Source organism: Schistocerca nitens, chromosome 4, assembly GCF_023898315.1.
Source record: "Schistocerca nitens isolate TAMUIC-IGC-003100 chromosome 4, iqSchNite1.1, whole genome shotgun sequence".
NCBI classification, from domain to species: Eukaryota; Metazoa; Arthropoda; class Insecta; order Orthoptera; family Acrididae; genus Schistocerca; species Schistocerca nitens.
In genome coordinates this window covers 44,163,228-44,451,585 of record NC_064617.1, presented here as the reverse complement: position 1 = coordinate 44,451,585, position 288,358 = coordinate 44,163,228, and positions in this window count along the sequence as shown.

The following is a 288,358-nucleotide window of genomic DNA, read 5'->3' as shown; positions in this document are numbered from 1 at the left end:
AGATGGAGGTATGGGATGGGGGACAATGGCGAAAACAGTGTGTTCGCCATGGGGCATGGGCCTAGTACACAGTACCACCACCAGATGGCGCTGTCGTCTGTTCCGTGACGTAATCCAAGATGGCAGTCTGGTGGTGGAGAGGAAGGGTATCATAGCAGGGAATTCAAGGGTATATTGTTTATTTATAAAACAATCTGGTGAGCAAGAGAAATGAAGCCCTCACAAACATTCTCCACTGTTTGCTCCATGTAATTACTTCTTACAAGACCTACATGTTTCCAAACATGTTGCATAACCTAATGATTGGCACTGTACTCTGGGTGTTTTAACCTAATGTTTATCCCTTTGTTGGCACTTAAACTATTGTTCTGTTAAGTTGTCACCCCCATTTCCTTACATTAATGTACCCCCTTTGATACCAAATTAAGTAATTACTTGTGTCCTCCAATCATTTTCTAGTACACTTTTAGAATTTCACATGCTTTTGACTGCCATTTCTGGCGCATTATTCTTTGTTACCCACCCCCTTTAACTATTGTATTATGTTTTACATAAGAATTATGCAAATTAACCTAGTGTTCTGCACTTAACATGCTGTTCTGCTCCATGTCACTCAATTACACACACCCTCTCCTCAACTATCGTATTGCTAACACCACACTGATAAAAAAAAATTATGCAAATATATATCTATTTATTTTAATCACATGAATCGGGTAGTTTTTTTTAATTCGCAACACTCTATTCCATCGATTTCACCGACCAATGCAGTTAAAACAACAGATCGTTACTAAAAAACACATCCCACCACTCGACGCCTGCCGCCGCCGCCGCCGCCGTCCCCGCCACCGACGCCGCAACCGCCACCGCCGCCGCCGAATCCGCCGCCGCTGTCGGAACCCCGATCCTGCTCCGACAGCGGCCGCCACAGCATGGCTCTGGCTTCCATGGGCAGCCCTCCCTCTGGCTAGCGGGTTAGGGCTGCAGCAACCAGGCTGCTCGCAACAGCCCAATTCTACAGTGTCTCCTTCTCCGCCATCACGTCCTCGTCGATCACGTTAAGTACAGCCCACACCCCTGTCAACCTCGCCACAGAACTCCAAGGTGCGCTCACACCCATATCATACATGAAACGCCTCTGGGCAGCACATGTGTTTACCACTGCTGACGCTATACCTGTGGATACAGATGTCAGAGATCGCGCTACAGAAATCTGTTCCAGAATAGCACAGGCTGCTTTCTACCTAGTGAGCCTAATGGGACACAAGAGCTGCCTCCAGACATGCTTACCTGCCCCAGCGTGACTGACACATCACTGTTAAACGTCCGCATAGTGACTCACCATCTAAAAGTTTCTCAATGTTATACTGACTTCACATGGCTATGTAAAATAAGAGCCATGTCGACCGCTCAGATACTGTATAGTGTCCCAGAAATAGTTAACAGTCGATTTTGCGGTAGCTTTCATGATTTCTTAGCTTGTCCACATGGAAATTCTTGTCCTAACAGAACCTGTTTACGAAAATAGCACGGAATAACGCCGAATGTACTCCTACTGATGGTCCTAATGTGGCACCTCATCCATCAAGTCTTATCCTTCGTGATGGGATATAGGAGTCTCTACATAGTGGAGAGAACATTTGAGTATGTTCAAAGCAGGAAGGGTGTCTTTTGAATGAATGGGGGATTATGATTGGCTCTTATCGAATTTACCTGCAGAATTACTGACTCCACCAGTGTGGAAGCAGCGTCCGCCTTAGTTTTTTTGCGGCTGAAAGTGTCGCTTGCAGAAATAAAAAGATTTTATACAGATAGCCAGATTGCACCCACAATTAAACCTTGCAAAGCGCCCTACATATCGTCAAATACGGAAAGACCCATACTCAATTACACTGCTATCCGACTGAGGACAGGAACTTGATTATTAAGCGTGAAACCGATCTCCAACCCAGCAATGTATCACTGTTTACCGTGTCCATGAAGTAAACATATAATTCGTATCCTGCGCCATACAAAAATGGTTCAAATGGCTCTGAGCACTATGGGACTCAACTGCTGAGGTCATTAGTCCCCTAGAACTTAGAACCAGTTAAACCTAACTAACCTAAGGACATCACAAACATCCCCATGCCCGAGGCAGGATTCGAACCTGCGACCGTAGCGGTCTTGCGGTTCCAGACTGCAGCGCCTTTAACCACACGGCCACTTCGGCCGGCTGCGCCATACAAAATCATCCCTTTAACATCATTCATACATACACCATGGAGACAGACAACATCAGCACATCACGGCACTAGATATTTCCTGCGAGGTCGGCTAGTCATCCAATACCAACGCGCCCTTAGTCGATCGAAGTCACTCTCAGAACTGTTGAGCAAAGACTGACTCGTTTCCCCCTCGGCAGAAACGCGTTACTGTTTCTGGTCCAGACCTGCTTCCTTGCTCGCTTTTCTACACTCATCTCCAGACTCTGTGATTACACGAACATAACTAATTTCGCGTGGTTTGCTAGAATATCATACCATTATCGCAGTACTTCTCGAACACAAATCAATATTGCTTGCACAGCAGTATAATTCCGAGGATAAAGACCGGAAATTATTTCTCTAGAAACCCGAAACATTAGCTGGGTGGAGCACGCTGTAAACCATAGAGTAACTAGAAACTTATCCTGCTTGCAACGACCTTTATGTGAAAAAAACAAGACAAAAAAAATTGTGTAAACTGATATTTCCACTCGCTAATACCGATGTCGGTGATGTAACAGATTCCAAATCATTCGTATAATTTACAGAGTCAAATAACGTGTTTCTCATGTCTAGTGAACCAGCAAACGAGTCTTCCACCTGCTAGATGCACACACCACAATCGATTATCTCTCAGCTAAATAAAGACGCGAAATGTGAAGAACCAGTCAACAGAACAATTTACATGGGCGGGAATAATGGCCCAGCACAAACACACTTCCATATGCAATCTTCTCACATTTCCATGCGGTCACGTAAGCTGTCCAACACACATTAAGTATTAGTTCGCTATTCAGTTGTCTAGAGGACTACACAATTTAGTCAGCTACATTCCTACACTCCAACAGGCCTTTCCATTCGGACAGCTCCTACCATTAACAGGAAACGTAAATCATTCCCGTCACCGACGCTACTTGCCAACCACGGATAGGCAGAATCATCTTAGGGTACCGTCACATCTGTGTTTTATCACTGTACTGACAATTAAATGTTATGATCGCAGTCTCAATTCAATGACATTCGATAATGAGCGAAGTATCGGAAATATAACCTGCTGACGGCTGTGGCTCTGGAAATAAAAATATCTGTACCATTCTTATGACCTGACATACTCTTCTCTTTGCTGTCAGAATATTCCATATCATATCTATACCTTCCTTTGCACATGTCTGAACACAGGTTTGCCTTGGGCATCAGACTTATAAAATATGTGTCTATCACACATCCCCTATTACTATAATACCTCATAACTAACTGTTTTGCCGGCGATACAAAATAATTCTGACCGAAAATCAACCATTGGTGGGCATGTCTCAAGTTTTTCTTGGGATTGGTACCACTGTGTCTTAGGAAGAGACGTGTATTCGTCTTACGAAGTGTCAGATATTTAAAAAACCAACCATATTACCATCACAAGCGGTCTTGATCCCACAGGTGCACACAAGTATCTATGTTAAAGCTATACTAGCTTTATGAATCGAGCTATGACATTACCTCCGAATGGTTTTTTTTTTTTTTAACAAATACCATGACAGTGATCGTAGTAGCGTATATTATCACACCAGCAGTCCGGTTACACGTAGCCCACTATGCAACTTCGTGATAAAATCGCTGGAATTTTGAAAGAGATTCGGCTAAGGAACGTGGAATGAAACCGCTATTTACAACTACCTCAGGCCGCTAGATATTGTTCCTTTGTAACGTATTCAGTCTAAATAACATCTCAGAGATTCGGTGATATATCCACTGTGTTATAAGCGATGACTGATTGAAGAGGCTCGCATACAGTTGTAAATGTTGTGCTGATTTACGTTGTAAGAAATATACACCAGCTATTCAGATATCTAGAGTCACCCAATCCGCTAGAAATGGTTTGTATGTGTTGGAATCAAGTCCCTCCATTCAAGCACATACCGGCGTTGGATCCTATGGAGAAGTCCTTTAATGACTTCAGCCATTAGTGAATCATATTTCTGACACTCTCATATCACGAAACGAGTCACCCCTCTCGAACGTATCTGCTACAGTAAAATTTCAGCGTTTTAGGTAGTCCCTATGCGTCATGTAACAGCCCTCTCAGACACTGCGCTACTATCACTACAGCTTTGCGTGTGTCATCGTTCCAATGTAAGTCGGAACTGACTAGATGTCGGAGGAAACTATATCTACCACCTTCTGCATACCGTGTAGAAACAGGCTAATCTGCGTTACTGCGACAGTACTGGGTTTTGACTATTCGATGGAAATGGGAACTGAGAGAAGGATGAGGATTTTTGCTACCGTTATCCAAGACGTTCCTCTGTGACGCGTTTGACGTCATTCAAGATGGCTGCTGCGACGTCAGCTGATGACGCGATTAACGTCATTCAAGGTGGATGCCATGACGCCAGCTTATGACGCGAGTACCGCTACCCAAGATGGCTGCAAAGTGTCACGACCCCTGCCAGGCTTCCCTGGCGGGAAGTTTGGAGGGAAGATAGCTCAATTGGGTTACCTCTAGACGACGCACGATGTAAGTCATATTGTTACTGCTGTTACCATAACACATTGCTCACACTGGATGATTTTAAATAAAAGTCATTTAAAACATATGGAAAACGGAAGAGTTTTGCGGCGTTGGCGTGGGTTTGTAAAGTATGAGGCACCAAGAGTAATCCGAGGAAACGACGATATGGAAGCGAAGGGAATCAGGGAAGCAGTAATTTTTTTTTTCTGTCCGGACAGCATTGTACTGTATGTCTATTGAGGTACCAGTGATACATGCGAGTTGAATACTGTATTTTACGTTTTTCAGGAAGACAGAGAACCATCCGCCTCTAAACTTACAGGCATCTCCGTTAAAGGAATGCAGAGAGTGGACGGAGTGATCGATTGAGGTGCATTCTAGAGGGGGAGAAGTTGCTGTAGGTAAATTTTTCCACTGTTCTTTTTTTTTTTTTTTGTGGTTTTAGGGCGCACAACGTCAACGGTCATTAGCGCCCAGACTACTTTAGGAATGCACCGCGAGTCACAAGTTTAAAACAGCAACAAAACGGAGAACACGATGAAAGACATACTGACAGGCATAGGATTAAAAAAGAAAACAGCATAATCAAATGTCCTTTGAGAGGGTTGTCAAATTGATAAAATGAAGAACGCGAGCAGCTGCTCGTGGGTCATCCGCTAAAATGGCTTCTACAGTACATGGCAGGCCAATATCGAGACGTAGGGTGTTAAAATTCGGACACGACGTTAAAATGTGGCGGACCGTCAGCAATTGCCCACATGGGCAGAACGGCGCCGGCGTAGCCGTCAGCAGATGGCGATGGCTGAACCGGCAGTGGCCAATTCGCAACCGGGCCAAAACTACCTCCTCCCGCCGAGAAGGGCGTGAGGAGGACGTCCAAGCCACGGGTAGAGCTTTCAAGGCCCGAAGCTTGTTGTCTGAAAGTGCAGCCCAATCGGCATGCCACAGCGAGACAATGCGCCGACAAATTACCCTGCTACAATCTGGCGAAGGGACACCACAAGAAGCTGTCCGAGGCTGGAGGACCGCAGCCTTGGCCGCGGCATCTGCAGCTTCGTTCCCAGGGATACCGACATGGCCAGGAATCCACATAAAGCTAACCGGAGAACCGACGTCCACCAGCTGCTGAAGAGAGCGTTGGATCCGGTGCACGAAAGGGTGAACCGGGTACGGATCACCGAGGCTCTGGATAGCGCTCAGGGAATCGGAGCAGATGACATATGCAGAATGTCGGTGGCGCCAGATGTACAGGACAGCCTGGTAGAGGGCAAAGAGCTCAGCTGTGAAGACCGAACAATGGCCATGGAGCCGATATTGGAAACTTTGTGCCCCGACAATAAAAGAACACCCGACCCCGTCATTGGTCTTAGAGCCATCTGTATAAATGAAGGTCGTATTAATGAACTTCGAACGAAGTTCGACAAAACGGGAGTGGTAGACTGAATCGGGCGTAACCTCCTTCGGGAGTGAGCAGAGGTCAAGGTGGACGCGAACCTGAGCCTGGAGCCAAGGTGGCGTGTGGCTCTCGCCCACTCGAAAGGTTTCAGGGAGTGAAACATGAAGGTGTTGAAGGAGGCGACGAAAGCGAACTCCAGGGGGTAGCAGGGCGGAGACATACAACCCGTATTGACTGTCGAGAGAGTCATCAAAAAAGGAACGATAAGATGGGTGGTCAGGCATTGCCAGTAGCCGACAGGCATACCGACAAAGCAGTATATCGCGCCGGTAGGTGAGTGGCAACTCACCAGCGTCAGCATGAAGACTCTCGACGGGACTAGTATAAAACGCTCCGATCGCAAGTCGTAAACCCCGATGTTGTATGGAGTTGAGGCGGCGTAAGATGGATGGCCGTGCAGAGGAGTATACGAAGCTCCCATAATCCAGCTTGAAGCGGACGATCGACCGATATAGGCGAAGGAGGACGGTTCGATCCGCTCCCCACGACATACCACTGAGAACACGGAAGACATTGAGAGAACGGGTACAACGGGCAGCCAAATAAGACACATGTGGAGACCAACTAAGTTTCCTGTCAAATGTAAGACCTAAAAATTTTGTTGTCTCCACGAATGGGAGAGCAACGGGACCAAGTCGTAAAGACGGTGGGAGAAATTCTTTGTAGCGCCAGAAGTTAATACAGACCGTCTTCTCGGCAGAAAAACGGAAGCCATTGGCGACACTCCACGAGTAAAGACGGTCAAGAGAACGCTGAAGACAGCGCTCCAGGAAACACGTACGCTGCGCGCTGCAATAGATGGTAAAATCGTCCACGAAAAGGGAGCCTGATACATCAGCTGGGAGGCAATCCATTATTGGATTGATCGCTATGGCGAAGAGAGCGACGCTCAAAACTGAGCCCTGTGGTACCCCATTCTCCTGGCGAAAGGTGTCTGACAGGACAGAACCCACACGTACCCTGAACTGTCGATCCATTAAAAAGGAACGAATAAAAAGAGGGAGGCGACCGCGAAGACCCCATGTATGCATGGTGCGGAGAATGCCCGCCCTCCAACAGGTGTCGTAAGCCTTCTCCAAATCAAAGAACACAGCCGCGGTCGGGCGCTTCCGCAAGAAGTTATTCATAATGAAGGTCGACAAGGTAACCAGATGGTCAACATCAGAGCGGCGCCTACGAAATCCACATTGTACATTGGTAAGTAGGCGTCGAGACTCGAGCAGCCAAACCAATCGAGAGTTAACCATTCGCTCCATCACTTTACAGACACAGCTGGTAAGCGAGATGGGTCGATAACTGGAGGGCAAGTGCTTGTCCTTCCCCGGCTTAGGAATCGGGACAACAATAGACTCGCGCCAGCATGCGGGAACATGTCCCTCAATCCAGATGCGATTGTAAGTACGAAGAAGAAAACCTTTACCCGCAGGAGAAAGGTTCTTCAGCATCTGAATATGAATAGAATCAGGCCCTGGAGCGGAGGACCGTGATCGGCCAAGTGCGGTTTCGAGTTCCCGCATGGTGAATGGGGCATTATAACTTTCACGATTCGAGGAGCGGAAGTTAGGTGGCCTAGCCTCCTCTGCCTGTTTGCGGGGGAGGAAGGCAGGGTGGTAATGAGCGGAGCTCGAAACCTCTGCGAAAAAGCGGCCGAAGGCATTGGAGACAGCCTCAGGGGCCACAAGGACGTCATTCGCGACCGTCAAGCCAGAAACTGGTGAGTGGACCTTAGTGCCAGATAGCCGGCGCAGGCTACCCCAGACAACAGAAGAAGGAGTAAAACTGTTGAAGGTGCTTGTGAAAGCAGCCCAGCTGGCTTTCTTGCTTTCTTTAATAATACGACGACACTGTGCACGTAATCGTTTATAATTGACACAATTCGCCACTGTAGGGTGGCGTTTAAAGGCGCGTAAAGCACTTCGACGAGCACGTATAGCGTCTCTACATGCTGCGGTCCACCAGGGGACCGGTACGCGACGTGGAGAAGAAGTAGGGTGAGGGATGGAATATTCAGCAGCAGAGAGAATGACTTCCGTGAGGTGTGCGACTTGACGATCGCAGCTTGGGAATGTTTGATCCTGAAAGGTCGCCCTTGAAGAGAAGAGCCCCCAGTCTGCTTTGGAGATGTTCCAACTAGATGAGCACGGAGAGGGGGTATGCTGCAGGAGATGGATAACACACGGGAAGTGGTCGCTCGAATATGTATCAGAAAGAGCATACCACTCGAACCGGCGTGCAAGTTGGGGAGTACATATAGAGAGATCTAAATGGGAATAGGTGTGAGATGTATCCGAAAGAAAAGTAGGGGCGCCAGTATTGAGGCAGACGAGATTGAGCTGGTTGAAAAGGTCTGCTAACAGGGAGCCCCTCGGGCAGGATGCTGGAGAGCCCCAAAGGGGATGGTGGGCATTGAAGTCTCCAGTTAACAAAAATGGTGCAGGTAGCTGAGCAATAAGTTGCATCATGTCTGCCCTGGTAACGGCAGACGACGATGGAGTGTAAACGCTACAAATGGAAAATGTAAAAGTGGGGAGAGTAATGCGGATGGCAACTGCCTGCAGGCCGGTGTGCAACGTGATGGGATCGTAGTAAATATCATCCCGGACCAGCAACATAACCCCTCCATGAGCTGGGATACCTACCACAGGGGGTAGGTCAAAACGCACAGAGGTGTAGTGTGCCAAGGCAATTTGATCGCATGGGCGTAGCTTCGTTTCCTGGAGGGCTACGACGAGCGGACGGTGCAAGCGAAGCAGCAACTTCAAGTCCTCTCGGTTGGAGCGAATGCTGCGAATATTCCAGTGAATAAGTGCCATCGTAAGAAAAAAGGAAGACGAAAGAAGGGGTCACCTCGAAGGCCGCTGAGGGCCTGGCTTCGAGCGAGCACTGCCGCCGCTATCAGTAGGCGGACAGTCATCGTCCATTGGTTCTATAGGTTCATCGGCCATCTTGGGAAGATGGCCGGGAGGGGGAGCTTCCTCCGCCGGTGAACGGCCAGATGTTCGGCTACCAGCGGTGCGGCCAGGCGAAAGGGATAACGGCCTGGGGCGGCAACCGCTGGGTGGCGCAGGAGAATAAATGCGCCGTGGCGGAGAAGGAGAACTGTGCTTCCTATGAGCCTTCTTGGATGGTCGTTTGGTGGAAGTACCGGACGAAGGCTGGGAGGTCGAGGTACGTAGGAAGTCTGCACGGGACGGTTCCTTCTTGAAGGCCCGTGCATCTGACTTCTGGGTCTTCGTCTTAGCAGAAGCTGATGAAGGGGCTGGTGTCTGTGGGGTGATGGGACGAAGAGGAGACGTCGACCGCGCGATCTTAGCACTGGCCGAACGGACGACCGTGGTGCTGAAGGTCAGATCGCAGGTCTGGGTTGCCACCTCCCTGGTAGTCCGAGGAGAGGCGAGGACAGTACTGTATTTCCCCGCTGGGAGCAGCGTGGGCTGCCTACTAGCCAATAGCTTGCGAACAGCCGAGGTGGACACTTTCTCTTTGACCCGAATTTCCTGGATACAGCGTTCTTCCTTATAGACAGGACAGTCGCGGGAGGATGCAGCATGGTCACCCTGACAGTTCACACAACGAGGAGACGGAGGTGGACAGTCACCCTCATGGGCATCCCTGCCACAAGTGACACATTTAGCCGCATTGCAACAAGATTGGCGAGTGTGATTGAAACGCTGACACTGGTAGCAGCGCGTAGGTGTCGGGACATAGGGGCGAACAGAAATAACCTCGTAGCCCGCTTTGATGCGCGATGGCAGCTGAACACTATCGAAGGTCAAAAAAAGTGTCCGGGTCGGTACAAGGTCATTGTTGACCTTTTTCATGACCCTATGGACAGCCGTCACGCCCTGCTCAGCGAGGAAAGATTGAATCTCCTCGTCAGTCAAACCGTCGAGGGATCTAGTGTAGACCACACCACGAGACGAATTCAAAGTTCGGTGAGCCTCCACCCGGACAGGGAATGTGTACAGGAGTGTGGCCCGAAGCAGTTTTTGTGCCTGAAAGGCGCTCTCAGTTTCGAGTAATAAGGTACCGTTACGCAACCTGGTACAGGATTTGACAGATCCGGCTATGGCATCGACGCCCTTCTGGATAACGAAAGGGTTGACAGAGGAAAAATCCTTTCCGTCCTCAGATCGAGAAACGACGAGGAACTGTGGGGCAGGCGGTAGTACTTTTGTCACTGGTAGCTGGTCACGTTTCCGTTTTTGGGCAGAAGTCGAGAGAGATGGAGTGAAATCCATTGCGGAGAAATCCCCCATTATTGCCAGCGTCTCCGATGGCGCGCTCCTTCCTTGTGGGGACCCTCTCAGAGGGCACTCCCGCCTTAGGTGAATGTTTACACCTCAGGTCACACCTCCCGAGAAACAGACGGAGGGACCAATCGGCATGGTCAGAAGGTATCAGCTCAGGCAATCACCCCTCCCCGGGCCTGGCCTTTACCAGGGGGTACGCGCGTGCCTTACATGTCTACCCAGGGCGGGGAATTACGCGTTACCCCGTCACCGGCTACGCGTGCGAACGCGTGGGTCGGCCTTCAGGCGCGCACAGGGAGGAAGGAAGAAGAGGAAAAAGGAGAGAGAGAGAGAGAGAGAGAGAGAGAGAGAGAGAGAGAGAGAGAGAGGACAGTGTCTCAAACGCCGAGGCGGAGACCAGAGAAGGCAAGGAGAAGAAGGCAATGAGAAGGCAAGGAGAAGAAGGCAATGAGAAGGCAAGGAGAAGAAGGCAATGAGAAGGCAAGGAGAAGGCAATGAGAAGGCAAGGAGAAGGCAAGGAGAAGGCAAGGAGAAGAAGGCAAGGAGAAGAAGGCAATGAGAAGGCAAGGAGAAGAAGGCAATGAGATTATGCAGGGGAAAGAGTAAGGAAGACAGTGAGGTGGAGAAGAGCAAAGAAAGGAACCAACCAAAGAAAGGAAGAAACGAGAAGTGAAAAAGCAAAATGACCGCAAAGAGAGGTCGTGGAACCGTCCGTCTCCGGACGCAGGCGCTAACTACCCCCTTGAGGGGGAGGGACTCCTTTTAGTCGCCTCTTACGACAGGCAGGAATACCGCGGGCCTATTCTAACCCCCGAACCCGCAGGGGGATCCACTGTTCTTTCAGGATGCATCAGTCGCAAGACATAGCCTGCGTTTGACTTATATACAGCCCAATGTTCTGCATGTGATTTAAAGCACTGTCTACTTGCGATCGTTAATGGTAAAAGTGTCAGTCATCAGAGGATGTCCATCTAATGAGTGATGAAACCCGACACATTCCTCTAAACGAACTATGATTTATGCGATGTACTCCAACCCCCTGTCGCATCTTGGGTGTAAAATCGAGACTTCAGCTTCATAACTAAGTGCTTGTGAGGCAATGCAATCCTTGTGTATACATGTGCCTGACGGATGTGCCGTTCACAGAGTTAGTGGCGGAATGACTTGTAATTTCACATGTCGGACGCTGCTGCTATGCGATTATGTTTCCTTGTATGAGGTATTCTCTGTTATTAATGATCATTTTAGATGTGTTCATTGCATAATATCTTAACCGTGATCGGATGTGAACAGTGGACGCTATATATCTCTGGAAAGCTATATTTTGCTCGTATCACGCAGAGCCAATGTTTTATGGCAGTAGATTTTTCGTTTCACGGTTCAGTAACATAGTTTATCGTACAGAAACCGGGAAGAAGGATGTATGTCCTGCACTTAAAAAATATTTCTTACACTGGAACATTAACAGCGCTACATTCCATACGACAGATAGGTCGTAAACGCAAGCGATCTTGCATTATAGCCCGTTTTAAGTGCAGAACGTTGTAGCCATAGTACCGCGTGTGTTTATGTTCTCTCTTACCAGTACCTTCCAGGTACTGATCCTAGACTCTGGAATACTTTAAAATTGATAGATTGGTTGATTTATGTAAAAATGCGTTGAACTCCATCCATCTGGAGCTCCATCCTGCATAAAAATCGGCCGCTTCTTGTTCTTCTTCATCGTCTGCCATTACATCACAGCACTTTCAAATCTGTTACTATACATCGATAAGGAGAGCTACAGAAATCTTGTGCATTAGATGGGGGAGGACGCAGCAAGCTCCATTCATTTACGAGGCGTAGAATGTAGGGTCTACTTCTGGTCGATTGCAGATTAAATTGGTAACAGTGCTACAGGGCGGGTTGGCCAATGACAGTATGAGGGGGGGTCATTCAGTCTCTAAATTTTCCCTAAGATTGCGAGTATGCTCTATGACTCCCATAAGCATAGAGATAGATCGCAAATTAAGCACTATGCCTGAAGTGTTACAAATATGTAGATTGCTGTCTGATATACTTTGACGATGGACGTGTTCAAGAATTAACAATGAATGGACGTACTGCACAGTCATCAATCCACATTCGCAATGATACCCGGCAAATGGGGAGGGGGTGGTTTAGCTATCATACGGAAATTGGCAAACATGCTGCTACATCATTGGTCGGCGTTGAAATTATTGTAAAATTGGTAAAATTGTTCACACAATCAACTGTAATGCTTACTATTTAAGTACATGAGGGGAGTTTTTTCGATCCCATCTGTCAACTGGCATGCTGTTGGTTACCATATAACGCTTGTTTGAGTTGGAGAAAGGGTTTTGAGAAGGGGTGACACCTTCAGGGGATGACTGGCACTGAAACAGTGGTCATGTACGTGACTGCAGTATGAGGAATCAGTTGAAATGGAATGCAGAGCAATCAGCTATTGTGTGTGTCCCACATGATTTTAAATGTACTTTGGACATCCACGTAAATGTTGCAAAATTCTTACAGTTTCCTTATACTGTAAATGACTTTTATTTAATATTATCCAGTGTGTGCGGTGTGTTATGGTAACAGCAGTAACATGGCAGCCATCTTGAATGACGTCAATCGCGTCATCAGCTGACATCACAGCAGCTATCTTGAATGACGTCAATTGTGTCACAGTGCGACGTCTTGGATAGCGATACTTTGGGGTGATGTCTTCGTCGTCGACGAGAGGCCATGGATCAGAAAGTCTTAATGAATGATGTCAGTTGTGTCATCAGCTGATGTCACAGTAGGCAACATGAATGACATCAATCGCATCACAGTGCGACGTCTTCGATAACAGTACTTTGGGGTTATGACTTTGTTGTCTGAGAGAGGTTATGGATTAGAATGTCAGTTTAGAGGCTGACACAGACCTCGAAGTCGTGGCAGAAAAACAAAATGTTTGGCAGTGCACAAATGGTGTTAGAGGAGAAAAGAAAACAATATTTCAAACGACGAGGCAGGGCAACAGGTGGCGTTTCTTGCGTCTTACAGTATAGTCCGAGGGATAAGATCAACCTCCTACAGTACAGGTGATGGAACTTTCAACTGGTCTGTGTAGTTGATCAATACCTGTATATTTAATAGGATTGTCAGTTCCGCTCGATGCCTGCATGCATGAGGTATTTGTTTTCGATATATGGGAGAAGAAAAATGCCATAACAATCTTATCTAGTTCTCAATCAGATGAAGTTAGTTGAGCTTTTATAGTTCGTAAATTTTCTCTGATGGATGGTACAGAATAACGGAGGTAGCATATTGGGGAGACACATGAGAATGAACGTGGATCTGTAGTACTTGTATGTAGTTTGGGGTGCACCACAGTGGAGTAGCAAAAATCCTCTTCCTTCTCTCAGATCCCATTTCCATCGAATGGTCAAATCCAAGTACTGTCGCAGTAACGCAGATTAATCTGTTTCTACACGGTATGCAGAAGGTGGTAGATACAGTTTCCTCCGACTTCTAGTCAGTTCCGACTTACATTGGAAAAATCACACATGCAAAGCTGTAATGATAATAGCGCAGAGTCTGAGAGGGCTTTTGCATGATGCATAGGGACTACCTAAACCGTAGCTGAAATTTTACTGTAGCAGATAGGTTCGAGAGAGGTGACTCGTTTCGTGATATGAGAATGTTAGAAATATGATTCACTAGTGGCTGTAATCATTAAAGGACTTCTCCATAGGATCCAACGCCGGTATGTGCTTGAATGGAGGGACTTGATTCCAACACATACAAACCATTTCTAGTGGATTGGGTGACACCAGAGATGTGAAAAGCTAGTGTATATTTCTTACAGTGTCAGTCAGCACAACATTTACAACTGTATGCAAGCCTCATCAATCAGTCATCGCCTATAACTCAGTGGATATATCATCGCACCTCTGAGATGTTATCGAGACTGAATACATTACAAATACTGGAACAATATCTAGCGGTGGCTACGTGTAACCAGACTGCTGGACTGATAATATACACTACTATGATCACTGTCATGGTATTTGACTGGAAAAAAAAAACATTCGGAGGTAATGTCATAACTCGATTAATAAAGGAAGTATAGCTTTTAACGTGGATACTTGTGTGCACCTGTACGTTCAAGGCAGCTTGTGATGGTAATATGGTTGTGTTTTTTAACATCTGACACTTCGTAAGATGAGTACACGTCTTATCAGGCCTATAAAATATGCGTTTGTGTTCAGACACGTGCAAAGGAAGGTATGGATTTGACGTGCAGTATTGTGACAGCAAAGGGAAGACTATGTCAGGTCATAAGAATGATACAGATATTTCTATCTCCAGAGCCACAGCCGTCAGCAGGTTATATTTCCGATACTTCGCTGATTATCGAATGTCATTGAATTGAGACTGCGAGCATAACATTTAATTGTCAGTACAGTGATAAAACACAGATGTGACGGTGCCCTAAGATGATTCTGCCTATCCGTGGTTGGCAAGTAGCGTCGGTGACAGGAATGATTTACGTTTCCTGTTAATGGTAGGAGCTGTCCGAATGGAAAGGCCTGTTGCAGTATAGGAATGTAGCTGACTAAATTGTGTAGTCCTCTAGACAGCTGAATAGCGAACTAATACTTAATGTGTGTTGGACAGCTTACGTGACCGCATGGAAATGTGAGAAGATTGCATATGGAAGTGTGTTTGTGCTGGGCCATTATTCCCGCCCATGTAAATTGTTTTGTTGACTGGTTCTTCACATTTCGCGTCTTTATTTAGCTGAGAGATCATCGATTGTGGTGTGTGCATCTAGCAGGTGGAAGACTCGTTTGCTGGTTCTCTAGACATGAGAAACACGTTATTTGACTCTGTAAATCATACGGATGATTTGGAATCTGTTACATCACTGACATCGGTATTAGCGAGTGGAAATATCATTTTTTTGTCTTGTTTTTTCACGTAAAGGTCTTTGCGGGCGTGATAAGTTTCTAGTTACTCTATGGTTTACAGCACGCTCCACCTAGCTAATGTTTAGGGTTTCTAGAGAAATAATATCCAGTCTGTATCTTCGAATTATATCAAGCAAACGATACTGCTATGCAAGCGATATTGATTTGTGTTTGACTTCGAGAAATACTGTGATAATGGTATGATATTTTAGCAAACCACGCGAAATTAGTTTTGTTCGAGTAATCACAGAGTCTGGAAATGAGTGTAGAAAAGCAAGCAAGCAAGCAGGTCCATACCAGAAACAGTAATGCGTTTGTGCCGAGGGGGAAATGTGTCAGACTTTGCACAACAGTTCTGAGAGTGACTTCAATCCACTGATGGCGCTCTGATCATGCGTTGGTATCGGATGACCGCCTGACCTCGCAGGAAATATCTAGTGCCGTGAGTATACCTATGGTGCATGTGCTTATGCTGTCTGTCTTCATAGTGTTTGTATGAACGATGTAAAAGGGGTGATTTTGTATAGTGCAGGATACAAATTATATGTTTACTTCATGGACACAGTAAATGTGATACATTGCTGGGTTGGAGATTGGTTTCACGCTCTAATAATCAAGTTCCTGTCCTCAGTCAGATAGCAGTGTAATTGAGTATGAGTCACTCCATATTTGACAATATGTAGGGCGCTTTGCAAGGCTTAATCGTGGGTACAATATGGCTAATTGTATAAAATAGTTTTTGGCAGCTGAAAGTCTCGCTTGCAGAAAGAAAAAAAAATGGCAGACAGTGCTTCCACACCGGTGGAAGCAGTAATTCTTTGGGTAAATTCGATAAGAGCCAATCATAATCCCCCTCTCATTCACAAGACATCCTTTGTGCTGGGATATAAGAGTCTGTACATGGTGCTGAGAACGTTTGAGTATGTTCAAAGTGGGAAGGGTAAGACATGATGGACGAGGTGCCACATGAGGAGCATCAGTAGGTATGCATTCGGCGTTATTCCACGCTATTTTCGTAAACAGGTTCTGTTAGGACAAGAATTTCCATGCAGACAAGCTAAGAAATCATGAAAGCTACTGCAAAATCGACTGTTAACTATTTCTGGGACACTATACAGTTTCCGAGAGGTCGACGTGGCTCCTTTTTTACATAGCCATGTGAAGGCAGTATAACATTGAGAACCTTTTAGATGGTGAGTCGCTATGTGGACATTTCGCAGTGATGTGTCAGTCACGCTGGGGCAGGTAAGAATGTCTGGATGCAGCTCGTATGTCCCGTTAGGCTCGCTAGGGAGAAAGCAGCCTGTGCTAATCTGGAACAGATTTCTGTAGCGCAATCTGTCACGTCAGTATCCACAGGTATAGCGTCAGCAATTGTAAACACATGTGCCGCCCAGGGGCGTTTCATGTATGGTATCGGCGGGAGTGCGCCTTGGAGTTCTGTGGCGAGGTTGACAGGGGTGAGTGCTGTACCTCACATGATCAATGAGGACGTGATGACGGAGAAGGAGACACTGCAGAATTGAGCTTCTAAGAGCAGCCTGGTTGCTGCAGCCCTAACCCGCTAGCCTGACGGAGGACTGTCAATGGAAGCCAGAGCGATGCTGTGGCGGCCGCGGTCGGGGCAGGGACGGTGTTGCGACAGCGGCAGCGGCATCGGCGGCGTCGGTGGCGGGGACGGCGGCATAGTTAAGGGGAGGATGTGCGTGAGTGAGTGACATGGAGCAGAACAGCATGTTAAGTGCAGAACACCAGGTTAATTTTCATAATTCTTATGTAAAACGCAATACAATAGTTAAAGGGGGTGGGTAACAAAGAATAATGCGCCAGAAATGGCATTCAAAAGCATGTGAAATTCTAAAAGTGTATCAGAAAATGATTGGAGGACACAACTAATTACTTACTTTGGTATCAAATGTGGTACATTAATTGAAGGAAATGGGTATGACAACTTAACAGAACAATAGTTTAATTGCCAACAAAAGGATAAACATTAGGTTAAAACACCCAGAGTACAGTGCCAATCATTAGATTATGCAACATGTGTGCTCCATATAATTACGTCTTACAAGACCTACATGTTTCCAGACAGCAGAGAATGGTGAGCAAGAAAAATGCAGCCCTCACAAACTGAATTTTTTATAAATAAACAATATACCCTTGAATTCCCTGTTATGTAACCCTTCCTCTCCACCACCAGACCGCCATCTTGGAATATGTCACGGAACAGACGACAGTGCCATCTGGTGGTGGTACTGTGTACTAGGCCCATACCTCATGGCGAATACACTGTTTTCCGCCATTGTCCTCCACCCCAGATCTCCGTCTTCGAGTATGTCATGGAATCGATGACAGAACCCTCTGGTGGTGGTACTGTGTACTAGGTCAGCTGGACTCCGGACCTCGTGGCGAACACAGTGGGTGGTGGTACTGCCTCAAATTGTTTAAATAAACACTGAATGCAAAATAAAGACTTGTGTCCAGCACAGGCTGAGTCCTCTTCCCATCATTTCCTAGGAAGAGGTGGCGGTGGGATGACTTAGGTTAGTGGAGGTAGCGCAAGTGGACTATTTTCCCGCCATTTTCTTAGATTAGTAGAGGTAGCTGTGGTGTGTTGCATTGTCCTGATGATGTTTGAATTTCCCACCATTTTCTGGGCGAGGGGAGGGGAGGGGAGGGGGTGGGGGTTTAGGTTAGTGGAAGTAGCCCAATTTACCTATCTTCCCGCCAAAATCTGCCATCTCTAATGGTCACGACTGCCATCTTAGATGAAGTCTTGTGCTGTTGTCAAGTCTATAGGCCGCCATCTTGGAAGACGTCATCCACGCTGTCTTGGATACATCTGGCAACAATGGAGACTGGGGTAGAAGATACTTAATCCCCCTACTGTCAACGCATTGCAAACGTTTTCAAGAGCGAAATGTATGAAAATGAAAGCCCATAGGAAATGGTTGATTCTATTTGCGCACTTTACGCCACCTCTGGAGACTTTTTCGTACTTATTCTGTGCGGCGTTGTGTCTGAAATGATTTCCTCGGCCACCCATGTGAAACCCGTGTGCTTTCAACCAGTCGTTGCTGGTATGAACTCCATTGCAGAGATGTCAAACGAACAGGTGAAATGTGGATGTGAGTGGGCGTGACGATCTTTTCAACGTGTGTCGCGTCGGCGGTGGCATTGCGCGGAATGATCGTGAAATTTGGTGCCAATGTAACATCATTTATCCACCTTGTAACTCACATGAATTTCTGAGCTCTGGTCCTTTTTTCAGAAGCGTCGACACATTGCGGTCTGCGGCGCCACCGAGCTGACTTCACAGGGGTGCACGCTTTTGCAGAGGAAGGTTGTCGGTACCTTTGAGCCAAATTTCAAATTCGGCGCCGCAGTGGGAGACAATTACGAGGTTTCAAACAATTGACCCTTTAATTGTGTTGCGCCGTGTATGTGGAGGATACGAGGGGAAACGCACTAACCCCGTCGTCTATTTCCAACTGTGAATCACTATAGAGTACCAGTAATGGTTACCATGGCTACACCATGTTTTTCTATAGTTTCCTATGTTGATAATGCAAGGGAGGACAACCAGCACTGTCAGCGAACCATTCCATTTGAAAAGCTTCGTGCAACAGCAGATGCACCCTTTCAACAGTGGATTGCACCTTATACCCATTCACATCGCTTAGTTAGTAATTGGCTTGTTCTATAGCTCCTATCTACGAGATGATGTGGAAGGAGGCATTTTGCAGGTATAACACATTTTCGTAGTGAGAAACATTGCTACCATGCTGGCCATTTATACCAGGTATTCGGAAATTCCCGTTAGAGACTTATACGACTTGTAGAGGGGAGTGAGTACGTAATATTTTGAATAGGAATACATGTTCAGAAACGTACCGTTTCCATGCCACAGCAGTTAGAATACACGTTTGCTAAGTAGGTTTGGAACAGGGTTCGAGCCTCATTCACGTGTCTGTGAGTGGTAGAGCAACCTAGTTGAGTACACATTTTCGGAATACACGGACATGATTCTTCTGTATGGAAAAACTCCTCGTCGCCTTTATCAAGATCGTTATGCACAACGTCCGACTCCATTGCATATCCTTTTCGCCAAAATTACACATCGGCTACGAGAAAGAGGTACCTTCACCATCAGTAGGTGTGACTTTCGTGGTCCAAAGAGACGCTGCACACAACTGGAAGAGGATTTAATGGGTCTTGTTGAAGGGCACCTATTAGCGAGCACACGACCAATTGCGCGTGCAATGACATTGCTCCCAGTACCGTCTGGTATGATGTAGAAGACCAGCAGCTACCGCCGGCCGCGGTGGTCTCGCGGTTCTAGGCGCGCAGTCCGGAACCGTGCGACTGCTACGGTCGCAGGTTCGAATCCTGCTTCGGGCATGGATGTGTGTGATGTCCTTAGGTTAGTTAGGTTTAAGTAGTTCTAAGTTCTAGGGGACTGATAACCACAGCAGTTGAGTCCCATAGTGCTCAGAGCCATTTGAACCATTTGAACCAGCAGCTACATCCGTACCGCCTCCAACACTACACAACATCTCTAACAGTCACAGTCACGTGAATGAGGCTCGAGACAGATGAGAGAGGTAGGAAAGACGTCAGATGATATCAGACGATCTGACGTAAGCATCTCCCTCCCCTTCCCCCAACCCATGACTACTCTGTTGCATACCTACCGACAGGGTGACATCATGTAAACGTCACTACAGATATTCGGATTTAGGTTATGACATGTTCGATATGCCTGCCATCATTGGCGATGATGCAGCGCAGAATTCTGCGTGACCTGCTGACGTGTTGGAACATCGTGTTGTCGATGACTGTTTTCAGCTCAGTATTGGTTTTGGGGCTATTGCTGTACATTTTGTCTTTAATATAGCCCCACAAAAAGGAGTCGCATGAGTCAGGTACAGAGAATATGGCGGCGAATCGAGGCCTATGCCAGTGGCCTCTGGGTACCCAGAGCCAGAGTGCGGTCTCCCCAAAGTGCTCCTAGAGGGCATCAAACATATTCATGCTTCGATGGGGTCGAGCTCCGTCTCGCATGAACCGTATCTTGTTGAAAGCAGGGTCACTTTCGATAATGTGGATAAAACCGTCTTCCAAAACCTTCACGTAACATTCGGTCACTGTGCCATCAAGGAATATCACACTGATTATTCAATACTGGACATGGCACACCACACAGTTGAGGGGGAAGAACCTTCTCGTTCGCGAGATGCAGATTCTCAGTCACCGAAATGTGCCAATTTTACTTATCGATGGATCATCCAAATGGCAGTGCGCTTCGTCGCTAAATCGAACCACAAATGCATACACTAATTCTCACCACGCCCAGCGGCTAATCGAGTAGTTTGAGCGTTCAGAAGTTATGACAATTTTATTTCATATAGATCAATGATTGTCACCCTGTAACAAACATGTATTCAAACGGCTGTAGTACGAAAATGGTACGTTTCCGGACATGGATTCCTATTCAAAATATTATGTACCCACTGTCCTCTACAAGTCCTGGAAGTGAAGACTCTGTATGATTGTCTCTTACAGTAATCTTATACTAGCTTCAATTTTCTATATGTGCAATGATTTATATTCATGTTGAACCTCTCTTGCTCTCTCTTACACACTTGAGCGCACGTATTACATATTTACTCATTCAGAATGATATCAGGCTGTATTCGGCTTTACTCTTGTTGTCCCTAAAATCAGGAATGTACACACCCGTCACTGTGACTATGTAACGACCTTGTTGTGGGACTACGAATGTGCTTTACCTGTGTGGAGACAGAGCCCAACAGGCCTCTCCAACAATACGTGACGCGAGAGCTTCCGGCAGCCTGCGTCCAGCAGGAGGGGAACTGGAGCCCACGCCTCACTCGCCGATGAGCGCCAATCATAGCAGAAATGCACGAAGCAACAGACAACAGCGAATCCCAACTGCCTCCACAGCAGCAGCCTGTTATTACCAAAGTTCCCGCTCCTTCCGCCTATTGTGACCAATCATAACAGCGACCTTTTAGAATAATTGTAACGTAACGACGTGCTCAGTGATCGGCAGTGACGAAATATAATCGACTCTGCACAGCTACAGCACCTTAATAGACCAAGAAGAAGTCCATTGTAACCGTGGGCGAAACGTTGGTTGCTCCAGCCCAGTTTTCTACATTACGGCGCGGTATGATATTCAGAAAACTTTTATGTCAACTGACTCTGGCCGCAGAAGCCTACGCAATAATATCCTCGTCATTTGTTTGGTAAGTATTTATTTTATTTGGATTATTGACTTTGTTATATTAATATTTTCCGATGATCGCGACGTAAATGCTTACAGTTTCACAGAAACGCATAAAATTATTGCTTACCTTCGCCACAAAAGTTCAAGTAGTAATAGTACGATAATGAAGCTCAAAATGCAAGGTACACATTGTAAAATACACGAACCACACGATTAAACAATGCCGTCTCCTGCAGACCGACTTCAGCTTTTGTTGCCCCGACTGCATTGTTGAAAGTGAGCATGTTCAGAAATAACGTACCAAGGGAGAAGTTATTATTCCGAATGGGATCCCCCTGCCTCAGGCCGGCCGGTGTGGCCGTGCGGTTCTAGGCGCTTCAGTCTGGAACCGCGTGACCGATACGGTCGCAGGTTCGAATCCTGCCTTGGGCATGGATGTGTGTGATGCCATTAGGTTAGTTCGGTTTACGTAGTTCCAAGTTCTCGGGGACTGATGACCACAGATGTTAAGTCCCATAGTGCTCAGAGCCATTTTTTTAACCCTGCCTCAGTTCCAAATAGACTGGCGTTAGTCAAAAGAACTAAGTTCTACAGGGGGCCTGCCCTCTACTCTGAAATTTGATTCGTGTTTCTATGATAACATCTTTTTATTTTTAATTCTTAATCAAACGAAAATGCGAGTATCCCAAACAAATGAAAATTTGGTGCAATGTTGTAAAAATTATATATTTTTAAATAAAAAAGTTCTATATATTAACAATACTGTTTTTAATATTATGTTGTATTTATTGATAATTTTTAAATGTAAATAAAACTATTTGATTTTGTATCTAATGCTTCGCATTTGGTAGTACTTTATTTTAATTTATAAAGAATAGTAGGGTCAAATTTGGTAATGGTATAAACGTCAGGTAGAAGAAATTAAAACTGCCAAAGGGATAGCAATTTTGTAAGAGCAGATGAATGGAATGAATAGTATCTAAAGTTATAAGGTGACTGTCAACATAGGTAAAAGAACGGTGGCTCAGTACAATCGAATTAAATCGGACGATTCTTAAGGAAATACATTAGGAAACGTGATACTAAAAGTGGTAGATGTGTTTTGCACTTTGAGAAGCAAAGCAAATGGCACTGGACGAACTGGAGAGAATACAAAATTCAAACAGGCAGTAGCTAGAAAAGCATTTCTCAATAAGAGAAATTTGTTGGCATTGTATATAAACTTAAATTATAAAGTATTTTTGGAAGATACTTGTCCAACACAGGATTACAACGTAGGTCATAAACAGTTCACTCAAGTAGAGCTTGTGAAATGTGATATAACAGGAGAGTGCTAAAGATTTTATCGGTTTATACGTTTACTAATGTTGAAATACTGAATTAATAGGGGAGAAGAATAAAGTTTTGGTGCAACTTGACTAAAAGAAGATATAGGTTGCTGGTACAGATCCTGGTGCCCCAAGAAATCGCCAGGAATCGCGTAGACGGTAAAAACTGTAGAGGGGAGCAATATTTGACAATAAGCAGATCCAAATGACTTTAGGCTGCAGTAGTTGTGAGTTATGCAGACATGAAGAAGTTTATACACGGTAGACTGTCGTGGAGAGCACAACCAAAACAGTCTTTGTATTTAAGGGCACATAAACGAAAAGTGTAAGTTATATAATTTATACGTTTGGCCACGCTTTCTTGAATTCCATTTGTTGTGCATCGTCGACGACACGTTAAACTGTAACGTTACATTCGTCGGCCAAAACGAGAGGTAAGTATACGACTGACAAAAAATCTGAAGTACCCAGAAGATGTGGTCGGATATCAGTATAACTTCATGAAAGTACACATCATCGGTGGGTATCTAAATGATTAGAGCTGCAATTCTCCGTGAGTGTTGGAACGGCCAGGATATCAATGGCCTGTTGTTGTTATCAAGCCTGGTACTGTGTATTAAGGGCGTGAAGAGCGGCAGATGTTGAGTGATGAGACATCGTTATCATCATTTGGCTAGCTGGTAGAGTCAAGCAATATCCAGATTTGACGAGTATTCGGATATGACAGTGGTGGACATGGAAACGTGAGGGCAGGCATATTCGTCATCAAAGTTCCGTTCGAACACATCTTATCACTATAACGGCGGATCTACCTACTGTGTACCAAGCATATCGTTGCCCATAGAAAACTGTTGAAAAAAATATCGATAAACGTTCTAAAAATCTATAAATACTCACGTCTTGACTTTTCACGAGAACTTTGATTTATCGATATCGAAACGACAATATCGAATCCCGATATTTTTATTTTACATTAATTTTTTCACAATATTCGGGATATATTTGAAGTTGTTCTTTTTAAATTACAGTAGAACATGGTTTTACTTTCCCTGTGCGAGAAGGAGTTTTATTACTTTTTGAGCTTTCATCATGTGCAATCTTTGTCTTTGACTGTGTGAAGCGAGTATATGCGACACAAAGCAATAAGTCCGATTGCACTTCGGGGTGGTCGTGTGAATGGAATAACACGATTTCCAATGTAAAGAAATGACACACCAGTTGCGTTCAAAATAATTTTTAAATTTATGATTTTTATTACAACTAGTGTGCTATTTCTTCACATCGGCATCTTCAAACACAGTTGCTGAAAATGATGAAGAAAAATGTAAAGGACAAGATTGTTCTTTGTGGTGGGCGAACACGTGTGAGGTGAAATGCTGACGTAATCGGCGCTCGGCGCTACCAGCAGAAACTGCAACGTTCAGCTTCACCGCGCAATTTTGACACTGCAGCTGCGTCGCTGGCGTTGGCAGAATTGAAAAAGTAGGGAAGTTGACATGAAATGTTCCGAAATGGAACGGCGGACCCATCAGGAACCTTTTATTCTGCCACTTACACGCAGTTACCATTGTTAGCAATATGGTTATCGCCAAACGTGAACGCATTTCCCTTTCACTTCTTGCTGAGTAGGGTATAGGCAGGCTGTTAGCTTGCTGATGTACCCGAACATCTAATAATAAATCAATACCTAAATATACAGCTCTAACCGCAGCAGTATATTTATAATGTGCAGGCGATATTTTTGCCGTCGATGTACACATATATCGATACTTTTCTCGATATGTCGAGGGTTGAGACTGATTTTTAAACTCCGCTGTATCGGACAAACAATATTTTTAAAAATATCGATAGTCCTAATGACAGTGGTCCGATGTTGGACTGCATGAAAAGGTGAGGGCAGGCCTTCTCTTCGTCAAGGTTCAGTTCGAACACATCTGATCACCGTAAGGGTCGATCGCCGTACTGTGCGCCAAACAGATCGTTGCCTTTTCACAACTTCGCCTGCCAGCAGAGTAGAAGTAATGGACTACAACACACAAATGATCAGAGACTACCAGCTGCTGGACCAGAGAATCACCGTCGTAAGTGTAAGCTGCTGTTAAGAAGACAACTAAACGATTGCGTTTGGAGTGGTGCCATGACAGGGAAGCGTGGACTGCTGACGAATGGCGTCGCATTGCGTTCAGTGATGACGCGCGGTCCTGCTTTGTTATGCTCGGTTTACACTAGCAAGTTGTTGCAGCAATTTACTTGCGCGGAGGAACTTGCCGCGCGATTAGCGAGTGGAAACATATCGCCAAGTCGACTTGCGACAGCAGCGATTTATTGCGGAAGTGACTTGCTGCACGTTTTCCGCTACCAGTGTGAACACCACGCAAGAAGTATCTGCAAGTAACTTGCAGCTTTCAGGATTTATTTCTATTTCCTACAAGTAGGAAGCGCAGGTTACAGTAAGTATGTCGTCTGCATAACACTCATATTTAACATTTTACTTAATGTGGTGACTTAACTTTATGCAACCACCTTACGTATTATATGCAAACAAATTTCAGAAATGGAGGAGAAACCGGAACAGATGAAGCAGGATACAGAACATTTTATTGAAGCCGTGGAGAGCTACCCCGAAATACGGAACGTGCATAACCGAGACCTTAAGGATAGAGTGAAGAAGACGAGCGCATTAAATGAAATCTCGTCGATATTCGGCACATCTATAAAAGAAGTACATAGAAAGTAGCATAACTTGAAGGCACAACCCCTTTGCCACCTGCATCCACTCGCTTGTTGTTTTAGGAGTCTAGAAATAGACGATGTGTAATTATTACATGTTCTATTTACTTAGCTTTTCACTTTCCGTTTTATGAGCATTAGAAAAAAACATTTTTATAAGCATATCATTCTGTAAAATGCAGTTTATTTCAATAAAAATTTAATTTCATTGTTGTGTTTTCACATACCTTGAAATAATTTTCCCTTTTCAAGACGTTAAAAAAGGCTCTACATACATCGGGTACGATCAGAGAAATCGTGCTGAAGGGCATATGAAACAAGTGCATTAGGGAATTGTATGAGTCTCCTACAAAGAAAAGATTTCAAAATTCAAACTTTTTTTGGTTGTATGTTTCACATAAATAAATGAAATGCCTATTTTATTCGTAGCTCACTGGTAGCTATAAATCATAGAGTGACTAGCAAACGTTCCTTTGCTGAAATAGCAGTACCGAAGATTGTGTCTCGTTTTGATATGACGGGCCCTATTAACATCAACAAATACTCCACATCATTTGAGGACATTCTGCAAAACTTTTCAAAAGTATCCATGCTCTCGATACAAAGTTCTTGCAAAATGTTATTACAGGCACCATTTTACGGTCTTCTCATTATCTACTCTCTAACCCAAATACTTCTCTTTTGTTTTTTCACGTTTTACATTACAATTACAAGAGCTGTAGCATGTCTCCCCCGCCTACTTGTCATTTTACACTTCGGCTGATACTCGTAGTGGTACTGAAAGCATATGTAAACAGTATCAGCAAGTTGTTGACGCAAGTTTCTTGCCAAAGAACTTGCAGAAGAATCTCGCTTAGTTCTTGCGCTGCTGTGTAAACACAGCTGCAAACGGCTAGCAATAACTTGCAGTAATAACTTCTGCAAGCGACTTACTAGTGTAAACCCAGCTTTGGCGGATGACCATCGTCGGGGAGTATGGTGGCGACCTGGTGAGATGTCTGTTTCCTCCAGTGAGAGGCACAGCGAATTTACTGCCGGTGCCGTGGTGTGGGCAGCTATCGGCTTTACTTCAGGTCATCTTTGATAGCGCCTGAGGGAACTTTGATGGCACGGACTTCCTGCGTGCTCACTTGTTATCACTCACGAGACAGTGGCGTGGTGTCATTTTTCGACAGAAAAATGCTCATCCAAACATGACACATGTCGCTGAGAACTGTCTGCTTGATGCTCAGATACTCCCGTGGCCAGCAGAATCCCCAGATCTAAAAAATGGTTCAAATGACTCTGAGCACTATGGGACTTAACTTCTGACATCAGTCCCCTAGAACTTAGAACTACTTAAACCTAACTAACTAAGGACATCACACACATCCATGCCCGAGGCACGATTCGAACCTGCGACCGTAGCGGTCGCGCTGTTCCAGGCTGAAGCGCCTAGAACCGCTCGGCCACTCCAGCTGGCAATTCCCAAATCTGTCAGCGACACAAAATGTATGGGAGCAGCTAGAAGGTCCACTCCTTACCAGCGCCAACGTCCATGATATCGACGGCCTGGTGAGCTGTGGGTCCGCTTGCCTCAGGAGAGTGTGAAGGAACTTTATGGCATCATTCCCAACTGAATCATTATATGCATCCAGGCCAGACGCGGTGTAACATCATACTGACAACGGCTCATACTGTCACGTTGTTTGTAATTTTGACTCGAGTCATAACCGCCTAAATAACATCACATACCGCCTCAAAACGTAAAGTTTAGTTTCATTTCCTCCCCTCCCTAAACCACTCTGGGTGCTTCACTTTTTTTTTCCTTTTTATATCAGGCAGTGTTTGAGCGTCCCCCTACAAGCTTTAATAAATGACCGGCAGATAGGACCAGTGAGATGCGACGTCATTACGATTGCCTTCAAAATCATTATTGCTAAATTAATGGCAGCTGCGAAATTGATCGCGCAGTTTGTTCATAGTGGATATTTAAACAAAGAGTCTTGTGAAAAATGGAAAACCTACGTGAAAGTTTTCTTCACAAGACCTTTTAACGATTTTCATAAAGACGGAATTCGACAACAGTGTTCCAAATCGCCTCGCTCAACTTTTGGTAATCAGTCACCTTCAGAAAATACTTTACAATTTGTTTGTTGGATTTTGTCGTGATTTTCCTTCCGACAGGGATGAATTTCGAGAAGGTCGATCAAAATTGGTTGCGTTCCAAAAGACATGATTGAAGACGATCGATAGGGACTTAACCTGGGATAGAGGCATTCTTTTCCATATCGAAGTCTGCAGTACATTCGATTTTGCACTAACACTGAGCCGCGGACGAGATCTGTCTTCGATAGATTCCTACAATTTCACCGAGGCTCGAAAACAGGCTCGTGGCAATTGACGCAATTAAACACAAATTCCTTTACAGTCATTTACTTAACACATGACATCTAAGTACTTTTCGGAACTACATGACATCATTTATAAACACTTGAAACTTAATCGTAAGCAAACATCTAGTCCTTGCATATATTTTATAGAATGAGTGAGTTATCATCACTAATTCCTCATAACCCTATTTATGTGCTCTTGCGCTGTCCTCTTCCCTGTCGGTTTGGATGCTCTGAATCGGTGCGCTGCAATCGCATGCTGAGAGTCATAGCAGCCCCATCCTGAAAGTGAATCTGCAGGTCTTCCATATCCCGTTTTCCGTCGGTTGAGAGTTGGCCTTATCTTGCAGGTTTCATCGAACCCAGGGACTGTCTCAGTAATGCAAGGTAATAACTGGCATGTTGCTGCGCCATTTTGGAGTCATCTACTCCTCCAGGAATTGGTGATGTTAACCAAAGTGAGGCTGTTTGTAAGTACAAGAGGAGGATGCCTTGAAAAGAGTCAGTTCATTGTGAGATCAGGGATGACATAATGCACCAGTAGACCACTGTTTGCTGAATTGTTGTTGTATCGAGGCTTATTTCCTTCGTAAATGTGGGAATGGAATGCGAATCAGAAGTAGACCTAATTGTTCCCAGAATGATATGCATAGTGGATAAGAAGAATATTAATACTTTTACATGAGCACTGCTCAACCATGCTGATGCACAGAATTCAGCTGCAGAGTATGCCAAGCTCGCGAAGAAGTCCATACTGTGGTCGCTAATGATCCCCATGTGGTTCCACAAAGATTTGGAAGTGGGTTATATTCGTACTAAGTAGCAGTCAGCAGTTCGGGTGTTGCAAAATGAACTACAACAAACAAAACTCTTTGTCCAGGAAGCAGTTCCAAGAGCATAGTCGCTTGTTTCATTGTTTGCCCTCTACATGTCGCGATCGTTGGTTTAATTGACCAAAGGATAGCTAATGCTGAATAGTATACAACCATTTGTTTGCCGAAAGTCATGGATCTAATCAGTCCGACGTGTCACTCTTCCTTCTGACAACGCCAAGTGCCACAGGGCATGTGAGTTCCCTCTAAGAGCCATCGACTGCTTCGTGTCTATGCGAATGGTGCGCACAGGCTCCTCGCCATTGCCATACTGCACTTTTGCTGCACCGTATTTCTGACATCCTTTCATTCTACTCCCTTGCTCACTCTATCGTTATCCAATCTCCTGCTGACAACCTGTCTCTACGCCAGGCCTTATCTCTCAGCCAGGCCTTATCTCCGGTTTTATATATATATATATATATATATATATATATATATATATATATATATATTATATATATATATATATGTGTGTGTGTGTGTGTGTGTGTGTGTGTGTGTGTGTGTGTGTGTGTGCCCCTTTACACTACTCTCTGCCTTTCTTCACTTTTCTGTCCGCTACAGGTTCGAACGCGTAATCTGTAAGCAAAACAAATCCGTTGAGATCAGAACACTGGATCTTCTTGTTGTCGGTATTGGCTTTCCTTCAGACATTATTCCGGTTCGACAAGCAATAATCAACACAGATAGTAGTTCATGCAACAGACTGTACTAGACTAAATCATGGCTGCCGACTTGGCCCAATTGGTGTGACCTGCTCCGCACACGCGACATTCTGTACATGCCTAAATCAACTTATTTTGATGTCTAACCGGGTTTGAACTCCATTCTTTTCCAAATTTTTCCAGAGGGTGAATTGTATACGCAGGGGCATGCAGTAAGGGCATGCAGTAAAATACGTGGGTATCGACCCGGGTGCGACAATGTGGAAACATAGTTCTGGGTGAACTACCTGCCAGTCTGCTGTAGAGGGATATCCTAGAAACCACACTGTTGCAGGCCCCGTACAATGGAGGGCTTATACCACCGTTATTTCCACACATGCCAAGGAGAAGGCACCCACCACATTGGGCACCAGTATTCTGGGCAATACCCACCATGCCAGATAGTTATTTTCATGGTTAGTGGCGCCTGTGGAGAGCCCCAGTCGCAGCGGGTGATACCAGGGCAGACAGTCTGCCATGAATGGTTCAAACTTACTCAAACCAGTTCCTGGCAGTCTTTTCAGATCCCCAGCATAACCCGAAAGTGTAACATGCTTGGTTACACCAAGGGAGGACTGACTACTATATCGACATGGAGGGTCTTCCTCACCACAGTACCTAAATTGTACTACAAAACACGGTGTGACCTTTTCAATGACCAAATGTCAATCACATCAAAGAGAAGGTTAGAAAGGTGGCGCTGTCGGCAAAGAAATGGAGCAGCTCTCTCCTTGAGCTTTTTTTCTTGTACTTTGAGCTATATTCCACTTTCGTTTACTTCTCACAGAAGGTCGAACAATACAGGGATTATCTTTCATAATTACAATCAGTTGAAGTCCTAAATTCCAAGCTTTGACGGTGAGGTGTGCAGTTCGTCCGCCACATCCAGAAGGTTAATTGATATGACACAGGCGTATTTATTCTAGCGTTGATGGGGATAGCATTCCCAGAAAAGGTGAAGATCGTGGCTTACCTTTTCGACATAAAGCCTTACACACCATCGCCCAGGAGTGCTGTAAGTGCTCCTCTTTCGGACATATGGCTTCACTGGGACGTCTAGACGACATATGTGGCAATTACGGATGTGCTCAGCATGCAGAACACCTATTGTCCGTCCTATAACTTATGTCATCTGCCAAGACCGGCACCCCTCCCACTAGCGTCTGTGCCAATTTACAAGAAAGAATGGGCCATGTAAGAACACAAGACATTTACCTATTACTGTACTTTGATGTTAATAACTAGATGCAGTGGCAAAGAAAGACAACAAACGTCTACAAAAAGGTAACACACATTGATATGTTTATTTAAAATACACTCCTGGAAATGGAAAAAAAAACACATTGACACCGGTGTGTCAGACCCACCATACTTGCTCCGGACACTGCGAGAGGGCTGTACAAGCAATGATCACACGCACGGCACAGCGGACACACCAGGAACCGCGGTGTTGGCCGTCGAATGGCGATAGCTGCGCAGCATTTGTGCACCGCCGCCGTCACTGTCAGCCAGTTTGCCGTGGCATACGGAGCTCCATCGCAGTCTTTAACACTGGTAGCATGCCGCGACAGCGTGGACGTGAACCGTATGTGCAGTTGACGGACTTTGAGCGAGGGCGTATAGTGGGCATGCGGGAGGCCGGGTGGACGTACCGCCGAATTGCTCAACACGTGGGGCGTGAGGTCTCCACAGTACATCGATGTTGTCGCCAGTGGTCGGCGGAAGGTGCACGTGCCCGTCGACCTGGGACCGGACCGCAGCGACGCACGGATGCACGCCAAGACCGTAGGATCCTACGCAGTGCCGTAGGGGACCGCACCGCCACTTCCCAGCAAATTAGGGACACTGTTGCTCCTGGGGTATCGGCGAGGACCATTCGCAACCGTCTCCATGAAGCTGGGCTACGGTCCCGCACACCGTTAGGCCGTCTTCCGCTCACGCCCCAACATCGTGCAGCCCGCCTCCAGTGGTGTCGCGACAGGCGTGAATGGAGGGACGAATGGAGACGTGTCGTCTTCAGCGATGAGAGTCGCTTCTGCCTTGGTGACAATGATGGTCGTATGCGTGTTTGGCGCCGTGCAGGTGAGCACCACAATCAGGACTGCATACGACCGAGGCACACAGGGCCAACACCCGGCATCATGGTGTGGGGAGCGATCTCCTACACTGGCCGTACACCACTGGTGATCGTCGAGGGGACACTGAATAGTGCACGGTACATCCAAACCGTCATCGAACCCATCGTTCTACCATTCCTAGACCGGCAAGGGAACTTGCTGTTCCAACAGGACAATGCACGTCCGCATGTATCCCGTGCCACCCAACGTGCTCTAGAAGGTGTAAGTCAACTACCCTGGCCAGCAAGATCTCCGGATCTGTCCCCCATTGAGCATGTTTGGGACTGGATGAAGCGTCGTCTCACGCGGTCTGCACGTCCAGCACGAACGCTGGTCCAACTGAGGCGCCAGGTGGAAATGGCATGGCAAGCCGTTCCACAGGACTACATCCAGCATCTCTACGATCGTCTCCATGGGAGAATAGCAGCCTGCATTGCTGCGAAAGGTGGATATACACTGTACTAGTGCCGACAATGTGCATGCTCTGTTGCCTGTGTCTATGTGCCTGTGGTTCTGTCAGTGTGATCATGTGATGTATCTGACCCCAGGAATGTGTCAATAAAGTTTCCCCTTCCTGGGACAATGAATTCACGGTGTTCTTATTTCAATTTCCAGGAGTGTATGTTCGCTTAATAATTGAGATAAACATAACTCTACTCTCCTTGTACGTAACTGCAGAGGAACTCACAGAAGTTTAGACTAATGTTTTGATAGAAACAAATGGTCTTACAAGCTGATACACTTCGATAGTCTCCAGCTAGCAGTAATGCTTAGTACTGTCGTGCTGCATCGATGTATTGTCTCACTGCAGTCTTCCGTGTTACAGTTAAGACAAGTCTGAAGATATATTGAATCTGCGGCAAAGCGCTGAGTGTGGCTGCTTTAAAAGACGCACCAGCCAGTCAGAGTCAGCCGCAGGCAGTGAGGTCAAGTGGATTCAGCTTTCTCTAGTTGAGTGTATGCGTGACGCCACCAACCCGAGACGCCGAGCAATACAAGAACGAGCTCACGGGCGGCGAACTAGCGGGAGGTTACAGTGTGTTGTTTCCCGCATAGCCGTGTGTGTTTCTGACCACTGCACCAATGCAGGTGGTGTTGAGTGAAGACTCTGGAGCGTAATTCGCTACATACTTTACTTCGCTACATTCTTTATCACTACCCTATCCCCTCCTCCTACCCTCTACCCCCTTTCCCCCTCTTCCCCTGGGATGAAATTGGAGGAGGCACTGATAGTTGCTAGTACGTACGGTTTCTGAGACAGTGTTTGTAATGAGGCAACTGAAATTAGATTGGCAGACAACTTGATTTATGGAGACAACGGTTTTCCCATAGCGGGATTCGAATGCTGTACTATCTCGCAGCAAAACACAACTTTTTCGGTGCTCCCTGACCAGGTGTTTCAGGATAATCATTAAATGCGGAGGTCAGGGATTTTCTCTGCCTCGTGATGATTTGGTGTTGTGTGCTGTCCTTAGGTTAGTTAGGTATAAGTAGTTCTCAGTTCTAGGGAACTAATGACCATAGCTGTTAAGTCCCATTGTGCTCAGAGCCATTTGAACCAGCCATTAAATGCGATACATCGTTTGCGTCAGTGTTCTGCCACAGGCAGCGCGACAGCCAGTCTTGGGATCAACACTTGTGATGGGTGCCACATGCACTGTGTACGGTGTAGGGGACCCATATAGGACGACGGTTTCCAGCCTCGGCATTAGTCTTCAGCAGCACTTATCAGCTGCTGCATCTTTCCTGAAGATGGCGAACAGGTAGATAGCCGAAATACCAAGTCAATTAGATTTCACGATATGATAGGTAATCCGTCGAGACTACCAAGTTGTTGAATACTTCCCAGAGTAACGCAAAGTATGAAAAAAATTTCAGAACTGTCGCCAACTCCAGCAAAAGTTTATAAATTTAAGCGTAAATTTTTGGAACAATAAAACAAGTTGCTTCGCCCAAAATGTTTTTACTTCATCGTTTTTGCAAACACTTAAAAGACAGACCTGCTCATGTTCGCACCCTCAACTGCACAGTAGAGTGTAAACCGTTCCCATTATCCGTGGCTGGCCATGTGTGCCTCGTGCGAAAAGGCTCGTAACAGTAATCTCACTGAGCAGTAACGGCCTGTCCAGCCGGGTGTCCTCCGGGAGTCCAGAGGGCACCGGCGAGGCCCACGGCCGCCGCGTTCCGGCACGCTGGGGTCCCGCACGCCACGTCGTATCACATCACGTCACACGCCACACCGATCGTTGGCCCCACTTTATGCAATGCGGCGGCACTGGCCGGTGTTTTATCGCCGGAGCCGTGTGGCCCGAGCCCTGGGGACGCGCTCCACGTGTGTCGCTACGCCGTTACGCAAGTCGTTCCCAAACAGCCCGCCCCAGGGCTGTCCGACGGGGCTCCTCCCCAGTCACTGCCGGCCGAACGGCGCCTGTCTCTGGGACCTCCCACGTGAGGTAACTGGAATTCGGACACTCGGGAGGTTCCTGACACCAATATGAGGGGATTTGTGAAAAGATCTACACCTACTTCTGTACTCCGCTGTACCCCTACGCTGTGCAGAGGATACCTCGTGCACAACTACAATATATCCTGGGCCCACATCCTGTTTTTTTGCGAATGTGGCGCGGGAAGAACGACAGACAGTAAGACTCTGTACTAGGTCTAGTTCCTCAGATTTTCTCTTCCTCGTCATTTCGAGAAATGTACGGTGAAGATAGCAATGTTTTCCTAATCTTCTTGCTCTCTACACTTTTATTTCTATAGTAAATCTCAACGTTATACGCAGTGCAGCTTCGAGAACATTTTTCCATGCATTTGAAATTTCATTTGAGACCCCTATTCCTCCCCCTTCTCCTTGTCTCTCTCGCACCAATAACTCTGTCACACATTTCTCAACTTACTTCGGCTATAATAATTTATTACATCAGGATTGCTCAATAGTTACACTATTCATATTGCTGGTTTAGGCAGTTGATGGCCATCTTCAAATGTTATTAATTGACTAACTATTAGTATGCGCCCTGTGCCTACCAATGGAAATCAACCACTAGTCTGAAACCTTACAGTCAAATCACGTCACATAACTCTCATTGATTTTCCTGTATGGGGTCGTTAATCCACGTGCTCATTACAATCGGTTCCTCCATGGTTATGTGGACTCATCAGCCATGATTAGATCCATATCACCACCTGCAACACTACGAAATAACAGTCCGTAAACATCTATGTAATATATAGGGGGTAATGGGACTTTGCGATCAAGTTGTAGCGTAATATTATAACCGCGCGGAGTGGCCGCACGGTTTGAGGCGCCATATCACGGATTGCGCGGCCCCTCCCGCCGGTGGTTCGAGTCCTCTCTCGGGCAAGGGTGTGTGTGTTGTTCTCAGTATAAGTTAGTTTAAGTAGTGTGTAAGTCTAGGGACGATGATCTCAGCAGTTTGGTCCCCTAGGAATTCACTCACATTCCGTAATATTATAGACAGATACAGTAGCTGTAATTCATTTAATGTGTTTGTGCAAGGGATTGAAAGCATAGAAATACGTAAGGTGGTTTCTGTAAAACATGTTCGCAAATCCCTTCAGTGATTTGCTAGTCTAATGAAGTATCAGACCCTTTCGGTGTGTAGTTACACGCACGCTTTGTTCTCAAAAGACGATGCTCCACTTGGGCTAAGAGAGAAACTGCAGAGTGGATCATCCAATTCCATAGATCTGCTTATAGATCGGTGTTGGTTTTCTGGTTTTTGATGCTAGTGCCCAGTAGGGTGATCTCAGTTGTTCTGCACACGTGACTCAGAATGTACACTATCATGAATACGCATAAAATTATGAAACAAACAAATAGCTTGAGCCATCACATCGATCTTGTTCATGTCACAATTAACTGAAGTATCCCACACCTTGATCTTCCACACAAGCATTCTAAAATAACATTCTACAGACCTTATTCCCATGGGTAATTCGTAGTTAAATATACGCCTTTCATTAATTAATGATATAGTCTCTTTAGGAGTTAGTGAGAGGGACGGCAATAATCTTCCAGAAAAGGTTTAGATTCCGGAAGGAGAAGCGTGCGTCCTAAAAAGGCTAAACTGAAACAACTTTCTTTAAATACACCTCATCACCCCATCACTGTTGCGATCATACTCCCCAATATCAACTGATTGGGTACTTACCACAAACGTTTAACTATCGTAGTAATAACAGGTGCTTTATGTTATGATTGAGGCGAAGTATACTGGAGCCATAAAATCGTGGGATTAATTTATCTGACTGGGTTGTCACTGCATATGTCATACTTCCTAGTAATGATCAGTTCCTTTCTTCCAGAATTAGTGGCATGGTGATAGTAAATATTCAGGCATCAGCTTGCAAATGTTCTAAATTTACTTTTGGTGCGTCAGTCACAATGCTTTGAATGGTAGTGTGGCCCCGAAATACATAAATAAATAAATAAATAAAAGGGAAGCAGGAAACTCTTCAAAAAGTCAAGGCTGACAAGAGACATCAACTTCTCAGGTTGATACTAAAGGGACACCACTTTTGACTTAGATGCCGAGACTTAATAATTTACGTGAAAACGAGGGACAAAGCTTGCGCAGTGTGAGATATAGTGAGTCAATAGCGTAGTGGGTAGGAGCTTCGTTTCGAATTTTTGCGCTGAGTGCCGAGTGCCAACATAGACAAATGTGTTTCTTTTCTTTTCGTTTCTGTTGTAGTGGAAGTATGTGACATTTTTTGTGGCATCCTGAAAAAAAGTGAAATTACTGTCGAAAGAAATTTGCATTTCAAATCTTGTTGAAAACAGATTTCATCGTCACAAATCAAATCATTAACAGTTATTGAAAATGAAAAACATATAAATTCATTTCAGTTTTTTCTTTAATGTTTGCTTTTATACTTCTAGAGAACCACTGCAGTCCACATGGCAAATCATTTATGAAAAACATTAAAGCATAGTAATTCGGAGCACGACGAGCATCGTGTGAGTGTACATATGGCACATTTCTTTTCGTAATGATACACTAAAAATGTTAGTCACTAAGGTTGTCAAATACCTCGTGATCTGGCGATAACTTCGCAGCAGACCCGAAAGCATATCGGGGCATTTTCTAGAAAGCTTGTAACTGATGATGGATCAGGGTGTGTATTTTCGTTGAATCTCTCCTATTCGTGATGTCCGTTTGCTATACGATGAGAATAGGGTACTTCTGTGACGAAACCGTATGCGTGCGAAAAGCTGTCCAGTCCCAGGAAACTAATTGTGAGCCTGGCACGCCTTTAAGATCTAAGTTAACAATTCTGAAGCGAGAAATGTTAAAGGATAATGCGATTTCTAAGGCCCTAGCTATAGATGCTAAAGTGAAGTCTTACCCAAGCTTAATTTTAATATGAAGATACTTTATCAAACGGAAATAATCTTTCGGTAAACACAATAATTTATTCAGTAAGACATAGTAAAAACGAACCAATTATTCAAGATTGCTGAATATTTTATAAACTCAGTGCTCATAACTTTAACTGCAGGATTCTGAATGATTTGCAGAGCTACTTTCCTCAACGAAACAACTAAGCGCTTCTGACGCAAAATATCAAACAGTAATTTTCCTGAAGGTTTGTTAACCCAGAACGAACACAGTGACTGGAAACCTGCTGGTAATCGAGAGGCTCATGTACTCAGTACAGCAACTATGGATCTGAAACAGGGCATTCTCGGTCTCATTGGCGGACTTCTTTACGATAACCTATCACTCCGCTGCTGCAATTTACGCTCGCCGTAATTATTCTCGGACAGCTGTGCTGGACGCCGCTGACGTGCGGATGGCTCAACTGTAGAAGACGTGGTGGCGGTACTGCGGCTGCAACACCGGACACCAGTCGCTGGCTAAGATTCATTCTCCGGACCGCGACTTCAGCATCGCATCCACACACACTGAATTCCTATTTTCCCTCAAGCCATACGTGACCGCCAACAGTGGAGAATGCATACGTGGCGGCCCCACAGCATAGATTCCCTCCAGCACCAAGGATATCGCCAAGACAACGCGCCACAATATCAAACCAATCATATCTAAAATCGCCGTGCCAGCTCTAAAAACAGTCACTTCAGCTCCCTCTCCATGACGTCACTGACTAATTTAGCAATGGCACGATTTCGTGCCGAGCACTATCTAGCCTCGCATCAGACAGCACTCCTTGTTTCTCTGGGAATGCGAGCGATTGTTATCTACAAAAGCGTTCTTCGAACGTGGGAACGCGACGCTCTTCCTCTGTTTGTGCGGTGGCTTGGTGGCAGTTTTGCCGCTGGGCAGGCACAGCTTGTACGATGAACAACAACCATTGGACTCCCTGGCTGCGAACTGGCAACCCAACTTCTGTGAACACAGTCATCTGAGGCTACAATCTCCACTCACGGCGAAGAGCCACTCGTTTTTCATAGCAATATGTCCATCTAGTCACAAATCTGAGGCGCTGAGCCTTCCCGCATGCACAAAAGTCATCCAGAAAAACAGGGCGTTCCAGCACCAGGTTAAAATGAAAAGAAACGAAGTTAGAAAGAGCGCTGTATATCCAGTCCCTGGAAATCGATGTACTTTAATAAACATTTCCCATTTAATCTGCGCCACTGCCTTTTTTCGCATTCCTTAATCGATTTCATATAGAATGGAAAAGGCACGTGGAACAGTTGGCCACGTCCGTGTAAATTTTGTGCGGTAGGTGCCCCCTTGAGTTGGTAGAGGAACAGCTACAAGCAAAATTCTGCTACCCACTAACCGTCCGAAATTCTATAAAATATTTCTGGTTTGCCCCACATGGCAAGTCTTATTTTATTATGACTGACAATATCGTCCTCAGCAACTCTGCCAGCCACACTATGTAAACTGCTAATATATATATATATCAGCTAGGGGGAAAATTATAACATCTGTTGGTTTAGTAAAGCATATTTCTCATAGAAGACAATTGCATCCAACAAATGTAGCAATGGTAAAACGTAAAATCCAAAATAATCAGATTTTGAAAAACTCTTAAAAGACTTAGACAAAGCACACATACATTCCTGAACGTTAACTGATTGAGTAAATGTAATTTATACAGCTTACCGATAAGTAAAAATGTTTTTCTATAAATACACTCCTGGAAATGGAAAAAAGAACACATTGACACCGGTGTGTCAGACCCACCATACTTGCTCCGGACACTGCGAGAGGGCTGTACAAGCAATGATCACACGCACGGCACAGCGGACACACCAGGAACCGCGGTGTTGGCCGTCGAATGGCGCTAGCTGCGCAGCATTTGTGCACCGCCGCCGTCAGTGTCAGCCAGTTTGCCGTGGCATACGGAGCTCCATCGCAGTCTTTAACACTGGTAGCATGCCGCGACAGCGTGGACGTGAACCGTATGTGCAGTTGACGGACTTTGAGCGAGGGCGTATAGTGGGCATGCGGGAGGCCGGGTGGACGTACCGCCGAATTGCTCAACACGTGGGGCGTGAGGTCTCCACAGTACATCGAAGTTGTCGCCAGTGGTCGGCGGAAGGTGCACGTGCCCGTCGACCTGGGACCGGACCGCAGCGACGCACGGATGCACGCCAAGACCGTAGGATCCTACGCAGTGCCATAGGGGACCGCACCGCCACTTCCCAGCAAATTAGGGACACTGTTGCTCCTGGGGTATCGGCGAGGACCATTCGCAACCGTCTCCATGAAGCTGGGCTACGGTCCCGCACACCGTTAGGCCGTCTTCCGCTCACGCCCCAACATCGTGCAGCCCGCCTCCAGTGGTGTCGCGACAGGCGTGAATGGAGGGACGAATGGAGACGTGTCGTCTTCAGCGATGAGAGTCGCTTCTGCCTTGGTGCCAATGATGGTCGTATGCGTGTTTGGCGCCGTGCAGGTGAGCGCCACAATCAGGACTGCATACGACCGAGGCACACAGGGCCAACACCCGGCATCATGGTGTGGGGAGCCATCTCCTACACTGGCCGTACACCACTGGTGATCGTCGAGGGGACACTGAATAGTGCACGGTACATCCAAACCGTCATCGAACCCATCGTTCTACCATTCCTAGACCGGCAAGGGAACTTGCTGTTCCAACAGGACAATGCACGTCCGCATGTATCCCGTGCCACCCAACGTGCTCTAGAAGGTGTAAGTCAACTACCCTGGCCAGCAAGATCTCCGGATCTGTCCCCCATTGAGCATGTTTGGGACTGGATGAAGCGTCGTCTCACGCGGTCTGCACGTCCAGCACGAACGCTGGTCCAACTGAGGCGCCAGGTGGAAATGGCATGGCAAGCCGTTCCACAGGACTACATCCAGCATCTCTAAGATCGTCTCCATGGGAGAATAGCAGCCTGCATTGCTGCGAAAGGTGGATATACACTGTACTAGTGCCGACATTGTGCATGCTCTGTTGCCTGTGTCTATGTGCCTGTGGTTCTGTCAGTGTGATCATGTGATGTATCTGACCCCAGGAATGTGTCAATAAAGTTTCCCCTTCCTGGGACAATGAATTCACGGTGTTCTTATTTCAATTTCCAGGAGTGTATATCAGGAGGAGTCAGACAACATATTAACTTCCCCCCTCCCCCCCCCCCCCCCCACATACATCTCGTGTAATGACCACGAAGAGAAAATTCAAGAAATTATAGCCAATACAGAGGCTTACAGACAATCGTTCTTTCCACACACTATTCGTGAGTGGAAAACAGTTAGGGGGATCAGATAGTGGTATTGAAAGTACCCTCCGCCACACACCATTAGGTGGCTCGCATCAGACAGCACTCCGTGTTCATCTGGGAATGCGAGCGATTGTTATCTACAAAAGCGTTCTTGGAACGTGGGAACACGGCGCTCTTCCTCTGTTTGTGCGGTGGCTTGGTGGCAGATGTAGATGAAGTGACAGTAAAACTGTGTGAGACATCATCTTGCTTGAAGATTACGTGGCTAACGTTCTCCCATCGTGATGGTCTCCTGGCTACAGATGTGTATGAATAACAGTTGGTTGTGACTCCAGTGTTCATGTCAACGAGACTGGTGCTGGTTCTATTGGTCAATTCGACTGTATCCAGACAGCTTGTTGCTACTTCGCTCGCTAGAGCTGAACAGAAATTAATTGTGGAGTAGCTTGAACAGTCATTCTACACCATCCTAAGGCTCAGCAGAAAAGAGTGTGCTGATCTGCTCCAAGCTTGTCGATAGGATTGCAAGTTCTTATTGTGAAGAAAGAGATTGTAGATGACATTGTTTTGCATAGCACAGAACTGCAGTCTGGCGCAGACTGGCTATTGGGCACTGGTTTCTGGCAGGCGAAAGGTCAACTTATGTTAAGGAGTTGTAGGCACATTCTGTTAAGCAGCTTCTGAAGTATGCCATTCATTAGTTGTGGCCAACCAACAGCTACATCAGTCCTGGAGGATCCCACATACCTCAAGAATCCCTGTGTTGACACATGCCACTCCATTGTATATTACCACTGTCCACCTTCCACTACATGCTAGTTGCTGGAAAGCGTCTTTTTCTTGTCTCCCAGGACCCCTCCTTTGAAGCTCTGACTTGCCAATCGCCTATTTCATTAGCGCCCTGCTGAAAGCTGTTGGGTGGCTGTAGACCAGTTGACCTTGACTACAATTTCCATCAGCTGGTGAAAATGACCCAGCTGCGCCCTCATGATTGTAAGCTGTGACAGGTCCCATCATCTTTCTGGCTCCTCCTCGCTGTGCCTTGTTGCCTCGGGCTGGCTCTGTGCTGTAAGCAGCCATAGTGGCACCGTTGCTTGACTCTGTGGCTCTACACAATACTTAAAGGACCTCACTCAGTACAAAATTACTATTATCTCAAAAACAATATCGTGGATATCACAATATGACTGTTCAAAATGGGGTGATACTATTATTACAACGAAAATGTACAATCATCACAAACAGATTCTCGCAACAAGAAGTCTAATGTAGCATGTATAAATTGTACAATATGGAATCATGGTAAGTGTGTTATAAAGTTTAACAGATTTGCTTAATGGTGTTGCCTTGGCAGACTGATCTATTTCTCTTGACATATGATACTCCTGTAGGGAAGAATAGGTTAATATCAACTTAACCTCTAGCATTTCTGCGTTCAGTGTAACTCCTTCCACTGAAACAATGTGAGCTCAGATTCCATCTTCCATACACAAAACAAGATTTCTCTAAATTAATGGCTACTCTTGGTCCCCTAGATTATCGAGCAATACCTTTAGGGTACTATTGTGATCCTTCCAAGATTCTTATGAAATTGACACTTCAGCCACGTAATGGGTTGACATGAGTTATGGATTTTTTTATTTAAGTAGTACAGAAAAGTTGCACACTGACAGATAACGTTTTCACAGACCAAGATAAATTTAAGCAAATAAGCATTTATGCTGTTCAGAATGGCATTTCTAATCAAAATGCACAGCTAGTTACAGCTTCATAAAGTACTCCAAACTGGTACGTTTAATTAACGATTTAACAATTGAAAATATGAGGAAAAGCTAGCAGCAGTTAGGTTGGGATGAAGTGTACTGGGAAACTGATACTAATTTAAAAGATAAATTACTTCATGATGCGTTTGTGAGTGTATTCAGAAACTGTTTCCATGTGAAAACCATGGCTTACAAAAGGAATAGCTATACCTTGTAATTGAAAAAAGGAAATATATGTAATAGTGAGCATGAGTAATGACCAAGAAACAAATATTACAAACACCACTGTACTGTGGTAAGGGAAGTTATTAAAAAGTGCAGAAGCATGTGCATTATGTCTGAGATTAGCATCTCTTAAAATAAAATTAAAACATTTTAGATTATTGTTGAAAGGGAAGCAGGGAAACCAAGAGCACAGAAAGACATTTGGCATCAAACTGAATTAAAAGATTTTTAACAATAATTCAGATGTTAAAATAATTTTTAATAGTCGCTTTTTAAACGTTGTGGAGGAAATATGATCCAGATGTTCATTAGAAAAGGCAAAGCTAGGTATTGAACAGCCAGTACCTATGAATTCTGATAAAATTTCAGTTCTACCCACCTCTCCTTCTAAATTTAATAAAATAATAAACGCACTCAAAAGTAAAAACTCATGTGCAGTTGATGTTATTTGTAACAGAGTATTAAAATCTTGTTCTCAACAAATAAGCAGGAGTCTGAGCCATATGTGTACTACATCACTGAAACAGGTCATTTTTCCTGGGAGTGTGATATATGTTACTGTTATACCATTGCATAGTAGGGGGTTGTGTCTGAACCCAACAACTACTAGCCAGTCTCACCTCTCATAGCTTTATCCAAAGTTCTTGAAGAAGGAATGTATTCAACAGTAGCTTCACCTATTCATAAAAACAAAGTATTAACAAAATGCCAATATGGTTTTCATAAAGGCTTTTAAACAGAGAACTCTATATATACTTTTACTGATCAAATATTAAATGCTCTCAGTAACTGAACATCTCTCACTGGGATATTTTTTTGTCATCTGTCATTTGCTCTCAGTTGTTTAAATCACATTAGTCTTCTACAAAAGCTTAAGCATTGTTGTATGAAGGAGACTGTGCACAAATGGTTTAATTCGTATTTGACTGGAAGGTGTACAAGGTTGAAATAAGCAGTTCATGTAATGTGAAAAAACTCAGCAGGTTCCTTAAACTGGGGAGGTGTCAAGAATAGGGTTCCACAGGGTTCAGTATTGGGTCCCTGTACTTCAGGAAATTATTAAGTGGTTCTCTGCTAGTGGACTCTTGTTAAATGTCAATAAATTACAGTATATACACTTTTGTACAGTAAATGGCATAATACTAATAATAGATATACAGTTTGAATGTATGATATACTGAAACATTTGAGTACAGTTACTTATGCTGTTAGGGTTATTGCAAATTTTGGTGATAAACATAACAGTTATTTGGTCTACTATGTCTGTTTTCATTCACTGTTTTTGTGTGGCATCATAGTTTTGAGTAATTCATCAGTAACAAAAAGTTTTTATTGCACAAAAGTGTGTAATCAAAACAACAGCAGGAGCCCCATCAAGATCATCTTGCATAATATATGTCTATTCATAGTAGTTTCACAATATATATATATATATATATATATATATATATATATATATATATATATATTAGTCAGAACTGTATATACTGTGTTTTATTAAAATTTAATGAGAGACCATTTGCAGAGAACCACTTAATAATTTCCTGAAAGATATTATTTACAATTTTTTCAGGCAATCTTTGTTTGTTGGGTGTGATTGCTATACTCATATCATTAGCAAAAAGAACTAGTGTTGCATCGAGTTGAGTATAGAGTGGCAGTCATTAATATATATTAAGAACAATAAGGACCCAGCCCTGAACCCAGTCGAAGCTTATTCTTCACACCTCGTGAGTTTAAGAAATATGCTCATTTTTTCACATTATATGACCTACTTATTTTAGCCTTCTGCAGCCCTTCCATTCAAATATGAATTAAACCATTTGTGCAGAGTCCCACTCATACTACAATACTTAAGCTTATCTAGAAGAATTCTGTGATTTACATAACCGAAACCCTTTGAGAGACGACAGAAAAATATCCCAATGGGTGACATTTGTTTATTGAGAGCATTTAATTTTGGTCAGTGAAAGCATATATAGTATTTTCTGCTTAAAAGACTTTCTCAAAACCAATCTGGCATTTTGTTAATACTTTATTTTTACAAATAGGTGAAGCTACTGTTGAATACATTTCTGTGTCAAGAACTTTGGATAAAGTTGTTGGCTTCAGATACATCCCCCATTTTATGCAGTGGTATAACAGTAATATGATTAGGTCGAAGGAAAATCGTCGGAATTTATAACACTGAGCAAAATCTAGGAACGTTGTGTATTGTGGCAAGATGGATGCAGTTCTACCTACAAGAAGCTATCGACGAGAAGACTTTCACCCAGTGACATCTCTGTAATAGTTCTTCTAGCTTCTTCAACATGTCCATCGCTGGCATAATGATTGTTGATCTGTATGGAATCTAACAAGAGGCGTCTAGATACATCCTTCTCAACGACTGTCGGCAGGCTTTTGTAGATGGTAACTGAATGTTCAACCACACACGCTCGTAACATGTGTCCTGTTTCGTGGCCTATTTTTTCTCTGGATGTAGGTGACACTGCATAAGGCGATACTAAGAACTTCTTGTGCTCCTTCATGCTGAATATGTATTGAAAATTGTTGATTACTCACGTCTTTGGTGGAAGTATTTTATGAATGTCGATTAATATTTTCCTCGACTCTTCTCTAGCATCTGTACTAATGTTCGAGATTTACGTGAGTAATTTCGTTTCTTATTGTTTCTTATTCGTCTGCTGAGTCCTCTTCATCTTCATCTGACCAGTCTGCATTCCTTTTCTTGCAATCTCGTATGTCCCTACAAAATTTCAAACAACTTGCAGATATCCGTGCACGAATGGCTTGTGCCACGAACCGAAACTGAATCTCTTTCCCTTTGTTCAAAATGACTTCGCCACAGCCCAAGCCTAAAACAGCGTTGTACCTATATTTTCTGAGCACAACCATCCTACTTATTAGGTCCGTTGCTAGTTTAGGGACCAAAAAAAATTTCTTATAAATATGTGTCTTGACACACTAGTTTGAGTCACATTTGTCTGTTTACTTCAGTAGCCTTCCCTAAGATGGTACCCTTAATTTTCTTCAGTGAAAGCTCTGGCCAATTGCAGTTCACTCTACATCTATTGAAGGCAATCTGCTATCACCGGAAATTGGCTACCACTATCCAAAATCAGACATAATTTAACATCTCCTACCTTTGTAACTGTGTGGACGTCTTTGGTTGCTGTCATTTCGTTTCCATCTGATAAAGCTTCAGAAATACGGTCATACTCGGTTACATTCACGAGGCTGGTTTCTAATGGTGTTGTGGACGCGGAATTAGCCTCTCCCACGTTTTCCTACTGTGAGTGCATTGTTGGCCCATTTACATGCTGTTCGATGCATAGCTTAGGCCCTCGACTTTCTCGACTTTGAATCTCCTCCTTCATTATTCTGCCAAAATCGTTTTAAGTTATAGTTGTTCCCAAGATTATTCCATCCTGTGTTGCGTAGCCCACTGCTATTACTTCACTGGTTGTTCTACGTTGCGTAACCCTTTATTTTTCCTCCTCTCATTGCAGCCTCTATTTTGAGGTCCATGGTTCCACTCAAAATCACGTACCCCAGATGGACCAGGGGAATTGTGGCTGTTGCTAGAGTGTCCGTTCATATTATTATCTTTGTTCTGGTTTTTGAGATATGGTGGTTCTCATTATTGCGGCTACTTTCTCGGCTGATCTACGCACTGAACAAGAACTCAGACCTAAACACATTCGGAAACATGCTGCACGAGTCAATGTTACATTATCCTCCAAATACCTGCTGGTATTGAGATGTATGAGATGCCTAGCAGCATCTGACGACATCTCCTGTCGTGTATGCCTCATCCAGAAATTAGTTTTTCTTAATCGTTGCCACAAGGAACTTCGCTGTGCTTTTGTACACTGACCCCTCGTAATCCTTTGTGAGTATCAACTCGTTTATGATTCTTCCCTGAGTTTCCTTCGGCCAGTAGTGCTCCAGAATTTTGGAACCATATCTTATGGTAGCGTATTACGACATTGTTGGAGACCGAAATCTCTGTAGGAGCTAACTTGTGTTCCGAAGAGATGATCGTGTGAAACCCAACTCGCTCTTTTCGTCCACGAGACACAAAATGAATACATGCAGACGCTCAGGTAGATATCGTGTCCGTTGATTTTGGAAAAGCATTCGATACAGTTCCACACGGCCACCTAATGAACAAAGTACAAGCATATGGAATCACAGTGTGACTGGACTGAAGAGTTTCCTGTAAACGGAACCCAGCATGTCTTTCTGAACGGAGAGAAGTCTTCATAACTAAGGGTGCGCTCATACTTTTCATAATGTATATATAAATGACCTAGTAGATTACGCCGGAAGTTCCACGAGACTTTTCGTGAACGCTGCTATTATATACAGAGAAGCCACGACGCTAGAAAATTGTAGCTAAATGGGGAGAGACCTGCAGAAGATCGACGCGTGGCGCAGGGAGTGGCGATTGAACCTCACCATAAACGAATGTAACGTATGGAGAATACGTAGGTAGGAAAACCTATCATCATCATCATCATCATCATCATCATCATCATCATGTTTCCGGCCCCAGGCTAGGTCCGTTTGGGACACAGGCCTCACCATCTGGTCCTGTTTCCCCATCATCTTTCGCTGTTAACTCTGATCCAGTTATCGCCTCTTTTCTCAACACACTCCTTCACACCTTTCAGCGATAGCTCTCGGTCGTTTCTTTCCCATCTCCATTTCATGTATCTTCTTGGGAATCCTCTTGTTTTCCATTCTCTTTACGTGCCCATACCATCGTAGCCTTGATGTTTCTGTCCTGCTCTGCAAGGGCTCCTCTTTCACTATTTCCCTTACCCTTTCATTTCTCATCCTATCTCATTTTCATTTCTCATTCTATCTCTCCTTGTTACTCCTACCCTACTTCTGAAAAACTCCATTTCACTTGCTTGTAATCTGCTTACACCTCGTTTCTTCACTACCCGTACTTCAGATGTGTAGGTCAGTATTGAGACGTAGCAATTTCTATACATTACTACTTTGCCTTTTTTTTGGGACGTCTTCGATCCACAACAGGTTCCTAACACTTCACAGGAATGCTTTTGCCAGTCTGAGACTTTCACTGATCTCTTCTCATTTTTTCCATTTTTCTCAATCACAGTTCACAAGTACTTGACGCTTTCCACCTTCTTCACCCGTTCACCTCCCATCCTTACTCTACTTGTTGATCTATCTTTCTTTATAGCTATAACCAGCAACCCACCTTTGTTTAAATTAAATTTCACTCCATAATGTCGCAAAGCTTCTTCCAAAGCATCCAGCAGTTCCTGAATCTCCTCCTTCATGTTTCCCCAGATCATCAAGTCGTCCACAAACACCATTGCTTTCTTCTTTCTGTTTCCAGTTTTTCTACCACCTCAGTCACTATCTCATCCAAGACCACAATGAAGAGGAGAGGTGACAACGCATTGCCCCGTTTCACACCACTTGTTTGCTGGAACCAAACCATAATTCATTTCCCTCTTTCACACAACTCAGACTTCCGTAGAACATCTCCTCCACTCTGCTTGATGTCTCTTTTGCCACTCCCTTCTTTTCTAGTGCTTCCCAGATCTTTCTTCTATATACGCTATCTAATGTCTTTCCATACCCTTTTTTGTATTGCAATGACATAAAGAAGAAAAGAAAAAGGCGGTTATACACCAAATGCTGCTACGATTGCCAGTTGCTAGGTGTTATATAGTAGCAATAGACCTATTTCGGCATTACCGACATCTTCAGGCTTTGTTAAAAGTTGTAACATTATTGAATGTTTACAAAATTGCAGAACAGTCACTGGAAGCAGTTACATCCATAAAATATCTGTGACTATGCATACCGAGCGATTTGAAGTGGCACGACCACACAGGATTAATTGCAACTGAAGCAGATGCAAAATTAAAATTCTTTGGAAGAATCCTCAGGAAATGAAGTCCATAAAAGAAATACTCGCGTTCGACCAATTCCTGAATATTGCTCATCAGTATTGGATTCATGCCAGAATTGATTGAAGAAATAGAGAAAATCCAAAAAAAGAACAGCGCAAACCATTACGGGTTCGTTTAGTAAGCGCGGAAGAGTACGAAGATGCTCAGCCAACTCCTGAGACAGACGCTGCAGGCGTGATGTTTGCTCGTATCACAGCGACATCTGCATGATCCCTGATTACATTTTGACTGTTACGTAACAGTATCTATTATATTTTAAAAAATCATTAAATAAATTTTGTTAATGCACTTTTTGAAACAGAAATTATTTAATCTGTTTTAGAGGCACGAAAAAGAAAGATGGCTTGCTCAAAGTTTCAATCAGTATCACTGGCTTTGGCCTGTCAATAGGTGGTCAATTTGATGGTGGTGACAGATTGATCAGCAACGTAGCTCGAGTTCTGCTTTTGGCTGAAGTTGGAGGATCGCGAATGTGATTGCCAACTAAAGGTTGTGGTAACAGACTGATCAGTAGCGTAGCCTAATTGACTGCATTTGCGCCATGTTTAATGGGTCGCTTTTAGCCGTTTCCAGTTGTACCATTCTCATTTTAGTTGCTAAAATCTCCACAGTTAGAATCTATAGGCTAGTTTATGCAGCTGCCAGCGGGCACACGAGGATGCGCAGAGCTGAAATCGCGTTCAACTGGCGCATTCTCATCCTTCTTCTGACTACTTGGAGTTTAAACGGTGAGTAGCAGACAACCAGAACCTACCCAGAACAACTTTTCCGATTCTCCAAGGTACAAGATTCGCGCATGTGCGTAGATGTCTCAGCAGGAGTCTGAGTAATCTCCACGTGACCCATGTTTACGTTTCGTTATTTTGGTGTTTTATGGTTCAAAAATGGCTCTGAGCACTATGGGACTTAACATCTATGGTCATCAGTCCCCTAGAACTTAGAACTACTTAAACCTAACTAACCTAAGGACAGCACACAACACTCAGCCATCACGAGGCAGAGAAAATCCCTGACCCCGCCGGGAATCGAACCCGGGAACCCGGGCGTGGGAAGCGAGAACGCTACCGCACGACCACGAGATGCGGGCTGCTGTTTTGTTTTGATTTGAGATGGGAGACGTGCGCGAATTAAAAACATAAAAGTGACTTGTGTGACTGGGAGCTAGCGACTGAAATATTATTTTAGTTCAGAGTGATTATATGAATGTATTATATGTTAGTAGTTTCAGTATTCAAATTTTATTTTATCTCCACGTCTTTAGAAGCATTAATCGGTTTGCAAAACACTGAAATAATTTTTGTTGTCTTGATAAGGAAATCTGCCTTTTTTTAGTCAATATAAGCGAACTATTCTTTTCCCCAGACGCACTCAATTTATTTGAAACAAAGTTTTTCATTCCACACTATTGCCTAGTTTCCTCATATATGCAGCATTAAATTATTACATATTATACCATAATAAAGTGTAAGTAGGCTGTTTATGTTTTCTTATTGGCAACGTTACGTAGCGCTCTGTATGAAAATCACTGGCTGTGCTGTGTGCAGTCTGTGGCTAGTTTGCATTGTTGTCTGCCATTGTAGTGTTGGGCAGCGGCAGCTGGATGTTAACAGCGCGTAGCGTTGCGCAGTTGGAGGTGAGCCGCCAGCAGTGGTGGATGTGGGGAGAGAGATGGCGGAGTTTTGAAATTTGTAATACTGGATATCATGAAGTGCTATATACATTATGACTATTAAGGTAAATACATTGTTTGTTCTCTATCAAAATCTTTCATTTGCTAACTATGCCTATCAGTAGTTAGTGCCTTCAGTAGTTTGAATCTTTTATTTAGCTGGCAGTAGTGGCGCTCGCTGTATTGCAGTAGTTCGAGTAACGAAGATTTTTGGTGAGGTAAGTGATTTGTGAAAGGTATAGGTTAATGTTAGTCAGGGCCATTCTTTTGTAGGGATTTTTGAAAGTCAGATTGCGTTGCGCTAAAAATATTGTGTGTCAGTTTAAGCACAGTCCTGTATAATTGTTCAAAGGGGACGTTTCATACGTCGACCCTTAGCCGAGGATACCTCACTGGAATCTTCTGATTTTTTCTTGTAGTTTGTGTAATTAGTGTAGCTATTGTTTATTGCTAGCGCGTAATCATAGAGAGAATTTCCTTTGTAGTTGTAGTTTTTCATTGTTGTACAGTAAAACAGTTGTGGCATGCATGTAGATTTGCACCAAGTATTTCGCAGCTGCAATTAACTAGATATTATTTTGAGTGCTATGTTAATGTGTTCTCTTATTTTTGCTCTTCAAATTGTGATTTTCTGTGTTATCGTGTGAAATATTGTGACAATAATGGCGTGTGAAAAACGTAACACTAGGCTACAAAGTAAACTGAGAAATAATAGTGACGACGAGCGTAGCTTATCAGCACCACTATGTAATGAATTAACAGACATTCAAAGTGGTAATTTGGTAATTGTGCATAGGGAAATGGAGCGGGCGGCAAATAATGGCGTAGACAGTGGAACAATTAGTGAACAGGGAAGCATTATCGATCGATCGGTCGGCAACAGCTCGCCTCAGGAATCCGAAATGACAGAACACAATATTGCAAATACTGTAGACTCAGGTTTTGGGTCCTCACCGTTTTCTCAAATAAGTCAAGACACATTTTCTGCTCGTCAAAATGTAAATGTTGCCGGTGTAAATGCACTGCCGAAAAGCATAGAGGAACAGATTCCAGACACTAATACACTGATTGTGTTTCATTTTCTGCATTAATTGCAATAATAGAGACAAACACAGCAACAGTTAGACACAATGGAACAAAATCTTCAAAAGTTAGACACAATGGAACAACACCAGAGACAAACACAGCAACAGCTTTAAAAGGTAGACTCATTGGAACAAACTCTTGAACAAACACGTGAAGATTTAACTACTGAGTTACATAACATTGAATCGAAATGTCAAAAAGCCTGTAATGACGTAAAAACACAAATTTGTGAGCATTTTGAACCTATTTTTTCGCGGCATGAAAATGCATTACAGAATCACGATGCAGCCATAAAAGAACTGCAAATTATTGTTCATGAAAATCATGAAACCTTGCAAGCTAAAATTGACTCAGTTGCATCTACCGATACGGTTACGCAACTTGCAAAAACTCAGGAAAACTTAAAGGACACAGTAGATACGATTTCAACACAAATGGACACTCTGAAACTTGGTTCAGAAAAACATACAGAGGAAATAATTTCACTATCGGATAAAGTAGCCGAACTTTCAGATCAGTTCACTAACTTATCTACAAAGGTAGATGATGATCTGAATGACAACACCTGTAGCCTTCAATGACACTGAAGAGTATGAAGAAATTAGAAAATTCAAACAAAATCAAAATCAAATCAATACACAGTACAAAAGAGAAATACGGGAAGTGCAAGATCAGTTGGCACAAGTAATACAATAATTACGTATTTCAGAGGACACTCGCGCCCCAATACGGGAAGAGGGACATAGAAATACGGAACAGCCACAAAATAATAACACAGCGCTTTTCGGTAATTATGAAAGAAATTGGCAAGGTGTACCGAATTTTGAAATGGAACCGCCGAAACGACGTAACAATGACCGATATGCGACTCGCCGACATGATGACTTTACGTGTAGTAATGAATAGCTTATAGTCAATTTCAAAACATTTAAGAATTCTGGCAACGACATTCATCCACAAGCATGGCTCCATCAATTCTCTCATTGTTTTCCTCCCAACTGGGCGTTAGAACACACATTAGAATTTATGTGTGGCTATTTAGAGAATGAACCAGCTGTAAGAATGCGATCGGTCATTCACGATTGTCACAGTGAAGGAGAATTTTACCATGCCTTCCTCTCAGCATATTGGTCTCAAGCTACACAAGACTGACAAGACTGAGTAAAACATAGCATCATGATGATGAAACACTTTGAACAATCTGAATTTTCCAAATATTTTGAAGATATGTTGCATAATAATCTGTGGTGTCACCGCCAGACACCACACTTGCTAGGTGGTAGCTTAAATCGGCCGCGGTCCATTAGTACATGTCGGACCCGCGTGTCGCCACTGTCAGGATCGCAGATCGAGCGCCACCACACGGCAGGTCTCGAGAGACGTACTAGCACTCGCCCCAGTTGTACGACGACGTTGCTAGCGACTACACTAACGAAGCCTTTCTCTCATTTGCCGAGAGACAGTTAGAATAGCCTTCAGCTAAGTTAATGGCTACGACCTAGCAAGGCGCCATTAACCATTTGTAACGATGCATGTACCTCAAGATAGAGTCTCACTTGTATCATCCAGAATGCGGTATACCAAAGGACAATATAAAAGTTAAGTGTTCTAGTAGCTACGTTCTTTTCTTTATCACATTCATTACGAATCCTGTTCCAGACTTCGCGCCAGTCGGCGTGTGTGTACGTGTGCCCTTTTGGCTACTTCACTGTGGACTGGCTGCCTTAACAGTCCACTACAGAATCAGTATCTTTCAAACCCATACAGCCCCTCAGAACTCATCCGCATTTGCTTAATCAAATTGCCTGAACATTTACGACATATTATTTTAGCAGGACGTTGCAAAGACGACATCGAAGCTTTTCAGGGACTGTTACAAGAACTGGAAATTGACACTGACAATCGCGGAACGCGAAAACAGGAGCACAACAATTACAGGTCACATCTGTCACAATTCCGCGATGAAAGAAATAATAACTGGACACGACAAGGCTATTCTTACAACGCAAATCGTGACCAAAACAGACACCACCCATATGACAACCACTGGCAGAGTAATAATAGTTACAGAGAAAGATCGCATTTCCGTAGTAATGAATATGACAGAGATTACCATAGAAACAGACATTATGGGAACAAAAACAATTATTATCAAGGGAGACAGAATAACTTCAGACGCAACAGTTCAGCGTGCAGTTACGATTCCGGGAGAAATTCTCCACCACATGACGACAAACAAGAAACTATGTAAACTACCGACAAAACGACAGACCTGAATTCCATCAGAACTGGCGGGATTCAAACAGAGCAGGGCACTCCCGACAAGGTGAATTTGTAGAAGTTAGGTCTCCTAATCCCAATGACGACGCGCGCCAACAAAGAGACAGACAATGACTCGCACCGCAGGCAGCCGCGTGCGCCGTCTGGCTCACAAGGGGAGGCCGCCAATTGTGAAATTCAGATTCGATTCATATTGCGCATAATAAAAGCTCATGGCCAGAGGTGTAATGTGGCAAAGCACGAAGATGTACTTCTCAACCGTTGTCGAGAAAATCGACGGTTAAAAGAAACCGTTGCGGTGAAATACTCTCAACGATTAATAATTTTCCACAGCGTCGTGGCGCAGCGGTAAGCGCTTGGGTTTGTAATCCGAAGGTCGCCGGATCGAATCTCGCACCATGCAACTTTTTTTTTAGTATTTGTTTATATGTATATATACAATAATTTCAAAAAAGAAATACTAAAAAAAATTGCATGGTGCGAGATTCGATCTGGCGACCTTCGGATTACAAACCCCAGCGCATATATAATTCCCGGCAATCAGTTGCAACAATTATGCATATAAGTTGTTGAAAGTCGTTTGTCGTGGAAAAACTGGCGACTTCGAACATCATTATGTTTTCCGCAAAGAAAGTTGTATTTCACAAATGTTATTAATTGTCTTCATAATGTTAACCACGTACAGTTAATGGCAGACGTAGAAACGATATTCCGAAACGAATACGTATTGCGTAAATCAAACGTTCGAATTAGGATAGAGACCCCACGAACACAAATTCGCTGTGGCAGGTATGAAATATAAACTCCGTTACTCACTCGTTACACTTGTTGAATGGGCCGAAACGAGCCGTCGCATAACAGAGTAGTTGCCTGCTAACTTCGAAAGAAAGTAGATGCGGTCCCTAGCGCAACTTATAACATCGTCGAAAATCAGTGGGACGGGAGAGCTTCGGTACACCCTGTTAAAAAAAACGGAAAAATGGAGGCGGTACAATTGGAGAGCGATCCGCCTTCACCAACATGCATAAGCAATTCATTCATAGTTTATATATATTTGAATTACAAAAATCTACTAATAATAAAAAAAATTGCATGGCGCGAGATTCGATCCGGCGACCTTCGGATTACGAACCCGAGCGCTTACCGCTGCGCCACGACGCTGTGGAAAAGTATTAATCGCAGAGAGTATTTCACCACAACGGTTTCTTTTAACTGTCGATTTTATCGACAACGGCTGAGAAGTGCATCGTGGTGCTTAGCCACATTACACCTCTGGCCAGGACCTTTTATTATGCGCAGTATGAATCGAATCTGAATTTCACAATTGGCAGCCTCCCCTTGTCAGAGAAAAATAACGTGGACACTAACCTTGAGAAAAATTCCAGTATTCTTTCCCGACGTATACCGCATGATAATTGCGTTCAACTTGAAAATCTGAGTACTATGAAGAGTAAAGGATTGCACCACATTTCACATGGAAAACCGTTTATTGAAAGTTAAAAGTTATATGGCAAAGACGAAGTTAAAAAGCAGATTAACTTTACATTGCTAGTATGCTTTGTCAGACTTAGAATCTGTTAACATGCAACAATGTTTGAAGTTAAATATCCAGTCAAGAACCAAGAGAACTTATTTAAACAGAAACTACGAATGCATTGTTATTGCGAACAGACGCCACAGTGTTATTGTGTGTGTACATTCTTGCTTGTTAGCTGCACGATTACGTAACGACTATAAGGCTCACATACTTAGAACATTTACCAGTACTGCTAATGAGATTTTAATGCAACATTTTGGTTTACTTGAAAATACATTCTGGATTTAAATTACTTTCTGTGAGATACCAGATGACACAGTGGTTAGTTTATGTGACAGCTACACGATTTTATCACGACGCTACTAATGAGTGACAATTTACAATGTTGCTTTTGCAGTGTTTCTGTTTTATATCTGCACAGTTTTTCTGAATTATTCTGGAAAGTAAAACAGGTTTTAGTAGTAACTTTTATGGTATAGCTACAATGAGACAGCCTTTTCCATAGCACAACAATACGTTACAGCACAGTACTTTCTTCATCATGGCAATAAGCGTAATAACTAAGATATCTATACGCAAAGCATTTCACTTTTGTTTATCATGAGGTAAGTACATTGACTTCTGCAGAACTTAGCTTTCGGAGGGCGATAACTACGGCACTTCCACAGAGATTATGTTGCAACAAGACGCACATTTAGCGCTACAGGACACATATTTGTTTCAAGTGCAAAATTAATCACTCATTTATTTTTAAAGATATTTGAAGTACAATGATACAAAGGTTTTCCGTGATAAATTTCATTCCACTGCTGTAATCTGTAACACCTGAGGGTATAATTACGTTAATCCTCAGGGGGGTACACGCTTACTTTGTGTACCATGTGTTTGGCAAGCACAAGGAGCCCTAGCTAATATGGTATTTGCTTATACAACTTTACACATCGGTACCATATTTCTCGAAGACATAAATTACACAGCTATCTGATTATTTAACAGAGAAACAAATTTTTTTTATTAAATCAGTGACAAATGTTTACGTAATTACACAGTTGGATAACTTCACACTTACGAAATTGTATTTTGTCTGTTCTTTGTAAACTCTTCATATTTTTTCGGACCCATTGTGATATTATGAGAGCTTTGAATGATATATTTGGTATGGGATCACGATTTTTAAAGTACGTTTGAGGCAGATGACACTTTTGACATGAGCAGAGAATTTTTTTTTACGTTTTGAAATTATTGGAGGAAGCTACGACGATTTTGAGAGTTGACTGAGGTGTTATGATATTATTACCATGACTATGTGTATTATGCTGTTCCGGTATGTTTATGATCAATAAGCTGATGCTATATGAGATATTTGAGTATGCTACATATCTGTTATCATAAAATATTGAAGAAGTGTCGGCGAATAAGGTAAGGAATAATGAGTAGTGGTTAGGGACTCACTCTGGTTTGTGAAACAGGTTGTTGGAAACCAAGAATCGTACTTTAAGAGTTATGAAATGTATGTAAATGCGTGAATGTATTACAATGCCGACGAAAATTTTTTGGGCTCTGTTGTATCAATAGGATTTTGTTTCTACACACTTGTAACGCAAATTCTTGACCTGTGAAATATTTTTATATGAGACTGTCATTGTAGCGGAAACTGCTGTCGTAAATATTTCCGTAAGAAAGTTAAGTGACCACCTGCACGTAATGCGTCGTGGGCACCCAGATGGGCGACAGTCGCCTGGAAAGAAGTCATTAGTGAGTGCCTTTCAGAGGCACAGGTGAAAAAAAAAGAGGCCATTATCCTCGCTATTGACATTCCTTTGTAGAAAGCATCACAAACAACGACACAGTCGAACTTGAAAACATATGATTATACCGTGGAGCTCTTAATTTATGATATTTACTAAAATGCCTAATGAAATGATGAGAAACATTTTACATCTATTGTCTTTCTAGTTGAGAGTTTGCTCATTTTGTTTAAAATCTAGTTTCTAGCTGCACTGCAGCATTGGTTACAATAAAATTTAATGGATGTACTAATATAGATGTTTTATGCCTACAGATCCAGTAAATAATAACTTTATGCTTAAAAAAAAAGAAAAAAAGGAAACGAAGGAGCACAAAAAGACATTTCCCTTCACAGGACTTGCATACATAATTTTCCTTTCCACTACTTGGTAATATTTCTCGTAGAATTAGTTGTGGTGCACCACTTTATTCACATCTTAATGTCTATGCAATTAGACATTTCCCTTATCTGTCTTGTTGTCTTTAGTGTAATATTTTTTCTGCTTGAGCTATGTCATGTTTAGATATAAGTTACTGCATTGCTGCTGCTGTTTGCCAAGCATAGTGCTACTAAATTTCACTTTGTATTACTCTGTTAAGCTAGTTTTACTACTGACTTATTTTTCTTGTTTGCTGCGCATTGCCTTATAATAGTTGTAATATTGCATTTGCTTTGCTAATTTATGCTGCTTACTTTGCCAATTTGAATTTTTCATTGCCGTTTGTGTTAATTTGTTGTGTGCTGCTGCATTGCCTCATCCATTGGTATATATATCTGAGCTCAGTAGATTTAAGTTAGCTTAAGAGGGGGTAGACTATATAAGAGAACGAGTTGTGATGAATTGGGAGAAATGCATTGAGAAGCTATAAGAATATGGTTTACCCAACAAAGTATTTTGAAAGAGGATATGAACAAAAAAGTAGGTTTTAGAGACAACAAGTTTAGGTAGGATTTTCTTGGAAGTAAATGATGTAAGATAATGGAAAATAAATAATGAGGTAAGAAATATGTGAACATATAAATACAGAAAGCATGCTTGGACAGGATTTTTTTGGTGGAAACAAATGTTGAAATAAGACGAAAGATCAATGGAATGAAGTTTTGGGTTGGACTGCAGTACCAATGTCACACTGAAAACAAACCCTGTCTTTCCTTTTGTATTATTTTGCTATGTGTGTAAGTACCATTATGTACTTGTCTTTTTCCTGTCTTTAAGTGTTTAGCTAATAAGATTTATGTTGTAGAATTTTTCAAATACTATGTTATTTACCTTGTAAAGATGCTTAGACATTATTTATTCAGTTTTGTTTTAATGCTCATGTGTGAAGTTAATGTTTCAAAAGTTATTCTGATCTTAGACATATACATCAGTGTTACAGGAATTACGACATATGTAAATATATAAATTTCTATTATTTTGTAAAGCCTGTTTTACTACAAATATTATCTGTATTGTTATGTTCTTTAATGATGTATTTTGTACCTTTGTTATTGTATTCTCATGTTATAAAATTGTAATTGACACCAGTTCATCATATTATTAACTTGTAAGTTACATTTCACTGCACACATTTCTGTTGGTCATAGTATATGGACAATATGTGAGAAGTAGAGACTGTTAGTGATTGCAAGTGTGTTAATAATTCAGCAAGGGACTGGATAACAGCATTGCTGGTTCTAAGGACAATTTCAAAAACTTTGAAAGTGCACAAGTGGTGATGGACTTGCAACTGTGCAGGTGCAGAATCACCATCGAAGAGTCTTGCGGAGAATATAGCAACAGATGGCTGCTGGCCGTCTCTACAAGGACTACAGTGGGTCTGCATCTTTGATGGCCCACCATTACCATTATTTCTACAAGGACTGCAGTGGGTATGCACCTCTGGTGGCCCACCAATACCGTAATCTCTACCAGGACTACAGTGGGTCTACTCTGTGATGACCTACCTACCAATATTCTTCAAAACGTCGAGTGACTCTGCTGTGGGTTTGCTCTGTTGTGGCCCTTTACCTGTCAGCGTGTCAAGAGTCAGCACTGTCTTTCCGTTGGAAGGATAACACTACTTCTTCAAGACTGCATGGAAATCCACTACTTCCGTGTGCATTGTCTTTTACTGCTCAGACTTTGAGAAAAAAAAAACTGCAATTTTACTGTGATGAATGATCAGGACTGTCTTTATGGACTGTGAGAAAATTTTAGCATTTGACCAACATTGTATTAATAAGTGTGTGCATTTGATATCTTTCTTACTACAATTATGAAAAAAATTTTCAATTCTGTATTGGCCAATGCCCAAAACAATTTGTAAAATTTTTTGTGGGGAGCATGGGGGCTATGTAAGTAGGCTGTTTATGTTTTCTTATTGGCAACGTTACGTAGCGCTCTGTATGAAAATCACTGGCTGTCCTGTGTGCAGTCTGTGGCTAGTTTGCATTGTTGTCTGTCATTGTAGTGTTGGGCAGCGGCAGCTGGATGTTAACAGCGCGTAGCGTTGCGCAGTTGGAGGTGAGCCGCCAGCAGTGGTGGATGTGGGGAGAGAGATGGCGGAGTTTTGAAATTTGTAATACTGGATATCATGAAGTGCTATATACATTATGACTATTAAGGTAAATACATTGTTTGTTCTCTATCAAAATCTTTCATTTGCTAACTATGCCTATCAGTAGTTAGTGCCTTCAGTAGTTTGAATCTTTTATTTAGCTGGCAGTAGTGGCGCTCGCTGTATTGCAGTAGTTCGAGTAACGAAGATTTTTGGTGAGGTAAGTGATTTGTGAAAGGTATAGGTTAATGTTAGTCAGGGCCATTCTTTTGTAGGGATTTTTGAAAGTCAGATTGCGTTGCGCTAAAAATATTGTGTGTCAGTTTAAGCACAGTCTATGTATAATTGTTCAAAGGGGACGTTTCAAAAGAACAAAAACATGAGAGAATACGTCGACAAAACTGGCACACCGAAAACCACACCGAAGCTTAATACCACGTGCAGTTGGAGACAGAATTCAAGAGAGCCCTCGCCTCATGTTTACACTCACCCGCATAGATTTACTGTCTCGTACACAGCATAACATATAAGGTCACAAAGTGCTACCAATACATTGCCTAAAAGCGTCAAGTCGAAAACATAGCCGAGCTTTCTCAGACTGTTGCAGATTATGTGGGAGACTAAATTGCTGCTGACTAATTTATCTCTTATGACTGTCTCTCGTCTTCAATAAACAAACGAAAAAACGCTATTTAATATGCACTGCACTAAGACAAATGAATTAAAACTTACGAAAACGTCACAAAAAATCGTCTTTAATAAAACAAACTATCCCAATTTGTCACGAATTTGCCAGATAACATGCACTTTCTGTTTCGAAAAGGTCTCTGCCTACAATCAGTCCACAGTCATACTGAAACAGTGTTACAGGAAGAACTACCACGAAAGTATACAAATGTAGCATAGCAGTAAAGGTAGGCTAGACAAGTAATGAAATCGAGATAACAAATCATTCAGTGCCACAGTCAAATCAATTCAATTAATGAAAACAGAAAAAGCAGGCATTAGTAAGTGTGCAATCCTGGAAGTTTTTCAGTTTTAGATCCAAAAGTTGCAGATCAACGCAGCAACAAAATTTATGGAGGAGAAATAATAACATTTCTTCACTGAATGTCGTTCTACCTACTAGTGGGCCTTTCACACGGAAAGTAAAAATCTTGTTCCCAGCGAGGCTATAGCCGAAAACCAATGCATTCTTTCCCCTCGAATGACGAACATTGCACTGCTAATCTGCAGACATCGTTTATCCAAGTAGTGAATTTTTTGTCTTAAGTCATAACATATTGCCTAACCAAGCTACAGTTTCTGTTGGAATTACCATCCTGGACTCAAACTCATAAATCCACTACCTCTATGTTATCCCTCTCGTGAGACTCATTCAGAATATTTAGTTTAAAGATAGTAAAATAATGAGTAAATTTAGGAGGATAAACATTAACCATGAAACGCGTACGTTTCATTTGTATTCATTACCAGCGATGGCGAGGTATGACAGAATCTCTGACCAGAGAGTTATTTATCGTTGCTAGTCTGCGCTTGACCGCGCGAGTGTTCAGTTGCGAGTTGCACTCTGTCTGCAGTAGTAGTCAGTCGGCAGTAGTTGTAGAGAGTGGACGGTTGTACTGAGTGGGCGTCGGCATGCGTCGTCGGCGTGCTGTTCTTCCGAATCTGGTCAGGATTGTGGTGGACGATATGTATATTATTGTAGAAGGTAATGAAGCAGCATTGCGCTCAGCTAATAACGTATGTTAATTGTAATTAATTTGTTCAAAATGATGCCCCAATAATAACTTTTTATAAAGTAACTCATTTAAAGAAAAAGATTCATTTCAAGCTAAATAATATTTCCTATGCATTCCCTCCAAGAATTAAAATTAAATATAAGCCAGCATTGCGCGAAGCTATGCCGAAAAATAAGAGCAGATATAGATGCAGTTTTACTGAGGTAAGAATTTTGGTTTAATTATTTCACAGGGCCGAAGGTCAGCGCAGCTGCCCTTATAAAATTTACCAGACAGTATTATTTCTGTTAGGAAGTTACATTTCCCCATATGGTTCATTATTTAATTAATATTATTGTGGGTTTAATGAGTAATCTTCATTAGTTTATGTTTGTGGGGAGTTTACATATTATCAATTATCATTCTTTAATTTTGTGGGGAGCTTACGCTTAGCTTCATTTCAATTTAACGATATATGGCTCCATTTTCATTTACATTATTATTGTTATATTTTCACGGGGAGGTTACAACCACTCCAGGAAGTAAATAATGGAGAATTTGCAACGTTCAGAATATACTTGGCAACTTTGTATACATTTAGAATAGTGATGGGCGGAATACGTTTACATAGCTCGTGTGTTGCTTGACTTGGTCAGCACTGGAGAAGCTGGTGCTTCAAACATGCGATGCCTCCGGCTGCTACTGCTTTGACAGGAGGCAAAAATACTTATAGTTACAGAAATAGTAATTAAGAGATAGTACAGGCCAATAAGTTCGATTTTTAGTCGTGAATTAAACATCATAAGAAGGAGAACGGGAAATTGTTTGAGCAGCTCTCCTCTTCAGTAGCTGACGTAACTATTTTTGGCTTCCTGTCTTAAACGAACAGAAACTAAAAATTTCATTCAACGGAGTGATTCACTTTTATATAATCACCAGACGCTACTAAAGTTATTTACTCATAACATTCATTTTAATATCATAAACTTGAGAACAGATTTCCCTATAAGCGCTTTCCTTGGCACCACCTCTATCACAAATAACAGAAATGAAAAGACAGCATAACACTGGTTACAAATGCGAATATACAGAAAGAAATATCGTTAGCTTCAAATAACATATAGCTTCAAAACAGGAAAGCAAAACGTGCAAGAAAATCTTTCGTAATGACCGAAAAGCAGGGCTCAAAAGTCACGAAGAAAATGATGCAAGTGAGTGATTCTAGTGCAAGTTCGATTTCGGCTTCTGATAACATGAAACGAGAAGCGATTGTGATGGGAATGTAAAACAATGAACAAAACGTCTTGGCAGTAATATCTCGAATATGTCATTCTTAAGGAAAACTGCCTTTGGTTCTGTTGTGTCTAGACCATACAGCCTAGACACAATGCTGTAGCCGATAGGGCACGCAATGCTAACGCAGACGGGCGTGAAGTCTGGAACAGGAGACTTATAAATGAATAAGAAGAAAAGTACGTAGATGCTTGTTACTTGCTATAGGCACTGATACAAATGGCGCCTTGCTAGGTGGTCGCCAGTTAACTTAGCAGAGGGCTATTCTACTGTCTATCTCTCGGCAAATGAGAGCAAGGCTTAGCACGTCCAATTGCTAGCTATGTTGTCCGTACAACTGGGGCGAGGTCTCCTCAGTCTCTCGAGACCTGCCATGTGGTGGCGCTAGGTTTGCGATCACACAGTGGCGACACGCGGGTCCGACATGTACTACAGGACCGCGGCCGATTTAAGTTACCACCTAGTAAGTGTGGTGTCTAGCGGTGACACCACATTCCTCCCCCGCAAATCGGCGAATGGTCCTGAGATAAGGCTTCCGCCCGCCGTGGGGAGGACCGCATGTTGACGTATGCGATGAGGTGGGGAGCCTAACAACAGGCGAGGCTGTGCCACCCGCACCCGGCCATTCGGTCCGAGGGGAGCTAGGAAACGCCTGAAAACCCGGTCCAGGGTGCACGTCAACATGCGGTGTATGCGCACGGAATGAGACAGGAGGGGCCGAAGGGTCGACCTCCATTGCATCGGGGAATCCGACGCGCGATGACGACACCTGGTCCGGAGTGGGCAAGAGGTCCATGGCGGAGGACGGCTGGTCACGGGAAGCGAGTGGCGGCGCGTGACCCTGGGAGGCGCCGGGCGGTTGCAGCGAAGCGTCCACTGCGGGCGGCGCCGGCGGCGGCTGCGGCGGCGGCGCGACGCCATGAGGCAAAAGGGAAGGCAGCGTCGGTAACACCTGGGGATGAGACGAGCCAGTAGATGGGTCCCCAAGGCGCTGACCGGACGGCTCCGTCGCTGAAAGCAGACGGGGAGCGGCAGAACCCAGGCGACGACAGAGGCGCAGCTGATTGAGATGCCGACGCACCTCACCAGAGGCCCCCAAAACCAAATACATCGCGCGGCCGAGGCAGCGAAGAATGCGCCCTGCGAGCCAACGCCGTGAACCGCGATGGGTGCGATAATAGACAACGTCGCCAGGAGCAAAAGCAGGAGTCTGCCGCTGCACAGGAACCTGATGTGGCGGATGCAGCAAAGACATCAAGGTGCGATGAGAACGACCATGGAGCAATTCAGCCGGCGAGCGACCATCGCGGGACTGAGAGCGATACGAAGACAAAAAGAGCAACAAAGCGTCCTCCCGAGAATGCGACTCTTTCAATTTCAACATCTGTGACTTGAAAGTCCGGACCAATCGTTCAGCGGCACCGTTTGACTGAGGCGAAAACGGCGCGGATGTCAGATGTTGAATACCATTGGCCTTGCAGAATGACTGAAATTCTGCGGACATGAATTGTCGGCCATTGTCGGAAACAATAGTCTGCGGAAGACCTTCAATGCAAAAAATAGCGGACAACGCTTGGATGGTGGCAGATGACGTCGTGGAAGACATCCGGACAACAAAAGGAAAATTACTGAAAGCATCGACCACAACCAACCATCGAGCATTCCAAAATGGACCAGCAAAATCGATGTGCAAGCGTTGCCAAGGGGAAGTGGCATTCGGCCAGGCAAAGAATTGCCGCGGCGGTGCGGATTGCTGTTCGGCACACGCCACGCAAGAGGAGCACATATTCGTAATCGCAGCATCGATTCCGAACCAAGTACAGTGCTGACGAGCAAGTTGTTTCGTACGCACTATACCCCAATGTCCTTGGTGAAGAAGCTTCAAGACAGAGGACTGTAACGAACGTGGGACCACGACTCTGGACTGATCATTATCGGAACGCAACAACAAAACACCACGTCGGACAAAAAGTCTCTCCTTGTGAGCAAAAAAACGACGAACCAAAGGATCCTCGATCCGTGACTGGGACAAGGGCCATTGCGTAGCAACAAAACGCAAAACAGTAGCAAGGACAGGGTCAGCAGCTGTGGCTGCAGCTACACGACGAAAATCAATCGGAAACGATTCGACCACGTCATCGGTTTCCGAATCAATGAACATGCAAGCAAGTTCGGAAGAATCGAATGCTTTATCCTCAGCAACAGGCAAACGGGACAACGCGTCAGCGTTTCCGTGCTTAGCAGTGGCCGATACAAGATATCGTAGCGGTACTGCGAGAGAAAAAGAGACCAGCGAATGAATTTCTGCGCTGTACGTGGAGGTACAGGCTTGTTCGGATGAAAAAGCGATGTCAAAGGTTTGTGGTCCGTGATGATTGTAAAGTGACGACCATACAAGAAATCGTGAAACTTTGTAACACCAAATACGAGAGCTAAAGCTTCTTTCTCTATCTGTGAATAATTTCTTTGCGCAGATGAGAGCAATTGGGACGCAAAGGCAATAGGGCGATCATGCGAGCCATCCTTGTGCGCAAGCACAGCACCGATCCCGAAATCCGATGCATCCACCATCAACAAAAGGGGTTTCTGGGGATCGAATGGCGTAAGGCACGCATTTGAAAGTAACGCCGATGTCAACTGGCGAAAGGCGCGTTCGCATTCAGTCGTCCAGACGAACGGAACACCTTTACGGCGTAAGCGATGAAGCGGAGCTGAAATGGAAGAAGCATTGCGCACAAACTTTGCATAATAATTAATTTTACCCAGCACACTCTGTAGTTGTTTAACATCCCGTGGCGAAGGCAACTCCTGTATGGCACGAAGGTGCTCTGGACTCGGATGTATACCTTGGGCATTTATGACATGCCCCAGGTAGGGTAAGTCCCGAGCAAAAAACACACATTTGTCCTTCCTCAAGCAAAGACCATTCTGACGCAAGACCTGAAATAATGTTCGGAGATTTTGCAAATGTTCGGCTTCTGTCTTTCCTGAGATCACAATATCGTCCAGATAGTTCGCAGCAGTAGGGACCGACGCACAAACAGTTTGTAAATATTGCTGAAACAAAGCAGGGGCGGATGCACACCCGAATGGCAGTCTTTTGAAGCGATACAAGCCAAGATGCGTGTTTACCACCAAGACGCGCTGGGATTCCGCGTCCACAGGTATTTGCAAGTACGCATCTGCTAGGTCCAATTTTGAAAAATATTTTCCCGGGCACAGTTTGTCAAAAAGATCTTCCGGGCGGGGCAAAGGAAAAGTGGCAGTCACAAGTTGTGGATTCACTGTTGCCTTGAAGTCCACACAAAGTCTCAGTTTACCGGAAGGTTTTGGCAAAATTACTAAGGGTGAGGCCCAGAGAGAAGCCTGCACACGTTCAGTTACACCTTGAGATTCTAAATCGGCTAATGTTCTGGCGACCTCATCACGCAATGCGTGGGGAACATTGCGCGCTCTGAAAAATTTCGGTTGCGCGTTTTCTTGCAGTTCCAAATGCGCTTCATAGTTCTTAGCGCAACCAAGGCCCGGTGCAAAAATGTCTGCAAATTCTTCACAAAGACTAGAAACACTGGCGGAAGGCACAGTCTGATTCACTGATAGGACCTGATTTACTATAGACATATTAAACAATTGAAATAAATCTAAACCAAACAAGTTCACTGCAGAAGTAGAACGAAGAATGTAAAATGATACAAGTTTTGTCTGTCCCTTGTATGTGGCAAGAAGGCTGCACTGTCCTAACACAGGTATATGCTGTCCAGAGTAACTATGTAACTTAACATTTGCGGCACGCAATGGCGGTTTGCCCAGTTGTTTGTACGTGTCGTAATTGAGCAATGAAACTGCAGCTCCGGTATCGAGCTGGAAGGGTATCACTTTGCCGTCAAAGTCTAAGTCCACAAAAAGTTTATTGTCCTGCTGACGACAAGAGCGACTGTCACGTGCAATTTGAACTGATACAGGTACAGAAGCACTTGCGACTTCACGGGATTTTCGGCGACGTCGACGCAAACTGTTTGTGGGACGAACACAGTCACTGTTAGCTAAAGTGTCACTGGACGGGTGGGAATGAACTACATGAATGTCCATGGGCGAAGGTCCACGAGCCTGATTGTCCTGGGTTCGAGTCCGGCGCGAAGCAAAGGGCCTGGAATTATTGTGATTGTCTGATCTAAGCTTTTTCTGGCAAACACTTTGAACATGTCCTTTCTTTTGACAGTAAAAGCAAATAGCTTGGCGTGACGGGCAATTTTCACGCGAATGTCTAGTTGCACACCGCGGGCATGATTTCACTGCAGTTGCTTGCTTACGCGGCGCACGTGTTGGCAAGGTAGGCTGCCGCTGCTGTGACGGGCGCGAGGGCCGCGTAGCGTCCCGTGCAGCGGGCCCGGCGGGCCGGTTAATGTGACACACTGCTGGCGAAGTTTCAAATGAGTCCTGAGCAGAGTCAAGTGTGTCTTGCCTATCCAATATGTCTATCACTTGTTGGAGGGAGGGATTAACGAGTTTCAAAATCTGTTCCCGTATGCGAACATCAGAAACGTTCTGTGCTATTGCATCTTGCACCATAGTGTCTGAATAAGGGAGGCCACATTCACATTCAAAGGCACACTCCCTAGTAAGTCCTTGCAAAGTTGCAACCCACTCCCTATGAGTCTGACCGGCCGTACGTTTTGTACGAAAGAACGTAGACCGTTTTGCAACGACATTCACTGTTTCTTTGAAATAGGCATCTAAAGCAGACAAAATTTCTTCGTAGGCCAGAGTTGCTACGTCGCGTCGGGGAAACAATTTCACTATCACACGGTAGGTAGACACACCGACACAAGAAAGCAAAAACGGCTGCCGCTCGTTACCTTGAATTCTGTAGGCTGTTAGATGAAACTGGAACTGGCGGGACCATTCTTGCCATGTTTCTTCGGCCGCCACGTATGGCCTAAAGGGAGGTGCAACAGCGTTTTGTGGCAGCGGTAGCGAAGAAGCGGCGGCTGCCGCATCGGGTTGCAGCGCACGTTGACCCTGGACGAGCTGTCCAAGTGCATCCAAATACGCCTGCGACTGCTGATTCTGCAAGCGAAAAAATTCGGACAGTACATCCGGAGATTGTGGCGAAGCCATGACACAAACGAATTAATACAAACTCTTTTTCTCGTCGCCAATAATGTTGTGTCTAGACCATACAGCCTAGACACAATGCTGTAGCCGATAGGGCACGCAATGCTAACGCAGACGGGCGTGAAGTCTGGAACAGGAGACTTATAAATGAATAAGAAGAAAAGTACGTAGATGCTTGTTACTTAACTTTTAATTAGTCCTTGGAATACATCTCTCTTGAATATTAGTAAGCTATAGGCACTGATACAAATGGCGCCTTGCTAGGTGGTCGCCAGTTAACTTAGCAGAGGGCTATTCTACTGTCTATCTCTCGGCAAATGAGAGCAAGGCTTAGCACGTCCAATCGCTAGCTATGTTGTCCCTACAACTGGGGCGAGGTCTCCTCAGTCTCTCGAGACCTGCCATGTGGTGGCGCTAGGTTTGCGATCACACAGTGGCGACACGCGGGTCCGACATGTACTACAGGACCGCGGCCGATTTAAGTTACCACCTAGTAAGTGTGGTGTCTAGCGGTGACACCACAGGTTCTACAAAAACCGAAGGGACGAAAAGTATTGTCTACTCGTAGGAATTACTTTATAATTGCTGGTGATGCAACGTTAATAAAAGTGAAAAACGTGCGATGGTGGAGATTTTCAATTTTTCGACAGCTTAAGGCAGAAAGGAATCAAAGTTACAAGAACAGGTTCTGTAGGTGGGACGCGGGGCGGAATTTTTACGCATTACCTCATAGTTGACGCATTTTGCTCGTAGTTTATTTCCCAATTGCTTCACACTAACGACGCCTAGAGGCTATGACAACATTAATATGAGAATTATCGAAGGGTAATTGTTAAAACAGACTGCTATGTTAAATATGGAGGAACTCGCGGCCGGGTCCGAATCAGTGGACAACGTTAATTGTAATTTCATTTGATCTTGGAGGCTACTGGAGAGGCTTCAAAAGTTTTAAGATAATTCCTGCACACCTCAGCTTGACCCCTGACTACGTTCTTCATTGGCTCTTGCTTAACTAAAAAGTTAAGTGTCACATAAATAGGGCATAACTGGAAGGCCAGATTGCTATGCTGACTAATTGTCAACATCAGTGAACTCTCCAACATCCGTGGAACTGAGATGTTAATTATTTTATTTTGAAGGGTACCATTTCGGCATTCCACTATGCCATCTGCAGGCCCCATATCCATCACTTCAAATGAAGTCTACATTCAAAGACCTGATAGCAACTGAGCACGTGTGTGTAATGAAGTCTTCAAATGAAGCACTAATGAAACTATTGAATTCATGACATCCAGGGTTTTATGGCACTATATGACCTTATCGTTTATCTGGAGAGATGCATATGGGGCCTGAAGATGGCACAACGGAATGCCGAAACTGGTAACCTTCAGAATAAAATAAAATAACATCTCAGTTACACGGCTATTGGAGAGTATCACTGATATGAACAATTACTTAACCAGCCGAGGTCCCCCGTCCATGATGGATCTACAGAAATATGATGACTGATTGAACATGGGTAAGGCAACGAATATAGATCAAATGAGATTGATGACATAAATTAAACACTTCACGATGAAAACTAAATCATTGATTTCGAAAGTATTCATGGTGATAAATTACCCCTCAGCAGCTAACAAACGCCAAATACGTGTCATTGTAGACCTCTTCGAGTCGTTTGAGACACTTGCTTTGATAATAACCCGAGTTTGTGGTTGGGAGTTCCTGTCAGGCGAGTATAAACAAGTCATCAGTTCTATACTACTATCATCTCTGTAACAGAAGGATTACGTTCTTATATTTTCCAAATTCATACTACTGAACCAGAAAAACCCAACGCTTCCAGTCTCCACACAGCGTCGCAATTTATCGGAAAGGTTGGCTAAAAGGAGGAACCCGTCATAAGTCTCTCTCTCTCTCTCTCACATAGCCAAATTATCGCTTGGTGAACGAAGGGTCAAAATAAAAGGACACCTATTTTGTCTTAGGTGGCAACACTCGGTAATTTCCAATTAAATGAGAAAGATTTGAAGCTACGTCATTAGTTCACGTGCGCGGCATTAAGCTCTCAAGCGAGTCTGTAGCGTAGTGGCTAAGAGCACAATTTCTTATTTTTGCTCTCCGTGTTCATAACCAATTGTATGTGTTTTTTTTTTCTCTTGTCTTCACCCAAGAAGAATATGACATCAAGGACATATCAGTATTTGTTGTGACAACGGAATAATTTAGGAAAAAAAGGCATTCCAAATGTTGTTAAAGATATAATCTATCATTACAAATCTTATATATCCTTGTACCGACGACGTGCTACAGCCACGGTGGACGTCAGATGATCAGTTGATCGTTTGGCACACGTCAACAGTGTTCATGCGCTTGCTGACAGAAGTGCTACGACATACCTCCTTCTTGCTGCAGCACGGAGTTCCGTTAATTTAATAGTGTTGGTGTTTTTTGCTTTTCTTGTTCATTTGTTCACTTGGCTACCCAGCAAAAGACTTGACAGCATACGCTTTTGTGTCAGATAGTACACCATTTTTTTTCTAGTTGTCATTTTGAAGGTGAAGGCACACTGTTTAACGAAATGAAGTGTTACTCCAAGCCGCACATTCGTTCGCATCTAATGCTAGCTGCGACTAGAACACAATATCTAGTTCCCAAATCTAGCAACCTGCAGATCTGCGACAGTGGCAACCCTGCCGTGATCACAGTTAGAGAAAAGAAATCAGTAACACACAAGTATTGTGGCGAACGTCCGAGAATTGGAAATTAGTGGAATGATGGAACATCAGCAGCATCAAGATTCGTAGTGCGGCTACCACGTTTCCGCCACACAGCCCGGCGCTACGTTTCGCGTAGGTGGAGGTAGGTTTCCTCTGCGCCAGACTGGCCACCGATTTCACTAAATTCGCGTTGGTAGTCAGTCAGGTGGACCACCGCTACGCAGTCGCGGTCCAAGACAACATAAATTCACCTCCGGGTATGGACTCGTATACATAGCTAAAGGCCGACTTAATTCGAAGCGTGTCCGCTTCGCAGGAGGAACCATACCAGTACCTGTGTCATTTTAGAAGCTAGGTTGATTGTGTGCGCGGTGACTGATTCATTACTTTGTACATTGCGGAGCAGCCTCCTGCTAGCACAGGTGACGGCCATTAAAACATCACAAACGGACATGTCGCTCGACCCCGTAGAAGACCTGGCGGACGGGATTCAGAACGCAATCCTACCGATCTCCTGTTCTGGAACTATGATGGCGCCTCGGTGGAAACACCAGTGGATTATGACAGTCTCATGAACAAGGTCGACGAGCTGAGTAAGCAGATGGGTGAACATCTCTCCGACCAGAGCGCTACTGGACGGTTACGTGGAAGATCGAGAAGTCATTCCTCAGCGAAATCACCAGCAGCCGACGATTCAGCACGGAAAGACCTGTGTCGGTATCACGAGAGGCTTGGAGACCAGGCACCCAGGTGTACCTCGCCATGTATTTTCCTCAGTTGTAAACGACATGCGGAAGTAATTACACAAGGTCGCCAGTAGTCATCCTCGCGCCTTTTCACTGCAGACCGCAAGAAAGGACGCAAGTTTTTGGTACATTACAAACTAAGTAGTTTGCCACAGACCCAGTAACACAAATACCGACCAACCGTCTCGTTTTGTCTTTCTGCTGTTGATTATTCATCCACAGCGACGTATGGAACGCTGTACGCTGAGTTGGACCTGGTAGTAAGACGAGCCTTGCCGCTGAATTTCACCGTGGAGGATGTAACCGAAACTATAATCAGAGCGAGTTTTTAGCACATTATCGTTTGCTTCCGGACATCACCAACATTCGTCTAATAGACAACGTCAGGGGACTGTCTGCCGATGGATTCCGTCGTAGCTCGGCAACACACAACGCCAAACTGCTGCAGTCTAAGGGTGATGGGACGTCGAATTTCTAGAACAGTTTCCTGGTATCACGAGGCCTCCTGGGGCTCCACATAAGGTACGTCACAACACACGATATGTCAACACTACCGCAGGCACGCTGACTTCATGCAGCCCCAGACGACCAATTCCTGAACGATATGACGTTGCCAAGGCGGAATCCCATGCCATGTTGAAGGAAGGCACCATTTGCTCGTCTACGCGACCTTGGTCGTCACTCTACACTTTGTACTAAATATGGCGGGCATATGGTGATGACTGTGCCCTCATGCTAAGACAATACCGGATCGCTACCCTGTTCCTCTATTCAGGAATCATAGTTACGCATTATGTGGGGAAAAGGTGTTTAGTATTCCGCAAAAGTGTTTAGTATTCCGCAAAAGCATACACGTAGATGCCTTTAGCTGAAAGAAATATTCCGAAAACAACTGTCATAACGCTGACTGGCCTATTACGAAACCAGTTTATGACGTTCAGATCGAGAAATGCTGCCCAGACGTGGCAAACCATTATAGATTCAATTTTACAAGACTTGCAGTATTGCTTAGTATATCTTGGTGATATGGTCATTTTTTCAGCATCCCCAGAGGAACACAAACAGCACCAGATTAAGGTAGTCAAGCTCCTTGACAAGTACGGAGTGGAGTTGAACACCTCAAACATAGTTTTTGGTCAGGTAGAGATTACCTTTTAAGCCTTCTCACATCATCTGCCGGATCACTGCCGTTATAATGAAAGTCGAAGCTGTTTTAAGTTGAATAGGTTAATTGCCGTCTTTAACAGCTGTAATAAGAGACTTATTAAGACCAGATACCTTTCGCTTTATTTTCTGCATCGATATCTATAATCTGCAAACCACTGAGAGCTGCAAGGCAGAGGGTAGGTATCATTGTTCCAGTTATTAGGGTTTCTTCCTGTTCGATTCACCTATGGAACGCTGGAAGAATGATTATTTGAATGCCTCCGTCCGTGCAGTAATTATTCTAATCGTATCTTCATGATCCCCATGTGAGCGATATGTAGGGGCTGCAGTATATTCCTAGAGAAATCATTTAAACCCGGATCTTGAAACTTTGTTAATAGACTTCCTCGGGGTCTTCCAGTTCATTGCCTTCGGTAGCTCTGTGACAGTCTCCCATGGTCTAAACAAACCTGTGGTCATTCGTGTTGTCCTTCTCTGTGTACGTTCAGTATCCCCTGTTAGCCTTATCTCGTACAGTTCCTACACACTTGATCAATATTATAGAACCAATCGCACGAGTGATTTGTGCAATCCCCTTTGCAGACTGATGGCACTTCCCCAGTATTCTACCAATAAAACGAAGTCTACCGCCTGCTTTGCCCACAAATGAATCGATGTGATTATTCCGTATCATATCCCTACAAAGCGTTACACCCAGGCATGAGTTGGCCGATTCCAACACAGACTCATTGCTATTATAGTCATAGGGCACAAGGTTTTTCCATTTTGTGAAGAGCAGAATTGTAGATTTCTGAACATTTAGAGCAAGTTGCCAATCTATGCACCACTCTGATAACTTATGAAGATCTGACTGGATATTTATGCAGTTTCTCTCAGACAGTATTACATTATAGATAACTGAATCATTTGCAAAAAGCCTGATTTTACTATTACTATTGCTGCAAGATCATTAATATACAACATGACAAGCAAGTGTCCCAACACACTTCCCTGGAGCAAACCCGAAGTTACATTTGACCATCCATCCAAGACGACACGTTGCGTCCTCCCTACCAAAATGTCCTCAATCCAGTCACAAATTTAACTTTATACCCCATATGATAGTACTACACTTATGTTTATTGTTAGAAGTGCTGAGTCAAATGCATTTCGAAAATCAAGACATACAGCTCCTTCCTGATTGCCTTAATCAAAAGCTTTCAATATGTCATGTTGGAAAAGTCGAGTTAGGTTTCACACGATCGATGTTATCGAAATCCATGCTGGTTGGTTATGAGAAGGTGTAACCTCCCCCACACTTATCGACCTTACTGACAGTAAAAAATTAAACCGTGTGTACCTAATGGAAATTTGGGAAAAGCAATCGTCACCAAAGTTAATCTGTCGGTAAAGAGGGAGGAAAGGGTAAAGTTAATAAAGAAAGTTAATGTGCGGCCGTTACGTTAATAATTAACTAGCGGTAAATGGAAATGTCGTGTAGCTGCGGCCTCCCATCGGGTAGACCATTCGCCTGGTGCAAGTCTTTCGAGTTGACGCTACTTCGGCGACTTGCGTCTCGATAGGGATGAAATGATGATGAAAGACACACAACACCCAGTCATCACGAGACAGAGAAAATCCCTGGCTCCGCCGAGAATCGAACCCGGAACCCCGTGCGCGGGAAGCGAGAACGCTACCGCAAAGCCACGAGATGCGGACAACTAGCGGTAATTAGATATTTGAGATTTGGGGGAAATTACGGTCGCCAGTCCTATGGACAATTACTATAGTAATTGAAAAAGAAAGGTTATTACACATAAAATTAGCACTAGAAGCGTGGCCACTGAAGGTTGACACCTTTGGTGTGAAAACTGAAAGTTTGTCAGAAGTAATAAATTTCGCTACACTCTGACTTAATTTAGCAAAAGAATTAATAAAACCAGAAAATTGAAAGTTAATTTAGTGACTGAAATTAATAGTGAGCTTTGTTTCTGAAGCACATCGAAATTCAGTAAAATACGGTTAGTCTTGGGCTACCTCAACAATCATTTCAAAAGCTACTTGAATCTACGCAATTTAGAAATAAGAGATTTAACTTTGAACTTGAATTAAATGATTCTGAACAATTAACAATAGTAAAATTTAGTACGTACCAAGCTGAGCTGCAGTCACAGGTAAGCTAAAATACGGTAACAAAACTCGCACTCTTAATTTGTGATTGTGTAATCTAAATATTGTAGCCAGCTATGAATGCCTTAACTGAACTTTGAAATTAAAGCAGTGAAATCGAATGATATTACTTTAACGCTATGCGTTTGAATTTCAACGACACTCGGGTTAATTCCGGAAAAGGAAGGGACCCTGCTTCGTAATGCAATTCGGACAATGAGCAACAAAGGTTCATGCTACGTTGTTGTAATTTAGTGAGAAAAATTTAACAGTTTGAAAAGCTGAGGTCTGCCATACAGTTCTAAAACTTCACGTGCTACCAGTCTTCCTTGTTGGTTGATTGAAGGTTTGAAGTCGTCGATCGAGGAGGTGGCGACAGTCACTCATTGTCGGTCGTCGCTGTTGCAGAAGCTGGATGTTGGCGCGCCTTATTCTCGACACTGTCTCCAGCCGAAACGGGCTCTTGATGTGTGCCAGCTAACGCTTCCCGTCCGCGACACCATGTCAGAAACTAACATAGCAAGTCGAGCGCAATTACATGCTGCCAAACCCCGAAAACGCGGCAACTCGCGGGAGCGTCACACAACACACCTGCTCCACTGCCCTCCTCCAGCCACACTCCCTCTGCTCGCGCTCCACGCGGCCGAGTTCACACTACCAAAGATCCTAAACACTTTGGTTCTCCACACGACCTATCGATGCAATCGTTCGATACCATAGTTTTCCCTAGGCAAGACCCAGCATAAAAATACAAATAGTATTTACAAAACAAACCACTTATAAATCGACATAGATGCATAAACATATATATACAAATAGTAAAACAATTGCAATATATAAAGGCACAGAAATGTCGTATATTCAGGTAACAGAATAAGGAAAACATTTATAGTACAACAGATGGAAATAGGAGGATATGCATTTCCGGCGTTACAAGTGCCCCACATAGTCTGAGGATGTTCGTGTAACCTAAACAGACTCAGAAAATGTCCCCAAAAGAAAAAAAAAAACAGCGGAAATGCATATGCTCAAAACATCAAGAAATTTTAGCATTAGGCTGATTAACCATAAACCAATTTTTAGACCATAATAATTGAGTGGAGACACTCCTAATCTTATTCCACTCTGTCATCTTACACAAAAGAAAACAGGTTGACAACATATTAAAATTCATAGAAAACATAGAAAATGGTTTAGCTATTCTAAAATCATCAAAATTCCTAACTGTATCAAGATATGGAATACTATTTACAAAATTAATCAGAGTACATGGTCATAAAAACAGGTAGATCAAAATACGCAAATTAATAATTAATTACATAGAATACAAATTTTTATATAACCTTTTCATAATTAATATTCTCGTCATGAGAGTCCACTTAACGCTAAACAAGAAAATAATATACAGCAGATCGACAAAAAGATAAATATTGACAACAGAATTCCGGGAAGAAAAACAACTCCGCCTTCCGTACCCGCAAGTACAGAGAATGCCGACAGCGGCTCCGCCTCGCCAGTATTGTTGCGCCCGCCCGTGCGGCACGCTTGATCTCACTCGCCTGTGTAACGGCATTTCTAGAACGTCCGTTTCACTGAGTTCTCTCGCCAAAACTCACTCCCGAGTAATCTCAAGGAGTCCATTAATACTATCACAGTGGATAACTCAACACTGTCCATCATCACACACATGTACTAGCCTGAAACTTAAAACAGCGTCTAAGTACATCGGCAATGACTAGTAAAACACACATTCATGAAATCTTACAGCTAGTTACAAAATCATATTTACATTCTTTAATCTACTGTGACTCAGCTGAAAACTGAAACTACCAGCTTGGAGTTTTCAATTGATTACTAATCAGTTACTCTTAAATCATTTAATCAAAATTAATTACTTATTAATGACAACTTCTTTATCGACCTCTAGGTGAGGCAAAAGCATCGCAACATGGCACATCCTTAAATCTTACACTCTATATTTACATACTGTACAAATTACCCTTTCTGTGGTATTAATCAATCCTTGGTTGGTACAATTTCAGGTCTACAATGTTCCGTATACCTAATAGCTTTCCAGAGCTTGGATACTCTAAGCAATAAGCATTTGTGTGAGGTATACCAATGACTTTATATGGTCCATTATAAACAAACTTAAATTTAGAGGTTTCATTGTCTATCTCGCTCGACTTCTCATGAGTTTTTACAAGTACTAAGTCTCCGATTGCAAACTTAGCAAAACGCGCTTTAGCGCCATGACGACGTATGCGAGCATCGGCTTGTAGCTTCATTATTTCTCGCAAAAGATCTTTTTTCACACCAATACGAATGTCAGTCCGTGGAGGGAAATTGATCATCTCTTTCAATTCACCTTCCACACTATTGTCAATGCCGAGATTCCTCACGTTACAGTGGTTCAAATTCATACCTACAATAGCATCCGGCCAGTTAACAATGTGTATAGGCTGGTATTGCCTATGCACACCATCTCCTGCTTCGTCAAAACTAACTACTATTGTTTTATCTTGTGACGTACACTCTTTGACATAAAACATGACCGGCGGCCGGCCGCTTCAGAGGCTAAGTCCGCGCCGATCGCAACATGGGACAAAAAAACTGGCCAACTCGCTAATTCTCTAAGTCCGGTTATCTGCACAATCTGGCAACATTGTAGACTGCGGCACTTCCTGGAGGAAAACTTGTCCCATGATAGAGAAACTCTAGGCTGATTACGCCTGTGGTCTAGCGGTAGCGTGCGTTGTTTCTGTTCATAATGTCAGTGGATCGAGAGCAGCTGGCATAAAATATTTTTATAGCCTCTTCTGTCTGAATGCTGAAGACGTGAATGTAATGGTAGCGCAGATTCAATCTATTTCGCTTTGTGACACACCGATATCAAAATTTTATCCAGTAACGATTTTGCGGCAGATTTCCTGCAGACTGTCCTCCTCTGGACGCCGTATGCGGCAAAGCTCCGGGATCCATTTGCTGGCTACTGGCAGCGGCCGTGGCGACAGCAGCGGCGCTGCACTCCCCCGTTCTTTATCGAAAGCGCCTGCTACCGCTCATCGCTTTTGATGATTTAAAACGCTTTATTATTAAATGTTGCTCCACAGAAAATTTCTACAATTTCCATTCACGCTCAAAAGCAACGGAGACAGACGCCCTGATTAGTAGGCGGGTATTATATTACATTAATCGGCAAGAGCTGAGTATGGCCCGAAATTAATTTTATAGACTGGGACGAAATTAAACCACCTCACTACATTCGATGAATTTATAAATGCTTCATACCTCGTTTCTTTTCCTTTCAAACTCAATTATTTGTGCAACTTTTGGTCAATGTTTGGATGTTTTCGTCAAGCCAGAGTGAGCGTCTGTGGTGTAAAGTGTATTACAGTTCTTGTTTCATTCCTTATGGTAAGTCTATGCGATAAACTGTGTGAATACCTTGCAATGCATGCTCTGTAGCAGTGCAGGAACACTGCACATTTGGAGTTCCATGTATGGGTTCATGAAGTATTTATTGTTGATCGGAAGTGATAGTTAAGGTCATCAGATTTAAACCAGAAAAATTTGTCGTTTTGAAGGTTTCAGAGAACGCAAAGGAATTGCTAACGCCGGTGTTAGAAAACGTCTACAGTTAAATGCTATTGCAAAAATTTAGCAGAAGGGAACTACATTAATGAACATGTGCACTTCATAAACAACCTTCTGACATGTTAGACCTATATGACGAACAAAGCTCAAATTTATATCGTTGACAGTCGGTTTGAATCTTTTCAGGGTCTATTTTACAGTGAAGCACCTTGGAATTTGCAAAGCAGAAATCCATGATATTAACTTAATTTACTAAGTCGAAATCGGACGAAGATTGATGTTTAAAGGCATTCTCCAGATTTCGCATAAGAAATTTTTACTAGCAGTTTGCAACTCCATTAATTAAAATGGAAAATAAAAGGTTGAAGTCAGCGGCTTCTACCGTGATTCGAACTGCTATGTCTTATAGTACAAGCACTGCAAAGCACAAGGGAACCTCTGAGCTAACGACACACTGGCGGCCAGTGGCGGAATATAGTCACTGCGATGGTGCCTGAGCCTCAAAACGCAACCTTAAACACACGAACAGAGGAGGTGGAGATTACTGTTTTAACGTCCCGTCGACAACGATGTCATTAGAGACGGAGCACAAGCTCGGATTAGGGAAGGATGGGGAAGGAAATCGGTCGTGCCCTTCCTAAGGAACCATCCCGGCATTTGCCTGAAGCGATTTAGGGAAATCATTGAAAACCTAAATCAGGATGGCCGGGCGCGGGATTGCACCGTCGTCCTCCCGAATGCACAGACAAACAGGTGTTACTTATGTGAAGAACGCCGTTCTTGGAGTCCAGAAATTAAATATACTTTCTAATTGTGTCATCTTGCAGTGGATTACATCGTACGAGTCTTCGATGTGGAAAACGAATGTCAAGTGAATTTAGCGAGGTAACGCCGACCTACACCCGGAAGTAAATGCACTATCAGAGTGTTGACAAATACTTGCTACGACGCTGCCATTTCTAGGCTCTCTGACGAGGCAGCTCTTCAGCGAAATGCTTGCCGTGATTCTCCGATACGGTTCTTCAGAGTGGAGACGCGCGCGCACGTTTGGTTTTTATGCGGCGTTCTCCCCTGATGGTTTCTGACGTCGCCTTGTGGGCTATGTATACATATGAGACATTCAATTATCATTAATCCAGAATGATACAAGTTTCAGCTTCCGGCGTGGAAGAAGGCTGTTGACGCCGACATTATATCATTTCAACGTAGGGAAAGCAAAACGGATCATTCAATGTTTCTCATTCAACATAAAGCATGTGAGATAATTTTACGTAACGTTCATAATCATCTAAAAATACAAACGAAGTAAAAATACACCGGAAGCTTATTCGAATTGAATTTAACGCTTTGCACCTCGATGTCGAATTTGTCCACTTGCAATCTTTGGCAGCATACACATAGAATGTCACGATTACCACGAGAATGAAGAAATATGTTGGTAAGGATGGAAGCAAGAAGAGACGCAGTCAACAAATATTCTATTCCTCATGGCATTCATTTCATTTGACACGTAAGAAGAGGTAAAGCGGGAATTTACTTTCGTTAACACGAAAGATATGCCGCACGTATTGACAACGAGGAAGTCTGCGTCTTCATACGTTTCCTCCTTGAAATCTGTATGCTCTATTATATACTAAGTAGCCCGATCATTGTTTCAGTAATGTTACCCTCTTGTTTGACCCCGTAACGATGAACAGATTCCAAATGCATGTCTCCCTTCCTGGGTTGTTTTTTGTGTTTTATTGCTTGGAATTCCTGAAGCATACTACTGTGCCTTCCCCCCTCGTGGGTTAGGTCTCAAAACTAAACCGCTTTGTATCCAATGGCATAATTTATTCAGACAGCATCAGCATAAGACTATCAAACAAAGCCTTCCATTTACAGTTGCAGCACTCTAACCAGCACTGACCAAAGTGTAATCCACGGTCATGGTCCTAAATTACCAGCTGTCTGCTACTGTGGCAAAGTCCGTACTACACTGTCGATTCCGCAGCACCATTTTATCTGGTAACACTGTGTAGTTGCACAGTTGTGCTACCAGGTCTGTCCTCACACTGTCAACTTTATGTATCTCACTTCTCCTGTAGCGTAGATCACGAGGAGCCGAAGTAAATGAGTGTATTCTGCATGACGTAACATTCAGTATTCCCTTCTTTCATAGCCACTCTTCATGTGCATCGATACCAAATAGGAATGCGAAAACTCTTGCGAGTGAGAGAATGACAATAACAATCGTAACAAGAACAAGCAAATAATGAATGATGTTTATTCCAACGCAGAACGAGAATGGCTTTAAATATAAAAATCTGTATCTATATCTATATCTATATCTATTGATCTTTGAGTTGGCACAATGCAAATATATTCTTAGCATTTAGTTACTGAATTTAGTTCTGGATGTTTGCAGAGAAAAGGAAAAGTCGGTACTTCTCGCTAGTGTAATATAATGTGAACCAGCAACTACCCTTTCCTTAGAACACGACTCAAGCAGGTCCTCAAGTAGGTAGCAAGGCACTGCTGCATTCTGTTCCCTGACATTGCTCTGATGACGGTTAATGCAGATAGTTCCGATTATGAAATACAAAACGTATTGCAGGTTAGTTCCTAGGATAGTAACATTAAATTTGCGTTGTAGACGGCACATGAACGTGACGACTATCCATATTACTCATCAACATAAAAAGACAATATTTTGGGAATTTAGCAGGATTACTCAAAATGAATTCTGAAATTGGGTGACTGACTGCACAGGTGCTAAACGTCGTCAAGAGTATACGATGTCCTAATCGCATTAGGAATATGAAGAACGTCTTCGACAGCTCGCAACTTTCACATTGCTATCTCCACCCTACTCCAGACAGCCCTCGGTGGAGTTGCACTACGTTGCCGATGTTATGGAAGGCCTTCAAACCGACAACAGACCACATATTGAAAAATACAAGCGAATTCTCTTGCAGCGTAAGCTTATTGTAACTAATCTAAAAATTATTGGAAAGGAACATTGTCCTATTCAAAAAAAGTAAAATGTTACACACTGTTGACGTCAAACGGACATTATCTATGTCCTGTCTTGTGTCCTACTCATCTATAATATCAAGTGTACTATGAAAATGATTATATATAATGGATGATAGGGTAATGCATTGATACCAGATGGTGGGGGCCGGCCGGTGTGGCCGTGCGGTTCTAGGCGCTTCAGTCTGGAACCGCGTGACCGCTACGGTCGCAGGTTCGAATCCTGCCTCGGGCATGGATGTGAGTGATGTCCTTAGGTTAGTTAGGTTTAAGTAGTTCTAAGTTCTAGGGGACTGATGACCTTAGAAGTTAAGTCCCTTAGTGCCATTTGAACCATTTGAACTATTTAACACAAAATGACATTAAAAATTAAAGTTATTCACGAGCAGCTAGTTGAGAATATGTATGAACATTAAATGACACGACGAACTGAAATAATATGACGAAGAGTTCAGCGCTCACTGGGAATAGAGCCCCACACATATCGTTGTTGACTACACACAAAGAGACGTCAGCTACCGAATTTTTCTCCACCAGCTGCTCAGAATAGCATCTAGAACTTACAGTCATCTCGCAAATAGTTCTGTGTCTCACTGGGAGTTAAAAACGTCAGATATCGTTAGTGTTGACAACGAATGAAAATACATTAAAAATCAAAATTATTATCCACCAGCAGATAGGTGTTCTCATGATAGAGCTTGATAATACATAATTAAATCTTTAGTGCCGGGCCAGGATTCGACCCCATTCACGCGTAATATGTGAAGGTGTTGAGGAATCTGCAGTTTTGAACAAACAACAAATTGTAGCCGAGCTGTATTGCCACGAAGGGATCAAATTCCGCGTTAAGGGCGGTCTGAGTTGCATTCCCAGTTTAGAACCAATTTTATCGACATACAGAAGCTCAAATAAAAGATGGAATAAGTGTCCTGTGACCATACACAGCGTTTGTGTCGTCACTTGAAATAAATAACTAGTATAAGAAAGGTTACTGGTGATAGAGTTTCTACATGTCGGCACTCCAGACTTTATTGTGGTTCAACCTACCGTCTACTTGGTAAAGAAGGAATATCATCTTTAATGTGAATTTTCAGACCACGCAGCCATTATATCTCCTTCACTTGGTGTAGCCAGGAGAGAATGGAATCTGTCTCTCCCTATCTAAAATCATTGACGGAAGTGGGAATCGAACCCAGACCATAGGTATAACAACCTACCATCCGTCCAACAGACCACGAAATCCTCTTCTCTGCGAGTCATTTTTCTATCATAACGCAGTTGCGCCACACTGGATGAGAATTCTGACACACAGGCTCCCTGTAGTAATTTGCAGCATGTTCAGTAAATTCATTTACTTGGTTGACCGAATCACCATGAACTAGCTGCCTCGGCTACCCAGTGCATACATTCGACTATTTTGTAATCACAGAAATAAAATCACGTAACTGCCACCTACACACAACTGCCAACAGTGTAGGATGCAGAAGTTTAACTAGGAAGTGTTCCTTTCCACTTGAGCTATTCTATTGCGCTACCTGTTACTAGAAAACGTCGTTCAGTCCAAAAGAAAAGCTGTAACTGTTTGTCTCTCAGAAGTCAAGAACTGGCCATATGCATAATCTCACAGTGCTGTGGAATCCAAAAGTTCTGGAGGAATAGTTGCCGAGCTCTGGAGCTGCTGTAGCTACGTGTCAGCTTGTAGCATAGATAAGATGTCGCGAGTTCGAATACATTCAGTGCTACATTTTTTTAAACGCAATTCTGCTCTCTGCTGAAGGTATCAATCTAATGGAACTTTGAACGTAATTCCCTTCACTTCTCAACCCAAAGTAGTCGCATGTGGAAAAAGGGCTAACTACTGTGACATTTTGTTCTATTCAGGTTTAATAGACAGCAGGCAGCAGATGCATCTCTAAAATGTGCAGGGAGAGTGCATCGTGCCATAATATGTCAGAAAAGTATTTTCTACATTAGCCGTCGTGTGGTAGTGATATTTTATTCTTCTTCAAACTTTGTTTGACAGCTTTAACTCAGAACAAGTTTTCTACATGCATGTAATCAATAAACTGCATGTGCATTGTCAGACTGTCATAGGTAACATCTGAGAATTCGCATATATCGTTGATGATTAATTTCTCTCTCATGTTTACTATTGTTGTAACAACACTAAAGGAAACCTTACGAAAATTGTGCCCTGTATTATAAGAAATGAAATAAAACTAACCATGATAACCTTACGACGAAGTATCTGTACACAAGCATGCCTCTATCGACACGAATTAGTAAAATACTACTCACTTAGATTTTGATTGGGTCTGTGTTTAATTGGTATGGTGTGTCATACTCAAGAGGTATGCAAATGTGGCATTTCATAAATATAGTTACGTATTCCTAGAAACCCAAAATTCGCTTGTCAGCAGCGGAAAGAGGCCTTACCTGTTGTGCAGCATTGTAAGTTCTTCAACATTGCACTATGAGATGAAAGCATTTTCTTGCGATTTCCTTATTGATGTTTGATCTGACTGCTTGTAGCTCTTTCACAGAAGGGATAAAAACGTTACAGTCAGTGAGACTGGAACTGCGAACTGTAACAGACGCTTTTTCACAGGTCAGCACGTTACCACAGAGCTGGCGAGGAGGTATGGGTCTTAGCTTCCTATTACGAGGGCAATAGTAACTAGAACTCGTAAACCGCTATTTGAAGGTCGAGATTAGTTGCGGTTTCCACCTGCAACGACTTTCCTGGGCTGAAAACCGTAAATTTTCGATCTTTTGTTACCCTTCAAGCGATAATAACTCAGATTATTCAATGGAAATGACAGGTAAAATCAAGTGAACTTTGAGGCTTAATTCCGTGCACACCAGGAAGTAACTCGTCGATCACAGAGTTGCCAAACATACGTTGCCTTGTTGCCAAATCTCAGTTACAGTACCAGCAGGAAGAAGACGAACCGATGTGATCCTACAGCGGTCTGGGAAGTGACCATAGCTGGTGTCTCCAAGTCACGGCTGCTACGGCCTGGAATACGTAATGCGTCTGATTCGCTTTCTGTAACAAGGTTTAGGGACTGGAGCGTAGTTACTAATAATACTCAGAACTGACTGCAAACTGAGCATCATAAATCAGTAACTCTCATTGTTGTTTTTATATTTCTTTCGTAAGTGTACTCAAAACTAAGAAAGTCATTCACAGGCGTTTTCGTGCCTCGCCGATAGTCGAGCACAACATACAAATAAAAATAAAAAAGAATGTGTGTGTGTGTGTGTGTGTGTGTGTGTGTGTGTGTGTGTGTGTGTTAGTGAGAGAGAGAGAGAGATAAATAAAAAGCAGTGAGGGAGAGTGTAAAAAATTGTTGTAAAGAAATTGAATCATGGTATTTAAAGAAATCTTTCATTAAAATTACACGTTCCACATCATTACGAAATGTCGTATTCATGATCTATGGAACAAGAGTTAATCTAATGTAATCTAATCTAATCTAATCACATCATATTGATGATTAGCCATGAAGAGTCATGAATTACCGAAATTTTGGCCAATACCAGTAACCAAATCTAAACTTGAAAATAAAAGACGACAATTTTTGTAATAAACCGTGACTCCTATCAAGACCCTTTCGTCCCTGTTATCTAACCACGAAAGATGTCTGATATACCTCCATTCTGAAGTAACAAAGTGTGCATGCATTTAAAGATGAAGTGCATGATGTGAAGTTCTGTGATGGAGATACGAACCCAACACGTAATCCGATTGTTAACTAAGAAAAATCAAATGTTACGTATCGGTTTTTCTTACGAGCCGCTAGGTGTCTGAATCTAAAATAAGGATACAAACTTTTGTGCCTAAGCGACAATCGAACTGCACACCTACCGTGCATCCACGAATATAACTTAAGTATCAGTTGCTTACTCATGAACAGTAAGATGTGTGCGTGTTTGACCAGAAATAACGACACCTGTTGCGATTGTTGGAAACACATGAACAGACATTGAAATTGCGCGTTAATTTTCACTAGCAGGTGGGTGTGCACTTGATAAAGCTAGAAATGAAATTATGAATATTTTTGTACTGGATCAGGTTTCAGACCCACATACTTACCTTTGGAGGAGACCTAGAGAAGATTGCAGTCTTGGGAAAAGGAACGAAATGACTGAACTACTGTTCCGAGAGAGTCAGATCCTCGAAAGAGGAGATACGAATTCGAATCACAGTCCAGCACCAAATTTTTAAACGTCTCTAGTTCAATCAAGTACAAGTAAAATAAGAGCCCTGTCCCTTTAAATGGCTATCGGTTCATCAAATAAAATAAAATTTTCTAATGTAAGTAAGCTTACTGGCGACTGTATTTCTGTTTACCATGACTTCCGCTGTGTCATTTCCCAACGTAAACCGGCTCTGCCCAGTTGGTAATGAAGGAACGTGATGTTTAATGTGGATTCTGGATTATAACGTCTTTCTCTTGAGGTTACCAGAGGTAAAATAAATCTGTTTGTGCCTCTTAAAAGTAAATGCCTGAACCCACGCATTGCACCTGTGATAGCTCGTTCCACCATACCATTGTGGCCACATTGCCCAGCCTCAAGAGTGTGCTGTAACGGATGATGTGCTTAGCTTACAAAATTAGCCACGGTGGAAAAAATGCGAGTCTATTAAATGGTCAAGTAGAAGCAAGCTTCTGACGCAGAGATTATGCTATTCTCATGTCAGCAGGATGTAAAGACTCTTCTAGGCATCATAGGCTGGATGTGAAGCCATTTTGATTTTTCACAAATTCAGCAAATTTCTTAGTTCGAGAAAATCCACTGTGAAGTGTGAAGTTGCCTGATAATTCGATTATTACTGTTATTATTAATATCATTTTATTCATACCGCTGCTGGAACACGACCGTAGTCTTCAGGTAAAACGCGAGACCAGCTAATATGGCGTCTGGCGACCGAAAGCACATATCGACAAAATATTTATCGCCCCTTTCCTCTCTGTGCTGAAGCTATGATTGTAATTCAAGCGAATCTACAATATCATATTACCTGGTCTCGCGTTTTACCTCAAGACTACGGTCGTAGTCAAGAGTAATGTACTAAGACTAGAGTCAAGACTTCCTCTGGGAAGTGCCGCAGTCTACATGTTGCTAGATCGAGCATATTGCCAGACATAGAATTCTGAGAGGAGCACGACTGTATTGTCCACCTTATGTGAACGACTCGGCGGTCAATTTTTTGGTCTGAGACTGTATCTACAACACATATTGCACGCTGAAGACCCAGAAGAATTTTAAAAAAAAGTAGTTTATGAGAGCAACGTTAACCATAGCGTTCGAAGTATTCATAGTATTGTATACGTGTGTGTAAACGCCTTCCAATGACCACTCAAGAAAGACAAGGATACACAGTCTAGCTCCAATATTATAAATACGCCTCAGTTTGTGGATGAACTCAGACTTAGGTTGATAATAATTGTGAAAATTTAGCAGCACTGTACCCATTGGTGTTAAACTAGTTTTCAACCAATGATTCCCACAGCTACAGGGATACTACTTGTGATACCTCTTAGACAAAATACTTAAGCAGTGTTATCAGACGAAAAGATCAACCTGACACAAACTGTGGGAAGTTTGTTTTACAACCTTCGTACCTGGATATTCAGCTTTTTCCTATTTGAGATATCTGTGAACGTTGCTGCTTAAGACGATTTAAGCAGAAACTAAATTCCCTCAGCTTCGACAATGTTTAAAGAAATCGTCTTATTGGCACTAAATCGTGGTTTGTGAATTGTTTACCGGCCGTACTCTGCCGTATTTTGCCGGTTGGAAGGCAAAAGCTTACTGACAAATTTCACACAGAAATTACTGTTACAGTGTACTTATGGAGCCAAATGAGTGAAATGCGTATTTTCCGGTGAGAAAGAGCACTGGCAAACAGTCTTCGCTACATTAGGTTATTTAAACTGGTGTCACTATGAGCTAGAATTTATGGTCAGCGACTAAGTGTAAGGTCAACGTTTCGGATGAGAGTTTTGCGACTGTGAAATACTTTCCTACATTATAGAAGCGAATATTAAATTTGAACTAATATTGCGAAAATTTTGTACTTGGACAGCTTAGAATGAAAATACTTCTGTTTATTTCAAAGGGAAACAATAGATTTTCTAAAACACTGTCTGTCATACACAACTTGAAACAGGTCATGTCGACCAAATCATGTGGAAGAACTAACAGCAACGTATATCGGAAGGCAGTAAGATCTCTTGCCTTTTGGTTTGTCAGTACTCGATAGCCATTTCTAGGCGAAAGTAAATGAAGAAAGGCAGTGCGTTTTTGTTACCAAGTAACGTCTTCGTCAATTACTTTAGTATTAAAGTAATCTACGAGTAATTGCTGGTGTTTGATATTAACATGAAAAGGATTCCGTAGACAGGGAAAGAACCTGTTCTTGGGAAACTACATCTATAGTGACCAAAAGGCATTAAATGATGTTCAAGCACTTGTGTTACAGCAGCGGTATGAATAAAATGATATTAATAATAACAGTAATAATCGAATTATCAGGCAACTTCACACTTCACAGTGGATTTTCTCGAACTAAGAAATTTGCTGAATTTGTGAAAAATCAAAATGGCTTCACATCCAGCCTATGATGCCTAGAAGAGTCTTTACATCCTGCTGACATGAGAATAGCATAATCTCTGCGTCAGAAGCTTGCTTCTACTTGACCATTTAATAGACTCGCATTTTTTCCACCGTGACTAATTTTATAAGCTAAGCACATCATCCGTTACAGCACACTCTTGAGGCTGGGCAATGTGGCCACAATGGTATGGTGGAACGAGCTATCACAGGTGCAATGCGTGGGTTCAGACATTTACTTTTAAGAGGCACAAACAGATTTATTTTACCTCTGGTAACCTCAAGAGAAAGACGTTATAATCCAGAATCCACATTAAACATCACGTTCCTTCATTACCAACTGGGCAGAGCCGGTTTACGTTGGGAAATGACACAGCGGAAGTCATGGTAAACAGAAATACAGTCGCCAGTAAGCTTACTTACATTAGAAAATTTTATTTTATTTGATGAACCGATAGCCATTTAAAGGGACAGGGCTCTTATTTTACTTGTACTTGATTGAACTAGAGACGTTTAAAAATTTGGTGCTGGACTGTGATTCGAATTCGTATCTCCTCTTTCGAGGATCTGACTCTCTCGGAACAGTAGTTCAGTCATTTCGTTCCTTTTCCCAAGACTGCAATCTTCTCTAGGTCTCCTCCAAAGGTAAGTATGTGGGTCTGAAACCTGATCCAGTACAAAAATATTCATAATTTCATTTCTAGCTTTATCAAGTGCACACCCACCTGCTAGTGAAAATTAACGCGCAATTTCAATGTCTGTTCATGTGTTTCCAACAATCGCAACAGGTGTCGTTATTTCTGGTCAAACACGCACACATCTTACTGTTCATGAGTAAGCAACTGATACTTAAGCTATATTCGTGAATGCACGGTAGGTGTGCAGTTCGATTGTCGCTTAGGCACAAAAGTTTGTATCCTTATTTTAGATTCAGACACCTAGCGGCTCGTAAGAAAAACCGATACGTAACATTTGATTTTTCTTAGTTAACAATCGGATTACGTGTTGGGTTCGTATCTCCATCACAGAACATCACATCATGCACTTCATCTTTAAATGCATGCACACTTTGTTACTTCAGAATGGAGGTATATCAGACATCTTTCGTGGTTAGATAACAGGGACGAAAGGGTCTTGATAGGAGTCACGGTTTATTACAAAAATTGTCGTCTTTTATTTTCAAGTTTAGATTTGGTTACTGGTATTGGCCATAATTTCAGTAATTCATGACTCTTCATGGCTAATCATCAATATGATGTGATTAGATTAGATTAGATTACATTAGATTAACTCTTGTTCCATAGATCATGAATACGACATTTCGTAATGATGTGGAACGTGTAATTTTAATGAAAGATTTCTTTAAATACCATGATTCAATTTCTTTACAACAATTTTTTACACTCTCCCTCACTGCTTTTTATTTATCTCTCTCTCTCTCTCACTAACACACACACACACACACACACACACACACACACATTCTTTTTTATTTTTATTTGTATGTTGTGCTCGACTATCGGCGAGGCACGAAAACGCCTGTGAATGACTTTCTTAGTTTTGAGTACACTTACGAAAGAAATATAAAAACAACAATGAGAGTTACTGATTTATGATGCTCAGTTTGCAGTCAGTTCTGAGTATTATTAGTAACTACGCTCCAGTCCCTAAACCTTGTTACAGAAAGCGAATCAGACGCATTACGTATTCCAGGCCGTAGCAGCCGTGACTTGGAGACACCAGCTATGGTCACTTCCCAGACCGCTGTAGGATCACATCGGTTCGTCTTCTTCCTGCTGGTACTGTAACTGAGATTTGGCAACAAGGCAACGTATGTTTGGCAACTCTGTGATCGACGAGTTACTTCCTGGTGTGCACGGAATTAAGCCTCAAAGTTCACTTGATTTTACCTGTCATTTCCATTGAATAATCTGAGTTATTATCGCTTGAAGGGTAACAAAAGATCGAAAATTTACGGTTTTCAGCCCAGGAAAGTCGTTGCAGGTGGAAACCGCAACTAATCTCGACCTTCAAATAGCGGTTTACGAGTTCTAGTTACTATTGCCCTCGTAATAGGAAGCTAAGACCCATACCTCCTCGCCAGCTCTGTGGTAACGTGCTGACCTGTGAAAAAGCGTCTGTTACAGTTCGCAGTTCCAGTCTCACTGACTGTAACGTTTTTATCCCTTCTGTGAAAGAGCTACAAGCAGTCAGATCAAACATCAATAAGGAAATCGCAAGAAAATGCTTTCATCTCATAGTGCAATGTTGAAGAACTTACAATGCTGCACAACAGGTAAGGCCTCTTTCCGCTGCTGACAAGCGAATTTTGGGTTTCTAGGAATACGTAACTATATTTATGAAATGCCACATTTGCATACCTCTTGAGTATGACACACCATACCAATTAAACACAGACCCAATCAAAATCTAAGTGAGTAGTATTTTACTAATTCGTGTCGATAGAGGCATGCTTGTGTACAGATACTTCGTCGTAAGGTTATCATGGTTAGTTTTATTTCATTTCTTATAATACAGGGCACAATTTTCGTAAGGTTTCCTTTAGTGTTGTTACAACAATAGTAAACATGAGAGAGAAATTAATCATCAACGATATATGCGAATTCTCAGATGTTACCTATGACAGTCTGACAATGCACATGCAGTTTATTGATTACATGCATGTAGAAAACTTGTTCTGAGTTAAAGCTGTCAAACAAAGTTTGAAGAAGAATAAAATATCACTACCACACGACGGCTAATGTAGAAAATACTTTTCTGACATATTATGGCACGATGCACTCTCCCTGCACATTTTAGAGATGCATCTGCTGCCTGCTGTCTATTAAACCTGAATAGAACAAAATGTCACAGTAGTTAGCCCTTTTTCCACATGCGACTACTTTGGGTTGAGAAGTGAAGGGAATTACGTTCAAAGTTCCATTAGATTGATACCTTCAGCAGAGAGCAGAATTGCGTTTAAAAAAATGTAGCACTGAATGTATTCGAACTCGCGACATCTTATCTATGCTACAAGCTGACACGTAGCTACAGCAGCTCCAGAGCTCGGCAACTATTCCTCCAGAACTTTTGGATTCCACAGCACTGTGAGATTATGCATATGGCCAGTTCTTGACTTCTGAGAGACAAACAGTTACAGCTTTTCTTTTGGACTGAACGACGTTTTCTAGTAACAGGTAGCGCAATAGAATAGCTCAAGTGGAAAGGAACACTTCCTAGTTAAACTTCTGCATCCTACACTGTTGGCAGTTGTGTGTAGGTGGCAGTTACGTGATTTTATTTCTGTGATTACAAAATAGTCGAATGTATGCACTGGGTAGCCGAGGCAGCTAGTTCATGGTGATTCGGTCAACCAAGTAAATGAATTTACTGAACATGCTGCAAATTACTACAGGGAGCCTGTGTGTCAGAATTCTCATCCAGTGTGGCGCAACTGCGTTATGATAGAAAAATGACTCGCAGAGAAGAGGATTTCGTGGTCTGTTGGACGGATGGTAGGTTGTTATACCTATGGTCTGGGTTCGATTCCCACTTCCGTCAATGATTTTAGATAGGGAGAGACAGATTCCATTCTCTCCTGGCTACACCAAGTGAAGGAGATATAATGGCTGCGTGGTCTGAAAATTCACATTAAAGATGATATTCCTTCTTTACCAAGTAGACGGTAGGTTGAACCACAATAAAGTCTGGAGTGCCGACATGTAGAAACTCTATCACCAGTAACCTTTCTTATACTAGTTATTTATTTCAAGTGACGACACAAACGCTGTGTATGGTCACAGGACACTTATTCCATCTTTTATTTGAGCTTCTGTATGTCGATAAAATTGGTTCTAAACTGGGAATGCAACTCAGACCGCCCTTAACGCGGAATTTGATCCCTTCGTGGCAATACAGCTCGGCTACAATTTGTTGTTTGTTCAAAACTGCAGATTCCTCAACACCTTCACATATTACGCGTGAATGGGGTCGAATCCTGGCCCGGCACTAAAGATTTAATTATGTATTATCAAGCTCTATCATGAGAACACCTATCTGCTGGTGGATAATAATTTTGATTTTTAATGTATTTTCATTCGTTGTCAACACTAACGATATCTGACGTTTTTAACTCCCAGTGAGACACAGAACTATTTGCGAGATGACTGTAAGTTCTAGATGCTATTCTGAGCAGCTGGTGGAGAAAAATTCGGTAGCTGACGTCTCTTTGTGTGTAGTCAACAACGATATGTGTGGGGCTCTATTCCCAGTGAGCGCTGAACTCTTCGTCATATTATTTCAGTTCGTCGTGTCATTTAATGTTCATACATATTCTCAACTAGCTGCTCGTGAATAACTTTAATTTTTAATGTCATTTTGTGTTAAATAGTTCAAATGGTTCAAATGGCACTAAGGGACTTAACTTCTAAGGTCATCAGTCCCCTAGAACTTAGAACTACTTAAACCTAACTAACCTAAGGACATCACTCACATCCATGCCCGAGGCAGGATTCGAACCTGCGACCGTAGCGGTCACGCGGTTCCAGACTGAAGCGCCTAGAACCGCACGGCCACACCGGCCGGCCCCCACCATCTGGTATCAATGCATTACCCTATCATCCATTATATATAATCATTTTCATAGTACACTTGATATTATAGATGAGTAGGACACAAGACAGGACATAGATAATGTCCGTTTGACGTCAACAGTGTGTAACATTTTACTTTTTTTGAATAGGACAATGTTCCTTTCCAATAATTTTTAGATTAGTTACAATAAGCTTACGCTGCAAGAGAATTCGCTTGTATTTTTCAATATGTGGTCTGTTGTCGGTTTGAAGGCCTTCCATAACATCGGCAACGTAGTGCAACTCCACCGAGGGCTGTCTGGAGTAGGGTGGAGATAGCAATGTGAAAGTTGCGAGCTGTCGAAGACGTTCTTCATATTCCTAATGCGATTAGGACATCGTATACTCTTGACGACGTTTAGCACCTGTGCAGTCAGTCACCCAATTTCAGAATTCATTTTGAGTAATCCTGCTAAATTCCCAAAATATTGTCTTTTTATGTTGATGAGTAATATGGATAGTCGTCACGTTCATGTGCCGTCTACAACGCAAATTTAATGTTACTATCCTAGGAACTAACCTGCAATACGTTTTGTATTTCATAATCGGAACTATCTGCATTAACCGTCATCAGAGCAATGTCAGGGAACAGAATGCAGCAGTGCCTTGCTACCTACTTGAGGACCTGCTTGAGTCGTGTTCTAAGGAAAGGGTAGTTGCTGGTTCACATTATATTACACTAGCGAGAAGTACCGACTTTTCCTTTTCTCTGCAAACATCCAGAACTAAATTCAGTAACTAAATGCTAAGAATATATTTGCATTGTGCCAACTCAAAGATCAATAGATATAGATATAGATATAGATACAGATTTTTATATTTAAAGCCATTCTCGTTCTGCGTTGGAATAAACATCATTCATTATTTGCTTGTTCTTGTTACGATTGTTATTGTCATTCTCTCACTCGCAAGAGTTTTCGCATTCCTATTTGGTATCGATGCACATGAAGAGTGGCTATGAAAGAAGGGAATACTGAATGTTACGTCATGCAGAATACACTCATTTACTTCGGCTCCTCGTGATCTACGCTACAGGAGAAGTGAGATACATAAAGTTGACAGTGTGAGGACAGACCTGGTAGCACAACTGTGCAACTACACAGTGTTACCAGATAAAATGGTGCTGCGGAATCGACAGTGTAGTACGGACTTTGCCACAGTAGCAGACAGCTGGTAATTTAGGACCATGACCGTGGATTACACTTTGGTCAGTGCTGGTTAGAGTGCTGCAACTGTAAATGGAAGGCTTTGTTTGATAGTCTTATGCTGATGCTGTCTGAATAAATTATGCCATTGGATACAAAGCGGTTTAGTTTTGAGACCTAACCCACGAGGGGGGAAGGCACAGTAGTATGCTTCAGGAATTCCAAGCAATAAAACACAAAAAACAACCCAGGAAGGGAGACATGCATTTGGAATCTGTTCATCGTTACGGGGTCAAACAAGAGGGTAACATTACTGAAACAATGATCGGGCTACTTAGTATATAATAGAGCATACAGATTTCAAGGAGGAAACGTATGAAGACGCAGACTTCCTCGTTGTCAATACGTGCGGCATATCTTTCGTGTTAACGAAAGTAAATTCCCGCTTTACCTCTTCTTACGTGTCAAATGAAATGAATGCCATGAGGAATAGAATATTTGTTGACTGCGTCTCTTCTTGCTTCCATCCTTACCAACATATTTCTTCATTCTCGTGGTAATCGTGACATTCTATGTGTATGCTGCCAAAGATTGCAAGTGGACAAATTCGACATCGAGGTGCAAAGCGTTAAATTCAATTCGAATAAGCTTCCGGTGTATTTTTACTTCGTTTGTATTTTTAGATGATTATGAACGTTACGTAAAATTATCTCACATGCTTTATGTTGAATGAGAAACATTGAATGATCCGTTTTGCTTTCCCTACGTTGAAATGATATAATGTCGGCGTCAACAGCCTTCTTCCACGCCGGAAGCTGAAACTTGTATCATTCTGGATTAATGATAATTGAATGTCTCATATGTATACATAGCCCACAAGGCGACGTCAGAAACCATCAGGGGAGAACGCCGCATAAAAACCAAACGTGCGCGCGCGTCTCCACTCTGAAGAACCGTATCGGAGAATCACGGCAAGCATTTCGCTGAAGAGCTGCCTCGTCAGAGAGCCTAGAAATGGCAGCGTCGTAGCAAGTATTTGTCAACACTCTGATAGTGCATTTACTTCCGGGTGTAGGTCGGCGTTACCTCGCTAAATTCACTTGACATTCGTTTTCCACATCGAAGACTCGTACGATGTAATCCACTGCAAGATGACACAATTAGAAAGTATATTTAATTTCTGGACTCCAAGAACGGCGTTCTTCACATAAGTAACACCTGTTTGTCTGTGCATTCGGGAGGACGACGGTGCAATCCCGCGCCCGGCCATCCTGATTTAGGTTTTCAATGATTTCCCTAAATCGCTTCAGGCAAATGCCGGGATGGTTCCTTAGGAAGGGCACGACCGATTTCCTTCCCCATCCTTCCCTAATCCGAGCTTGTGCTCCGTCTCTAATGACATCGTTGTCGACGGGACGTTAAAACAGTAATCTCCACCTCCTCTGTTCGTGTGTTTAAGGTTGCGTTTTGAGGCTCAGGCACCATCGCAGTGACTATATTCCGCCACTGGCCGCCAGTGTGTCGTTAGCTCAGAGGTTCCCTTGTGCTTTGCAGTGCTTGTACTATAAGACATAGCAGTTCGAATCACGGTAGAAGCCGCTGACTTCAACCTTTTATTTTCCATTTTAATTAATGGAGTTGCAAACTGCTAGTAAAAATTTCTTATGCGAAATCTGGAGAATGCCTTTAAACATCAATCTTCGTCCGATTTCGACTTAGTAAATTAAGTTAATATCATGGATTTCTGCTTTGCAAATTCCAAGGTGCTTCACTGTAAAATAGACCCTGAAAAGATTCAAACCGACTGTCAACGATATAAATTTGAGCTTTGTTCGTCATATAGGTCTAACATGTCAGAAGGTTGTTTATGAAGTGCACATGTTCATTAATGTAGTTCCCTTCTGCTAAATTTTTGCAATAGCATTTAACTGTAGACGTTTTCTAACACCGGCGTTAGCAATTCCTTTGCGTTCTCTGAAACCTTCAAAACGACAAATTTTTCTGGTTTAAATCTGATGACCTTAACTATCACTTCCGATCAACAATAAATACTTCATGAACCCATACATGGAACTCCAAATGTGCAGTGTTCCTGCACTGCTACAGAGCATGCATTGCAAGGTATTCACACAGTTTATCGCATAGACTTACCATAAGGAATGAAACAAGAACTGTAATACACTTTACACCACAGACGCTCACTCTGGCTTGACGAAAACATCCAAACATTGACCAAAAGTTGCACAAATAATTGAGTTTGAAAGGAAAAGAAACGAGGTATGAAGCATTTATAAATTCATCGAATGTAGTGAGGTGGTTTAATTTCGTCCCAGTCTATAAAATTAATTTCGGGCCATACTCAGCTCTTGCCGATTAATGTAATATAATACCCGCCTACTAATCAGGGCGTCTGTCTCCGTTGCTTTTGAGCGTGAATGGAAATTGTAGAAATTTTCTGTGGAGCAACATTTAATAATAAAGCGTTTTAAATCATCAAAAGCGATGAGCGGTAGCAGGCGCTTTCGATAAAGAACGGGGGAGTGCAGCGCCGCTGCTGTCGCCACGGCCGCTGCCAGTAGCCAGCAAATGGATCCCGGAGCTTTGCCGCATACGGCGTCCAGAGGAGGACAGTCTGCAGGAAATCTGCCGCAAAATCGTTACTGGATAAAATTTTGATATCGGTGTGTCACAAAGCGAAATAGATTGAATCTGCGCTACCATTACATTCACGTCTTCAGCATTCAGACAGAAGAGGCTATAAAAATATTTTATGCCAGCTGCTCTCGATCCACTGACATTATGAACAGAAACAACGCACGCTACCGCTAGACCACAGGCGTAATCAGCCTAGAGTTTCTCTATCATGGGACAAGTTTTCCTCCAGGAAGTGCCGCAGTCTACAGTGTTGCCAGATTGTGCAGATAACCGGACTTAGAGAATTAGCGAGTTGGCCAGTTTTTTTGTCCCATGTTGCGATCGGCGCGGACTTAGCCTCTGAAGCGGCCGGCCGCCGGTCAAGTTTTATGTCAAAGAGTGTACATGTCAAAGTTTTGCTTTCGCAATTAATCACAGCACGGTACTTTAATAGCCAATCTAACCCGATAATTACTTCCGTAGTTAAGTCTGGCACGACGACAAACTCTTGTTCAAATCGTGCCCCACATATCTCTAAGTTGACAAAAATCTGTTTTGTGACCGGTTTACTGGCCTTCCCAGTAGCACCGATAATTTTCACTCCTGTTACTGATATAACTACGATACCAGGTCTGTCTTTCAGTAACTGAAATATTTTCCCAGATACAGCACTCAATTCTGCACCGGTGTCAATCAAAACGTTTAGTTGTAGGTCGTGCATATTAACAGACACTACTATCTGCCTACACTTGTCCTCGACTGTTTCTTTATTTTCCCACAGTAATTACTCGTCTATATCCAGGTCATTCCAGAAAAAACCATCTGGCTTTGAGCCTAAATCCGGCTTATCTGGCGGCTTTTTCAGCCTCTGTTCACATACAGTTTTAATTTCAACACGTTTGTCCTGAGGCTTAGTCTGTAGCTCCGCCTCGAATACTGAAACCTTTTCCTGTAACTCGTCAACTAGTGAGTGTTGCTCTGCTATCAGTTCACTAATTGTCACCTTCGTTGATTCCTCTTTGGTCAGATTGATCTCATCTGCCAATCTATATGGAGGAATGTGCCCAGTACTATCTGCAATTACCTCCTCTGGATCTGCGCAACCCATACTGCTACCGTCTGACCGTATAACGTCAGATCTAACCTCATACACGCTGTAATCTACGTGCTTTTCTACCAATCATGTCCGGCTATCACTAAAATTCTCGCAATCTTTCTCCTCAATACTTTCGCAATGTTTAAACTGGAGTTTCGCGTCGGATGGGTCGGCCACTCCTAACACTATATCTTTCGGTACAGTCTGCAGGTCAGGGCCGGAACTTTCCGTTACTACTTCAACATCCAACTCTTGCGGTATGAAATACGACGAATCTTGTTCGTGCTCCCCATTAACATCAACTATTTCTGGTAAAGTCTGCCGGTTAGGGCCAGAACTTTCTATCATTTCACAACCACTATCTTCCTGCGGGACGAGACGCGGAAAGTCCTGCACGCGCACCCCATTAACACTCCTCCCATACAGGCCCCTATAATCTCTTAGTTCGTCGTATAAGCGACCGAACTGCCTTAACCAGACCTCATCCCTCTCTGCATCCCCTCGCTCGATGACGGACGTGTTATCCGACACCTTCTCTCAACACTTGCGAATCATTCTTAAGCTCAAGCTCCAGTTCCACTGTGGGTTTCCGGAACACTGCTTAAATTGTTCTCACTGACAGTGAATGTATTTTCTGCTGCCGTGTCTACAGCTGATCTACTACTTGTGGGCGCACTCCTTTCTCCTAACATTGGTACACTCTCCCGCCGTTGATTATTCCATACGGAATTTTCATAACGACGACACCTCGGTTTTCTACTGTTATTGGGCCGCCAAAATTTTTCCACGCCCGGTCGGCACCTCACCGGCGCGGCTAATGGTTTCCCTATCTCGTCCCAGCAGATACGCTCCCGGGTGCTGCTGAGGCGGCTGATCACACCCTCTGGCGTTATTACTATTCTGCGAAGCCCGTATCACGCTAGTATGATACTGGTTTCCGTCATTCCTGTTATTATTTGCGTTGTACCGATTGTCATTACGGCCCGAACCACTATTGTTATTGCTGCCAAGATTGCGGTATGCATTATTCCCATAGTTATCATTGTTGTGGTTGCTGTGGTACCCGTTGTTGTTACCACGGCCTCTACCACTGCCGCGATTATTGCGCCAATTGTCCTCGTCCTCGACTCTTTCCAGGAAATCAATGATTGTCCTGTAATTGCTTCCTACGTAGCGTTTTGTATCATCTGGAAGCTTCTTGTAGAGTTCCCAGACTATTTCGGATTCCGTGCGTCGATCACGCAAATATTCCAACTTGCGGATCCAGCCCTCACAAAACTCCTTCATCACAAAAGATTACCGTTTCATTCGTATTTCCAATTCTTCTGCTGCAGGACGACAGCACAATTTGTTATGAAGATTTTGCACATAGGATTTTTACTATACAGCGGCGAGACAGTGTTGTTGCCAGGCAAAACACCGTCTTTACTCTAACAACACAACCACCTTTAACTGACTCTGTTGTGCGTTACAACCATTCAGCTTAATGTTTCCGAATTGGAAATTGTAACGAGAATAGCTGTAATTAAAACTATCTTCACTTCTAGGTCGTCGTTTGTAGAATGATTAGTACAGATTTTAGAGTACGGTACGTTTCCCGTATGAAAGAAAAAACGGAATTATTGTTACTTTTTACTCAGAACTTGGATTGTATATAAAATTTATTTACTACCTACTAAGTTTCATGGCTTTACCTCAGACTATTCCTAAGCCGTGACGTCTCTGTAGGTGTTGATGTAGACATATAGCATTCTCAAAGGGAAAACATCAAATAAGTGAGATGAAACACATGGTCACCACACACACACACACACACACACACACAAAAGAAAGGTTTTCTAATGAACAGCTTCGATTATCCAGAAACTATATTCATTTAATGTAAAGATCGAATAGAAAGCCATTTACATATATGATTCTATTAAATATTACATGCTTTTTAACTCGTCGGTAAAAAGCCAACTAATAATTTCTCGGAGAGTGGTAACAATTTTAGATCGATCCTATTTACGGCAAAGTTAAATTCAGTTTTCGACACAAATATTATAGTTGGATGTCAATTTCGCTCGAAGCTCACCTTTTGCTAACGGGTGTGGTTAGTTATTCACATAAACAACTGAGACAAACAGTGTAAAAGAAGCCTCAAATACTTCCTGCGCGGCTGTATGCGGGTTTCGCATGTCACTTGCGAGAACCTCCACACCGGTTTAACACCCTGAAATGATTACAGGCGCTATTCTTGGTCACGGAGTCTATGTGACGGCTTGACTTTCATCCTCCAAAGCGATAACATCGAAACCACGGCACACGCAACAACGAATGACAGTTGACGATCGCTGAAGTCATATCCGCGGAAACGCATCCCTTCAGTCGCTTCAACATGACGGAGAGCGTCGGGAAGAGTTCCTGTCGCTGTGCCCGAGGCGAAGAGGAAGCCGTACTGCGTGCCGTGGTGCAAGTACGGAAAGGTAAGTGATGTGTTACACACGGTTTCAGGTAAAAGACGTAGCAGTCGAAAGCGCACTGATTAGAAGTTGCAGAATTCGGATGCTGTGTGCACCGCCCCACATTCATGAAACGCCTTTAGTATGGACTCAGCGACTTTGGAAGTTTCATTCAACGATATTACTTATTATGAGAGACAAAGATACTGAAGCACAGTGTAGTCGTTATTTCTTTGCTTGAAATGCGGGGCGATTTGCGTGGTTTTGTTTGCTATGCTGTTCGTAAATAGACAAAATGTAAAAGACGTTATATATGACTATGAAAATTCCCTTATCGTTCATACATATTTCGAAGTGCTAGAATTTAATCACTGTAGCTTCCATTTTGTATCTATTTTGCGTTTCATTAATAATTTGCTGAACTAACGTGAACGTATAGCGTGTACAGCTCAACCGTTGTACGTTCCTGTTGGTAATTCGTTGTCGTACGTCGTAGCCAGTCTGATTTTCAGTTGCTACTGTGTACTATCACCAGTCTCTTCAGTTTTTTTCCGACTGTATCTCCATTTACGAAATTGTGGCTAAAAATTGCTCCGAGTTAAAGAAAGTATAAATCAACTTCGTTTATGAAACACAGAAAGTTACGAAGAAGCAATATTGTTCTTTATCCACATCCGATTAATTATTCACCGTGTTCACTTCCTACCATTTTTCACGGGAACTCTTGCAATAAAAAGGACATACGCAGGGTACGTGCACATTTACCTTCTCTTATGCATCTCACACGTCAAACTACCGTTGCATATGTGGTTGACTTGTAATCCTTATTCATGTTTATATCAGCAGACACTGGGTGTAATATCATTTGCCTAACATTAGTAATATTACAATGTTCGCAGCAAATATGAGTAAGAAATACTTTTAGTGTTTCATTTATTCCTAAATTTCAGTTTTATAGATAAAGTCAATAAGATTGTTCATCCAAAAATGGGCCATACTATCAAGTCTGAACGTAATGGGTTGGGTATCCATGACCACAAACTTAGCATTAACTTTGTAACCATAGTCAGGAATGCGATCTTTCCATTCCCTCTACCCAATAACGATTAAACAAAAATGCGTTACGCCAAAGGATACACATCACATCATCATTTTCCTTTCAAGAAATAGGCTAATGCCCCTTCCATACCTAACAAACAGAATCATTTCAATCATTTCTGAATTCCTCCAACAACTCTTTTCCCATTAGAATTGTAGTTCACGATTTTCGGTAGAACCTGACATTCTCATCAGGTTTTGTGTCTATTTTTCAAGATCCATTTGATTTTCATGTTGAAAATACACTCCTGGAAATTGAAATAATAACACCGTGAATTCATTGTCCCAGGAAGGGGAAACTTTATTGACACATTCCTGGGGTCAGATACATCACATGATCACACTGACAGAACCACAGGCACATAGACACAGGCAACAGAGCATACACAATGTCGGCACTAGTACAGTGTATATCCACCTTTCGCAGCAATGCAGGCTGCTATTCTCCCATGGAGACGATCGTAGAGATGCTGGATGTAGTCCTGTGGAACGGCTTGCCATGCTATTTCCACCTGGCGCCTCAGTTGGACCAGCGTTCGTGCTGGACGTGCAGACCGCGTGAGACGACGCTTCATCCAGTCCCAAACATGCTCAATGGGGGACAGATCCGGAGATCTTGCTGGCCAGGGTAGTTGACTTACACCTTCTAGAGCACGTTGGGTGGCACGGGATACATGCGGACGTGCATTGTCCTGTTGGAACAGCAAGTTCCCTTGCCGGTCTAAGAATGGTAGAACGATGGGTTCGATGACGGTTTGGATGTAATGTGCACTATTCAGTGTCCCCTCGACGATCACCAGTGGTGTACGGCCAGTGTAGGAGATCGCTCCCCACACCATGATGCCGGGTGTTGGCCCTGTGTGCCTCGGTCGTATGCAGTCCTGATTGTGGCGCCAAACACGCATACGACCATCATTGGCACCAAGGCAGAAGCGACTCTCATCGCTGAAGACGACACGTCTCCATTCGTCCCTCCATTCACGCCTGTCGCGACACCACTGAAGGCGGGCTGCACGATGTTGGGGCGTGAGCGGAAGACGGCCTAACGGTTTGCGGGACCGTAGCCCAGCTTCATGGAGACGGTTGCGAATGGTCCTCGCCGATACCCCAGGAGCAACAGTGTCCCTAATTTGCTGGGAAGTGGCGGTGCGGTCCCCTACGGCACTGCGTAGGATCCTACGGTCTTGGCGTGCATCCGTGCGTCGCTGCGGTCCGGTCCCAGGTCGACGGGCACGTGCACCTTCCACCGACCACTGGCGACAACATCGATGTACTGTGGAGACCTTACGCCCCACGTGTTGAGCAATTCGGCGGTACGTCCACCCGGCCTCCCGCATGCCCACTATACGCCCTCGCTCAAAGTCCGTCAACTGCACATACGGTTCACGTCCACGCTGTCGCGGCATGCTACCAGTGTTAAAGACTGCGATGGAGCTCCGTATGCCACGGCAAACTGGCTGACACTGACGGCAGCGGTGCACAAATGCTGCGCAGCTAGCGCCATTCGACGGCCAGCACCGCGGTTCCTGGTGTGTCCGCTGTGCCGTGCGTGTGATCATTGCTTGTACAGCCCTCTCGCAGTGTCCGGAGCAAGTATGGTGGGTCTGACACACCGGTGTCAATGTGTTCTTTTTTCCATTTCCAGGAGTGTATTTAATTCTGTTCCTTCATTTCCAATCACGTCTCTTTTCTTTCTTTTCATGGTCTCCAAAGTTTCATTTACATAGTGTAACAAAGTAATCATCATCATTAATTTCCTTTGGGCCTTTGTCACACTTTAGCGTGGAGTCGGTCTTGGTACCATGGATCTGGCGATGTTAGGGTCAGAGGGTGGCCACATGCACTTCCTGCTGTACCCCGTACTCCCCGGGATGGAAATGGTGTACCCCAGCTGTATGTGTCTAGTGTAAGCCATGAAATAATGCGAACGTTTTCAAATGTCTGCGAGTGGGATGTGGAAAACCGCCTAGAAACCACATCCAGGCTGACTGGCCCTCGTCGGTAATCTGCCGGGGGGATTCGATCCAGGGCCGGCGCGACTACCCGAGTCCAGGAAGCAGCGCATTAACGCCCTTGACTAACCTGGCAGGTCTAAGGAAGTAATAACCATCACTTTATAAAATTTCGTACTGGTTTCTTTTTGCACTTTAGGGGTCATTTGTCTATTATTGGTTCCAAAGACAGTTCGAATGTGCATTAATTTGAAAATAAAATTTTCATTATAGTCGCCTAAGTAAGAGGTTTGAAACACTGGTTCTAAAAGTAAATTATCGAAAACAGTTTTTTGTCTCACTGGATATTTTCTTCGGAATGCTATTTCTTTTTTTTTTATATAGCTAAAAACTTTTAGACTGCAAACTCATCGACAGCTCTGATACGGGATATGCATGTAAATCATACATAAGCTGCACTGTAAATATAAAGTCAAGTGGCGGAACATATCCACCTTTTAAAAATAACATAACATAGAAATAACCTGCAGTGGTGCATTGGGATCTACTACTAGAGCCTGTTAAAGGTTCAAAGCACAGACCGTTTGAAGCGTTGCTCCCCCTGGACAGATGTCCACATTGTGCCTTTTGTGTGAAGGTACAGGCTTACTGTAAACTTGCAGTGGTGCATCAGAATATAATACTGGTCTCCCAGGAAAGGTTCAAAGCACAGACTGTTTGAAGCGTTACTCCCCCTGGACAGATGTCCACATTGTGCCTTCTGTGTGAAGGTACAAGGCTTACTGTAAACTTGCAGTGGTGCATCAGAATATAATACTGGTCTCCCAGGAAAGGTTCAAAGCACAGACTGTTTGAAGCGTTACTCCCCCTGGACAGATGTCCACATTGTGCCTTCTGTGTGAAGGTACAAGGCTTACTGTAAACTTGCAGTGGTGCATCAGAATATAATACTGGTCTCCCAGGAAAGGTTCAAAGCACAAACTGTTTGAAGCGTTACTCCCCCTGGACAGAAATCGACATTGAGCCTTTTGTAATCAATCCCGATGTAATTTCTGTATTCCATCGTCAGTGTGAAGGTCCAAGGGTTACAGTGAGCTTGTAGTGGTCCATCGGAATCTACTACTGGACTCCCAAGAAATGATCCCAGCACATTCGGTCGAAGCGTTACTCCCCCTGGACAGAAGGTGGCATTGTGAATTTTGTATTCAATCTCGATGCAATCTGTGTGTTTTATCGTCAATGTGAAGGATCAAGGTGTACAGTAAACAATTAGTGGTGCATCGGAATCTACTACTAGTCTCCCAACAAACGTTCCAAAACAGACTGTTCGAAGCGTTACTCCCCCTAGACAGAAGTCTTCTTTGTGACTTTTGTATTCAATCACGATGCAATATCTGTATTTTATCGTCAGTGAAAGCACAAGGGTTAGAGTGAACCTACCATGGTGCATCGGAATCTAATACCGGTCCTCCAGGAAAGGTTCAAAGCACGGGCTGTTCGATGCGTTACTACCCCTAAGCAGAGGCCGAAATTATGCCTTTTGTGTTCAATCCCGATGCAATTTCGGTGTTTCATCGCCAATGTGAAGGCCCAATGGTAACAGTAAACCTGCAGAGGTGCATCGGAATATGATACTGATCTACCAGGAATGGTTCAAAGAACAGAATGTTTAAGGCCATACTACCACTGGACAGAGGTCGGCATTTTGCATTTTTTTCCAATCCCGATGCAATATCTGTGATTCATCGTCAATGTGATGATCCGAGGGTTACAGTAACCCTGCAGTGGTGCATCGGAATCTGCAACTGGACTACCATGAAATTTTCCAACACAAACTGTTCAAAGCGTTACTCATCCTGGACAGAAGTCGCCAATCTGCCTTTTGTAATCAATCCCCAATCAATTTCAGTGTTTCATCGTCAATGAGAAAGTCCAATGGTTACAGTAAACGTCCAGGGGTCCACCGGGATCTGCAACGTGACTCCCAGAAAAGGTTCCAAGTTTAGACTCTTTGAAGTGTCACTTCCCCTGGGCAGATGTCGGCATTGTACCTTTTGTTTTCAATCCCAATGCAATTTCTGTTTTTCATCGTAAATCTGAAGGTCCAAGGGTTACAATACACCTGCAGTGGAGCATCGGGACGTATTACTAAACTCCCAGGAGAGTTTCAAAGCATTGACTCTTTGAGTCGTTACTCCCCCTGGACAGAAGTCGGCATTGTGCCTTTTGTATTCAATCCCGATGCGATTCCTGTGTTTCATCGTCACTGTGAAGGTCCAAGGGCTGCAGTAAACATGTATTGGTGCATCGGAATCAAACACTGGCCTCCCAGGAAAGATTCAAAGCACCGACTCTCTGAACCGTTACTCCCCTGGATCGAAATCGCCATTGGGCCTTTTGTATTCAATCTCGATGCAATATCTGTGTTCATCGTCAATGTGAAGGACCAAGGGTTGCAGATAACCTGTAGTGGTGCATCGGATTCGAACGCTGGCATCCCGGGATATTTTCATTTTACCCACTCTTTGAGGCGTAACACCCCTTGGACAGAAGTCGACATTGTGCCTTTTGTATTCAATCCCGATGCCATTTCTGTGTTTCATCGCCAATATGAAGCTCCACGGGTTGCAGAAAACTTGTAGTGTTGGATCGGATTGGAACACTCTCATCCCAGGAAATTTTCGTTACACCAACTGTTTGAGGCGTTACTTTTCTAGACAGAAGTCGCGATTGTGCCTTTTGTATTCAATCCCGATGCAATGTATGTGTTTCATCGTCAATGTGAAGGTCCAAGGGTTGCAGAAAACTAGTAGCGGTACATCGGAATCAAACACTCGCATCCCAGGAAATTTTCATAGCACCGACTCTTTAAGGCGTTACACCCCCCAGATAGAAGTCGGCATTGTGCCTTTTGTATAAAATCCCTATGCAATTTCTGTGTTTCATCGTCAGTGTGAAGGTCCAAGCGTTGCAGGAAACCTACGTTGAATACAAAATCACAATGGCGACTTCGGTTCAGGGGGAGTAACCCTTCAAAGAGTCGGTGCTCACAATCATTCCTGGGAGGCCAGTGTTTTATTCCGATGCACCACTACAGGTTTTCTGCAACCGTTGGACCTTCACATTGACAATGAAACACAGAAATGGCCTCGGGATTGAATACAAAAGGCACAATGCCGACTTCTGTACAGGAGGACTAAGGTCTCGAAGAGTCGGTGCTAAGAAAATTTCGTGGGATGCCTGTGTTTCATCGTCAATGTGAAGGTCCAAGGGTTGCAGAAAACCTGTAGTGGTGCATCGGAATAAAACACTGGCCTCCCAGGAAAGGTTCTAATGACCGACTTTTTGAGGCGTTACTCCTCGTGGACAGAAGCCGGCATTGTGCCTTTGTATTCAATCCCGATGCAACTTCTGGGTATCATCGTCAGTGTGAGGGTCCAAGTTTTGCACATTTTCAGTTTTGGTGCATCGGAATTGTACACTGGCATCCAAGGAAATTATCATTGCACCGACTTTTTGAGGAGTTTCTTCTCGTGACAGAGGCTCCCTGCCGCCGTTGGATAAGCAGCTGCAGCAGCAAGTCGTATACTCCTAGCTCACTCATTTGTTACATAGTTTAATTCTCAATTTCTTTGCGTGTTTTTGGTACTTGCATTGTTTAATTCATAATTTTCTGGCGTATTATAGTATTTGAGAGTTGTAGCATCGCGTTTTAGTACCTGAATAGTGTAAAATCGCGTAGTCTCCTTCCGCCGCCGAGCAGTGTGTCAGCAGTGCGCAAGTAGCAGCATTACTGCATTTACTAGGCAATCTTGTATTTTAATAACCGTTTAAATTTTGTCGATTTGTTTGCGCTCTCTGTAGATTAGTTCAGACGTTCTTTCCACAAGTTTTTAGCATGGATAGGGACTGCAGCTGCTGTGTTCGGATGCAGGCTGAGTTGGCATCCTTTCGCTCCCAGCTTCAGGCAGTGTTGGCTTCGGTCACACAGCTTGAGGCTGTTGCCAATGGGCATCACTGTGGGGGTCCGGATGGGGGTTTGTCGGGGACGGCCAGCTCGTCCCACATATCCCCCGATCGGACTACGACTGTGGTTGCCCGGGATACTGCCCGCATTGAGGCTGATCCCTCACCTGTGGTAGAGTGGGAGGTCGTCTCAAGGTGTGGCAGGGGTCGAAAGACATTCCGGAGGGCTGAACGGAAGGCCTCTCCAGTTTGTCTGACGAACCGGTTTCAGGCTCTGTCTCAGGCTGATACTGATCTTCGGCCTGATATGGCTGCTTGTCCTGTTCCAGAGGTTGTCCCTCAGTCTGCAAGATACGGGCGGTCGCAGAGGGTGGGCTTACTGGTAGTTGGGAGCTCCAACGTCAGGCGCGTAATGGGGCCCCTTAGGGAAATGGCAGCAAGAGGGGGGAAGAAAACCAATGTGCACTCCGTGTGAATACCGGAGGGAGTCATTCCAGATGTGGAAAGGGTTCTTCCGGATGCCATGAAGGGTACAGGGTGCACCCATCTGCAGGTGGTCGCTCATGTCGGCACCAATGATGTGTGTCGCTATGGATCGGAGGAAATCCTCTCTGGCTTCCGGCGGCTATCTGATTTGGTGAAGACTGCTAGTCTCGCTAGCGGGATGAAAGCAGAGCTCACCATCTGCAGCATCGTCGACAGGACTGACTGCGGACCTTTGATTCAGAACCTCCACTCGGCTCTGTACCAGAGGCTGAGACGGTTCTGCGACCATGTGGGCTGCAGATTCCTCGACTTGCGCCATAGGGTGGTGGGGTTTCGGGTTCCGCTGGATAGGTCAGGAGTCCACTACACGCAACAAGCGGCTACATGGGTAGCAGGGGTTGTGTGGCGTGGGCTGGGCGGCTTTTTAGGTTAGATGGCCTTGGGCAAGTACAGAAAGCGCAACAGCCTCAACGGGTGCGGGGCAAAGTCGGGACATGCGGGGACCAAGCAGCAATCGGTATTGTAATTGTTAACTGTCGAAGCTGTGTTGGTAAAGTACCGGAACTTCAAGCGCTGATAGAAAGCACCGAAGCTGAAATCGTTATAGGTACAGAAAGCTGGCTGAAGCCAGAGATAAATTTTGCCGAAATTTTTACAAAGGTAAAGGCGGTGTCTAGAAAGGATAGATTGCATGCAACCGGTGGTGGAGTGTTCGTCGCTGTTAGTAGTAGTTTATCCTGTAGTGAAGTAGAAGTGGATAGTTCCTGTGAATTATTATGGGTGGAGGTTACACTCAACAACCGAGCTGGGTTAATAATTGGCTCCTTTTACCGACCTCCTGACTCAGCAGCGTTAGTGGCAGAACAACTGAGAGAAAATTTGGAATACATTTCACATAAATTTTCTCAGCATGTTAGAGTCTTAGGTGGAGATTTCAATTTACCAGATATAGACTGGGACACTCAGATGTTTAGGACGGGTGGTAGGGACAGAGCATCGAGTGACATTATACTCAGTGCACTATCCGCAAATTACCTCGAGCAATTAAACAGAGAACCGACTCGTGGAGATAACATCTTGGACCTACTGATAACAAACAGACCCGAACTTTTCGACTCTGTATGTGCAGAACAGGGAATCAGTGATCATAAGGCCGTTGCAGCATCCCTGAATATGGAAGTTAATAGGAATATAAAAAAAGGGAGGAAGCTTTATCTGTTTAGCAAGAGTAATAGAAGGCAGATTTCAGACTACCTAACAGATCAAAACGAAAATTTCTGTTCCGACACTGACAATGTTGAGTGTTTATGGAAAAAGTTCAAGGCAATCGTAAAATGCGTTTTAGACAGGTACGTGCCGAGTAAAACTGTGAGGGACGGGAAAAACCCACCGTGGTACAACAACAAAGTTAGGAAACTATTGCGAAAGCAAAGAGAGCTTCACTCCAAGTTTAAACGCAGCCAAAACCTCTTTGACAAACAGAAGCTAAACGATGTCAAAGTTAGCGTAAGGAGGGCTATGCGTGAAGCGTTCAGTGAATTCGAAAGTAAAATTCTATGTACCGACTTGACAGAAAATCCTAGGAAGTTCTGGTCTTACGTTAAATCAGTAAGTGGCTCGAAACAGCATATCCAGACACTCCGGGATGATGATGGCATTGAAACAGAGGATGACACGCGTAAAGCTGAAATACTAAACACCTTTTTCCAAAGCTGTTTCACAGAGGAAGACCGCACAGCAGTTCCTTCTCTAAATCCTCGCACAAACGAAAAAAATGGCTGACATCGAAATAAGTGGCCAAGAAATAGAAAAGCAACTGGTATCACTCAACAGAGGAAAGTCCACTGGACCTGACGGGATACCAATTCGATTCTACACAGAGTACGCGAAAGAACTTGCCCCCCTTCTAACAGCCGTGTACCGCAAGTCTCTAGAGGAACGGAGGATTCCAAACGATTGGAAAAGAGCACAGGTAGTCCCAGTCTTCAAGAAGGGTCGTCGAGCAGATGCGCAAAACTATAGACCTGTATCTCTGACGTCGATCTGTTGTAGAATTTTAGAACATGTTTTTGCTCGAGTATCATGTCGTTTTTGGAAACCCAGAATCTACTATGTAGGAATCAACATGGATTCCGGAAACAGCGATCGTGTGAGACCCAACTCGCTTTATTTGTTCATGAGACCCAGAAAATATTAGATACAGGCTCCCAGGTAGATGCTACTTTTCTTGACTTCCGGAAGGCGTTCGATACAGTTCCGCACTGTCGCCTGATAAAGTAAGAGCCTACGGAATATCAGACCAGCTGTGTGGCTGGATTGAAGAGTTTTTAGCAAACAGAACACAGCATGTTGTTATCAATGGAGAGACGTCTACAGACGTTAAAGTAACCTCTGGCGTGCCACAGGGGAGTGTTATGGGACCATTGCTTTTCACAGTATATATAAATGACCTAGTAGATAGTGTCGGAAGTTCCATGAGGCTTTTCGCGGATGATGCTGTAGTATACAGAGAAGTTGCAGCATTAGAAAACTGGAGCGAAATGCAGGAAGATCTGCAGCGGATAGGCACTTGGTGCAGGGAGTGGCAACTGTCCCTTAACATAGACAAATGCAATGTATTGCGAATACATAGAAAGAAGGATCCTTTATTGTATGATTATATGATAGCGGAACAAACACTGCTAGCAGTTACTTCTGTAAAATATCTGGGAGTGTGCGTGCGGAACGATTTGAAGTGGAATGATCACATAAAATTGTTGGTAAGGCGGGTACCAGGTTGAGATTCATTGGGAGAGTGCTTAGAAAATGTAGTCCATCAACAAAGGAGGAGGCTTACAAAACACTTGAGTATTGCTCATCAGTGTGGGATCCGTACCAGATCGGGTTGACGGAGGAGGTAGAGAAGATCAAAAGAAGAGCGGCGCGTTTCGTCACAGGGTTATTTGGTAACCGTGATAGCGTTACGGAGATGTTTAATAAACTCAAGTGGCAGACTCTGCAAGAGAGGCGCTCTGTATCGCGGTGTAGTTTGCTCGCCAGGTTTCGAGAGGGTACGTTTCTGGATGAGGTATCGAATATATTGACTCCCCGTACTTATACCTCCCGAGGAAATCACGAATGTAAAATTAGAGAGATTAGAGCGCGCACGGAGGCTTTCAGACAGTCGTTCTTCCCGCGAACCACTCGCGACTGGAACAGGAAAGGGAGGTAATGACAGTAGCACGTAAAGTGCACTCCGCCACACACCGTTGGGTGGCTTGTGGAGTATAAATGTAGATGTAGATGTAGGCCGGCATTGTGCCTTTTGTATTCAGTCCCGATGCAATTTCTGTTTCATCGTCAATGTGAATTTCCAAGGTTTGCAGAAAACCTGTAGTGGTGCATCGGAGTCTAACACAGGCATCCCAGGAAATTTTCATAGCACCGAATTTTTGAAGCGTTATTCCTCGTGGACAGAGGTCGGCATTGTGCCTTTTGTATTCAATCCCGATGGAATTTCAGTGATTCATCGTCAATGTGAATTTCCAAGGGTTGCGGAAAACCTGTAGTGCATCGTGTAAGTAGTAAGGGCCTGCGGACCCCTAAGTTTGCGCTCACACAGGTCGACAGGGCAACTATCGACTAGTGTGTCGGGTCGCGAGAGCGAGAGTTGAGTCAAGGCAGTGTGCGTGTCGTAGGTTCCCGCGAGGCGGGCAGAGAGCTGAGTAGAAGCCAGCAATTGATAGAAATTACCGACAAAGGGAGTGGCCATCGCCTCGGTTTAACCCCTTTGTGTTAGTATTATACGGGAAAGTGAGAAACTATAATTAACAGAGTGATTCAGTGATATTTATGTGCCGTTATTGAGATTCCGCGTCTACCGCGCCGGCATTATTTGGATTACAGTGTTGGATTACAGTGATTGTATGTTGCGTGTGACGATTATGAATAGCGAGGAAGCCTGTGCTGAGATTAGCCGTTATTAACAGTGTATTGACGAAGGCAGTGGCTGTCTCCTTATTTTGTGTTTTTGGTATGAATATAGGTCTTGACTAGTGAAGCTGTGTTTGTTGTACTTCTTCTTGCCACCAGACAGTACATTATTACAGTATTTGCGAAGGACAATATGGAATGTAACATCTCCTGAGCAGTCCAATCCGATTGCCAGCCCCATTAGGTATACGGTCACATTAATTAACTACTTAATTTGGGCTGCTATTCAGATCCGCGAACGAGCGGATACACCAAATTATAAGGGAGTGTTACACCCTTGGCTTACCGTGAAAGGACTAGTGTAATTTTCGGACGAATAGTAAAGAACAATAGATAATTTACCTTGTTTAACGCGAGAAAATTAATTTTTCAATTTTGATCGGGACAGCGCATAAACTTTAAAATCGCGACAAGGAACAGTGCATTTTTTGAACAATGCGAAGTAATAGCATCCTATGATTGTGTCTAAACTGTTTTTCCTGCCATATTAAATAGAACAATAGTGTCAATAAACTGTGTTGTAAAGTGCAAACGCGTAAATCCACACGAAAAACTGTGAAAAGTGGACACTAAAGAAAGACACGTGTGAACAGTAAAATAGCAAAACGAGCTAAGATTTCGTCACGAAAGTTGTTAAAAAGGTGTTTAGCGGTAATATTTTGACTGAAATTGCTTTTTGAACAGTGAAAATCGGACAGTTGCGTGTGGACCCATAAACTGTTATGCAGACGACAATGTGTAGTGGCGACGCAATTATTGAGTGACGTCACGCAGACCCGTGTAGCAGTTGCACCAAAGAGCTTCGATCCGCGAGGTGATTTCACACGACACCCCACCACGGAGGGGCTGGCTGAGCGACGCGACTTCGAGACACCGAGCGCAGTACCGGCATCTAGCGGCTGAACTACAAACTACGCCTGCCTGCAGCGCCACGGAGCGGCCGACGGAGAACTATGTCGTCTTGCAGCAGATCTTCAACTTCACGCAGCTCCAGCGGCAGTACAGCGCCACGCCCACCTCAAACGTCAAAACATCGCGACTAGCGGTAACGTCGGTGGGTGAGTGAAGACGACTGGTTGACATAACATTAAATTGCAGTGTGCAGTCTTCGCGATAAATAAACAGTTTTTAACTGATATTTACATTAGGAAAAGTGCCCAATGGTAGTAATTTCCGAAAAGTTTGCGAAACAAACTTTGAAATATTGCATACTTATTTATGCACACTGCACTGCACTGTCTAAAGGGTAATTGTCTTTGGGGATTTTACATTTATAGATTTTGTGAGTGTTGTGATTATCTTGTTTAAAACATTTTTACATAAACTGTGTATGTGGAAATTGTTATTGGAAATTAATAGGTTTTCGAGAGTTGTGATGAACAAAATCATCGAACCAGAGAGGGACAAACCAGAGACTATAGAAGAACTGATTCAAAAATTCCGAGGAGCAAAGGTGCTTAGTAGTATCGACTTGACGGCTGGTTACTGGCAGATACCATGTTGTATCATTTTGGGGATTAACTGAAAGGATTGCAGGTACTGTTTGATTAGTTTCATGATAATTAGGAGTGTTTTTGGGTTACTAGAAGTTTGTATTACTTGTCTGTGCATTAAAAATAAACCAAAAATGTCTACTGAAGATAAGCAGTTTTGTGAGGCAGTAGTTGAAAGGAAAGGGATAGGACAGGAGGACAAAGATGATTCAGGAATCAGTGATTGTGGATTGTCATTAGGAAGCCCATCAGCACATTCAACTAGTTATCCCAAGACACCGGGACAAACGACGAGAGCTAGGCCAAGACAACAGGGAGTGCCGCAATTAGAGAGCAAGACAGAAGAAATTGATAAACGAATTAGCAATGCCACCTTAGCCATTGGGGGAGGTAAGGTCGTTACATTGATGAGCAGTGATAATCGGTGTGTCCAAAATAATACAGGGCAGAAATTTAGACCGAAAGGAGGGTTGCACCCAATGATATTTATGAAATGGCTAAAAGGAGTTTTCCCTGCACATCTTAAGGACTCAGACAAGATTCAATTTGCAATAGATAGAATGGAAGGTGAGGCCTTCACTTGGGGAGTCAGGAAGAAGGAAGGGACTACTAGTTACGATCAGTTTGAAGAGGAATTCTTGAAAAAATACTGGTCCACAAGTCATCAATGTGCAGCAATTGAGGACCTACTCCATCGCAAGTCACTTTGTACATGGAGGGGAACGTTGAGAGAGTTTGCCGAACATTTGTGGGAATTGAACGAGACCTTGGAACAACCCCTGAGTGATAACGTAATGATATCTGCGATAAAAAGAAGATTGAATCAGAAAATGCAAGAAACTGTATCTGGGAGCCTAATTAAAAATAGGGAGGCCTTGATGGAGATACTGGAACAGTTGGAATCTGTTCGATCACAGGGACACAATCAAGCTAATGATCAAAACCGAGGGGGAAGTAATGACCCAAGGAATCATTTTGGTAATTCGTCTAATTATAGGGGAAGATGTGGTGGTCATAGGTACAGGAACCATGGTGGTGAACGTCAATGGAGAAGTGATTGGAGAAGGAGTGAAGAACCAAGAGATCATGAGAGAAGATGGGATAGGCGAATGAATGACACGATGCATATAGAAGAGGTGGAGAGACCGGAAAACTGATTGACACTCTAGATGAGGTCCGATCGGGAGTGAGAGCTACGAGGACCAGGGTAAACCTACTAAGACACGACAATGGTGGAGACCTAAGAGAGGATCTACTGGAGGAAAGAAGTGGGATTCCCAAAGAACCCATGCTACCCATGATAGGGATCAAGTTATGTGGACTGAATATCGAGGCATTAGTCGATACAGGAAGTGAAGCACGTGCAGTATCCAAAAGGTTATATGAACAGATACTAAAAGCAAATATTAGCTTGCCTAGTTTCCCAGTGAGTGGAGTGAGAATTGTGAACGCGTTGGGTGCAAGGAGTAAACCTATTAAAGAACAAGTGTTGATTACCTTCGAGATAGAGGGAGAAGAATACGAAGCAACATTTTTGGTGGTGGCCGGATTGAACACATCAATTTTAGGGATAGATTGGTTGAATGAAGTTGATGCAGTAGTGAGTTTTGATGAAGGTACTATCAAGGTCAAAGGGAGAAGAGAAGAGGTTAAAGTTTGCTGAGGGGAATGCAATCGAAGAAGAGGAAGAATTCAGAAGAGTAAATTTGTGTCATGAAGAGGAACCCACCACGGGATACGGGGAAGAGGAACTAGGAGAAGAAGTATTGATATACCTTGAGGGACTTGCACGAGAGGATAAACATAAAGAGGATAACATCAGAAAAAAGTTGGAGGAGATGACACACCTAGATGAGAGGACTAAGAAGAAATTAGCAACAGTATTATACAGGCATTGTAAAGTATTTTCTCAACGACCAGGTATCATGAAAGGGGTGGAGTGTAAGCTAAAGATAAAGAACCATAAACCGTTCAATATAAAACAGTATTCCATTCCCCAGGCGAAACGAAGAGCAGTAGATGAAGAAATACAGAGGATGATGGACCTTTGTGTTATAGAAAGGGCCAATAGTCAATACAACAACCCCCTATTTGTCGTTGATAAGAAGGATGGAAAGGTGAGGATAGTTTTGGATGCACGAACAGTGAACAAAATCATCGAACCGGAGAGGGACAAACCAGAGACTATAGAAGAACTGATTCAAAAATTCCGAGGAGCAAAGGTGCTTAGTAGTATCGACTTGATGGCTGGTTACTGGCAGATACCATTGGCCACAGAGTCTCGCCAGTATACAGCATTTACTTATGGAGGAAGGTGCTATCAATTTAGAGTGTTGCCATTTGGGCTTAATGTGTCAGTGTCTGAATTTATAAGGGCGATGGATAAGATACTAGGCGAGGAGTTACTTAAGAAGGTCACCGTCTACGTGGATGACCTCTTGATAGCAAGCGAATCATGGGAAGAACATTTGAATAGACTGGATGCAATCTTGGCAGCTTTTGAAACCGCAGGGGTAACTGTAAACCTGGACAAGTCGGAATTTGGCAAATCAAAGATAAAATTTCTGGGCCATATAATATCCGAGGAGGGTATCTATCCTGATCCTAGTAAAATGGAGGCTATTAGAAATTTTCCTACCCCCCATAGTAAGAAACAGTTGCGAGCATTCTTCGGGGTTTGTGAGTTTTATAGAAAATTTGTCAAAGGATCTGTGCTTAATGCCCCGAGTATGAGGGAATTGACCAAGGCAAGGATGCCGTGGCATTGGAGTGCAGAGTGCCAAACCGAGTTTGAGAATATCAAGGAAGCACTATATAGTGCGGATATATTGTACCACCCGGATTTTTCCAAGGATTTTTATTTAGGAGCAGACAGCTCTGACTATGGACTAGGAATACATTTGTACCAAATAGAGAGGAGCGGAAATGGTGAGAGTGTAAGAACAATAGCGTTCGGTAGCAGAAGTTTAAATGCTTGCGAGAGGAAATATTCGATTACTGAAAGGGAAGTATTGGCAGTTCTGTGGGGGTTTAAGCGTTTCCGGTATTATTTGGCCGGGAGGCATGTGAAAGTCGTGACTGACCATAAGGCCCTTACATTTCTGACTACAAGCAAGTTGAGGCATAGCAGACTAACGCGATGGGCCCTGGCATTACAGGACTATGACTTCGAGATAATTTATGAACCAGGAGCAACACACATAATACCTGACGCTTTGTCAAGATTACCAGCTGACTCGAGAGGAATGTTGGTGGACAGGCCAGAAGGAGAAGGGGTTAGAATTAACCTGATGAGGGAAGTACAGTATAAGGAATTCATAAGGAAGTTCCTAAAGAATGTGCGCAGGGAACAGAACGAGGACGAGAAATTAAAGACAATTAAAAACAAATACAGGTGTGCTGGAGAGGAAAGAATTCGCACATTTTATTATATTCACAATGGGATACTTTATAAAAGAAACAGGGAGAGTGAGGAGAACTGTAAACTCTGTGCGCCTGAGCATGTGGTAGAAAAATTAATCTGGTATACGCACTACAGTAATGCGCATTATGGACCAAAGAAGTGTCAGAAATCTAAAACGACTACAGTACAGCACAAAGGATATATGCATCCAATTGTACCAACAGCAATTAAGGACATAGTTGCAGTGGATCTCTTTGGACCACTTCCTGCCTCACGAGGGAATTACACACAAACCTTAGTAGTGGAAGAACTGGTTTCCAAGTACATAAAATTTTACCCATTGAAGAAAGCTACTAGTAGAGCCATCATTAACCATTTTGAGAAAGACTATTTCCAAAACGTGTGTATTCCTAAGCGAATTTTGAGTGATAATGGGTCACAGTTCAGGTCAAAGGAGTGGACAGAGATGCTAAATGAGCACGGAATAGAGCAAATTGCCATTTCTAGGTATAGACCAGCTTCCAACCCAGCGGAACGAACAATGGAGGAATTGAACCGTTTATGCCGAACCTACTGTCATAGGAAGCATGGTTCATGGAAAGAATATCTGGAAGAATTTGAGCGGGTTAGGAATCACCTCCCACATGATTCTACAGGGTTTGCACCATGTGAAGTATTGCTCAATCAAGAACCCGATAGTGTTTTTCGTGAGTTGTTAGTCTACCCACCAGGAAGTTCATTGACCTGGGAAAGGAGATTGGAGCTAGCGGAATTAAGTATGAAGGAGAAGGCTAGGGAAAGGAAGAAAGACATGACAAGCTAGTGAAGCCGATAACTTACCGAGTGGGAGACCTAGTATTAGTAAAGGTTCATGCTAGATCAAAGAAAATAAACTCTGAAATACAAAAGTTTAACCACGTTTATAAGGGACCGTACAGAATTATAAAAATTGGTCATCCTAACACTGTGGAGTTGGAATATGCACGGACAAAGAGAGTGCATGGTAAGGAGCATGTGGAAAACATAAAAAGGTACTACTCACTCGAGAGCAGAAATAACCCAGATGAGGAAGAGGAACTCGATTAGGGCCAATGTCTGAACTGAGAGTGTTCAAGCTCCTTGAAGTAGCCAAGTTTTTGACTACGCTGTTAAAACCACATGTGGGCCGTTCGGACTCGTATATAAAGAATTCGACACATTTCATCAGCAGATTGAATGGCATAGTGGTCCAGCCGGAGGACATATTGGTCAGCTTCGATGTGGTATCGCTGTTTATCATGGTTCCACTTAATGATGTGTTGGAACAGCTGGATCGAATTTTTCCTGCCGATATTTCAGAACTGTAAGTGTTGTCTGACGACCACATACTTCAAGTGGAATGAACAGTTTTATGAGCAAACGGGTGGCGTAGATATGGGAAGCCTCCTAAGTCCCGTAATTGCAAACTTCTTTATGGAGAAATTCGAAGACCAGGCCTTAGGTACTGCCAGCAAGAAACCAAATATATGGTTCCGATACGTGGATGACACGTTTGTGTTGTGGAGACATGGTAGGGAGGAACTAAGCCGGTTCCACGAACATCTGAACAGTATAAACTCAAGAATTCAGTTTACTATGGAGGAGGAGGTAGATGGCAAACTACATTTCCTCGATGTGCTTGTGTTTAGAATCGAAAATGGTAGTTTGGGCCACTCAGTGTACCGCAAACCCACGCACACGGACCGTTATTTGCACCGGGATTCGAACCACCACCCACAACAGAAGCGGAGTGTTATCAAGACGTTAGCGGACAGAGCTAGAAATATTTGTGAACCTAAGTTGCTCGACGCTGAGATGGAACATCTCCACAATGCACTAACGAAGAACGGATATTCGTCCGCCGAAATAAAACGTGCGTTGAGGCAGCCACGCAGAAATCATACTGACGTACAGGCTACTGCAAAATCTGTTTTCCTGCCGTTTGTTAAAAATGTAACGGAAAGAATAGGGAGGATCTTGACGAAGCGGAATATTACCGTAATTTACAAGCCCACCAGGAAGATACAGGAATACCTTAGGCCTGCCAAGGACGCTCGCAAACCATTGGAAAAATCTGGAGTGTATAGGATTCCATGCAGCTGTGGTGATGTTTATGTGGGTACCACCAAAAGAACTGTTTCTAAACGTTTGGAAGAGCACAAGGGAAATTGTAGAAGAGGAGAAACGGAACGATCAGCTGTTGCGGAGCATGCTTTCCAGCCAGGGAACCACAATATTCGTTTCGAGGAGACGCAAGTACTAGCGGCCACGAGCGGATATTACGAAAGGCTCTACAGGGAGGCAATCTAAATCGCTTAACACCCAAATAATTTCAACCGAAAGGAGGAGGGCGTCAAATTAAACGGTATATGGATGCCGGTGTTAAAGAAGATGTGTACCACTCGTCCACTACTGGGTGATGGCAACGGCGATCGACGGCGACGGACAGCGGCCTATTGCACTGACGGTTTCAAAACACGTGACGTCACGCCGCGGCGCGGGGGCGCGCGGACACGGAATTTAGCGGCAGTCAGTAGCGAGCCAGTGTGTGTGTGTTGGACCATCAAGCTACGGACCCCCTTGAAGATGTCTCCCGCAGTCGGAGACGAAACGTTGGGAATCACCTCAGAATTCATCAACCGACCACGGCATAACAGCCCGGATAATTATAATGGACATGATTCTGCCTTTTGCATCGTTCCCGAAATAATTTCTGTGTTTCATCCACCATGTGAAGGTCCAAGGGTTGCAGAAAACCTGTAGTGGTACATCGGAATCGAACACTGGCATCCCAGGACAATTTCGTAACACTGTCTCTTTTAGGCGTAACACCACCCAGACCGAAGTCGCATTGTGACAGAAATTCCATCGGGATTCAATACAATAGTGTTTCATCGTCCATTTGAAGGTCCAAGGATTACAGAAACCTGTAGTGCTGCAGCAGAACCGACCACTGGTATACCAGGATTATTTCATAGCACCAACATTCTAGGCGTTACTCTTCCTTGACAAAGGTCGGCATTGTGCCTTTTGTATTCAATCCCGATGCAGTTTCTGTGTTTCATCGTCAATGTGAAGTTCCAAGGGTTGCAGAAAACCCGCAATGGTGCATCGCAATCGAACACTGGCATGTCAGGAAATTTTCATAACACTGTCTCTATGAGGCGTTACACGCCTAGACAGAGTCGGCATTGTGAATGTTGTATTCATTCCCGATGTAATTTCTGTGTTTACTCGTCAATGTGCAGGTCCATGCGTTCCAGAAAGCCTCTAATGGTGCATCGGAATCACACAATGGCCTCCTAGGATAGGTTCAAAGTACCGACTCTGAGTCGTTACTGCCCCTGGACAGAAAACGGCTTGTGCCTTTCGTATTCATACCCGATGAAATTTCTTTGTTTCATTGCCATTGTGAGCGTACAAGGGTTGCAGAAAACCTGTAGTGGTGCATCGGATTCGAACACTGGCATCCCAGGAAATTTTCATATCCCTGACTCTTTCAGGCGTTAGTCCCCATGACAGAAGTCGGCATTGTACCTTTTGTATTCAATCCCGATGTAATTTTTTGTTTCATCGTCAATGTGAACGTCCAAGGGTTGCAGGAAACCTGTAGTGGTACATCGGAATCGAACACTGGCCTCCCAGGAAAGGTTCCAAAGACCGACTCTTTGAGGCGTTACTCCCCCTGGACAGAAGTAGGCATTGTGCATTTTATATTCAATCCCAATGCCTTTTCTGTGTTTCATCGTCAATGTAAATTTGCAAGAGTTGCAAAAAACCTGTATTGGTGCATCGGAATCAAACACTGTCCTCCCAGGAGAGGTTCTAAGCATCGAATCTTTAAAGCGTTACTCCCCCTGGACAGAAGTCGTCATTGTGCCTTTTGTATTCAATCCCTATGCAATTTCTTAGTTTCATCGTCAATGTGAAGGTCCAAGGGTTGTAGAAAACCTGTAGTGGTGCATCGGAATCCAACACTGGCATCCCAGGAAATTTTCATAGCACCGACTCTTTTAGGCGTTACTCCGCCTGGACAGAAGTCGTCATTGTGCGTTTGTATTCAATCCTGATGCAATTTATGTGTTTCAGGCTGGTGTGTGGGATTGAAGGGACCAGACTGCTATGGTCATCGGTCCCTTTTTCTAAAACTTCAATCACCCATACAGAATAAATTCGAAGATGACGACAGATGACATAGGAGAAGAAGACAGAGACAGGGACCAGACAAAAGGAAGTAAAAATCACACAGCATGTGACAGTGGTTGGCCGACCATAGAGACAAAAAAAGGAAAAGCCGACCACCAAGAAACACACTAAAAAACTCAGCTAAAATCGTAGACCAAAGGCCAGTCTCAACACAACAAAGACAAACACTTAGATCAAGTAATGTGAGCCCCCAGCAGGAATAAAACGCAGTACTAAGCCTGCCATGGCAGTGTCTTATGTTGGAAGTGCAGGGAGCGTATCAGGCAGCGCAAACGTCTGCCTGAGCGCAGTTAAAAAGAGGACACGCCAACTAAATGTAAAACGCCAACAAAGCGGATCCGCAGCGACAGAGATTGGTCATAACGGTGCAGTAAATCGCTGTGTGTTAAGTGTTAGTGGCCAATGCGGGGCCGACAAATGACAACTGAGACCCTGCGATTGGCTCGTATGGATGACTGCCACACATTCGTCATCTCCTTGATAGGTTGGTTGGTTTGTGGGATTAAAGGGACCAGACTGCAACGGTCATTGGTCCCTTGTTCCAAAACTAAAAAACTACCACACAGAGTAAAAGACGGATAACAGAGACAACAAACAACACAGGACAAGAATTACTCCGACAAGGATCAAACAAAACAAATGAAAACACACAGTGTGACGGTGGTTGGCCGACCATAGGGAAAAAAAAAGAGGAAAAGCCAACCACCAAGAACACATTAAAAATTCAGTTTAAAATCACAGGCTAAAAGCCAGAATCAACACTAAAAATCATAAACACTCAGATTAAAAGATAAAAACCCCCTGCCCGAATAAAACGCAAAACTGAGTCCGCTATGGGAGAGTCGTCAGTTAAAAGCGCAGGGAGTGTATCAGGCAGCACAAAAGTCTGCCTGAGCACAGTTAAAAGGGCGCACTCCAACAGAATATGGATCACCGTGAAGGACACCCCACAACGACAAAGATGTGGATCCTCACGATACAGTAAATAACTGTGCGTCAGTCGGGTGTGGCCAATGCGGAGCCGACAAAGGACGACTGAGTCCCTGCGGTTGGCTCGCATAGATGACCGCCACACAGTCGTCGTCTCCTTGATACGACGGAGTTTGCGGCGTAAGACTGCCCTCAAATCAAAGTTTTCGATTTATGGGACACTGAACGGCGCAACCTGCCCGTGCCAAACAGTCTCTGGGAGGCCAACATCCAGAGATGGTTGACTGGTGGCCTCTTTCGCCAAGCGGTCAACATGTTTATTGCCTGGGATACCGACATGACCGGGGGTCCACACAAGTACCACAGAGCGGCCGCAACGGGAAAGAGTATGGAGGGACTCTTGGATAGCCATCACCAGACGAGAACGAGGGAAACAATGGTCGAGATCTCGTAAACCGCTCAGGGAATCGCTACAGATCACGAAGGACTCACCTGAGCAGGAGCGGATATACTCTAGGGCTCGAAAAATGGCGACCAACTCAGCAGTGTCAACGCTGCAGCCAGCCGGCAAGGAACGTTGTTCGGAATGGTCCCCTAGAGTTAGCGCATAACCGACACGACCAGCAACCATCGAACCGTCAGTGTAAACAACGTCAGAGCCCTGATACGTGGCCAGGATGGAATAAAAGCGGTGGCGGAGGCCTCTGGAGGGACTGAGTCCTTCGGGCCCTGTGCCAAGACGAGCCGAAGGCAAGGGCGAGGAACACACCATGGTGGTGTACGCAAAGTGGCCCGGAAAGGAGGTGGAACAGTGAAAACCCGAAGCCCAGAGAGAAGTTCTTTGACACGGACCGCGATCGTACAACCTGACCGGGGCCGACGTTCTCGCAGATGGACGACCGATTGCGGGAACAGGAGACGATAGTTTGGATGCCCGGGAAAGCTAAAAACATGGGCAGCATAAGCCGCCAGTAAATGTTGGCGCCTCAGTCGCAGTGGAGGGACACCTGCCTCCACAAGTACGCTGTCCACAGGGCTGGTCAGGAAGGCACCAGTGGCCAGCCGTATCCCGCTGTGTAGTGTTGGGTCCAGCACCCGCAACGCAGATGGGGATGCTGAGCCATAAGCCAGGCTCCCATAAGCCAGGCTCCCATAATCCAGACGGGACTGGATTACCGCCTGGTAGAGCCTTAACAGGGTAGATCGGTCGGCGCCCCGGCGCGTGTGGCTCAAGCATCTCAGAGCATTTTGATGCCGCCAACACGCCTGTTTAAGCTGCCGAATATCAGGCAGCCAAATCATCCGGGCATCAAAAACTACACACAAAAACCTGTGGGTCTCCACCACAGCAATGAGTTCGTCGGCAAGATAAAGCCCCGGCTCAGGATGGACTGTTCGGCGCCGGCAGAAATGCGTAACACGGGTCTTGGCAGCCGAAAACTGAAAACCATGCGCTACAGCCCAAGACTGCGCCTTGCGGATAGCGCCCTGTAGCTGACGTTCAGCAGCTGCAATGCCAATAGAGCTATAGTAAAGGCAGAAGTCGTCAGCATACAGGGAAGCGGAGACAGAATTTCCCACCGCTGCAGCGAGCCCGTTTATTGCGATTAAAAACAGGCAGACACTGAGGACAGATCCCTATGGTACCCCGTTCTCCTGGACTCTGGAGGAACTTTGAGAGGCCGCGACTTGCACGCGGAAGGTACGATACGACAGAAAATTTCGGATAAGGAGTGGCAGAGGGCCCCGAAGACCCCATCCATGAAGCGTAGAAAGTATGTGACACGGAAGGCGTACGATACGACATGGCGTCATGTCGAAAAAGACAGCGACCAGGTGCTGACGGCGGGCAAAGGCAGTACGGATGGCCGACTCCAGGCTCACCAGATTGTCGGCGGTGAAGCGGCCTTTACGGAACCCACCCTGACAAGGAGCCAGAAGGCCCCGAGACTCCAGTACCCAATTCAAGCGCCGGCTCACCATCCGTTCCAGAAGCTTGCAAAGAACGTTGGTGAGGCTAATGGGGCGGTAGATGTCCACCTCCAAAGGGGTCTTGCCCGGTTTCAAAACGGGGATGACAATGCTTCCCCGCCATTGCGACGGAAACTCACCCTCGACCCAGAGACGGTTGTAAAGGTCGAGGAGGCGTCGCTTGCAGTCCACTGAAAGGTGTTTCAGCATCTGACAGTGAATGCGATCCGGCCCGGGAGCGGTATCAGGGCAAGCGGCAAGGGCACTGTGAAATTCCCACTCACTGAATGGAGCATTGTAGGATTCAGAATGGTGGGTGCGAAAAGAAAGGCTCCGACATTCCATCCGCTCGTCAATGGAGCGGAAGGCCAGTGGGTAATTGGAAGAAGCGGAAGTAAGAGCAAAATGCTCTGCCAAGCTGTTGGCAATTTCGTCGGCGTCTGTACGAACTGCTCCATTCAGTGAGAGCGCAGGGACGCTGACAGGGGTCCGATAGCCATAGAGGCGTCGGATCTTGGCCCAGACCTGCGATGGCGAGACATGGAGGCCAAAGGTGGACACATACCGCTCCCAGCACTCCTCCTTGCTTTGGCGGATAAGGCGGCGGGCCCGCGCACACAGCCGTTTGAAGGTGATGAGGTTTTCGATGGAGGGATGTCTCTTGTGACGCTGGAGCGCCCGCCGGCGATCTTTAATCGCTTCAGCTATCTCAGGCGACCACCAAGGCACAGTCCGCCGCCGAGGGGACCCAGAAGAACGGGGAATGGCAGATTCGGCTGCAGTAACGATGCCGGTGGTGACCGATTGAACCACCGCATCAATGTCATCACTAGAGAGAGGCTCAATCGCGGCAGTGGAGGAAAACAAGTCCCAGTCAGCCTTATTCATGGCCCACCTGAAAGGCCGCCCAGAAGACTGACGCTGTGGCAGTGACAGAAAGATCGGAAAGTGGTCACTACCACACAGGTCGTCATGCACGCTCGAGTCGACAGACGGTAAGATGCTAGGGCTGCAGATCGAAAGGTCGATGGCGGAGTACGTGCCATGCGCCACGCTGAAGTGTGTGAAGGAACCATCATTTAAAAGCGAAAGATCGAGCTGTGCCAATAAATGCTCAATGGTGGCGCCCCGACCTGTCGCCACCGACCCACCCCACAGAGGGTTATGGGCGGTGAAGTCGCCCAGTAACAGGGAAGGGGGGCGGCAATTGGGCTATCAGCGCAGCCAGGACATGCTGCGCAACATCATCATCCGGTGGAAGGTAAAGACTGCAGACGGTGACAGACTGTGGCGTCCACACCCGAACAGCGACAGCCTCTAAATGTGTTTGTAGAGGGACAGACTCGCTGTGAAGACAGTTAAGGACATATATGCAGACGCCACCAGACACCCTTTCATAAGCTGCCCGGTTCTTATAACAACCCCGATAGCCACGGAGGGCGGGGGTTCGCATTGCTGGAAACCAAGTTTCCTGAAGAGCAATGTAGAAGAAAGGGTGAGGCTGCTGATAAGTTGTCGGAGCTAGGCTAAATGGTGGAAAAAACCGCTGCAGTTCCACTGGAGTATGAAACTGTCCATTGCTGAGAAGGCGTGAAGGGACTAGGAAGGCAATTTACGCCGCTTGTTCACTCGCTACGACCGATTCAGAACCCGTACAAGTGACATCCATGGTGTCTGAGGGACCGGCGAGATCCAGGTCTTCAGCAGATGCCAGAATCTCGACCTCGTCCTCAGACGCTGAGCTTGTTGGAAGCGGTGGGACGGGGGCCACCGCAATGTCGGGATTCTTGAGAACCTTTTTCGTTTTCAGCTTACTCCGCTCTGCCTTCGGTCGTTCAGGCTGGGAGAGCTTCACTGGGTCAGTCTCAGGGATGGACGACGACCGTGAGGCCCTACGACCAGGGACCGGTGGTCGTTTGAGCCACTTGCGGCTGTCTGCCTTTGTACCGGTCGGAACTTGCGAAGGGAAGTCCCCAAGGGACCCCTTCCTGGCAACAGGAGCCGAAGAAGTCTTACACTTCTCCGGTGGGATGGGGGAACTGGTGTCCCCGATGGTTGGGGGGTGGGGGGGGGTGGGCGTTGCCTCTGAAGTAGATGGAGCAGGAGCAACATGTAGTGTAGTGCCCTCCACCATCAAGGGGGCAGGTGTGATTCTCTGGCTCTGAGAGCTAACTTTGTGTGGTGCAGCTATAATAACTGTAACAGGAGCGACAGTGACGGCATAAGTGGACGTCATTCGTACTGGATACAGTCGATCAAACTTACGCTTAGCCTCAGTGTAGGTCAGCCTATCCAGGGTCTTGTATTCCATTATTTTCCGCTCCTTCTGGAGAATCTTACAGTCCGGCGAGCAAGGGGAATGGTGCTCCCCGCAGTTGACACGGATGGGAGGCGGGGCACATGGAGTATCAGAGCCCGCATCTCGTGGTCGTGCGGTAGCGTTCTCGCTTCCCACGCCCGGGTTCCCGGGTTCGATTCCCGGCGGGGTCAGGTATTTTCTCTGCCTCGTGATGTCTGGGTGTTGTGTGATGTCCTTAGGTTAGTTAGGTTTAAGTAGTTCTAAGTTCTAGGGGACTGATGACCTAAGATGTTAAGTCCCATAGTGCTCAGAGCCATTTGGAGTATCAGGATGGGATGGTCGACCACAATCGCGACATATGAGGCTCGAAGCACAGCGAGAAGACATATGGCCGAACTTCCAACACTTGAAGCACCGCATCGGGGGAGGGATATAGGGCTTGACATCACAACGGTATACCATCACCTTGACTTTCTCAGGTAACGTGTCACCCTCGAAGGCCAAGATGAAGGCACCGGTGGCAACTTGGTGATCCCTCGGACCCTCGGTGGACGCGCCGGACGAAATGGACACCTCGTCGCTCTAAGTTGGCGCGCAGCTCGTCATCGGACTGTAAAAGGAGAGCTCTGTGAAAAATAATTCCCTGGACCATTTTAAGCTTTTATGTGGGGTGATAGTAACAGAAACATCCCACAGCTTCGTACAAGCGAGCAAGGCTCGTGACTGGGCAGAGGATGCTGTTTTTATTAAGACTGACCCTGATCGCATTTTCGACAAGCCCTCCACCTCCCCGAACTTGTCCTCTAAATGTTCGACAAAGAACTGAGGCTTCACAGACACAAACGATTCCCCGTCAGCTCTGGTACAAACGAGATACCGGGGCGAATACCTTTCGCTCTCATTCATAGCCTTTCGTTCCTCCCATGGTGTGGCCAGGGAGGGAAACGATTTGGGATCATACACATTAGCCTTAAAGTGAGCTTTGTAACGCTGAGAGACTGCTGACGGCTGGCCGCCAGCGAGAGATGATGTACCACGCTTCATTGCGGGTCATCCGCCCTGATGCCACCTACTCCGACCAAGGGCCCTCGCCACGGGCGCCACCCAGCCACAGCAAAGGCCATCTGGCAGGATGGCCATTGCGGGGAGCACCGATGCCCCAGGGAGATGGGCATCTACTCCTTGGCGTAAGTGGGGAGTTAACGGCGCAGGCAGCCGCACCACAACGGACAGGCTACCGTGCTGGATTTTAGGTAACACGTCGTCCATGGTTTTCATCTGTGTAGAAACTGGCACTGCTCATCGCATGGCGGAAAGTGCACGCAGGAACGGATCCATGCCCAAGAGATGGGGAGCGGGCAGGACTGCAATGCAACGACGAATAAGCTGGCGAAAGCTCTCAACGCAAAATGGACACAATGCACAAAGTAAGGCGCCCTTCCCCAATCGGCTCGCTCTTCGGAAAAATTTTGAGAGATGGAGGTAAAACCCAACAGGGGACCATCAAATACGGCCGAAAAGTTTGAGACTATTTTTAGTCGCCTCATACGACAGGCAGGAATACCGCGGGCCTATTCTTACCCCCGAAACCGCAGGGGGGCACAGGCTGTTTAATGCGTTACTACCCCTAGGCAACTGTCGGAAATATGCCTTTTGTATTCAATCCCGATGCAATTTCGGTGTTTCATCGCCAATGTGAAGGTCCAAGAGTTCCCGAAAACCTGTAGTGGTGCAACCAAATCGTACACTGGCCTAGCAGGAAAGGTTCTAAGCACCGACTCTTTGAGGCGTTACTCCCCTTGGACAGAAGTCGGCATTGCGCCTCTTGTATTCAATGCCGATGCAATTTTTTTGTTTCATTGTCAATGTGAAGGTCCAAGGGTGGCAGAAATCCTATAGTGGTGCATCGGAATCGGACACTGGCCTCCCAGTACTGGTTCTAAGCACCTACTATTTGAGGCCTTATCCCCCCTGGACACAAGTCGGCATTGTGCCTTTGTATTCAATCCCGATGCAATTTCTGTGTTCCATCGGCAATGTGAAGGTAAAAGGGTTAGAGTAAACCTGCTGTGGTGGATTGTAATCTAGTACTGGACTCCCAGGAAGGGTTCAAAGCAGAGACTGTTTGAGGCGTTACTCCCCCTGGACAAAAGTCGGTATTGTGTCTTTTGTGTTCTATCCCGATGCAATTTCTGTGTTTTATCTTCAGTGTGAAAGTTCGAGTGTTACATTAACCTGCAATGGTGCATCGGTATCTACTACTGGACTCCCAGAACAGGTTTTAAGCACAGACTGTTTGAAGCGTTACTCTCAATGGACAGATGTCGGCATTGTGCCTCTTGTTTTCAGTCCCGACGCAGGCTCTCTGTTTTATTGTCAATGTGAAGGTCCGAGGGTTACAGTTAACCTGCAGTGGTGCATCTTATTCTAATACCGTACTCTTTAACAAATAAAATGAAAAATAAAATAATAATAATTTTTAAGAATAATAATTGTTGTTGTTTGGATAAGCAATTGAGAGATTAAAGTTTGTTTCGCGTTTAAGACTGGAATTGAGTTGCTTAATGTTTCATAAAGTCTTACGTAGCATTGTTCTTTGAGGTCACACAATAAAGTAAATGCAATTTACGCCGCAAATTTATTGAGCTTTGCACGTCCGAAGATGTACGGATCGTAGCCAGGGCTCATTATATATTTTTTTAGACAAAGTCTGATATCTGACCTCAGCGTCAATCATGACAATGGGGTGGCTAAAACTACTAAAAAAGAGAAAAATATACGATTAAATAAAACATGTATTCGTTTTAACATATACATTACGATATTAATGACACTTACGTAAAATTCTAGTTAAATAATTGCTGATAACTCACAAATGAGAGCGACTTATTAATTTTGCTCCTCGTTTCTTCAAATAAGTATCAATATGGAGCTACACAAAATATTACGTCCTTCTAGGGCAACGAATGACATAAGAGTGAGTTGATGCCTACTGGCTGCGAAAAGAGAGCGGTGTTAATTCCTTTGTTTTGCGTTCTCTTGTTTTAAGAAGTCGATACATATAATCTAAGTTCAGTAAATTAAATATCGTCTGTGCTCGACGCACTAGCAGTGAGGTCTCTTCACGGCACTGCCAGTGTGTTGAGGCCCAATCCCCTCCGGCCCCTTTTTTCATGTCCCCTGTTGGGTCATAGCACTAAGTGTGCAGAAATCGTAACACAAAAGTCCCATTCTTAGATGTAACAAAGACAAAGAAACCTCTTCTCTGAGTAGGAACTGAACACTGATAAAACTTAACAATTCTTTTTGAATCACACAAATACTTTGGAAGTCGAACATGAGTAACGCTGAACAAAATGTTTTGAAAAAAAAAAAAACTCTTCGTGTAATATAGAAGTTTCGGAAGCAAGGTAATAGTAAATAATAACAACAACACAAGTGACTTAATTTTCTTTTGTTCGTTCTCGTTCAAGGTGTTGTAGTGGTTCCACATATTTAACCGACACCCATTCTTTCAAAAATGATCTTCCGCATGTTGCCGTAGTGCTTCTTGTGGTTGCGATAAGTGCTGATTTTCGCGTATTCACACTCCATGTAAACGCGGAATTCTATCTCGTCCGACCCACGTTTGTTCATGATATAACTAACATACTTTCCGAAATTAAAAACCAACGCCATTAGCTGGTTACTGGGAAAATATGTCATGTCTGGTCTCAGGAGGAGCGATGGCGTTATATATTCCGTCGAGCATCTGGTGAGAAAGGCGATTTGTTGCCTGATCCAATTCCAGTTATTCACATTGCCGCCACAGGTGAATCTGTGTATGAGTGTATCCACCAGATTGCGTTTTCCACAGAGGTGTGTCTGGTTTAAATCGATCCCATTTAGTCTCTCGTTGGTGCTTATGACATTGTTAACTGTTTCGTACCATGCGGAAATAGCGTCTGTAGATAGCCCGGTATAGTTGATGTTCCGCCATACAGCTTCCCAGTCACAATTAGGGAATTTCTTTTCAATTTGGTTTCTCCCCTCATTTAACTTCCTTTCAAGTATGATGTCGCACGCTGTGATACATGTGTTGCTTCTGGTTTCGTCACTAAGATAACTTGCTTCGAGGAAAAAGTTCCTCACATACTGCAGATGGGCATTAATCCTTCGCCCATCAAGCGGTGCTTGCAGGCTATGGGGTGTCACAGCCTCAAAGAGTTTTGCTTTTATACATTGTGGAAGTTCTCTGAGTATATGGAAAGTCCGTTTGAGGAACAGAGCAGACGCTTCATTTCGAATATCCACAAAACCGAGGTCCCCGTTTCTGACATCCAGTAGAACGGTAGTCGCACCAACCCTGAATATGTCTCCTCGCTACTAGTTTGGGGATTGGAAATACCTGTGCAGTGGGGTACGCTTTAGACAAAATGCAGGAATTGATGAATCTCACTTTTTGCACCTGGTCCATAGTTCGATGGATGTTCTCCATTACAGCACCACGAACTTTCCCCCTAGTTTTCGTCCACTTAAAAGCAGCCATCCTCATCGGACATGCCATTAAGGTTATTCTCAAAGTTTTATGTTTGTTGCCTTTTTTTTGCCCATGCCAGTCGGAGGTGATTTAGGCCCCGCAGATTCAATACCTTACTTTTGTTTTCATTTGTTGTCGCTCCCGACGCTAGACCATACTTTTGGATTTCTCTTTCCAGTGTAACTGTCTCCTCCTTATTCCCTTTCACAACACCCACGTAATCAGCATAAGCTCGTATGACAGTTTTCTCACCACTCAATGTTATGCCTGTTAATCTTGCGTGGACAGTGCTGAGAAAGGGCACTAAAGATACGGAAAACAAAAACATAGATAAGGGACTGCCCTGAGGAACCCCTCGCCTTATCTGTATGTGTTTAGATGTTGGGCCATTGATTGCTGTTTTCGCATTTATACCTGTGTAATACAGGGTGTTACAAAAAGGTACGGCAAAACTTTCAGGAAACATTCCTCACACACAAATAAAGAAAAGATGTTATGTCAACATGTGCCCGGAAACGCTTAATTTCCATGTTAGAGCTCATTTTAGTTTCGTCAGTATGTACTGTACTTTCTCGATTCACCGCCAGTTGGCCCAATTGAAGGACGGTAATGTTGACTTCAGTGCTTGTGTTGACATGCGACTCATTGCTCTACAGTACTAGCATCAAGCACTTCAGTACGTAGCATCAACAGGTTAGTGTCCATCACGAACGTGGTTTTGCAGTCAGTGCAATGTTTACAAATGCGGAGTTGGCAGATGCCCATTTGATGTATGGATTAGCACGGGGCAATAGCCATGGCGCGGTACGTTTGTATCGAGACAGATTTCCAGAACGAAGGTGTCCCGACAGGAAGACGTTCGAAGCAACTGATCGGCATCTTAGGGGGCACGGAACATTCCAGCCTATGACTCGTGACTGGGGAAGACCTAGAACGACAGGGACACCTGCAATGGACGAGGCAATTCTTCGTGCAGTTGACGACAACCCTAATGTCAGCGTCAGAGAAGTTGCTGCTGTACAAGGTAACGTTGACCACGTCACTGTATGGAGAGTGCTACGGGAGAACCAGCTGTTTCCGTACCATGTACAGCGTGTGCAGGCACTATCAGCAGCTGATTGGCCTCCACGGGTAACTTCTGCGAATGGTTCATCCAACAATGTGTCAATCCTCATTTCAGTGCAAATGTTCTCTTTACGGATGAGGCTTCATTCCAACGTGATCAAATTGTAAATTTTCATAATCAACATGTGTGGGCTGACGAGAATCCGCACGCAATTGTGGAATCACGTCATCAACAGACATTTTCTGTGAACGTTTGGGCAGGAATTGTTGGTGATGTCTTGATTGGGCCCCATGTTCTTCCACCTACGCTCAATGGAGCACGTTCTCATGATTTCATACGGGATACTCTACCTGTGCTGCTAGATCATGTGCCTTTACAAGTACGACACAACATGTGGTTCATGCACGATGGAGCTCCTGCACATTTCAGTCGAAGTGATACAGAGAAGCTGTTTTATCTGCTGCTACTGATGTGGCTTTAGATTTAATTTTTAGTACCTCCATCTGTTGCTAGTTAATGCTTAATAACTTGGCTTTTATGTTATGCGGGAGTGGCTGGTTATATACGTGATCTCGACTGACGTCGGGTACTGAAGTTCCCACACATCCTTAAGTTGTAGATAACTTACTAACTTTTTTAACTGTGGCGAGTAGTTGAAATTGGGTTGTTCATCTTTCTGGTTTAAAACACAGTTAAAATCTCCACCTAGTATAAGAGAACACGGATTTTTCCTCCATAAATAAATTAGTTCATCTAGAAAAAACTTCGCACGATCCAATTTATGGGAATTTTCTGAAGGGGCGTAAAGGTTAAGCACGGTCACATCGAAAATTTTTATGCCTACGGCTCTTCCTGATTCTAGTCGTTCGATTTCAGTCTCTGGAATGCCGTCCCTTATAAGAATGGCTGTACCGATATTGACTTCCGTAGAAACACTAACAATTTCAAAAAAGCCTGGGAGCCGAAATTCCATTATCGCAACTTCTTGTAGCAACGCAATCTGTCCCAGACTGGTACAAGAATTCTTTTAGTGCTGCCAATTTCGAGGGTGACTGTATTTTATTAATGTTAATAGTAGTAATGCTATAAGCTTCATCACAGACATGCCAGAAGAAGCTATTTGGGATGAGGATCGGTATGATAATAGCAGCAACGTGCTTCTCTACAAGTCACGATCTTTACAAGCTGTGTGCCCATTACATGTACTAACTTCGTAGAAAAATTTTTTACTGCTTTTAAACAAAGTGCTTCAAAAGAAAATTATCCTGAAATCCTGACAATGCATTGCTATGAGTCACTGTGGTCATTCTCTTTCTCCTCGTCAGTGTTGGCCCTGATGACTTCATATTTATTATTCTTTTTCTTGGTGTGTGTCTTCTCTGGTGTGGCTTTCGCACGATGACGCGTGACAGCAAAACCTGGTTTCGGTCGCAGCCTCCGACGGTGGCCGTCTGGCGCAACGGCAGTGGCTTGCGAGTCGTCGATATTTGGCTCCGGCGTGTTGTCTGTTGTGTTGTCTTGCTGGCGAGGCGGTGATGCTTGCTTATTTCCTCCTTCGGCGCGGTGTTGCGGTTCGGAGTCAGCACGTTGTTTACTTGGTACTTCCTCCTACCGTTCGCACTGTATGGGCTGCGCACTTGATGCGGTTATTGCCGCTGTGACCTAAGGCTCAGGGTCACATTTCTGTGAAAGGTAACTACCAGCTGCGTCACTATCTTTTTCGTGGCTGCATAATTCCTTATGAGGAAGTGGGAGCCACATAGACCTGCATTTCATCTCCTTTTCCACTTCCAACAAATCTTCAGGACTTGGCTTCTGCTTCCTGGCAACGGGTGTTTCACAGGAAGAGAGTCCTCATCAACATTTTTTCAGTGTCCTCTAGAGGACGATTTTTGGTGGGAATCCTTCTGTCATGGGACGGAATTTCAGCAGTTAAAGCAGGTTTGAAATTGTTGCACTCAATGTTAATGAATTTCAGTCTTTAAGAGGTAGTAACAGGATCCACGGCAGCCGCCGGCTTTTTTGTATTACTGGCTGGCAACAAATCGTTGAATGTTAATTTCCGGCGTTGCGTAAGGTTATTTCTTAGCACAAAAACACGGCGAGGGCAGTCCTGACGGAGGTGGCTCTAGCTCTGAGCACTATGGGACCGAACTTCTGAGGTCATTAGTCCCCTAGAACTTAAAACTAGTTAAAGGTAACTAACCTAAGGACACCACACACATCCATGCCCGAGGCAGGATTCGAACCTGCGACCGTATCGGTCACGCGGTTCCAGACTGAAGCGCCTAGAACCGCACGGCCACACCGGCCGGCTGACGGAGGTGACCAGACTCGTTACTTACGTGACATGTAGGGGTTTGCCCTGAGTAAATAACATGCGCCTTGTACCCGTCAACAAAGATGTGGGAGAGAATGTTTGCCTTCACTTTCATCTCCACGGAGCGAATGCCGTTAAAGCACTGCAGCTTGAAATGCGAAGCCCACCTTTCGTTGACTATTTGCCTCACAACCCCATATTTTGAAAGGACATCTTTAATTTTCGAGTTGTCTACTTCTATGGGAATATTCAAAACCCTAACATTCCTAATTACAGACTCGGAATTCCGGAGTTTTACAGTACTTTTAGTACCATCGCGGTGTATAAATTCCGTTTCATAACCAAATATTTCCTGAAAGCGGTCTACACTTAGGGGACCGTTAACCTACAAAACAGCAGTATTCATCAGAGTCTAGCTGCATGGTACGAACAGATTCAGAATGAAGGCCAGTTACCTCGGTAATCCAGTCATCTATTTCAAGTGCAGAGGGCTGTACTCGACGGGTGTACTTGACGAAAGTGAAAATGACGTTTGTTTTTTTTTCTCTCACGGAGTTTGCCATGGTGTTCTGCAGCGAAGAAATTTCGGACAACGCCGAAATCCCAACGGCACTACGTAGAAAGACGACGCGAACGAAGACCAGTAGCTCAATTTATAACACTTAATTCACGTGAAAAACGCCAATAAACAATCACGAAACACGAAAACACTGGCTTAAACACTGAACGTTCACGGAGCAAACTTGAGGAGCGTGCGACCGCGGCGGCAGCTAAAGCCAGACTGTTACTACTGATGCTTGTTGCTGCAAGTGTCTCGCTATTGTATAACATAGACTTTAACATTCATTTCACAGTTCGTATTCATTTGTGCTGTTACTTTGTAAAAAATTGTTGGGTATATAGTCCATTGTTCTCTTTCACTTCAAAACGTCATTACACATGTTCACTCAATGAATAAGAATAATTAATGTTTTTGTGCATATTCAGAGATATGTGAACGTATTCTTTGTAGAATGTCGTTTGTTAGAAATGTTTATTTTAAAGTGCAAAGACTTTAGCACAGTATAAACCATCACATGTCACACGTTTAGTTTACGTTGAGACGAAAGTTCTTGAAGAAACAAGTTGGAGATCAACAATCCCGCAATTAAGCGTGCTTTGGAAGACGAAGTTAAAATGTGGTTTCGTCTTGGTAGGAATACATGGTGTCAGTGGTTCGATACTGATCAGTCCGTGTTGCATCTAGTCAATAACCTCCATATTTCGTCTTCCGAAAGGCATATGTCGTCTCCTGGATATTGTGTCGTCGTTTCGTCGAAACGTGTGCCGTGGTTTTGCGACTCACGTCACCTATAGTGTCCCATCACGAGCGCAGTGAATCGTTTTTTAACAATTTGCACACAACTTGTTCCTACATTGTTCATTCCAAAACAAAATGTTCGTTCACAACAGAGAGCACAAAATAACAAATTACACTTCACATTGAGTACAGTGTTCTATTATATATTTACATAGATAAAAAAAAAAAACAGAAAAGTTTTTATTTGTGGTTTTAGGGCGCACAACGTCAACGGTCATTAGCGCCCAGACTACTTTAGGAATGCACCGCGAGTCACAAGTTTAAAACAGCAACAAAACGGAGAACACGATGAAAGACATACTGACAGGCATAGGATTAAAAAAGAAAACAGCAAAATCAAATGTCCTTTGAGAGGGTTGTCAAATTGATAAAATGAAGAACGCGAGCAGCTGCTCGTGGGTCATCCGCTAAAATGGCTTCTACAGTACATGGCAGGCCAATATCGAGACGTAGGGTGTTAAAATTCGGACACGACGTTAAAATGTGGCGGACCGTCAGCAATTGCCCACATGGGCAGAACGGCGCCGGCGCAGCCGTCAGCAGATGGCGATGGCTGAACCGGCAGTGGCCAATTCGCAACCGGGCCAAAACTACCTCCTCCCGCCGAGAAGGGCGTGAGGAGGACGTCCAAGCCACGGGTAGAGCTTTCAAGGCCCGAAGCTTGTTGTCTGAAAGTGCAGCCCAATCGGCATGCCACAACGATAAAATGCGCCGACAAATGACTCTGCTACAATCTGACGAAGGGACACCACAAGAAGCTGTCCGAGGCTGGAGGACCGCAGCCTTGGCCGCGGCATCTGCAGCTTCGTTCCCAGGGATACCGACATGGCCAGGAACCCACATAAAGCTAACCGGCGTACCGACGTCCACCAGCTGCTGAAGAGAGCGTTGGATCCGGTGCACGAAAGGGTGAACCGGGTACGGATCACCGAGGCTCTGGATAGCGCTCAGGGAATCGGAGCAGATGACATATGCAGAATGTCGGTGGCGGCAGATGTAAAGGACAGCCTGGTAGAGGGCAAAGAGCTCAGCTGTGAAGACCGAACAATGGCCATGGAGCCGATATTGGAAACTTTGTGCCCCGACAATAAAAGAACACCCGACCCCGTCATTGGTCTTAGAGCCATCTGTATAAATGAAGGTCGTATTAATGAACTTCGAACGAAGTTCGACAAAACGGGAGTGGTAGACTGAATCGGGGGTAACCTCCTTCGGGAGTGAGCAGAGGTCAAGGTGGACGCGAACCTGAGCCTGGAGCCAAGGTGGCGTGTGGCTCTCGCCCACTCGAAAGATGGCAGGGAGTGAAAAATGAAGGTGTTGAAGGAGGCGACGAAAGCGAACTCCAGGGGGTAGCAGGGCGGAGACATACAACCCGTATTGACTGTCGAGAGAGTCATCAAAAAAGGAACGATAAGATGGGTGGTAAGGCATTGCCAGTAGCCGACAGGCATACCGACAAAGCAGTATATCGCGCCGGTAGGTGAGTGGCAACTCACCAGCGTCAGCATGAAGACTCTCGACGGGACTAGTATAAAACGCTCCGATCGCAAGTCGTAAACCCCGATGTTGTATGGAGTTGAGGCGGCGTAAGATGGATGGCCGTGCAGAGTATACGAAGCTCCCATAATCCAGCTTGGAGCGGACGATCGACCGATATAGGCGAAGTAGGACGGTTCGATCCGCTCCCCACGACATACCACTGAGAACACGGAGGACATTGAGAGAACGGGTACAACGGGCAGCCAAATAAGACACATGTGGAGACCAACTAAGTTTCCTGTCAAATGTAAGACCTAAAAATTTTGTTGTCTCCACGAATGGGAGAGCAACGGGACCAAGTCGTAAAGACGGTGGGAGAAATTCTTTGTAGCGCCAGAAGTTAATACAGACCGTCTTCTCGGCAGAAAAACGGAAGCCATTGGCGACACTCCACGAGTAAAGACGGTCAAGAGAACGCTGAAGACAGCGCTCCAGGAAACACGTACGCTGCGCGCTGCAATAGATGGTAAAATCGTCCACGAAAAGGGAGCCTGATACATCAGCTGGGAGGCAATCCATTATTGGATTGATCGCGATGGCGAAGAGAGCGACGCTCAAAACTGAGCCCTGTGGCACCCCATTCTCCTGGCGAAAGGTGTCGGACAGGACAGAACCCACACGTACCCGAAACTGTCGATCCATTAAAAAGGAACGAATAAAAAGAGGGAGGCGACCGCGAAAGCCCCACGTATGCATGGTGCGGAGAATGCCCGCCCTCCAACAGGTGTCGTAAGCCTTCTCCAAATCAAAGAACACAGCCGCGGTCGGGCGCTTCCGCAAGAAGTTATTCATGATGAAGGTCGACAAGGTAACCAGATGGTCGACAGCAGAGCGGCGCCTTCGAAATCCACATTGTACATTGGTAAGTAGGCGTCGAGACTCGAGCAGCCAAACCAATCGAGAGTTAACCATTCGCTCCATCACTTTACAGACACAGCTGGTAAGCGAGATGGGTCGATAACTGGAGGGCAAGTGCTTGTCCTTCCCCGGCTTAGGAATCGGGACAACAATAGACTCGCGCCAGCATGCGGGAACATGTCCCTCAATCCAGATGCGATTGTATGTACGAAGAAGAAAACCTTTACCAGCAGGAGAAAGGTTCTTCAGCATCTGAATATGAATAGAATCAGGCCCTGGAGCGGAGGACCGTGATCGGCCAAGTGCGGTTTCGAGTTCCCGCATGATGAATGGGGCATTATAACTTTCACGATTCGAGGAGCGGAAGTTAGGTGGCCTAGCCTCCTCTGCCTGTTTGCGGGGGAGGAAGGCAGGGTGGTAATGAGCGGAGCTCGAAACCTCTGCGAAAAAGCGGCCGAAGGCATTGGAGACAGCCTCAGGGGCCACAAGGACGTCATTAGCGACCGTCAAGCCAGAAACTGGTGAGTGGACCTTAGTGCCAGATAGCCGGCGCAGGCTACCCCAGACAACAGAAGAAGGAGTAAAACTGTTGAAGGTGCTTGTGAAAGCAGCCCAGCTGGCTTTCTTGCTTTCTTTAATAATACGACGACACTGTGCACGTAATCGTTTATAATTGATACAATTCGCCACTGTAGGGTGGCGTTTAAAGCTGCGTAAAGCACGTCGACGAGCACGTAAAGCGTCTCTACATGCTGCGGTCCACCAGGGGACCGGTACGCGACGTGGAGAAGAAGTAGGGTGAGGGATGGAATATTCAGCAGCAGAGAGAATGACTTCCGTGAGGTGTGCGACCTGACTATCGCAGCTTGTGAATGTTTGATCCTTAAAGGTCGCCCTTGAAGAGAAGAGCCCCCAGTCTGCTTTGGAGATGTTCCAACTAGATGAGCACGGAGAGGGGGTATGCTGCAGGAGATGGATAACACACGGGAAGTGGTCGCTCGAATATGTATCAGAAAGTGCATACCACTCTAACCGGCGTGCAAGTTGGGGAGTACGTATAGAGAGGTCTAAGTGGTAATAGGTGTGAGATGTGTCCGAAAGAAAAGTAGGGGCGCCAGTATTGAGGCAGACAAGATTGAGCTGGTTGAAAAGGTCTGCTAACAAGGAGCCCCTCGGGCAGGATGCTGGAGAGCCCCAAAGAGGATGGTGGGCATTGAAGTCTCCAGTTAACAAAAATGGTGCAGGTAGCTGAGCAATAAGTTGCATCATGTCTGCCCTGGTAACGGCAGACGACGATGGAGTGTAAACGGTACAAATGGAAAATGTAAAAGTGGGGAGAGTAATGCGGATGGCAACTGCCTGCAGGCCGGTGTGCAACGTGATGGGATCGTAGTAAATATCATCCCGGACCAGCAACATAACCCCTCCATGAGCTGGGATACCTACCACAGGGGGTAGGTCAAAACGCACAGAGGTGTAGTGTGCCAAGGCAATTTGATCGCATGGGCGTAGCTTCGTTTCCTGGAGGGCTACGACGAGCGGACGGTGCAAGCGAAGCAGCAACTTCAAGTCCTCTCGTTTGGAGCGAATGCTGCGAATATTCCAGTGAATAAGTGCCATCGTAAGAAAAAAGGAAGATGAAAGAAGGGGTCACCTCGAAGGCCGCTGAGGGCCTGGCTTCGAGCGAGCACTGCCGCCGCTATCAGTAGGTGGACAGTCATCGTCCATTGGGTCTATAGGTTCATCGGCCATCTTGGGAAGATGGCCGGGAGGGGGAGCTTCCTCCGCCGGTGAACGGCCAGATGTTCGGCTACCAGCGGTGCGGCCAGGCGAAAGGGATGACGGCCTGGGGCGGCAACCGCTGGGTGGCGCAGGAGAAGAAATGCGCCGTGGCGGAGAAGGAGAACTGTGCTTCCTATTAGCCTTCTTGGATGGTCGTTTGGTGGAAGTACCGGACGAAGGCTGGGAGGTCGAGGTACATAGGAAGTCTGCACGGGACGGTTCCTTCTTGAAGGCCCGTGCATCTGACTTCTGGGTCTTCGACTTAGCAGAAGCTGATGAAGGGGCTGGTGTCTGTGGGGTGATGGGACGAAGAGGAGACGTCGACCGCGCGATCTTAGCACTGGCCGAACGGACGACCGTGGTGCTGAAGGTCAGATCGCAGGTCTGGGTTGCCACCTCCCTGGTAGTCCGAGGAGAGGCGAGGACAGTACTGTATTTCCCCGCTGGGAGCAGCGTGGGCTTCCTACTAGCCAATAGCTTGCGAGCAGCCGAGGTGGACACTTTCTCTTTGACCCGAATTTCCTGGATACAGCGTTCTTCCTTATAGACAGGACAGTCGCGGGAGGATGCAGCATGGTCACCCTGACAGTTCACACAACGAGGAGACGGAGGTGGACAGTCACCCTCATGGGCATCCCTGCCACAAGTGACACATTTAGCCGCATTGGAACAAGATTGGCGAGTGTGATTGAAACGCTGACACTGGTAGCAGCGCGTAGGTGTCGGGACATAGGGGCGAACAGAAATAACCTCGTAGCCCGCTTTGATGCGCGATGGCAGCTGAACACTATCGAAGGTCAAAAAAAGTGTTCGGGTCGGTACAAGGTCATTGTTGACCTTTTTCATGACCCTATGGACAGCCGTCACGCCCTGCTCAGCGAGGAAAGATTGAATCTCCTCGTCAGTCAAGCCGTGAGACGAATTCAAAGTTCGGTGAGCCTCCACCCGGACAGGGAATGTGTACAGGAGTGTGGCCCGAAGCAGTTTTTGTGCCTGAAAGGCGCTCTCAGTTTCGAGTAATAAGGTACCGTTACGCAACCTGGTACAGGATTTGACAGATCCGGCTATGGCATCGACGCCCTTCTGGATAACGAAAGGGTTGACAGAGGAAAAGTCCTTTCCGTCCTCAGATCGAGAAACGACGAGGAACTGTGGGGCAGGCGGTAGTACTTTTGTCACTGGTAGCTGGTCACGTTTCCGTTTTTGGGCAGAAGTCGAGAGAGATGGAGTGAAATCCATTGCGGAGAAATCCCCCAGGATTGCCAGCGTCTCCGATGGCGCACTCCTTCCTTGTGGGGACCCTCTCAGAGGGCACTCCCGCCTTAGGTGAATGTTTACACCTCAGGTCACACCTCCCGAGAAACAGACGGAGGGACCAATCGGCATGGTCAGAAGGTATCAGCTCAGGCAATCACCCCTCCCCGGGCCTGGCCTTTACCAGGGGGTACGCGCGTGCCTTACATGTCTACCCAGGGCGGGGAATTACGCGTTACCCCGTCACCTGCTACGCGTGCGAACGCGTGGGTCGGCCTTCAGGCGCGCACAGGGAGGAAGGAAGAAGAGGAAAAAGAAGAGAGAGGGAGAAAGAGGACAGACTGTCTCAAACGCCGAGGCGGAGACCAGAGAAGGCAAGGAGAAGAAGGCAATGAGAAAGCAAGGAGAAGGAGGCAAGGAGAAGGCAAGGAGAAGAAGGCAATGAGAAGGCAAGGAGAAGAAGGCAATGAGAAGGCAAGGAGAAAAAGGCAATGAGAAGGCAAGGAGGAGTCAAGGGAAAGAGTAAGGAAGACAGTGAAGTGGAGAAGAGCAATGAAAGGAACCAACCAAAGAAAGGAAGAAACGAGAAGTGAAAAAGCAAAATGACCGCAAATAGAGGTCGTGGAACCGTCCGTCTCCGGACGCAGGCGCTAACTACCCCCTTGAGGGGGAGGGACTCCTTTTAGTCGCCTCTTACGACAGGCAGGAATACCTCGGGCCTATTCTTACCCCGGACCCGCAGGGGGACGGCCCAAATGTGACACTTGTAAATGCAGCCTCATCTTTGAACAAAATACTACTTGCAGGCAGGGGATTCAGGATACAATATTGTTTCACCCATTAGTAGAAATTCTCTGTAACAGGGAAGTCTGCACTGCTGAGGGCTTGCACTCGCTGGAGATGATATGGATAGATGTAAAATCCGCCACACACTGCTACGGCTCACGACACACACTTGGCTAGCAATCCTCCTCGTTGAAGATCGCATTGTACACGTACATCAGAGTAACACCCTTTCCTCAGCATCGGGTGTTATGGATGTGGATCGACCTTCTCGTACATGTGCGAAACTCCGGGTTTCTCCAAGGCGTTGATACAGCCGGCTTAATGTACGCCCGTTGGGCTGCCTGCAGAAAGAGAAAGCTTCTTCATAGTATACCGTCGCGTCCGCTGTGTTGTGAGGCGCCTCGTATACCATTTGTATATGTATACGTGTATGATATCGAAGATGGAAAGAAGAGACGACAACGACGACAGAGCATGAGAAATGTTTTTGTTTTAGTTTACCTATTTGTTGCCCACAACACAGAACTACACGGCCACGGTATCACCTGATTCCGGAATAGCTAGCTTAATATATTATTAAGGTAGTGGGTTTCGATGCAGCGTTATTTAAGTGTGATATTATTCTTCACTTAACCTTTGAGACTTTAAGAGTAGCTGGTTCTTAATCAGGCCCAATACTTGACTTGTAACGAGAGCACGTACGATCCGTCTGTCACAATATTAAAAATACGTAAGATTCTACACCACTATACGAATAAACTTCTTTACATTTTGTTATTTCATGAACAGTGATATTTTCTTATATTTTTTCCACAAAAAAATGAAAGCATTTGATAAAAAAAATTCCAAATGTTTATTTTGCGCTCACAAATCATCCACACCTCTATATAGTTTGTAAACGTGTGCATGAAAAATAGTACACTGTTTGTGCTGATCACCACGTATGAGCGTTTGGGTTGCTAGGCTACTTCGATCAACAGCATTTATATTAGATTTTGGAAATGATCTTTGGATACAAACTTACGTCCTCCACAATGGCTCATCAAATATTCCACACTTTAGCGATAATTAAGAATTCGCGTAAATTTGCTTTGGCGCCGCCGTTGGTTTGCTTTAAACTCGCAAAAATACGTCTTGATACCGCGACACACTCGCGACGCTTACTAGCCTGTCACTAAATTGACCTGCATACGTCTACAACCAATTTCAAGGTCATAATTCGCCCTACAAGATTGTGTGCAATTTAACTTCGTCCAATCAATTATTTCTGGAATCGTAATCACTGATCCCGACTTTCTATGAGTAAACGAATGACGTCACGTCATCTACATAGTTGATAAATGTTTGAGATCATTTGGAATAATAGTTTAATGTCATATTTTAACGGTAATCAGAAAAAAGATATTATCGTAAAATAACACAACAGATCGCAAAGCGCACGTACCTAAATGATAGCTTTGCATAGCGTCGGGACTCAATCACGCAAAACTATATAAAGAAATCCCCCAAATCTCGATTTCTCCATACCAACTGACCGATATAAATAAGATATTCAACACCTCAACTCATAGATCAATCCCGACTTGTAATGTTGTAATAGGATCGTGCTGCCTCAAGGGCACTGCCATCCGCTTTGCACCACATGAAGGCCATTCCAGCGTATTCTGCATTGGTGTAATCTCTCTCTCCATGATGCCTTCATGTTCGTAACTGAGTGTGAGGCCTGTACATCAGAGTGCACGGGGGGGGGAAGGCAAGTAGTTGGGTATGCGTAAACGGATAGTAGATTCCAAACCTTAGGATACCAATCTAAATATCGTGGCATCCATCGGCATTTATAGTTTGTTGCCATCTCTGATTAATATGATGCCTTGGCAAGGGATGATACGCGCACCAGTGTTCATTGGATCTCTTTAGCTACTTTTGGCCCGTACTTTCCATGTGCACTACTGAAACACCCTGTATATTGGTATGAAGTAATATCGCAGTTGTGCACGACAGTGATCCTTGCCGCTTGTTACTTGAGGATAGAAACGTAGCGTTCCCTGCACGTCCCAGTGCAAACACGCATGCATGCATGCATGCCCTTACACTTTACTTCAGCTGGTGGTTTTGGGTACGATCCTCACGACTATCCCCTCAGAGGCTCGCCGCTCTTTGGCGGGTTGGTGCAAGGCTACCACGGGGCCCCAGCCTTTGCAGCATCTCTTCCTTTCCCTGCTATATGTCTATCCTCTTGCTTTTGTTTTTCCCGTCCCTTGGGGAACATGTTTGGAATCTTTTTCGGAATATGTTCTGCATTTTCAGCAGCCTGACATCGTCACTTATTTTCGTTCCTTTCTTTATTTATTCCCCTTCTCTCATCCATCCTCTGCTTCGGCGTTTGAGGTTCCTCTTTTCTTTCTTCCACCCTCCCTGCTCCCAAAGGCCGGCCCACGCATCTGATGCATAACAGGTGATGTGTAACGTGTAATTCCTAGCCCCAGGTGGAAAGGTAGAGTTTGCACATAGCCCTTTGTACAGGCCAGGCCCTGGGAGGGGTGATTGCCAATTGGTCCCTCTGAGATGTTACCTTCTCAATTTGGCTGTCAGGTGATTGTTCACACCTCGCCAACACCTAAGGCGGGTAAACCCCCTACTGAGGGGTGCCCCCCCCCCCCCAGTTGGAAAGAGCGCGCCGTCAGAGACACTGGCAATCATTGGCAATTGTCTCACAGTGAGTCAATCATCATCTTCACAGTCTACACCTACTACACACAAACTAAATGTGGCTAACGATTCAAAGACCCTACCAGCTGCACCACGGTTCATTGTGGTTTCCTGTACCGAGGATGGTCAGTCCTTCATTTATTATTCAGAGTGGTGCTGATGAAATTGCTTTCCCTGTGAAATCCTGCTTTAGTTTACGCATGGCACTTTGCTTTTGGAGACTACTTCTGATTCTCAAGCACAACAACTGCTTGCTGCTTTGCTCCTCCATTGCTATCATATTCGTGTCAAGGCCCATCGGATGCTCAATTCTTCACGTTGTGGTATTTACTATAGGCTGCTCGATGGTCTAACCGAGGCAGAAATCCAAAGATACCTCTCTGAGAAGGGCGTCATTGCAGTACATCGAATGATGAAAAAGGTAGTTGCCCATAGGCTCTCTTCTCACTTTTGATAGAGTAGTGCTTCTAACAAAGACCAAAGCAGGCTATGAAGTTATCTCAGTCCATCTGTACATTCTGAAACCGAGTTTTGTTGTAACGATGACATTGGTAGCAGTAACTCAAACATCCTGCCAACTCCTGGTCATATGTGTAACCTGTCGTAGGCATGCTCATGAGGGCGATTGTCTACCTATGGCGACTTTGCAACCTCCTCCCGAAATTTTCCTTCACCTGCAACTCCTGGATGGCCTGCTCATTGAGATACATGGGACAAAGTGCCTTACCCTGTCGCTCGCAAGTTGTTGACTAGTCAGTAACCCGGCGATTTACCATCTGGCACTTACAGTACTCTTTCTGCTACATCTTGCTCCATGAAGGACATGGCCACATAGACATTCAACCTCAAATTCACCACCGTATCTGTAAATGACAGCATGCCAGTCTCCTCCTCCTCCTCCTCCAGCTGCGCGGCAAGCCACGAAACTTTCGCCTCATAGGGCGAAGTCACATGCTACACTACCAGCAGGCCGGAAAGGACAGAAGGAATACTCCTGAAAAACCTTTTTACGTCCAGCCAACAAACATCTGACTTTTTGGAACCTTTCGGGTGGCAGATGATTCAAAGACAAATGGTCATCGCCTTCGCCGACTCAGACTCTTTACCTGTGTCACCACTTGACACCCTCACCCAGCCGACCTCCTTGTCGCCGGTGCGCACTGCCAACAGATTTTCTTCCCTGGACTCTGCAGACCAATGGAAGGAGAATGCCGACGCCTCTGTACATCTAATGGAGCACGATCCTCGAGCCTCCTTGCTCTGTAGCAGTGAGTCAAGTTTGACTCTCGGCAGCCAATGAGATGACACCTCTTCATTCTTTCCCTCCTCCCCTGTCCTCGTCATGACTCTCCTCCAGTGGAAAGTTTATGTCCTCTTTGCTAGATGCAACACGGCTCTGTTGCTCATAGAATGGCAGCGTCCACTTGTTCTCTGCCTCCAGAAAACGAAATTGCGTCCTCACGACTGCTTTGAGCTCTCGCATTTCTTCCCTGTAGGCTTTGACCTTCCCCCTGAAGACGGCATTCCATCTCATGGGGGCGTCATGCTACTCTTCCAGAATGACGTTGATAGTCAACCCATCTCCCTGACTACCCACCTTCAAGTAGTTGCAGTTTGTACGTACCTTCCTCACTTCAGCTTTCCCTTTGTACCGTTTACATCCCTCTGTCATTCGGTGTCACAACGGTAGATTCATACAGCTTATTGGATACTCCCTCACCCCCTTTCTGCTGCTCTGTGACTAATGTGCACCATGCCGTTTGGGGCTCTCCCAGAACCTGTCAGAGATGCCTTCTTGGCTGATCCTCTCAATCTTGTCTTAATACGCGAGCACCCACGTTCCTTTCCGACTCCTCATACACCAATTCCCATTTGGACCTCTCCTTCACTGCCCAGCTTGCCCGTCGTCTCGAGAGGTCCGTTCTCTGACACGTACTCAAGCGATCGTTTCCCATCTTCTATCCGTTTGCTGACTCATATCCCACCTATATCCACATCCAAATGGTGGCTTTCTAATGCTGAGAGGAGACTTTACTCACTGGCGCCTTTTGACAAACAGTATCTCCCCAAGACCAGGCAGAATACCTTACGAACGCTGTCATTACCACTACAGAATGTTCCATTCCTCGCACTTCATATTTACCACGCTGTGTTCCGGTCCCTTGGTGGACTGAGGCATGCCCCGACGCAATTTGCGCATGATGACGTGCTCTCTGCGTTTTAACTGTCATACTACAATCGTGAACTGCACACACCACTGTTTATAACGAATACAGTGTCGTCGCGTTTCTGGGATAGCAAAAAACCTGGCTGAATTACATTTACTAGTTCTTTGAAGTTCCACTCCCTCTTCCGTCATGTGGGCCTACCTCCCACGGCTCTCCGTCACCGAGGTCCATTCCCCAATATCTATGCTGACAGCAGCAGATGACGACACTGCTATCACCAACACCTGCGATCGCTGTTTTAACCAATATTAAGAACGTTGCTAGCTTCTAGCTTCCATCCACTATCACCAAGGCTTCCTCCATCGGAAACGAGTGGAGGCGGCTCACATGATACCCATATTTTCTCTCAATCGTGAGTGCTAGGACGCCGCTTTCACCTTGACGGAGCTAGGTCATCCCAGTCCTCCACGCCAGGTCCAGAAGATGTTAACATTCAGAAGTTACAGCACCTTTCTATCGCTGGCAAGAACGTTCACCGCCATACGTACAATCGCATCTGGGCAGAGGGCACATTTCGCCACTATCATCCCTGTACATAAGCCAGGTAAGGCTTATCCATTCTCTCTCACCAGCTGTGTTTGCAAGGTGCTGGAATGTATGATTCATGAGCGGCTGGTATGGTGGTTCAAGTCCCGCAATTTACTAACCACTGCACTATGTGGATTTTGAGCATGCCGTTCTGGAGTTGACCAGTTCGTCACTTTGTAGAAAACCGTTCAGAGGGGGGGCGTTTGACAGGGATACCAGACTGTCGCCGTGTTTTTTGATTTGGAGGAAGCCTGGAACACTTGGTAGAGAACTGGAATCCTCTGTACTACACGTGGAGCTTCCGACGTCGCCTGTCCCGTTTCTTTCTGGAATTTTTTAAGGACAAAGTTTTCAACGTACGTGTGCGTTCTGCCTTGCCTGACACGTTACCCAGTGTCCCGTTCTGAGCGTCGTCCTCTTTGCTATCGCCATTAATCCTATAATGGTCTTGTCTCCCCCCGGGAATCACCAGCTCCCTTTTCGTTTGAAGATTTTGCCTTCTATTGCTGTTCTCCACGGACCTGTCTCATTAAGCAGCGTGATTAGTGCTTTCTCGATCGTCTTTACGCATGGAGCATCAACAATGGCTTTCGTTTTTCCTCTGACAAAACTGTTTCTTTGAGTTTCTGGCGGCCCACTTTGTTTCTTCCACTGACTTTACATCTTGAATATGTCGCTCTTCCGTTCGTTGAAACTGTAAAATTCCTGGGGCTCTTCCTCTATAGGAAACGTTCTTGGTCTTCCCGCGTGTCTTATCTGGCCGCCTACTGTACGCAGTCCCTGAACGTCCTAGGTGTCCTCTGCGCTACATCCAGAGGAGCGGATCGGACCACCTTATTCCGTTTGTACCTGTCTCTTGTCCATTCGAAACTAGACTACAAGTGGATGGACGAACGTGCAGATGCATAAACCATCTTATGCTGCCTCAATACAGTCCGTCACCGAGGTATTTATTTGGCCACTGGTGCCTTGTACACTAGCCCAGTTGAGTTTCTGTATGCAGAAGTTGTCAAACTGCTGAGGAGAAAAGCAGTGGTGTGGCAGCAGTTGATATGCATACTGTTTGTCTGCCATTCCTAGCCACCCATCCTATGCCTCCTTCGATGACTCCTTTGATTACAAGTACAGGATGCATCCCTCTTCTCTGTTACCTCCTGGTGTTTGCTTTTGGCTCTTGCTCCAGCGGCCTAACTCTACATTGCCTGCCACTTTCCCAGTTGGTGGGAGCCCTTCACCACCATGGCTAAGGACACTACCACAGACTCGCTTTATCGACCTTCGCCCGGAACTTCGCAATATTGCCTTTGATTACATTGGCGGCTCTCTGACCGATCGTTTTGTTCGGTGTGCCTTCGTCATTGGCACTGACGATATGCGGTATCGACTTTCGAAACACTGCTCAGTATTTACAGCGGAGCTCTTCGCCCCAAATGGTTCAAATGGCTCTGAGCACTATGGGACTTATCATCTATGGTCATAAGTCCCTTAGAATTTAGAACTACTTAAACCTAACCAACCTAAAGGCATCACACAACACCCAGTCATCACGAGGCACAGAAAATCCCTGACCCCGCCGGGAATCGAACCCGGGAACCCGAGCGTGGGAAGCGAGAACGCTACCGCACGACCACGAGCTGCGGACTCTTCGCCCCATGTTGCGGCTTTTCACGGATGATGCTGTAGTATACAGAGAAGTTGCAGCATTAGAAAATTGTAGCGAAATGCAGAAAGATCTGCAGCGTATGGGCACTTGATGCAGGGAGTGGAAACTGACCCTTAACATAGACAAATATAATGTATTGCGAATACATAGAAAGAAGGATCCTTTATTGTATGATTATATGATAGCGGAACAAACACTGGTAGCTGTTACTTCTGTAAAATATCTGGGAGTGTGCGTGCGGAACGATTTGAAGTGGAATGATCACATAAAATTGTTGGTAAGGCGGGTACCAGGTTGAGATTCATTGGGAGAGTCCTTAGAAAATGTAGTCCATCAACAAAGGAGGAGGCTTACAAAACACTCGTTCGACTTATACTTGAGTATTGCTCATCACTGTGGGAACCGTACCAGATCGGGTTGACGGAGGAGATAGAGAAGATCCAAAGAAGAGCGGCACGTTTCATCAAGGGTTATTTGGTAACCGTGATAGCGTTACGGAGATGTTTAGCAAACTCAAGTGGCAGACTCTGCAAAAGAGGCGCTCTGCATCGCGGTATAGCTTGCTCCCCAGGTTTCGAGAGGGTGCGTTTCTGGATGAGGCATCGAATATATTGCTTCCCCCTACTTATACCTCCCGAGGAGATTACGAATGTAAAATTAGAGAGATTCGAGTGCGCACGGAGGCTTTCAGACAGTCGTTCTTCCCGCGAACCATACGCGAGTGGAACAGGAAAGGGAGGTAATGACAGTGGCACGTAAAGTGCCCTCCGCCACACACCGTTGGGTGGCTTGTGGAGTATAAATGTAGGTGTAGATGTAGGCCATGCAGTACGTCTGGCAACACAGGCTTTTCTATTGTGTCATTTGCTCCAACTCTCTCAGGGGTCTGTGTGCTGTACACCATCCATCCCTTTGTGCAACGGGTCCAGGGATCCTTTCGCTCTGTCACTCTATATGTGGCCACTGCCACGCTAGTGTGGGTTCCTGGTCACGTCGGTCTGACGGGAAACGAGGCCTCTGACGATGCTGTCCTCGTGTCTAAGCCCACTAGTTCTTCAGTTCCCTCCATTGACCTCTGGTGACGCCAACGTCACACCACCTGCTGACAGACGGCAACACACTTTGCTTCCCCTTCTTGGGAACAAGCTCTTTGAAATAACTCCTCGCCTGAAACCTGGGAGGGGTTTAATTACCGAGGGTAAATTTTTGAATGAAAAGACTGGTCACGAAATGACTTATTACTATATGTTTTACAGATTACTCACACCTGTACTGCTATTAACAAGTGTTCATAACTGATGGATGAGCTGATTGGGAAGTCTTGCAGTGCTTTACTTCCGTGGAGTTCTGGTTGACGTAATTCATGTGTAATATTCTCTGCAACGCCTCACTTTCTTTTGTTAAATGAAGCGAACTCTGTATCTAAAGCATTTGTCACCTTTTGTTCATTTTTTTCTCTGTGTGCTGTAAAGCAGAATTTCTTTTTACATTGTAGAGAAGATCCGAGTGTCGATGATAATTATTGATACATCTTTGTTTATAATTTCAGGAGTGCCTGATGAGATAAAGAGGAGATTTTTTAAGGGTGTACCTCGACGTTGGAGACACTACTGTTTGGAGTGGACAAAGAATGAAGGTACTTAATTTCATTTGTTGTTTTTGCTGAAGCTCTTTTATTTACAGTTCATAATGAACTCACCATTGGCAAAACATTCTGGATTAGTCCCGCATTTCAATCTACCTAATGGAAGGTAACTATGAGAAAAAGATGGAACAACCCTTTTATTGTAAGGCATATGTTAAAAGATTTTCAATCAAATGATACATATACAAACTACTACATTTCAACACAGCTCTCAAATGTAATATGACACAAATGACATGACAGGTGGAATTTCAGAGGGTTACTTTTAAAATGAAAAGATTTTTATGCTTTACAGATCACTCACACCTGTAGCTCTGTTATGTAGCTCATCACAATCATCACTGTCAGAAATTCTTCAAAACGACCCTTGCAGGAGCTTGTGGGACATGTTTATAACACATGAGCTACTATCTGCCATCACACACCACAGTCCCAAGATGGTAATGAAGATTTGTCTCACTTGTGGAACGTGTTTACACATCTTCCGTGCACCATTCAAATCCACAAATTTCTCAAGGCTTGTCAAGTCTGTGGATTTTCTCGTGGGTGCAAGGCAGTTTCAGGCATGGCAGAGAACACTTTCGTTGCTGACTGCGTTTGTTTATTGGTGGCATTGAATTCATTTTCAGGAAGAAACCCGGTCATGATAATTCTGATGTGTGTGTAGTAGAGCACTTTTTCACCTGATGTAATGATGTGGAATATGACGTGATATACATAACCAATGTGTAGTAATACATTGTACAGACCTACTGACAGTGGATGCAGATCAGTTAAGATGTACATCTTATCTTTTTCACATATGTACTATTCCACTACATGGGCACACAATAGATGTACTGTGCTATTGACTGAAGAGTGTTTGCTTACACTGCCTGACTAGACCACAGAGCTTGTGCAGAATATTGTATGTGCTTTTGAGCTTTCCAGGTGTTGGTGTTAAGTGCTACTTAAAAGGAAGTGTCTGTCCCAAGGTATTTTGGGTGCATGTTATGATACTCTCTCTCTCTCAAAATGGGCATCAAGGGCTCTGTGTGCCAGTCTGTTTGACAGATGAAAATGTGCAACTTAAGTTTTGCTTACATTAGGTTGTAACCTTTTTTGGAAGTATTGGTTGAATATGGCTAGGTCAGAAGATGTTGACCAGTCATCTGCATAGCCAAATTATATGGACTGTATTGGAGAAATATCACATTCATTTAAATTAAACAAGAGAGAAGCGAGGACTGTTCTGTGTGGTAAGCCATTATGCAAAACTTCAGATGCTGTCATTCCTTGTAGTCATAGCAAATATCTTTCCAACTAATATGTTGTCAAATAGTTTCAATGCCCATTTTCATGGAATAAGTTGTAAAAATTCATGGCAGAAATCTAAAGCCAAGAAGCAGAGGCAGTCAGATAATCCCAAAGATTCCTTGGCTAAAATGAAATGAGTCACTGTGTAAGTTCTAATCCCACAAGAGAACACTATGTTGTGACAGACACAATGAACTTTATCACAACAAGCTGTGTCTAGGCTTAATAGACACACTGGCAATGGAGAGGTGCACAATAACAGTGAGGTAACACACACATCAAGGCAAAGATGACTGAGTTAGAGCTGGCCAGTCCTGTCTCCAAAAGCTGTCAGCTGGCCAGTAGAGTGCACAGATGAGAGGCTCTGTGAGCATCCATGAGTGTCAGCCTCTGGCTGTTGTTGAACTTCTAGCTGTATCTGCTGACTTGTGTGATGCACATTACAACTGCTTACCCAGATTTTGGGTGTGGATCTGTGCGGGTAAATACAGTGGGCAGTTCAGTAATAAGATTATGAGCATCAGAATTGACAGGGGAAAAAACCACTATTGGTTCAGATATATCTGCCAATGTCACAATCTGATAAAGAGAGTGAAAGTACATGACAAAATGTTTATGAAAGGAAGATGGAAATCTAATACCCGCGAGTTATTGGAATGCTGTAGTAGGCGATGTAATAGAAGACAGAATTGTTGAACAGTATGAACTTGGCAGTGTGAGTGACAAAGTAAAAAACACAGATTCAATTGTTCTACAAGTTTATTATTAATTATGAATATACTTTTCGAAAATTAATAGAGGAGGAGGTATATTTCAAAAATTCCTAGAGTTGTGAGAAGATTCTAGCTGGATTACATCATTTTGAGACCTTTTTCAAAATCTATTATTGGATTGCAAGGTGTATCCGGGAGCAGATATAGAGTCATATCACAATTTAGTAATGATGTTAGTAATGATGAAGAATAGACCGAAACTTATGAGAATAGAACTTTTGGTGGTGAAGGAAGTGGGGTACTTGGAAGAATTATGTGTGTGTTTGAAGTTCTCTGAAGCGGTAAATACTGTGGTAATGAATACTGCAATAGGCAGGTCAGTTGAAGAGGAATGGATTTATCTGAAAAGGATAATCACAGAAATTGAACAGGCCAATGTAAATATGCACAAGGTGACTGTAAAGAAACATTGTGTTACGGAGGAAATACTGAAATTGATTCGGTAAGTAAGGAAATACAAAAATGTGCAGTAAGAAACAGAAATAAATCATTATAAGTCATTTAAGTGTAAAATAAATAGGAAAGCAGAAAATCGAAAGTGAAATGACTGCAGAAAAAATGTGAAGAAAACAAATGTGAAATAGTCATTGGTAGGACTATTGAGCATATAAAAAAGTCAAAGCAATCTTTGGTGAAATTAAACCAAAGAAACAAACATTAAGAGTGCAAAAGTAGTTCCACTGTTGAACTAAGAGTATTGAGCTGATAGGTGGAAAGTGTATATTAAGGCATCTACGTGGGGTACAATTTGTCTGATGACACTATAGAAGAGGAGTTAGAAGGCATTGGTTATCCAATGAAGATTAAGAGTTAAACAAAGTACTGGGAGACGTGCAATCAAATAATGCTGGAGGCACAGTTAACATTTCTTCATAAGTCATAAAAGACTGGGGGGCATGGGGGTTCGGGGTGGGGGAGCATTGTAAATTTAGAAGGACCACACAATTGTGTAGATGTCAATTAAGTATTGTGGGAAAACCAGAAAAGGACAGAATCAAAGTGTTAGAGATGTGGTTCTACATAGGAATGTTGAAAATCAGTGGCCAAAATTATAAGAAATGAAGAGTTTAACCACAGAAACAATGACAAGAAGGGACAAAATGACAGGCCACATGTTAAGAGAGCAAAGAGTATCTCTTATCATACCTGGGGGAGCTACAGAGAAAACTACTTCAGGAGAAGGGAGAGATTAGAGTAGTCCCGAAAATAATTGAGTGTGTTACACTGCGAGGTGAAGTAGTTGGGATAGTAGAGTAGTTCAGGATGGGCCACAACAAACCAGTCAGAAGACTGACGAACTCTTCTGGATCATGTACAACAAATTTGATAAGAGAAAACTTGTACTGTAAACCTTTAGATAAAATATCTAACCCCTTAGTCAGTTTAAACCTAGGGAGAATGCCACATATTTTTATGGCATCCTGTTATACAATAATGTCTTGCTTCATGTGTCTAATTCCATGATTAATTCACTCAGAATCACTTGATTTAATTAGACTACTTTCCAATACATTTGTTTTGCTTTTGTTGTTCATCTTACAATCTCTTTAAAGTGATTTATTTAACTGCTCTCCCAAGTGATTTTCCATCTCTCACGGAATTAAAATTCATTCAAAAACCTCAATGTTTTCCTTTCATCTTCTTTTTTAAACTTATTGTTCATTGTACAGACTGAATAGCATTGTGGCTCTCTCTCTCCTCCCAAACACTGTTCCCCTTCTGTGCTTTTCAACACTTTTATCTGCAGTGTGGCATCTTTACAATTTTCAAATAACATTTTTCTCCAGGTACAGAGTGTCAAATTGAACACTTGTTAGCCATCTAAATTGCCAAATTGTTATTTTACAGAGAATACTGTTTTTCAATGTGTTGGAAGATTCCCACGTCTGATCCAGTCAGAACAAAGGCCAATATTCAATGACTGGCACCTGTAGATTTGTAATACAGTGATCACTTGAAACATCACCTGCTGGTTGTTCAATTGTACAGATTGGACAGTCCATACTGAAAAGCCAAGGCCCACAACCATCTGTGAGAAGATGGATGTATAGAATCTTCCACTCCATGTGTTTTGTAGAGTTCAAATGCTCCATTTGTGTGTTTGTATGTGACATTCTGTATGTGGCTAATTTTTGTGCATTAAAACTGAAGGCCTACTCATTGTTCTTCACTACAGTATGTCCATTTGTCCTGTTCTCTAAGTAGTGAGTCATGTTTCTTTGTTAGTAAATATATCCATTTAAAATTGGACCTCTCCCTCCCACCCACCTGTAGCTCTGTAAAATATTCTGCATGCCTCCATTATTGTGGTGAAGGCCTTAGAGATGAGCACCTTAAACTAGATTCACTCAAGTACTCCACACATAGTACTTGTATCATATTCTGAAGCTGCTGTAAGTCTGGCCTACATTTTGCAGTATATGCTTATGTGAGTTAAAAGTATACACACCTTTTCCTCATTTCTGTATAATTAACCTAGTGTTTAATTAGTCTGATACAGAAAATGGAACATTCACATGAATGTCACCAATCCTTGTTTTCTAAAGAGTTAATCTATCTTGTTACTTTCACCTACCTTCACTTTGCAAATGGAGCTGTTTTTATTTCATTTTTTTGTTTCATGCAGTTTGTCTGATGTCTTGGACTTAACATTGACTTTTCTAAATTTTTAGAATCCATGATATTACTAGGCTGAGAGTTTGATTATAAGCTTACATGGATGTCATACTTATGACTTTAATCATGATTCCTTATGTAATTCATATTTTAAAGTAGGTTTATTAATTTAGACTGTGGGGAACAGACCACACTTTCTTGTCTGTTCCAATTCCACATAACTAGCTCTGCAGACCAAGGTTTGTTATGTATGCATACTTTATGTATCTGCTATACCCCTGAACCATAATTAATTTTATACTCTACACAAGGAGAGAATCAAATGGACCATGAAATAAGGTCATTTTGTATGGAAGACACCTGAGGAATGAACTACTTGTCAAGGAAAATTATTCGAGATAGGAATTTCGCTGCTGAGTCTGATACTTTCTGAAGGTAGGCTCATCCTGTCTATTAATGCCTGGATATGAGGAATAACTTTTTTTACTCAACTCTTCAATTCGTCCCCCAGACCCAATGTCAGTTTGTGTCCTTCAAATAGATCTGGTACCCCGTATCGCACTCCAGCTGTCTTACAACCAATGTTTAGATTTCTGTGGGTGCATAATGACCACTAAACTTCACATTAGAATGAGTGTCTGGTGCATCTATTGTTTGATTTCAATGTGTACAACATCTAAGAACCACAACTGTAAAACAACTTTCTCTACAGCATGAGATTTGTCACCTAAATCTCTTCTTGGTTTCCTCCACTTCCATGAAATTCCCACTCCATGACATCCTTCAACCGCCCTGCATCCCCTCTGCCTCTTTATCACATGTGTTTCAAATTGGGAAAAGTCTCTTCTAGTTCTATGTTATAATTATTTGTTCCCCATTTGGTATCTTGATCTATCTTTTTTTCTGATGACTCTTTACACTTTTCTGTATATTGACAAGACACTCTTCTGGGGTGGAATTCCTGCAGGGCACATTTTACATGGTTTATTCACTGATATGTTCATTAGTGAGGCATAGTGGACTACTCAGTATTTTTTTTTCTCTCTTTAGTTTTGTTAGATTGTGGGCTGCTTAATCAGAAAATATTTGAAGCTGGTGCATTTGGTCTCTTCTTGAGCAACTAAGGAGGGATGACAGTTTAAAGTTCAGTAGGCATGTCTGTTGTGACTGAAATCTGACAGTTGCCTTTCCAGCCCCCCACCTTCACACCATCCTCCTCCCCTTCACCACCCCATTACCAAACACAAGCACACACTAGAACAGAAAGTCCTAGTAATTATTAATACAGGCAACTTTCTAAAATTAAAACAGTGAATACTAGCAAATAGTGTCACATAACATGTTTTTTGTCTCAAGTGTACTTTTAAGGTTTTATTATTTAAAATGTAATTACATTTGAATCACATTTCAGTTACCTATTTGGTTTTTTTACACATCAGCTGTGTTACAGGTGCACTACTTTTATTTTTCAGAATTGTTTGTTATACATCTGAATTAATTTGCATTTTTTATTTTTATCATAAATAAACTCATAACTAAGTAACAGTACACCACTAAAAAGAACATTTACACAGAATGTGCCTTTGTCTTATAGCAAATGCCAGCAGTCTTTGGGACGAGGCGACACTGCAAGCTGCTGGCATCAAAACGAGCAAACGTGGCCGTCCACAGATCCGGTGCTTGAAACACTGGCTAGGTAGTAACATTGTACTAATTTACATATCTTTGTTAATTGTAAACAACTCTGACTGATATTCAGAGTTATGACATAGGTTTTACAAAAATTACGCCTCAGATTCAAATTTTTGTTGACTTGTGGTAAGTGTTCAATACCTGTGGCTTAGGAAGCTATGATAAATGTCCCCATAGTGAATATTTCACTCTCCAGTTGTGTGTGCTGTGATATGAAAATTGCTGGCATATTACAACTGTGTGGAGCTCTCCAACTTGCACCGTGAACCTTTGCCTTTAGCTTGCATATGCTCTGTTGACTGAGCTACCCAAGTAAAAGTCATTTCTCCCAATAAATTTCTTTCAGAAATGTTCTCATCTGTTTCTGTCCACATTTTAGCTATTCTACATACATCTGTTCATATACATAATGTTCTTTGTGCAGGTGAGGATAGTGCCACATACATCGAGCAGAGGGTGAAGAGGATAAGACGAGCAGAGGAAGAGAACATACTATAGAGGTATGAAGTAGATTATTAAAATATCCTTAAAATAATGCGAAGTAATTTGGCCAAAATTTGTTGTTTAAAGCAGAAGTTCTCATTAATCTGTCCAACTCTCAAAGCTCTCTTTCTTCTGGTTTACTTTCAGGATGGTAATTTGATTTTAGGATCTGTTCAATATCATAAACATGCAGGAAGTTTTTACATTTTACACTAGTAAAGTTTTGTCCATTATCAGAAATGATTACTTCTTGATTCCCAACATGTGGAGTGTAATTTTTAATCGCCTGTCATATTGTCACTGCACTAGTGGCACTTTTCAAGATATGTAAGTTGACATATTTGGAAGATAGCTCTCATATTCCAACAATGTGTTTAACACGTGCACAGCACCAGGAAGGGGTACCACCTTAAGTGAATGGCAAGTATTTGCAGGGATTTCTTGGTAATGATTAGGTGTAGCTCACCTTTGGAACCATGGTTCAAAGGTTCAACATTTTGACAGACTAGGCATTTCTGGATAATCCATTACATGCTGCTTCGGAGGAAAGGAAAATAGCAATAGTCATTGATTTTCTCAGCACATTTAGCCACTCCAGGATCCCCAGTGCTCTATGGGTGCACAAGCTTAGCTTTTACCAGTTATCGTACCTCATGTGACAGCAATAATGTAATACATTATTGTGAAGCACACAGTATGTAACTAGTGCCTCAGGTGGGTTAAGGGTAAATTGTATTCAGATTTCTCTCCACCTGGGATCTCTGTCACGGAGATGAGACACGTAACTAAAGATATTTAATGCAGACGAGAAATGTTATCTTGCATCAGTAAGACTTTATATTTAGTACTTTATCCCTCAGATCCCAAGTTACTACATCATTCTCTTCCTTTACGTAAACTATTTCAAAACCGTATTGTGGAACTGAACGAGTGTTGCATGCAGTAATTTTCAATTGAGAAGGAAGCTTAAAGGCTGGTTATCACAGCATACTTTGGTGTGATTACCAACAAAACAGTGATGGAATTTCTCAAAAGTGCATATAATTGTGAGAACTTCTAACTCAGTGGCCGTGTAGGCTCACTAGCAAAGAGTATGGCACAGACAGTTCATGTACTGTAAATGCCTCTGATTTGGAAGAGACAAGCTCCCAACCTGGTACATATCCAGATGGTACAATTATTGTGAATTAGCTAGTGCATTTTTGATTTTACTGAAAGCAGATTGGCATACTTCTGACCAAATCTATGATATTTGTTTGTGTAGAAAGTTCAGTAATAGTTCTGCGTTTAATAATTGGTCTGGAATGAAGTTACACTAGAAGTTGGATAAATCTAAAGGTACTTTTAATTGACTCTTTGTCTGGGATACTGGAAAGTAATGAAATGGTTGTATTTTTGTAGTCAGTTAGGACACTTTGAGGCATAATAATGTGCTCCAAGAAATTCATTTTCTCATCACTAAATTTCATTTTTTGAAATTGCCTGTAACATCATGTTGCTGAAATTGATATAAAACTTTCTCTACCATTTCCTCATGCTTTTCCCAAGTTAGTGTGGCAGTCAACAAATCATCCACAAATAAAGTAATTCTTTTTAGTAATTCCAGGCCCAATAAATAATCCATTGGTGCTATAATCAAACCACCACTCACATTGAGAGTAAATGACATTCTAAACTGGTAGGTATGACCTGTAAAGATAGAAGCATGGTCTTTCTAGAAGTATCTGCGAGTATGACACACTCAAATTAATTGAAATGAAGTACCTGATTCCTTGGATCCACTGGATTTGTTGATTTAAATTTTTCTGGTCAGATTCACACAGGATTACCATTTTATTAATTTCCCTCATGGGCAATACCAGCCTAATACTTCTCCCAGCCTTAGCTGCAGCTAACAAGAGGTTAGAGATTAGGCTGTTTTATGGCCCAATTGCTTCCCAGTATATCATCATGTGTACCTCTTTCACTACAGCTGTCCGTTTCAAACAAGGAATGGGCAGAAAGGTAGACAGAATGGTTCATGTGCTAAAATATTCATGTAATACTAGCTTTTTCTTCAAATATCTCAGCTAATTTCCCTGAAATATTAACTAAACCTTTTCTCTGAATTTTAGTTAAACACTGAGATTCTCACAACTTAACTGAATACTGAACAGAAAATTAAATTTAAGTGAGTATTTCGGTATGCTGGTGTCAAGATTTGTTATTTTCTATGTCGACGAACTGTGATTTGATCACCTGCCAATTTTCATCCCAATGAGATGAAACTGTGTTTTACATTTGTGAAACTAATATAGAATTTCCTCCATGTAGGCATCTACTATAGCCTTCTTCTCACAAGACAAATGAACATCTATTAGGCAGTCCATGATTAATGCCTTTATTATGAGCAACATGCCTATCATTGCTACATTCCCTATCACCAGCAGAAAACAGGGCTACCATTTATCTGAGATTGTGTGCTATGCTATAGATACTAAAATCCGGCCATAAATTAGGCAGGTTAATCAGGTGACACTATTTTTCAAACAGGCCTCAGGAAATAACACTTGCTGCGTCACCCGTCTCTATTGTCACTATCTTAAGTATGCCTCCTACCACAGCATGTATGGCAGCCGGAAACACAGTTTGAATAGTCTGACAGTTTATGTTGCTGTTAGATAGATAAAAAATCTACTCAGCGGGGCAGGTGGGGTCACACACGGTCACACACGTACACACACTTTTGGAGCCACTGGTTCCGTCCTCAAAGAAGGGTTGAAAGAGAAGGAAGAGGGATGAAGGGAAAGGAACTGGAGAAGTTTAGAAAAAGGGATTGAGTTTGGAAAAGTCACCTAGAACCTTGGGTTAGGGAAGACTTACCAGTCAGGATGAGAAGGGAAGACTGATTGTTTGGGACTGTACTGGACGAGATTCAAAACCTGAGAACTTTGAGGTGGAACACAGAGTAATCGGCAAGAAAGAGGTTAGTGCTAAAACATTGCACATGAGTTAATAAGAGCAAAAAACTGAGTGCATTGTATATAACAATAACAGAGATGGGACAAGGATGGGGACAGTGGAAAATAGGCAGGTCAGAAAATGAAAAATGTAGAAAACTAAAACGGAGTGAAGAAAGTAGTAGTTAGTGTGAAGAAATGCTGAGATGTGAGACATTGATGTGTACTCACGAACTGTGTGTAACTTTCCTGGCTGTGGCCTGTTCAGTAGCGTATACTGTGGTCATGTAGTTGTTGGAGTTGTCAGCTAAGAAGCAGCAGCAGCAGCAGCAGCAGCAGCAGCAGCAGCAGCAGCAGTGACTGAAAACTGCAAGTTATGACAACTTGCCTCTGTCTCCCTTTACTGTGAGTCAGCCAATTTTACCCTTATTCACCTTTTGCCATCTACACTTCTAGTATTTTAATTCATCTATTTGTCTTGGTTGATACAATTTCATTGGTAGCAGCAAGACATGAGGAGGCAATAGACATCTGTTGTTGTGGTCTAGTCGTGAGACTAGTTTGATGCAGCTCTCCATGCTACTCTATCCTGTGTAAGCTGAATCATCTCCCAGTATGTACTGCAGCCTACATCCTTCTGAATCTGCTTAGGGTATTCACCTCTTGGTCTCTGTCTGTAATTTTTATCCTCCACGCTGCCCTCCAATACTAAATTGGTGATCCCTTGATGCCTCAGAACATGCCTACCAACTGATCCCTTCTTCTAGTCAAGTTGTGCCACAAGCTCGTTTTCTCCCCAATTCTATTCAATACCTCCTCATTAGTTATGTGATCTACCCATCAAATCTTCAGCATTCTTCTGTAGCACCACATTTCAAAAGCTTCTATTCTCTTCTTGTCCAAACTATTAATCGTCCAGGTTTCACTTCCATACATGGCTACAATACTTTCAGATATGACTTCCTGACAAATTTATACTTAATGTTAACAAATTTCTCTTCTTCCGAAATGCTTTCCTTCCCATTGCCAGTCTACATTTTACATCCTCTCTACTTCGACCATCATCAGTTATTTTGCTCCCCAAATAGCAAAACTACTTTATGTGTCTCATTTCCTAATCAAATTCCCTCAGCATCACCCCACTTAATTAGACTACATTCCATTATCCTAGTTTTGCTTTTGTTGATGTTCATCTTATATCCTCCTTTCAAGACACTGTCCATTCCGTTCAACTGCTCTTCCAGGTCCATTGCTGTCTGACAATAACAATGTCATCGGCAAACCTCAACGCTTTTGTTTCTTCTCCCTAGAATTTCATACTACTACGAATTTTTCTTTTGTTTCCTTTACTGCTTGCTCAATATACAGATTGAATAACATCAGGGAGAGGCTACAACCCTGTCTCACTCCCTTCCCAAACACTGGTTCCCTTTCATGTCCCTCCACTCTTATAACTACCATCTGGTTTCTGTACAAATTGTAAATAGCCTTTCACTCCCATTTGCCACCTTTATTTCTCAATATGATTATTAACATACGATCTATTGGATTAGACAGCTTTTTTGGATTCTGTGATTTAGGAAAATGTCTACTGGTTTGTTCTTTTGTTGGTAAGGGATTTATTAGTAACCTGAGTGCAGAATTGTGAGTTGTGTTGAGGTGTGGCTCCATTTACACCAGGTACCCTGTGTTATTCCCTATTCCGCTGAGATAATATCTGTTATGTAGTTATGAATATAATAGAGGTAAACATTCCAGGTGGGAAAAATTTATCTAAAAACAAAGATGATGTGACTTACTAAACTAAAGCGCTGGCAGGTCGATAGACACACAAACAAACACAAACATATACACAAAATTCTTGCTTTCGCAACTATCGACCTGCCAACGCTTTCGTTTGGTAAGTAACATCATCTCTGTTATGTAGTTAGTTTGGTCATCATAGTAAGCTGTAGATTGTGTTTGTTAAAAAGTTCGCTAGTCGGTGCTTGTGCAGTTCCTTCTTTAACTTTGTTGAAATTTTCACATAATGGGTGTGAGTATACCACTTTAGTAAGTTTTGGAAGAACAGATGCCTTCTTCCCCTTCATGACTCTCTGTGGGTCATCTTTCCGGTTTTGGCTCGTGATTCTTTTAAAGTTCTGCCAAAATTCTGCCGAGTTTCTAGGATTGACACTTTGATTCCATTGCTTTTTCAAAGACCAAGCAGCAGGACCCCAAGCAACAAAATCCAGAGTCTGATTGAGAGTTGTTTTGTACAGTCTATCGATACGTGTTTTTTGTTTAATGATTGCCAAAATGTTTCTAGGGATTAGAGCTGCACCTTTTCTTACTTCTTTAATGTAAGCACTGGAGATTATTGTGGTACTTATTGTGTTTGTAATTGAGGTATTTTGTTTCTCTAGAACATTTACGTTACGTGCTTTTTCAGTTACGTGCTTTATCGTATGTAACGGATTAAGTTTTTTGCGAAGTTTTTTGTGGCGTCTTAATTTTTCCTTAAACCTATGATAAGTGGTGATGTTAGGAAGATTGGGAGATGATGTTCGACAGTGCTCATTGAACTCGTGGAAGGTAATGGGCTCATAAACTGATGAAATTACTTTAAGAATTTTAACTACAAGCTGCTTAATATGTATTTTTATTTATACCAATCCGTGTTTGATGTGTGTTCCATCAAATTAAAATGGTCAAAAGTCAGTCTTCAGTTAGCACAGTGTTGATAACAACAACTATTCTGTATGTTATACATCACTTATACTCGTGGAAAATGGGAGTAGTAACATTTTCTTCACTCTGTTGCCAACTGGTATGTTTGTTAACATTGGAAAATTATGTCCACAGTGAGTTACATATTGTGTATAGATCCTGAAGATATTGCTGTAGTCAGTTCTGTGTATGCATTAAGTTTTTTATTTTAATATTAAATGTATGAATCATGGGGGAAAAGTACTTAAAAGACATTTTCCTGGAGAGCTACTACGAGCTGACAGTGCAAGCATTGGATCGAATCTCGCGAAAATTCCAATTAATTAGTGCCATTGTGAGAAGAAAAAGAAAAAGGAGAAGCAAGAAGGGGTCCCCTCTGAGGCCGCCAAGGGCCTGGCTTTGAGCGAGCACTGCTGCCGCTATCAATAGGCAGAGCGTCATCATCAATTTTTTCAATAGGTTCGTCAACTACCATGTTAAGATGGTCGGGAGTGGGAGCTTCCTCCGCTGGTGAACCACATGTCCGGCTACCCGCGGTGTGGCCAGGCAAAACGGATGACGGCCTGGGGCGGCAACTGCTGTGTGGCACAGGAGAAGAAACGCACAGGGCAGAGGAAGAGAACTTTGACCAAACGACTTTAGAAGAGGGCTCATAGGAAGCAAAGTACTGGCCGATGGCTGGGTGTATGTAAGAAGTCTTCACGGGACGGTTCCTTCTCGAAGGCCCGTGAATCTGACTTCTGGGTCTTAGTCTTGGCAGAAGCTGATGAAGGTGTTTGTGGGCTAGGGGTGACAGGATGAAGAGGAGACGTTGACCAGGCGATCTTAGCACTGGCCAAACGGATGACCATAGCGCTAAAGGTCAGATTGCATGTCTGCATCGACACCTCCTTGGTAGTCCGAGGAGAGGCGAGGACAGTACTGTATTTCCCCACTGGGAGCAGCATGGGCTTCCTACTAGCAAATAGCTTGTAAGCAGCCGAGGTGGACACTCTCTCTTTGACCCGAATTTCCTGTATACAGCGTTCATCCTTTTACATGGGGCAGTTGCGAGAGGGCACTGCATGGTCACCCTGACAGTTCACGCAACAAGGAGACTGAGGCGGACAGTCACCTTCATGGGCGTCCCTGCCACGAGTGACGCATTTAGCCGCATTAGAACAAGACTGGCGGGTGTGCTTAAAATGCTGATACTGGTAGCAGTGTGTAGGTGTCGGGACTTAGGGGCGAACACAAATAACCTCACAGCCCGCTTTGATGCGCAAAAGCAGCTGAACACTATCAAAGGCCAAAAAAACATGTCCGGGTCGGTACAAGGTCATTGTTGACCTTTTTCATGACCCTGTGGACAGCCGTCACGCCCTGCTCAGTGAGGAGAGACTGAATCTTCTTGTCAATCCACCGAGTGATCTATTAGATACCACACCATGTGACCAATTCAAAGTGTGGTGAGCCTCCACCTGGAAGGGAACGTGTACAGGAGTGTGGCCCAAAGGAGTCCAACAACAAGGTACTGTTACGCATCCTGGTACAAGACTTGACAGATCCAGCTATGGCATCTACGCCCTTCTGAATAACCAAAGGGTTGACAAATGAAAAATCCTTTCCATCCTCAGATCTAGAAACTACGAGGAACTTTGGGGCAGGCTGTAGTACATTTGTCACTGGTGGCTGGTAAAGTTTCTGTTTTTTGGGCAGAAGTCAAGAGAGGAGGAGGAGGAGGAGGAGGAGGAGGAGGAGGAGGAGGAGGAGGAGGAGGAGAATCCATTGTGGATGTATCCCCCATGATTGCCAGCGTCTCCGATGGCGCGCTCCTTCCTTGTGGCGACTCTCCCAGAGGGCACTCCCACCTCAGGTGAATGTTTACACCTCACGTCACACCTCCCGAGAAACGGACGGAGGGACCAATCGACATGGTCGGAAAGTGTCAGCTCGGGCAATCACCCCTCCCCAGGCCTGGCCCCTACCATGGGGTACGCACTGGCCCTACTTCTCTACCCAGGGTGGGTAATTACACTTTACCCCGTCACCAGCAACGCATGCAAATGCATGGGTCGGCCTTCAGGCATGCACAGGGAAGAAGGAAGAGGAAAAAAGGGAGAGAGGGAGACCAGGGAGAGGGTGGACAAGAAGGCAAGGAGGAGAAGGCAAGGTAAAAAGTAGGGAAGACAGCGAGAGAAGGAGAAGGACAAAGAAAGGAAACAGGAAGGAAGAAACCAGAATAAGCGAAAAACCAAGATGACCACAAATGTAAGTCGTTGAACCGTCTGTCTCCGGACGCAGGCGCGAACTACCCCCCTTTGAGGTGGAGGGACTCCTTTTACCCGCCTCTTACGACAGGCAGGAATACCTCAGGCTTATTCTTACCCTGGACCCGCAGGGGGAGTCTCATTCATTGAGCATACTACTACATGCTACTGTGTTTTAATTATATTGTGGAAAGGAAAGTTGCAACTCACCATATAGCGGAGATGCTGAGTGGCAGATAGGCACAACAAAACGACTGTCTCAAATATAGCTGGTAATAGTACACTACTGGCCATTAAAATTGCTACACCAAGAAGAAATGCAGATGGAAAACGGGTATTCATTGGACAAATATATTATACTAAAACTGACATATGATTACATTTTCACGCAATTTGGGTGCACAGATCCTGAGAAATCAGTACCCAGAACAACCACCTCTGGCCGTAGTAACAGCCTTTATACGCCCGGGCATTGAGTCAAACAGAGCTTGGATGGCGTGTACAGGTACAGCTGCCCATGCAGCTTCAACACGATTCCACAGTTCATCAAGAGTAGTGACTGGTGTATTGTGACGAGTCAGTTGCTCAGCCACCATTGACCAGACATTTTCAGTTGGTGAGAGATCTGGAGAATGTGCTGGCCAGGGCAGCAGTCAAACATTTTCTGTATCCAGAAAGGCCCGTACAGGACCTGCAGCATGTGGTCGTGCAATATCCTGCTGAAATGTAGGGTTTCGCAGGGATCGAACGAAGGGTAGAACCACATGTTGTAACACATCTGAAATGTAACGTCCACTGTTCGAAGTGCTGTCAATGCGAACAAGAGGTGACCGAGACGTGTAACCAATGGCATCCCATAACATCACGCCGGGTGATACGCCAGTATGGTGATTATGAATACACGCTTCCAATGTGTGCTCACAGTGATGTCACCAAACACGGATGCGACCATCACGATGCTGTAAACAGAACCTGGATTCATCTGAAAAATGACGTTTTGCCATTCGTGCACCCAAGTTCGTCACTGAGTACACCTTCGCAGGCCCTCCTGTTTGTGATGCAGTGTGAAGGGTAACCACAGTCATGTTCACCAATGTTTCCAGCAGCATGGACTACCAGCTCGGACTGTTCGTGCAGATGGATGTCGTCTTGCATACTTCCCCATCTGTTGGCTCAGGGATCGAGACGTGGCTGCATGATCCGCTACAGCCATGCGAATAAGATGCCTGTCATCTCGACTGCTAGTGATACGAGTCCATTCTGTATTACCCTCCTTAACCCACCAATTCCATGTTCTGCTAACAGTCATTGGATCTCGACCAACATGAGCAGCAATGTCGCAATATGATAAACTGCAATCGCGATAGGCTTGGTATGCATTTCTCCTCGTCACACAAGGCATCACAAGAACGTTTCACCAGGCAACGTCTGTCAACTGCTGTTTGTGTATGAGAAATCTGTTGGAAATTTTCCTCATGTCAGCAGATTGTAGGTGTCGCCACCGGCTCCAACCTTGCGTGAATGCCCTGACAAGCTAATCATTTGCTTTATCACCGCATCTTCTTTCTGTTTGTTAAATTTCATTTCTGTAGTACATCATCTTCATGGTGTAGAGATTTTAATGGCCAACAGTGTAGTTACCAGTACTCCTTTTAGGGTATGCAGTATTGTAGTTCAGTGTAACACAAATTAATATTGACAAATAGTTACCACGTATTTGTCTTTGCTTATACTTCCAGTTCCAAGAACATCTGCCAGCCGGGGCAAGTAGCTCCTTTTTATGCTGCACAGTGGTGGGAACGACAGGGGCACCCATGACTGCCCTCACCAGCACCAACGGAATCAGCCTCCGCCAGAGGCTGGCCGATATTATATACATGTGGAATGTGGAAATTGACAGGAAAGGAATGCTCTGTTAAGCATGCTGTTCACAAATTAATGAGGTAGACGAAAAGGAAATGTGGGTAAAGCAGCTGAAGAAATGAATTATACTCTGTGTGCTCCCCAGGGACCCTGATTACAGTAGGCATAGCAGACACTCCACAAATGAGTCACATTACCTGATTTTTAGTATTTATGACAAATTTGTCTTTAAACAAATTGTGATTTCAGCACAACATGGGAAAAAGGGAGGGGGATGGTGTGATCATTCTAGTTGACAGTAGTTTATGGCTGTTATGGAACACAGAGAATCCTGCTATTTCAGTGGACCACCTTGCTTATTTTGAATGTTACTAAATGTGAAAGACTGAGGATCCTGTTTTATTCAGGGAGTGGAACGTTTGGCAACACTGCTCTATGAGTATAATCTAAGCTTTCATTGTTGTATAAAAACTCAATGCATTGTTGAAGCTGTTGTAAGGTTGTGACAGTCAGTCGACAAGTTACTATGGAAGTGTGATGTGATTATGTAGTGTACTATGTGCAGTCTTCATCAGTTTATAACATAAAAAGAAGTGTTAGTGCCAAAACACAATGTCGAAACAACAAACCTTAATTTCTTTCTTTTCTAATGAAGACAGTGTATTGCAAAAGACACATGAGTGTGACTACTGAAAAGTGCTAGTGATTGTGACGAACTGCATAGGTCTACCAAGTCATCAGTTTCCCTTCCACAGTTTTCAAACGCATTTCTGTAGCTTTCACTAAATTTAGAAAAGCTACTGGAAGCACGGGAAAACTAGAAAATCACACCAACTCAGAAAAACATGCAAGAGCCATTGCACTTGAAAATTTTATATTACAGGGATTAAATGCTCCAATTCAATTCATACACATATATTTAAACAAAATGGAAATTTGAAAGATTCAAATCGCAAAGCATTGTAATCATTAACTCGAAGTCTGTATTTCCTTAGTAAGGAAGAAATACCCCACACAACAAAATATGAACCGCTAATTAGTAAGGTAGTACTCAAAAGCGACATTTGCTCTGAAATTTTAACCACTTTTCATGGTTAAAGCTCCACATATTTTAGTAAGTATACTGCATCAGAATTTTTGACTTGTTTGGGAGAGTCTTTACACTTTGAAGATGAGATACTGCTCCACGACAAATATTTTTCATTAATGGCAGACAAATCAACAAATGTATCCAACCAAAGTCCATTGTCTTTAGTAGTTTGATATGTTGCACTGTCTCCATCGTTTGAAGTGAAGAAAACATTTTTATGTATCGTTGAGTTGGGAAGCACATCAGCTGAATCCATATATACAGCAATTGATACTGAACTAAAGTAAAGAAAACTTTCTTATAACAGATTATTTTCTTGTTCTTTCGACAGTGCTACTAATTTTAGTGGTTCTATCTCAGGAGTCCACGCTCAATTGTCAGAGAGGAAGGGCCATAAGCTGTGATACATTCACTTTAGAGCACATGTTTTGTCAATTGCTGCCACTAACTCTAGGAATAAACACCATTATAAAACGCACACTACATGTTATTCAAGACACACACTTTTTCATGGTTCTTCCAAATGAGAAGATGTTTTGCATGAAATTCAGTATGCATTAGAGCAACCTCTTTTAAAAATACCCAAAGCTGTTGACATCTGATGTTTTAGTATCTATCCCATAGTTCATGCTATTTTCCTAACCTACAAGTCCATTACAATGGCATGTGAACATATACAGAAGGATGGCACGGATTTAACAAGTTTAGCTGGAGGAATCTTATTAGAAATGATGAATTCCAATTTCATTGTAGGTGTAGTGATATTAGACGATAAGTTAAATGCAGTCTCAAACTCCCGTAAAGTTTTGTAGACACAGTCATTTAAAATTTAGCGAATCCCTCTCCTTGTTTCTGGAACTCTCAAACATTTATGACACATTGACTGTCTTTGTGACTGCAATGGACACAGTGCAGAAAATGAAACTCTTAATGAAATTAAGAAACTGCACGAGGATGCAACAGAAGGTAAGGGTGTGCTATTCATGAATGTAGAGGAGTAGATTCAAGCTATGAAAAGTGCAAGGAAATTTGTTGAAAGTATGATTGATGAAATTGAGCAACAGTTTGATGAGAAGGCAAAACTGATAGAACTAAGAGCATACTTTTAAAGTTTTAAAGAATTTCTGGATTTTAGTGATAATGATTGTAAAGAACTGTGCTTGATTTTGGGGCTTACAAACATCAACACTATCACTAGACGATACGTCTTCTCATGTTGATTCATTCATTCTGAGAGCCGACATAGGCTACAAAGCACTACGGACACTCACTGAATGTGTACTGTGCATTCCAGTTTCAACTTGCCATGTGGAAAGGTCATTTAGTACTATGAATAGGGTGATGACAAAATTAAGGAATAGGATGGGTCGGGAAACTCTCCAAGCTTGTGTGAAGATTTCAACTTCAGGGGACAACGAGCCAACACGAAGTTTTATTGATGACATGTAGAGAGATGCTGTAAAAAAGCCTCTACATATTAGTTTGATGTAAATGTGAGTTTTTTGCATGCAATAAAATTATTCTATCATTTAATATAATTAACTTAGGCGTAGCCTAACAGCTTAGTATTTAACCTACATATTCTTTAATTATATATTAGCTACTCATAAAAAATTGAAACTATTAATAGTGCTGCTATGTCTTTAGAATGCCATCACTTAAATTTTAAGCCTATAATTTTGTCCTGTTTTTATTAACTTATTTCTGTCTCAAGAATGGAGGAACATACGACAACTCAGAAATATTTGTTTCAGGAAATAACACTAACAAATTATATACAAAGTCCATGCACTTCTGCATGGTCCAATTAACTGACATTAAAAATGGAAGTTATAAAACATAACTTGATGCAATAGAAACTGAAGAAAATCTATGTGTAGTTCAGCATGCTAAAGTTTGTTAGAGATTCAGGAGCTTGAGTGAATGTCAAGTAATGATTGTCAATCACAAATTGTGCAGGGTAGGTCATTGTATCATATTTTGTACTGTTTCAAACTGCTGGTAATAGTAGTTGCAGGTACTCCTTTTAGGGTATGCAGTATTATAGTTCACTGTAACAAACGAATATTGAGAAATACTTAACACAACCATGTATTTGCTTTTACTTCCAGTTACAAGGATGTCTGCCACAGAAGTGTGTGGTGTGCGGTGGAGCAGTTGGTGCAACAGGCTCACCCCTGATGGCCCGTACTGGAACCACAAAAATGCGCTTGTATCAGAGGCTGGCGAAAATAATCGACATGTTGGACATCGCCATAGAGCAAGCCGGAATGCTGTGTCAAGTGTGCTGTGCCAGAATTAATAAAATAGATCAGCAGGAAACCCAGCTGAAGCAAAAATAAAATTATAATCCTCCTCACGTTTCCCCGGGACCGTGGTTATTGTAATCTCAGCAAACACTCCAAAAATTAGTCACATTATCTGATTTTTAGTCTTGGCACTCATTGCAACACACATGTTATACTGTTGTTTATTACTTCCAGTATCCCTGAAAGAGCTGTGTCAGTGTGGGTTTTCTTACAAATGTGGTGCTTTAAATGAGTGATTCCTGACTGGAAACACAATAATAAGAAGTAGCGTATGTGCAGTATGTACCAAGTAGACCTGATGTTTCCATCCACAACCATTCAAAACTTGTTCTACGCTTGAGTGATTAAACTTGCCACAGCGAATTAAGCATGTGACCAAAGGTAAGTCTACATCAAACAGCAGCTGTCCAACATGGACATTAATGTAATGAAGTGGCTGTGACTGCTTACATGAACACAATGGAAAATGTGTGTGGAAGTAGCACGAACACTGTCAGAGAACTGGCTGTGAAACAAACCATTTATAGCTCATGTTCTTTGGGATTGATTTTTTGACACCTCCGAGGAAGTTGCCTCTTCTGACAGACGCGCCCAATGCCTCACAGATTCGGCGCCAGGGTGCACGACTTAAGTTAGAAATAATGGGGCATTCTGGGTAAAAATTAAGGCACTAAAAACGTTTTACTTTTTCTTTCTTCCTTTCTTTGGTCTGCTGCACAGTTTTCTGTCAGTGACAGCAAGCACATAATATAGAAGATGAGAAGTAAATTTGAGATAGTCCTAATTCACATTACCCTTGTAACTGAAATTTATTTCAATTTAATATTTTGAGTATTACGTTCTCTTACTTTCTTTATGTCTATACACACAATACACTGAATAAATCAAGAGTGCCCCTTTTTAACACTACTTTTTACTTCAAATTTATCTCTGTTCCCGTCTGTTGCCACCCATCGGGCTGCCAAAAAATGTGCAAAACATATCTTCTGATTATATATATAAAATCAGTAGGATGACTTGTTTATATATTGAAATTGGTCTTTGCTGCATTTATTTGCTAGAGTGTACGTGTTTTCTCATGGTGGAAATAGAATAAGAAACAATGACATTTCATTTGTGTTTGACAGAATGTGTGTTTGAAGCACTTTTTCCAGAGATCATTCTTCCTATAATGGAGAAAAAATGCAACTGTGGACACTGCATCATGTAATTTCCCCATTGCATCCTCCACAGTTACACAAATAACAGCTTTGATAGAGACCATCTGATTGGTTATTTGGCCCAATCAGTGCTACCTAATAATAGCAAGACCATACACTCCAATTACTTACGAAGTCACAATCTGCCTTACATCACTCCACACTTCAGAAATAGCTATGGACTCCAGTTATCGTTATCTTCAGTCTGAAGGTGGGTTTGGTGCAGTTCTCCATTCCAGTCTACCTTGTGCAAGCATCCTCATCTCTCAATAACTTATTAAATTCATTATCATCTGTTTAAAGCTGGTAGGAGGCACCCAGTAATGATCGTAACAGCACACACACATGGAATGACTTCAGTGCTGTCACCTGCGCCAACTTCTGTCCAAATGACTGGCCAGAGAATTCCAGCACTGCAATACCTCGTGAGAAACAAGTACTTCTATTTATTGTGTGAAGGCAGTACAGAAGTCAAGCTCTCAGTACACCCCATGGTCACTGCTCTACCACATTTGTAACATTGCGCATGCGCGAGCTAGTATGTGGCGTTGCTGCTTTGTTTGGACTAAAACATTCCTTTCTATTATTTCCCTTACATTAGCATTAAGACAAATTTTCTAGTCATCAGTAATGATATAAGATAGAAATGATACAGGATAGAAATGCTCAGTAGCGTTCACATACTAATTGGTGCCAGTGAGTGGGTAATGCACATACGGCCAACAACTGATTTTTATGGTTTGGCATGTGGTACCCAAATGTTTTATTGTTGAACCTTCTCCGTTGTATTCAAATGCTGCACAATGATGAAATGATCATACTTCATCACATTGTCAGGTTCCTGAGTGCAGTGATTTGGATCATCGTGAATTAATGCATTTAGATGATCATCAAATGCTGAAGGTCTTTCTGAAAATGGAAGGTCATTAATGTCAAAACAATCATCCTTTAAATGAGAAAAACATTTTCTTGTCATGCTCTGTCCCATTGCATTATCCCCATTCATGGTGAGAATGTTACCATTGAAAACACTTATTCATATACACCACTATTCTCATTTTGTCCATTTAGCAATTTTAAATTTAAATTTACCAGTGCTTCGCGTCAACCTAATATTCATGGATTGACTCTTTACCTGTGTGTCCACATTAAGTGAGAACAAGGTAATGTACTTTATAAAAATGTTGAAAAAGCACATTGTATCCTTTGGGCCCTAGGCATAAGAAGATAAGACAGTTCACAGCATTTGCCATGAAAATGGGAATGAATTAATATTGAAATACATGGCCTGGTTCATTTTGATTGTAACTGGAATGAGTATGCCCACATTATGATACGAAAATCAATTCCAGCTTGAACTACACTCTGCAGGTTGAACACTCCATTTGGCCACTGGTGCAATGTATGACTCAATACTTTGAAAAAGAGGCTGAATTGTGACTCATCATGTTGTGCTACACGCCTCCAATGAGCTAAGTTTCCGTTTCATTGTTTGGCCTACTGATAATGTGCAGCCATATGTGCAGCCATATGTGCAGCCATATGTGCCACTGTGACCAATAGCCCTTTGCAAGGTACAAGACTCTGATCTTACATTTTATGCAGTTCGCAAGGAAACAGGTTAAGACAGATTAGCATTCACTGACAGCAGTAGTATTTGTGGAGTATGGAACACATTGTCATAAGAAAAGTGAGACACCCATGTCTGGTACCTTTCAGGTAGAACATTTTTATGATACCTCTTCCTATATTGTCAAATGGCTGCGAGTTGAACATTTTAGACATGTTACGTAGCCCATGTCGACACAAATTGGGGAATTTCTTCAGGGTGTAGTCACGTCCATCTCCAAACATGATACCTCCTTTATGCCATTCTCTTGCACCTCCCATGAACTGTTTCCTCTGTGGTGATTCCGTATGTACCACAAGACTTTAATCAGCTCTAGGGATAAGAGCGGAACTGGTAACAGTTCTAAATTATGTCCAACATGTTCTTTTAAGGGTGTGACATTTTCCTTGTACGAGCTTAGCTGGAAGTAAGCATTTATTTCTAATGGCAAATCTTATTTGTAGAGCATTGGAGCACCAAGTGATTCCAGGTGACGAAAGCTGCACATGATCTATCCTTTCAAGAACATTTGTTGCGAAGACTAATCTGACATCAGTACGTTTTAGAATTGTGGAATTTTTTTTGCACATATGTTGTGACCTCCTTGGGGACATGTGACCTCAGTAGGTATCAACACAGTGAAAAATGTAAATGAGCTAATACCAAAGAAATTGTAAAGTTATACTCATTCTGTTCACGAGAGATCCAGATGGTACAAGACACTGTCATTGTGTGGAAGTGTACCAAAAGCCTTCTTTAAGGCAAGGGACATAACCTGGATGCCAAACTGAACAAAACACAAGCTTACAAGATTATTAGTTCAGCTTTGTTGTCATTTGATACTTCTTAGCATGTACGAGTCAACAAAATGTTCTTGGTAAGTAGTACTTGTGATTTGTATGAAATTAAATTTCGTTGCATCCCAAGAAAGTATGACAGCCATTGTTCACGATACAGAAATTTCTGTACCCATTCTGGAAATATGTACTATTGTAGCTCAGCCAGCTGAACAGCCTCCAGTTTGAATCAGTCCTGAAAGAGCACTAACTGTAGGAACCACAGACATTCTGCATGGCCTCATGCAAGTATCTGAAACTTATCTTTTTATGGTATAAACTGCAAAATTGAGTAATGAAGGATCTATGTTGGCTGTTTCTGAGCTTTGTATACATATTTTGATATTCACACTAACGCATATGACATACAAAAGACAGTATCATGCTTTTACTACTTTGAAAAAACACGGACGGCAGCACTTGTCGTTCGTCTTGACAAGAAAGGCATACAGACAATGTTTGCTACTTGCTTCACAATGTTCACATTCCCATTGTTGCCATGAACTATACTATGCAACACCATGTGCAGTCCGAAGACCATTATTTTCTGCATTATGTCACATGTTTATTTTCTAGCTGGCCTTACAACATAGAACTGAATAATAGGACTAGCTAAAGCTCTAATTGCCCAAAAGGTGAAAAGTGAACTTTAATTTCACAGAAAAAGAACCTTTGCAGGTTGTGAACTGGAAAGAGACTAAGAATTACTGCATCCAGGAACAAGGTTAGGTAAATGATAGAGGTGATGAAATCTGTAATTTGCATTATTATAAGAACAAGGATGTGTGGCTCACCGTGACCACCAGCTAACCCCTTTCAGAGGAAGTAACTGATGGGGAAAAAATATTGTGGGTTCCCATGTTTTCTGTAAAAATCAGAGCTGTACTAGCAAACAACTAGCTTAATTCGTTACTGATGTAGCACAAAGACTGTATTCAGTCAGAAATGCGCAAAGTAGCATGTACTTTGCAGCTGAAACACCAGGAGATGGGCACTTATTATGCCTTACAGAAACACTACAACCATTGTGCACCAAGCTAACCAGGCAACATGTGGAAATAGTCGCCACAGCTACACCTAAGCAGAAGGAATCCCTTCCACAACAGCAACAGCAAAAGCATTTAGCAAATGTGCCACAACAAAGTGCAACCTGTGAGCATATACATCGATCAGCCAGAACATTTACCACCATGCATCCAGGTGATAGCAATACCACCTGGTGAGGAATGACTGATAGTCACATAGATGCACAGTGCATGTAGAATCAGTGACCGTGCTGTCCAAATGTAGAATGGGAAGGTGCGTGAACTGATAATGTGAAATCCCAACTAGTGTCTCCTGACAGTGTGAAAAAGGGCAATGATTCAATATTAGAGATCCCTGTAGTAAAGCAAAAATCAGAAAGTGTTAAGTTATTGGATAATAGTTTCCCTGATGAATTAAAAATGAAACAGTAATCTGAGATGGTAGAGTTTAAAAAGGAGAAGTTAGATATGACTCAGCAATCAGAAGTTTCATTTAATTTTGATGATTCTGGTGTTGGAGCTAGTTTTTCGTCACCTGAGTGTGATAAAAAGCCAGCTAGTGAGCAACCCAAAAGATACTGGGGCTATTGATTTAAATGTAATATTGCAAGCAATAGCTGCCAGTAATGCAAAAATGTCAGCCAGTAATGTTAGAATGACAGCTGAGTTAAAATCTGATACGATTGAGGTAAATAACAGGATTGTGGCCAGCCAAACCAATTTTAATAAACAGTTTGAGGCAATGGACAATAAATTAGAATCCAATAAAGCTGAATTAGAAACTTCCTTCAAGACTGGCTGCAATAAGTTGAAAGAGGATCTGGACAGTTTAAATTATAAAATTGATTACAACCATGAGCATATTAAGAAAAAGGTTGCTCAACAGTTATCTGAGATGTATAAACAGTAAAATCCGAAGTTGCTGAGGTTCGCAAAGACTTGCGAATGGAAGATACGAAGCTGGAGCACAAGTTAACAGAAAAGATCGAGGCGGAATCTGAACTGTGCTCAGATAGGTTTAAAGACGTTAATATAAAAGTAAACATATGTCAAGCAGAAGTAGACGCAATCAAAACTGATACTACTCATATTGTGCAAATTATAGATAATGTTGAAATGAGAGTAGAAAATATTAGTACTAACATTGCTAACCTTGAGAGTAAAGTAGCTACAGTAACTTCTGGTAATGGTAGTATACAACAAGTTGTAGCTGCAAATGCCGCATTTATCGGATGTCGGCAGTTCTTGCAGTTCGATTCAGATAAAAATATCTATCCGCTACATTTCTGGAACGATTTTGAAGATGTGATTCCACCAACTTGGTCTGAACAAGAGAAAATCTCATTTATTAGAAGCCATTTAGCAGGTGACTCCATGCGTTGGTCAGCTGATGTTATGTTTAAGTGTAAAACAATAGCTGAATTTAAAACAGCTTTCATTATTTAGTATTGGTCTAGCAATAAGCAAAATTAAGTGTTGAGAGAATTTTGGAGTGGAAAACGCTTCAATGCAGTCAACGAATCTATTAAAGAGTCTGCCAGGTCATGGATCTCACGTTTGTCACATTTGGCCGAAAAGCTAAAACCTGAAATGATAATACTAGGTCTTGAATCCAAACTGCCATGGAACTGGCAAACTAGAATTATATCTGCCCCTAGAGACAATCTGTATAATTTCATTGAATATTTGGAACGTGTAGAGCATGTGGCTGCCAATGAGGAGTAAGCACATAACAGAAATGGTAATAACACTAGTAGTAATTTTAAGAATGAGCAGAATGGCAATGTAAACATCAGAACAGTAGGTGTTTGCCATCTTAAGAGAGGTAGAAATTGGAGAAATAATTATCAGAACCAACAATGGCATCCAAATTATAGTAATTTTGTTCCGAACAAAATTATGCAGGTAAACGTAAGTGCGGAAAGCAATGCTGTGTCAGTTAACTAATGGAAATAAAGGAAACAGTAGTAGGTCAAGGCAGGAAAACTAGTTCCTGTCTATGAGGACACTGGCACTCACCAGGTGGTTACTTTTCCTAAGCCAGTAACTACAGTAATTGGTAAGACACCAGAATACTCAGACTGAGGATTCGGATGATGGGTCGGTAGCATCGAATGATACTGCAGAAATATTAAACCACTCACAGTATTTGATAGATACCATGTTAGAGACGCTTTCTAAGTGGGAAGAGAAAGAGAAGGCGCAGCAGTGTAACAGTAGGGAACAGCTACAAAATACTGAATTGTCAGGTGAAGAAGCAGAAGAAATTCATGCTTATATTTACAATGAGGATGATGTGCTCTTATCTAAAGTGCCTGTGCAGGATGTTGATACTGTACTAATAGATTTAGGACAGGAGGTAAGTGAGAATGTAGAGGGTAGCCTGTTGGGGGTTTATGAACCCAGTAGCTGTGACCAGTTATCACTTGAGAAGGAACCCGACGATAATAGTGGAAGTGGTTTAGCTGTAACTAGTGTTATGCCCGGTTTGGAGGCGCAGTATCTCTCAGACTACAGTAATTTGGGTCATGTTCAGCAAACTAAATGTAATGAAGTCGTGCGGTGCTTCGATTTGGAATTAATAGACCGACTGGAAAAGGCAGCTGAAAATGTAATTCAGGAAACCCCTACACACTTTGACCTAAATGTAATGAAGACCTATGTCTATCACTTTAGTTGGAGACAAATACAAAAGGAACTATTGGACGAGTTTTAGGAACCACCTGTACAAACTAGAATAAGCCACCCTATAATAATAGTGAATATGTTGGGTATCAATGTACGTTGTCTCTTAGACAGTGGAAGTGAGGTGAATGCGATATCTCAGTCTTCCTTTGATGCATTACCTGGTAAAGACAAGCTTACAGTAATGAGGGTATCAGGACTAAGAATAATTGGTGCTACTGGCAAGGTGTCAAAAACGGTAAAGCAAGAAGCTTTGCTGCCCTTTGATATTAATGGTAATTTAATTGATCATCCATGGTTAATTGTAAATAATCTCAGTATTGAGGTTTTAATTGGCATAGATTTCTTGTCAAAATATCAGAGTGTTGCTGACTTGGAAAGAAGCCAGTTAAAATTGGTCTTGCCGACAACCAGAGTAATAACGGTACCTTTTATTGATAAACATGTAGTAACTAATGATGAAACCTGGGAGCTGCCTATACAAGTTCTGAAAAATAGGAGATATTGGGACAAAGGTGTTAATCTTAGTAAAAGTAAGCTAAACACAGAACATTTTGGACAAAATAGAAGCTAAATTGCAGGAAATCGATAAAATTTCAGCTAATCAGAACAAAGAACTGAGACAGGTTTTAAAAAGGCATCATAAGGTATTTTCAAATCGACCTAGCGTGGTCAAAGGTTATGAATGTCAAAGGTAAAACCTGGCGAAGTGTTTTTCAGGAAGCCATACCAAATACATGTAGCTAGGAAGGAGGCAGTTTGAAAGGAGATACAGAGAATGCTAGAGTGGAGTGTGATTGAAAAAGCGGTCAGTGAGTACAATAATCCTCTTGTACCAAAGAGAGACGGGAATGTCAGATTGGGGTGATTGAAAAAGCGGTCAGTGAGTACAATAATCCTCTTGTACCAAAGAGAGACGGGAATGTCAGATTGGTTTTGGATGCTCGTTGGGTGAACGAAATAGTGGTTAGGGAAAGTGATAGACCGCAGAACATGGACGAGTTATTGCAAAAATTCCGAGGAGTAAAATTCTTAAACTGTATGGACATCACGTGTGGATATTGGAATTTGCCACTGGCGGAAAGTTCAAGGAAGTACACAGCTTTCTTGTACGAAGGAGTTTGTTACCAATACCGTGTGGTACCTTTCGGACTTCATATCTTTGTTTGTGCCTTCGTACGTGTGATGTGCCATGTTTTAGGACCAGCCTTAAGTAATAAAATAACTGTGTGTGTAGATGATGTGTTAATAGCAACTCTTACCTGGGAAGAACACAGTTTTATTAGAGGAAGTGTTAGAGGCTATTGAGAGAGGTGGCATGAAACTAAAGATTGAAAAGACAAGAGTGTGTTGAAGAGGAAATAAGTTTCTTGGGATATATGATACATGGAAAAGGTATTCTGCCTGACCCAGACAAACTAGCAGTCATTGAAAAATTTGAGGCTCCCAGAAACAAGAAGTAGTTGAGATCGATGTTTGATCTTTTTGGCTTCTATAGGCGTTTTGTTAGTGATCAGGCTTTTAATGCACCCTGTCTTCAACTGCTGCTTAAAAAGAATACCCCTTGGGTTTGGAAAGCAGAATGCCAACAGGTGTTCAAGGTGCTTAAAGAATCTGTAATTAATAGTCCTATTTTACATCATCCTGATTTTGAAAAACCATTCTGTATGTCTGTTGATGCTAGTGGCTATGGTATAGCTGTGGAGATATTCCTAGTAGAAATAGAGAATGAACAAGAAGTGCACAGGACTATAGCTTTCGCCAAGTCGATCTTTACAGGCAGCAGAGAGAAATTATGGCATCTCAGAACTGGAAGCATTGGCAATTGTATTTGGGGTGCAGCAATTTGAGCAGTATCTATTAGGTCACAAGATAATTGTTTACAGTGACCATAAGGCGTTGACCTTTTTAAAGACCTGTAAGTTGAGGAATGCTCGTTTGGTAAGATGGTCATTGTATCTCCAGCAGTTTGACCTTGAGGTTAGATATATTCAAGGGAAAGACAATCTGGTAGCTGCTGGGTTATCTAGAAGTGCAGAGCTTGTGATGACACGGGAATTATAGCAACTGACCTAAGTTAAGTACGAATGTTTGCGTTGCACAAAGTAAAGGAAGAAAGTGCATTAAAGAGGGTGATTAAGAACTTGAGACATGAGCAGAATGAAGATGACCAGTTGAAATTAGTGAAAAGCTATTTAGGAAATATGAACTATCCTTAGGTTTCGCAATACTCTTGTCTGCATAAAGGCATTCTACACTCCTGGAAATGGAAAAAATAACACATTGACACCGGTGTGTCAGACCCACCATACTTGCTCCAGACACAGCGAGAGGGCTGTACAAGCAATGATCACACGCACGGCACAGCGGACACACCAGGAACAGCGGTGTTGGCCGTCGAATGGCGCTAGCTGCGCAGCATTTGTGCACCGCCGCCGTCAGTGTCAGCCAGTTTGCCGTGGCATACGGAGCTCCATCGCAGTCTTTAACACTGGTAGCATGCCGCGACAGCGTGGACGTGAACCGTATGTGCAGTTGACGGACTTTGAGCGAGGGCGTATAATGGGCATTCGGGAGGCCGGGTGGACGTACCGCCGAATTGCTCAACACGTGGGGCGTGAGGTCTCCACAGTACATCGATGTTGTCGCCAGTGGTCGGCGGAAGGTGCACGTGCCCGTCGACCTGGGACCGGACCGGACCGCAGCGACGCACGGATCCACGCCAAGACCGTAGGATCCTACGCAGTGCCGTAGGGGACCGCACCGCCACTTCCCAGCAAATTAGGGACACTGTTGCTCCTGGGGTATCGGCGAGGACCATTCGCAACCGTCTCCATGAAGCTGGGCTACGGTCACGCACACCGTTAGGCCGTCTTCCGCTCACGCCCCAACATCGTGCAGCCCACCTCCAGTGGTGTCGCGACAGGCATGAATGGAGGGACGAATGGAGACGTGTCGTCTTCAGCGATGAGAGTCGCTTCTGCCTTGGTGCCAATGATGGTCGTATGCGTGTTTGGCGCCGTGCAGGTGAGCGCCACAATCAGGACTGCATACGACCGAGGCACACAGGGCCAACACCCGGCATCATGGTGTGGGGAGCGATCTCCTACACTGGCCGTACACCACTGGTGATCGTCGAGGGGACACTGAATAGTGCGCGGTACATCCTAACCGTCATCGGACCCATCGTTCTACCATTCCTAGACCGGCAAGGGAACTTGCTGTTACAACAGGACAATGCACGTCCGCATGTATCCCGTGCCACCCAACGTGCTCTAGAAGGTGTAAGTCAACTACCCTGGCCAGCAAGATCTCCGGATCTGTCCCCCATTGAGCATGTTTGGGACTGGATGAAGCGTCGTCTCACGCGGTCTGCACGTCCAGCACGAACGCTGGTCCAACTGAGGCGCCAGGTGGAAATGGCATGGCAAGCCGTTCCACAGGACTACATCCAGCATCTCTACGATCGTCTCCATGGGAGAATAGCAGCCTGCATTGCTGCGAAAGGTGGATATACACTGTACTAGTGCCGACATTGTGCATGCTCTGTTGCCTGTGTCTATGTGCCTGTGGTTCTGTCAGTGTGATCATGTGATGTATCTGACCCCAGGAATGTGTCAATAAAGTTTCCCCTTCCTGGGACAATGAATTCACGGTGTTCTTATTTCAATTTCCAGGAGTGTATTTACAAGGAAAAATGTAGGAGTTTCAGAGTGGAAGCTGTGCTTTCCCTCACAACATGTAGACTTACTAATCGACTATGTACACCTGAGGTATGGGCACTATGGTGCAAAGAAGTGCATTGCCAAATTAAAAGAGAAGGTTGTGTTTGACAACATGTACCGCCGTGTTGCCAAGCATCTAGCATCTTGTGTAGTGTGCCAGAAAGTCCGTGCTGCCAACACCAGAATACAAGGGGATATGCATTCAGTAGAGCCAACTGAAACCCCAGAATTACTGGCTTGTGATTTGTTTGGCCCTCTTCCTGCTTCGAGAGGTAGGTGCACCCATGTTTTTGTTGTTGTGGATGGATTTAGTAAATATGTCAAGCTATACCCAATTAAAAGAGCAAATGCAACAACGTTGGTAGAAAAATTGGAAAAGATTTCTTCGTGAACGTTGGCGTTCCGAAGAATTTGCTGTCAGACTATGGGCCTCAATTTACTTCTGATAGATTTAAAGAATGTCTGTATAAGGCCGGAGTGAAACATCTGAAAATATCTGCGTGAACGTATTATGAGAGAATTGAATAGGCTTTGCAGGACTTATTGTGATCGGTAACACTCAAGTTGTGCAGAGCAAATTAAGTATTTTGAGAATGTAATTAACAACTTCAGGCATGATGCAACTGGTTTTGCGACTTGCAAATTTATGTTTGGCCAAGAACCACACAATGTGATTGCAGGTATAGTAGAATTCCCTAATCTAACACAAATATCCAGACGAAAAGACGTTAAGGGCTAGGGCAAATATAAGGAAAAGAACATTAGATAGAAAGAAGCGTCATGACGGAAAAGCTGTACCCACCAGTTTTGAAATAGGGCAGTTAGTCCTTGTCAAAACCAATGAAAAATCAAAGAAAATAAATGCAGAAACAAAGAAATTCATGTTCGTATACCAAGGACCTTTCAGGATCATAGGGTACTTTGGCCTATATGCATTGGCATGTAGTTTTCCTAAGAATAAAAAGCTATTAGGTCTCAGGAACATGATTGACCTAAAGAAGTTCATAGGGAGTGAATGAATTCTGAAGGGAGGAGGTTGTTCTGTAACCTCTACACAGTGTGGCAGCTGTGCAGTCCCAGCTGTGTGAGATCATCTTTCGTTTTCAGGTCTCACTCATTCTTCATCTTTCCTATCCACCAAAGTTTCGACTCCTCCTTTGCAATACAAAAATTTTCTGTCATGGCTATGAAGCCAGGAGTTCTGTAACCATTCTATCCACCAATTAGCGAAGAAAATACCTAATGCGACAAACCTAACAGTAACATAAACAACAGAGAAGCATGACGTAATTAAGATACAAAGGTATTTGAGTAACAAGTATGTATAGAACGCTGGTAATATTATAAGTACAAAGTGTTTTATTCGAAATTGTCCCACAATAATATTTAAAAAAGATATACAAGTTCGTTTATAAGCAGGATCTGAAGTGGCAATGAAACCTATTGTATGCTGTAGAGCTAACTAGTTAATAGTAAAAGAGATTGTTTAGTCTTATGAAAAATATGCAGATAAGTTTTAGGAATGAACTCACCTTGTGTAGCAAGGAATGGCAGTGTAATAGAATTAACAGTGTTTGTGGTTGAGATATGAAGGACACGTCCTTGAAATATTTATAAGGTTGGAGCTGGCCGTGATTTGGTGTAGTGTATGACAGGACACACCTACATGTATTGAGGTTATGAGTTGGAGGCATGAACGCAACCATAGGTACCCTTATGTTAGATGAGACACAGCAGCTCATGGTGTCCTACAGGTTTAAGGAATTTAGCATTATGCTTGTCCGTAATTACTTAATGCACTTTAGTGGTAGGTCGAGAGGACAACCTGTGGTTTCAGCATCCAATCAAGTGGAAATGGATTGCAACATGAGCAAACTGATGAGCTGCAATACACTATAGATATGAATTAAATGTACTATCCTATGCGTTAAATGTTAAAATAGTGAGTGTTAAGTACATACACTAGCAACATAATTGAGTAACATAATGGCAGACGTGAAACAACATTTATAGCTCAGCATAAACACACTTCGATGAAGTAAGTACATAATTGAAGATGTGGAACTGGAACAGCAGCAGAGGACCAATAATGGATTTAGTAGTCAACTAAACAGTGTGTTTTGAACACTCAGAACTGTACTATTACCACAAGTTACACGTACAAAGAGGCTGAGACGACAACTACTAATCAAATATACTCATACTATCTCTAAGAATAAGGTAATCGAAGGTGAGTCAGCTAAGTAAACAAAAAACAAATATATCAAGAATGTACCAAGCATTGGTTCAGTGTTCTGGCCCAGAAATAATAAATTGAGATTAAATAGGATTCGTGATTGTATGCCTTGAGCATAAATTTTCTCTAGTACGTGAATAACGGCGTTTTGAGCCATTTGTTTACCGATTTTATGACAGTTAAGTAACCAGAAGAGCAAAATTGATAAAATTCTGTTAACTGTGTTCCAGTGACATATTGAAAGAAAATGTATATCCCATTTCATTGTGACCCACCCTTAGATATTAAGTGAACAGAGTCTGAGGCACTCTTTTTGTTTGTTCTACAGGACAAACCAGATAGTGGCAGCCTGGTAGCTACATGAAAGCGTGGCGTGACTGACAACTCACAGTGACTCCTCCCCTTTCCCCATGTAATTTAGAGTGAACGTGAAGGACGCACACCATAGCAACTTCCCCTCCTCTACCCTTGTGAATGGAAGTGTAGAACGCCAGCCGAAGCGGCTACAACCACCTGTGTAAAAATGAAATTGTCATGATTTGTCAAATTTTCTTTCAGGTTTAGAGAAGACTGCCAAGATATAATTATCTGTTTGTGTATCATGAGTAACATTTTTTTTTTTAATTTGTGTAAGTAAGAATATTTACAGATAATTTAATGGATTTAAGATTTTCATAATTTTACATATTTTTGTGTGTTTGGCATACATATTGCCTTAGACAAAGTGTTTCATTGATTTTGCTTAAATTTTGTGTGATAATGTTGCTCAAGAGACAGTGAACATGCCAGCAATTTAAACAATTTAAGTACGTAGTAAGTTTTCTTTTAATATTTCTATATGTTTACATTTCAATTTTAATTTTCATAGGGAGTTAAGCTGTACTCACTTCCCTTTTTATGATTAATTTTTTTCATTTACCGTCAACAAAATTAAGTAGAGGGTGTTGTAGGGAAGCAGCATACTCACGCCTTATAAAATTCACATCAGTCTTTCCATTGTGTGCCAGCCTAGTCTGCTGTAACTAGCTCTGACGTCATAAATATTGTGCAATACTTTAAAATGAAGTAAATAACCTGAAACGTTTCTAGAATGTCAGGAGTAATACAAAATCAATGCATGTTGAATAACAATTTTCTAAATTTGGATGTTTTGCTGTCTAAATCATTGGCGCAGCAGAAAAGAGCTAGAAACTTAAAAATTTGTATTTAGATACCTTTTGCATAATAATTTAGTAGAAACAATATTCGGGATCTCACAAATTAAAATTTTAGTTAAGATTCATGATTTTCTGGTTTTTGTCTTAGAAATTAAGGAAGTAAGATAGATTAAGTAGGTGAATAAATCAAGCTAGGATGTTAAATTTAAGTAGAAGGGAGATCCGGTATAATCATAATGATGTGAGAAGTTTTAATTGAATAACTATGAAACTATAGCGATAGCGTATCTCCAAAGGGCAAGTTCAGAGCTCGTCTACTGCATGTACTGTAATTAAATTAATTCGCTCGCCCAAAATATTTGACTTAGCAATGTCAGATTTTTATTATGATTACTTACCTGTGTGCTGATTGCACATTTAAATTGAGAGCTTCATCGGCCATCAGCAAAGGAAGCAATGATTTATTCGATAACTTAAAGCGGTGCATTAGTAGCCCAGCAGCTAGTCGGGAGAGCAGATTTGATCAGGCGTTCCCTTAGCTGTCCGCACCGCGGCTTTATATGTAAGAACACTGCACGAGAAAAAGAAGGCCCCAGTTCTCTCCAGATGCTCATTAACGCACCATCTGTGCCGGGAGTGGAGTCGCGTTGCGTCGGCATCGTTGATATAAACAGCCTCGGATGCAGTAATAAGTTACTCAGGATACGCGCAACCATGAAATCTTTTTCGAGTGAAGTGTTAATTCTGGGATGACTTTAATGATCTATCTTTAGTTTGCGTATGTCGTATTTTCATGTGCCACCGCAGGACAGACATTCTACCATTATTAGCGCAGCGTTTGATTAACATCATCAAATTATGGCGAGCATTCAATTAAACATTTAATTTCAACAGTTACAGTTGCATCAGCGCATTAGACTGAACTGCTCTGGTAGTTGGGCTGTGTGGATTCTTTTTGGTCTGTGACTTTCAGAATATAGTGAACATTTTAGAGAGAATAGTTTTTGATTATGAATCCCAGACAGTCTTGTAATTCCTCAGAGCTATAAGCAGTAGCTATAAATGTATTTCACACACACACACACACACACACACACACACACACACACACACACACACACACACACACACACACACACTGGTGAGCCGACAGCAGGGTGTGGGTATGGCGAATGCCCGGTCAATGTCTCATGCCCACGTGAGCAGTACTAACAGTAAATTTTGAGGTGGCGTGGAGGTGATGTGTTTCTCATGTAGGGGCCTCTCACCCCTTGTTTTGTGTGGCACTATAACAGCAGAAGCCTATATTTATGTTCTAAGCACCTTCTTGCTTCGCACTGTTTAAGAGCAATCTGGGGATGGCGACTCCATCTTTCAACATGATTGAGCACCTGTTCATAATCCACTGCCTGTGGTGAAGCGATTGCATGACATGAACATCCCTGTAATGGATTTTTTTTTTTTTTTTTTTGTGGTTTTCGGGCGCACAACTTCAATGGTCATTAGCGCCCTGACTACTCTAAGAATGCACCGTGAGGCACAAGTTGACAACAACAACTAAAAGGGAAAACACAATAAAAGACAGACTGACAGGCATAGGATTAAAAAACATCATCAAATGTCCTTAGCGAGGTTTGTCAAATTGATAAAACAAAGAACACGAGCAGCTGCTCGTGGGTCATCCGCTAAAATGGCATCTAAAGTAGTAGGCAGGTTAAGATCGAGGCGCAGTGTTTTAAGATCGGGACAGGACATTAAAATGTGACTAACCGTCAGCAAGTGCCCACATGGGCAGAACGGCGCCGGCGCAGCCGTCAGCAGATGGCGATGGCTGAACCGGCAGTGTCCAATTCTTAACCTTGCTAAAACGACCTCCTCCCGCCGAGAAGGGCGTGAGGAGGACGTCCAAGCCACGGGAAGAGGTTTTAAGGCCCGAAGCTTGTTGTCGGTAAGTGCAGCCCAATCGGCATGCCACAGCGACACAACGCGCCGACAAATGACCCTGCTAAAATCGGACGAAGGGACACAACAAGAAGCTGTCCGAGGCTGGAGGACCGCAGCCTTGGCCGCGGCATCTGCAGCTTCGTTCCCAGGGATACCGACATGGCCAGGAACCCACATAAAGCTAACCGGCGTACCGACGTCCACCAGCTGCTGAAGAGAGCGTTGGATCCGGTGTACGAAAGGGTGAACCGGGTACGGATCACTGAGGCTCTGGATGGCGCTCAGGGAATCTGAGCAGATGACATAAGCAGAATGTCGGTGGCGGCAGATGTACAGAACAGCCTGGTAGAGGGCAAAGAGCTCAGCTGTGAAGACCGAACAATGGCCATGGAGCCGGTATTGGAAACTTTGTGCCCCGACAATAAAGGAACACCCGACCCCGTCATTGGTCTTTGAGCCATCTGTATAAATGAAAGTCATGTTGTTGAACTTCGAACGAAGTTCCAAAAAACGGGAGTGGTAGACCGAACCGGGGGTGACCTCTTTTGGGAGCGAGCTGAGGTCGAGGTGAACGCGGACCTGAGCCTGGAGCCAAGGTGGCGTGCGGCTCTCGCCCACTCGAAAGGTTGCAGGGAGTGAAAAATGAAGGTGTTGAAGGAGGCGACGAAAGCGAACTCCAGGGGGTAGCAAGGCAGAGACATACAACCCGTATTGAAGGTCAAGAGAGTCGTCAAAAAAGGAACGATAAGAAGGATGGTCGGGCATTGACAGTAGCCGACAGGCATACCGACAAAGCAGTATATCGCGCCGGTAGGTGAGTGGCAATTCGCCAGCGTCAGCATGAAGACTCTCTACGGGACTGGTATAGAATGCTCCGATCGCAAGTCGTAAACCCCGATGTTGTATGGAGTTGAGGCGGCGTAAGATGGATGGCCGTGCAGAGGAGTATACGAAGCTCCCATAATCCAGCTTGGAGCGGACGATCGACCGATATAGACGAAGTAGGACGGTTCGATCCGCTCCCCACGACATACCACTGAGAACACGGAGGACATTTAAAGAACGGGTACAACGGGCGGCCAAATATGACACATGTGGAGACCAGCTAAGTTTCCTGTCAAAGGTAAGGCCTAAAAATTTGATTGTCTCCACGAGTGGGAGAGCAACGGGACCGAGTCGTAAGGATGGTGGGAGAAACTCTTTGTAGCGCCAGAAGTTAATACAGACCGTCTTCTCGGCAGAAAAACGGAAGCCATTGGCGACACTCCAAGAGTAAAGACGGTCAAGAGAACGCTGAAGACAGCGCTCCAGGACACGTGGACACTGCGCGCTGCAATAGATGGTAAAATCGTCCACGAAAAGGGAGCCTGATACATCAGCTGGGAGGCAATCCATTATTGGATTGATCGCGATGGCGAAGAGAGCGACGCTCAAAACTGAGCCCTGTGGCACCCCATTCTCCTGGCGAAAGGTGTCGGACAGGACAGAACCCACACGCACCCGAAACTGTCTATCCATTAAAAAGGAACGAATAAAAAGAGGGAGGCGACCGCGAAAGCCCCACATATGCATGGTGCGGAGAATGCCCGCCCTCCAACAGGTGTCGTAAGCCTTCTCCAAATCAAAGAACACAGCCGCGGTCGGGCGCTTCCGCAAGAAGTTATTCATGATGAAGGTCGACAAGGTAACCAGATGGTCGACAGCAGAGCGGCGCCTTCGAAATCCACATTGTACATTGGTAAGTAGGCGTCGAGACTCGAGCAGCCAAACCAATCGAGAGTTAACCATTCGCTCCATCACTTTACAGACACAGCTGGTAAGCGAGATGGGTCGATAACTGGAAGGCAAGTGCTTGTCCTTCCCCGGCTTAGGAATCGGGACAACAATAGACTCGCGCCAGCATGCGGGAAAATGTCCCTCAATCCAGATGCGATTGTAAGTACGAAGAAGAAAACCTTTACCCGCAGGAGAAAGGTTCTTCAGCATCTGGATATGAATAGAATCAGGCCCTGGAGCGGAGGACCGTGATCGGCCAAGTGCGTTTTCCAGTTCCCGCATGGTGAATGGGGCATTATAACCTTCACGATTCGAGGAGCGGAAGTTAGGTGGCCTCGCCTCCTCTGCCTGTTTGCGGGGGAGGAAGGCAGGGTGGTAATGAGCGGAGCTCGAAACCTCGGCGAAAAAGCGGCCGAAGGCATTGGAGACAGCCTCAGGGGCCACAAGGACTTCATTCGCGACCTTCAAGCCAGAAACTGGGGAGTGGACCTTAGTGCCAGATAGCCGGCGCAGGCTACCCCAGACAACAGAAGAAGGAGTAGAACTGTTGAAGGTGCTGGTGAAAGCAGCCCAGCTGGCTTTCTTGCTTTCTTTAATAATACGACGACACTGAGCACGTAATCGTTTATAATTAATGCAATTCGCCACTGTAGGGTGGCGTTTAAAGGTGCGTAAAGCACGTCGACGAGCACGTAAAGCGTCCCTACATGCTGCGGTCCACCAGGGGACCGGTACGCGACGTGGAGAAGAAGTAGGGTGAGGGATGGAATATTCAGCAGCAGCGAGAATGACTTCCGTGAGGTGTGCGACCTGACGATCGCAGCTTGTGAAGGTTTGATCCTGAAAGGTCGCCCTGGAAGAGAAGAGCCCCCAGTCTGCCTTGGAGATGGTCCAACGAGAGGAGCACGGAGAGGGAGTATGCTGCAGGAGATGGATAACACACGGGAAGTGGTCGCTCGAATATGCATCAGCAAGTGCATACCACTCAAACCGGCGTGCAAGTTGGGGAGTACGTATAGAGAGGTCTAAATGGGAATAGGTATGAGATGTGTCCGAAAGAAAAGTAGGGGCGCCAGTATTGAGGCAGACAAGAGTGAGCTGGTTGAAAAGGTCTGCTAACAAGGAGCCCCTCGGGCAGGATGCTGGAGAGCCCCAAAGAGGATGGTGGGCATTGAAGTCTCCAGTTAACAAAAATGGTGCAGGTAGCTGAGCAACAAGTTGCGTCATGTCTGCCCTGGTAACGGCAGATGACGATGGAGCGTAAACGGTACAAAAGGAAAACGTGAAAGTGGGGAGAGTAATGCGGATGGCTACTGCCTGCAGGCCGGTGTGCAACGTGATGGGATCGTAGTAAATATCATCCCGGACCAGCAACATAACCCCTCCATGAGCTGGGATACCTACCACAGGGGGTAGGTCAAAACGCACAGAGGTGTAGTGTGCCAAGGCAATTTGATCGCATGGGCGTAGCTTCGTTTCCTGGAGGGCTACGACGAGCGGACGATGCGAGCGGAGCAGCAACTTCAAGTCCTCTCGGTTGGAGCGAATGCTGCGAATATTCCAGTTAATAAGTGCCATCGTAAGAAAAGGAAGATGAGAGAAGGGGTCACCTCGAAGGCCGCTTAGGGCCTGGCTTCGAGCGAGCACTGCCGCCGCTAGCAGGAGGCAGACAGTCATCGTCCATGGGGTCTATAGGGTCATCGGCCATCTCAGGAGGATGGCCGGGAGGGGGAGCTTCCTCCGCCGGTGAACGGCCAGATGTTCGGCGACCAGCGGTGCGGCCAGGCGAAACGGATGACGGCCTGGGGCGGCAACCGCTGGGTGGCGCAGGAGAAGAAAGGCGCCGCGGCGGAGAAGGAGAACTGTGCTTCCTATGCGCCTTTTTAGAAGGACGTTTGGTGGAAGTACCGGTCGAAGGCTGGGAGGTCGAGGAACGGAGGAAGTCTGCACGGGATGGTTCCTTCTTGAAGGCCCGTGCATCTGACTTCGGGGTCTTCGACTGAGCAGAAGCTGAGGAAGTGGCTGGTGTCTGTGGGGTGATGGGAGGAAGAGGAGACGTCGACCGCGCGATCTTAGCACTGGCCGAACGGACGACCGTGGTGCTGAAGGTCAGATCGCATGTCTGGGTTGCGACCTCCCGGGTAGTCCGAGGAGAGGCGAGGACAGTGCTGTATTTCCCCGCTGGGAGCAGCGTGGGCTTCCTACTAGCCAATAGCTTGCGAGCAGCCGAGGTGGACACTTTCTCTTTGACTCGAATTTCCTGGATACAGCGTTCTTCCTTATAGACAGGACAGTCGCGGGAGGATGCGGCATGGTCACCCTGACAGTTCACACAACGAGGAGACGGAGGTGGACAGTCACCCTCATGGGCATCCCTGCCACAAGTGACACATTTAGCCGCATTGGAACAAGACTGTCGAGTGTGATTGAAACGCTGACACTGGTAGCAGCGCGTAGGTGTCGGGACATAGGTGCGAACTGAAATGACCTCGTAGCCCGCCTTGATGCGCGATGGCAGCTTAACACTATCGAAGGTTAAGAAAAGTGTCCGGGTCGGTACAAGGTCATTGTTGACCTTTTTCATGACCCTATGGACAGCCGTTGGCTCTGAGCACTATGGGACTCAACTGCGGAGGTCATTAGTCCCCTAGAACTTAGAACTACTTAAACCTAACTAACCTAAGGACATCACAAACATCCATGCCCGAGGCAGGATTCGAACCTGCGACCGTAGCGGTCTTGCGGCTCCAGACTGCAGCGCCTTTAACCGCACGGCCACTTCGGCCGGCTGGACAGCCGTCACGCCCTGCTCAGCGAGGAAAGATTGAATCTCCTCGTCAGTCAAGCCGTCGAGGGATCTAGTATAGACCACACCACGAGACGAATTCAAAGTTCGGTGAGCCTCCACCCGGACAGGGAATGTGTAAAGGAGTGTGGCCCGGAGCAGTTTTTGTGCCTGAAAGGCGCTCTCAGTTTCGAGTAATAGGGTACCGTTACGCAATCTGGTACAAGATTTGACAGATCCAGCTATGGCATCGACGCCCTTCTGGATAACGAAAGGGTTGACAGAGGAAAAATCCTTTCCGTCCTCAGATCGAGCAACTACGAGGAACTGTGGGGCAGGCGGTAGTATTTTTGTCACTGTTGGCTGGTCACGTTTCCGTTTGTGGGTCGAAGTCGAAAGCGATGGAGTAGAATCCATTGCGTGTGGAATCCCCCATGATTGCCAGCGTCTCCGATGGCGCGCTCCTTCCTTGTGGGGACCCTCTCAGAGGGCACTCCCGCCTTAGGTGAATGTTTACACCTCAGGTCACACCTCCCGAGAAACAGACGGAGGGACCAATCGGCATGGTCAGAAGGTATCAGCTCAGGCAATCACCCCTCCCCGGGCCTGGACTTTACCAGGGGGTACGCGCGTGCCTTACATGTCTACCCAGGGCGGGGACTTACGCGTTACCCCGTCACCGGCTACGCGTGCGAACGCGTGGGTCGGCCTTCAGACACGCACAGGGAGGAAGGAAGAAGAGGAAAAAGAAGAGAGAGGGAGAAAGAGGACAGACTGTCTCAAACGCCGAGGCGGAGACCAGAGAAGGCAAGGAGAAGAAGGCAATGAGAAAGCAAGGAGAAGGAGGCAAGGAGAAGGCAAGGAGAAGAAGGCAATGAGAAGGCAATGAGAAGGCAAGGAGAAAAAGGCAAGGAGAAAAAGGCAATGAGAAGGCAAGGAGAAGTCAAGGGAAAGAGTAAGGAAGACAGTGAAGTGGAGAAGAGCAAAGAAAGGAACCAACAAAAGGAATGAAGAAACGAGAAGTGAAAAACCAAAAAGACCACGATTATAGGTCGGGAAACCGTCCGTCTCCGGACGCAGGCGCTAACTACCCCCGTGAGGGGGATGGTCTCCTTTTAGTCGCCTCTTACGACAGGCAGGAATACCTCGGGCCTATTCTAATCCCCGGACCCGCAGGGGGGCCTGTAATGGATGTGCCTGCAGAGAGTACTGACCAGAATCCTACAGGACACCTTTGGGATGTTTTGGAACGCTGACTTCATGCCATGCCTCACTGATAAACACTGATAGTTTTCCTCAATGCAGCACTCAGTGAAGAATGGGCTGCTATTCCACAAAAATCCTTCCAGCACCTGATTGGATGTATGCCTGCAAGAGTGGAAGCTGTCATCAAGGCTAAGGGTGGGCCGACACCATAATGAATTCCAGCATTGCCGATGGAAGGCACCACAAACTTTTAAGTCATTTTTAGCCATATGTCCAGGTACTTTTGATCACACAGAGTGTGTGTGTGTGTGTGTGTGTGTGTGTGTGTGTGTGTGTGTGTGTGTGTGTGTGTGTGTGTCAGTCATAGGCCGGGCAGACTGGTAAAACAGGACAGGTGGCAAACTGTGACAAAACTACAATCAGTCTGTAGTGCTGGGAAGAGTCCAAGTTTGAGAGACCACAGTGCACTGAGCACTCCTAGCAATGGGCCTCCACAACCAACGAACCATGCATTTGTTGATGTTACCACAGCATCGGCAACTACAACAAATGGGCATGTGACCCTCGGTACTGGAGATTGGTGCATTAGCGGAGCATTGGTTGGTCTGATGAATCCTGACACCACCTCTACCATGCCGATGGAAGCACTGCAGGACAGAGACGAGCCCTGGGACACAGTGCACCTGCTTCAGTACTACTGCTATGGGTTACTGCTGCCAAAGCACTGGAGGCATTGGCAAAGTCTCAGTCACCGAGCAAGGAGAACATCGCCAACAGAAGTACTAGTGTTACAGTATCCCAGTGGAGAGCCATAATAATGGAATTTGAAAGCAGAACACAAATCTTCCAACTAGTCCTTTTCAAATGTGGTGGCAATGTCTTTAAGAAGCAAAGAAGGCGTTACTGGAGTAACTTTCAGTCAAAATAGTGCTTCCATCAGCAGACTCAGTGGAACAGATGTTCCTTAACTTATTTCAGCTACAGTGATGTCAAAATGGTAGAGTAGTAATTGTGTGTAAAGCAGAGCAAATCTGATTTAAAATGTAATGAAATCTATCAAAGGAATTCAGCATCACAAGTGTGACAGATGGTGTTATTTCACAATTTTGTCACAGAGGAAGTCATTTAAGAAATCAAAGGGTGGAAAGGTTGAGTTAAATGGGAGAACACAGTTATTGGGATATGCAGCCAACACTGCAGATCTAGTGGAGAGAGAAAGCAATTGTCGGAACAGTAAGATATTTAGCTAAGAAACCATTATATTAGACTGTGGTTAATGTGGAGAATGCTGTTATGGAAGTAGAAACGTACAACAAGCTTAATCAGAAATTAACATATTTCGAGACGTCAAATTTATCTCACCCACTAACGTATCAAAGTCTGCCAAGTAAGATCAAACTTTTATTCTATAATCCAGTGATCTGTTTAATATGGGACAGGAATCTGAAGCACTGCACGATATAGATGAAGAGAACTTTTAGATGTTTGAACGGAAAAATACGATGAACAGCTTTGGGTGCAATCCCTGAATAAAACACCTGGACATATAGAAAAAAAAAAGAGTAGTACAACCTGGTTGAACACAATGTCATGCTGAAAATGACAATGCAGAGATTAAGGCTGGCAGTGCACATTGTGAGGAGGAAAGACACTTGGCAGGCCAAAGCTGTGCTTGTGGAAAATCCTGGTGGATGTGTCCAATTACAAGACCAAGCAGGCAGTGCAGACATGAGCTGCAGAATGATTTTCAGCAATTGGTGGGTCTATGAGAACTGGATCCAAAATGCTGAGCTGCGTATCTATGGAGAAGAATTGTAAACCCTGTGTACTGTCTGAAGGGTCCACAACCACCCAAATCTGCATGAATGTCAATGTGCCTGCCTGTACAGGGTGTTCCAAAATTACACTAACCTAGAGGGGATTTGGAGAGTGCCTTAAGGAAGAAAATGAGAATATGAATCCATTTCCAGAAATATCATCCAATGCCATAAGCGAAACCAGGCTGGATTATCTTGTCAATATGTGGGTGAAGCAGTCATTAAAGGTGTAAGACCGTTCCTGCACATGTGTTTTCAAATCTAAAGATCTGAGAGTTTTTTCATGGAGAACTTATATTAAGTAGAGTGACTCCACATTCCATCCAGGAAACCAATGCTCCAACAGTCTAACTTAACTGCTTTGATCCAGGTGTCTTAATATCATTCAAGATCCAGCTATATAAAACATTGATCCTACCTATGGTACTGTATTGCTGAGCCATCTAGTATTGATTGGAGACAATGGACAAGGGAACTTTTAGCTGCATATAGTCCATTGGGTTTGACTGCATGGAAGCAAATTAAGGAAAAACTTATTCACCTGTTTTTGCTGAAAGCGTTTTGTGTGCATGTGTGTGGGTGTGGGGGATATTGTCAGTTTCCCCAAATCTGCTATAGCCAGATTCATTTTTGTTCACATTATAGGGGCATATGAATACTTAACTGTAGAGAGATGGGGGGTGAAATGCTGTTCAGGTATCGAACATTCTACAGTCTAAGTTCACATACCAAAATTTTTGTGAAGAAAGGGGAATGATGATTGAGCAGTTGGTTCCTCACTTTCCTCGTATTGTTTTACAGAGGAACATATTCACCTTTTTTCACTCTGACAGGAGAATTCTTACAGTGCTTCTGTAGTACTTTAACATTATGTTGAGGGCACACCCTCTTACATGAATACATGCATCTGAGGGGAAATCTGTAGCCAATAATTGGTGTACTAAAAACATAGAAGAAAAACAAATGAAAATGCATGGACATTAATAACTCAACATTTATTATGTTAATGTCACTATGCAGCCAGAATACTATAATGCTAACTTTGCATTCTTATGTCATCAAGTATTTGGCAACCACGATCAGTATAGTAACTGTTCCGCTAACTGGTATTCAGTTCTATCTTACATGTCCCTGTATGTGACTGTGTAAGACTTGGTCAGTAAGTGACTAGCCCGGAGCCACTACCAGCCACAGATTACTTATGTCACAACTTTTAAGGACAATGAAAAATTCATAATGATTATTTCCCCAAATTGACAAAATTCAGAATTTAGAATGCCCTAATTTACTCTTTAAGATGTGTAACATAGAAGTTCGAGTGAATAAGACAAATAGTATTGTTAGGATCTGGAGAAAGTGAGTGCTTGTCTTAGCATGGATTGCACGCATCTACCTTGACTATCCATCCAGTGTTGTTGAGAGAGCACTTACCAACTTCCAACAAACTTTATGCTTAACATCAAATCTTTCCTGAACAATTTTCTTGGCTACATGCACCAAGTAAATTACCAACACATGAACTAATTTACAGAGCAATTAGTCTGCAGCTCTTAGGCATGGGTGATCAATTCTTTAGACAATACAGATTTACCAGCACATTTGTAAACATGTATAAGGCATAGAATTTTCAGATACAGTACAGAAACATGGTAATATCATTGCAGTAATATGTCTGCATTCAAAATAACTATGCAAGCACACTTCGTAGTAACTTCCAACAAACTTTGTTCCTCATGAGTGTCACTTGCAAACCAATATGTACATAAAACTCTACTTCATTCATAAACATTATCTGACTGCTAATACTGATATGAAAAATGGCAAATATTTTGTTCACATTCATAAGCAATGAAGTCATCAGTTTAATTCATATGGGGAACTATGTTATACATTTTACAGACTTGAGGTTTCATTGTAGAAATGTTATCAACAGACAGTTCTATGAGCATTACAGATTAACAACATATTTATATTACTGCATAGTAATATTCATTAAGGAAGACTGAATGAAAGCTGGTGACATGCAAGCACATTTTTGCACTGACAAAAATTTGCTCCCCAAGCTTGGTTAATTAGATCAGCATCTATGTCAGCTTTTCAACAAACAACATACTTGCATTGAACCCAACTGACAACATAGGAAGAAATAAGGAAATTATATGTTAACATTATGCATAAATTTATGTGTAGTAATTGCACATGATTCCACTATCTGTATAGTAGCAGATGTCTGAAAACTAGATATGCAAGATGCTGTATTACTGAGGCGCAATAATGTATGCGAACCATTTTCTCTTAATCTGGTAACTAACAAAAACAGGGTATTTCACAATTCCTATCACACGTTTGTAGAACAAGTTTAGTAGATGAGGTTTTGGTAAGGAGGCAATGTTGACAAACATACAAAGTCTCCTGTGAAAGCCTGGAATAGGAATTGTGCAACACCCAGTGAGAACGAACAACAGATTATGTCTTTTGGTTGCGGTGGTGAGGGGAGGATTCCTTCACATTACCTTCACTGCATCCCAACAGTGAACAGTAAGACATCCTTAATGAACAGGTGCAACTGCCTAACTGTCTTTCTCGACTTTTTCAGGAGAGTTCTCGGTATACTTCAATTTAGCTTTTGTATTAACACAAAATTACAACTGCTCTTCAGTTCTTGTACAACTAGGCAGTCTTTTAGCTTTAACTCCAGTGCCACAACCAACAAGTGCATTACAGCAGGTATGGTTCAAATTCTGGGACATAATATAAGTAATTAAAAACAGAGTGGTAAACTTGACTTTACAATGTTTATACAAGTGTCTGAATTTTCGTGATGTAAAGAGGTATTACATAACTTTACATTCATATCATGTTTCACAAATTATTATTAAAGAAACTTATTATTCCACTCACTATCATCTGTTGAGCCAATCACTTAATTCACAAATATGACAATGGAAAACATAGCACCCTATATAAAAATTGTGCAGCACAGCTTGCATGGAACTCATTTTGGTGTGAAATATACATACAAAGCTAGCTGCAGAGTAATAAAACATTTAACAGCTTGGTGTGGTTTTTTTACTGCAAAATACACCTCTCTTTCACGTATCTATCAGCACTGAACATAAGCTGAGCATCAAACTGGTACAGCATTTTTTACTATATAAATAAATGGCAAATATAGTGACATTGTGATTTCTTTCAGTACATTTAATTTGATGATCAAAGTAATTTGTCGTATCTGTAAAATATTTGTAGGTTTCTGTTATTGTATATTATAGATGCCAATTAACTTCATTTACCTGGTACATTCATTTAAATCTGCTTATTAAATACAATATAAGTTATGTTACTTGATACATTGCAGGCAGTAGTGTTAACATTTCATCACCTGTGTCAGTTGGGGCTTCCACAGCTTCTGTCCTGCACTATTGGTGCAGAACAGAGGCAGGTAATTCTCAAGTAACAAATATTTATGTACACAATATTTATGGTTAAATATAATTGACGAGAAAAACAGCAAAGCTGAGGAAAGGTACATACATAAATATGTTGTTAGGAATATCTCAAGCGAAACTAAACCCAGGTTTATTTTTTCCCAGTGACACTGCCTGTGCTAGTAAATTGTTTTTGTCCTGCTCCTGGTCACAACTGATTTCATAGCACATACGTCACACCAGTGGTAACTGTGGCTGATATTACACTGAAGACAGGTTAACAGCAGTGACTAGGATGCAATTTACTCCTCATGATAACAGGTTACTTTGTAACCTTTTACCTCATATCACAAATTCTGGATAGTGTTTTTGTGAATGTAGTTCATTGCAAAGTCTACACAGATCTTGGAAGACAGGTGGTAGTTTCTTGTGCCACACAAGATGCTGCATTCTCCTGGTTATCCTGTCTCCCTCAAGAAATATCATGATATAAATCCTCAGCCGGGCCAACTCAGAAACAGCCACTCATAGAGGTACCACTATTCTTTGAACTTTTTCAAGAACACTCACAGTTCCACCACATCTCACTGACTGGTCCGTGAAAAATCAGGATGGGACTTCCACTAAGACTGTATTTATTATAAGCTGTCCATTTTCTCACCAGACGAAATTAGCAGTCCACTGGTATTTAAGACTGCATTCAGCTGAATATTCTTTGAGATATGACGATGTGTTAAAAGTGACTGATACACTTCTACATCAGAAAATCCACAGCATGCAGACACAGCAGTCATTGTTTACTGTTCGTTCCTTGGTTTCTTGGCTCTAATGGTAAACATGTCAGCAAAGGTGAAGGAAATGCACGACAGGAGGAAACGTGCTGGCTGGTTAGCAGGTAGAGCTACTTTGTCACAATTTTAACCTTTTTGTGGAACTATGTTGGCATACAGGTAGTTCATGTCCCTCTCCCAAATGGAAGATTGCAGGTGAAGGTGCTTCAGATCTCTTGACAAGCTGACTGAACATCATGTCTTCCTGTTAAAGGTCCAGAAACATCTTCAGTAACAGTCATATTTCTCCTAGTGTGGTCACCAAAACACAAATGAAGACCATTAGTGCAGATGTCCATGAGGTATGGGATGACAACTCTGGAATCTTGTATCATCTGAGAGGCTATGTAATGTGTGTTTCGGGATGAAGTACATTGGATCATCATTACAGCAACAGTCCCTCACAATGTTTAATTATTTTCACTTCAGGCTTCTCTTCACATTAGGCACCAGTAACATTACTTTCATTCTGTCCCTCAGGAATATCCTACTGGTGCATATCATGACATGTATTTTTGAACACCAGCCTCCTCTGCTGTGCTTTGTCACTTGCCTCAGTGCAGTGGTGAAGTGCTGTGCTTCTCTTCAGGATTGTCCTTGTAGCGACTGCACCAATATGGGGTTACAAGTTTACATTATTCCTCATTACTTCTTATGATGATAATTCTTTGAAGATCTGGAACAGTTCCCATTTTATGTGGTCACATACTTTATTTTCCATGCAGAGCAATGTCTGCGACTGCAGACCACATTGTTCCCAAATGAGTGTCTTTGTGGGTGAATGATGTCTACACACCCATTATGGTCTATTCTGTTCTCACCATCTCTTTGCTCTTTGTCAGCCTTCATACCCAGGGCTTATTCTGAAGCTTGTGAGCACTAAGATCCTTGCAAGGATGGATTACCAGCCATCACGTAACTCACAGTTAGGAGGACCACATTTTTCTTACAGGTTCACACCCCTAGGAGGACTGGCTTCACTGCGTCTATGGAGGCCCTCCTCCCCATGGAATGTAAGATTAGAAAGAGAAAATGAATGACACCCTCAGGCCTCGCAACCTAATACCGTCGGGGTCGAAAAAATCAAGAGTTGGCCAAGGGAGGCCGACAGGAGAGAGAGAGAGAGAGAGAGAGAGAGAGAGAGAGAGAGAGAGAGAGATGTCTGCAAGTAAGCAGAAGCATTGTCAGAGCAGTTAGACATGTGATTATCTTTTGAAAGATTGTCTAAGGTTATTTGACACACAGAAGAAAGATTCTTGCAATAAGGGTTAGACTCCAACTATTAGATTTTTCTTACATGGATTGTTGAGTAACAGTTTTTCCCACCAGTGCATAAAAAAATAAAGATTAACATCTAGATCAACAGTGCTGCTATCCAATAGCATTAATTTTTACAACACGCATACACTTTACGGAGACTTTTTACATGTTGCATCGAATTAACATTGAAAGGTTTATGTTTACCTGCTACAAACAGGTTACTCCTTGGCTAAAAATAGAAACTACTACACATGAAAGATTTTCTCATTTTAATAATAGTTGAAATAGCTACACTGTATGTTTGATGTGGTAATACAAAATATGATATTCATCATAACCAAATTGAAATCATTCGATAGAAATGTTACAATCTTTCTAAATTACATATTCAATGTGTATCTATAGAAAAGCATCGTACAGCAGTAACACTGCATGTTTAGCACAAAGCTGGGAGACTTTACAGATGAGTCACCATCAATTTAAACATTTTGAAACAAAATGTTTTGTCATGATTTTAGCTCATGCATGTTTGGATAATGACTGATTTCAACTAAGACTGAATTTATAGATTTTTTACATACCTAGGTTATAGAATACAGATAACCTGAGAGGAACTCCTAAAAATGTTGTTTACTAATACTTACAGAGGCAGTGAAGGTTTCCCTAAATAAAGATTAAATAATGACATTTATAAGCTCTAACACAGTCTACACGATCTTAGCTAACAATTTTTTCATCTACAGTTTACCAATTTTGAGTAACATTTGTTATATGTGAGGACACAGTCTTCAAATATTTCACAAAAGGACACTTTTTTAGCCTGTACATTTATCATATTACTGGCCAGTTTACACTACCTCACTGCTGTCAAGTGCTTATAAAAAGACATACCGCCACAGAGCAATACATAATTTCTACCGTCGAGGGAAGTCAAAATGTATTAATGACAATTCAAATTTCAATTTTCATTATCAGCCATTAGTTAAAACTACATTAATAGTGTACACTATGTCTCACATGATGTGGCACACAAATTATCAATCTACATATGAAGCCATGTATGCATAATAGTACACTTCTTATGAAATACCTACTGAAGGGCATGAAGTAACCAAAGATCTGTAAGGCAACTTACAAAGACTCTGTCCTTTCACTTCAGAACAACATTGTATCATGTGCAAATTACAACAAATCTACTAGTAACATCAACATACAGAGTATAGTTCTAGTTAGCTGTTTTAACTTCTGCCAAAGATACAAAGACAACATACAGGTCTGTCGATAATATATGAACCTGTGGCTGACGGTATAATACACATCCTTAATTTAAACAAAGAATGTCTTATATCTAGCTGGGTAAGAGTTTCTATTAACTGAGGAATATCATTTTAAATATTTTCGTATTATGGAACATGCAACCTAAATACTGGATGTTACATTAAGGGTAGAATACATTTTCTACATCAGTGCTTTACAATTTCCTGTAGTTCATAGATCTCCAAATACTGTAATGTATGTTGGAAGTACAAAATATGACATTGTGTCGTTTAATTGAACTTCATGAAGCTCCAATTGTTGCAAATATTTGTACCAGACATTTTACAATGCTTGCAAGAATCAACAGTAATGTAGGAGCTTCAGTAATGGCAATATGAAATACTTTTGCTTCCTTTCAAAGGGACGCAATTTAAATGACTAATAGTTACAAATGTGAATAATTATACATTTTTGGAACACAAAATGTTTTGGAGGGTGCTTCTGGATAACACTCCAATCACAGAAATTCTGATTTCATTAACTACTTTGACAAATGCAAATTTATACTACTCATTCAAGTTAACAGAATGTAAACTTACATGAAATCTATTTTATTTTACACACATTTAAATATGTATCATACAACTGTAATAGAGGGTGAACAAGTCATATCAGAACAGTGGAGATGTCAACAGAAATATTTAACTGAGGAAACTATGGCTTCTTGAGCTAATAATTCTTTCCTCAGACAGGTGAGATTAGTGAGAGGTTACTTTATTACAACTGGTTTCAGTCATTTACCATCCTCACAGTACCAGTATTGTGTAAAAAATAGAACTGAAGAAAACTGAATAAAAAAGGGCACACACATTCTTGACGTACATATGCCGTAACGAAAAAAGCAGTGTACCAACCCTAACTTACGTAAACACACAAAACTGCCACGCCATAAGCAGCTCACTTGCTAAAGCTCTTCAAGTCCAATATAATTACATCATTGGAAAGAACGTAAGTTTATTATTATGTCTTATTGATGAAGCCTAATATTATGAAGAGATGGCAATCTGTGTGTCAATCAATCTTAAATAAGTGGCCACCCCTAAGCTTATACATAATCACATTAAATTGCCAGACAACACATATAGTAAGTGCTTTGTAATGTAAGCATACATCAACCTTTTTATTAGTCTGTTTAGGACAAGATGTGGGATGTCAACATTAACTGGCACTCAGTATTTCAGATCATATTAGGAGTGTGTCTAATATTTCTATATGCACAGTTGTTCACTTCAAAGGAAACAATTTGCAACTGAATTACAGTAGTATGCACAAATATATATTTACAGGAAAATAAATCACAAATTTGTGGGCTTTTTATGATACAAGTTCTCCTAGAGAGAGATTAAAATGCACAGGTGTAACAATACAAGCTTGTGTAGCTGCCCATGAAGATCAGAGCATATTTTTCTACTACGTATGTCTGTCTACAAACTACAATGTAATGTACTTAATATAACCTATTTAACAGCATGACAGGAACTAGAGTCGTATCACATTACAATTATTTCTATGTTCTTAAAGCTTCAACAGTATGCAGTAAAAACCTTGGATACTGAAAAGGCTAAAGAACATAAAGCAGGAATGTAATACATATGTTGCTTTAAGTCTTAATTACAAAAGCATGTGACAGAATTCAAAGGAAAGTGAAGTGTGGTAAACTCACATTGGTAATATAGTTTTCATGAACCTGGATTTATTGTAGCTCAAGCAAACCTTGAAAATGTTATGGAAGGCCACAAACAAACTAAGGGAAAACGTTTGCTATTGGCTTTCTAATTTCTATTATTGCTTCTAATAACTAAACTTCAAATTGTTTGGAGTTGTTTTACACACTGCAGTTTCTTTTAACTTCTGTTACTCTGCAAATGATGATTTAAATGTCTGCTATTAAGACTTTTGAAAAGGTTTGAATTTATAATCAATGTTCGTTGGAAGCAGCTGAGTGCTCTCATTATGAACCACTGGATGAATGTAGTGTGTGTGTGTTTTTTGTGCATCTTTATCTGCACTGGCTTAAGACATGCACACCCTTTCTTAATACTTCTCTTCCTATGTTTAACCTCTGATTCAAGATCATACCTCTTACTGACTAAATTCTGACAACAGTTTCATTTTCAGTATTTTTGTAATTACTGGCTGCATTTTAAAAAGGAATATTTCTGTTGACCCAGGACACTGTCAGATAAGCAATATGAAACTGGTACTGCATGTCATGAAGTTAGTCTTTTAGTAATATCAATGGAACAGGGTTTGGTGGAAAAAATGCCTTCTGTGGCTGTCCTCTGATTTCTGATAATCATCTGCCTGCTATTGTTAATGGTGTTGAGTACAAATTTACCATGTTTGCAGATGACAGCAGTATTCTAATGGAATATCTGTTTGATGACAAGTGGCACATCTGTGAATTATAGCCTCCTTGTGCTGTACTGCTAGTGCCATGGGAATCAAATGAGTGTGGAATGAAGTGATGGAGGCCAGTTCAGCAGGACAATGTCTGCAGTATATGAGCAGTGCTGGCTTGTTTTGAGCAAATGGCACTGGTTTCATTTTGCTGGTATACCAGTGCTTACCCGGAATGATGTTCTTACTTCCATGGTAAGACTTCTTACAATTGGGATTGAGGCAAAGATTGCTTAAGATTATTAAACTTCCTTCTGGAGTAATACGGTGTCAATTGTGGCTGGCAAAGGACTAATTCTGTAGCTCAGCTTGTACATTCCAAGACATTTCTTTAAGGTAAGAGGAAGAAGAAGTTAGCCAAGCCACGAAGAGGTTTAATTCCCTGGAGCTTTTTCCATGAAGGGAAGACCTGTATTAATCCAAAGGCGACACCACGTCCTGACAGACAGCAACACAAAGAGTGGAGGGAATGGAAGAATTAGCAGGCCAAGGTAGGACAGCTACCTCAGCAGCAGTATCAGCAGCCTCATTTCCCATCAGATTGTCGTGACCAGGAACCCACAAATACATCACAGTAGCTCCATAAAGGGTTAGCAAGTGAAACATTTCTTCGATCTGTTTCACTAAGGGATGGACAACATACAGCACAGACTGAATGGTATAGAGAGAGCAGATGATACAACGGAAAAGCCTGTGTCACTATGTGGCCTGATACACAACAAAGAACACTGCTGTATATACTGAGGAATGTTTCGACAGCTGATGCTGGAAATAGTCTGTGCCAATTGTAATGGAACTGACAAATAGACGTCATTTTATTTTATTATACACTAAAGTTGTGTTAAAAAAAGCTTTTGCTTAAGATAATACTAAGTTAGGTGTTGCAATCAATAATCGATATTGGAATTGTATGTTCTTTGTAGCTTATGACCGTGATCTTTGGTCTACAACGGGTTTTCAGCCACTAGAGTGTTGGCCGCGGTTGAGTGTAGTTGTGTATATAGTTTTGGCAATAAATGTGTTTTTAATACAAAGAAACCGTGGAATATTGCGTCAGTTTTCGATAGTCCAGTAATAATTAAAAAACCCGCACCTTTTCTTGGACCCAGAGCAGCAGAGGAATCATCGCCTAGACAAAAAGAAGCCACATGGACAACACAGACTCAGCAGCATCAACAAAGGAGACATCATGGCCAGCTCTGCTAAAGTACTATACAGCCATTAGCCACACCGTAACGGTGTCCTTATGGAGTTAACTTTTCCTGAGAAGTAGAGCCGGTTCATGACAACTGGGGGCTCGTTGCCGGGATTAAGACATTTATATGTACTGGATTGACGAAATCTGTTGTGCAGAAGTCTAATGACCACGTGGTACGAAGCAGTAAAGTGGACCGACCACACGTGTGAGGGCCCAGACTGAAAAGATTAGTACATTTGTGTAGTGCTGTTTATTCCTTTTATTATTTTGTGTGTGAAATTTCACGAAAATGACCATTGTGAAAGAGGAAAGTGGTGCTGAATCCAAGCAGGATGGTGAAAATTTGTTAGTCTTAGGGGACGTAAACATGCCGATAAAAACGGAAGATGAGTCAGTCAAAGAAGCGGATCAAAGTCTTAATTCATCAAAACGTGAGACGTCGGACATTAAATCACTATAACAAACGATGGAACAATCGTTAGCTTTAAATCAGACTGTTGCAGCCCGCTTACAAGCTAATGACGAACAATTGCAAAGCATTAATCAGACGGTCGCGGACAGTTTTCGGGTTATAAATCAGAAAGTGTCACGTCTAGAGGGAGCTATGAACAAAAAATTTGATAATGTCTTACTTTGGGGTGATAGACAAGAAACTTAGCAAGGCAGAAACAAAGATTTTGGCAGTAGCATCTGAAGTGGGAGAAGTAAAATCTAGTCTGAGTAACGAAATTCAGTCTGTAAAAAATGAACTGGTCACAGACAAAGAGAAAAATGCAAAGTGTTTTGTTAATGTTAATAGTCAAATAGATACAGTTTGTGTAGATGTAAAAGCTATGGCAGTAGATATTTAAAGGAGAGTAGACTCTAAACTAAATGTTGTGAATGATAAAGTGGAAACAGTAACACAGTAAAACTCCATGAGATTGAAACTAAGACAGATGTTAGCGAATTAAAAAGTACAGTATCAGAGTTAAACCAAAAGTTGGAAATAGTTAGCAATGATGTAGCTAGCAAAAATTTTTCTACGAACATATGTACCTTATTATCCAATATTCCAGTTAAAAACTTTTCTAATGAGTGTAGTTTGCATCCTGTTGACTTTCTGCAGAGTTGTAGAGAATTTTTTGCCCAATATGAGTGAAAGTTTCAAAATTATGGTTGTTAAAAAATTTTTGGAGGGGGAATCTTTGTCATGGGCCAATCAAATTTTTTGTATGGACATGTCTTATGCAGAATTTGAAATCGAGTTCTTAAAACGGTTCTGGTCTGAAACTGAACAAGCCAGGATAAAGAGCGAGTTCCTGAATGGGCCAAATTACAGAGAAACACAGGGGACTATGAAACAGTTTTGTAAAAATCAACTGAAGAAACTTGTACATTTGAGTAAACCCTTCGATGAGCTCACACAGATGCTTTAAAGAGAAGGTTGCCAACAGATGTGCAATGGGACCTAGTGTATGGACCAGATGACAACATTGAACAATTTCTTAACTATGTGGACAAGCTTGACAGGATTATAGACAAAGTTGGGAAACCAAAAAACTATTTCAATCACGTACAAAGAGGTGGGGATCATAGTTGGGGAAACACTAATTTTAACAGGAGGGAAAACAGTAGGCCCAACAACCATAGTTTTCATCATAGGGAACAAAATAGTCACAATATTAATAATAATTTCCATTCAAGGGAAAACTATAATTTCCATTCAAGGGAAAACTATAATTTCCATTCAAGGGAAAACTATAATTTCCATTCAAGGGAAAACTATAATTTCCATTCAAGGGAAAACTATAATTTCCATTCAAGGGAAAACTATAATTTCCATTCAAGGGAAAACTATAATTTCCATTCAAGGGAAAACTATAATTTCCATTCAAGGGAAAACTATAATTTCCATTCAAGGGAAAACTATAATTTCCATTCAAGGGAAAACTATAATTTCCATTCAAGGGAAAACTATAATTTCCATTCAAGGGAAAACTATAATTTCCATTCAAGGGAAAACTATAATTTCCATTCAAGGGAAAACTATAATTTCCATTCAAGGGAAAACTATAATTTCCATTCAAGGGAAAACTATAATTTCCATTCAAGGGAAAACTATAATTTCCATTCAAGGGAAAACTATAATTTCCATTCAAGGGAAAACTATAATTTCCATTCAAGGGAAAACTATAATTTCCATTCAAGGGAAAACTATAATTTCCATTCAAGGGAAAACTATAATTTCCATTCAAGGGAAAACTATAATTTCCATTCAAGGGAAAACTATAATTTCCATTCAAGGGAAAACTATAATTTCCATTCAAGGGAAAACTATAATTTCCATTCAAGGGAAAACTATAATTTCCATTCAAGGGAAAACTATAATTTCCATTCAAGGGAAAACTATAATTTCCATTCAAGGGAAAACTATAATTTCCATTCAAGGGAAAACTATAATTTCCATTCAAGGGAAAACTATAATTTCCATTCAAGGGAAAACTATAATTTCCATTCAAGGGAAAACTATAATTTCCATTCAAGGGAAAACTATAATTTCCATTCAAGGGAAAACTATAATTTCCATTCAAGGGAAAACTATAATTTCCATTCAAGGGAAAACTATAATTTCCATTCAAGGGAAAACTATAATTTCCATTCAAGGGAAAACTATAATTTCCATTCAAGGGAAAACTATAATTTCCATTCAAGGGAAAACTATAATTTCCATTCAAGAGGACAATCTGGGAACAATTGGAACAGAAGTAATTACAGGGATTCTGAAAACAGGAATTGGCGTGAACATAGTGACACCAGGGGTCAAAATGCTATGGGAAGTCCTGAAGCAAAAAACTAGTGTGCGCTCCATTGTCGGTCCACAAGGTAGGGGCAAAAAGCATAGATAATAGATGGACCAATAACAGTGACTACATTGCACCAAGAGATACGTCTCAAATAATGAGTAGTTCTCTTATGAATGTGTACTACCCTCTAAACACAGTACATGTTAAGAATGAACACATTGGTTGTAATAAAGAGCCAGAGAAAATAATTGACTTAGTTGAATTTTATGAATGGGCAGAAGCTTGTAATTTGTCAGAGGACCTGCAGATTAACGATTTAAATGATTTAGGAATTGATGCACTGATGAGGGAACCAAGTGAGCAAATTGTTGACACTGATTTAACGAGCAAAGAATTAAAATCACTTGGGTGTGAAAGCAACATTTTAAGTTTTCAGGAGAGAGAGGTTGATTGTAGTATTTGGGAAAATGAAGATTTAATGATACATGATGATGGTAAAAAATATTTTGTTTGCTTGAAAGAGGAAATGGAGGCATTAGGTGTTGTGGGAGATACTGATAAGCATGTTTTAGATGTACCCAAGGAGGTTATTAACAGTTTAAGTGGTGTTAATGCCAGTGTCACAACCAATAGGCTCTGTAATCCAACATCTTATGAAGGAACCTGGGCAGTTGATAAAGATTCCCTGAACAGTAAAACTGACTGTGCAAGTAGGCTACCATTTGCAATGAACAAAGGTGAATTATTTCTTTATAATATGTGGCTAAATAGTGATGTAATTAAAAATGATAGCAATTTTAGAAAAATGATTATTAATATGTCTCAAATTTTATATCCTGATTGGTGGCAAAACACTGAACATATTATTGTTGAACAACTGAAGGATAAATACCTTAGTGGTGAACAATGTTATATGGGTGAAAAGATTTGGATTAAGGAAATTATCAATGCAAGTGACAGTGCTAATGAAGTGTGTGTTAATGTAATGACCGTAGATAATAAAGGTGACAGTAATATAGGTACTTGTAAGTCAGAACATCATTGTTTCAGTGAAATTCAAAATGATTTATTGTATGAATATGTTCAGCCTGAAAAAGGTGGTGACATAGGTAGTCCGTTCATTAGAGCAAAAGTTGGTACCTGGGAAGGCAAGTGCCTTATAGACACAGGGAGTCAGGTGTCAGGAATATCTGAAATTCTAAGCAAAAAGCTGAAGTGCGAGAAAGATCACATTGAAATGCCAGTCATTGGGGTGAAAATAAGAGGGGCTACAGGAAAACATAGTAAAACTGTGAAAAGACAAACTTATCTTTTACAATTGAGGGAGTCACATTTACACATGGATGCCTAATTATACCAGGCCTCAGTGAGGACTGTATTCTCGGGATGTCATGGATTCGGAGTGTAGATGCAAGATTTGACGGGGGAGGACAAAAACTTATCATAACACCAAATGGGGGGTGTATCTCCACCAAGTTTGTCAGATCAAATACAGTTTTGTGTAATGATAAATTTAACACTATAAATCTTGTAAAGGAGAAAAGATATGTTGACAAACACATAATGGAGCTAGATTTAAGTGAAGTAGATTTCAACACTCTGGTAAACACTAAGATTTCAGAAGCTAGCAGTGTAAATGATGAGCAAAAACGGGAACTAGAGTCTTTGTTATGGGAATACATTGATGTCTTTAGCAATATTCCAGGGAAAGTTAGGGGTTACGAATGTACTTTGCTAGTAAGACCACATGACCCATATTTCATAAAACCATATGGTGTGCCCATAGCAAAACGTACAGCAGTTGAGAAAGAATTACATAAGATGGAAGTGTGTGGCATTATTGTAAGGAGTATCAGTGCTTATAATAACCCACTGGTAGTTTTGTCAAAGAGGGATGGGGGAGTGAGAATAGTTCTTGACTCCAGGCCTTTAAACAAGATCTTATACAGGGAAACAGACCACCCTGAAAACATTGATGAGCTGTTGCACAAGTTCAAGGACATAAAATTAATGTCAAGTCTAGACTTAACCCCAGGCTTTCACCAAGTACCCCTGGCACCCAAATCTAGGAAATACACTGCTTTTCTTTACAATGGCCGTTGCTATCAGTATTGTGTAGTCCCGTTTGGCTTGAACTCATCGGTAGCAGAATTCATTAGAGCTTTAGACCATGTGCTTGGGCAGGAACTTGTATCCAAATTAGTGATTTATGTAGATGACATTTTAGTAACGGGACAAGATTGGAATGAGCATGTTGGGCTTTTAAGACAGGCATGGGAGAAACTTAGAAGAGGGGGAATGACACTAAAACTAGAAAAGTGCAAATTTGCAGTACATGAGTTAAAATTTTTGGGACATGTCATAACAGAGAAAGGAATTTTGGCTGATCCAGACAAAATTAAAGCTATTGCAGAGTTTCCTATACCCCGTAACAGAAAACAACTGAAATCATTTTATGGGCTATGTGGCTGCTACAGAAAATTTGTAAGTAAACAAAGCTTAAACACACCCTGTCTCAGTAACTTGTTAAAGAAGGACACTGTTTGGATATGGAGTAAAGATTGTCAAGAGGCTTTCGACATAATAAAAAAGGAACTGAATAACCAGAACCTGTTACATAGACCAGATTTAAATTTACCTTTCTGTTTACATACTGACAGCAGTGATTATGGGCTAGGTGCTGAATTATTTCAAGTAAAAGAAGTCAATGGGGAGACAGTTCATGCTACAATTGCATTTGCAAGCAGAATGTTGCTGAAGCATGAAAAGAACCATACAGTAACAGAAAAAGAGCTATTAGCCATACAGTGGTCATTTTCAAAATTCAGGACCTATTTACTTGGACATAAGGTAATAGTGTACTCTGATCATAAAGCCTTAAGCTATATACAGGAATGCAAGCTCTATCATGATAGGCTTACAAGATGGGCATTGTATTTACAACAATTCAACTTTGAAATTAAGTATATTAAAGGCACTGACAACATAGTTGCGGATGCTCTATCAAGGCTACCAGTTGGAGGGGAAACAGAAATTTTTGATCAGAATGAAGAAAAACAGTTTAAAATGAGGTATATTAAAGGGGTTACAGATGAAAAAGTTGTTCGATCATTGTGTGATAGAATCAGGAGGAACCAGAACCGTGATGCAAATTGGAAATTAGTAAAGAGCTGTTTAGGGAAAAAGAACTATGAAAAATTAGATAAGTACTATAAGGTGTTTAAAGGTACTCTGTTTAGGAGAACTAACGAAGACTCGGATAATTGGAAACTATGCTGGCCTGAGGAGGAAGCTGAGAGGTTAATTAGATATACTCATGAGAGCTATGGTCATTGTGGCATACAGAAGTGTATGCAGAAATTACAAGAAAACATATACTTCTACAATATGGCCAAGAAAGTCAGAAAAGAATTGTCAACTTGTGATAAGTGCCAACGAGTCAAAGTAAGTAACAGAAAATGTCAAGGTGAAATGCATAACATTATTCCTGCACAACCTCTAGACTTAGTCGCTGTTGATTTCTATGGGCCACTTCCAAGGAGTAGGAGTGGCCACTGCTACATTTTGTCATGGTGGATGTATCCTGTCAGAAAAGCCACAGGTAAAGAGATAGTTACAAAAGTTGAAAAAGACTATTTCGTAAATGTTGGGAAACCAAAAGAAATCTTGTCAGATAACGGTTCTCAGTTTTTGTCAAAAGTTTGGAAAGCCTTTGTTGATAAATCAGGAATCAAACATGTTCAAATATCTGTATATAATCCATCGTCAAACCCAGCTGAGAGGTATATGCGCGAGATTGGTCGTTTATGTCGTACATATTGCAGTCATAAACATCCTACATGGTACGACCATGTACGAGACTTTGAAGATGTTATGAACAGCTTGCAGCACACTTCCACAGGATTTTCACCTCATGAAATTATGTTTCATCTAAAACCAGACAACATTATCACTGAACTCTTAGAATTTCCACCATGCACAATGATGACTATGCATGAACGTTAAACCATAGTCAAAGAAACAATGATAAAACAGGGGGAAATTAGAAAGAGACGACATGATGGTAAGATCAAAGCATCCAAGTTTAAAGTAGGAGATTATGTTTTAGTAAAATCACATGAGAAATCAAAAATTCTAACTTCTGAAATAAAGAAATTCTTTGATATATACATGGGTCCATTCGAGATTGTAGAGCATCCACACCCAAGTGCACACCAGTTGGTGTATCCTAAATCCAGGAAAGTTCTTGGGCTGAGGAATATTGTTTTGTTGAAATTGTATAAACAAAAGGGATAAGACTAGGCTGAGAAAGTTGAAAGGTGACTCAAACAAAAGTTTTTCACTGGAAATTTTGTATATAAAAAATTTATTTTGATACAGTTTTGTGCCCTTGAAAATGTTTATTATTTGTTTAATATGTATTCACTGTATGAAGTGTTTGCAATGAATTTTCTGTGTAATATGCTAGCCATGTTAGTTTTTGATATTTCTGTATGTTTATGCAATTTGATTGATGTTTAATAATTTGTGTAATTTTAGTTTGTGTAACTCTCACACCACACTTGTTGAGACGTCATTTAAAATGCAAGCCACTAATCAGCACTAAATCAGTCTTGCAACAATTAAGTTTTTTAAATTTTTTACTCTTAAAGGCAGAGTCCTAATTACTACACACTTAAGTGCTTGAAATGTCCAACTCTACAAGGAGACAATCATTTTCAGTAAACCACATGAATTACTGTATATTTCTCTCTCAACCACTGCAAATGCAGTAATATTTTTTACTTTTGATAAATACATACCATTCCAAAACTTTCATCCATGATTCTACCTTTGCACTTTTACTGTGAATATGAACCCTCGTAACAAACAATTGAATTTTTTATCCTTTGAGTAATGTCTCTGTGATAAGATATTTTACACCCAATATGTTAATGCATTTGTATTACATGTTTATAGAATTTATTAGCATTTAAAGAATCTTTTTTTGACCAGTTCATATCTGTGTAGTATTACTCAGACAGATACTGTAAACTTCTCCCACTAGATAAACATTACCAGAAGGTTAACTATGTATTCTAACCATGTACTTACATATAAACATTATGTAACCAAAAGGTGATCTCTGTATGTGATTTTTAGATAACATGTCATTATAGTCAACAAAGCAATACAAACAGCTAAGCTTTGGAAACAGACGCACTGCAGGACAAGCAGGAATCAGACCTTTTAACGGACGTCACCTATGTGCAGATGGACAATGTGGGACAGATTGTGAGTAGTGTGAAAAGTGGGCAACAAAAGAAAATAAAACAACCCTGCAGTTAAAAGTCAGTCTTTCTATGGTTTCATGTGAAGTGCTACAACATTATGGACTCTTCTAAGTGAAAATTGTGAATCTTCTTTCGTATTTCATTTACTCTAAGGTTAAAAAATTGTATGTTTTCCTTTACTGAGTATAACAATTTCAGTGTTAGCATAATTCAAAGGAAACTGTACTATTAAAAATTTTAATTTATTTAAAAACATATTCTTGGCAGTTCCATTATCCTGGTGTCAGAATTTTGTTCGCATTTTCATACTTACAAAATTCTTGGGGGGCTATTGTAATGGAACTGACAAATAGACGTCATTTTATTTTATTATACACTAAACTTGTGTTAAAAAAAAAGCTTTTGCTTAAGATAATACTAAGTTAGGTGTTGCAATCAATAATCGATATTGGAATTGTATGTTCTTTGTAGCTTATGACCGTGATCTTTGGTCTACAACGGGTTTTCAGCCACTAGAGTGTTGGCCGCGGTTGAGTGTAGTTGTGTATATAGTTTTGGCAATAAATGTGTTTTTAATACAAAGAAACCGTGGAATATTGCGTCAGTTTTCGATAGTCCAGTAATAAAAAACCCGCACCTTTTCTTGGACCCAGAGCAGCAAAGGAATCATCGCCTAGACAACAAGAAGCCACATGGACAACGCAGACTCAGCAGCATCAACAAAGGAGGCATCATGGCCAGCTCTGCTAAAGTACTATACAGCCATTAGCCACACCGTAACGGTGTCCTTATGGAGATAACTTTTCCTGCACAGTAGAGCGGGTTCGTGACACAATGAAGAAGACAGTCTGAGCCATCCATGTAGACGAAGGTACTACTGCTAATTTCTGTATGAAGGTTGAGAAACAAGTATAAAAAAGTCAGCCAGCAATTCGCAAATGAAAGTTGTGAGTAAAGGTTTATTATCTCTTCACCATGGTTTTGCTATTTTTACAAATATCTTATTCAGAAGAGCCCAAAAGGGAATGGTGCACATTTAAGTGCAAAAAGTGAGGAAGTTGCCCAATAAGCTGAAGGACGTCTGCACTGGTAACACCCAATGATGGAGAGACGTGGACAATAGAAACAGGAAAGATGAAGTGATGACTGCAACAGCCTCAGTCTGGTGTTCAATGAGACAGAGTGACAATGAATGTCACTGCAGATGAGCAGTGTGACTCCTCAGATGGAATGCCATCCCCAGGCGGAAGGTCAAAGAGAATTGGAAAGAATACCAAGAGGTTCGAAGCAGTTGTGAGCACAATTTGGTTTCTTGGAGGGAGAAAACAAGTGGACACTGCAATTGCAAGAGCAGCCATAATTCCTCCTTGTTGGATCTAGTGCTGTGACCGTTCCACTGAAGGGAAGTCACAGTGGAGAAATGGGAAGAGGGAAAGAAATGACGGGTCATCACCTCTGTCGCCTGTAGTAGTGAGCCTTCGAAGGCTGGCACTTGGCAGCTACAGTCACTGTAGGGTCCTGTTCCATGTGAGCTACATGTATGTCAGCATTCTATCAGAGTCAGCGTGGAGATTCCAGGGTAGCCAAATGGTTAGCAGTGTGCACTGGCAAAACGGAGGTTGGGCACGTGAGGGTATTATTCGGTGACCCTGCTGAAGAGGACCTGTGAGTCAGTGAAGGAGAAGACTGTTTGCCTTTGTTTGGTTTCTTGCAAGCACTGGGCAATTTTACAGCTGTAGTGCTGAATTTGAGGTCACATGTCTGCATGGCTATGTCCTTTGTGGAGCAAGGCGTATCAAGAACAGTACTGCAAGTGCCGGATGGTAAAATGCAGGGCTTTCAACTAGCCAACAACTTGCAAGCCTTCACTCAGATCTGCTGGATGACTTTCTGATCTTGGGATGAAGCTGCATGGTTGCCACTGCAATTTATGCAGGAGGGAGGAGAAGGCAGGCAATCACTCATGAGCATCCCTACCAGAAGTAACATTTGGCTGTGTTGCGACAGGAGTGTGGTTGTTACAGTAGCAGTGGTAACAGCGCATCTGGTTTCAAATGTGTGGTTGGACTTTGTCAAAGATAGAGCAAGTTATGAACTCATCAGAGGCACTACTCTATCAGAAGTGAGAGTATGTATGAAAAAAGGTTGCATCAACCTGTTTCATTATCCAATGGACTGCAGTGACACACTGATCAGAAAGGTAAATTTGGATTTGTCCTTCATTCTGACCATCGAGCAGTCTGGTGTAAATACCACTACATAAATTCAGGATTCGATGGGCCTTAACACTAACGTGATAGCTTTGGAGGAGTGAAGCTGCAAGCAGTTGTTGGGCTTGAGGACCACACTTGGTCTCCAAAAGCAAACTGCCATTACATAAATGAGAGCAGGATTTCACAGGGCTGGCAATTGTTTCAACACCTTTCTCAATAATAAATTGATTAACTGTAGCAAAGAAATGACAATGTCCAGTATGTGGTATGAGCAACCAATGTGCAAGCCAGAAGAGTGAGTCTACTAAACATAATGGGAATGAGGCTAAACATTCAGATTGGAATTGCCTCATTGTGACAGAATCCCAAGACCGCATGTTCCTTCCTGCTGAGGGACCTTTCCTCAGAGGGGAGCTCACACTCATTAGGCGATTGTTTACACCTCCCAAACTTCTGACAGAGGAACTAAATGGCAACCCGGGAGCATGCTATAATACCATATAGCACACACCAATTGTGATGTCTGTTCAAGTTATCTTGGTCTGTGTACAAATCAAAACAGCAAGAACTACTGGATTTTAGCCATATGAGGTGGTATATAGTCATAACATGCATTCAATTATTGACATAGGAAAACAAGAAGGGAAAGACAATAGGTTAAGGCATTTGTGAGGGTGGCAAGAGAAGAATTGAAAAGGTTGCTTAAGGCAAACAGACTGGCACTGTAAAAGCAAGAGGAAGCAGTGACTCACAGGGAAAGATCACCCCAAGACAATTATGGCCAATTTGTAATCTATAGACTTCACACACTGCAAATGGAAAGACACTACTTTTTATGCAGTGTCAAGGCCAATATCGGGTTGTGAAGCTGTCACCAGTGACTCTCAAAATGCGGTTATCTATGAGAATTCTGCCTGTGGACATATGAAACTTTTGTGACAAGTCCTTGGATTAACCCAAGAATTGGAGGGCTGAGCCAGAAAGAAAGTGGGAAACAAATGTTGAGTAGCGAGCAAGAAGTTTTAAGTGAAACAGCAATAGTAGGTCTACATGGGAAGACTTAGGAGGTAAGGGAGTTTTCTTTGAATGTCTGGTGCAAGGAAGATTACCTGCTGTGCAGTAGCTGTGGATTTTCGCATGAGAGATGCATAGTAGGTAGTTCTGTCCTCAGATTAACTATGCCAGGAGAGAAGATAAATCCAGTCTTAAGTGGAAGCATTGCTGAATGACCATGTTAGCAGTGAGCACTGTTCACCAAGCACATCAACAAAATGAGATTATTACTGGGTGATACAGGTGTTATTTAATGCAGGGTAGGCATAGAATGAGGTAACATGGTTAGAAGAAGCCCTCTGTAATTTTGAACTGATGGTATATCATCAAAGAATGTTTGAAGGAGTTTCCAGGGTGTGTAGGAGGAAACATGGGAGGATTTGAGGGACGAGGTGACTCAGGCTTTGAGGAATATACCACATACCAGAAGCAGAGGTTGGATCACTGTGTTAGGATGACATGTGGAAACAGTGGGACAGCTGATGAGGGTGATCGAGTGAATGATATAGTAGAATAAAACAATGGGTAGAATAAGTAAGGTAGTAAGTGAGTGCTACAACACAAAAACTAGTGTTTGCAGAAAGATATGCTCTTACTGCACCAGCTGAATGGAAGTGTATTTTACACAACTACGGAAGAAATGGTGAATCTTAACTTAGATGTTGTTAACTGAAGCACAAAATTGGATAAAGAACTAATATACAGTAATCTATGGAACAAGTGAGATAAGCCAGCTAGGAGTGGAATTCCTATCACCAGACAATGCCTGGAGGTGCAACGTCAAGTGCAAAAGGAGCCACCACCAGAGAGTGAGTTTGCCCTTTAGCATCATTGTAACAGCTAACCTTTTCATTATAACCTAGCCACAGCAGAGGAAATGACCAACAGGGGAAAAGTATAGATTTCAATTTCCTTTCCAGGAGCAGTAAGTATGCATGGTACCTACATCATGCAGTTCACATTTATCCTCATAAGTGTGAGATGCTGAAGAAATTTTGAAGTAAAATTTTGAAGTAAAAGAATAATAGTCATTGGCTACGGAAGACAAGCACAGATTTGTCTATATGGAACAAGGGGTTACAGAAGTATTACAGGGGTCAGAAACCCCTTGCAGTTAATGTTAAAGGAAGACGGGGGAAATTATAAATGAACAGGACACCATGTAAAACAGTATTTATTTTTGCTCCACCTGCCACAATTTCAGGCACAATCCTCAAATTGTATTGGCCAGGGGGAAAACATGGAAGTGCTAACAGCCACTAATTTGACTGTGTTAAATACAACTTTGAGGCCCGAGCTTATATAGTCCACAGACAAATTCATTAGCCGGAAGGCTGGGCCCATCTCCATGGAGACACTGGTGCATCATGCAAGTCAGTACAGGGAGAGCCAGAACCAGAGGGAAATAGCATTGACCAATGTAATACCAGTTACTGCTGTGACACTACTAACTATAGTTCTTGTTTACACATACTGGAAGTGGATCACTAAACAAAGCCTGGATCCAGCTGTAGGGAAGGAGCCTACTCACGCCTTATAAAACTCATCAGTCTTTCCATTGTGTGCCAGCCTAGTCCGCTGTAACTAGCCCTGACGTCATAAATGTTGCGCAATACTTTAAAAATCAAGTAAATAACCTGAAATGGTTCTAGCATGTCAGGAGTAATACTAAATCAATAAGTTTTGAATGTCAGTTCAATAACTAACCATTTTCAAAATTTGGACGTTTTTCTGTAAAAATCATTGGCGCAACGGAAAAGAGCTAGAAACTTAAAAATTTATATTTAGATTCCTTTTTCATAATAATTTAGTAGAAACAGTATTCTGGATCTCACAAATTAAAATTTTAATTGAAATTCATTATTTTCTGGTTTTTTGTCTTAGAAATTAAGGAAGCAAGATAGATTAAGTAGGCGAATAAATAAAGCTAGGATGTTTAAATTTAAGTAGAGGGGAGATCCGCTATAATCTTAACGATGTGAGAAGTTTCGATTCAGTAACTATAAAACTATAGCGATAGCATATCTCCAAAGGGCAACTTCAGAGCTCGTCTACTGCGTGTAGTGTAATTAAAGTAATTCTCTCGCCCAAAATAATTGACTAAGCCACGTCATATTTTTATTATGATTACTTACCTGTGTGCTGAACGCACATTTAAATTGAGAGCTTCATCAGCCAAGTAAGTGATGATTTATTCAATATCTTGAAGTGGTACATGCCTAGCCCAGCGGCTAGTCGGGAGAGCAATTTTGATCAGGCGTTCCCTTAGCCGTCTGCACCACGGCTTTATATATAAGAACGTTGCGCGAGAGAATAAGAACCCAGTTCTCTCCAGACGCTGATTAGCGCACCACCTGTGTTGGAAGTCGCGTCGCGTCGGTATCATTGCTACAAACAGCCTCTGATGCCATAATAAGTTACTCGAGATACGCATAACAACGAAATCTTTTTCGAGTGAAGTGCTAATTCTGGGATGACTTTAATGATCTATCTTCAGTTTGCCTATGTCGTATTTTCACGTGCCGTCGCGGGACAGACATTTTACCATTATTTAGCGTGGCGTTTGATGAACATTATCATCAAATTATGGCGAGCATTCACTTAAACCTTTAATTTGAACAGTTATAGTTGCATCAGCGCATTAGACTCTAAACTGCCCTGGTAGTTGGATTGTGTGGATTCTTTTTGGTCTGTGACTTTCAGAATATAGTAAACATTTTTAGAAAATCGGTTTTGATTATGAATCCCAGACAATCTCCTAATTCCTCAGAGCTATAAGCTGTAGCTATAAGTATATTTCTCAGATGAAGTGGGCACTAGGAATTCTAATTACAGGCGTCACGTTTTGCTAATCACTTTCTGGTTGCCAATATTGTAGTTAGAGAGCTAGTGTTGAGAACGGCAAAAGACAGCATAAATAATAGGAACAACATTTTATATAACAAATTCCACCCGCTGCCCCACATATGGTGCATCGGCTGGGAAATGCATCTTTTCTACATTACATTCTACATTTAAATAACAAATTCCACCAGCCGCCCCACACAGCCAATGTTTCATCTCTTGTGGACTGGATTCCCAGAGACTAGGAAGCAGCAGAGGGAGAGCTGTAGCAATAAACAATCACGAAACAAAGACCTCATATGAGTAGTGTTTAAGGGAACACTGTGGCGAAAGTAATCCTTAAAAAGCTGACTGGAGCCATTTGTGGCAGCCAACAGGATCAGTCATTTTGGTGTAATGATGTCCTAACTATGAGGATCCAAGAGGCCAGGTCTTGTCAAGGAGGAGGGCACTGTAGCACAGCAATCGTATACTGTCTTCCAAAACACGCGAAGTAAGAAGTAGGTCACAACTGAGCCTGTCACTGGTGAACACACATGTTATGCCTTACGTAACAGCCATTGTGTGTTGTGAGGTGAGCTGGTCAGGCACAGTGTTGAAATAGTTGACATAGCAGCATGTAACCTGAAATAAGAGACATCCTAACAGATATCCTTCCCACACCTCCTGAAGTAGCCTTCCATGCCCACACAACCTCCACAGGATTCTAATCACCCCTTTGACACTCCTAATCCATCACCTCTCCACAGGGGTATTATCTCCATGCGGGAACTAGGTGCATAGGCTGTCCAATCCACCAAAACCATGTTTCTAGGTCTGTCACAGGATTATCCCAACCTATCAGAGGAAAGGCTACATGTGAAAACAGCTGTATCAGATACCAGCTCTCAGATGAACCAGACAAAGACAGACAGACTGATTTACTGAGGGCAAATAATAAATTTGAAGGATCTCCGGGTCCACACACATTTCCCAAAGATACAGAGAGTGTCGTGGGTATCTTAAAAAGATCTTTCCCAATATATAATTCTAACACTCATTGGTTTCATTGCTAATATACTCAGTCAACATTGCAATAGAAGGAAACTGGACTTGAAAAAATGCCAAATTTGTCAACATTATGGGATCTGAACTTATAAAATGTTTTGGGCTTGCTATCCTTATGGGAATTTTCGAAACAAGGACCTATGATTACTGATCAACAAATCCATTGATAGACACCGATATTTTGTGAAACTATGTCTGCAACCAATTCAGACAAATATTTTTACATTTTTCTGACAACAACAACAAACCAGATAATGCTCACTGGCTATTCGACGTGCAATTTCCAATTGCTCATTTTTTCAAAAAGTTCAAAGAAATGTTTAATCTAAGTCAAAACATCTCAACTGATTAAGGAATGAAACCATGGTGTGGACAGTAAAATTTTAAAGTTTACAATCCATCAAAAATTACCAAATAAAGCATATTCATTCGGATGCTGTGCGATTCGAGTACGGGATACATTTCTTCATTCGAGATACATTTTGGCACTGGACAACCTTTAGCAAAAACATTGATGGAGCTATTGACATTATCTTATGGAAAGTGGCATCACCTCTACGCTGATAATTATAATAACAGTGTAGAACTTGCAGAGAAGTGACTCAAAAAGAAAATTCGACTTTGTGGAGCAATATGGCAAAATAGAGGATTTCTGGAAAAATTAAAGTGCACAAAAGTCAATATGTTTGAAGCTTGTTATCAACAGAAAGGTGATATGCAGCTGGCGACAAGCAAAGTAATTGAATTAGTGCTGCCGGCACCAAGCAAATAACACTTTGCTGTCCACACGTCTCACAAATTTAAGTGCTACTTCAAAGGAAGTGTCGTGTCCCTAGGTATTCTCGTTGCATGTTATGATAGTCTCCCTCAAAATGGAGATCAAGGGTTCTGTATGTCAGTCTGTTAGACACACCAAAAAATGCAATTTCAATTTTAGGTGTGGTAGTTTGTAACCACCCTTTATGGAAGTACAGGGTGAAGATGTCTATCAGAAGTTGTTGCCAACTTCTGTGTTGCATAGATGTTGACCAATCATCTGCACAGCCAAAGTATATGGGCTGTACTGGATAAATATCACCTACATTTAAATTAAAAAAAAAAACAGAAATGAGGACTGATCTGTGTGGTAAGACATTATGCAATACTTCTGTTCAGATACTGTCATTCATTTTAGTTACAGAAAGTGTCTTTCCAATTAATGTTGTCAAATAGTTCAATTGCCATGAATTATTACAATTTATTCCATGAATATGGACAAAGATCTAAAGCTAAGAAGCAGAGGCAGTCATAATCCTGAAGATCCCTCGGATAAAATGAATTTGCAATACATGAATATCCAGTGACTATTGACATTCCATGCCTTGACTAACAAAACTGTAGAAATTAATGTGGTAAGGAAGCTAGAAAATCTGAAGATGAAATTTTAATGTTCACTCTGGATGTAGTTGCAGTCCGTGAAATGATATAGGAAGAATATCATTTCTGGTAAGATGGACTTCTCACGAGCAGAAATGTAGGGTAGAGACTGAGTCACTGAATGTTCTAATCCTGCAAGAGAGCACTATATAATGATGGACACAACAAACTAAGTCTAAAACAGAACTTGTACCAGGTACAGAGACGTGCACAATAACAATGAGGTAACACGCATGTCAAGGTAAACATGACTGAGCTAGAGGTGGCTCGTCCTATATCTAAAAGATGTCAGCTGGACAGCAGAGTGCATGGATGAGAGGCTGTGTGCATCCACAAGCAGCAACCTCTATTGTTTACATTCTAACTGCATCTGACTTGCACAGTGCACACTGCAACCGCTTACAAAGATTTTGGGTGTGGATGTGTGGGTCAGTACAGTGGACAGTTCAGTAATAAGATTATTCTCATCAAAATTGACACCAAAAAGCTAACGGTTATGTTTCAGGTATATCTGCCAATGTCACAATCTGATGAAGAGGGAGTAAAAGTTTATGACAAAATGTGTATGTAATGAGGATGTAAATCTAATAATCATGAGTGACTGGAATGCTGTAACAGGCAATGTAATACGTGGCAGAGTTCAAGAGTATGAACTCTATAATAGAAGTGATGAGTATAAACAAATTCAATTGTTCTCTAAGTCTTATTAATTATGAATATGCTATTTTAAAATTACTAGAGGAAGAGGTATATTTGGGGAAAGTCTGAGGGACATGTGGAGATTCTAGCTGGATTACATCATTGAGATATTTTGTAAAATCTGGTATTGGATTGAAAGGTATACTCAGGAACAGATATAGATTTATATCACAAGTTAGTAATGATGAACAGCAGACAGGTTTAAGAGAATAGTCAATAACTGTTAGTGGTGAAGTAAGTGGGGTACTGAAGAATGGTGTGTTTGAAGTTCTCTGAAGCAATAAATAGTGTGGTAATGAATACTGCAACACGCAGGTCATTTGAAGAGGGAGGGATTTATCTAAAAACGGCAGTCACGTAAGTTGGAGAGAAAAATTTAAGTATGCACGAGGTAACTGTAAAATAATCTTGTTACAGAAAAGATACTGAAATTGATTCGTAAAGTAAGGAAGTACAAAAATGTGCAATAGGAGACAGAAATACATCAATGTAAGTAACTTATGTGCGAAACAGGAAAGCAGAGAAGGCAAAGTGAAATGATGCGAAAGTAATTCCACTGCTGAACTCTTAGGAATGAGCTGACATGTGGTAAGAGTACATTAAGTCTTCTATGTGGGGTAGGATCTGTTTGATGACTTGACACATAGGTGATACAATGAAAATTAGGAGTTGAACAAATTATTGGGAGACCTGCAAGCAAATAATGCTGGAGGCACACAAAGTAATGTTTGAAGTCCTAAAACCCCTAGCGGAGGAGGGGGTGAAGCAGGTGGGGAGGGAAATTTTACTTTTGGAACACAGAATTATATTTCTTTATGTGTAATTCTCTCAATCACTTTAATTAGACTACATTCCATTACACTTTTTTCACTTTTGTTGCTCATCTTATGACCTCTCAAAGACACTATCCACTGTGTTCAACTGCTGTTCCAAGTAATTTGCCATCTGACAATTCACAGCCAAGGTTTTCCTTCTATCTTTTTTAACTTCTTTGTTCATTGTGCAGACTGAATAGCATTGTTGGTAAACTCCAGTCCTCTCTCCCTTCCTTAACACTATTCCCCTTATGTGTCTTTCAGTACTTAACTGCTGTGTGGCATCCATACAATTTCTGAACAACTTTTCTCTCCATGTACAGAATGTCAAACCGAACACTTTTTAACCATCTAAATTTCCAAATTGCTTTGTTATTGAGGAAACAGTTTTGGTGATATATTATGCTGTCTTCAGGCCCCATGCCCAATGTGTTTGAAGTTTTCCCACCTCTGGCCCAGTCGCAATAGGGGCCAGTATTCAATGACTGGCATCTAGATTTTTGATACGATGCTGCTCACTACAAACATCACCTGCTGACTGCTCAGTTGTCCGTATAAAACAGTCTGTACTGCAAATCCAAGGTCCCACAACCATCTGTGAGAAGATGGGTCATTTGAGCTCAATAAAACACATGGAGCGAAATATGTCCATCTTGTGTGTTATGTATATGCCATTCTTTACGTGGCTAGTTTTCAAAATAGCACTATAATGCCTACTTATTGTTTTTCAGTGCAGTATATTTGTCCTATTCTCTGAGTAGCAAGTCATGTTTGTCAGTAACTATATCTATTTAAAATTGGACCTCTCCCTACCACCTACATCTTTGTAAAATATTCTGCATGCCTCCATTAGTGTGGTGAAGGCCTTCAAGATAGGCACCTTTAACTAGACTGACTTCGGTACTTTCCATATATTACTTTTATCATATTCTAAAGATGCTCTGTCTGGCCAACAGTTTACAGTATATGCCCCTGTGTGTTTATAGTATTCATCACATCTTTTCCTCATTTCTGTAATTAACCTGGCGTCTAACTACGCTGACATAGAAAATTTAACCTACAGATGAATGTCACCGATTCTTGTTTTCTAAGGAGTTAACCTACCTCATTTTTACCTATCTTCACTTTGCAAATGGAGGTTTTTTTCTTTTTGTGTTATGCAGTTTCTCTGATGTCTGACTTATTGGGCTGTTCTAAATTTTTAGAATTGATGGAATTACTAGGCTGCAGGTTTGATTATACGCTTACATGGATGTCATACTTATGACCTGATTCACGATTCCGTATGTATTTTAATGTACATTAATGTAGACTGGGCAACAGACCATGCTTCCTTGCCACTCCCAATTATACATAACTATGTCTGTGATCCCAGCTTTATTTTGTATGCATACTTCCTGTATCTGAAATTTATTATGATGCAGGAGTCTAGCATACTACACACAAGTAGAGAATCAAATGAACCACGAAAAAAGGTAGTTTTGTATGGAACACACCTGAGGAACTACTTGTCAAACAAAATTATTCGAGATGAGAACTTGACAACCAATTCTGATACTTTCTGAAGGTAGGATCATCCTGACTATTCATGTCTGGCCACAAAAAGTAACTTTCTTGCTGACCTCTTCCATTCACCAGGCAGACCCGACAGCAGTTCATGTCCTCCAAATGGATCTGGTAGCCCATATTTCATTCCAGCCATAATGACCACTAAACTTCAGATTAAAATGGGTGCCTGATGCATCTTGTGTGCAATTTGAATGTGTACATCATCTTAGAACCACAATTGTAAAGAAACACTCTACAGTGAGATACCTATCACCTAAATATCTCCTTTGTTTCCTTCACTTCCATGAGATTACCACTCCGTGACATTCCCCCTGCCACTTTATAATGTGTTTCATGTTTGTTATACATCTGAAATAATTTACATTGTTTTTATTTTTACCATAAATAAACTCGTAACTAAGTAACAGTACACTACTAAAAAGTACCATTAAGCAGAATGTGCCTTTGTCTTGTAGCAAATGACAGCAGTGTTTTGGACCAGGCGACACTGCAAGCTGCTGGCATTGGAACGAGCAAACGTGGCCGTCCCCAGATCCGGTGCATGAAACAGTGGCTAGGTAGTAACATTATACTAATTTACATCTCTTTGTTGGTTGTAAAGGACTCAGAGATATTCAGAGTTACGGCATAGTTTGTACAAAAATTACTACTCAGCTTGTGAAAGACGAAGATCAAGAAATTTCGCCAAAATATTCCGTTGAATTACGTCAATTGAGGCATTACATTGTATTCTGCAGCTAGAAGGAAATTAATAATATAAGTGATATTTCTGGTAATATTGATATTTACATCTATCTTTTCCTACGGTTGTTGCAAGTAAGACTGATATTTACCTGTAAGATTCTGTAATTGCTTTTCCTCGAACATAGCTCGTATAAAAGCACTGCCTTCTCGAAATTACAGAGATTGTCTTGACCTTATTTCCACCATAATCTGCAGTACTATTCTTCTTTTGGAGCCATAGTAGTACAACCAACTGCCGCGCAATGAGCATTAAGTGACTGTTAGTGCCACAACAAAGGAATTGGATGTAAACTATTGAAGGAAACAGGCTATGTGCAGGAACGAGCAGCATCTGTTTAAACGAAATAAGTCAGTGACTTATTTGGTTTCACAAACAAACAGCGTAAAATGCACTACTTTTTCTACCATTTGTAGAAGTACGACTTGTTTCAACACCAAACGATACGCTACACTCTTAAATGACTATTCAGTGAAAAAACGAAAATTGAAAATTGACAATTTGCGAAGCAGTTTCTTGCCTCACTGTTTTCGGTCAAAAATCCATGATCTTAAACTTATAAGATACATCCAGGGACATGATGGAACAGGCTTTACTGATTTTGAAAGTTTCATTGAGGTGACCAAAGAGAGGTCTTCAAAACTGTCACATTCAAAACGAGAATCTTGCCAAGATTAATGGAACGACAATAGAAATCTTAAGGACAGAAAGAATGTCCTCAAGAACGAGTCACTGGTTTAAAATTTCCTTAAAGGGTTATCTGAGTGCTTTGGCGTTATCTCCGGGAACGAATTGGTCAAGCAACGTTACTGGACCTCCGATTCAAACAAGGATTTTCAGCATGAGGGCTATTGCAGGGAAGTAAGCGTTGGTTGTTCAACAACACAGCTCATTTCTGAACCATTTACCACTGTAATGCCAGAGCAACCTGGAAGGAGTTTGGTGAAACCAAGAAAGGCACCACGTGCAAATTGCGGCAATTGTAGACTCGGATAAATATTTAGCGGAGGGATATTTGCCTAGAAACATCGATCCCGTGAACTGGTGAGAAACAAAATTACAGTGGCCGACGCTGTATCAATTTGTTCCAAAAGTGTTATGCATCAGAGGAACATCAGTGCCCTGTTAACGAATATTTTTAAAAGCAAGACAAATATCCACTGAGAAGAGAGACATCGACTAAACAGGGTCAAATTTTATTTATAAATTTCTGTTTGAATACACATGTGGTAATACTGACTAAATGAAAGCAGAAACACTAATTACAGTTTTAATTTATATCTTGTATTTTTCCAATTAAAATATCAAAACATAAGAAGGATCACTTGATAAATATTTAGTATTATTTTGCAACGTTTGTAACTTTTACAGCAGACGATGTTTAAAGCTTTAATGTCTCACCATTAATAGGGCAGTAACAATTCGAAGAGTTTGAAATGAAAACTATAGCTTGCTATAATTTTTTGTCTATTGAATATTACATAATGTTACTGCACATGGAACTTACCCGATGCACTCAACTTTTCTTGAGACTTGAGCGGACGTCTGTCACCAATCTAGAGGAAATTTATCTGGGCACCACACTCATTTAGTATCGCACCGCGCCCCGCGCCAGCGATAAAGCCGGAGTGAAATATCGAAAACATTCCCCATATTTCATAAACGGTTTGAGATATCTAAACGAGATTTTGGCAAATGATACAGGATATTGCCTTACGATTATTATGCAAAACATTGCCGTGTTGTTCCACTAACTACAGACTTTTCGATGAAAAAGTGATTTTTTAGGGCAATCTATGGTTGGTGAAACTATAAATGCTACGGATTTTGTTCAACTTCAGTGAACACATTACATGTTTTTTACTGAGGATGTGCTTTTCCATAAGCTACTGACCTTGCTTTTCCTCAGTTCATATCTTCATGAACTTACTAAGCCACTGTTTCTGAATTCTCTCGCAGTCATGTCTTTGTAACATGTTAGAGGGATGATACCGTTTAAAGAAGCTAATTTCAACATCGAAACAAGTTAAATGTGATGGTTTTACTCAATATTTGCCATTCATGGCGTTTCTCTGAACGTTACGTACGGTCAACAAACCAGGCTGCATTTTCGGCGAAGTTATTTTTACGTACTAACCAAAGCAGGTGACAGATCTTATTGACCGGCCACCTATCGAGTGTGGGTGTGGAGGGGCCCCACTTCGTATTTACAGAAATGTAAGCGTAGGTTTCAGATCAGAACGGCCCGTAACCTTCACCACTACTGCTCTCCTCACACGTGCCCTGCCATCTACCGGCCACTGTATTCTGCGCGGACTACCGAGCCTTTAACCAGTTATTTTGAGTCGAGTGCTTTGTGGGCAATACTATGAACGACGATTAAAACTCAGCCTGTAGAAATCTGTGAACTTTCTTCTCATAGTCAATCCTGTAAGGGTCTACGGATTGTGCACAGCCGTACGGTACGTAACATGTGCTCGCCAGCCGACCTATCTGGAATGCTTGACAGTTTGCTTGGTCAGTAGACGCGCATCCGGCCGCAGTGCGACGCAGAATACGCCACTGGCCGCTGTCTGTCCACAGCGCGTGGTATTAACTAGCGCGGCCTCAGGCGCGAGTATGTCTCTTCGTAGCTCACCATGGAGCCTTTCGATATGACCGCATTAGCCACTGTTACGATGTCGGACACAGTGACGATGGGTACGCGTAGCGTGCGTGTTTTATAATCCGCCTTCACTAATAGAACTGTTTAAACTTCCTTCTCGGTGTTCGCGTATTGCCGTACCCCCCGCTTACAAATCCTGACAACTATTTCGTCTAATTATCATCTTGGGCAACAACACAAACTACCTCCCTTATAGAAGTGGCAGCATGAGGATAATTATGGAAAATCTACAGTTCTGAAGATGGGCAGCACAACGTGAACTTCGAGGAGCAGCAGCAACATGAACATCTTTCAACTACGCGGGGACATCCAACGCTGGAACTCAGGTTGGTCTCCTCCAGTTTGGCTAGAATACGAACGGCAGTGATCTATTTTTATTCTACATTTGAGTGACTCATTGGCGTTTAGTTAGACGAAATGTCGCAATCCAGTCAGAGTAACATTGTCGATCTACAAACACATTATGAACTGCAAGAGAAGATTCGGCAGTTAAAAGCAGAAAGAAGCGAGGGTAACATTCCGAGACACTTGGCAAATGGTGGTTCATGCAGTACAGGTAGAACTACAATGAAGAATTTATTATTGCCATGAGCATCAGTGTTTAGCGGGAAACCCGAACATGATGTGAAGGAGTTTTTTCGGAAACTTGAAGGTGCCGCCCTGTTAGGATCATGGACAGATTCCGGTAAGCCAGTGGTTGCCAAATTAAGAATTCAGGGAGCAGCACAAGATTTCATTAGCACAGAGCCTACTTGAGTGAAAACAGAAGATTACAATGAGTTTAGAACGACTGTTGTTCAGAGATTTAAACGTAAAAGCGCGATCAGTTTTTACAGAGATCAGCTTTGCAGTCTGCAAATGCGACGAGACGAATCTATTGAGCAGTTTGCCGACAGAATTCGAAACATCAACGCTCTAACGTACGATTTAGAAGAAGATGAAAATCGCATTCAGTTGTTCAAAGCTGACCAGAGAGCCTTGGACACATTCATTCATGGATAAGCAAAGCTGTTCGATTGGCACGATGTAAAACGTTTCAGAAAGCAGTAGAATCAGCTGTTTGTTTCGTTGAAGAACTAAGACGACCGAATGAGATGCAGAAACAAGAATGCAGTTTTCAACACAGCAGTACAATGCTACAGGTGCAATAAGCTGGGTCACAAGCGTAGTGATTGTAAAGAGAATCGAATGTATCATTGCGGTATGCAGGGTCAGGTTTCGAGAGATTGTCGCAACAAGAAGAAAGGTAATGCGAAGAACAGACAATCTGCGAGATATTTAAACGAGTACGGGGATATACGGACCACCACTCCGTCTGCCCCTTGCCAGAGACTGTTTCCTGTTAGTTCCAGCGAAACTCAGGCCTAAAATGACTTCGATGTTTTTCCCGCGATATACAGCACCTATCACGAACTACTTATTGACACAGGACCACAGACAATGTGGTGTGGCATAGATGAAAGGGGTAAATTGAAACTGCCGCTATTAGAAGTGCGTTGGTTACACGCAGGGAAACTACGTAACTATGGAGAAGTTGACGTAGGATTCTTGGCCAAGGCCAAGATGAAGGCGAAAATAAAGAAATACACAGCAGGGGTGCAAGTAGTTTCAAATAACGAAACGCGATACGACGGTGTACTTGGATTTGAGTTCTTGTCCGCTAACGAGGCAGAGATTTGTCGCAGGAGAAACAGCAGACTAGGCCGTAGCAACAACCCAGAAATTCGCTCTTCAGATGGTACTCAAAGGAGCAGCAATACCTACGTCATGGGAATGGACCACCCAAACGATGCATCAGTTCACAGTCTGGGTCCATGTTCAGATTGATCAGCCTCAGCAAATTCCCAGTGGAGCAGGAAAGACAATCTACGCTCAGTCACCCCAATGCAAGGAACTAACTTTGTTATTAATTGAGCGATCCGAGAAGAGTGAGATACTGGATAGAATGCATTGTCATGTTACTAGAAGTGTAGGTGAGAGAGAATGTCACAAAATTCGTGGTTACAATAATGAATATGAGCAATAAGGATGTTTTTTGCCAGGAGGAACGAAAGTTGCTGAAGAGTCGAGCGTAAGTAAAAGTGATGCAATACAGATTCCAGATGAGGTAACAAACGTTGCAGTTATGAACACATTTTTGTGACAGTACTGCAAAATTGCTACGAGGAGACGAAGTTAATTTTGAACTGAAGTGCAAGATTTGGGAGAAGATACATTTGACAGCTGATGTACAGAAGATTTTAGCACCTGTTTTGTTGGAATATGCAGATTTATTCACAGAACGTGCAAATTTACCTGTCACTCGATTCAGCATCATATTCATACAGGGAATGTGTCATAGAAACCTTACCGAATACCATTTAGTCAAAGATAGTTGATAGAAGACATCGGTAAAGAACAATTAGAAGCCGGAATTATAAAACAGAGATCCTTCAGAGCCACCGTGGTGTTCACCTGTTGAAATTGTAAAGAAGAAATCAATTTCTGGAAAACAACAGTTCCGTTTTTGTGGTCATTACCGTTCTTTGAATGCTGTGACCACACCCGACGTTTACCCCTAAACTGGAAACCGCGGGCTAGAGCCCATGAGTGGGCCTTGTGAATGGCTCCCTGGAAGCGCCGCTCGGCCAAAGTACTACTAGAGCAGCAGTACGAAATGCAGAAGTGATCTGCATACAGAGAAGGGGAGCCGGAGGGCCGAAAAGCTGCTGCTAGATTATTAATGGCCACTACAAAGAGACAATACAGAACCCTGTGGAACTTCTCCTGGGTATGGATGGAACTATTAGAGGCACCAACCTGGACATGTGAAGTATGGAGCGACAGGAAGTTTTTGATAAAAAATGGGAGTGGGCCCCGGAGACACCACTCATCCAATGTGCTAAGCATATGATATCGCCAGGTTTTTTTTTGTTTTAGGGCGCAAAACTGCTATGCTCATTAGCGTCCGGTCCGTGACTTAGAAAACAGTAAAAACCGAAAATGGAAACCAGCAGCAATGGGAACGAAACTGAAAAAATTGGAAAAAATACAAGCAGAAGGAAGGCTTAAAAATCCACTACAGAAAGGGGTTGGTTGTCCCCAAAAAAAGCTTCAAATGACTGACGTCATTTCACTGGCACTAATAAACTCGAGAACGCGATCGGCCGAGCGCGTGTCATCTGCTAAAATCGACGATGTATCGGGCGACAGCTGTAGACATGCGCGTAACGGAGTAAAATACGGGCACTCAAAAGGTGTCTTACCGTCCACAGCTGAGAGCAGTGGGGACTGAGTGGGGGAAGATCGCCGATTAAAAGGTGCCGATGGCTAAAAAGACAGTGTCCTATCCGAAGTCTAGTTAAAATTACCTCCTCCCGACGACGCGTTCGGGAGGAAGAGGTCCAAGCACAGGGAAGAGCTTTCACGTTCCGCAGTTTATTATGGGGAAGTGTCGACCAATGTGCGTACTATAGAAGAACACGACGACATAAAACGCTCCGTACATCGGCGAAGGGAATCGATCGAATAGCTGGCCGAAGAAGAGAGATGGTTGGTTGGTTGGTTGGGGGAAGGAGACCAGACAGCGAGGTCATCGGTCTCATCGGATTAGGGAAGGATGGGGAAGGAAGTCGGCCGTGCCCTTTAAAAGGAACCATCCCGGCATTTGCCTGGAGCGATTTAGGGAAATCACGGAAAACCTAAATCAGGATGGCCGGACGCGGGATTGAACCGTCGTCTTCCCGAATGCGAGTCCAGTGTCTAACCACTGCGCCACCTCGCTCGGTAAAACAGCGTAAAGCTCTGCAGTATACACCGAAATCGATTTGGAGTGTCGCCAACAATATAGGCACTCCCTACACCTAACGATGTTTTCGAGCCATCAGTGTAAATAAATGTGCACATAGAGCAGCAAATGCCCGACGATAAACAAGTGAACGGGTACCATCCTTGGGAAATCGACAAAGGTCACGGAGCAGGCAGATCCGGGGACGGAGCCAAGGCGGTGCTGTACCCCAAGTTGTCAAGAAGGTTTTAGGAAAGCGGAAGGAAAGAGAATGGAGCAGTTGACGGAAGCGGACTCCCGGTGGTAGTAGGGAGGAGGGGCGGCCTGCATACCCTACATCAAAGGAGGCGTCGAAGAAAATGTCATGGGCTGGATTAGCAGGCATGGAAGACAGATGGCTAGCATAACGACTCAGAAGGACTGCTCGCCGATTGGACAGCGGAGGTTCAGCAGTCTCAGCATAAAGGCTTTCCACAGGGCTGGTGTAAAAAGCTCCAGACACTAAACGTAATCCACGGTGGTGGATAGAGTCGAGACGCCGAAGAATAGACGGCCGAGCAGAGGAGTAGACTATGCTTCCATAGTCCAATTTCAAGCGCACTAAGGCGCGATAGAGGCGGAGAAGGACCACTCGGTCCGCTCCCCAGGAGGTACCATTCAGGACACGGAGGGTGTTGAGGGATCGCAGACAGCGAGCCGAAAGATATAAAACGTGGGAGCAGCACCAGCACAGTTTTCTGTCAAACATAAGACCCAAAAATTTAGCCACGTCCGAAAAAGGAAGGTTGACAGGTCCTGGATGTAAGGAGGGTGGAAGAAACGCCTTACGTCGCCTAAAATTAACACAAACCGTGTTACTGGGAGAAAAACGGAATCCGGTTTCGATGCTCCAAGAGTGGAGGCGATCGAGACATCCTTGAAGACGTTCAAGAAGGCTGGTCCGTTGAGAGCTGTAGTAGATCGCAAAATCGTCCACAAAGAGGGAGCCCGAGACATCAGGAAGGAGACAATCCATAATTGGATTTATGGCAATGGCAAACAGTACAACACTCCGCACCGAGCCCTGGGGTACCCCGTTTTCTTTGGAGAAAGTACGGGAGAGAGTAGTGTTCACCCGCACTCTAAATGTGCGCTCTGCCATAAATTCGCGAATAAAAAGGGGCAGCCGACCTCGAAAGCCCCAAGAGAACCGTGTGCGGAGGATGCCTCTCCTCCAACAGGTATCGTATGCTCTCTCCAGATCAAAAAATATTGCTACCGTTTGGTGTACCCGGAGAAAATTGTTCATGATATAAGTGGAGAGAGCAACAAGATGGTCAACTGCAGAACGATGCTTTCGGAATCCGCATTGGGCAGGTGTTAGAAGACTGCGGGATTCCAGCCACCAAGCTAAACGGCAATTCACCATACGCTCCAAAACCTTACATACACTACTCGTGAGAGAAATGGGGCGATAGCGAGAGGGCAGATGTTTGTCCTTTCCAGGTTTCAGAACAGGAACGACGATAGCTTCCCGCCATCGTCTGGGAAAAGTACTGTCGGTCCAAATTCGATAATAAAGGCGACGGAGGGAACGCAGACTATGGGTTGATAAATACAGCAACATTTGGACGTGGATACTATCCGGTCCTGGGGTGGAGAAGCGAGAAGAAGACGGTGCACGTTGGAGTTCCCGCATGGAGAAAACAGTGTTATAGCTTTCGCGACTTTGAGAGAAGAAAGCAAGAGGTTGCACTTCCGCTGCACGTTTCTTCGGGAGAAACGCTGGCGGGTAATTTGAAGAGCTCGAAATCTCAGCAAAGTGTTGACCCAATGAGTTAGAAATTGCGACGGGGTCCACTAACATGTCATGCGCGACAGTGAGCCCAGAGACCGGGGAGAAACTAGGCGCGCCAGATAACCGTCGAATCCGACTCCAAACTTCCGAGGAGCGAGTGAAGTTGTTAAATGAGCTCGTAAAGAATTTCCAGCTTGCCTTCTTGCTATCGCGGATGACACGACGGCATCGCGCACGGAACTGCTTATAGCGGATACAGTTGGCCAAAGTAGGATTGTGGCAGAAAACGCGAAGAGCACGTCGACGCTCACGTATTGCGAACACGGCATGCCTCGTTCCACCAAGGAACTGAGGGGCGCTGGGGCAATTCGGAGGTGCGTGGTATTGAACGTTCCGCAGCTTTAAGAATAACGTCTGTAATACGTGTGACCTCATTGTCGACGCTAGGAAAGTGACGGTCATTGAATGTCGCTAGAGACGAAAAAAGTGTCCAATCGGCTTGGGCAAACTTCCAGCGTCGCGGGCGCACATATGGCAGTTGAGGCTGCAGTCTAAGGACACATGGAAAGTGGTCAATCGAGTGTGTATCATCAAGGGCGAACCATTCGAAGCGCCGAGCTAGCGGAACAGTACCGACCGAAAGGTCCAAATGAGAGAAATTTGCCGTGGAGGCAGACAAAAATGTAGGGACCCCAGTGTTGAGGCAAACTAGATCTGCTTGGTGGAAGACACCTAGCAATAGTGAGCCACATGGACAAGGATGTGGAGATCCCCAAAGCGGGTGGTGGGCATTGAAGTCCCCAACAAGCAAATAGGGGGGTGGAAGCTGACCAAGAAGATGAAGGAGATCAGCTTGTGCCATTGGTGTGGACGATGGAATGTATACAGTACAAAGAGAAAAGTTATATCCAGAAAGGGAAAGTTGGTTGGTTGGTTGGTTGGTTGTTTGAGGTTTAAGGGACCAAACAGCAAGGTCATCAGTCCCTTGTTTCAAATATACTCCATTCTGCTAACGGGACATCTCAGAAAAGTCAAAACAATAAAACGGAAAAAGGGAAAAACGTAAAAGGGCAGTCACGTTGTCATTGGTAAAAAACAAATGAGGGAAGTCGGCAAGAGAACGAACCCAACACTATGCTGAAGCAGCATAGGCAAGACCACCTGTGACTTAAAAGGTACAACTGCTATAATACAGAATGTACGTATGGGAATAGCGACTAGCCAAGCCTTAAAAAAAAGGGTTAAAAAAGAGTAAAAGGGGAAGAAAAGAGGATTCCGGTCAGGGAGGTGAATCGGGAATCTCTGAACACTGCCTGCAGTGGGAGACACCCAAACACTCACCGCCCTGCCCCAACACCAGAGAGAGATTAAAAACCTTAAAACTGAGAATAAAAACCACTCTCCCGGAGGAAACCGAGAACCAGAGAGACCATCTGGGAATCGTCAGCCAACATCAAAGGTAAAGTGTGGGGGAGTCTGTACTTAGCACGCAGAGCCAAAAGAAGGGGGCATTCAACCAAAATGTGGGCCACTGACTGGAAGGCTCCACAACCACATAGCGGGGGTGGCTCATCACGCAAAAGAAAACCATGGGTCAGCCTGTTATGGCCAATGCAGAGACGACACAGTGTGGTCGAGTCCTTTCGGGAGAGGCGAAAGGAAGAACGCCATGGGCTTGGTGTCACCTTAATTGCACGAAGTTTATTAGACAGTGGAGTAGCCTCCCAAGAATTGGCCCATGACTGTGCGAAGTGGGATTTGATGTGAAGCCGTAAATCCGCTGCAGGAGGGGTTACAGAAAACGGGGGGTAAGTAACTGCTCCCCCAGCCAAACGATCAGCGAGCTCACTTCTCGGGATACCCACATGGCCAGGGACCCATAGGAAGTCAATGGAACAAGCAGCACGGTGAATATCAGCGAGATGGTCATGGATGGCAGAGACCAAGGGATGGCGCGAAAAACACCGGTCAATAGCAAGAAGGCCACTCATCGAGTCCGTACATAACAAAACGCGGTTGTGTTGGGATTGTTTAATAAAGGTAAGAGCCCGGGAAATTGCCATCAATTCCGCAGTAAACACCCCACATGTAGGTGGCAGCAGATCATTTTCCGTTCCAACAGAGGACGTGAAGGCATACCCAACATGATCAGCAGATTTAGAGCCATCAGTGTAAAAAACAGCATCCCGAAACTCCCAAAACATTTGGCGGAAAAAGGAACGGAACATCACCGGGGGGATGGAATCTTTCGGACCGCGGCGGAGATCCATCCAAATTCGAGGCCGAGGAACTAACCAAGGAGGGGTGGATGGGAGGGAGCGAGGAAGACAGGACAAAGAAGGCAGCTGAAAATCACTATAAATAGACGCAAGGCGCAGCCCAACCGGTAAACCCGCCCGAGGGCGGGAGTCGGGTGGGCGACGTCCATGGTCTGGCAACAGGATAGAATAGGAAGGAGGAGTGGGAGAAGAACGGATAGTGAGGGCATAAGACACCAGAAGCTGGGACAGCCGAACAGAAAGGGGTGGGATCCCAGCTTCAACCAGGAGCCTATCAACAGGGCTAGTAGGGAAGGCACCGGTGGCCAAACTGATACCACGATGGTGGACTGGATCCAGCATGTGCAGTGTGGAAGGAGCAGCTGAACCATGAACTTGACAACCATAGTCCAAACGAGACAGAACTAGAGCACGATAAAGACGGAGGAGGAGTGAACGGTCCGCACCCCAAGAGGAGTAGGCAAGGAAGCGAAGGACATTGAGTTTACGGAAACATCCTACCTTCAGGAGTCTGATATGGGGCAGCCAAGTGAGCCTGTTGTCGAAAAGAAGACCCAGGAAACGAAACTGTGGAACCACAGGCAATCTTTGTGCAGCGAGATAGAGCTCTGGATCAGGGTGGACCGTAGTACGGCGACAGAAGTGGACCACCCGCGATTTTAAAGGAGAGAATTGAAACCCGTGTGAGAGGGTCCATGCAGAGGCACGCCGTATAGCCACCTGGAGCTGCCGTTCTGCAGATGCCATCGAGGAGGAACTAACCCAAATGCAGAAATCATCCACATACAGGGCAGGGGCGACCAAGGGACCGACAGAGGCCACAAGTCCATCGATAGCAATGAGGAAAAGGACACTGAAGACAGAACCCTGTGGGATGCCCGTCTCCTGGGTCCGTGGAGAACTAAAAGCAGTACCAACTCTAACTCTGAATGACCGATGGATCAGGAACTGGCGGATAAAAATCGGGAGTGGGCCCCGAAGACCCCACTGATGAAGGGTTAGTAAGATGTGATGGCGCCAGGCAGTGTCATAGGCCTTGCGAAGGTCAAAAAACACTGCAACCAAATGGCGGCGCTGGGAAAAAGCCTGCCGAACTGCGGATTCCAAGCGAAGTAAATGATCGATTGGAGATCGTCCCTCTCGAAAGCCACACTGGTAAGGGGACAATAGATCCCGAGATTCGAGGACCCAAGTGAGCCGACGGGCTACCATCCGTTCAAGTAACTTACAAACAACATTGGTCAAACTAATTGGCCGATAGCTGTCAACAGATAGGGGGTTCTTACCAGGCTTAAGGACAGGAACCACAATGCTATCCCTCCACTGAGAAGGGAAGTCACCCTGGAGCCAGATACGGTTAAACACCCGAAGAAGATGTTGCCGTTGTGGAGCACTGAGATGTTGAAGCAGTTGGTTATGAATGGAATCTGGGCCAGGGGCCGTATCATGAGAAGAAGATAGAGCAGAAAGAAATTCCCATTCAGTAAAAGGTGCGTTATAAGATTCTGACTCACAAGTGGTGAAACATAAGGTGAGAGCTTCAGCCTGCTGTTTGTGATGAAGGAAAGCAGCGGGATAGGAGGCTGACGCCGATGCCACTGCAAAATGGGTCGCAAGATGTTCGGCGATAACTAATGGGTCCGTACAAATGCCATGTGGGAGGTGAAGGCCTGGTAGGGTGGACTGCCGATGGCAACCTTGGAGAGAACGAAGTGTAGCCCATACCCGCGACAGAGGGACAGTGGAACCAAGGGAAGAAACGAATCGTTCCCAACATATCCGCTTGCTCTGTTTGATTAAATAACGGGCTTTAGCGCGAAGGCGTTTAAAAGTAGTAAGGCTGGCTACGGATGGGTGCCTCTTGAAGTGTTGCAAAGCTCGACGGCGATCACGGATGGCAATGGCAATGGCCGGACTCCACCACGGGACTTGCCGGTGACGAAATAGTCCAGATGAGCGCGGGACAGCAACGTTAGCAGCGCGAACAATCGCGTCAGACACGTCACGTAGGACGTCATCAATACAACCCGACAAAGAGGGAGAAAACTCGACCTGTGCAGTGTATAGAGGCCAATCGGCGCGGTGGAAAGACCAACGAGGTAACCTGTCCATCGGGGAGCGCGAAGGGAGCGTGAGAATCAACGGGAAATGGTCACTATCACAAAGGTCGTCGTGTGGCGACCAGTGTAATGAAGGGAGGAGAGAGGGAGAAGAAAGAGAAAGATCAATGGCAGAAAAGGTACCATGACCAGCACTGAAATGAGTAGGGGAGCCATCATTAAGAAGGCACAGGTCGTGGTCTGCAATAAATTGGTCTATAAGAAGACCTCGTCTAGATGGAAAGGCACTGCCCCACAAAGGATGATGAGCATTAAAATCCCCAAGGAGGAGGAAGGGAGGAGGAAGTTGCTGAAGAAGGGTGGTTAAGGCAGCAGGTGTAAGAGCCCTGTCAGGAGGGAGATAAAGATTGCAAACGGTGACTGCAGAGTCTAAGTGGACCCTAACAGCAACCGCTTCCAATGTAGTTTGGAGAGGAATCCACGTGCAAGCAATGTCGGTACGGACCAACGTACAAACGCCACCAGAAGCCCGCAAGGGTCCGACCCGATTGCGACAGAAAACACGGAACCCACGGAGGGTCGGTGAGTCAGCATCAGTAAAATGTGATTCCTGGAGAACCACACAAGCTGCAGAGTAGGACGAAAGAAGGGATTTCAATTCCGGAAGGTGTCGATAGTAGCCATTACAATTCCATTGGAGAACCACAGAACGATGGTTTAAATGAGGGCTGAACACGCTAAATCCAGTCATACTGCCGGGTCCCCACCCGTCACAGACAAGGAGGGGGCGACATCCATAAACGACAGGTCAGAATCCAGTTGTGAAGTCGGGGAAGGGACCTCCGGTGACACCAGAGGCTCTTTGTCCCGGGACTTATGTTTCTTCTTCTTTTCAGGCTGAGATCGAGGAGGGCTGTGTGGCATAAAGGAGCCAGCTGCAGCAAGATCAGGAACAGGAAGAGACCGGGCGACCTGGGGGCCGACAGACCGCGGCTCTCGCGGTCGCCGCGCGGCAGCAGACCTTTGACCTGGAAGGTGCCGGGAAGGGGCATCCCGGGAGAGGCGCCCTCGACCGGCAGACGCCGAAGGAGTGGGACACTTCTCCGGCTGGGGAGGGGGAGCAGCACCCAGAGGAGAAGGTGTGGGAGCCGCAGGGGAGGGGGGGAGGAGTGGGGTCCGGGATGGGGGTAAGGAAGGGGGGGGAAGGGGGGAAGATGTAACCAAGGCGTAACTTGATGTCATAGACACAGGGTGCAGTCGTGCATATTTCTTACGGGCCTCTGTGTAGCTTAAACGATCGAGGGACTTATACTCTTGGATCTTTTTTTCTTTCTTATAAACTGGGCAATCTGGTGAACGTGGAGAATGACTACCACGACAATTTACACATACAGGAGGGGGAACACAGGGACTCCCCTCATGGAGTGGACGTCCACAGTCACCACAGAGAGGGTCCTGGGAACAGCGAGAAGACATGTGGCCAAAACGCAAGCACTTAAAACACCGCATAGGAGGTGGGATGTACGGCTTCACATCACAGCGATAGACCATAATCTTAACTTTCTCAGGAAGGGTATCCCCTTCAAAGGCCAGGATAAAGGCACCAGTATCAATACGGTTATCTTTAGGACCCTTCTGAACACGCCGAACAAAGTGAACACCCCGCCGTGCGAGATTGTCCCGAAGTTCCTCATCAGTTTGAAGGATGAGGTCCCTGTGGAAAATCACACCTTGGACCATATTTAGAGACTGGTGAGGGGTAATAGACACAGGAATTGTGCCAAGATGTGTACAGGCACGAAGGGCCGCAGATTGGGCAGTTGAAGTAGTTTTGATCAGCAACGAACCCGACCGCATCTTGCTCAGGGAGTCCACTTCGCCAAACTTGTCTTCAATGTGTTCCACAAAGAATAAAGGCTTGACACTGGTGAAAGTATCTCCATCAGTCCTGGTGCAAACTAGATAACGGGGGAAAGGTTTTGCCCCTAGACGACGGGCCTGACCCTCTTCCCAGGGGGTAGCCATGGAAGGGAAGGCCGAAGGGGCAAGAGAAGCAGCACTTGAGGAATCAGTACCACGCAGAGAGACGGCCGCAGAACGGCCAGAGTTTTGGACCCTTATGCGTTTCATCTGCATAGCGTCCGCCCTGATACCACCCACTCCGATCAGGGGCTCTCCTCACGGGCGCCACCCAGCCACGGCAAGGGCCGTCTGGCACGGCGGCCATTGCCGGGAGTTCCGATGCTCCAGGATGACGAGCAACCACTCCAAGGCATGCATGAGGAGGTCACAGCTCAGGTATCAGAAGTGTGATCCCTGTGTTTTTTTTTTTTTTTTTTTTTGTGGTTTTGGGGCGCACAACTTCAATGGTCATTAGCGCCCTGACTACTCTAAGAATGCACCGCGAGGCACAAGTTGACAACAACAACTAAAAGGGAAAACACAATAAAAGACAGACTGACAGGCATAGGATTAAAAAACATCATCAAATGTCCTTAGCGAGGTTTGTCAAATTGATAAAACAAAGAACACGAGCAGCTGCTCGTGGGTCATCCGCTAAAATGGCATCTAAAGTAGTAGGCAGGTTAAGATCGAGGCGCAGTGTTTTAAGATCGGGACAGGACATTAAAATGTGACGAACCGTCAGCAAGTGCCCACATGGGCAGAACGGCGCCGGCGCAGCCGTCAGCAGATGGCGATGGCTGAACCGGCAGTGTCCAATTCTTAACCTTGCTAAAACGACCTCCTCCCGCCGAGAAAGGCGTGAGGAGGACGTCCAAGCCACGGGAAGAGGTTTTAAGGCCCGAAGCTTGTTGTCGGTAAGTGCAGCCCAATCGGCATGCCACAGCGACACAACGCGCCGACAAATGACCCTGCTAAAATCGGACGAAGGGACACAACAAGAAGCTGTCCGAGGCTGGAGGACCGCAGCCTTGGCCGCGGCATCTGCAGCTTCGTTCCCAGGGATACCGACATGGCCAGGAACCCACATAAAGCTAACCGGCGTACCGACGTCCACCAGCTGCTGAAGAGAGCGTTGGATCCGGTGTACGAAAGGGTGAACCGGGTACGGATCACTGAGGCTCTGGATGGCGCTCAGGGAATCTGAGCAGATGACATAAGCAGAATGTCGGTGGCGGCAGATGTACAGAACAGCCTGGTAGAGGGCAAAGAGCTCAGCTGTGAAGACCGAACAATGGCCATGGAGCCGGTATTGGAAACTTTGTGCCCCGACAATAAAGGAACACCCGACCCCGTCATTGGTCTTAGAGCCATCCGTATAAATGAAAGTCATGTTGTTGAACTTCGAACGAAGTTCCAAAAAACGGGAGTGGTAGACCGAACCGGGGGTGACCTCTTTTGGGAGCGAGCTGAGGTCGAGGTGAACGCGGACCTGAGCCTGGAGCCAAGGTGGCGTGCGGCTCTCGCCCACTCGAAAGGTTGCAGGGAGTGAAAAATGAAGGTGTTGAAGGAGGCGACGAAAGCGAACTCCAGGGGGTAGCAAGGCAGAGACATACAACCCGTATTGAAGGTCAAGAGAGTCGTCAAAAAAGGAACGATAAGAAGGATGGTCGGGCATTGACAGTAGCCGACAGGCATACCGACAAAGCAGTATATCGCGCCGGTAGGTGAGTGGCAATTCGCCAGCGTCAGCATGAAGACTCTCTACGGGACTGGTATAAAATGCTCCGATCGCAAGTCGTAAACCCCGATGTTGTATGGAGTTGAGGTGGCGTAAGATGGATGGCCGTGCAGAGGAGTATACGAAGCTCCCATAATCCAGCTTGGAGCGGACGATCGACCGATATAGACGAAGTAGGACGGTTCGATCCGCTCCCCACGACATACCACTGAGAACACGGAGGACATTTAAAGAACGGGTACAATGGGCGGCCAAATATGACACATGTGGAGACCAGCTAAGTTTCCTGTCAAAGGTAAGGCCTAAAAATTTGATTGTCTCCACGAGTGGGAGAGCAACAGGACCGAGTCGTAAGGACGGTGGGAGAAACTCTTTGTAGCGCCAGAAGTTTATACAGACCGTCTTCTCGGCAGAAAAACGGAAGCCATTGGCGACACTCCAGGAGTAAAGACGGTCAAGAGAACGCTGAAGACAGCGCTCCAAGACACGTGGACACTGCGCGCTGCAATAGATGGTAAAATCGTCCACGAAAAGGGAGCCTGATACATCAGCTGGGAGGCAATCCATTATTGGATTGATCGCGATGGCGAAGAGAGCGACGCTCAAAACTGAGCCCTGTGGCACCCCATTCTCCTGGCGAACGGTGTCGGACAGGACAGAACCCACACGCACCCGAAACTGTCTATCCATTAAAAAGGAACGAATAAAAAGAGGGAGGCGACCGCGAAAGCCCCACATATGCATGGTGCGGAGAATGCCCGCCCTCCAACAGGTGTCGTAAGCCTTCTCCAAATCAAAGAACACAGCCGCGGTCGGGCGCTTCCGCAAGAAGTTATTCATGATGAAGGTCGACAAGGTAACCAGATGGTCGACAGCAGAGCGGCGCCTTCGAAATCCACATTGTACATTGGTAAGTAGGCGGCGAGACTCTAGCAGCCAAACCAATCGAGAGTTAACCATTCGCTCCATCACTTTACAGACACAGCTGGTAAGCGAGATAGGTCGATAACTGGAAGGCAAGTGCCTGTCCTTCCCCGGCTTAGGAATCGGGACAACAATAGACTCGCGCCAGCATGCGGGAACATGTCCCTCAATCCAGATGCGATTGTATGTACGAAGAAGAAAACCTTTACCCGCAGGAGAAAGGTTCTTCAGCATCTGAATATGAATAGAATCAGGCCCTGGAGCGGAGGACCGTGATCGGCCAAGTGCGGTTTCGAGTTCCCGCATGGTGAATGGGGCATTATAACTTTCACAATTCGAGGAGCGGAAGTCACGTGGCCTAGCCTCCTCGGCCTGTTTGCGGGGGAGGAAGGCAGGGTGGTAATGAGCGGAGCTCGAAACCTCGGCGAAAAAGCGGCCGAAGGCATTGGAGACAGCCTCAGGGGCCACAAGGACTTCATTCGCGACCTTCAAGCCAGAAATTGGGGAGTGGACCTTAGTGCCAGATAGCCGGCGCAGGCTACCCCAGACAACAGAAGAAGGAGTAGAACTGTTGAAGGTGCTGGTGAAAGTAGCCCAGCTGGCTTTCTTGCTTTCTTTAATAATACGACGACACTGAGCACGTAATCGTTTATAATTAATACAATTCGCCACTGTAGGGTGGCGTTGAAAGGTGCGTAAAGCACGTCGACGAGCACGTATAGCGTCCCTACATGCTGCGGTCCACCAGGGGACCGGTACGCGACGTGGAGAAGAGGTAGGGTGAGGGATGGAATATTCAGCAGCAGCGAGAATGACTTCCGTGAGGTGTGCGACCTGACGATCGCAGCTTGTGAAGGTTTGATCCTGAAAGGTCGCCCTGGAAGAGAAGAGCCCCCAGTCTGCCTTGGAGATGGTCCAACGAGAGGATCACGGAGAGGGAGTATGCTGCAAGAGATGGATAATACACGGGAAGTGGTCGCTCGAATATGTATCAGCAAGGGCATACCACTCAAACCGGCGTGCAAGTTGGGGAGTACATATAGAGAGGTCTAAATGGGAATAGGTATGAGATGTGTCCGAAAGAAAAGTAGGGGCGCCAGTATTGAGGCAGACAAGATTGAGCTGGTTGAAAAGGTCTGCTAACAAGGAGCCCCTCGGGCAGGATGCTGGAGAGCCCCAAAGAGGATGGTGGGCATTGAAGTCTCCAGTTAACAAAAATGGTGCAGGTAGCTGAGCAACAAGTTGCGTCCTGTCTGCCCTGGTAACGGTAGATGACGATGGAGCGTAAACGGTACAAAAGGAAAACGTAAAAGTGGGGAGAGTAATGCGGATGGCAACTGCCTGCAGGCCGGTGTGCAACGTGATGGGATCGTAGTAAATATCATCCCGGACCAGCAACATAACCCCTCCATGAGCTGGGATACCTACCACAGGGGGTAGGTCAAAACGCACAGAGGTGTAGTGTGCCAAGGCAATTTGATCGCATGGGCGTAGCTTCGTTTCCTGGAGGGCTACGACGAGCGGACGATGCGAGCGGAGCAGCAACTTCAAGTCCTCTCGGTTGGAGCGAACGCTGCGAATATTCCAGTTAATAAGTGCCATCGGAAGAAAAGGAAGATGAGAGAAGGGGTCACCTCGAAGGCCGCTGAGGGCCTGGCTTCGAGCGAGCACTGCCGCCGCTATCAGTAGGCGGACAGTCATCGTCCATTGGTTCTATAGGTTCATCGGCCATCTTGGGAAGATGGCCGGGAGGGGGAGCTTCCTCCGCCGGTGAACGGCCAGATGTTCGGCTACCAGCGGTGCGGCCAGGCGAAAGGGATGACGGCCTGGGGCGGCAACCGCTGGGTGGCGCAGGAGAAGAAATGCGCCGTGGCGGAGAAGGAGAACTGTGCTTCCTAGTAGCCTTCTTGGATGGTCGTTTGGTGGAAGTACCGGACGAAGGCTGGGAGGTCGAGGTACGTAGGAAGTCTGCACGGGACGGTTCCTTCTTGAAGGCCCGTGCATCTGACTTCTGGGTCTTCGTCTTAGCAGAAGCTGATGAAGGGGCTGGTGTCTGTGGGGTGATGGGACGAAGAGGAGACGTCGACCGCGCGATCTTAGCACTGGCCGAACGGACGACCGTGGTGCTGAAGGTCAGATCGCATGTCTGGGTTGCGACCTCCCGGGTAGTCCGAGGAGAGGCGAGGACAGTGCTGTATTTCCCCGCTGGGAGCAGCGTGGGCTTCCTACTAGCCAATAGCTTGCGAGCAGCCGAGGTGGACACTTTCTCTTTGACTCTAATTTCCTGGATACAGCGTTCTTCCTTATAGACAGGACAGTCGCGGGAGGATGCGGCATGGTCACCCTGACAGTTCACACAACGAGGAGACGGAGGTGGACAGTCACCCTCATGGGCATCCCTGCCACAAGTGACACATTTAGCCGCATTGGAACAAGACTGTCGAGTGTGATTGAAACGCTGACACTGGTAGCAGCGCGTAGGTGTCGGGACATAGGGGCGAACAGAAATAACCTCGTAGCCCGCCTTGATGCGCGATGGCAGCTTAACACTATCGAAGGTTAAGAAAAGTGTCCGGGTCGGTACAAGGTCATTGTTGACCTTTTTCATGACCCGATGGACAGCCGTCACGCCCTGCTCAGCGAGGAAAGATTGAATCTCCTCGTCAGTCAAACCGTCGAGGGATCTAGTGTAGACCACACCACGAGACGAATTCAAAGTTCGGTGAGCCTCCACCCGGACAGGGAATGTGTACAGGAGTGTGGCCCGAAGCAGTTTTTGTGCCTGAAAGGCGCTCTCAGTTTCTAGTAATAAGGTACCGTTACGCAACCTGGTACAAGATTTGACAGATCCGGCTATGGCATCTACGCCCTTCTGGATAACGAAAGGGTTGACAGAGGAAAAATCCTTTCCGTCCTCAGATCGAGAAACTACGAGGAACTGTGGGGCAGGCGGTAGTATTTTTGTCACTGTTGGCTGGTCACGTTTCCGTTTATGGGTCGAAGTCGAAAGCGATGGAGTAGAATCCATTGCGGAGGAATCCCCCATGATTGCCAGCGTCTCCGATGGCGCGCTCCTTCCTTGTGGGGACCCTCTCAGAGGGCACTCCCGCCTTAGGTGAATGTTTACACCTCAGGTCACACCTCCCGAGAAACAGACGGAGGGACCAATCGGCATGGTCAGAAGGTATCAGCTCAGGCAATCACCCCTCCCCGGGCCTGGCCTTTACCAGGGGGTACGCGCGTGCCTTACATGTCTACCCAGGGCGGGGACTTACGCGTTACCCCGTCACCGGCTACGCGTGCGAACGCGTGGGTCGGCCTTCAGACACGCACAGGGAGGAAGGAAGAAGAGGAAAAAGAAGAGAGAGGGAGAAAGAGGACAGACTGTCTCAAACGCCGAGGCGGAGACCAGAGAAGGCAAGGAGAAGAAGGCAATGAGAAAGCAAGGAGAAGGAGGCAAGGAGAAGGCAAGGAGAAGAAGGCAATGAGAAGGCAAGGAGAAAAAGGCAATGAGAAGGCAAGGAGAAAAAGGCAAGGAGAAAAAGGCAATGAGAAGGCAAGGAGGAGTCAAGGGAAAGAGTAAGGAAGACAGTGAAGTGGAGAAGAGCAAAGAAAGGAACCAAGAAAAGGAAGGAAGAAACGAGAAGTGAAAAACCAAAAAGACCACGATTATAGGTCGTGAAACCGTCCGTCTCCGGACGCAGGCGCTAACTACCCCCGTGAGGGGGATGGACTCCTTTTAGTCGCCTCTTACGACAGGCAGGAATACCTCGGGCCTATTCTAATCCCCGGACCCGCAGGGGGGGTGATCCCTGTGTGTTCAGGGGGCTCAACCAAAAGGGTACATAGCGACCCCACCACACGGGCTGGCTACCGTGCTGGCTATGCACCCTAGCATCAGACCACGACGTGAAAGAAAAGGTGGAATGTACTAGGAGGGCGCACGTCGGAGACACTAGGTAAGGTGCTCTTCCCCAAATGGCTCACACTACGGAAGAGAAATTTTGGAATGGAGGTCAAACCCCAGAGGGGGACCAAGGAATGCCAAAAAGAGGAGATAAGGACGCAACAAAGCCAGAGAGTAAAACCAACAGAACCAGGAGGATAGCAGGGCCAACATAAGTAAGGACACCAATAGTGGGAGAGGAGAGGGCGAGGGGAAAGGAGCATGGAGGGGAAAGGAGGGGAAGGAAAAGGAAATGCAGCCCGGGAGAGAAAGAAGGCTGCAATGGCTCGGGGCCCCGTGCTCGCCACGCACGTATCGACAAAAGAGTTGTGGACCCCCTGGGGGGAGAAAGGGAAAGACGGACAGTGACAGCTTGGAAGGAAGTGTTCAAGGGGATTGGGTGATAATGGAGAGTATTATGGAGAAGAATCTTGAGTCCTCTATGTGCTGGAGTGCCTTCAACAGAGGGGAGATCAAATCGGACAGACTGAAAATGGGGGAGAACACAGCGGTCATGGGGACGCAGCTTTGTTTCCTCAAGACAAAAGATGACGGGCGAGTTGGATTGTAAGAGGATCGACAATTCATCCTGCTAGGCTCGAATGCCGCGGATATTCCTGTGTATAATGGACATAGCGTGAACAGAAAATGGAGGAATGTGACCAAGGTTGCTGTCAACTCAGCGACTGCTCAGAGCTTGCGACCGACAGCATGGAATGGCAGTCAGCCGAAGGCAGAAGATCCTGATCCGTAGGTTGTTCAGGAGCAGCTCCTGCCATCAGCGATCGGCCGGTTGATCGGCCACCAGCAGTGCGCCTCGGCGACACAGAAGGCGGCCGAGGGCGATTTCCGCCAGGTGGTGCTGTAGATGAGACACGCCTTGGCGGAGAAGGAGATGAACTGGGTTTCTTTGTAGCTTTCTTGGAAGTATGATGTTTAGATGAAGGAGAAACCGATGGTTGTGAAGTTGGGGTACGTAAAAAATCTTCACGAGTATGCTCTTTCTTCGAAGTCTTGGTGTCTGTCTTTGGGGCTCGAGATTTAGCAGAACCCGACGAAGGGTGAGCCAGAGAATGGGCAGGCGATAATGGTGAGGTTGAATGGGCGATCTTTGCGCTGGCGGATCTGACGACCGTGGCACTAAAGGTGAGGTCGCAAGTCTGCGTTGCCGCCTCCTTTGTTGGACGAGGAGAAGCAAGGACAGTGCTGTATTTTCCTGTCTGAGGCACAGTGGGCTGTCGACTGGCGAATAACTTTCGAGCAGCAAAGGTCGACACCTTTTCCTTCACTCTTATTTCCTAGATGAGCTTTTCGTCTTTGAAAACGGGGCAATCTCGAGAGGAAGCAGCGTGGTCACCCATACAGTTGATGCAGCGAGGGGATGGAGGTGGACAAGCACCCTCATGGGCATCCTTGCCACACGTAACACACTTGGCCGGATTGGAACAGGATTGGCTGGTGTGATTGAACCGCTGACACCGATAGCAACGCTTAGGGTTTGGGACGTAAGGGCGAACGCAAATTATCTCATAGCCAGCTTAGATTTTCGATGGGAGTTGAACTTTGTCAAATGTCAAGAAGACAGTGCAGGTTGGAATGATGATCGTGTCAACCATTTTCATAACTCTATGAACAGCCGTTACGCCCTGGTCAGACAGGTAGTGCTGAATTTCGCCGTCAGACAATCCATCGAGGGAGCGTGTATAAACGACTCCACGCGAGGAATTTAAAGTACGGTGCGGTTCCACCCGGACAGGGAAGGTGTGGGAAGTGAAGTACGCAGCAATTTTTGTGCCTGGAGGGCACTGACCGTTTCTAACAACAAGGTGCCATTCTGTAATCTGGAACAAGACTTTACAGGACCTGCAATTGCGTCGACACCTTTCTGGATAATGAAAGGGTTGACCGTGGAGAATTCGTGACCATCAGACCGAGAAACAACAAGGAACTGTGACAACGATAGAAGAACTGTCTGTGGCTGAGACTCAATGAGCTTACGCTTGTGAGCAGACATAGTGGAAGGTGAGGAAACCATTGCGGAAGAATCCCCCATGATTACCGGCGTCTCCGATGGCGCGCTCCTCCCTTGTGGGGGCGCTCACTGAGGGCACTCCCGCCTTAGGTGATTGTTCACACCTCAGGTCACACCTCCCGACAAACGGATGGAGGGACCAATCGGCACTTTCGGAAGGTATCAGCTCGGGTAATCACCCCTCCCTGGGCCTGGCCGTTACCAGGGGGTACGTACGTGTCCTACCTGTCTACCCGGGGCGGGGAATTACGCGTTACCCCGTCACCGGCTATGCACAAAAATGCATGGGTCGGCCTTCAGACACGCACAGGGAGGAAGAAAGAGAAAGGGAAAGGAAAGAAGAGAGGTCTCAAACGCCGTAACGGAGAAAAGGGCAAAGAGAAGAGGTAAGGAAAAGAGAAGGACAGAGAAAGGACTAAGACTTGCAAGCAGAGAAAGCAAGGAATTGGTAACAGTTTGAGCGTCCGTATCCGGACGTAGACTCAAACCATACTCCCAGAGTGGGAGAAAATGAAGGAAAGAGTCAGAGGTTGGGGGGGGGGGCGAAGATGGGAGATGGTAAAGTATGCGGAAAGGGAAGATATGCAGCCCAGAAAGGAAGGAAGGCCACATTAGCTTGGGGTCCCGTGCTCGCTAGGCACGTATCCACAAAAGAGTTGTGGACCCCCTGGGGCGGTCGTCAGGTTGTGTTGTATGCTTTATGTAAGTCAAAAACGACGGCAACCAGGTGTTGCAGTTTGGAAAAGGCTGTTTGGACGGCAGACTATGGACACAAGACCATCAGTGGTAGAGCTACCCTGGCGGAAGCCACGCTTACTTGGAGCCAGCAAGCCACATGACTCCAGGACCCAACCCAACAACTGACATACCATACATTCCAGCAGCTTGTAAAGAACGTTTGTGAGGCTGATAGGCCGATAGCTATCTACATCAAGCAGGTTTTTACCGGGTTTGAGCACCGGAATAATTGTGCTCTCCCACCATTGCAATGGAAAGGTGCCATCGCGCCAGATTCAGTTTAAGATAGCGAGGAGAAGTCGCTTGTAGTTAGATGAGAGATGTTTGAGCATGGATCTGATCCAGCCCAGGAGCTGTGTCGGGGCTATATGGAAGGACACTGAGGAGCTCCCACTCTGTAAATGGGGTGTTATAGGATTCACTGGGGCATGTAGTGAATGAGAGGATGTTCTCTTCCAGCCGCCGTTTGAGAGTGCAAAAAGCTAGGACGTAATTCTCCGACACAGAGGCTTGAGCAAAATGGTCGGCAATCGCGTTTGCGTCGGTAAATAACACGCCATTTATGCTAACACTGGGCAAAGATCAAACCAGACCCCAACAGATGTTCAGACTTGGTAAGGTGACATATGGCACTAATTGGTCGAGATTTATCTCTCCCAACACTCCTGCTTCCATCATTTGGTAAGTTGCTCAACGAGGGCACAGAGCTGTTGTAAAGGCTGTGAGTTGCTCCAGGGAAGGGTGCTGCTCATGCATTTTAGAGCTCGCCGACGCTCCGTAACTGCTTCAGCGACTTCTGGCGACCACCAAGGGACTACCTTACACCTCTGGCACTCTGAAGAGCGAGGGTCCACGTTTTCTGCCGATAAACAATTTTAGTCACCTGCTCAACCATCAGATCGATGTTACCGTGTGGGGGATAGTCAACAGTAACAGCAGAGGTTCCAGTTTCCCAGTCTGCCTAGTTTAAAGCCCATCTGCGCAGGCGTCCGTATGTCTGATGCTGGGACAGTAACACTAAGATGGGGATGTGGTCACTACCATACAGGTCGTTATGTGCTGTCTTCATCGGATTAGGGAAGGACGGGGAAGGAAGTCGGCCATGGCCTTTCAATGGAATCATCCTGGCATTTGCCTGGAGCGATTTAGGGAAATCGCAGAAAACCTAAATCTGGATGGCCGGACGCAGGATTGAACCTTCGTCCACCCGAATGCGAGTCCAGTGTGCTAGCCACTGCGCCACCTCGCTCTGTCGTTAAGTGATCACCAGTGGATAAATGGGTAAGTCCTGGGCTGCAAATTGATAAATCAATGGCCGAGTAACTACCTCGAGCCACATTTAAATGTGTGGCGGCCCCAGTATTTAAGAGGTAGAGGTCCAACTGAGACAGTAATGTTTCGGTATCTCTGACTGCCAGTAAGCACACTGCCACCTCAAGGGTTTATGGGTGTTAAAATCTCCTAGAAGTAGGAAGGTTTGGGGAGTTGATCAATCAGTGCAGCTAATACAATCAGGAGTACTACACCATCTGGAGGAAGATATACACTGCACACAGTTATTTCCTGTGTCGTCCTCATTCCGACAGCAACAGCTTCAAGAGGGGTTTGAAAGGGCACAGGTTTACTACAGAGTTTAGGACAAACATGAACACAACCCGACACTTATAGACGCTAAGATTCCTGTAATATCCCTTGTAACAGCGTATAGCAGGGGTCCACATTGCTGGAAACCAGGCTTCCTGGAGGGCAATGCTGATAGCAGGTGTAAAGCTTAACAGTTACTGTAGCTCAGCCAGGCGATGGAAAAAACTGCCACAGTTGCACTGGAGGATGAAATCGTGAGACTGGGAAGGCATGAAACATTCAGTGAGGTAGTTTACGCCTCAGTGTCACTTGCTGCCACCGATTTATTGCCTGAGCAGTCTATATCCATTTTGTCTGAGGGTCTGGCGAAATCTAGGTCCTCAGCAGATGCCAAAATCGCCGCTCCATCCTCAGACACAGCTTGTAGGTAGCAGTGTTGTGGGTGCGACCACAATTTCCTTGGTCTTAGGGGTTTTCTTTTTGAATTTGTCTCGCTGTTCCTTGGGCTTCCCTGGCTGGGAGGTCTTCACAGGCTCAAGTGTTCGGATGAGCGTGAAGCCCTATGACCAGCTGATTTTGGGCTCTTCAGCCATTGGCAGGTGTCATATTTCCCACTAGCAGAAACCTGGGAGGAGAGTGACCCAAATGACTCCGTCCTAGCAAGAGGAGCCAAGAAGCCTTGGCTCAGAAGTGGGGACTGAAATCCCATATGGTTGGGGGTGGGGGTGTTGCTCCTAAAGTAGGTGGTGCAGGGAGGGAAGTGCTCCCACCATCAGGGGGACAGGTGTAGCCTCGGATCTGAGAAGCGACAGGAATTCGAGGAACTGCTAGGGCGACAACTGTTCTTGTAGCAGCAGCATATGACATGGTCATAGCCACAGGACGTAGGCGCTCAAATTTCCTCTTAGCCTCCGTGTAGGTAAGTCAGACCAGGGTCTTATATTCCACGATTTTCATGTTTCTTTGTAAAATCCTGCAATCTGGCGAACAAGGTGAATGATGCTCTCCACAGTTGACACAGGTGGGACGCGGGGCACATGGAGTATTGGGATGCATGGATGGGTGGATGGATTGATGTCCAAAACCTTGACAGGTGGGCGGGAAGTACAGTGGGAAGACATGGCTGAACTTCCAGCACTTAAAGCACCCCATCAGATGAGGGATATATGGTTTGGCGTCACAGTGGTAGACCATCACCTTGACCACCTTGGGTAATGGGTCACCCTCAACAGCCAAGATGAAGGCACCGGAGGCAACCTGGTTATCCCTTGGACCCCAATGGATGCGCCAGAGGAAATAAACACCTCGCCACTCTAAATTGGCGCACAGTTCGTCATCTGACTGCAATAGAAGTTTCATGTGGAATATAATAACCTGGACCATATTTGAGCTCTTATCAGGTCTGATTGTAACAAATATCCCCAGCTTGTTTCAAGTGGGTAATGCCTGTGACTGGGCAGAAGATGCTATTTTTATCAAAACTGACCCTAAGCGCATTTTGGACAACCATCCATCTCCACTAACTTGTCCACCAAATGCTCCACATAGAACCGAGGCTTCATGGACAACAAAGATTCACCATTAACTCTTGTACATACGAGGTACCGGCGCAAGTAAGCTTCAGTGCCATCGCTAGCCTAGCGTTCCTGCCATGGAGTGGCCATGGAAGGGAACGACATGGTCTCATATTTTTAGCATTGAAATTTGACTTTGCCCACTTAAAGACTGCTGGCAGCTGACCACCAGCAAGGGATGATGTCTTATGCTTCATGGTGTGCCATCCACCTTGATGCCACCCACTGACAAGGGGGTCCTCCACACAAGTGCCACCCAGCCACAGCAAAGGCCACCTGGCGGGATGGCCATTACCAGGAGTCCCAATGCCCCAGGTGGACTCCTTGGCATATGTATAGAGTTAATGGCACAGGCATCAGCAGAGATATTGCTGCCTTGTCAGGGGGCAACAACCAACAGGGCACATGGCGGCCCCACCGCAACAGACTGGATACCGTGCTGGATATGAGGAACAAAGAAGTCCATGGTAATCATCAGCACAGAAAGTTACACTGGATAGAGTGTGGTGGAAAATGCGCCCAGGAAGGTGTCCTCGCCCAAGAGAGAATAGGTGGGACTGCAATGTGATGATAAAGTGGGCCAAAGATCTCAGTGCATGATGGACAGTGATGCACCATGTAAGGCGCCCTTCCCCAATTGGCTAACTTCAGGAACGCATTGAAAAATTGAGGTCAAACCCTACAGGGCACCATCACATGAAGGCCAAAATGTGTGACTCCTTTTCGTCACCACCTATGACAGGCTGGAATACCTCGGGCCTATTCTAAGCTCCGGACCTGCAAGGGGTATTACGTTGCAAAAATTTCTACAAAGCTGCTGCCACAAAAAAGAACATTGCAACATGAAGGACTGTCTTGTTAAATTTACAAGTTTTCCAAGTTTTCAAACCAGAAGCAGGGCTCTCACCATTTCATTTCAGGAGCTGTTTCCCAACACTAATGCCTCTTATTGAAGTGATTCCACTTATAATTACACCAGATTATGATGCAAAAGAAGCAAGTAGACGATCAATGGAGACAGTTGTCGAATAAACAAGCTCAGTATCCTGAAGGATTGAATGAAATTAGTGAGCCTGATATGTTTTGGGATCTTCTACTGAAAACTGAATATTTTTCTGAGCTGGCTCTTTCTGCTTTGACTGCACCGTCCTTACCTCATGCAAATGCTGACTATGAGCTATTTTCAGTAAGGTTAATTTGATAAAAACAGACATAAGAAACCGGCTAACTGTGGGAATTGTGAGCGGGACACTTCATGCTGCAAAGAGCATACGGAAAATGAGTCAATTTTGAACCGACAAAACCTGTACAGCCGTATGACTAGAGAACAATTATACGGCAACATAAATAAGAACGATGTCAGTGGGCTGAGGATATACCTGATATTTGGAGACTAGAAAATACCACTAAAAATTTCATACTCGTATGCAAATGTGGGTTACATGGCGCCACGGTTTAGTGTTCTGTGGTGGTGTCGTGGCCTGAGTCACACATCTAATGGCAGACAAGGAACGAAAAACGTTTCAGTGTCTTCAAAGATTTGTCAAAGCAACGAAGAGGTTTTTCCCGCCAATGACAGGGCAATATGTTCCCGTCAGCTAACAACACAGTTAAGTAAAGTGCCTTACAGATCGAATAATATGTACCTATGTAATTTTAGTAACTACTATATTATCACCTAATTGTTATATCACGTTGTGAAATTTATTAATGTGCATTCTCATTTAATCCCAATGAATAATTCGCTTTTGTGAATCCTTTGTACTGCCGAGAGTAAAATAAAATTGTAGCCTATCGTAGTTGTTACTGGAATGCGTGAACGCTTAATATCTAATTTCTTTTCACTGCCTCTAACCCATCCTAACCACCCTCCCATTTCAGAATAATTTCCTCCCATCGTAAGTGTTTCACCTGTCTTAATGCAGTTTTCAATTTCAAGCTCACGGCGTCTTCTGTCCACAGTTTTACTTTGCAAAATGTAAAACACGATATTTGTAATGGAGGGAAATCTAATTGTACAGCTGCAGTAGAAAAAGAAGCCTGGTCATCCAGAACCTTTAGCCCAATTGCTCGATGTAAGAAATTATCCCACCCTTCATTGTCTATCGCATCATTAAATGCTGATCATGTCTATAGTGAATAATCGTTTGTATAGCGCGTGAATGAAAATACCTTGTTTCACATGAACCTGGTAGTTCAAATCCCTATTCCTCAGTAGTTCACTTTTTACTGTAACGGCTAAAAATGCGTGAAATCCTCGTTTGCCACAAAAATGTTTAATCTATTAATTTTTACAAGCACAGAGGAGGGTTCAACTGATGTGCATAGCAGTGGACAGAGAGCGCATGAGGATACGCTTGTTTCACGATAGAATGGACAATTTTTCCGTGCCACTGCACTGCAGCCGCCGTATGTTTGCGATACTTTATCGGTATTGTAACTGCTTAACACTTGCAACGAAACAGTGGCTATGCCTTGTGCACTCCGGTTTATGGGTAAGTCATAAAATCTTGTCTCCTGATTCATTATCTGCAGAACGATAATTCACATTTGACTTCCAGTTGAGACATCCGTTGTTTCGTCGGTTTGTACGCTGCCACTTAACCACCGTTTTGAATTGTACCTTTGTGTTTGGAATTATCTTACAAATTTTCCTGAAGATTTCTTAGTGAAATGAGATGTCCTGTGGCTAGGGTCTCCCGTCAGACCGGTCGCCTGGTTGAAGTGGACGCCACTTCGGGGACTGGCGTGTCGATGAGGATGCAATGAAGAAAATACCCAGTCCCTGCGTGGAGAAAATCACCGGCCCAGCCGAGAACCGAACCCGAGCCCCTTTGCGCAGCATGCAGTCGCGCTGACCTCTCAGCTATGGAGGCGGACAGAGTTTTTAATAGACAAACTTTACATCAGCTTTTATTCGTTCACCATTTTATTTTCCAAAGAAAGGGGAGAGAAAAACGCAGGATTTTCAATTGGAAAATTCTGTGGGTCATGTGATGTAATAAATGCGTGCATGGGAGTTGTCGGAAATACCATGCCTTGCGACAGATTGATTTAAATATTAGACATCTTACCGTTTCCCTTTCGACAGCAGAGTCAAGACATTATAGATGACACCTGAGGTGACTGGGCACACCGGAACATCACTAGTCAGCCACTACCACTACTTACATTTTAACTACTTAATGTTACAGCTTTCACCATAAGCATGTCTATGTTAATTTCCGATTTACTCTGTATTGCTCGAAATCTCTGGATTCGTTAAAATTCAGGAAAGAGCTTAATTTATTCATCTATAGCGACACTCCTCAGGTGACGTGTCCCACAAACATCTGCAGATTTCTCCAGAAACACCGACTAAAACTATGACAGGCGGTTGGCACAACCGCCCAACATCCCGACATGGAAAGTTGGTCGGTTGGTCAAAACGCCTACACGCGTTCAATATGTCGCTTGGTCGGTGCGTGTGCAAACTGATTCTCTCACATCTATTACCTTTGGCAACTCATCTTTCAACCTAATCTAGACCTCTAGCTATGCTACAGGTCGATCGGAAGCCATTACAATGATTTCAGGGGGACGGGGAGATGGGTGAGGGGGTGTCGCAATATCAGTGTCTGCACTTCACACATGGTAACAATTTCTCAGGCAACAGTTGTCACCGAAACCACCACTCTCACCTATAGTTCAGACGCCAAAAGAGGTAGATTGTCGTGAGCGTAAAAGTGAATTTAATGCTTCCAACAAATGTAGGGGAGGAACGAGATAGATCATGGCGCACATCCACTTCGTGGCGTTGGCTGCCTACACCCTTGTTCTGCGCTTCTGCGATAGCTGAATGAGTCATTGTCACATGGAAATCCAATCCCCTGTGCTGGAAGTTAAGCCCTCATAAACGACAAAACTACAACGAATCCTCAAACAATGGCAAATTTGACAACCAAACCCGTACAGGAACGAAGTTTGTCAGTTTACTCTCACTTTGAAGTATACACTGCTCGTATTTTGACACAGAGAATGGCACTAATGCAGATAAAGCAGTTCTGGCTTTCACTTCGACGCTGTTTAGTGATGAGAAAACTGGCACTTATCGAGTTTTTGGGGACAATTTTCGAAAATCTCACTTTTTGATCAGTTAGACTATGTTGATCTAAGATGTCTTTTCATCCCCGATAAATACTTGATAATATATCGAGAGAAAGTTTTAATGAAAAATCTCATTTTTTGACCGGACCACTAATATGTTATTTGGAAACATCAATCGAACTAAATCGTAGCACATGAAAGCACTAGGATAAAATCGCCTCATTCAGTTTACACTAAAGTCAAGTAACAGTTTATTTTAGTGCTAGTTCGGTGTTTCTTCTGTGGGTTTGTTCTAACTCGCAACGATTAGAATTTTCCCTGATTTGGCCGAATTTCGTATGGCAAATTTGTTCGACGTTTGCCGTGATAGTGATTCAGCTATTGAATAGGCCTTTGGTTATGGTTTGCTTAAACGTGAGAGATTCTGTGAAGATGGACAATGCCTTGGCGGCGCGAATAAAATGTTCTTAGAACGCAAGAAATCTGCCGACGGGGGTACTGTGAGACGCATTTGCTGGAAGATTTCAATTCGCAAAGATTCTTTTTTTACAGGTAGGCATCGGTCTATCCAATGCATTATAAAAATGGTTTACTTCTGTAGCTTCGAACTGTATAAACAGGAATTTTTGATGAGTGAACTGCAAATCCCTGCTAATACGGCTGTGGATTGGAAACAGTTCTGCGGAGACATTTTCCACGAGTATTTCGTGCAAGAACCGATTGTTTTAGGCGTTCAAGGGCGAACAGTTGAGGTCGGCGAAAGCTGTTTTGTCCGAAAATACTATCGAGGTGACAAGGTTAAGAAACAGTGGTTATTCGGCGGATACATGCTGCAACTCTGCTGCCGATTCTACAACAATATGTGCGGCCTGGGACCACTATTGTTTGCGATTTGTGGGGAGCGTTAACAGTCCAGAATCTAGGTTATCAGCATTTGACTGTTAATCATTCCATACATTTCGTTGATCCAATTATTCACGCAGCTACTAATCATGTTGAAAGCGTATGGCAGAAAGCAAAACAGAAAAACAAGCGCATGTTTGGTACTCATCGCAATATGCTGTCCAACTATTTGGCCGAGTTTCTATTGCGGCAACGCTTTGGATCACACCCATTTCACAATTTGATTGATCACATCGTGCGCGTTTATCCGAATGCTGCGATTTAGGTTGTTGCAATTTAACTTTAGTGATGTTTACGCATTGTTATATTTCGATTACATGAGAATGTTTCATTGTTTCAATCACATTGTTATGTTGTATCGTTACATTTTGATTAAATGGCAATAGGTTGCTTTACTGTTTCAAAACTGATGACAACATGTATTCGTGACCAGCATAGTGAAACTGACTATAATCCGTAAAAACTCAAAGATTTCATGGGTATCCCCCTAAACTCTGTAAGTGTCTAAAAACGTTCAGGGAATCGGTTAAAATGGGAAAAAGGTTTATCAACGAAATTCCCAGTATATATAAATGGTAGAAACGGTGGAAAAAAATTCTCAAAACCATCAGTGACGTTTTCTGCCAGTAGTTTCACCCTCAATTTCACGTTCATTCCCCAAAAAACTTGCTGTAAGAATAGTATGTGGCGCTCACCCGCGATCATCTTTTAGACATCTGTTTAAGGAGCTGGGCACTGGCTTCTACAGAGTCTACTAATTCCTAATGAAGTTAACAAAGAGCTACATAATTACAATACCAGAAGAAAAAATGACGTTCATTAATCAGCATTAAGACTGTCTTTAGCACAGAATGGGGTGCACAACGCTGCAACAAATCTTTGCCCACTTACCCAATGATTTGAAATGTCTGACAGCAAGGTAAACTGAAATAAATTGAAAAAGTTACTCCTTGACAACTATTTCGTAGAATTCCTGTGTTTGTAATGTGTAAAAGCCGGTCGGTTGGAATTGCTAACTCAATCTGTATATCTTCATTTCGGGAAAAGGGGGGGGGGGGGGGGAAGGGTCGACAGAAGCGTCCGATCCCACGCGTCGGCTTTGACGTAAGGGTGTTGTGTGTGACGTCATGACGGCGCGGAGTTTGGTTTGAGTGTGGCTGTCTCCAGTTCTGTTTTATCTTATTTTATTTACTTTTCTGATCTGTTCGTTCTATCTCTTGAGATTTTTTTTTAAATTTAAAAACACTTATTACTTATTTTAATTATCTGTTTCCTCCAATTTCTGTTTTAGTTTATTATATTTATCTTTCTGATCTGTTCGTTCTGTCCCGTGAGATTTTTTTTAAAAAGACAAAAAACACTAATCAGCTACTGAAGCATCTTTATCTTCTATGGGTTGCCGGGGTTACGACCCCTGGGGAGGTGGGTGGGTATTCATGCATGGCTGTCTTCACTTACACGTTGTAGCTACGTAAGGCGTCTAAATTTATTTATATTTAGTTTGCCCCCCACCCAAAACACCCCATTTCCCGCGCATGTCCCGTTAGTGTCATTAGGCTTCTTGTGGAAAGTGTGTGTGTTTTTGTTTCCGCCATATTTGTGACGTCATGAGTCAAAGCAGACGGGCGGGATCGGACGCTTCCGTATTTCCGGGGGGAATTATATGGTAATGTTTATAGTACAAATTTGCAATGTGAATGTAAAATTACTCGTCCCACATGATTTATCGTGCAAAATGATCCATGAACATTTAAAGCACTAACTCTCCGAAAGGAAATAATTTTCTTAAAACCTGAATGCACAAACTTTCTTCGAATGGTTGATGAAACCGTTAGTAACTGTTTACGCTGCTTCGTCCTCACAGTGGAAGAGGCACACTGATGCGAAGATTTATCCCCATATTTGGTCCTCTTACGGCAGTTCCTTAAAATACAACTTAAGAAAAATACAGCCCACATTGTCCGTAGACGAACCGGAGAATAATATTACTATTTCACTGCGCTTCCACTTTTATACTGTGGGTGGAATACATTCCCATCATCTCTTCATGAAAGATGCGACATCAGTCCCCTTTTGGTTATTAAGAGTGATACTTTCTTTTTACCTTTGTAGTTTCTACAGTTGTGGAAACTCATGACACACTGGGTTAAATTGTAATAAAACTATTTTCATTGAACATGAGCAGCGAAACATCTGTAACTGCTGGCACCTTGTTAAGCTTTTTGCCGGAAATCTCTCGCAAACACGATCTATACGTGACAAGTTACACAGCACGGTAAAAATATAGTTACGTTTATTAATTGTAGTGAAATGTTTTATAGTGTACGAGGGAGGGGGATCTTCACGCTACCCTAGTGTACCCACTACTCCGCCATAAACAAACGTTCTAGCAGCCACGCTATTTGTAGAAGCTGTGACCGGCTCAACGCGTTACGCACCATTATTTACTTGTAATTACGGGACACCCTTTGTGCTCGTCTTCCAACACCGTTGCCAACTGTGGTTAATATTTCCAGTAAGTATTCTATGCAATGAAAACTCTGCGACATTTGACTACAGAGCTTAACTACGATGCTAAATGTCCCTAAGCAATTATTGCACAAATCGTCAAAAATCCCGAATTAACATTTATTCAAACAAGTTTCACTACTAAGAGTGTGCTGGAGCAACTAACTTTTCACCTTTTTCCTAAGTGTCAGTGGAAGTGAAAATTCTCTAAGGAATTAAAGTAAACCAAAGTTCGCTAACACAGCAGACACTGATATCACGCATTAGCTTCTTCGTCGCCCGCAGATAAACAGGGAATGCTCTCTAACAGCTGCGCTGTGAGGCGTATCAGCAAAGAATGATCCGTACTTACCGAGAACTGCGCAGTCAGACAGCAGAGATACAGACCCAGGAGACACTGCTCGCGAAATACGGACAATCGCCTTCGTAGCTGTCGTCCTCGTCTCCATTTCTTTATCTACGTGCAAGTCGCCGAACCGCGGTAAAATAAATATTCGCGGCAGGCGGCCGAACACCCAGAAACGGAACTCCCGTCCAGAATACGCACATTTTACCATAAACTCTGGTACTACTCACACTCTCCACGCAAACGGAAGCCTCGTGCCGTAAGGCAGAACTGCCGCACTCAACGTCGACACAGACAGAGTTAATGGGGTACCACCGCCTGCACAGACACCAAGTGAATCGACCCTAGCGCCTTCAGTACCAGCAATCGACACTAATCACATCTCGATATCAGACAAGTCACAATCTACAAATTGGTAGATAACTCTCAGAGCAGGCTTTCCAGTCTAGAGATGGGTCGAGCTCGTTCACTCCCGTGAACTACTTCATTCATTTCACTCTTTGCCGTGAAGCGTTCAAATGAAGTAGTTCATTCGTGAAGTACGGAAGGCTGGCGAAGTTGCCCAGTTCGCCGCTCAGCCGCGGCTACGCTCGCTTCGCCTCGCTCGTACAATAAAGCTTCGTAATACTTCATAATTTTACCAACAGATGGCCGAACTATGCAGTAACGAGAACGCAACTTTTTACGCTCTTACAGAGTCTGAGAGTTAAATAGAACATGGTCGAAGGGGACAAAGGAAATATAAACAGAGAAACCTGTCACATATAAAGAAGGTATTACATTTAATCTTGCTCGACATTTTCTCATGAAGCGCCCAAAAAAGTCTTTATCTGCCAAGTGAAACCTAATTTGTTGTATTCATGGACTGAAAACTAGGGCTACCAACGAAATGCAGTCCAATTTTGTTCCTTTTAAAGTTTAATCCAAAATAGAATGAGTATGTTTACCACTGTTACAAAGTCTATATACCTACGTAAAGTAATTATTCAGAAGTTTTCCTGTAGATTTTATTTTTGTTGAGAATAATAACCCTCCAAATTCAAAACGTAAACTGTCACCTGTAGGCATTGGTACGATTTCAGGTAAAATCCCTCTTTATTTTCTTTGGAAAGCAGTTTTTGCGTCTGTTCACTCTTATACAATGGCTAGCAACTCGCGATCGCGTAGAAGTAGTGAGATTTGGGGTTTCTTCGCCAATTTAGGTGATGGTAAAGCAAAGTGCAATTATTGTTCTAAGTGTATTTCATATAAAGGAGGAAATACATTTAATCTAGCGCGTCATGTTCGAGTGCTGCATCCAACAGTGTCATTGTCAGTCAGGCGCTTAGCGCCCCCTGCTCCTACATCTTCCGATATTTGTTGGATAAAAAACCCGGACAATCCGGAACCAACATCAGCAAATGCCAGAAGCGAACAGCAGTTGGTGCCAGAAAATAACAGTATCACTTCAGTATCAGAAAGCAGACCTCAATATCACGGAACATTACCTATGTATTATCCGAAACCTCTTTCTAACAAAAGAAATCAAGAGATAGATTTCGCACTTCTGCAGACTGTTGTAAAGGATTATTTGCCCTTCAACATAGTGGAAAGCAAACATTTCCAAAGTTTTGTAGGCAAACTGAATGGTGCTTACAGAATGCCATCTCGGAAGACCATTTCCAATACGCTGCTACAACAACAGTACGCCATGATAAAAGAAATTGTGAGAGCCAAAATTAATTCTGCGGAAGCGGTTGTGCTGACAATGGATGGGTGGACCTCAACTACAAATGAGAGTTATTTGTCGGTGACAGCATACTACGTTAAAGACCTGGAGCTGGCGTCTTCCCTCCTAGAGTGCTTTAAATACGACGAAAGGCACACGTCAGAAAAACTCTCGGAAGAACTGGTACGTGTCACAAGGGAATGGGGCATTCAAGAAAGTCGTGTGTGTCGTCAGCGACAATGCTGCTAATATTGTGGGAGCTATAAGACTCACAGCCTGGAAACACATCCCCTGCTTTGCGCACACACTCAATTTAATTGTTCAGAATGGGCTTCCGCACATTCAACCCATTCTGAATAAAGTAAAAAAAATTGTTGAATTTTTTAAAAGAAGTTCGCAGGCCTGCACGAAACTGAAAAAGATGCAGGAACAGTTAAAAGAGCCAGTTCTGACACTAAAACAGGACACTGTTACAAGATGGAATTCAACCTATGATATGCTGCGAAGAATAATCGAGGTTAAGAATTCCCTAATGACAGTTATCACTTTGAATTATCCGGATCTTCCAAATCTGACTGCAGAGGACATTTCAAGTGTAACACAAGCCTGTGACCTGTTGAAAGTTTTCAAAGACTGCACTGAGGAAATGTCAAGTGAAAATGTTGTCACTGCTTCTAAAGTTATACTCCTTAGTCGCTCGTTGAAAAAATGGTGTTGCAGGTTTGTTAATAACACTGAAATTCATGTAGACGTGCAACAGATGGCCGAAAAGTTAGCTGAAGACCTAAAACGACGATTTAGAAATATAGAGGAAAATTCCATTTTCGCGGAAGCAACTGCATTGGATCCCCGGTTCAAATTACATGGTTTTTCTGATAAAAATTCTGCTGAGAAGGTGAAATTAAACCTGATCAGGCACTGTGAGAAATTTGTGACGAACACATCCACTGCTACTGCAACAATCTCAGTTCCAACCACTGAATCTACTTCCAGTCTCTGGCTCGATTTTGATGAAGTGTTTTCCAGGCTGCAGAGTAATCCACACCCGAGAGCTGCTACAATAGTGGAAGTGGACAAATACTTACAAGAGCCCCTGCTACAGAGACAAGGCAATCCACTTCAGTGGTGGTCTGAACGGCTGTCAGTATACCCCTCGCTCTTTGAACTTGCAAAAATACGACTCTGTATTGTCGCAACCTCCACGCCGTGTGAAAGAGTGTTCTCGAAGGCAGGACACCTTATAACTGACAGAAGAAATCGTCCGACAGGGAAAAAAGTGGAACAAATCATGTTTTTAAACGGAAATCTCTGAAGATTCACCAAATCCGTTGATGCTTATTCATAAATATATGTGTATTTTTTAAAATTTAATTAGGACAATCCTCAAATTGACATTTAGTGTAATTATTACAATAATGTGTACGAGATAAACATTCCTACATGAACGATTATCTTTCAAGCGTGGATTCCACGCATGCTTCAGTTCCAGACTCACAAGGTAAGCATTTTATTTTCATGTTGGCTGTGCGTACTCACACAGCCAGCCTCTTCGTTTGTATTTTAATATCCATTTGTCTGCAAGCGCTGCCAACGGTAGCTTACCCGTAGAAGCGAATTTATTATAACTGCACAAATAGTCGCTGGTAATGATGTCAGCACTGCAGGGAGCAGCTGACGCTACCTTCCCCTCGCCCCTCATCAACACAACCCCATCTATCCCTATCGTTCACCACAAACACCGCGCGATTCGTCGACAGGCAGTGGAGGGAGGACTGAAGTGAGAAGGGAGAATGAGTGACGTAGCGCCGATGTACTAGGGGTGGGAGAGGGGAAGAGAGTGAGTGAACTAGAAAAAAGTGTGGAGTGTGCTATCTGTGAAGAGTTTGAAGTACCAGTTCTTTGAAATTGAGTGGTTAGTTCACACTTCACTGGAGTGAAGCGTTCATTTGAACGACTCATTCACGAGCTCCCCATCACTATTCCAGTCATGATTGTCGATACCGGATGTATATTTTAATATGAAGAGTCTTGGTTTCTGGCACTGTGCAGCGTATTAAGTTATGGATGAGGTGTTACCTGTAGTAATTCGCTGGGCTATGGAAAATAGTTTCAGTTAACCTCTGAAGGAAATTTAATCGACGCGATATTCGACTTTAGTAGGGAAGAGGGCACACTATCTTCCACCGCAACGTTTCTTTCCTTATTGGGAGGTAAACCTGAGAGAAATATTCAAAGTAATAAAAAATATTCTACGCACGGTTATGAGTTTGCCACGGGAAAGACGCTTTACAAATAAAATGCCATGATGTGGTTAGTAACATTACGCATACCTACGCAAATATAATTAAACCTTTCAGCATACTGAGTCGTTACTATGTATTTTAACCTCCAAGCCGTCGATGTTACATTCTTTCGGTGTATTAGACCCTGGTTGTTACTGCGCACAATCGACCATCGCTGTTTGAAGGCTCGTTGACCGTAAAACACTACTCTGCATTCCACGTAAAAAGTAAATATTCGATCGGACTTCGTAAAAATAGATCTTCAGGTCCGACCTGTGGAGAATAATATGCGCAAAAGGCACGTCGCAATAAGCAATCGTTCGTTTCGCCTTCAAATAACGTGACCACAATTCCGTGATACAACTACCTGGAAAATATAAAGCCATTGAAGAAATTCAATACGGTAACGCTAAAAGGTTCACTACAATAATTGCAGACCCCGATATTTATGAATCATAACCTTATGTTCCATAAAAATTACGTAACATACGGATTTCGGCAACCTACCTTTTAGTACATCGAATGTCAAAACAGAAGTGAATCATAAGAAGAGAAAGTCTCCGTTTCTTCCCAAAATCACTTGTTTCTTTCGAAAAATTAACGTAGTTTTTGCTACAGAGGTTTCCTTTTTAAATTTTTTTAAAATTTTCGTTAGTATCTGTTAGTTAATCATTGACATTATATGTACTACTCGTGAGGCAGGAGGTTTAACGATTCGAAAGTTTCTGCGTAAAGGAGCGACTGAAACGTCTTTTTTTTTTTCTTTTCGCTTCACTGGCCTCCTGAATTCTGCATGTTTCCGTATAAGAGCACCTCACATCTAGGATTTGGCTGGAATTATTAAAATGGAAATTTGGGGTGTTTACTTGAGTAGAGTACACGCAGTTTCCTACGTTCACACAATCTTACAAGATAACAAAAACTGATTATTCTCCGCAAAACATTTGAGCATTTAATGACTCATTCAGGAAGTGTGGAAACATTTTGTCCTTCGTCTGGACAGATATTTTGGTTTTTTAACCAGTTTGGCTGCGTATTGAGGAAATCGGACTAAAAACACCAATCAGAATCTTCAGACTTCCTTATTTTCAACATTTTTGATTACATGACTTTCAGTGACTGGTACATTTATGTAACTTGGGAAACGCCATGGAATAAATGCTCAGTTTGTAAAAAGGCAAAGAATAACTTTAGAATTTTTAGTTGCAAGATAAGTAGCATTAATTTTTGAGTAGGTTTTCTTGATGTTTTGCAACAGTACTTTGAAATTAAGAGTTCATTTGCGTTAAGGTGATGAATTTAAAGGTATTTTCTATAACGACTTTTCTTTATGTTTCATTGTGATCGTATAATACAGTTTTGATTTCAGTTTGCAGATTAGATAAGTATGTTTTACAGAAGCGGGTTTAATAGTGAATAAGAAAATAGGAATGCAGGTAAGCTACTGTGAACATCATAGTGAACGTTTTACCGTAGCCAAAATAGACACCAAGCCCATACCTACTACCGTAGTACAAGTTTATATGCCAATTAGCTCCGGGGATGATGATGAGATTGAAGAAATGTATGGTGAGATGAAAGAAATTATTCAGGTATCTAAAGAAGACGAAGATTTAATTGTGTTGGGGACTGGTTTTTGCCAGTAGGTAAAGGAAGCGAAGAAAGAATAGATGGTGAATATGGACTGGGAGATAGGAATGAAAGAGGAAGCTGGCTGGAAGAATATTGCACACAGCATAACTTCATGATCGTTGATACGTGGTTTAAGAATCATAAAACAAGGGCATATAAGTGGAGACATCGGAAAGTTTCATGTTAATTCTATAGTAATAAGAGAGATCTAGGGGCTAAATATTGAATTGCAAGATTTTTCCAGGGGCAGATGTGCACTCGGGCATTTTATTGGTTATGAAATGCCGATTAAAACTGAAGAAATTGGAAGAAGACAGGAAATTAAGGTGATGGAACGTGAATAACGTAAAGAAAATTAATAATTTTTTATTACTGATGTACAGATTAATAATTATTCAACACTCATACCAAAGATCAATTTGAAAAGGATTTTACACTGGCGGACAAAAGAAGATTTACGCTCTTCGTTTATTAGTTTTAGTAACCGTTACCATTCGTTGTTCTTATGTCCTGGTAATTAGACGTATAAACGAAGTGCTCGGTATTGTCAAGTGAAATTGTGCTAAATAATGAAAGCAACTTCTGAAACAATATGAGTTTCTCATTTAAGATACTATGGATCCCAGATCCTGTAATTATTAATTTAATTTTGGATGGGGAATTTAGATGATGGCGACGATCTTCATGACGGCGCTGCTCAATTACAGAGGTACGTGAATGTATTTATCCCTTTCCCTTCGTGCCCAATTTCAATATTTAGGTCATATTTGCCGCGACATTCAGAACATGCAATCTTTCTTTTCATTTAATTACGAAGTCCGATCATTTTCTTACTCAGGCGAATAAAAGCATTTTAACCACAATTCTTTTTACGCACGCCACGGGGAATGATGGTACCTAGAATGTACGTGCTTCTATCCCGATCGTGCGTTCGCGTACAACTGAGTATGTACCAACGTAACTATACTTATGACCCATTTCCCTTACAGTATTAATTCTTATTTTGAAACACTCGCCAGCGAATGTACGTGCCCTTTTGTTTTGTTTAGTCCGTCCTTAATAACGTTACTTTTAATATTCAGTGGCTTAGTTTCCACAATTGACCTTTGCCTATGTCGCAACGGCGCTTCAAGCGAAACATTTACTACGCGATATTCGTACCAACTCTTATTTCAAAATTACGACACCGGCTGACTACGTTTCTAACAATTTAGCAGGGCGGTTACAGTAAGTTAACAGAACCAGAGGTTGCTGTAAGTCTCAGAGGCAGCATTAAGCAACAGTTGACTAGAACAGGAGAAAAGAACGCGTAGCTTTAAGAGATAAAATAGTGACCAGGCAGCAGAGGATGTGGTGTCACCGCCAGACACCACACTTGCTAGGTGGTAGCTTAAATCGGCCGCGGTCCATTAGTACATGTCGGACCCGCGTGTCGCCACTGTCAGGATTGCAGACCGAGCGCCACCACAAGGCAGGTCTCGAGAGACGTACTAGCACTCGCCCCAGTTGTACGACGACGTTGCTAGCGACTACACGTACGAAGCCTTTCTCTCAATTGCCGAGAGACAGTTAGAATAGCCTTCAGCTAAGTTAATGGCTACGACCTAGCAAGGCGCCATTTTTACCATTGCATGTATCTCAAGATAGTCTCACTTGTATCATCAAGAATGCTGTGTACCAAAGGACGATATAAAAGTTAAGTGTTCTAGTACCTACGTTCTTTTCTTTATCACATTCATTACGAATCCTGTTCCAGACTTCGCGCCAGTCGGCGTGTGTGTACGCGTGCCCTCTCGGCTACCCGTCACTGTGGACTGGCTGCCTTAACAGTCCACTACAGAGGATCAGATAGGTAAAGAGATAATGTCTAGTAGAAATCCTTGGATAGCACGAGATACATTCAGTTTAATTGATGAAAGAAGAAAATATAAAAATGCAGCGAATGAAGCAGGCGAAACGGAATACAAACGTTTAAAAAATCAAATTGACAGGAAGTGCGAAATGGCGAAGCAAGACTGGCTAGAGGACAAATGTAAAGGCCAAGGGAACTAGAACCAATCAGATAGGCCATTCCGGCGTGTCGTGCTGCTACTGGCTAACGCGAACGACGTCAGCGGGTATACTGTTCTACCGCGGTACTGATGCACATTATTAAGCATCGCTTGAATCTAAAATTATAATAAATGAACACCTCCATGTCACAATAACAGCCACCTTGAAAGGCTTAAAATTAAGAGCTAGAACTCACCGTAACACACTGTAATTCAGGAAGATCACGAGGCAACTCACTAAAGATTTTACTTCATGGGGAATTTTAAAGTTCCCTGTTTTAGTTTGTGTGTACATATGCCTTTTACTAAAGAAGGTTCTTTGTCTTACGTAGAGAGAAACCATTTTATGAAGCATTTCGGTAAACTTTGAAGATATTGTAGAAATAATCTTTTCCATCAGTCCGTCGCACTTAGCAATATGTCGCCCATGAAAACTACAAAATATCACTTAAAACTCCATTAATTTATTGAACCGATCAATTGAAGGAGAAGAGAGCTTATACCAGTCATTAATGGTGATGTAGTCTGAATCCGGAATATGTTTCTCTGAGAGTGAACCCAAGAAACTGTCAGTGTAAGATCGAATCTGGCCTGGTCTGAAAAACTGTCTAATTTGTTGTTTTACTGCAGAAAAAAACTGACGATTGACTCTAAATAACTGAAAGTATGAAGTCATCCAGGTGAGTACTAAATGAAATCCTCTAAATTCCCGTTACACGATAAATCACGCAAATCTAAAGGCTGTAAATTCAAGTAAATACTTAGGGACTACAATTACGAATAACTTAAATTGGAACGATCACATAGATAACGTTGTTGGGAAAGCAAACCAAATACTGCAATTTATTGACGCAACTCTTAGAAAACGCAACAGGTCTATTAAAGAGACTGCTTACATTACGCCTATCCGCCCACTTCTGGAGTATTGCTGTGTGGCATGCGATCCGCTTCAGACAGGATTGACGGAGGACTTCGAAGAAGTTTGAAGGAATGCAGTTCGTTTTGTACTATCGAAAAATAGGGGAGAGAGTGCCTTGCATATGATACGTGAACAGGAATGGCTATCATTAAAACAAAGGCTTGTTTCGTTGCAGTAGAATCGTCTCGTGAAATTTCCAACACTAACTTTTTCCACCGAATTGGAAAATATTTTTCTTGGCGCCCATCTACATAGGGAGAAATGAGCAGCGTAATAAAATAAGAGAAATCAGAGTTCTCACGGAAGTATTTACGAGCTCGTTTCTCCTGTGATCTGTTTGAGAGTGGAATAATAGAGGAATAGCTTGAAGGTGATAGGATGAACCGTCAGCCTCTTAATTACGAAATGCAGTGTAGTCACGTAGATGTAACACAAGCACGTCTCTCTACTTCCACAACATACTTCGAATACTTTGCTTGCAGGCCCTTCTTTCTTCTTTCAAAAAATGGCTGTAAGCACAATGGGACTTATTATCTGAAGTCATCAGTCCCCTAGACTTAGAACTACTTAAACCTAACTAACCTAAGGACATCACACACATCCATGCCCGAAGCAGGATTCAAACCTGCGACCGTAGCAGCAGCGCGGTTCCGGACTGAAGCGCCTAGAACCACTCGACATAGCGGCCGGCCTTTACTTCTTTTCAGAGTGTAGTTTTCCCTATTCTACAGTTGTATCTCAGTTTTTAAACTGTCAATTTTGTGTTTAACAGCAACGTCTAGGTCAAGAACTACCTCTGTACCGGTCAACTGATCTAATTTAGTTTTCTTCGGAGATAAAGCTTTCAAGGTAGGCATCGTATGCTTCTCTTTTCACATCGGCGATCCCTTGCCCATGATACTTATTAATACACAATATTGTAGAACAGCATTATCATTGGTATAGAAATGAAACTGCAACGCTATGAAGAAACAATTCGCGAATAATTCTATAAGCGATAAAACACAAACGTTTTTCTAAACAGTCAGTTACCTGTACGTTGTCCTTGCCGGTGCTTGCGACAGCCTCGAATGAATCTCCGTGACAACTTGGAATATTTTGTGATGGCAAAAAGGCACCCTGTAATTATCGTTTCATATGAAACCCCACAAACTCATTCTCTGATTCCCGTTCATACTTCTGGTAAGGAAATTATTTTAACAAATCCGTGCGTTATTCACATTAACAAGATTAGTTCTTTTAAAGCAAGGCACCCATTTGCGCTGAAGTTCCCTTACCTTTTGGAAATCGGTTGTAAACGACGTAAGCAGTTGTATGCGAAACATTTTAGTATTCAGCAATAGCACAATGTCTTCTACTTTCGCTCATAACGCGACAAAACGACCACCAAGAAGAACAGCACATCAAAACGACCACCAAGAAGAACATCAAATAAGCAGTTACTGCATTCCATATATTTCAACGCAGGGATCTGGGAATTTGCATTAGCAATGCTCGTGCAGTGTTCACGCATAGCGCTTCTCGCTTCCTATATTCCTTATAACGTCACGGCGTTTCGCCAGCAGTCTGCACGGGAAGCCGATACGGTATGCCCTGTGTAAGGATTTAGAAGCTTATTTCACTAGGGGAAAGATAGATACCGCCTACAGGAAAATTAAAGAGGCCTTTCGGGAAAAGAGAAGCAACTGTATGAATATCAACAGTTCAGATGGAATGACAGTCCTAAGCAAGGAAGGGAAAGCTGAAAGGCGGAACGAGTATACAGAGACTCGTTACACGGGAGATGAATTTGAAGGCAATATTATTGAAATGGAAGAGGATATAGATAAAGATGAGATGCAAGATATGACACTACGAGACGCATTTGACAGAACTCTGAAAGGTCGAAGTCGAAACAAGGCCCTGGGAGTAGACGATATTCCATCAGAACTACTGATAGCCTTGGGAGAGCCAGCCGTATTAAACTCTTTGATCTGGTGTGCAAGATATGAGACAGGCGAAATAGCCTCAGACTTCAAGAAAAATGTAATAATTCGAATTCTAAAGAAATCTGTTACTGACAGATCTGTTACTGAATATTACCGAACTATCAGTTTAATGAGTCATAATTGCAAAATAATAACATGAATTCCTTGCACAAGACTGGAAAGACTGGTAGAAGCTCACGTTGGACAAGATTAGCTTGGATTAGGAGCGCGCGAGTTAGCACTGACCCTACAACTTATTTCAGAATAAAGGTCAAGGAAAAGAAAACCTATCTTTATAGCATTTGTAGACTTTTGACAATGTTGACTGGAATTTTCTCTTTGATATTCTGAAGGTAGCAGGTGTGAAACACAGGGAGCGAAATGCAATTTACAAATTGTACAGAAACCAGAAGACAGTGTAGTGGGTGGTGGTGGGATCACTCATGGAAAAATTCCTATCTAGTTGGTGTTAGAGCTGCACCTTTTTTAGATTGAAGTCAGCTGATAGCCATCTCTGCTTAAATGAAGTTCCTCTAACGAAGGAATCGCTGATACGTCAGATATATGTACAGTTTTTAACAATCACTTTCTGAGCATTGCTGATACATTAAATAAAAACTTAGTTCCTGTAGAGAATCATATAAGTGTCTTGGCAAATTCCTTTCAGAGATTGATGTCTGAAATACTCCTATGTCATACTGACTAGGGTGAGACTGACTCAATAACCACATCACTGAAGACTAAGGACTCTCATGGATATGATTCAGTGCCTAGCAGAATATTAAAGTACTGTGCCTCACATGTTAGCCCTGTGCTTAGCTGTATTTGTAATTTTTCTTTAGGAATGGTCAGTTTCCTGAACAATTTAAGTACTAAGTGGTAAAGCCATTTTATAAAAAGGGAGAAAGGGATAATGTAGACAATTTTAGACCTATTTCTGTGCCATCAATGTTTGCTGAAGCTATTGAAAAGGCTGCATATGTAAGGATAATTAGGCATCCTATGGCACAATTTGCCGTCAAATGTACAGTTCGTCTTTAGGAGTTGTTTAACAATTAAAATGATGTATTCTCTTTTCTCTATGAGGTACTGGATGTATTTAACAAACGCTTTCGAACGCTTGGCATATTTTTTGATTTTACTAAGGCGTTTGATTGTGTTGACCACAAAATATTTCTCCAAAAGTTGGAGCATTATGAAATATAGGCAGTAGCTCACAATTGATTCACCTCTTACTTTAACAACAGACAGCAAAAGGTCATTATTCACGGTGTTGAGAATGGCTGTGATGTCGGGTCTGAATGGGGCACAGTCAAATGGGATCAGTGTCGGGGCCACTCCCGTTCCTTATTTATATAAATGATGTGCCCTCTAGTATTACAGGTAACTCTAAAATATTTTTGTTTGCTGATCCTTGGTAGTAAATGATGTGTCCAACATTGGCCTGTTTCAAATAGTGTAGTTCATGATGTGAGGGTCTACGGATTGCGCGCAGCCGTACGGTACGTAACAAGTGCTCTCAAGCCGACCTGTCTGGCATGCTGACAATTTGCTTGGTCAGTAGACGTGCGTGCCGCCACACTGCGATGCAGATCACGGATGGCCGCCGTCCGCAGCGGGCAGTATTAACTGGCGAGGCCTCGGGAGCGAATATGTCTCTCTCTCTCTTAGCTCACCATGGAGCTTTTCGATGCGACCGTAATTATGATGTCGGACACAGTGATGATGGGTGCGCGTAGCATGCGTGTCTTATAATCCGCCTTTGTTAATAAAACTGTTTAAACTTACTTCTCGGTGTTTGCGTATTGCCGTGCCTCGAGGACCCACCACATTCAAATCCTGACAAATATTCGTGTAATCATCAGCAGGGGCAACAACACAAACAATCAACTTTATAATGACAGAAGTTTATGGCTTGTACAAAATAAACTAATGCTAAATCACAGTAAGACTCAGTTTTTATAGTTTCTAACGCACAATTCAATAAAACATGACGTTTTAATCTCACAGAATGGGTATACGATTAATGAAACTGAACAGTTCAATTTTCTAGGTGTTTACAAGATAGTGAACTGTTGTGGAAAGACAACTTTGGGATCTTGTTCACAGATTTAATGCTGCCATTTTTACTATTCGAACAGTATCTGGAGTAAGTGATCGTTCGACACGAAAATTAGTCTACTTTGCTTATTTTGATTGTCACACTGTATTATATTTTGGGTAACTCTTCCGATTCTCAAAGGATATTTTGACTCAGAAACGGGCAGTTCAGCCAATAAGTTACGTAGGTTTGCGAACCTCTTGTCGACCCCTGTCCACTAGTCTGGGTATTCTGACACTGGCTCGCTCTAACTCTTGTGCAGAAAGGTGTTCAGTATACTGCTGCGTCCATTTTCAATAAGCCACCAAAAGAATTCAAAAATCTTAGCAGTAATCCGCACGCTTTCAAATCTAAACTGAAGAGATTCCTCATGGGTCACTACTTCTGTCGAGGAGTTGCTTGAAAAATTAAGCTGCTTCTTGTGTTATACTGCTCAATGTGTTAACTAAATTAATGGTTTGTCGATTCAAAAACATTTTATTTTATCTCTTATTTTTGTGTTTTAGTTTCATGTACTGACGCGTTCCATTACCTTGAAGATTTGCTCCTCAATTTGGTCCAGCGAAACTAGTCGTGTAAATAAAAATAAATAAAATAAGAGTCGAGCGACATGAAGGAGATGCAGTGGTTGCGAAGGGAGTAAGATAGGGCTGTAGCCTATTCCAGATGTTATAAAATCCGTACATTGAACAAGCACTAAATGAAATCAAAGAAAAATTTGGAGTAGGAATTAAAGTTCAGGGAGAAGAAATAAAAACTTCGAGATTTGCCTATGAGATTGTAATTCTATCAGAGACAGCAAAGGACTTGAAAGAGCAGTTGAACGGAAAGAACAGTGTCTTGAAATGGGTTTATAAAACGAACATCAACAAAAGCAAAACATTGATAATGGGATGTAGTCTAATTAAATCATGTGATGCTAAGGGAATTAGATTAGAAAACAAGACATTAGACGTCATAGGTAAGTTTTGTGGTTTGGGCAGCAAGAAACTGATGATGGTGGAAGTAGAGGGGATATACACTGAGCAGCCAGAACATTATGACCACCTGCCTAACCGCCGGTATGTCCACTTTTGGCACGGATAACAGAGGTGACACATCATGGTATGGAAGCAATGAGGCCTCGGTAAGTCGCTGGAGGGCGATGGTACCATATCTGCACACACAGGTCACCCAATTCCCGTAAATATTGGGGAGCGGGGCAATAAGTTCTGGCACCACGTTCAATCACATCTCAGATGTTTTCGATCGGGTTCAGATCTGGGGAGTGTGGGGGGGGGGGGGGAGGGGGGGCTGCACATGAACTGGAACTCATCGCTGTGTTCCCCGAACCACTCCATCACACTCCTGGGATTCTGACATGGCGCATTTCCTTGTTGAAAAATGCCACTGCCGTCGGGAAACACGATCGTCATGAATGGGTGTACGTGGTCTGCAACCAGTGTGTCACACTCCTTGGCCGTTATGGTGCCTTGCATGTGCTCCACTGGATCCACGGATGCCCACGAGAATGGTCCTCAGAGCGTAATGGAGCCGCCGACAGCTTGTATCCGTCCTGGTGTACAGGTGTCAAGGAGCTGTGCTCGTGGAAGACGACGAATTTGCGCCTTCCCATCGGCCTGCTGAAGAAGGTGTTGGAATTCACGAGAGCATGCAACTCTCTCCACTGCGGAAATGTCCAATGCCGATGGTCACGAGCCCATTTCAGTCGTAGTAGCCAATGTCGTGGCATTAACATTGGCACATGCACGGGTCGTCGGTGTGAAGGCAGACTGTTAGAAGTGTTCAATGCTCTGTGTGTTCAGATACACTTGTACTCTGCCCAGCATTAGAGACTTATGTTAGTTTAGCCACAGTTCGTCGCCTGTCCTGTTTTACAAGTCTGCCCAGCCTGCAATGTCAGAAATCTGTAATGAGGGCTAGGCGCCCAATCCCAGAACGCCTGGACGAGGTTTCACCTCGGTTTTGAAGACACTCACCGCAGCACTCCTCGAACACCCGGCAAGTCGTGCAGTTTCCGAAATGCTCATGTCCAATCTCTGGACCATCACAACCTTCCCTCGATCAAACTCAGATAGCCCGCGCGCCTTCCCCATTCTACACACGGTCAGGATGCTTACTGATACAACGTGGACTGTGCGTGTGTCTGACTAGCGGTCATTCCTTTCCAAGTGATGCTGCTGTAGCCTGGGAGGAGGGTTTATACCGATAGTAGGCCGGTATTCATAATGTTACGACTGATCAGTGTAAAATGTAGATTGGCAATGGGAAGAAAAGTATATTCGAATACAGATTTGTTAACATCCAATACAGATTTAAGTTTTAGGTAGTCTTTTTTAAGGCATTTGTCTGGAGTGTAGCCATGTATGGAAGCGAAACATGGACGATAAACAGTTTATACAAAAAGAGAATAGAAGCTTTTCAAGTGTGATTTTACAGAAGAACGTTGAAGATTAAATGGGTAGATCACGTAACTAAGCAAGAGGTGCCGAATAGAAATGGGCAGACAAGAAATTAGTGACACAGCTTGACCAAAAGAGTGGATCCGTTGATAGGATTCATTCTGAGATACGAAGGGATCGCCGGTATAGTACTGCAGGCAATTGTGGGAGGTAAGTAAGCAGATTCAGAACGATTCAGGTTGCAGTTGTTATTAGGAGATGAAGAGGCTCGCACAGGATAGTGAAGCATGGAGGGCTGCATCAAACCAGTCTTCAGACTGAAGACCACAACAACAACAATTTACAAAATTTTGTTGTATTTCTATGTCGGAAGGTTGAAATCGTTATTATGTGATGGGTGGCGCGTGTGCGTGGAATTCTGTGAAATCAGGCAGGCAGGAATCGCGGCGTTCAGGCGATCGCTGTTGCTACTATGCTGCCTCTTTTGCGGGGTCGTCATCCGTTGAAGTCATTATCGCTCAGCTGTTCTTCATTGGTAAGAACAGTCGCTCATCCGGGTTTGTATGCAGTTCACTAGTAGGCTTCTGGTCGTGCGTCTAGCAGTACCTGAGGGGAGAAAAGACCCGGAAAGTCCTGTTCCGCACACATGATATTACAATATTTCCTGACTGGGAGAGGATTATAGTGGGCAGACTGACTGTCCAGTTCGCAAAATGCGGCTACGTGGCACTAAGAGTGGCAAGTCAGTTATGGAACACACCATATTCCGACTCTAAATTGAGTTCTCTCATTTCACAAGATAAACACGAATTTGACACATAAAGTGAAAACGTAAATTCGAAACAAGAAAAAAAATTTAACTAGAGACAATATCAAGGCATATAAAAATGAAATAATCTAAGAATTATAAAACACACACCAACAAAATATTACTATCACATTTCATATGAAACGTGAAGGGTACTAACGTGTACGACATAAAAAAACAATATTAATGACATATTGCATAAGAGACATTAAAGGTACTAACATTTAAGACATAAAAGCAACAAAAGTATTACTTTCACACAGCACATGAAATTTAGGAAATCAATATTGACAACAGATTTTGCTATATGCAGTTTTGACCACAACTACACGGACACACTTGTCAGGTTCAGGGAACAGCTGCCTGACGATACCCAACCCAGCCCCCATACCAAGGGAGCACATGGTCGCCGATCTGGTGCTACCATGCGTCTTCCTATGCCGATCTACTGTGTTGCTGCAGCTGATGCACGTACTCAGTGGACCACCTCTTCAAAAAGGGCTGATGCAGCTGCTGTACAAGTTGTCACCTGTGAAACCTGTTCATAGAAATCTCAAGGGTACGTCATGAGAGAGAGCCCACAACGGCATTGAATTTAGGCATGCTTCTGCCTGTCAGTTCTTCAGATGTCAGTATTGTATTGCCAATGGCACGCTTGAGATGTGACTATACATTTGATTGATTCCCACAATCGGCCTAAGAGGGTGGCACGAGGTGGAGTAAAATATTAAATTATACTGTCTGAGGCCGAAAGGTTCACCACACTTTCAACTGTAGCCAGAGAAAGCACCTACAAATATGGTAGCATTATCACTATACATGTGAGAAGGATTTCCTCTTCTCGCAATGAATCCCGTGAGAGCAGCCAGAAATGATCTGGTTACCAAGTCGCTAACTAGCTATAGGTGAATGGCTTTGGTTCCAACGTAAATAAGCCGGCCGGTGTGGCCGTGCGGTTCTAGGCGCTACAGTCTGGAGCCGAGCGACCGCTACGGTGGCAGGTTCGAATCCTGCCTCGGGCATGGATGTGTGTGATGTCCTTAGGTTAGTTAGGTTTAATTAGTTCTAAGTTCTACGGGACTGATGACCTCAGAAGTTAAGTCGCATAGTGCTCAGAGCCATTTGAACCAAGCCCACATAAATAAAGCAATATAGGCTTTGGTAGTAATGTTAATCCGCCGTCCACCATGCTTCACCGTAACACGGCCTGCATATTCCACTCCACTGGAATGGACAAGACTGGTTTACTGTAGATGCTGGTAGGTGGCCCATAAGTTGAACTGCAGCCTGGGACTTCAGACATTTCAGACATTTCAGACATTTCCCGGTAACTCCTTTGACTGTGTTGCGACCGAGGGAATTCAAAACGTCCTACGCAACATAGTAAGTTAAAACTATGGCACAGCATACAACAAACGTTCATATACATACACGATGAGAATTTATGATGCTTAGGTGGTGTGAAGTCGCTCATCATACGGTGCGTTGGCACTCGTCAGCCTCCCTCCCACTCGTTAAATAGCTTCTGGATCAACTGATGGATGCAAATCTGTTAATTCGATATTATGAGGAATAGAATAACTGGCCTTCAACAATGCGATCTCACTAGCGTAGTCACCATGTTGAACTATGCCAAAGGCTCTTTTGATAGCGTTTTGGAATTCCTGTGGGGCGAGTGTCCCAGTTATCCTCTTTGTTTGTTGCAGCCTTATATTGTTAAACCTCAGTGCATAAGCCAAAACCCTGTAGGTTTCCTTGGAATAGGAATACTTACACTACAATTCAGCATCAAGCTTAATAACGGACATCAAAGACACCTACACACCTTTCTGGCGCATCTTCTATCACACGTGAAGGACAAGTGCTGTAGTCCAGGTCACAGCTGAATAGCCATGATTGGGCAGAGCACCACTGCAAAAGTGAATCCATATGTGCTGCGCTGATGCCACGTGATAAGCGATAATTGGGAGTGTCTTCTGATTTGACGTGTCTCCAGTTGGAAACAACTCAGTTCCTGAATTTCAGAGACTCTGTTGACAACAAAGGTTTTCCAATGACAGACTACGTTGCAGCCAGCTGGGAACTATTGGAGAATCAGTCCAAATATGGATATCACTACTGTTTACAATGTAAGTCAGTGGCCAAATTATGAATGAGTCGAGCAAGAAGAAGAGTATCTCATAATTCCACTCACAGAAGAGTGTTCTTTGACAGGGGCTAAACGAGATTCGGCCACAGCCAATGAAATTACAATCCTTTTGTTGGGAAGAAGACACATGATGTATACACAGGCATCATATGCCAACTGTGAAACATCACAGAAACATATTTCTAATTTAACGTATTGAGGACAGGGAATGACATGCCTCCTAATAAAAATATCAGTTCGAGAAGGCAGATACATATAAAGGACATTCCATTCATCAGCTAGGTTGGATAGAAGGACTTCATCCAAATCAAGGCTTAGTTGACAAGCGCTACAAGAACAGTTCCATTTTGTGACTAATGGGTCCAAAAGGTCTAGTGGGGCAAAAATGAATGCTATTCTAGACAGGCGATCATTGAGCACCGATGATTCTTCAGCTGTGCGTGGCACTGAAATGGATCAGAGCTGTGGTACCGTAAGATTCCCAATGTTTCATTGCTTCTCCATTAATGAGATTACAAGGTACAAACGTTTCTGTGTGCCGCACTGGAATTTGTTCCACAACCTTGTGGCTACTGGAGTTCCATTTCCTCAGTGGAAACCATCCAGAAGCAGATAGCTGATTCACCTGGGTTTGAAGTTTCTGAGTTTCAGATTCCATATCTGACTCGCCTAGGAAGTCGTCCACATAGAAACTAGACAACAAAGTTTATGCTGCCACTGGAAACCTGTCTTTATTTTCGAAGCCCAACTGTTGGAGACATCTAGTCGCAATAAAGGCAGCAGGAGCAGTTCCGTAAGTGGCTGTGGACAATCCATATTCCTGTATCAGCTCACACAGTGATTCTCACCACAGAATTCTCCGAAAGTTACTACTATCAGGATGGAGAGACAGTGATACATGGCCTCGTAACTGAATGAGAGAAAGAGCTCGAAAATCTTGATTTTGCAGCAGCAGATCCCGACATCTCATCTCATATACTTCTGACTTAAGTGTTTCAATACTATACCTTACCATTTATGTAGTATATCGATGCGAAAAGTACGACAGATCACTGGCGACATCCAATGGGGAGTTACTGGCAATGCTTGAGGAAGTTCGGTTGAGTGGCTGACCACGATTTCTCGCGGAGGTTGGTTTGTAAGCTCAGGATCGTTCCTTGAAACTAGTATGAAATTATCGAGCAAGGTAACGCAGTAGTTACCACAATGTACTCGCATTCTGGAGGTTGACAGTGGAAACCTGCCTCCGACCAGTTAGGTATAGGTTTTCCGTGATTTCCCTTAACTATTTACTGCGAAAGCCATGATGGGACTCTTGAAAGGGCACGGCCGAATTCCTACTCCATCCTTCCGTATTCAGAGCTAGTGCTCCGCCTCGTTGTCGACAGGACGTTAAACTATAACCTCTTACTCCTCCAGCTACGAAATAGGAGTTAATATTTGCCCAGATCTGAGGGAATTAGATTAGGAAATGAGACGCTTAAAGTAGTAAATGAGTTTTGCTATTTGGGGAGCAAAATAACTGATGATGGTCGAAGTAGAGAGGATATAAAGTGTAGACTGGCAATGGCAAGGAATGCGTTTCTGAAGAAGAGGAATTTGTTACGTCAAGTAAAGATTTAAGTGCCAGGAAGTCGTTTCTGAAAATATTTGTATGGAGTGTAGCCATGTATGGAAGTGAAACATGGACGATAAATAGTTTGGACAAGAAGAGAATAGAAGCTTTCGAAATGTGGTGCTACAGAAGAATGCTGAAGATTGTCCAAGAAATTCACAGTGCCGTAGACACTGGCGAGCAGATTGATGCCGTATTCCTGGACTTCAGGAAGGCATTTGATACGGTTCCGCACTTACGTTTAGTGAAAAAAATACGAGCTTACGGAATATCGGACCAGGTTTGTGATTGGATTCAGGATTTCCTAGAAGAAAGAACACAACATGTCATTCTTAACGGTTCAAAATCTGCAGATGTAGAGGTAATTTCGGGAGTACCGCAAGGAAGCGTGATAGGACCTTTATTGTTTACAATATACATAAATGACTTAGTTGACAACATCGGTAGCTCCGTGAGGCTATTTGCAGATGACACGGTTGTCTACAAGAAAGTAGCAACATCAGAAGACTCGTACGTACTCCAGGAAGACCTGCAGAGGATTAATGAATGGTGCGACAGCTGGCAGCTTTCCCTAAACGTAGATAAATGTAATATAATGCGCATACATAGGGGCAGAAATCCATTCCAGTACGGTTATGCCATAGGTGGTAAATCATTGGAAGCGGTAACGACCGTAAAATACTTAGGAGTTACTATCCGGAGCGATCTGAAGTGGAATGATCACATAAAACAAATAGTGGAAAAAGCAGGCGCCAGGTTGAGATTCATAGGAAGAATTCTAAGAAAATGTGACTCATCGACGAAATAAGTAGCTTACAAAACGCTTGTTCGTCCGATTCTTGAGTATTGCTCATCAGTATGGGACCCTTACCAGGTTGGATTAATAGAAGAGATAGACATGATCCAGCGAAAAGCAGCGCGATTCGTCATGGGGACATTTAGTCAGCGCGAGAGCGTTACGGAGATGCTGAACAAGCTCCAGTGGCGGACACTTCAAGAAAGGCGTTACGCAATACGGAGAGGTTTATTATCGAAATTACGAGAGAGCACATTCCGGGATGAGATGGGCAACATATTACTACCGCCCACATATATCTCGCGTAATGATCACAACGAAAAGATCCGAGAAATTAGAGCAAATACGGAGACTTACAAGCAGTCGTTCTTCCCACGCACAATTCGTGAATGGAACAGGGAAGGGGGGATCAGATAGTGGTACAATAAGTACCCTCCGCCACACACCGTACGGTGGCTCGCGGAGTATAGATGTAGATGTAGATGTATTGAATAGAATAGGGGAGAAGAGGAGTTTGTGGCACAACTTGACTAGAAGAAGGGATCGGTTGGTAGGACATGTTTTGAGGCATCAAGGGATCACCAATTTCGTATTGGGAGGGCAGCGTGGAGTGTAAAAATCGTAGAGGGAGACCAAGAGATGAATACATTAAGCAGATTCAGAAGGATGTAGGTTGCAGTATGTACTGGGAGATGAAGCTTGCACAGGATAGAGTAGCATGGAGAGCTGCATCAAACCAGTCTTAGGACTGAAGACCGCAACAACAACAACAACAACAACAACATGGATACCACAATTTGCCCACGGAATGTGGTGTCACTAAAAACCTGTGCGCTATATTTTACGAACGATTCTCCGCTGTTCATCAGGAAGTAATTAAAGTTTGGGCCAGAACGAAAACATTTATCTGGCTGTGTTGGCCATCATCAGAGACCAGGTAAAAGAAACAGAGGCAGCTCAGCGTGGGAAAGCAGGGAAGTCATTTGTCATTGGTTTAAGTATAAACGAACAATATTTGCGTAAATTAGGGCGTATGTAACACCCCTTCACACGCACCAATTTACTGGCTGACAGACGACCAATTCCCTGACAGCCTACACACGTCCCGACCGACTGAACTCAGTAATTACAGTGCGGGCCTGCTGTCGTAATTTGTTTATTTTATTTTTAGCTCATTGTGTTTGCCCTACAGGATCCCGCTCGGTTTTTCACAAAAGCAAAAACGGGTGAATCGTGCATTACGGAACTGCTGAACACCATAAAGCCATTCTTAAGGGAAAATACTGGCAGTCCTCTCTCCGAGGAGAGAGTGTTAGCTACGTACATTACGATTTCTCGCCAATGGCAGCAGACGTAAGATTCAGTCGTCTTCTGCCGCCACAATTATTAACTAAAATTGTTCCTGAAATGTGCAACTTGCTTTATAGTTGACTGAGAAAATACATCGTGGTGAAGAAAAATAATACAACAAAAGACGTTCGTGAAAACATTTGTTTATGGATGTAGCACAACAAGATGACCTGTAAATTTCTGAGACTCATATTCGAAGAAGAAAGATTACACATGGTGGCGGCGCGCGTCATCTAATAAATACAACAGATGCGTAATAAATGAAGCATTTGGCGACTGTTAGAACTGAAAAAAACTACATAGCAGATGGCGAGGATATAGGCTGGAATTTTTCAATACTCACAACAATGAAGGAAGTACATTTTATGAACTAACGTCCATGGGATGTCGATACGTCGGTTTTTAGATTTCATTTCCGAAAAGTGTCGGAAATAAAACCTAAAAACAGAAATAAAGAAGGTCGACAGACTTAACCTCATGTTGCACATAGAGAAACCATTATGTATTCGGTAAAAAATGGAACAGGTGCTTCATTTCTTGCACCTCTATTGTTAATACTCCTCGCACGACGTGCCGCGAGTACATCAGCATTCTTTAAATTTCTTTAAAACTCTGTCCGTAAAGTTTCATCCGCCTCGGACGTCGGCATGTATATTAGAATAGTATTTAATTCCGTCGGCTGTGACAAAACGAATTTTTGTCGGGCGGCTGGCACGATCGCGCTACACTCGACACGATCTGTTGGGTCGGCTGTCGGGTGGTGCGACGCGCCCGACAGTGAAAGTTCGTCGGTCGGTGAAAACACCGACACGCAGCCAATTTGTCAGACGGTCTGTGGTTGAGGCATCACGAGAGGCGCTGCTGGCGAGTCCTGTGATCAGGCTGACGGCTGCGACAGACGAAAGGAAGAGCTGTCAATCATTCTTCCTGCTTTGCTGGTTGCCGAAGTTGTGAAGTGCTATCTCGAGTTGTTTGGAGGAGTTGGTGGAGTAGTTGTTGTCGGAGTAGTTTTCGCTGTTGTTGGAGTTTTTCAATAACGTGACCAAATCTATGTGTGTAATGATTTACAAGCTTTAATTCCTTCTGAACAGAGACCGAAAACCATGAGAAGGTGTTTGCTCGAGACAAATCTTGTGCAGAATTAAGCACAATTTGAGGTGGCGTGAAGAGCTACCCTGACAACTCTGAGAAGAGCAAAGAAGAAGTATATCAAGGACATCATCGTGGAGGCAGAAACAGATGAGAGCAGACAGTGTTGTGGACTGACAAGGCAGCCAGTCCACAGTGAAAGTAGCCGAAAGGGCACGCGTCAACTCACGCCGTCTTGCGTTAAGTCTGAAACAGGATACTTGATGAAAGCTATAAACAAAAGAACGGAGCTTCTCGTATACTTAACTTTATTCTCTCGTGTGGTACATCTCTATGGTGGATACTAGTGAGACTCTCTCCAGATATGGATAACTGCGCCTGGCTAGGTCGTAGCCATGGACTAAGCTGAAGGCTATTCTAACTGTCTCTCGGCAAATGAGAGAAAAGGCTTCGTACGTGCAGTCGCTAGCAACGTCGTCCGTACAACTGGGGCGAGTTCTAGTAAGTCTCTCGAGACCTGCCGTGTGGTGGCGCTCGGTCTGCGATCACACAGTGGCGACACGCGGGTCCGACATGTACTAAGGGACCGCGGCCGATTTAAGCTACCACCTAGCAAGTGTGGTGTCTGACGGTGACACCACAGACAGTGTCACAGTAATGCTTATAACTGTGGAGGGTTTTATTAAAGGGTCAGAGGCTACAAAGGATTTTGTCATAGAGGTTGTAAAATAGTTGCAAACGACTGAAATCGCCAAAAAATGGAAGGAGTACTTTTACCATCTCCAATTGTAATGAAACCAAAGTAGGATTCTATTTCCAGTCTAACCACGGCTGACCCACACCACTTTCGCCTCTCCCTCCCCTCCCCCCCCCTCCACACACACACACACACACACACACACACACACACACACACACACACACACACACACACACACACACACACACACACACACACACACACACACACACACACACACACACACACACACACAGAGAGAGAGAGAGAATCCAAACGAATCAAGTAGCTTAAGAAGGGTGAAAGCAATACCAGCCAAGATGATCCAGGCGGGAGGTGAGAAACTTGCAGCAGACTACACAAGCAGATAATTGTAAGGACCAAGGAAGAATTACCAGAAAGGAAAACGCTGCTAATCTATGCAGTCCATAAACGAGGATGACAAATGTGTGTGTTATTGTTGAGTGGCCCTGCTTAGTCAAAGCCACGTCATACAGTCCAGCTGCCCGTATAGAGAACTCAACTCTTGAAAATTAGTAATTGGTGAATTCAGGGAGGTTTGCAGCTAGGGTTCTGAACAGTAGATCAGATCTTCGTTCTCTGATTTTATTCACCGAAAAACAGATGACACAGTTAGGAACCAGAGTTAATCTGTCGATTTCACGAAGTTCTATATGATTGCATACACCACAGAAGCCTGTTCATTAGCACTCGTCGACAAGGTCAATATACTGGTCAAGTAGTTACTGTGGGTGGAAGACCGGTCCTGCAACTGCGTTTCTAAATGGGAACCCTTCATATTAAGCAGAGATCAGCTCCATCATCCATGCAGGGAACCACTCCTCTTACAGCCCAAAGGAACTGTTTTGGCCGAGGTGAATGTCGAGACCGTGAAGGATTCAGATATAAAAAATATAGATCATACAAATAGTACTGTATTCCTGAGACAAGTCGAGTATCGACTGGACACAGTGGAGAAGGTCACTTTTAGCCACATGGTGTCCTTTGGGTCTGACTGCATGGAACTGAATTAAGGAAGAACATATTCGCATTTTTGCATTGAGAGACAGTAGCAAAGAGACTGTGGAACAGGGCGACAGTGGCAGTGGTAGAGAACAGGTGGAGACAGCTGCAGCAAGTGAGTGGAGCCTAGATCTTCTCCCGTCATCGTTACCACTTTCAAGTGGTGGTGGGGGGGGGGGAGGTGGTAGGGGAACTATTTTCCTGTTTTCCACATCCCTATAGCCATGTTTTTGTTCCCCATTCTAGCAGAGTATGAATACTTAGAGAGATTGGGTGAAAGGATGTACAATGTTCCATGTTACAACAGCGTACGTTCATGTGCCAAAATGTTTTGTGAAGAAACGAGAATGAGACTGAGCAGCTGGTTCCCACTTTTCTGTCATTGTTTTACAGAGAAACATATTCACCTGTTTGTGCTCAGGGGAGCATTTTTAAACTGCTGGTGCACTACAAAAATATCAGTGTACAGGGGACACCCTCTTACATGAATGAATACATACATCTTTCTGGGGGGTGGGGGGTGACATCTGTAGCCAGTAGCTGGTGTAATAAAAACATTGAAGTAACAAGCGAAAAACGCAGTGGCAGTAACTGAAGATTCAATATGTTAAAGTCACTATGCAGGCAGTCAGAGCATACTGTAAATCTCACTTTGTCTTCTTGTTATGTGAGTACTTTGGTTACAACGATTATAATAACTGTTCCAGTAACTGGTATTCAATCATGTCTTCCATGTCCCTGTATGTCACTAAGATGGTGACACTAATATCCATCCCAGAGCCTGATACCAGTTTCAGGTTGCCTACATTACAGCTTCCAAGGACAACAGAATTATTATATTTATTATTTCACATAATTGACCAAATTCAGACATTCAGACATTCAGAAAGCCATAAATTACTCATTAAGATGTGTAATATAGTGGAAGTTCAACGGAATAACACAAATAGTTAGGAATTTGAGGAACCGAGCGCTTTTGGACTCTCCTTAGATTGCGTGCGTATACCTGGACTTTATCCATTCACTGTTGGCGAAAGAGCGCTTACCAACTTCCATCAAACTTGACAACTTCAAACTTTTCCTGAACTTTTTCTTGATTACATGTTTCAAGTCAACACAATTTACAGAGCGATTAGTCTCCTACTCTCATGCGTAGGAATCTTTAGAAAATCAAATTTTACTGCCACATTTTTAAGACCTGTGTAAGGCACAAAATTTTCAGATACATTACACAAACACGGTAATATCACTGCAGTAGTAAGTTTGCATTCATAATTACGTAAGCCCACATAGTAACTTAACAAACTTCTTTGTTCTTTATGAGAGAATTAAAGTGTCTTGCAAACCAGTATTTGCATAAACAATGGCACTTAGTATCGGTCTTAACGGCACACTTTCTTTATGAATTTTGGGCAATTCATAAAGCGTCGGTGGTAGCGCAACCGAATTGCAGAGACCTACTCGTTAGCCAAGTTTTTGACTACGCTGCTAAAACCACATGTGGGCCGTTTGGACTCTTATATAAATAATTAGACACATTTCATCAGCAGATTCAATGGCATAGTGGTCCAGCCGGAGGACATATTGGTCAGCCTCGATGTGGTATCGCTGTTTACCATGGTTCCACTCAATGATGTATTGGAACAGCTGGATCGAATTTTTCCTGCCGATATTTCAGAACTGTTTAAGTGTTGTTTGACGACCACATACTTCAAGTGGAATGAACAGTTTTATGAGCAAACGGATGGCGTGGCTATGGGAAGCCCCCTAAGTCCCGTAATTGCAAAGTTCTTTATGGAGAAATTCGAAGAACAGGCCTTAGGTACTGCCAGCAAAAAACCAAATGTGTGGTTCCGATACGTGGATGACACGTTTGTGCTGTGGAGACATGGTAGGGAGGAACTCAGCCGGTTACACGATCATCTGAACAGTATAAACTCGAGAATTCAGTTTACAATGGAGGAGGTAGACGGCAATTTACATTTCCTCGATGTGTTTGTTTTTAGAAACGAATAAGATAATTTGGGCCACTCAATATACCGCAAAACCACGCACACGGACCGTTATTTGCACTGGGATTCGAACCACCACCCACAACAGAAGTGGGGTGTTATCAAGACGATAGCGGACAGAGCTAGAAATATTTGTGAACCTGAGTTGCTCGACGCTGAGATGGAACATTCCACAATGCACTAATGAAGAACGGATATTCGTCCGCCGAAATAAAACGTGCGTTGAGGCAGCCACGCAGAAATCATACTGACGTACAGGCTACTACAAAATCTAAGGTTTTCCTGCCGTTTGTTAAGAATGTAACGGAAAGAATAGGGAGGATCTTGACGAAGCGGAATATTACCGTAATTTACAAGCCCACAAGGAAGATACAGGAATACCTTAAGCCAGCCAAGGACGTTCGCAAACCACTGGAAAAAGCTGGAGTGTATAGGATCCCATGCAGCTGTGGTGATGTTTATGTGGGTACCACTAAAGGAACTGTTTCTAAACGTTTGGAAGAGCATAATGGAAATTGTAAAAGAGGAGAAACGGAACGATCAGCTGTTGCGGAGCATGCTTTCCAGCCAGGGAACCACAATATTCGTTTCGAGGAGACGCAAGTGCTAGCGGCCACAAGCGGATATTACGAAAGGCTCTACAGGGAGGCAATCGAAATCGCTAAACACCCACATAATTTCAACCGAAAGGAGGAGGGTGTGAAATTAAACGGTATATGGATGCCGGTGTTAAAGAAGATGTGTACCACCCTTTCACTACTGGGTGATGGCAACGGCGATCGACGGCGACGGACAGCGGCCAATTGCACTGACGTTTTCAAAACACGTGACGTCATGCCGCGGCGTGGGAACGCGCGGACACGGAATTTAGCGGCAGTCAGTAGCGAGCCAGTGGGTGTGTTGGACCTTCCATTGAGCTACGGACCCCCTTGAAGATGTCTCCCGCAGTCGGAGACGAAACGTTGGGAATCGACACAGAATTCATCAACCGACCACGGCATAACAGCCCGGATAATTATAATGGACCTTACTTAACCACCGTTTTGAATTTTACTATTGTGTTTGAAAGCGTCTTACAAATTTTCGCTAAAATTTAATAGACAAACTGCGTCAGCTTTCTTTCTTACACTCTTGCAGAGAGACGAGTAAAGGATGCAGTGTTTTCAGTTAAAAACATTTTGAGGGTCTTGTGATGAAATAAATGCGTCCATGGGAGTTTGACGTAGACGGCAATACCATGCTTTGCAACAATAATTTAAATACTAGACATCTTACCATTCCCTTTCGACAACGGTGTCAAGACATTGTCGATGACACCTGACAGGACACACCGAAACATACTTCACTAGTCAGTTTTATCACTGCCACTGCTTACTGCATTTTGCTACTTAATTCATGTTACAGCTTTCACCATAAACATGCCTATGTTGATTTCAGAACCTACCAATACTCTGCATTACTACGAACGTGTGAAATAAGTAAGACTACTAAATTTTAATCTGAGGAACAACGAAAACACAAGCTACTCCCTGTCATCTTGCAATGACATCCAATGATGGTTTCACATTTAATTTAAACGAATTATGAATGTCTTGTTCTTTGTGTCTTATTCTTCTCGGCTTGCTGCTGGCGCGCAAGGCTGTGCTAAGGCCAGTATTAGACTGTCATTTCATTGACAAAGAAATATCAAATATTCCTCAAATTTTTTTGACAAAGATCGTGGACGCTAAAAAGGGGATGTTGTTGTTGTTGTTGTTGTTGTCTTCAGTCCTGAGACTGGTTTGATGCAGCTCTCCATTCTACTCTATCCTGTGCTAGCTTCATCTCCCAGTACCTACTGCAACCTACATCCTTCTGAATCTGCTTAGTGTATTCATCTCTTGGTCTCCCCCTACGATTTTTACCCTCCAGGATCCCTCCAATACTAAATTGGTGATCCCTTGATGCCTCAGAACATGTCCTACCAACCGATCCCTTCTTCTGGTCAAGTTGTGCCACAAACTTCTCGTCTCCCCAATCCTATTCAATACTTCCTCATTAGTTATGTGATCTACCCATCTAATCTTCAGCATTCTTCTGTAGCACCACATTTCAAAAGCTATTCTCTTGTTGTCCAAACTATTTACCGTCCATGTTTCACTTCCATACATGGCTACTCCATACAAATACTTTCAGAAATGACTTCCTGACACTTAAATCTATACTCGATGTTAACAAATTTCTCTTCTTCAGAAACGCTGTCCTTGCCATTGCCAGTCTACATTTTATATCCTCTCTACTTCGACCATCATCAGTTAGTTTGCTCCCCAAATAGCAAAACTCCTTTACTACTTTAAGTGTCACTTCCTAATCTAATACCCTCAACATCACCCGACTTAATTCGACTACATTCCATTATCCTCGTTTTGCTTTTGTTGATGTTCATCTTATATCCTCCCTTCAATCACCATCCATTCCGTTCAACTGCTCTTCCAAGTCGTTTGCTG